The sequence below is a fragment of the Sylvia atricapilla genome, chromosome 23 (genome assembly GCF_009819655.1).
Source record: "Sylvia atricapilla isolate bSylAtr1 chromosome 23, bSylAtr1.pri, whole genome shotgun sequence".
NCBI classification, from domain to species: Eukaryota; Metazoa; Chordata; class Aves; order Passeriformes; family Sylviidae; genus Sylvia; species Sylvia atricapilla.
This window is the reverse complement of record NC_089162.1, coordinates 1,597,623-1,874,628: the sequence shown is the minus strand read 5'-3', so window position 1 is coordinate 1,874,628 and position 277,006 is coordinate 1,597,623. Positions and strand designations below refer to the sequence as shown.

General features: G+C 50.0%; 19 protein-coding genes and 1 pseudogene across 35 annotated transcripts in view; 9 read left to right on the top strand and 11 right to left on the bottom strand.

Moving 5' to 3' along the window:
* PKNOX2 (PBX/knotted 1 homeobox 2) overlaps window positions 1-73,164 on the bottom strand; it is an 89,079-nt gene extending 15,915 nt beyond the window's left edge. Inside the window, exons 1-7 of one of the 2 annotated variants that reach the window (XM_066334809.1) lie at window positions 73,092-73,164; window positions 33,486-33,547; window positions 24,722-24,868; window positions 24,325-24,400; window positions 13,145-13,253; window positions 6,949-7,088; window positions 2,135-2,306 (exon numbers count right to left, since the gene is read on the bottom strand). In XM_066334809.1, coding sequence (XP_066190906.1) covers window positions 2,135-2,306; window positions 6,949-7,088; window positions 13,145-13,228 — 396 coding nt within the window. In that variant the 5' untranslated portion in view covers window positions 13,229-13,253; window positions 24,325-24,400; window positions 24,722-24,868; window positions 33,486-33,547; window positions 73,092-73,164. The remainder of the gene's footprint in view (window positions 1-2,134; window positions 2,307-6,948; window positions 7,089-13,144; window positions 13,254-24,324; window positions 24,401-24,721; window positions 24,869-33,485; window positions 33,548-73,091) is intronic. The other variant, XM_066334810.1, reaches the window with a different exon arrangement.
* A 12,487-nt stretch (window positions 73,165-85,651) lies between these two features.
* TMEM218 (transmembrane protein 218) lies at window positions 85,652-88,521 on the top strand. The gene is made up of 3 exons (XM_066334916.1): window positions 85,652-85,758; window positions 86,411-86,513; window positions 87,992-88,521. Exons 1-3 carry the CDS (start codon window positions 85,655-85,657, stop codon window positions 88,124-88,126), a joined length of 342 nt encoding a protein of 113 aa, XP_066191013.1. The 5' UTR covers window positions 85,652-85,654; the 3' UTR covers window positions 88,127-88,521.
* A 5,364-nt stretch (window positions 88,522-93,885) lies between these two features.
* On the bottom strand, window positions 93,886-103,289 carry SLC37A2 (solute carrier family 37 member 2). Of its 4 annotated transcripts, XM_066334617.1 has the most exons (19): window positions 103,204-103,289; window positions 101,343-101,424; window positions 101,150-101,237; window positions 100,710-100,788; window positions 100,388-100,523; window positions 99,901-99,977; window positions 99,640-99,806; window positions 99,218-99,255; window positions 98,802-98,981; window positions 98,576-98,666; window positions 98,436-98,498; window positions 97,873-97,958; window positions 97,004-97,052; window positions 96,638-96,711; window positions 96,070-96,148; window positions 95,889-95,986; window positions 95,507-95,571; window positions 95,190-95,238; window positions 94,177-94,631 (listed from the first exon to the last, which is right to left on the bottom strand). In XM_066334617.1, the coding sequence occupies exons 1-18, from the start codon at window positions 103,260-103,262 to the stop codon at window positions 95,196-95,198; spliced, it is 1,554 nt and encodes a 517-aa protein (XP_066190714.1). In that variant the 5' UTR covers window positions 103,263-103,289; the 3' UTR covers window positions 94,177-94,631; window positions 95,190-95,195. The 4 variants fall into 4 exon arrangements, with proteins under 4 accessions (XP_066190715.1, XP_066190714.1, XP_066190716.1 ...); XM_066334618.1 differs by lacking the exons at window positions 94,177-94,631; window positions 95,190-95,238 and adding an exon at window positions 93,886-94,146; XM_066334619.1 differs by lacking the exon at window positions 95,190-95,238.
* A 1,364-nt stretch (window positions 103,290-104,653) lies between these two features.
* Window positions 104,654-118,362, bottom strand: CCDC15 (coiled-coil domain containing 15). Its single transcript, XM_066334961.1, has 11 exons — window positions 118,288-118,362; window positions 117,779-117,970; window positions 115,988-116,137; window positions 115,039-115,185; window positions 114,228-114,305; window positions 110,890-111,051; window positions 109,728-109,847; window positions 107,965-108,068; window positions 105,917-106,087; window positions 105,697-105,845; window positions 104,654-105,021 (listed from the first exon to the last, which is right to left on the bottom strand). Exons 2-11 carry the CDS (start codon window positions 117,944-117,946, stop codon window positions 104,915-104,917), a joined length of 1,356 nt encoding a protein of 451 aa, XP_066191058.1. The 5' UTR covers window positions 117,947-117,970; window positions 118,288-118,362; the 3' UTR covers window positions 104,654-104,914.
* Window positions 118,363-119,507: 1,145 nt separating this feature from the next.
* Window positions 119,508-124,754, top strand: HEPACAM (hepatic and glial cell adhesion molecule). Its single transcript, XM_066334812.1, has 7 exons — window positions 119,508-119,952; window positions 122,153-122,494; window positions 122,714-122,995; window positions 123,102-123,195; window positions 123,805-123,878; window positions 123,968-124,038; window positions 124,131-124,754. The coding sequence occupies exons 1-7, from the start codon at window positions 119,868-119,870 to the stop codon at window positions 124,416-124,418; spliced, it is 1,236 nt and encodes a 411-aa protein (XP_066190909.1). The 5' UTR covers window positions 119,508-119,867; the 3' UTR covers window positions 124,419-124,754.
* A 1,616-nt stretch (window positions 124,755-126,370) lies between these two features.
* ROBO4 (roundabout guidance receptor 4) lies at window positions 126,371-134,417 on the top strand. Its single transcript, XM_066334796.1, is given in 19 exon segments — window positions 126,371-126,451; window positions 126,573-126,617; window positions 126,707-126,985; window positions 127,063-127,201; window positions 127,276-127,403; window positions 128,100-128,212; window positions 128,307-128,526; window positions 128,614-128,735; window positions 129,309-129,480; window positions 129,560-129,710; window positions 129,797-129,927; window positions 130,476-130,652; window positions 130,734-131,025; window positions 131,110-131,664; window positions 131,752-131,904; window positions 131,995-132,357; window positions 132,438-132,769; window positions 132,879-132,992; window positions 133,089-134,417. Coding segments are annotated over 19 exon segments (3,696 nt in total). The 5' UTR covers window positions 126,371-126,387; the 3' UTR covers window positions 133,235-134,417.
* A 53-nt stretch (window positions 134,418-134,470) lies between these two features.
* Window positions 134,471-146,596, bottom strand: ROBO3 (roundabout guidance receptor 3). The gene is given in 25 exon segments (XM_066334888.1): window positions 134,471-134,685; window positions 134,765-134,872; window positions 134,954-135,031; window positions 135,115-135,221; window positions 136,146-136,316; window positions 136,385-136,541; window positions 136,631-136,840; window positions 136,921-137,024; window positions 137,105-137,231; window positions 137,311-137,791; window positions 137,900-138,012; window positions 138,092-138,311; window positions 138,392-138,510; window positions 138,751-138,917; window positions 139,004-139,172; window positions 139,257-139,338; window positions 139,533-139,744; window positions 139,835-140,006; window positions 140,369-140,493; window positions 140,574-140,701; window positions 141,250-141,388; window positions 141,463-141,583; window positions 142,054-142,211; window positions 142,919-143,245; window positions 146,452-146,596. Coding segments are annotated over 25 exon segments (4,155 nt in total).
* An 8,101-nt stretch (window positions 146,597-154,697) lies between these two features.
* Window positions 154,698-177,128, top strand: MSANTD2 (Myb/SANT DNA binding domain containing 2). Of its 8 annotated transcripts, XM_066334939.1 has the most exons (6): window positions 164,237-164,420; window positions 165,770-165,852; window positions 166,504-166,549; window positions 167,139-167,397; window positions 169,056-169,116; window positions 175,693-177,128. In XM_066334939.1, exons 3-6 carry the CDS (start codon window positions 166,538-166,540, stop codon window positions 176,543-176,545), a joined length of 1,185 nt encoding a protein of 394 aa, XP_066191036.1. In that variant the 5' UTR covers window positions 164,237-164,420; window positions 165,770-165,852; window positions 166,504-166,537; the 3' UTR covers window positions 176,546-177,128. The 8 variants fall into 8 exon arrangements, 6 of the variants coding, with proteins under 6 accessions (XP_066191033.1, XP_066191039.1, XP_066191036.1 ...); XM_066334941.1 differs by having other exon boundaries at window positions 164,237-165,852; window positions 166,507-166,549; XM_066334938.1 differs by having other exon boundaries at window positions 164,237-165,852.
* A 1,789-nt stretch (window positions 177,129-178,917) lies between these two features.
* ESAM (endothelial cell adhesion molecule) lies at window positions 178,918-187,700 on the top strand. 2 transcript variants are annotated; one of them, XM_066334850.1, is made up of 7 exons: window positions 178,918-178,988; window positions 184,302-184,456; window positions 185,627-185,840; window positions 185,914-186,069; window positions 186,242-186,364; window positions 186,454-186,592; window positions 186,960-187,700. In XM_066334850.1, the coding sequence occupies exons 1-7, from the start codon at window positions 178,943-178,945 to the stop codon at window positions 187,309-187,311; spliced, it is 1,185 nt and encodes a 394-aa protein (XP_066190947.1). In that variant the 5' UTR covers window positions 178,918-178,942; the 3' UTR covers window positions 187,312-187,700. The 2 variants fall into 2 exon arrangements, with proteins under 2 accessions (XP_066190947.1, XP_066190946.1); XM_066334849.1 differs by lacking the exon at window positions 178,918-178,988 and adding an exon at window positions 179,204-179,289.
* Window positions 187,701-188,428: 728 nt separating this feature from the next.
* NRGN (neurogranin) lies at window positions 188,429-193,364 on the bottom strand. Its single transcript, XM_066334852.1, has 3 exons — window positions 193,186-193,364; window positions 190,603-190,809; window positions 188,429-188,629 (listed from the first exon to the last, which is right to left on the bottom strand). Exons 1-2 carry the CDS (start codon window positions 193,198-193,200, stop codon window positions 190,603-190,605), a joined length of 222 nt encoding a protein of 73 aa, XP_066190949.1. The 5' UTR covers window positions 193,201-193,364; the 3' UTR covers window positions 188,429-188,629.
* Window positions 193,365-196,447: 3,083 nt separating this feature from the next.
* On the bottom strand, window positions 196,448-197,420 carry SPA17 (sperm autoantigenic protein 17). Its single transcript, XM_066334851.1, has 2 exons — window positions 197,260-197,420; window positions 196,448-196,888 (listed from the first exon to the last, which is right to left on the bottom strand). Exons 1-2 carry the CDS (start codon window positions 197,411-197,413, stop codon window positions 196,758-196,760), a joined length of 285 nt encoding a protein of 94 aa, XP_066190948.1. The 5' UTR covers window positions 197,414-197,420; the 3' UTR covers window positions 196,448-196,757.
* A 555-nt stretch (window positions 197,421-197,975) lies between these two features.
* On the top strand, window positions 197,976-203,521 carry SIAE (sialic acid acetylesterase). The gene is made up of 10 exons (XM_066334615.1): window positions 197,976-198,043; window positions 199,606-199,767; window positions 200,820-200,983; window positions 201,065-201,203; window positions 201,289-201,472; window positions 201,761-201,870; window positions 201,955-202,088; window positions 202,258-202,412; window positions 202,491-202,686; window positions 202,762-203,521. The coding sequence occupies exons 2-10, from the start codon at window positions 199,611-199,613 to the stop codon at window positions 203,041-203,043; spliced, it is 1,521 nt and encodes a 506-aa protein (XP_066190712.1). The 5' UTR covers window positions 197,976-198,043; window positions 199,606-199,610; the 3' UTR covers window positions 203,044-203,521.
* A 100-nt stretch (window positions 203,522-203,621) lies between these two features.
* PANX3 (pannexin 3) lies at window positions 203,622-207,240 on the bottom strand. The gene is given in 6 exon segments (XM_066334603.1): window positions 203,622-203,894; window positions 204,697-205,361; window positions 205,468-205,682; window positions 205,783-205,925; window positions 206,587-207,073; window positions 207,075-207,240. Coding segments are annotated over 6 exon segments (1,605 nt in total). The 5' UTR covers window positions 207,108-207,240; the 3' UTR covers window positions 203,622-203,832.
* A 596-nt stretch (window positions 207,241-207,836) lies between these two features.
* Window positions 207,837-211,095, bottom strand: RPUSD4 (RNA pseudouridine synthase D4). Its single transcript, XM_066334651.1, has 7 exons — window positions 210,919-211,095; window positions 209,778-209,943; window positions 209,368-209,569; window positions 209,056-209,149; window positions 208,813-208,963; window positions 208,450-208,547; window positions 207,837-208,310 (listed from the first exon to the last, which is right to left on the bottom strand). Exons 1-7 carry the CDS (start codon window positions 211,075-211,077, stop codon window positions 208,125-208,127), a joined length of 1,056 nt encoding a protein of 351 aa, XP_066190748.1. The 5' UTR covers window positions 211,078-211,095; the 3' UTR covers window positions 207,837-208,124.
* Window positions 211,096-211,219: 124 nt separating this feature from the next.
* HYLS1 (HYLS1 centriolar and ciliogenesis associated) lies at window positions 211,220-216,512 on the top strand. The gene is made up of 2 exons (XM_066334613.1): window positions 211,220-211,278; window positions 215,584-216,512. Exon 2 carries the CDS (start codon window positions 215,608-215,610, stop codon window positions 216,355-216,357), a length of 750 nt encoding a protein of 249 aa, XP_066190710.1. The 5' UTR covers window positions 211,220-211,278; window positions 215,584-215,607; the 3' UTR covers window positions 216,358-216,512.
* PUS3 (pseudouridine synthase 3) lies at window positions 211,512-214,703 on the bottom strand. Its single transcript, XM_066334612.1, has 4 exons — window positions 214,230-214,703; window positions 212,630-213,177; window positions 212,113-212,303; window positions 211,512-211,809 (listed from the first exon to the last, which is right to left on the bottom strand). The coding sequence occupies exons 1-4, from the start codon at window positions 214,614-214,616 to the stop codon at window positions 211,529-211,531; spliced, it is 1,407 nt and encodes a 468-aa protein (XP_066190709.1). The 5' UTR covers window positions 214,617-214,703; the 3' UTR covers window positions 211,512-211,528.
* Window positions 216,513-218,391: 1,879 nt separating the features above from the next.
* On the top strand, window positions 218,392-223,452 carry DDX25 (DEAD-box helicase 25). Of its 5 annotated transcripts, none has more exons than XM_066334967.1 (9): window positions 218,392-218,643; window positions 218,729-218,821; window positions 218,930-219,032; window positions 219,658-219,772; window positions 220,118-220,295; window positions 220,907-221,144; window positions 221,352-221,514; window positions 221,623-221,811; window positions 222,962-223,452. In XM_066334967.1, exons 1-9 carry the CDS (start codon window positions 218,531-218,533, stop codon window positions 223,024-223,026), a joined length of 1,257 nt encoding a protein of 418 aa, XP_066191064.1. In that variant the 5' UTR covers window positions 218,392-218,530; the 3' UTR covers window positions 223,027-223,452. The 5 variants fall into 5 exon arrangements, 2 of the variants coding, with proteins under 2 accessions (XP_066191064.1, XP_066191063.1); XR_010745277.1 differs by adding an exon at window positions 222,300-222,551 and having other exon boundaries at window positions 218,531-218,821; XR_010745275.1 differs by adding an exon at window positions 222,300-222,613 and having other exon boundaries at window positions 218,531-218,821; window positions 222,962-223,035.
* A 956-nt stretch (window positions 223,453-224,408) lies between these two features.
* VSIG10L2 (V-set and immunoglobulin domain containing 10 like 2) lies at window positions 224,409-229,246 on the top strand. The gene is made up of 12 exons (XM_066334848.1): window positions 224,409-224,481; window positions 224,561-224,914; window positions 225,637-225,921; window positions 226,418-226,693; window positions 226,843-227,121; window positions 227,386-227,646; window positions 227,734-228,027; window positions 228,122-228,424; window positions 228,613-228,735; window positions 228,817-228,841; window positions 228,912-229,084; window positions 229,170-229,246. Exons 1-12 carry the CDS (start codon window positions 224,409-224,411, stop codon window positions 229,244-229,246), a joined length of 2,523 nt encoding a protein of 840 aa, XP_066190945.1.
* A 2,492-nt stretch (window positions 229,247-231,738) lies between these two features.
* Window positions 231,739-268,609, bottom strand: CDON (cell adhesion associated, oncogene regulated). Its single transcript, XM_066334847.1, has 19 exons — window positions 267,688-268,609; window positions 265,379-265,651; window positions 263,707-263,853; window positions 263,285-263,428; window positions 262,262-262,549; window positions 261,163-261,432; window positions 259,881-260,219; window positions 255,425-255,717; window positions 251,980-252,154; window positions 249,924-250,052; window positions 248,435-248,641; window positions 247,606-247,787; window positions 246,329-246,434; window positions 243,011-243,133; window positions 241,403-241,630; window positions 240,066-240,340; window positions 237,679-237,758; window positions 232,987-233,243; window positions 231,739-232,070 (listed from the first exon to the last, which is right to left on the bottom strand). Exons 1-19 carry the CDS (start codon window positions 267,761-267,763, stop codon window positions 231,904-231,906), a joined length of 3,759 nt encoding a protein of 1,252 aa, XP_066190944.1. The 5' UTR covers window positions 267,764-268,609; the 3' UTR covers window positions 231,739-231,903.
* On the bottom strand, window positions 250,083-250,973 carry LOC136371040 (cytochrome b-like; annotated as a pseudogene).
* Window positions 268,610-277,006: the final 8,397 nt, after the last annotated feature.

Sequence of the window (277,006 nt, the reverse complement as noted above, 5' to 3'; positions counted from 1 at the left end):
ACAGATGCTGAATTAATTGACTGTGTGGCACTCGGCAGCTGATTGAGTTGATAATGGTGAGATCTGACCTTTTTCTAATTTGTAATTATGTGCATCTTGGCAGCGAGGAATACATGACTCTTATTCTAATGATAGCTAATGCCACTGGCCTTTTCAGCCCTGCTGTGCCATCACCAATTCCTGGCATAGGGGTGGCGTTAAAAAAATAGAAAAAACAACACCCAGAAAAATAACAACAACAACAAAAAGGGCATTGTAAATAGAGGAAAAGTGTCAGCTCAAAAACAGGTTGAAATACTGAGTTTTGTGCACTAGAAGAATTTTTAACCCAAAATTCCTTTCAACTAGTGCCTCCCACCAACAGCAATGTGCTTCTCCAGCATCACATCAACCATCTCCTCTGTCTTGATGCAGGTTAACCACATTGAGGTGGATGGTTCCTCTTTTTATGGAGGAGTTCTGGGCATTGGACAGAAAATACACATCCAGCTCTGTACTAGAACTAGGGCAAACCCACATAAACAGAGATTACAGATATACACAAAGACACAGCAATAGATATAGAAAGAGATGAATATGAATGTATCAAGTGCTGCAAGGTTATACATGGGATCAATCCAGCTGCTCGTGGCCAAATTCACCTTGACAGGAAGAGTTGCTTCAGAATATGCCTAAAAACCAAAACTAGTGTGTTTATAAACCACAAAAAACCCTGAAAATAGCCAGTGTGGATACAACTCCTGCACTCACTATTTGCTGGTGATATTTCATCTTGATACACACAGAAATATGTTTTCCTTTCCCAAAATTTTGGATTTCTTTTTCTTCACCTGGCTCCATTTCTCTCCTCCTGCTAGACCATTACACCCATTTTTTATGTAATTTAATGCAATGGGGGTTTGTTGGTGCACCTCAGCATTTTGTCCAAAAACTGAAATAATCCAAAACATTGATTGAGTCATTTTTGGGGGGTTGGGGTTTTTTTTATTGCTTTTCTCAGAGCGATTTCTGTTCTTGACTACAAGTTATTGCAAAATGGGTTTAGCAACATGCAAAAGGGGCTTTGCCTGGCCTGCAAACTTTGGAGGACATTCTGCAGACTGTTGGTTTAGAGATGTTAAAAAACTTTCTTCCACGAGCTGAAATCAGGCACAAACATGAGGGATTTTACTTCACCTTGAAATCTTCTCTTGCTGTTTTTTTTTTTTTTTAAAAAAAGTAATCCTTGCACCTAGATGAGTTTTGCTATTTCTTCCCTTTGTGATACATCATCATTCAAAATCACCTCTTTGATATCTGTAATACTTAGAAAAAGGAGCCTGTGAATTGCCTGATTTTGCTTTTTTTCTGGGATGGAAATCCCTCTGCTACAAGTCCCAGGGCACACATAAGCCCTCAGGGAAGGTATTTATTTTGCTCTTTGCATCATGAGAAGTGCACAGAATTGCCTCTTCAGACCTTGAAAATTTGCTTGTGAAGCATCAGGACAGTGCCACGAACTCTTCTACCCACATGTTTGCCATGGAAACCACGTCTGGATGCTTTCCGGACAAAATAATGGGATTTGGGGATATTTCCTGAGGTCGCCATGACAGAAACCCCAAGCAGAGTCTTCTGAGGCACCTTCCAGCAGCAATGGACGCAGTAGGAAATTTGAGTTGATGTGGCAGGGAATCCACCAAAACCAGACCAAGTGTTCCAAACTGTTGATACCCATTACATTAAGGAAAAAGTAATTATTTTGCCCTGCTTCTAGGACATGAGCTGGCCATGACACCTCAAACCAGATGGTGCCACATGAGAATGCTGACACTACTGCACGTTGCACTGAGGAGCAGTAATTCCTACAGATTGCAAGTTTTGGGGCACAAACCAGCCAGCTGTTTTCAGGAACCTCGATGACCCCACGGAGGCTGTGTGGGACAATGAACCAAAAGGGGGAAGAGAGGTTGTTCTTAGAGGGGATCATCTGGAAAATATCTTGGGGAAGGTCTCACAAGGTCTGTGGAAAACATTACCAAGATGACCAACAGTACAGAGCCCAAAGACATGGTGGTAGATCTTCATTTGTTCCTCACCCCCTACCTTTTCAACACCCCCCAAAATTGATCTGCCAAGCCCCAGCTGCCTATACCAGGTTGTCCAGCTCGGGGTCATCACTGAAGAAGGGCTTGTGCTCCTGCTCCTGCTGGTGGACAAAGTTCTCAATGTCGACATCGAAGCTGGCCGAGGTGATGCACTCGGAGCCCTGCGTCGCCTGCTCACACTTCTCAAAGAGCAACGTCAGCAGTGGGAACAGCGGGTGCCTGCAGGGGACAAAGGAGACCACCCATGACACCCACTGCTTTAGGTCCCATGTCCATCTTTACTCCACATCATTTATCCCTCCATCCATCCATCCATCCATCCATCCCTCCATCCATCCATCCATCCATCCATCCATCCATCCATCCATCCATCCCTCCATCCATCCATCCCTCCCTCCATCCCTCCCTCCATCCATCCATCCATCCATCCATCCATCCATCCATCCATCCATCCCTCCATCCATCCATCCATCCATCCATCCCTCCATCCATCCATCCCTCCATCCCTCCCTCCATCCATCCATCCATCCATCCATCCCTCCATCCATCCATCCCTCCATCCATCCATCCCTCCATCCATCCATCCATCCATCCACCATTCCCTCCCAGTCTGTAAGAACCTGGTGATGCAAACCTCACTCCCAAGTCACACACTGGAAGTGCTCACTCTAGGTCTCTTTCATGAACAACAACAACAAAAAAGCTGAAAAAATTGTAAAATTCACTATCTCCTCCATCGGGCAATGACTTGTTCCAATGTCTTTGTGTTTTCCATCATTGCACCAAAGTCAGCGTTTCCTAAAGAGGCAAAAAGGCTTTTTTTGGACATAGCCAAGATGTCCTGGAGCCTTCTGCTGTCCAAGTGGCTTTTCCTTTCAAGGGTGGACATCAGCACCTGCTCATCGATGGCAATATTTTACCTCAAAATGTCTTTGTTGTTTGGAGATGATGGATGGGGACTTCTATCTGCCTGCAGCATCCTATGGACCAACTTCGTTATGGGCTGCTCCTCCACCAAGAGGTCTCTTTGCACCTCTGACATGTTCACAAAGATGGGTCAAATCCCACTTCTTTCTTACCATGAGATGATCTTGAAAACAAAGATTTATAGTTCTTCTAGAAATTCAAATCTCTCCAACGATGATGCTAAGTTGATGAAACACAAAATGCAAATACACAAACAGCACCAAAGCCCGTGGACAATGCCAGGGTGAAAACCACGGCTTAGGGCAAGCCTCCATGAGCCTCCCCAGCTGTGCAAATTCAAATCAAAAATATTTTATGGAGTCTTTCCAGGCAGAAACGCAAAATGCTCCTGCAGGAATGGTCTCCCACAGCACTCCAGTTGTCCAAGCACAATGGGATTGTCTCCACCATTTTATCTCCAAAAGATGGCCCAAAAGATGATTATGAATCACTTCCTCACAGCCTTCTTGAGTCGGAGTCAGGCGAAGGGGTTAAACCCCTTGGCTAAGTCTTCATTTGCAGCCGCTAATACCACAGCATATTATAGTTTAATCTGTCCTGATCCTGGTTTAATGCAAGATTCACCGAGGCTGGAGCAGAGAGTGGAGAGGGGGGGAAATCATTTCATAATTTCAGGAGCCCCGCCGGAGCTTAGCCAAGGGATATGAAAGGCAAATTCCAGGCGGAAGGTTGAATTATTGGGACTTAAGAACCGGTGGCACCGCAGCAGGTGCCTGCTGCCATTTCCAGAGCCACTCCATCAATTAGGAGCAGAGGCACGGAATGACCCCAAGGATGGGGGTCTGGGGAGGGGAGAAGGGGGTCGCAGCCCCTGAGCAATTTTTAGCCCCTTTTCTTTGAGGAGTTGCATTGACCAAGGGAGATTAAGTCCAGCATCACCCTTCATTCCTCAGTATTGATAATGTGGGCAGTGCTGCTCTGGGCCCCCAGGAAGGTTTTGGGGCTGGCAGAGAGTAGGAGGAGGAAGGAACATGGCTGAGGGGAGAATGGTTTGGTTTTCAGCTGAAAATAAAACGGAATTAAAAAATCAAAATCTGAGATATAATAAAAGAAAACACAAAGTGGAATCCAATCAATCCGATCCAGCAATAAATAAAAATTAAATTAAATGAAACAAAATAAATTAAAAAATTGAAATATCATTAGATTACATTAAACAAAAAAAAAAATCTAAATTTTAAAAAGATATATTAAAAAAACCCAAAACAAACCAAAGGGGAAATCAGGGGGCCAAGACCCCCAGGGATGGCTTAAAGGAGGGCACCAAGAGCACTCTCTGAGTGCACTCTCAAGAAGTGCTGGAATTTGGGAGTTTGCCATGAGCTTTATGCTGAATTGTTGTGGAATTTGTAGGTTTTTTCATTTCTGCATGGGAAAAACCCACCCCAAACCACAGTTTTCTCCATGTCCAGCCATTCTGTGGCCACACCACGCAAAGAAAGGACGGCCCACCATGGCAGGTGGAAGTTGTCACATAAAACTTGAGAGCTGGACCCCCTTTTCCTATGAAATTTGCAGTGGGGGGAATAGATGGATATCCAGGATGCACAGAGGAATCAGATGGATTTTCCCCACTGTGGGTGTTACAGAGGTTAAAATCACCCCTACAGCATGAAGAAGAGTTTTGAGGTAGAAAATCTGCTTTTGCTGATTACAGTTTGCAAAAAAAAATAAAACAAACCTGCTTTGTTTACTTGTTGTTTTTTTTGTTTTTTGGGGGATTTTTCTGCCCGGGAATCCTCCAAATGAAAGGGCTGAACCAGCCCTGACATTTTCCTGCAGGAGAGAGGTCGTTTGCAGCCACTAATAAAAAGGATTCGACACGGGCTAATAAAGAGGAATGAATTCCTCTAATGGCCTAATTTCCCACCTTCAGCCGAGCCAGCAGCACAGCAGGCATGTCACAACAGGAATTTTATTTTTTTTCGCCCTTTTTCCCCTAAAAAAACCCCCAAACATCACAAAACAAAACAAAACAAAAAGCCCCAACCCAAAAAAACCCAAAACAAAACAAAAAAAACGATACAAAAAGGCCCCCACAAAACTTAATGCAAAGAAATCCAGCCATTTCCCACTTAGAAAAATCCAATTTGTGGTTCTCGGGTGCTTTAAGCATCATTTCACTTCAGGAGCATCATCTTTTCTGGTCCAAAATCCATTGGGAAGTCCCAGCCCCGCTGTTGCATAAAGTCAAGAAAACACTTTAGCTGGGAGAGAACTGCAGCTGAGAAGTGACACTGCTGGACCAGTCCCCGCCAAGCTGCTCCCGCACCAAGAAGGGTGGGGAAGGATTTCTTCTTTTTCCTCCTTTTTTTTTTTTTTTTTTAATTTTTATTTTTTTAATGGGTGATAAACCTCCTGCTAGGGCATAAAAGCCGGCGGGGCGACTTGTCCATCGGTTTTTATATTTCCCATCACATTTTCCCAGCAATTTCCCTCCAGCTCGATCGACCGACGCTTACAGCCCATGCCTTCTGCCTTGGTGCAATTATTGAAAATTAACAAAAAATCCATTGTTTTGGGTGGAGGGAAATGGACCTAGGAGGGCTAAGGAAAATCCTTGCGTTCGTTTGATAACTAATGACACGTACACCGTCTGTTTTAACCACTGGAGAGGGGGATGTTCCTCAAAAAAAAAAAAGGTTAATTTGATGTAAATATACAATGTGTTATGTAAATAGATAGTAGTATATATTTGTTTTACATTAAAATATATTTGTGAGGTTGTTTTGGCCAAGCATCCAGGTTTGGGCACACATGAAACTGGACAACAGATTTCCCCCCACGTTTCTAGGGGGAATATCTCCCATAAGGTGTTTTTTGCATATTTTTGACCTTCCAATTAAGGCTGTGAAAACTCCAAGGAAGGGGTTGTTTTTTTCCCTTTATCCCACAAATGATGCAGAACTCTTCATGGAAGGGCAAAAAAGAAGGTTGTTTTGTCTTCAAATGGCTTCTTTTGCTTTCAGGAAATGATTTCCATCACTGGGAGACCTGCAGTGAATAATCCTTTGTGTTTTCCTGGGAAAGAGTGAGTTTATTCCACACTTTCATCCACCTTTTCAGACCTTTCAGCTTTGTAACATTTGAATATTTGGAGGAAAAATATTTTAATTCTTTCAAGTCCAAGCTGCAATTTTTTGGTTCACAAGTCCCCACAGCCCTGGTGATTGATAGGTTAATCCTAAACCTTAAACTTTAATCCAAATTATATTAGAATATTGTTACTCTTAAATCATTGCTCTACGTTCTAATATTGTAAATTATCACATATCACTTGTATAATTACATATTACTTATATAATTACAATATTTACATAATTAGAATATTACTTATAGTGGTTATACAATAACATTACTGCATATATTAAAATATAATACATTATTATGCCCAAAATGACAAAAAAGGGACTGGAGGAACCACCCATCCCTTGCCCATCACTGCCTCCATCTTGTAGGGGTGCAGAAAATGCACATTTCAGGTTAATGTGTGACTTCACTCCTTGTTCAGTCCCAAATCACATGGCTTTTACCGCAAAAAAGGATAATTTAGGGGAGAGTTTTTTGACTATTTTGAAGAGGCAGAGACGCTGCAGAACAAAGTCCATGAAGGAGCTCCATCACCACACGTTATAATCAATGGTTATTATTGCTAAAAAGGGAGCTAATTGCTAATCCCCCCCTTCCCGTGTGTTAATTAATGCATTAGAAGAACAGCAGATTAATAATGCATAATAATAACGAATGCATCAACGAACCGACCTGGCAACCGATGCATTAATTAATGCATCGCCAAACTGATGCAATAACCCTGCACTATAATGACGAGACCATTAATTAAAAGGCATTAATGAAGGCAATTATCTTGCCTCACCTGTAGACAGCCCTCTTGTCGGCCTCCAGCTGCGCCTGGGGGTCGCCGCCCGCCGCCGGCACCGGAGCGTTGGCGGCCGCCGCCGGCGTGGTGAGATGCACAGGCTGGGCTTTGGTGGGCTGCTGGGCTGTGGCTGTCATCTGGGGAGGGCAGGGAATGAAGGAGAGAGAGAAAAAAAAAAAATATATATATATAATAAAATTAAAATAGGGTTTGTTGCGCTTTCCCCGCGGGTTTTACAGCGTTCCGCGCGGGGTTTGGGGAGTTGGGGACGCAGCGCTCTGGTGGGGCTCTGTGCAGCTCAAACACACACAGGCATTTTGTCTTTGCCTGGAAACAGGAGGTTTGGGGTTTGACCACGTTTTCCCCCCACTTTTTTTCACTTTTCACCAGGGGAAAACACAGGGAAAAGTCCCACCATCTTTACGGTGTGGGGGAATTGAGGAAGGGATGTTTCACACGAGTCCCAGATTAAATCGGCTGCAACACCATGGTTTGCCAAGAGTTCTTTCAAAGCAGGTATTACTGTCTAGACACAGTCATTTTCAATTTTATCCCAAAATTAGCTGAGCCTTTTCCAGCTCGCCAAGCCCAGCAATGAGTCACCTCAGAGCTGTGAGAACACAGCCAAAAAAAATCACTTTTTTTGGTGCCCCGTGCCCAAATCACCCAACTTTATCCCCAGTGCTGTGATCATGGGAATCTGCTGTGCAATAAATCACCCTGACAACGAACATTGTGCTTATTTTAAAACCAGCAATGGTTTTAGGTAAATAGGAATCTTGAAGGTAGGAGATCTGCTTGTGCCATTGCTCCTGCGAATCCCTGAGCATCCTTCCAGCATCACCCCAAAACTGCCACACTCTGCAACAGGGTAACACCAATTTAGGGGCAGTTTTCACTTTAAACTGTCAAATACTTAAAAAAAATTCTGAATTACTTGCTGTCAGACTTCAGACATGAAGACTATTACATGCTGTCAGACTTCAGTGGTCGTGGTCTTTGTGTTATCGTCACAAGATTCCGTTAAAAAAAATTTCAGGGAGAATTTGAAACAATTGAGGTTCAAATGCATTAGCAGCACCCCAAATCAGCCTAAAATCTCAGTGGAAAATCATTGCAAAGGGGTTGGTTTGCCTGCCTCTCCACTGAAATTCGTGAAAAAATTAGTATTTGCCTATTTTCACCTGTAAATGTTCAGTTGTCCCTTGAGGCATGGAGCAAAAGGAAGCCCTGGTTCTTGCTAAACATTATATATCTAATTTATTTATTTGTCTAATACACTTATTTCTGTATCTATGTATAATCATATATTATCTATGTCTATACAATGTTTCTTCATGTTTTTATATAAGTAAATATATTTATTTGTCTGATACATTTTTGTATTTATTTCTATGTTTATACAGAAATGGGCTCATACGTATTTTTTACTTCTTTGTCTAATGTACCTTTAAATTTATTTGTGACTGTTAATATATAAAAATATTGATATACATAAATTATCTTGTCATTAATTAGGGTAAATTCATATATATGTCTATTTATACATAAAAATGTAAAACTTTATAAACCCAAGCTGGTCCAAAACCATGATACCTTTTCCTTTTACAATGTTTGCCTTTAATATCTCCTGCCTGACCTTTTGCTGTCGCTTTTTTTTTCCACTTTTTTTTTTTTTTCTTTTCAATCTCCTTTATTGTTCATAACTCCAAAGTTGGGTTTCAGCACCTGCAAATTCACTTGGCTCTATTTAATTTCCAACTCTCCCAAGTCTCCCAACAGGTTCAATTTCTGTCCCTCTTCCCTTGTGCTAAAGAAATGAGTGAAATTCGGGCTTCACTTCCCCTCCTGATCCCAGCAGTTGAAATTTCTCTTTTTTTCCCCCCGTTTTCCATTTAAAATCCAAATGGAGCAGATTTTGGGATGCTCCAGCCACATCACTGACTATCTCCTCATCCTCTTTCCCTTTTCCCCCTTTTTTCTCCCCATTATCTCCGTGGAAAATTTCACTTACGCAGGAAAAAAAAATGGCTTTTTCCCCCAACCTTTCCCCTTTTTTATTTCCCCCCATCATCCCACTTATTTACCAGGATTCCAAAGCCCTTTTTGCATCCTGCCAAGTTGACTATTTCCAGCCAAGTCTGCAACTAATTGAGCTATTACCCAAAAAATAAAAAGCCTCCTTTGGGGCTGCTCTGAAGCCATTACCTCACCTTGGACTAAAGAAAAGACCAAAAAAAAAAAAAGTAAAAAATAATTCCAAGTCTATGGAAAAAGAGGTGAGAGGACTCTGGGATGGGGGAATTTGCAGCTCAATAAGGAGGAAGGCAAAAAATGGAGCCAAAAATGGCATTTGGGGGAGCAGATGGGGAGGGAAAAGGCAGCAGGTTCCTGGAAGTGGGAAAATGGGAAATAGGAGGAAGCATTTGGGTGTAAAAGTTATAAGTTTTGATAAAAAAAAAAAAGCAGTTCGGTTTGGGTTTGGGTGTTTTTTTCCTCCCTGGAAAATGACCAAAAATAGTTGCAGGAGGGGGAAAAAAGTTAAACAAAAAAAAAAAAAGGAAAATAAACAGCACAAAAAGTTACGTTTAAAAAGCAGCAATAAAAAAAAAAAGTGAAGAAAAAATTATAATGATGACAATAATTATGTTAACTGTGAAAAATTTGCTAAAATACATTTCAAATATGTTCAAATGTGTTTACAAATGTATGGGAAAAGTAAAGTTTTAAAATGTTACAAATATGTTCTAAGATGTGAAAATCAAAAAATGCTTTATATATATATATTAAAAATTATTTAAAATGTAAAAAAAATGTAAAAATAAGTTTGCAATTATGTAAAAATCTAAAATGCTTTAAAATGTAGAAAATACATTGAAAGATGCTAACAGGTCGAAAAAAAAATTTAATTATGTTTTAAATGTCCTTAAAAGTACCTTTTAAATATAGAACACGCAAAAAATGACAAAGGGCTTTACAGATGTAAAAAATTTTAAAAAATTAAAAATAAAGTAACAATGAATTTTTTAAAAAAGTAAAGAAACAGTAAAAAAAATTAAATCTCTGATTTTTTGCAATGCTGCTGGGTAAAGCAGATATTTCTGAGATGCTGTTGGCTCAGTGCTGCTTGAGCTGTATATGATATTTCTGGGTTTGGGAACTGCAAATTTCTGGGGTTCAGGGACAATATTTTTGGCTTTTGGAATTATAAATTCCTAGGGTTCAGGGATGATATTTCTGGGGTTTTTTTCCCTCTTTTGGAAGGAAATCCTCTGCTGGTGTTGGTGGCTGCTCCTGGGCTTTGGGTGGGTTTAAATACCACAATCCCCCAGTTTTAGATTTTATTCAAAGACTGTGGCTAAGGACCAGAGTCAAGTCCAGAGAACAAATCCCCTGAATCATCTTTTACCCTGTTCTTTAGTGAGATGCTGAAAACAGCAGTTCTGAGCCCAAAAACCTGCTGAGGACACAAGAATTGGCAGGTTTTGTGGTTCCTACTAAAAAATCCCGATCACTACCCAAATTTTAACATGTGACTTTTTGAAAAATATTTTTGCAATTAAAAAGATAGAATTATAGTCATAATTTTAAAATTTTTGTTCCTGTTGTAACCACATAAAAAGCACATTTTAGGACGAGGACAGAGGAGGAAAGATACTTTTGTAATTTTCTGTGTCAAAAATAATGAAAAATCAACTTCTCCATCCAATTTTGAATTTTTTTGCAAAATATATTTATAGAATAAGTTTTTCATTTATTTATTTGTCACTTTTGTCCCTATTGTAACCACTTGGAGGGGAGAAGGAAGATGCTTTTTATCACTTTCTGCGCTGAAATGTATTAAAAATGAACCCAATTTTTAATAACACTTTCTCTTAAATATATATTTTTTAATTAATTAATTAATTAATTCCCCTTCCTTCCTTTTTTGCTCCTCCTATGACCACCTAAGAGGCATTTTTTGGTAGGGCAAAGCTGCTTTCAGCACTTTTGATGCTAAAAATACCTATTTTTAAAACAACCCCTTTTTGCATGAAGACTTCCACAGCTTTTTGTTTCCATTACTCATAGAAAACTGATTTTAATGCACTTTAATTTTCAACAGGTAAAAAACTCAAGGAGTGTGACTGTGTTTGGTGTAAAAGATGCTCCATGTTCCACTCCTGTGACAGATTCCAGTGATTAATGAAGCATCTTTTCCTTCCAAAAGGCAGCTTTTCCCATCATTTCTGCTTCTTTTTTGCCTGTTTCTGACAGTGAGGGTCACAGCTTGCACAGCCTCTGCTGTAAAACCTGAATGCAAAGCTCCCCAAATCCTTTTTTTTAGCCCTCTTCTCCCCAAAGTGGTTCCCTTGATGAGGAGGAGCTTATTGCAACTCTGATAATCAATAATTTTTCCATTTCTCACCACTCCTCCCCATTTCTTCCCCACTTTCGAGGAGAACAAATTTGTGTCATTTGCTTTTCCAATCCCTAGAAATCCCAAATTTTTCAGGTGAAAAGTTCACAGCAGCCGCAGATGAGTCAAAAAGAAAAAAAAAAATCAATTCTTGGCTGCAGCTTTTCCTCCAAACCCACTAAACAAGAGAGCAACCCCCTTGATAAGGTAAAAAAGGAAGGATTTGGTCAGCACTGCTCCTGAGGGTCCCCAAAATTCAATGTATTAAAACAAGGGGCAGATAAGGGGCAAGGGATGGGGAAGGGAGAGGGGGACTGTCTCCAAAGGATGCTACAGGAAAATGTTGGCTATTTGAAAAGTCCCTTTAAATTGCCCATTAGGACTCACACGGTGCCGTGGCTCCCCGCTGTGTAAGCGAGAAAAGGGGGAAAAAAATAAAAAAAAAAATTCGGCACACACAAGAAAAAAAATAAAAAAAAAAAGCCCTGCTCAAGGCAGAGCAGTGAAGCGAGTAAATGATGACACAGAAGTTGGAGGAGCCATAAAACCCCACCGAGGTGTCGTTTGTGAGAAGTGACCTTTTCCCACCAAAGGAAATGAGGAGAAAGGAGACACGGGTGGCTCCAAGGAGGGGTGTAAAAGTCAATTTATTTATTTTAGCTTGCAGAGAGAACTGGCTTTTAGAGGTTCGGGTTTTTTGGGGTTTTGTTTGGGGGGGGGGGGTTGTTGGGGTTTTTTGGGGGGTTGGAGTTTTTGGGGGTTTTTTTTGTTTAGTTTGAGGTGGGTTTTGGGTTGTTTTTTGGGGGGAGGGGGGACTTTCCTGCTTATGCAGCAAATGCGGGAAGACTTGAAATCTTCCATATGAGCAACAACAAAAAAAGCTGCTTTGAACATGGAGCTGGCTCAGTGCACAATACAGCTCATCCCTGTTCAGTCATTGTAGCTGGAAAAGCGAAAATGTGATATAAATTTACCCCTAAAATATCTCAGAATGGGCTTTAAGGTGCAGGACCATCTCCAAAATCCATCCTCAACTCCCAAGTCCAGCCCACTGGGGTGCTCCAGAAGAGTTTCTCTTAGACAAACTCCTCTTCTTATAACAACTTGACTCCGTAACGGTGCTTGGAAAAGTTATTTGACCCCTTAGAGCACCATTGAAGATGAAATCTTTTTTCTCCCCTGCCACAGGTTATTGAAAAATGCCATTGAAATAAATCAAAGACCATTCCTATGGCTAAACCCATCCTGGTTTAGTCAAATGTTTCACCTTTCCAGCTAATTAACCTGCTGGGTACCATCATGCCACCGTGTCAGCATTCCAAGAAGACCCAAAAGATCCCAAAATCACAGAATCCCAGAATCACCAGGTTGGAAAAGACCTTTAAGATCATCAAGTCCAACTCATGTTTTAACACCTGAACTAAACCCTGGCACTGAGTGCCACATCCAGTCAGTCCTTTAACACATCCAGGGCTGGTGACTCCACCACCTCCTCAGGCAGATCATTCCAGCACTTTAACATTCTTCCAGTAAAAAACCTTTTCCCTAACACCCAACCTAAATTCCTCTTGGCACAGCTTAAGACATAAGTGAAAAAAACCCCGTAGTTTTACCCAAAATCTTTCAACCTTGGAGACTGACAGAAGGAGTTTAAATTCTGCTAGTCTCTGAGATGAACGCTCTGGGGTGAAATACTTTAATTATTTCATTAAGATAATTCAATGGCCATTATTTAGGAAATCAAGGTAAGTAATGCAAGAGTTTGGGCTCCTGAAGTGTGTGGAGGACACTGACCTGTGGGGTGTCTTGATAGGGAGGAGGAGGCACAGTCTGGGTGGCCATCATGGTCAGAGCTGGTGCCGGGGAGACATGGTGCATCCTGCTTGGGAGTCACATCGAGAACCTGTGGGCAGGAGAACACAGCTGCTGGATTGCCAGGGATCTGTCCCCTCAGCACAAAAAAAATCCCCACAGAAAGGGAAGGAAAAATGAAAGGCAGAAAGGAGAGGTGGCATTCCTCACACAAGCACTGCACTCTGCCACACAGCCCCTGGAAGAAAGTCAAGATGGTTTGATGACACTCATTGTGAGCTGATGATTCTTTGTGATTTTGGATAAGGAATGCACTGGGGGGGGAAGAGAAGCAGGTCACTGGCAGGGAGATCTTCACTGGAGAGCTCTTGGAGATGACAGTGCCATCAGTGAAGCTCATGATATTTTCCCCCCTGTGAGCCCTGGCACACCCCCAGGGCGTTTTCTTTCCACCCCTCATCCCTAACCACAGTGCTTAAATGGGGGTTTCCATTCCTTTTCCAACTATTCCTCTTGTCTGGAAGCAGAAAGACAAACCATAAATGCAAAACTTGCCATTTTTTAAATTATACACTAAACCCTCCCAAAATGCTGAGTCTCTTTGCCTCTGGCCACCATGGAGACATATCCTCATGCTCAGTTCAGAAAGGACATTGAGAATCCAATGTGGGAATTCACCAATATATTTAATATATTTATTTATTAACTTATTTAACATATTCCTGTGTTGTGCTGTCCAACCCAGCTGTCTCCTATGCTGAGGTGACTGACCCCATGGTGATTGAATGCACAGAAACTATTTGAACCAGGGAGCAAACCCGGATTTTGCACACCCCATAAACTGAGGAGAAGGTCCTCACACCACCTCCAACCCCTCTGGAAGTTGCTGCTTTGTCCAAAATGCAGTTATCTGAGAGGAAAACAGACAAATTTTTTTATTCAGGTCCAAAGGAGATCGAGAAAAAAAGAGGGGCACCAGAAAGGGAAAAATTTGTAGAGGAAGTCCCTGACTGCTGGGAAAAGTCCCTGACAAATGGACCTGGTGGTAGATGTGGCCCAAAAGCAATTCCTGGCCCTGAAAGTACCTCCTCTGCCACTATTTCACTGCAGCTGTGTTAGTGCTTTAGCAAGAAAGGCAAATAATCTTGCCTAAATTCTTAAAAAAACTCTGTCCTGTCCTCTCTGTGGCTTGGAGCTCTGTTTTGGGCCAACTCACAAAGTCCCCCAGCAAATCTTCCTGGGTCCTCCAAAGGATGCAATGCCTCCTTTCTGTAAGAGATGACATCTCCCCACTGTGCTGCACTGGTTTTCCCATTGGCTTCCCACCTGGAGAAGAGCCCTGGCACCAGCCCATGGGGAAATGCAGAAAGTTGTGTGAAATCCCCTGATACTGTGAGGGATCATAACCAAAAACCAGTGTCAGCACAGCTTTCACCACGAGATGGTGACAGGCAGGAAGGTGCAAGGAAGAGGAATAGAGGCACTGATGAGCTCAGCCAAAAATGAGGCACATTTGGGGATCTTTGTGAAAAATTTAGTCCCCCCTACGAGTTCCATGGTTGTTTGGGGGAAGAGGTGCAATATTCTGATCTTCTCGAGGCTTCAGGCTTTGCCAGGCACCGAGTTCACAAACGCACCACATCCAAATGGAAAGCCAAGTGCTGTGTGCATGGGATGAGCATCAACAACCCTTTTTTATTTTGCATGAATAAATGAGGTTATTCTCTCTTATACTTTGCACAAATATGGATAACCCATGGACTGAATACTAAGAAATCCCACCCGAAATCCTGTGCATTGTGAAGGTAGATCAGGGTTCTTGCATGACACAGACCTCTAGCAGGGAGGATATTGCATTTATGGGATTAAAATGGTGCTTTTCATCTTTTTCCTCCCAACAGCAAAATAGCAGGAGGCAAAATTATCTGCTCCTGAGTGAACTCACAGCTTAAAATCTTTGATGTCCAATGTCAAAACTCAGCTCGCAGCTGCAGGCACACAAATATCCGTGTCCTCGGGGGGTAACACCAAGGGAAAAACCTCCCCATCAAAAAACAGTTTCAGCTGGGGAAAAGCAGAATTTAGCACTGTGACAGTCTGGACATCTGGGTGGGAAGCTAAAATAAAAAGCCATTGCTATTTTGGGAAAAATACCCTGCCTGGCATCTATTGTTCCTGCCAAGAGCGATCCTACAACCAGCACGTGGTGATTTACTGTGGGGTGTGAGCTTTTTGGGCGAGTCTATTCCCAGAAGGTGGCAGCCCAGAGCCCAAGTTAATTGCTGAATAATATCAAAGCTGCTCAAATCAAGGCGTTCATTGAGGTTTGTGGGTGCTGATTTGTTTGGAGAATAGGGCTGATAGCTAAATGTGGGGGGGAAAAAAAATAAAGGATAAAAGTGGGAGATAGCTGTTGCCAATAGCAGTGTATTTATCTTGGGGGATACAAATGCACTCAGGAACTGTAAATGTCCAGGAAAGTCTCTGGTGCCCACAGGAAAAGCTGGACAGGTGTTTCACGTGGAGCCCCCAGCCATGAATCTCAGGATAACAGTGCAGAGCTGTCAGCCCCATGGATTTATCAGCCGCCACACAGGGGACGGTTGAAAGCTGCCATTACCTGCATTAACCCTTTCTTATTTTTTGTTCTATACATTAATCCCCTCTCTTTTCTTTTCCTTCTTTCTTTCTTTCTTTCTTTCTTTCGTTCTTTCTTTCATTCTTTCTTCCTTTCTTTCTTCCTTTCTTTCTTTCTTTCTTTCTTTCTTTCTTTCTTTCTTTCTTTCTTTCTTTCTTTCTTTCTTTCTTTCCCTTTCTTTCTTTCTCTTTCTTTCGTTTTCTTTCTTTCTTTTCTTTCTTTCTTTCTTTCTTTCTTTCTTTCTTTTCTTTCTTTCTTTCTTTCCCCCACTTCTTAAATTAATTTCTCTGCACGAGCTCTTGGTTATGGGCATGATATAGGAAGAAGAGCATCACCAAACCCCTGCCAACTCACTCCAGCCCACCTCAAGGAAATGTTCAGATCCTGGGTGAAGAGTGAATTCTGGGGATCTGGAGAACAAGGAGGGCAGGAATTGCAGCCAACTCCTGGGAGATTTGCACAGAAGAAAGAAATGGTGAGCAATAAAAACCCATAAAGGCTCTTTCATTTCCGGAAGCAGCAGTACTTCACATTTTGGCAGTGACTTGAGATCAAAGTATCCTAAATTTCCTTATGAAATAAAATTATTTCAGCTATCACTGAAATGTTGCCATTAGGTTGGAAATGTATTTCCCGAAGAGCTTGTGCCTAATCTAAAAGACTCTCAGATTTATAGGCTGGGATTTTTTGCCAGCAATATATTACATCCTTTTTCAAGTAAAAATAATTAAGGACTAAGTTGAAAAGTTGGGGTTTTTTTTTTTTGGTATGATGCCTTAAAACACTTTAAAAAACCAAAGTATTTTCAGCCACCCACCACCCTCCAGGTGAATATGACCTCCTTGATTATTAGAACAGCCATAAGCCCATATCAGAATGGTTAGGGCTGGTCAGAACTAGGGCTGAATGAAAAAAAAAAATCCCTTTTATGGACTCTCCATCACTGTTTTCAAACCAAAATGTTCATATTCAATCTGTAAAGCACAACTCTTGTTTCTGAACCAATGGAAAAATGAGGATCACTTTCTCCAGCTCATTGAGAAGCTCCTGCCCCACAGCAACACGTGCAATTGATAATGGAGGATTCAACACGAAAAATCAGAAAATCAACTTTTCAGGCTTTTCTTCCTCTCCACCTGAAGCATCCAAATTATTAGAGATACTTGAGTTTGGGTTTGGTTTTTTTTTTCCCCAGCCATGTAGGATATTTTTCTGTATTAAAGGAAGATTGCCTTTTCTAAGAGGGTTTTTTTTGAAGAAGCAATGCTGTGAGATTCTCAACAACGCCGTGTCAGTCACGCTCTCTCCACAGCACACTCCAGTTTTTTATGTCACCATCTTCACAGAGGGCTTGTGCAGGCTGAAGTTTATGATATATGCATTCAGCTAAGTTAAAATGAAGAAATACAGCAGAGGAGGGATGGAGAGGGTCCTCCAGAGGACAATACATCTCACTCAGAACCACAAGGACAAGCTCACCCTCGGCGGGTGACGCCAACTCTTGATTGGCCATAAAGAGAATTAAAAGTGACCCTCTCCTCTTGAATGTCTCATTTCTATCAACAAATCTTCACCTTTTTTGCCTGTTTTTACCAAAACTCACTCATTACCCTGAAAGATGAATACCAGGGTTTCGTGCCATTACAAGAAGTCCTTTGTGCCAACCTGGGCATGTTAAAAACAAACCAAGTGTTATTAAATGGTAAAAAAACAGAAAACAATCCAATTTTTCAAGACATTACCCCTTCTTGGCCATTCCTCCATGTTCAAGGTTGCTTTCAAACATGCTCATGTAACACCTCATGTGGGGAGATCAGGAGCAGTTGTGCAAAGATACCACTGTGCCATCAAATAGTTTTAATATTTTTAAGAATGTATCATAGCCAAATTTCCTCAACCCAGTCCCAGGAGGTTTTCTTGCACTGGGAGCATCTTTTGCTCTTGGCCAAGATGCTGGTTTTACTAAATGCTGACCTCCATACCCTTCCAGCATCCTGTTATTAGTTATTGCCTGGTAAAAATTGGAGAAATTGAGTCTGTGTTTCTGCTACAAGTATAGGTTAAAGCAGATAGTGATTTGATACTTCTGTAGAACCAAGTCTAGACCACAGCAAATCCCTTTTCTATTTTTCTCCTAAAAAAGCAGTTGGTCAAGACATAGGCACTGGGATAAAAGGGAGAAGGAAACATTGTGTTGGACAATGCCAAAAAAACTTCCCAAACACTGGTTTGGAATGTCAGTGGATGGGCCCCTGAGCACCAGGAAAAGGAGCTTTTATTTATTTATTGTTTTCACCCAGGTATTCAATATTGTAAATTTTGTTTAATATTTACATGTATTTATTTGTTATTTGTATTTAGTTAATGACTATTTCCCAATCCTCCCCCCAACTTCAGCTCCATAGAAAGGATGGAGCTGCTTCAGTGGGTTTCTGATGAGAACAACAATTACTGCTAAATATTTCTCTCCTCTCCAAAGATACCCATCTCTGAAAGGCTCCAGGGATATCTCTGCAACATAAACATGAGAATAAAACCTGCAAGAGCCAGTCAGAGCTTTAGTAGACCAGGTTAATGTACCTTGAACAGCAGCATTAAACAACTCTGCTCATTTTTTTAAGTGGAGAGCTGAGATACCTACATACATTTTAAAGTGTTATTTTTATAGGGGAAGGCCATTAAAGCACCTTCCAAAACAAACTGACACAGGGAAACATCAAAGAAGCTTCTTCAAAGTAACCTGAGAATACTTGAATTTTGTGCAAGCCAGCCCTCTGCCCAAGAAAAGTTCCCAAAAGAGCAAGTTGTGATTTTTTTTTTCAGCAAATCAAAAAGCTTTGAAGTGAAGTGTAGCTCAGGAACCCCAAAAATGCAGAAACTTCCTCTTGCTGGGCATGAAATGTCAAAAAAAAAAAAAAAATTCTAGTTGCCTTGTAAAAAATAGGGAGCAGATGAATGTTTTAACAGTTCTTCTCTGAGAGCAACTACCTCTGAACAATTTACATCCAAAGTCTAAAGTGTCTCCCTATGCTTTCAAACCTTGGTTTGTGCTCTTCATTCTCCATCACAACCTGCTAATTCCATGAGTCAGGAATCACTGAGCACCCACATTCACATCCTGCAAACCCACACTGGCAATGAGAAGGTCACAGAGTCACAGAATAATCTGAGCTGGAAAGGATCCACAGGGATCACTGAGTCCAACCCCAGGCCCTGCACAGCACCATCCTCAAGAGTCACACCACATGCCTGAGAACATCATCCAAATGCTTCCCGAGCTCTGCCAACCTTGGGGCCATGCCCACTGCCCTGGGGAGCCTGTTCCTGTGCCCAAGCACCCTCTGGGTGAAGAACCTTTCTCTAAATACCCAACCTAAGCCTCCCCTGGCACAACTTCAGGCCATTCCTTTGGGTCCTGCCACTGGGCACCACAGAGCAGCAATCAGTGTTTGCCCTTCCTCTTCCCCTCACAAGGAAGTTGTAAATTGAAATGAGCTGAGACTCTTCAATCTCCTCCAAGACCAAGTGGCCTCAGCTGCTCCTCCCTGAGCTTCCCCTCTTCAAGACCCTTCAGCATCTTTGTTGCCCTCCTTAGGATGCTCTCTAATGTTCTCCTACTTTGGTGCCCAAAACTGCCCACAGGGCTCCAGGTGAGGCCACCCCAGAGCAGAGCAGGGAAGGACAATCCCTTCCCTCACCCAGCTGCTGGTGCTGGGCCTGAAGCCCCCCAGGACAAGGATGTCCCTCCTGGCTGCCAGGGCACTGCTGCCTCGAATCCAGCCTTCCATTGACCAGCACCCTCAGGTCCCTTTCTGCTTTCCAGCATCTCATTCCTTTGTCTGTCTGTACCTCCAGGGCTGCCCCATCCCAGGGGCAGAATCCAACACTTTCCCTTGTTGAACCCCATGGTAATGTTCCAGTCCTCTAATTTGCCAGGGTTTCTCTGCAGGGCCTCCCTGCCTTCGAGAGAGTCAACAGATCATCTCAGTTTTGTATCATCTGCAAACTTGCCTAATATCCCTTCCAGTCCTGTGTCTAAGTCATTTATGAAGATGCTGAAGCGCACAGGGTGGAGGATGGAGCCCTGCAGTGATGCCTTGGGAAGGCTGAGCTGGAACAGAGATTGGGCAGAGACAGAGAATAAAGCAGATATCTATTAAAAGGCCTTTAGGATACTCCTTGGGAAGGACAAGAGCCCGGCCAGAGCTACACCCAAGGTGGACCCAAAATGGGCACAAAATGGACAAACAGCCACAAGGTCTCACACTTTTATAAGTTTTGGTCCATTTGCATATTGGGGTTTAATTGTCCAATTACAGCTTCAGGTTGTGAAGTCTCATCCTTCTTGTTTTCTCTCTTCAGCCCACCCTTGTTTGTGCTTTTGGGCTGAAAGTTGTCCTTGGTCACCAACAAGGAAAGGGATTTGTTTTGTGTCTCTGCTCTGTGCAGAGCTGAGTGACACTGACTGTGAGCTCAGAGCTGCACCGCTGGGCAGCACAGAGTCTGGAAAACATGAAAGCTCAAACTTAAGGCACCAGCAGAACCCCACTAGTGACAGGCTGCAAGTCTGATGTCACCCATTGAGCACAACCCTTTGTGTCCCACCCGTGAGCCAGCAGCTCCAACACGGTTATCCAGCTGTGCACATTTTGTGCAGAGGATTCTATGGCAGATGGTATTGAAGGCTCCATCCCCAAGGTCTCTGCCAGATTCAAGAGAGCTTCTTGGAGGACAAAAAAGGCAAAAAAAAATGGAGTTTTAGAGATATGAGCTGGAAGAAGAGGTTTAAGTGTGAGTCTGAGGTCATGGGAAAATGTAATATTTGTGAATTCTACAAAACTTCTGTCCCAAAACCAAAGGTGGCATCAGCACTGTTGCTTGAGGATGGGTAGCTGAGAAAAAAAACCCACTCAAAAACTCTCTTGCTCTGCAAAAATTAAACCATCATTCAGGTTTTTTCCATTCCAAACTGACACCTGCATTCCTTCACCAATGCCCAGGTTCCAAGCAGGACAGAGTGAATTTTTACAACAGCTGGGAGGGGGGCTTGACCAGACCCTATTATTTGATACTTGATATATTACTTGATACCATATTATATCATTGTCATAACTGGGGAAAGGGACTTTGTCTCTGCTGAGAAGAAGGGAATTCATCCTCACGAAGCAGACAGAGCAGTGGGGGAACACTGACCAGAGGCAGCTGCTTGGGTGGCAAGACTGTGGTCAGGTAAAGCTCCTTTTGTACACTTTCATTATTTGTACTGCTGCTGTTACAAGTTCATTTTCTTATCTCATTGCTGTTTCCAGTAAATTGTTCTTGTCCCAACCCATGCTCTTTGCCTTTTGTGTCTCAAATTTTTCTCTCCAGTGGGGCAGGAGAGGGGAAGCAAGTGAGCTCTGTGAAGTTTGGGAGACTCAGGAAGGGGGCACTGAATTGGGGAATATTGTTATTAAATAACAACAACCAATTTCTCTGCCACTGCAAATATCACAAAGTGCAAAACAGACCAAGACTCACCTGCAACCTCAACACTGCCAACAATTCTGGCACAGATCCCACCACAAGCCAAGGATTTTTTGTAAACGTTGCTGCAGTCCATAAACACCCCACAATCAATACTGCAATTTTCCATATTTTTAGATATGGCTTCAATTTAATGCCTTCCTGGGGTGCTTGTTTTGCAATTCAGATCTCACAGGTTTTATGCAAATCTCCCAGAACCTCCATGAGTAGCACCAGGCAAACACAGGCAGACCTGCTCTTTGGTGGATTTGCTCAAACCAGCAGAGTGAACCCAACTGCAGAAATACAGGTGAGGTGTAAGTGGGAGCATGGAAAGACTTCCCACTCCTCTAATTGGGAAAGTCAGGAAAAGAGCAAATACCACAGTACACCAAATAAAAGCCTCCCTTAAATCTGCCTCATTTCTTGCTATATCCTGCTATCAAGCTTGGCAATTTTCCCCTTGGGAAGGGGACAAACTCCCTCTGGAGCCCCATAAGGCAGATAAATCAGAGTTCTTGACTTGCTGAGTTTTCACTTCACATCCATCTCTTGCTGCTCTCTGGCTCCTCCCAGTCTTACCTTCCCCCCAAATTTCCAATGTAAAATGTAAAATTCCCTAAGAAAAATTATTTTGCTAACCAGAAAACAAAAATAAGGATTTCCTTGAGGCATGTCAGCCTTTCTGGCATTTACAGAGAGCTGTCTCTATCCAAACCCTGAGCCAAGACACTACACACTGAGATGGGAGCACCTTGATTAATCACCACAATTGGAACATCTTTCATTTGCCCATTTGAAAGCAATTTTTGGGCCATATTTCCAGCCTCAATGATAAAAGAGTAGTTTGAGATAGGACATGGTGATTTATAGGGAGTTACAATGGGTTTCAAACTCCTTTAGTGATGCTTAATAAGACTGTCTTCTCCATTTACTCCAAATGGGAGTTAATCTCAGACTGGTCTGAACTCAACATGATGAGGAAATTTGGCTCAAAAAAGGACTGGAAAATGTTCACAACTGAATTTTTTTCACAACTTTTTTGGTACTATGACAAAAGGTATGGCCTGGCCTTGGAGGTGCATCTTGTGGTCTTAGGGGCTTCAGGAGGAAGAAAACTGAAATAGTTTTGTGCCTGGAAACTGGGGGACACCAACACAGAGTGGAGAAAGCCAAGGGAAACCAAGTTGTTTCTCAGAAGCTGTCAGGTAATTTCTATCATTAACCACTTAGAGCAATGCCAGCCCAGTGTTCCAGAAGGTAATTAAGTGGACACCCACCACCATCACATCCTTCTGTGCCTTTAAAGGAAGGAGTCTGGACCTTGTTGGCACAATTTGTTGAGCAGTTTGGGTTTGGTCTCTTTGCTGGAGATACTTCCAGGCCAGGTTGCACTTGGTGTCCTCCACAGACACAGCTCCTCCAAAGAGAACAACCCAAGGCACACAGAATACATGTCAGTGTACTATGGCAAGCCTTTGGATGCCTTAACATTTTAGCCTTTATATTTTCTAAATCCTGTGCTGCATTAGTGCACAACTTTAAGCTCCATATAAAGTGTTATATACTATTTTCACTCTTTGGTCACACAAAACAATCCCTCTGGGCCTGGAAACCACAAACACCCAACAGCCTCAGGCCACAAAAGGTATAAACAAAAATGAACTGGGGAGGAGCAAACTGGGGGTAAATGACTTTGTTACCTGAAGCTGTAATTGGAGGATTAACTCCAAATAGAACAAATGTATAATTGTGTGAAAATCTCGTGCCCATTGTCCATCCTGGGTGCAGCCTCTGGGAGGCTCTGAGTGCCCAAGGTGGAGCTGCTCAAGGCCTTTAATAAACTTCATTCTCTCACTTTGCCTGCCCTCTGCTCCAGGTGACCACTCCAAAGCACCACTTTGATGCACGTACTGGGCAGCTCACTTTGAAATACAGATTGGAAAGAGGGCATCAAGCAAGGAGGTTCCCCCCAAAAAGTCATTGTGGTGTCCCCAATCTCCCCCACACTCACCAGAAAAGTAATTTTAACATGAATCCCACCTGTACCTTTTTCAGAAAGGGGTAAAATCAGGCTAAGGAGATATTCTTCATCACTTCCTTCATGGTGTGTTTTTTGTTTTGGCTGAAGCGGGGTCACCAGCAAGAATCAGGGCTTAAAGGGCAGCCTGGGGGCAATAATCCTCCCCCTGTTGGCTGCTTCTTACCAAAAGGGACTTTCAGAGGGGGCAAGACTCAAAAGAAAAGAATCAAAGAAAAGATGCTCTGCTGGGCCATGAACCAAATGAAGGGTTTGGGGTTTTCCCTGAAGCCCCCACCTAAATATAACCAGTTTAAGAAGAAACCAGGCACTTTTGCAGAGTATTTATGCAAATTGAAGGTGCCACTCCCCGTTTTCAATGACCAAACATTTCTCTTTGCTCCTACGGGAGGGAAGTTGTAGCCAACAGGTTTTTTATTTTCTGTGTCACCTGCCGGGTGCCCTGGTTTTGGCACGAATCAAGCACATTTGTCATTCTGTCAAGCCCTAATTTTAGTGACCAGGGTTGACTAAAGGGCTGTGAAACCCTTGGATTCATTTATATCTTATCTTAAGCTCTGCATTTCATTTATTTTTAGTTGGTGACCATTTCTCTGCACCCTACTGCTGGCTGTGCCAAAATCTTGCAGTGATAACAGCCTATATTTCAGAGTATTTTCACAAAAATATATCTGTGTTTTCCCCTAGGCTGCTTATGTCTTGTAGGGCTCTTTACAATATGTTATCTAATCTTGAGCTTTAAAACAAAATTCCCTGCACAAACTGATTTCTTCAAAAAAATAAATTAATTCTGCTCTGAAATGTTCACTGCATTTAGGGAAAGGTTGATACAATTTAAATGCAACAGAAAACAACAGAAATTCCTCCAAATAAAGCCACACCAAGGTCATGACTTGCCACATCCTGCTCAATTAATGTACATAATTGCACAATTAATAAATATAATTGCTTAATTAATATAAAGCAAGGCAGCCTTACTGTTAGGGGGTGCTCAGGGAGCCACTGCCCTGGAAGTGTCCTCCCACTGCCCTGAAAACTGGGTAGGGACCACAGCCTGGAAAAACAAAAATTAAATATTTGAATATTGAGAGAAAACCATAAAATAAGAATGTGAAATATTAAGCAAAGGATGAAGGTCTGCACTGGGAAAGGTATTCTGGCAGTCTCAGGGAAACCATGGATGGCAAGTGGCTCTTAATGCATTTTTTCTGAAGGATGATGGGGAAAATAGGAGGAATCAAGGAAAACATAGGTGGGAATATCCCCAGGGGATGAAAGCAGGACTGATGTCTGAGCTAGATCAGGGGTCTTCCCCAGCAGATTTGAACAGCTCCAAAAAAGGGCAAAAAATAAATCAGATTTTTAGAGGTCGAACCGAGCTATGTCCAGAAATCCGAGGTGTGCCTGTTGTTGGTCTGCCCACAGGGGATGGGGGTTGGTGTCCTCCTGTCCTTTTCCTCTCCTGGTGGGTGCTGAAAGCTCCTCACAGGGTCACACTGAGGGTCCCTGGGACAATCCAGCTCTGGAGAGGAGAAAAAAGGGAAAAAAAAGGAATGAAACATCACTGATGTTGGCTGTGCCCCCATTTCATGCTGGCAGTTGCCATTTCCCTGGTTAATTCTGATATTTCCTTGAGTGTAAATGTGGTTTTATACTTGGGCTCAGACAGAGTGAACTGGGGAACAGCCACTGCCTTCAAAATGGGGGAGCTCCCAGACACTGCTTAATAAGGAAAAGTCCATCCATATGCTAGAGATGATTTTGCAACTGCCAAGAATCTGGCCTTTACGGGATTTCTAGGCCCATCTCAGCAGTTTCAGTGGAAAAACAAAGATGGGCTGAGCGAGGACCAGCACAGCCACCGACACAGGGATGTTTTGTGTTTGACTGCAAAACAAAAAAAAAAAGGAATACCAGAGATAAAATTCACCAGATCTCTCCATACATATCACCTCTTGTGAGCCCCTCAGACCTTCAATATCCATCTGATGATTGTCCCTCAATATACATCACCTCCAGATATTACCTACATGTCTATAAACATCACCTGAGAACTCCAATATGTATTTCTGATGCATCTACCTTGATATATATTTCCTGGTAAAGAGCTCCTCAGGCCTCCAGGATAAATCCCACATATTATATATATATAGTCCAATATATGTCTCTTGATATACACAACCTCTGCCAAGCTCCTCTCAGTCTGCCCCTATCACCCTGACACAAACCAGCCCTGGACAGCTCCTCACCACTGCACAGCTGACAGGAACATCTCTGATAAACAGCACTTGGCTGGAGCTCCTCAAATCTCTGACACATCCAGTGCATCAAACACGGCACATATCACCTTCAGGGAGCTCCTCAGACCTCTGATAGATGATGTCCCTTGATACCTCACCTCCAGAGAGCCCCTCAGATGTCAATATACATCCAAAACACCTACCCTGATACACACAGCCCATTACAGAGCTCCTCAGATTGCTGATAATGGTCTAACACACACAGATGTATGCACACCTCGATGTGCTGAACTGCTGATTGGAATGTACATCTGACATATGCCACCACCACCTCCAAAGAGCTCCTCAGATGTCCAGTACACACCTGAGATACCTACAAACATGCACAGAACCTCCAAAGAGCTCCTCAGATGCCAAATACACACCTGAGATACCCATCAACATGCACAGAACCTCTGAAGAGCCCCTCAGCTGCCCATGACACACCCCAGGGATGCACCTCTGCTGTACATCACCAGCAGAGAGCCACGTCTGGTGTGGTGAGGCCATGAGAACTGTTTCCCCTGGTTTTAATTCCATGCCAAGCCTCTGGCAATGACAACACTTGTGGTTTTGTGCCTCCACAGGAGGCATCCATCATCTCACCCAGAACATGGGTCCAAAGGAGGTCATGGAGAAGCTTGCACAGGAAGTGCCATTTCGGAAACCTGGCCTAAAGTCATTGTCCAAAGAGAGAGATGGAGACACCTGGGTCGTTTCAGCATAGAACACGGCAGAAACCGCCAAACATAGAAAATGTGGTGAAAGAGACAAAAGGTCAAGGTGCCTCTTGACTTCTCAGGGCAATGTAGGTCCTGCTGAGAGATGTAGAGACCTGATCTGCTCAGAAGGGTCTGAGTCCAAAACACTTCCACCACAACAGCAGGTGAAATATCAAGGTTATTTATGGTAATGAATTAATTCTCTTGCCTAGGAGGAGCACAAATGGGCTGATGCCAAACACATATCACAAACTGGGACTCGATTTTCATTGGATTTGTCCTGACATTATGATGGAAAAGCTCATGTTTTGCACTAGTCCTTCACCCCTATAAAGACTTTTTTCTAATCCACAGGAAAGACTTCTGTCATCTGAGCTTGCTGTGTGAACAAAATGTGAGGGCTGGAGGAAAAGGAGCAGAAATAAGGCTCTGTTACTGTTAAAAGAGCTCTGATAGATTGGTAGACTGATTTTCATCCTTGGAGGTGGTCAGGCCTGAGGTCATGGGTGCTGCAGGCATTTAGGATAAAAACACTGTGCAACTTTTGCAGAAACGATGCCATTTTCGTCCCCATCACGAGGACCACAAAGAGCCAACCCCACCAGGGACATCTCCCTGAACACCCTGGCAGAGAGAAAGAAGTCTTTTTGAGCTAGCACGCACTTTTAGCAACTTCAAAAGGCATCCTTTGAAGTTCAGCAGAGGCCTTTGAAGTCCTCCCCGTGCGAAAAGGAATGGAGAAGATGCCTTCTTCAAGATGCTCCACCACAGGCAATGCAAGGCAGCGAGATCCATGGTGTCCCATGGTTGTACTCAGCAGCTGCCCGAGGGTCATAAATGAGACACCATTTCTGACAAGTCATCAATCCCCACAAATGCCCTAAAAATCCTCATCTAGCTGACCTGAATAGCATCCAGAGATGGGAGCCCAGTATCCTGGGACAGAAGCCTCTATCCTGGTTGCAAAGAGCCAAGGGCATCTCTGTTAATAAGTTTTAATGAAGTGTAAGGGGATGCTAATAAAGCTGACATTTAGCAAAACAAAATTCAGGATTCTTTGCAAAAAGTGTAGGATTTTAAAGCTTTTCCTCACACGTCACTTTGTTTCTTCTGATGTGAGCAGGCCAAGGAGCTTTCAAGCTCATCATGTCAGTGCTGTTTAATTGTGACTATCACGTTTTAATAAATTTAATGCCAGCTCCTCTGACTTAGGGGGATACCACAAATGGTGAAATCCCCAGTAATGCAGGGTTTTGTTGAATTATTTTTACACCCCACGCTATGCCCAGCAGCAAGCTCTGCTGGCCTCAAACTCCACACCCACAGGGACAACCAAAGAAACCCTGTATGTGGTAAAAACATTATAAATGCAGAAATCAAAGCTCAAGTTTCAGTTAACCCTTTAAGGAGCTCCAAGGGATGATCGTGACTCTCCTAAATACCTTGGCAACAACTGCTGCCATCTGCCAGGAGGACTTTTGTGATAAAAAGTGTTGGCCTTTTCCCCCCACAGTGCAATTTCTGTAGCATCTTCAGCTGCTGGATAAGGGCTGGGGCCAGGTGTTGGGGATGCTCAAAGGGGCAAGGAAAATATGGGATTTTCATTTCAGAAGCTAAACTGGCAATGCACAAACCCCAAGAGAATGTTTGATTTGAGACATGCCCATACACCCAAATATTTCTGTATTTCTGTATTTCTGCAAAAGCAAAAATACAAAAGGTGTAATACAAAAAGGTGAGGCAAAACACAGTTGGGAGAGACAGGTCTGTTGGCACAGCCCTGCTGTAAGGGACTCACATTTATGCAAACATGGGGCATGTAGAGAAATATTGGACATCCCCACCCCAGACGTGTGCATGTGAGCACATCTGGATCCAGGGAACAAAAGCAGCCTCTCTCCACTGTGCTGATAAATAATGGAAAGGCAAAGTGCCCTGCAGAAGCAGCACCATACTGTTCGGCCTCGGGCGAGACGGAGGAAAATTCGGTACCCATGAGGTCTGGAACAGTGGGATTAATAACACATCAATTTTAATGCAGGGTGGCTTGTGCAGGTTTTTTTCCCTTTTTCTTTTTTTTTTTTTTTTTTTTTCCCTGCTTCACAAACAGCAAAGTGAATGTTTGAGCATCTCAGTGGGGGGTTAATGAGGACTCTGATTAGTTATTCAGATTTGCCGATGCTGCCTACATCCATCCTCGGATGGGGGAGTAACAGGAAAGGGTTTGCAGAAAAAGCTCTTAAAGATGACCTGCTTGGCTTTCACAGCTCAGGGGGGTGAAGGTTTTGGGGGGCTCACATTACAAGGGCGCCCAACCCCAAAACCCTAGTGCAAACTTTGAGATGTGACAGCTTCTTTTCCCATCATTTGTAGGAGATGTTAAAGCTGCTGCACATTCAGCCATGCCCATTCCTGTAAAGTTTCTGAGGAAAACATTTGGATTTGTGGGATTTTTTTCACATTAAAAAAAAAAAAAATTCTTGGGTGCCCTTAATAAAATTTGTGTGCGGTTCTGGTCAGAAGTACAAGACCAGAAATGATGGATGGATAGATGCAAGGACACATGGATTCATGGATACAAGGATGCATGGATGAACATACATGGTGAAAAGATCCATGGATACATGGAGGCAAGGGTGGAAGAAAGGATGGATCATCCCAAAGGCCACCACTGGGCTGCGAAAATGCAACAACTGCTGCAGTATCTCCTACAGCATCCCATAAAAGTCTAACAGTGGTTTATGTCCTTGCAGAAAAGCAATGAGCTCACCTCCTTGCTCCTTGGCCCAGGGATATTTTAAGCAGGTTGAGCTCACATCAGTATTTTAAGAAGGTTGAACTGCTATATTTCGGGGTTTTTTTCCAGATTTAGGCTTTTGTTTTTCACCTGCATCAAAAATCAAAAGGGAGCCTGAGAAAATAAATGGCGGGTGTCCAAAATGCTGCTGCAAAAGGCCTGAAGGATGGAGCCAGGGAGGTGTTTTATGGCATTGCAAAGGGGCCAATAAAAAATTCAGGCATTATTTCAGGATTCACTCTAGGATTTGTTATTTCTTCATCAAGAAGAAAAATTTGAAGGATGAGCAGGAGAGTGAAGGCACTCTCTCAGTGGCAAATTCATCCTAACAATAAATATCAAGACTTTCTTTTTGGGTCTAGAGACCCAATTGGCTCTTGCTTTGAGCATCACTCGATCCAGCATCTAACAGGGGTTTGGGGGGCTAAACTCCCTGGTATTTGTGTCATTTCCCACAACACCTGCCAGGATCTAAGGGGAAAGACAAACTGGAGTTATCCTTCCCATTTCACGTTGAGGCACTCCATCCCAAACAGGCTCTTTTCCCAAGGACTGCCTCCATATGCTTTGTCTGGGTTTTAAACGGTGTGTTAATTGTTCTGATTTAACAGCTCCAGCTGGAGAAGCAAACAAGCAATTTGAAACCTTAAGATAACACCCAACTTATCTCAAGTGATTTAAAATGGGATTTTTTGTTTGTTTGTTTGTTTGTTTGGCTGGGGGAGAGGGGGTTAGCAGGTTTTTTGGGGGAGTTAGGGGTTTTTTTGAGGTGATATAACACCTTTCTGGTTGTGAATGCACTGTCCAGAGCCTGGCTAAAATCAGTTAGTGCACCCAATCTATCAGGAGTGGCCATTGGCACATGGCCACAGGAGGAGGTGGGATGGCAGACAAAGAGAAAAAATGAAAAATCTCTGCATTTCACTTTGCTTTAGAGACAGGAAAAATCTAATATATCCTCATCACTGCTGGGCAAACCACTGACTGCAGAAGAGCTAAGGATTATTTTCTTCTCAACACCCTTTTTTCTAAATTACATAGAATCAGGGAATCCCAGAATGGTTTGGGTTGGAAGGGACATTAAAACTCATCTTGTTCCAACTCCCTGCCACAGGCAGGGACACCTCCCATGATCCCAGGTTGGTCTAAATCCCCATCAGCCTGGCCTTGGACATTTCCAGGGATGGGACAACCTGAGCCAGCCCCTGACCACTCTCACAGGGAAGAATTTCATTTACAGTTTGCTTAAAAATATTCATGCTCTCAAAAAGACCAAAAAAACCCCACCAGCTAATTCTTTCAAGCTTTATCCCTTTGCCCTCTTTCATCTTTTTCTCTTTTCTTTTTTTCATTTGCTGCTGGATAGACGAAAGGAGGAGGATAATTTGTTTACAAGATTGGATCTTCAACAGATATATCCATTATTTTTAAAACTCTTGTTTCAGCAATTTAAATCCTTTCTAATCTCACTCAGGGTGTGGGATTCAAGGAGGAAAGTCCACCCCTCTCTCCCCACCCTCCCATGCTTGGTTTTAAGAGGAGCCAGTGGTGCTGGCAGCAAAATAGGCTCCATAAGAAAAGAATTCTGATTATGACCAAGTGTCTGCTGCCAGATTGAGAGGAAACTCCTTCTGCTTCCTGTCCTGGTTCAGGCAGCAGAGGGTTAATTTCTGCAGTAGCTGGGAGGGGGCATGGCCAGGACCTGGTTATTCTATACCACTTCACATAATTTTGGGGGGGAAGGGCAGGAAAGGGACTCTCTTCCCAGCTGGAGCAGCTACAGCTTAAGGTGAGCATTTTGGTATGTGAACCACTCTTTTTTTGTACCCTTTTCTTACCAATATTGTTGCTGTTACTGTTTGTTTTCTCATTCCTGTTTCCAGTAAATTGTTCTTATCTCAACTCATATTTTTGATGATGATCTTTGCCTTTCATGCCTCTAATTCTCTTCTCCAGGAGAAGGGGAGGGGAAAGGGGACCCAGTGAATGGCAGCAGTGGTTTGCAGAGTCTCAGCAGAAGCACTGAATTCCTAAACCATGACTCTACCCCAGCCAAGACTGAGTTAGGAGTCAATGTCTATCACCCCCCAAAAGTTCTGCAGGAGCATCAGGACTGGGTCCTATCAGATGACTGAGGTCGTGGATGGGGTCACGGTCCTCCAACATTCTGCTGAAGCTGGGACAGTTTGTCTCCATTTTGTCTCCTTCTCCCAAAGAAAGGTCTAAGTGTACCCTGAAGACACGAAGAAGGGACATTTAGATGTGATGATGCATCCTTCCCCAGTGATGGGAGGATCTCCAAAATACAGACCCAACTCTGGGGCTGTGGGACTCAGGCAGCCTCGGATGCCCAGATCCCCAGTGCCAAGCTGTGCTACCTGACGACCTCCTGGCACATGGATAAAGTAACAGGAGAAGCGATAAATCACTTTGGCACCTTCCCTGGGCATGGCAGCCCTTGATAAAAAACCAAAACTCCAGGGAGGGAGTCTGACACCAACACTATTCCCAGTGCATTCTGTTGCGCAGATTAATCCTTCTTGATGGAGAATTACAATTAGGGCTCGGTCTTAAGGAGATATCAGCAATCAGATATCTTATCAAATGACACCTCAATTATTCAAATAATCCCTGGCTCTTAGATTTGGGTGCTGTTTAGGGAAAGCAGTCCGATTAATGTGCTGACACTTCCCCATCACGTCCGACATCCTCAACTTCATGTCTGATTACGGAATTTGCATTCAATTTAATTTTTTCCATCTGGAGTAAATGAATAATCCGAGTACCTACCCCAGCCTTAATTACATTTGTTAAATTAAAAACCTGGGATGTGAGAAATTTAAATGCATGTAGCTCCATGGCCAGACAAACCTGCATGTTCAACCTGCCGCAGCCCTGCCAGCTCCTGCTCCAATTTCTCTTCCTTCCCCACAGCCAGGCATCAAGGAAATTACAACTAGAAAACAAAAATTCTTTCTAAATGATGAAACAATAGATGATCTTTTGACATTTCCAGCGCTGTTTGCAAGGGAATGAGATAAAATGTAATAAATTCATATACTTCTGTGTGTTTCTTGGCTCCAGCAGCTAAAATTTCCATCTCTTTATGCAGGAGTCCTGGGGAGCAGAAATCCTTGATAATGCCAAACAATTCGACACTTTATTTTCTCTTTACTCCACACCATGCAAAACACAGGCTTCAAGCTGCCAGCTGCTGGGAGTGAAACCAGATGCCACATCCCTTTTCCATATGGAAACAGAAATGGCCCCGTCTGGGGGGGCCGTGTGCTCCCCTCAGTCACAGCCCTCCGTGACCCCAGGGCTGCTACTGGCACACAGCAAAGGCTCCCTCCAACAGCAAAAAAAAACACTATTTCAATGGTGCAATTGTCATTTTCTACACTCAGCCTGCCTCAGGCCGGATCCTGGTACCACCAGACCCAGAGAACATCAAAAAAGATTCCCCCCAAGCCACCGCATTTCCTAATTTTAAAATAAAAGAAGTAAATGGAGAGGCGTAAGTAAAATTACTGAACTCGATAAATTTTTCAAAATAAACTTAGCAGAAGCTTACTGAATTTCCCTTCTTTTGGATATGATGAAATTTAAAAGGATGGAATTAATAGTTGGACTCGAAGTGGTGATGAGAAAAGTGTCCAAATAATTAAAGAATAATTAATCATTAAATGGAGGATAAAGCATTACCAGCTCAGACCATTTTCGGAGGAATACTTCACAGATTAATTGGAAATGGGAAATGTCAAATAAATAAATTTGGGTGTTGATCTAGATGTCAGCAGCAATGAAAATGTTGAGGAAAGCCTTTTCTCAACACTCACAAACACTGAATTAAATAACTTACATGTGTGTGAGTGCAATGACAGCAATCCCCCAGTTTGAGGCTTGTGAGACCCGTAATAAAATACGGTTAAAAACATTCAGGGAAAGCCACGCTCGGGTAAAGTGAGACAGGTGAGAGCAGAATCAAAAACAGTTTTCCCTTTCCTCCCAGCATGCCTGCAGCTCAGACAACCCTTCTGCACTCCCAGAAAGCTGGATTTGACTCCCCACCCCAAAAGAATCCCTTCAGAGGGGTGTAACAGAGCATCCCCCCAGACATCAGATCTGGCCATCAGAGCAGGCAACTCAGATTCAGCCTAATGGACCTGCGGTTCCTCATCCTTCCTGACTTTCTTCTGCTTTGTTTGGAGTTAACAGTTATAGTTCCGGAGAAGAAAACATCATGTTTTAGCAATGAGGTCCCCAGCGAGGCTGTTTAAAAATTAATTAGTGCCATGCAACGTATTAGCGATGAATAGTAATTTTAGCTTTTGTACCTACTTCTTTGCCTTCTACATGGTTGTTATTCCAGCTTTTCCATGGTCCTCCCAGCCAACCAGGACCTACACAGAGCATACCAAGGAAATTATTGGCTGTGCCTCCAGGAAATATCCAATTCAACAGCAAACACACCCCCCCAGCATGCTCTCTCCAAAGCTTTTAAATAAATGAAGGTCGTATTTGCTGAGCTGGCTGGAAGGTTGGGAACCAGCTCTGCTCACAGAGGTGCCCATCGTCCCAAAACAGCAGCTGTCCAAGGGTAGGAGCCTGTCCAAGGGTAGTCCCTGAGCAGCGTGGGTGTTGTGGTATGGAGGAGGTTGTGCCTTATGGCTTCATCCAGGATGGAGGACAGAGCTCCTCCCTCCATGGACAGACATGGAGAACCTTCAGGGATGGAGGTCTCCCAATCCCAGATGTATCTGCCAGCCCCAAGGATGAAGATTTTCCTCCAAACTCAAGGAAGAAGATCCCCATATCCCAAAAATGGAGATTCGCTCCCAGCTCTGAATGTGAAGATGCTCAAGCCTCAGGGATGGAACTCCACAAAACACAAAGAAGAATGCACCTAACTCCAAGGTTGGGAATTTCCCCAACCACAAGGAAGGGATCTCCAAACCCTGCAGAGATCTCCAAAACACAAGGATGGAGACTCACAAACTTCAAGGACAGAGCTCCTAAACCTGAGTATGGGGACCCACCAACCCTGATGACGTAGAGCCTCAAAACCCAAGGACCCTCATAACCCTGAGGACAGAGAATCTGCAGACGCCGAGGATGAAGATCCCCCAACCCAAGAATGAAGAGAGAATTCCCCTCCAGGACAAAGACCCCCCCCAAAGCTAAGGATGCAAACCCCATCTCTGCCAATCCCATGGTGGACAATCACCCCTGGGACATCTGTGGCTGAAGTCTTCACCCCAGGCTGCACAGAGCAGAACTTGGGCTCATCACCCTGGTCTGGTAATGGCCACCTCCCAAACTGCAACCCCAAATGAGCCACCACTGCTCTCCTGCTGGCAGCGAGCGAGACAGCGGGACCGAGGAACCTCGCTGTGTGAACTGCCTTCAGGTGGATTGTGGAGCTGAGGGGAATTCGCTGGGACATCTGGAATATATTCGTTTTATGGCATGTTTCATATCACAGACAGGTACTTTGAAGCAGTTAAGTAGTAGCAGGGCAGCACGTCCCCATGGGTGGGCTGTGGTTTGTGCTTTCAGCCCGAGCCGCACCGGCGTGACAAAGGGGCTGGGGAGACAGAGCTGACGTTTTCCAAACACAGCTCTGTGCCTCTGGGGGCAAATCCAGCAAGAAATTAAAACCCAAAAGGCCAAAAAGAAAAAAAAAAAAAAAAAGAAAGAAAGAAAATTAAAAAAAGAAAGCAAACGACCTCCACATCTAAGTGATGTTGATCCCCACATCAGGCTATTAACAGGCCCATCACAAATTGTAAATGACTCAGATAAATTAAATGGCTTAGCAACTGTGAGGAAAGGCCCTTCTGAAGATTCATTTGTTTTGCCAAAAAGAAATTATTCAGGCATTTAAAATCTTTCCAGCAGCTTGACACAGGCACCCTGTCAAGCCCACATGTTGATGCTCACGCAGCCCTGGGAGGCAGTCAGACTTCTCCCAAAAGGAGAAGTCCAAAAAATCAGAAAATCCCAGAATGGTTTGGGTTGGGGACCTTAAGGATTCTTCCAATTCCCTGTGACTGGCAAAGACACCTTCCACTATCTCAGGTTGCTCCAACCCCCTCCAGCCTGGCCTTGGACACTCCCAGGGATGGGGCAGCCACAGCTTCTCTGGGCACCCTGTGCCAGGGCCTCCCCACCCTCACAGGAAACAATTTTTTTCTGATATCTAAACTTCTAAACTTCCTCTCTTTCAGTTCAGTGCCACTAAAGTGCTCTGTGAGCCTCCAAAAGCTCACAAAGGGGGATGCAGGCATGCTCCCCTAACGAAGGGACTAACTAACGAGGCTGCACATCCTCCTCGCAGAACTATTAAAAGCCTCAGCCAATGAGGAGGTCTGAAAATGGGATGATCTGACCCAAAACATCTCCATGCAAAGGGGAAGCTGGCAACTGAGCTGCAATTAAAAAAAGAATGGGGGGACAGTAACACAGGGCAAGAAGTTCAGGCTGCAATCCTGAGTGCAGTGAGGTGCAGTAATGCCAAAACCTGCAGTGATCCCCTGAGACCCAGTGAGCTGCAGTGATTTACCCCCCAAAGCAGCGAGCCACTGCCTTCCTCCCCTGTTAATTCATCAAATTCTTGCATTAAACCTACCTGACTTCAGAGGCAAAGCCCAACTCCCCATTCACAGCCCTTTTAGCTCATGCAAAATTGAGGGGTTGTTCACCTTCAGACGCTATTTCGCCAGCAGCAGCAACTCAAAACCCCTTTTAGTGGAAGTTCAGAGGTATAAAAGATGCAAAACACCCCTAAATTATTCACATGGTGTTTCAATCAAAGCCACACTATGGAGTAAAGGGAAGGATCTGGTGACCCTGGGGATGTCTCCCCATCTCTGATTGGATGGAAAAATCCTTGTGTTTTTTGGGGAGAAGTGAAATGGGGGAGACAGCGGGAAAAAAAGGGTTTTCTGTATCCAGAAAGGGCTGGAGAGTGAGAAATGAAAGGAGTATCCATTTTTCAGGTGCACCCAACCAGAGAATCCTAGTTGCATTTGCCCTTTGGCAACACTGAAGCTTCTCCAAACTTTTATAGCACCAGAGGAGTAAAATTAAAGTGGGGCATGGGAAGAGAAACTGCAAACCAAGAAATCCAGCAAGAAAGGACAGAAACAACTCGGGAGGTGGGGGGGAAGGAAAACTAATAGGAAACTCAAAAAATATTATTTTGCATTTCAAATACAGGAGGTTCTCAAAAAAGGAAAAGCCTTGGAAGATATTTTTTTCCATTTTTTTCCTCTCTGTTTTGCTTCTTTCTCTTTCATCGAGCATCCAGGTGCTCCTGAGCTGGGATTTCCATTTCTCTGGCTCCTTCTTGGGGTAAAACCCCAACAGCCCAATACGAAAAAACACCAAAGCTCAATCCCAAAAGTAGGACACGGAGCCCTGCTCAATCCAGCCCCAGTTGGAGGCTCACTAATTACCTGGTAATAGTATTTATATGCTGCTGGCACACTCGGAAATGCAGCTCCTAATAACCGAGGTCGGCATCAATATTAATGTCCCGGCTTGACTCTCCATACACAGGAACCAATGAGAGACAAAAAAAAAAAAAAAAAAAAAAAAAAAAAAAAATCACAGCAAACGGAAAAGAGGAGCAGAAAATGAATTTCAAAAGTATTTTTCTGTGTTTGGGCAGGAAGGGAGCGCTTGAGATTAAATGAGGGGAGCAGCAATAAGAGCAAATGTAAGTTCCCATCTCTCAGGCATAAATCTTCCAGCAGGGCAAAATTTTTCACCATCTGTACGCCCTCCCTCAAACTTTGTCTTTCCCCACAGGTAGGAACAGGCCAAAAAAACTCTTCCTCTTCCTGTGGGAATAGATTTCTAAAACTCAGGGCCCTCCTCTTACCAGAGTTAGTCTAAGACAATCAGCTTCAAATATTCACCCCTGCAAAATTCAGTCCTCTTTTGGGTGCTCATGCAAAACCCAGGCTTTGGGTTGGCTCAGCTGGAAACAACCTCCTGAGAACCACTTCTTTTCCAGTGACAGTTTGGGAGCATCTCCCCCCAGACCCAATATTATATTTCATAAAAACATACACAGAATATTTGCAGGAATGTGGCCAGGCAGGGCACAGTGTGGGTTGCATACGTGTCCCAGCACCACTCCATAATTCGATTAAAACCCGTCTTTTCTTAATAATTTCTACACAGAGACACTTGTCACACCAGGAGCATTAAGGCAGAGTTTCAATGGAGTTAATAAAGTATTAATAGCCTGCAGTAAGGCTGTGATAGATTTGAGCTGCATGTGATCAGTGCCCCTTGGTACAAGGTGTTACTGCCAATGTCCATGCTCCGTGCACATTGAAAAAAAATCAGAGGTCTTCCATGAAAAATGCAGTTACAGGAAATGAGATGTTTCCCACGGAAAGATGCATGTTTGGGGGATTTTTCCCATCAAAATGAAAGCTGGCAGTTTAAGAGCAAGCATGGATGTGGCATTTACTCTGGGGAGTGTTCAGGTGCAGTATCAACCCACACCACTGACACACTAATTCATGTTGATTAATACTGAAAGAAAACGAAGGGAAGCCATAAAGTTCATGCCCAAGAATTCAACATTAAGACATTCTGTGATACTTTCTTTCCAATGCAATTTGAGAATTTCCTCATTTTTAGTCAAATTCCAAGCAAGAAAAGGACAAATTGTGGAAAGAATTTGAAAATAGACGTTCTACTTCCCCCAGAAACTGTGGCCATGAAGCCTTTACTGCCACATTTTGAGCTGTTATTAAACAACATCAATGAGTAACATTGATCCTTCAGAGAAGACCCAGCTCTGCATTGATGACTACAACAGCAGCAGGTAACACATTAATTAACCCTTCAAAGACCCAGCCCTGGGTTAATGACTACAAAGGCAATGAGTAAACTGTTGATCCTACAGAGAAGACCCAGCCCTGCATTGGTGGCTACACTGTGTAGGAGCAGGATTCAAACCAACTGCCTAAAGACTGCCATAAAAATCAAATGCTACTATTAAGTGATTTTAGATATTGCAAGAAATCTCCAGAGATTAATTATAACCTCGTTTGGCAATTTGGGTGGAAAGTGCACTCCACAGTTGTAGCCTTGGCCATCAATTCTGGTCAAACTCGAGATCTTTCCAAAGAGCCATTGTGTGACACAGTGGAAATGGCAATTTTTCATATGGAATTTTTCCCAAAGCTTACATCGCCTCTTTATTAAATATTTCTTAGTTCTAACCCGTGGAAAGAGGCTGCGAGGTCTACTCCAGGAGGAGCAGTCTGTGAGAAAATGTCAGAGGGTAAAAACATCTCAGGGAAAAAAACGTGAGGATTTCCACTCGAGATGGTGACTGGCACCACCAGAGGACCCAAACCCTAAAACAGGAGAGGTTTGTTTTTCTTTATTGGGGTGATGAAAGAAGAACCATGAGAAGGAGTCACACCTTCTTCCACCTTCTCCAGCTGCAGATGGTCACCACCTATTTGGCATTCAGAAATGCTGTTACTCCAACCAAAACCCTCACTGGAAAACTCTTCCCCACCACTTCCAAGACAGAGGAGTGAAAGGAGAGCACTTTCCTCCAAGCTTTCCATCAACACCAGAGAAAACACCAAAATCACCACACCTGCCTTCCCCTCCCCAGTGACTGCTTTCCCCTTGGAGGATCCTCCAAAATCATGAACTGCCAAACAAATAACTGAAATCCAACAAGAAACGGAGTTAATTAATAAATTGGGAGGTGAAATCAACACGCTGCACAATCAACTCGTCGTACCAGACAGGGCTGGTTTATCCGTGCTCCGAGTTTGCCTCCGTTGGTTTCCCATGAAATGGGAGCTGCAAGGACTACGAGAAATACGAGTGATTTTGAGGATTGCTGTAGCTTTTCAGCTCTCTGATGAGATACTACTGGCTGATCTCCTACACAGCTGCTCCCCGCTGAATAGACACATCCCACCTCCAGTGCCGTTGGCCATCAACCAGTGTAGGAATAAATGCAAGTTTTGGGGGTTTTTTTTCAGCTGATGTGAATTCTTTGGGATTTTTTTTTTTTTTTTTTTTTGGCTAAGGAATATGTGGTGATTTATCCAAAACTGCATTTAGATGGAAAAATCCCCTCTTTGCTGTCACATCCCTTACCTAAGTGGGCAGCTGCAGGTGGGCCAGTGCAGTGACCACCATCCTACAGCCAAGTGGGTCAGGGCTATTTAACACCAAAAACTGGGGAGAAATATTTTATTCCTTCAGCAATAAATGCTCCTTTTCCCAAAGTGCTAGTTCAGAATGGAGAAAAACATTCAGTTTTGAAATGCCTCAATGAAATTTAATTTTTGGTTTGAATCAACAGCTTCACTCGGTGCCATTTTAATGCTATTTTATGCTGAAATGTCAATTGGAAACTAACATTTTAAAATGTCAAAACATTTCACGTCTGCAGACGGTGCCGATAGTTTTTTGCTTCCATGTGTCCAAACAGAAAACGCTTTTGGAATTTTACCATGAAAAGAAAAAAAATTTATATATTTATATATATATATGTATATATGTGTGTGTGTGTGTGTGTATGTGTGTGTGTGTGTATATATATATATATATATATAAAATCAATATTTTGACTTCTTGGAACGAAAACAAAGTTAAGATATAATATTTCCTCTAGGATGCAAACAACATTTCCTGACAAGCTGTAATCACCAAAAAGCAATCTGAGCCAAATGTTTGCTACCACAGTCTGTTATAGCTGAATGGCAAGACAAGAGAAACAGAGTTTTGACTTTGTAGCCTCTCTGAACCCTTTTTTTGCCAATTATTTCCAGGCTGCAGGAAGCTCCTTCCACCACACAAAACCATTTCCAATGCACTGATTTTCCTTAACAGTGGGGAAAATACCCTCAAAAATGATGGCTTTTCTTCTCTAAAAAAGGAGAAGTTAGGGAGGATTTGAATTTTGGAGGGATTTTCCCTGTATTTTGCACTGATGACACCTTACCCACACTAGTTTGGGGGAACTGGGAAGGAAATGGAACTGGGAAGTTTTTACTCCACTCGTGCCAGCTGCAGGGAACACGTGCACAGGGTGTGGGGGTTTTATCCAATGTAAATGCAATTATCCAGTGATCTAACCTTTTAAATTCCTACCTTGCCCATGCATTACCAAAGAAAAGGAAAAAAATAGCAAAAAATAGCAAAAAAAAAAAAAAAAAAAAAAAAAAAAAAAAAAAAAAAAAAAAAAAAAAAAAGCAAATAGAAGGCAAGCAGGGGAGTTAAAGGGGGGGAAAAAAATAGAATTTTGCTTATTTTTCTGGTTCCAGGGGCAGGGTTAAACATGCAGCATTGGAAAATGGGATGAAAACCGGTAGTTTTGGTAGTTTTTATCAGCCAAGTTTCTTGTTCCAAATCTCACAGCTCCATCATCCTCAACAGCACAGCTCAGCCACCCTCCATCACCTTTACATCTCCTCCAAATTTCTATTTTTCTCATTTTTTTTTCCCGAGCCCAGGCTCCAGCCCCGCGCGGGGAATAAGCGCAATTATCTCGTCTCGCCACATTTTTCCAGCTCTGCCTGAGGTTTAATTAAAGCCAAGAGAAAAACACAGAGGAGCAGCACTGGGTTCTGATATCGCCCCACCACATGTGGCAGGGAGAGGGGGGAAAAAATGGGGAGGGGAAAAAAAAAAAAAAAACCCCACACGGAGAAAAAACATAGGAAATAAAAAATCCCACCCCCTTTCAATCGTGGACTTTTTAATTTAGCAAACCTTCCTGGATATTGCTCCGTTATCACATTTGCTTTAAATATATATATATATAAATATCTATATATGTAGCTATGCAGGTGTCCATGAATATATGGACAGTAGGAAATGCACACACCCTATCTCTGTAAAAAATATATATATAAGTGCAGCCTAATCCCCTGTAATCTCCTTGAATTACACCTCAACCACCCTCCTCACAGGTGACCTTTCCACAAAAGGCTGTTTCTATGCCAACAGCATTGTTTGAGTCAGGCAAGAGAAAAAATACGGCACAATAATCTGTAATTTCTCCTTAATTCAGTGTTTTCACCCACAGTTAAGAGCCAGTTGATGCTAGAAACACCCTGATCACGGGGGAAAAAAAATAAAATTAAAAATTAATTAATATCTAGGATTTGAATATTAAGAGAATAGGGCAGTAACCTTGACCCAATTTAGATTTTGACTAAATTTCTGGAATTGTTTTTTCAGTGTAATTCCTCTCATTTGGGGATTTAGGAGCAAAATCCTACAGTTTTAAGGTCCTTTCCATCTTAAAATCTGCATTTTGTCTCTCCTGTTCCATCTCATCTTGCCAACACAATCCACAGGTATCAGTTCCTACCAACAAGTCCAATTATGGAAAAGTCAGAAAACTCAAAATTTTTCTGTTTTTTACGTTTTTTTGAGAAATTCCACCCAGTAGCTCCTCTCCAGTGAGAAAAGAAATAAAATTACAATGCATAACAGATCTGAAAAGCTTGAGAAATTGTTATAACATGCACCAAGCCAGCGAACAATGTCAGGTAATAAGCGGTTATGAGATTTGACTGAGCAAAAGCAGCTCAATATAAATAATTTTCCAGAGAAAAACACTCTTTTGGGTCTAGACAATGTCACTGCATTTCAAATTTGGGATATTTTTCGTCACTTTTTTTCAATGCCTGGAGTTTCAACTCAGCCCATAAAGTTCATCCCAAAGCACTGAATCTAACAGCAGTATAGAGAAAGAAAAATGAGATTTTTTTTTTCCAGCACAAGTTTAGGTTTTTTTTTGGTGTATTTTGGAAAGTGGCACAAGGACCCATTGACTGTTGGGTTGAAGCACCCCCAAAATTGTCTTTGTCTGGCTTGTTGAGAGAGGGACAACCTTCAGATTCCTGCACGTTCTTCTTATTGGCTGGTGAGGATTTATTTCTGTTTTTCTTCTGACCCAACCCCAACATCTTCATGGGTCCCAGGAGGGAAAATATTTCCCAACAGATCCATCTCACAAGCGCTGAACCAAGAGGATAAAAATACCGGTTGCCATGGGAACACAAACTCTGGAGTTTGAAAATACCAGAATTAAACCTTACACTAATTTTGATCCTTAAATTCCTGTTTTTGCATCTGTGTTTTGGTGGGTTTGAGAGGTTTGGAGCAAAAAAATCTGAATTTCAAGACCTCTGCCAGGGTGTAACATCCTTACAGATATTCTCCTGCAGCTGGATGCATCCCCAAGCTAGGAATCAATTTATAAATTTTCAAATTTAAATTCACAGTTAAATTTAAAATATAAATTATTTTCTAATTTAATAATAGTTTTATAATTTAATAAGATATATTATTCTCCAATTCAATAATCTAGGCGACTTTTAAATTAAAAATAAGGACTAGTCCCAGCTTGTGGAATAACCTCTCACCATCCAGCCTTGGAATCTGCCCCATGGATAATTCCTGGAATGAGGGCAAGGAGTTGATCATCCAGGGCCAATAGATACAAAATTCATTTCAGCACCTTTTGTTTTTTTTAAAAAAAAGCTTCTGAGATTAATTTTATTTTCTCAAAATGCACTGCAGTCAGTTAAGAAATATTAAATAATAATAATAATCAGGCCCCAGTGCTAATGATCTCAGGCAGAGAATCCCCTGTTCAGTGGCAGCAAGAGCTTCAAACGGGTTTAATACAACCTTTGGAGTTGGTGTTGAGCAAAATTGCTCAGCCCAAATAGGGAAAAGCCACACTAAAGGGAAAATAAATCTTGTTTTACTCATTAATAAGGAGTAAATTTGGGATCACAAGCACCAGGGGTTGGTCAGCTAGGGCAAGCTGAGTGACAATAAAAGGATCATGAGTGAGAAGAGGACATCAATATTCCCCATCACAAAGGAAGATTCCAGTCATTAAACTTCAGTTTCCAAAGGAAAAATGGAAGCGGGAATCCACTCCCAGTGTCAGAAAAACAGAGTTATTGCAACTAATTTGCTGGCAACAACAATAAAGTTACTTTATAACAGCATCAGAGGAGTGCTGAGGGTTGGAAGGGTTTGCCATGGGGTGCTGTGGGATTGCTGGATGTTTTCCCAACACGATCCCAAGTGTTTGGAGCTTTGGGAGAGCTGAATCACTTCAACCACCTCCGTAAGAAGGGTTAAGTTCCCTCAAAACCCAATTCAGGCTGATGCTTTGGCCTCCCCCAGTCCCAGCTGCAAAACTTCAGGTGACAGAGACAACGTGGCCACAAACAGCAAATTCCACTGTCTTTTCTCCCAGAACGGGGGGAAATTGCTGCATAATTTCATTTCTCTGGAGGACCAAGCCACAATCCTGCTACATTTGGGGGAAATCTCCGTTTTGGGGTGTTGTGGATGTCAGTGGGACACTGTCGGGTGTAGAAGCAACCGCGGGAATTTACTTACCCAGGTGACGCCTTCCTTTGGCAGCAATATCCCCCCAAACCCCCAAAAACTGGGGGAAAAACAAGCCTGTGGGCCCAAAAAGGGGGTATTTCACCTCGAATTCCTAGCTGGGAGAGGAGGCCTGGCTGCTCGCATGCCTCCACATAAAAAGAAAAAAAAAAATTTAAAAAGCAAGAAAAAGCAAAAGGAAAGAAAAAAAAACAAGAAAAAGGGGAGGAAAAGCAAAACAAAAAAAAGCAAGGAAAAGATGTGGGGGCAGAGAAAGGAAAAGAAAGGAAAGGCAAAAAAAAAAAAAAGCAAGCAGAAGGCAAGCTGGTTGGTGCAGTTTGGGGAAAAGGAGGTTGGGATCAGGCTCGCAGAGCAGCTTTCCCATCGCCCCAGAATCCCTCGCTGGCCCCCAGTGGGCTTGTGCAAACACCATCGGCGCGGCCGGCGCTGGCCACGCTCCTCGGGCTGGGATTTTAAATAAATACTGGAAACGGCAGCAGCCAGGGGCAGGGGGAGAGGCTGGACCCCCGTCCCGGCAGGGAATCTGCCTTTGGAGGGTGCTGAAAGGTGGATTGGGGGGAATCTGGTTCTTCCACGTGTCTGAAAATCTGATTTTCCAGGTACCGCAGGAAGGGTAAATTTGATTTTCAAAGGCAAAGGGAGGGAATGGATTGTATATGGTATGTATGTGTATATTCAGGATTAATTTGGGGGTTTTTTAGTAATCCAAGCAGAAATTCAAGGTATGATTATGGAGGAGGGGAGGCCACCACATCACCTAATGCCACTATATATCTTATTTATCACATACCACATTATATATGTTTTATGTTACAGATTACATTCATAGAAGCTTAGATGTCCTCTAGCATTACATGTTATAAATGTTACGTTATATATCTATTACATAATACATTAGAGTAATAGGTATTAGTTATATCCCAATAAGAGATTCTACATTAATCTATTTTATATCATATGATACCTATTATAAAATATGTGATCAATAAATTATTTAATCTCTGATATTTCCTTACATGGTTATATATCTATGATGTGATGGGAATAACATCAGTATTATTTGAATGTGTATTATCTATCCTTCCCATCTATTACTTGCCTGATGTGAGATGTATCAAACAGATGGATTTATTTATGTGTGATCCTCAGGATTTTCTTGGGTATTTAGTGGGGAAAGGGTCTTTTCCCAGAGGTACCTGCTGGGCCTGGGACCACAGGAAAAGCACTGCAGAGCATGGATTTGGGGGGATGTGGCCCTTGTACACCTGGCAAGGGAAGATGCTGACAGCTGATAGCAACCCCTGGCACTGAACCCACCTCTCTCCCCCTGCAAAACTCCGCTGCATCATTTCAGGGATGGTTTCAGTGCCAAAAAAAAAAAAAAAAAAAAAATCCATTTATTGAGCATCAACCTCACAGAAAGGAGCTGAAATTTGGTGCCTTTCCTCACCCCAAGTTCTTACCTGGACCTGGTTTTCAGTCCATCCCAGCTAAAAAAGAAGCCAATAAAGGCAAGATGAAAAGCTATTTATTAGGATTGATAACAATCATTAAAACCGTCTGGGTAGCAAAGCACGATTCTGCTCCAGAGAAGGAAGAGGGAAAAATGCAAATTCTGCATGAAAAGAAGATATTTCCCTAATCGCCCCAATCAAACGCTGGTGCAATTATCTGTGGCCAACCCAACGGGTTAAAATTATCCTCTTCATCTCCGGACACAGTGAGGAGCCGAAAAAATGTTTCATTTTAATAAAAATGAAATCTGGACCCCGCAGAAAGCAGCTTCGCTAATGACGTGTTTACACAGAAAAAGACAATTTCTATTTAATGGTGATTACTAGAGAGAAGAAATTAAACTTCCCAGAGTCTATGGGTTAGGGATAATGGGAAGAAAGTTACTGAGGGTGTGTAAATCAGGAGAGCTGGATATGGGAACGGCCACGGGAGCGGACAGCTCAGTGCACACAGCTCTGCTTCACCGGGTCTTAGTGGGCAAAAAGGGATGTTTTGCTATGCAGATTTATGTGCCTGCGCGTGTTTGCATATATGCAAATATCTGTGTGCGCTGCAAATGTGCAACGGCACGGGGAAAAGCGGGAGATGTGCGTGGTGTGCAAACATGCACCTGGAAATGCACGTGGAAATGGGCACACACACGTGCAGGCACAGCCAGGGAGGCCAATGCACAGCTGTGAACAGGCCAATGCACGTGGCAGCACACACAGAAATGCAGGAACGCCCGAGGAACACGCACAGGCAAATGCAAACACGCATGGGACACGCGTGTGCGAACACACATGCAAATCTGCACATGCATAGGCCAACACACCACAGCCACAGGGCAAAGTCCATCCTTGCTGGTCCCCAGGCTGTGCAGACCCTGCACCACACTACTGAGCAGCTGGGAGGATTTTGGGATCCCCTTTCAGAGTTTAAAAACTACAAAACTGGGTTTGATCGTGAAGCCGTGCCAGAATTTCAGGTTTTGGCTCCTCAGGTGAGCAGTGCAGATCCTTCCTATTCATTCTATTTATCTAATTAATTCTTAATTCTTGTTCTCTTTTGAAATTATTTCTTTCAGGATCAAAAAAAAACCCAATTAATTTCTTTCCGAAGAAGCCAAGACAAGATCTTTTCACACCCATCTGCCGCCCAGGACGAATTAAGTTTGGGGGCTCTTCTTTGTGCCAAAGCCATTTCCATCCCCGACCTGTGCAAACCCATCCCGGGGCAAAATCACTCCAGCGTCAGGCTTTAAAGTCTGCTCCTTTCTAGAGCAGAGCAAACATCTGCAGAACAAGCCCAGATGCGAGTGGTGTTCGCCCCCCTCCTTCAGGAATTTCAGCTCCGAGGCACATAATAAGGCAACGTCTGGGATGGTTTAATAATAGTAAAATTAAAATCGTTCCCGCAGCAGAGTGAAGGGCACACTCGCGAGGAGGTTTGCAAAACAAAAACGAGCCCCGAGCTGAAGTCTCAGGGGAACAGTTGGATCAGAGGAACAGTAAACAACGCACAGAAATGCAACTTAATTATCTTTACAACCCGAGTATGCGACCGGCTGCCGCAGTTTTCCACGGATGTGGGAGCAGAGAGGTGCCGGCATCCCCACGCTGAGGCTGCAGCATCCCCAGAAAGGCAGGAGAAAAAGGCTCTTTTTGCAAAGTTCTGCTTGAATTTTCAGTCAGGAACTGAAAACGGCACGGCTGACATGGGATTGGGGATGTTCATCCTCACTTCTTATTCAGCGCCGTAAAACACAACTTGTTGGCAATTTTTTTTTTCCGTTTTTTTTTTTTTTTTTTTTTTTTTTTTAAGAAAAACAAACTCTTGGCTTGAGCTGGTCAGGTCTCACTGCATACATGACCAACGTGCCTCCTGCATTAACACCACGTGGGGAACTGCTACCCCTCTCTCTCACTGGCATGCTCTCCCATGAAAAACTGCTGCAAAAAATGGGAATGGGCAGAAAAAATACCCATTTATAGATTTTATATATATAAATATTTACGTATATAAGCTGGAAATTGTGTTAATTTAAACTGAGGACGCTGATGAGGAGAGAAGTGATGTTTAAAATCAAAGTGTGGGAATGGTACCAAGCCAGGGATGCTGGAAGGGACCAAATCAAGGAAGCTGGGTAGGATTAGCTCAAGGATACAAGACTCAATCCATGGATGTTGGCTCTTACAGAAGTAGAACTTCCAGCTAAACACAAAATGAGGATGCCCATAAGGGCCAAAGCTAAGACCACACCTGCAGATCAGGTTCAAGAACATTCAGTGCCTCCATTATGCAACCTGAAGGTGCATAAATCCATGGAATTAGCCACTTAGTCAAGCCACTATCCACCATATTTGAGAAGTGGCAGTCTGCAAGGAATGGGAAAGGGGAAATAAAACCAGAGAAGCGCTTTGGTGCTGGTGGGTGAGAGCTGGACAGGCCCTGGCCCAAACCCCCCTGTGCTGGGCTGGTCCCCAGCGGGGGCAGCAGGGGAGGGGGGATTGTGCCCCTCTGCCCCCTCAGGTGAGACCCCACCTGCAGAGCTGCCTCCAGCTCGGGGGGCCCAGCACAGGCAGGACCTGGAGCTGCTGGAGCCAGTCCAGAGGAGGCCACAGAGATGGTCCCAGGGCTGGAGCCCCTCTGCTCTGGAGCCAGGCTGGGAGAGCTGGGAGTGCTCACCTGGAGAGGAGAAGCTCCAGGGAGAGCTCAGAGCCCTGCCAGGGCCTAAAGGGGCTCCAGGAGAGCTGCAGAGGGACTGGGGACAAGGGATGGAGGGACAGGACACAGGGAATGGCTTCCCACTGCCAGAGGGCAGGGCTGGATGGGAGATTGGGCAGGAATTGTTCCCTGTGAGGGTGGGGAGACCCTGGAACAGGGTGCCCAGAGCAGCTGTGGCTGCCCCTGGATCCCTGGAGTGCCCAAGGCCAGGCTGGACAGGGCTTGGAGTGCCCTGGGATAATGGAAGTTGTCCCTGCCCACGGCAGGGAGGTGAAACTGGATGATCTTTAAGGTCCCTTCCAACCCAAACCATTCTGTGACAGTTAAAATTAAACCAAAATCCCCTCTGGGCCCATACCAGGGATGTCAGCTGGGATCCATCCAGGGATGCTGGCCTGGAACCAGCCAAGGCCACTCACACAGCAAACTGAAGATGTAGCCAGGACCAAAGCAAAGACACTGGCCTAAAGCAAAGCTCAACAACTCTCCATTTTCATCCAACTTTTCAAAAAATGCTAATTTCCATGTCTCCCAGGCTGCCAAGAGCCTGGCAAGGTCCTGCACTGCTCCACAGCCCCTCCAGCAAGGCAGCAATGGGTTTTTTTATTAACCTGACTGAACTGGCTGGGAAAAACAGAGACATTTTCTGGCACAGTTTGGATCAGAAGAGGTCCAGCCAGCTCCTGGCTGCAGGGCTGAGGGCAGCCTGGGGCTCTCTGCACGGTGCAGGAGTGCCTCAGCTACAATTCCCCCAAAGCCCAGGGGTTATTTCTACCCATGGCGTGTTTTTTCTGAAATGATTTTCAAAAAATCATTTCTTGCTGCCATTTAACTCGTGACACAGCTTGAGCACATGAATTTAGTGGGATTTTTGGTCAAAAAGTGCTTTCCATCGAAAATTTCTTGCAAAACACACTGTTAATAACTTCTGCACCCAGCACAGTGTTAGATTGTTAAATGGTGATGCTCCTTTTCAAGGGATTTTCAGCCTTTAGCTAAAGTTTCCAGCAACCCCAAACCAACCAAAACCTTCCCAAAACTCTGTATTTAGTTCTTGAGTTCATCAGAAAACCTCAAGATCTGGGTGTTTTTTGGGGTTTCTTTGACACCCGTCTGTATTGGCAAATCAGATGTCAGAAGTAGAGAGGAATCCAATCTTTACCCAACTTCAAAAATAAAATCTTTTAAAAAGCCTTATGCTTCGAAATTTAGTTCACTGTTGTTTCGGGGTTTTTTTAATTTAAAAAAATAGGTGATTTTTCCAGGAAACATAAAATTTTTCACCACTCCCTTGGCACACCTGAGCTAGATTTAAGCCTCAGAAGTAACACTAGGAAAGAGAGAGCTGCAAAAAAACCATGAATTTCCTGCAAACCCAAGAGCAGTGCAACAGCTGGAGAAAAAACCCAGTCCCCACTCACCCACCCCAATTACACCCAGTTTCCAAACTGGGCAGCAATTAATTCCTCTGTTCAGCTTTCAGTATAAGGAAGCCACATCACAACATTTTTCTGGCCTGGGATGAAGAAAAATTAAGGCCTAAAGTGTTGCTAAAGCCCCATTCGATGCTGCATCCTAAAAAAGTATTAATTGCAAAATGGTTTCTAATTACTTTAACAAGGATGCAGCTCTGACAGAGTGAGATGTGATGCTCTGCAACCCCTCCAGCCTCTTTTTCCACGCATTTAAGTGCCATAATGTCACAGTCCAGCACTGGGGAAGTTTGGGCCACAATTCTACGAGCTTTGTGCTTAATGAGGGGCGCCTAATTAAAGTTGGGAAGAGCTGACTCCGTCAGGAGACCCTGCATCAAGGCTGTCCTAGGTTTTTTTGGGAAGTGAGCATCCCTGGCCGTCTGGTCACTCATCCCAGCAAGGTCACGCCTGCAATAATTAAGGATTTTGGCTCATTGGGTTGCACCAGCCTGGCACCATCAAGGCTCTCCACCGAAATAATCCCAATTAATAATAAAATAATACCCTGAATTATTCTGGTGATTAAGATGGCGCTTGCATTCCCAGAGGAAAGAAGGCACGTGGAAAGACACGGATGCTCTTAAAACCCTCGGAAATACGGGAGGTCGAAAGCTTGGAGGGATGCAAACCCCCACGAGGATGAGGATGCTAGGCCAACAAGGATGAAGGCAGCGGTGCACATCCACCCTGGCTGGGTGCCAGGTGACGAGGAGCCCCAAAAGGACAGGGTGAAAATGATTGCAGGAGCGATCAAGTCACCGAGACGGAGACCTGGCGGCACCCGGCGCTGGGTTAATGGAGCTCTGCAGCAGCAGCTGGCGGCTGCTTTGGCAAAAAAGCCAAGATTTTGCCCCAAATGAGACGCTGAAACACACGGCTTCAAGTATTGTTCAGCCCAAGCTGGCCCCCAGTTTGCCACACATGAGGTTTCCCCGTCAGGAGTCACCCCAGTTTGGCAAAGGAAGTCACTACCTTTAGACAGCTTCAGAAGGTGCCTAAAAATGCCATTTTTCTAGGAAAAATGCACACACACACTCTGTGCTGGAAGGTAAGGCTTGGAGGTCAGGTAGTGTCTTTAAAAAGATGGGTTTTGCAGGTTTTAAAATGAATTTTCCTTCCTTTTATCTCTTAGGGGAGGTAAGGGTGAGCAGCTCATGGGTGGGAGTGACACGTGGGAATTTCCCGTGGCCCCTGGAAGGATGTGAAGTTCAATATTTCCATTACTATCAGGAAAACAATATATTTACATTGAGACATCCCTGTTCCTATGTCCAAACATATTATTTTCTTTTTTAAATTTCTTTTTTTTTCATGGGGCAGAGGCAGTTTTTGGGGGAGACACCAGATGTGTGCAAGGCAGAGCTATAGGAAACCACGGGATACAACGATCAGTGAAGGATGCAGTGCCAGTCAGGAGGTGTTCAGAGGCATTTTTAAATAAAAAAAGGGCTTTTCCTGAGATAATACAAGATTTGCTCCCTGGTTTGGTGGGCAAATCCATATTCCAGTGGTTTAACACCCAGAAGAGTTGGAATTCTCTGGCATGATGAATATGCGAAGAGCAGCGTCCAAGATAGAGCTAATTGGATCATTTTATATATATATTTATATAGACACCTTGAAAGAACATTTCTATACCCACCCTATAGATATAGAGAGGATATTAGGAGGGGAAAGGAGAGAGAAAGAGGATATATAGAAAAAAGATATGTATATATTGGATTAATATACTGGATATATTATACTTTATATTTCCAATGGATATAATATTAAATTGATATAATAGTGTGGCTATAAAGATATAATTTGTGCAGTATATTCATATAATATTGCCAGTGTCTGGATATAATGTAATATATCCAATATATTCAATGCATATCCTATATATAATATATGTCTATATCCTATATATTTTTAATATATAAATATTATATATGACAAATTCAAAATAATATAACTATTACATATTATTCAAAATAATCATCCAACAGAATCCAATAGATGGATATAATGTAATATATCCAACACACTCAACATGTATCCAACATAGATATTTACATATAATATCCAATATAATGGATCCAGTGGCTGGATACAATGCAATAGAGGTTCTGTAACCTGTAGATTTATTATATATATATATATATGACTTCCATAAGCATTAACCTCTTCTGCTGCTGCTTTTTGTCTGTTTGTCAAATTTCCACAAAAAAACTCAACTTTTCTCAAGTTTTTGGCTTCCTCTCCTCCCACACACTGGTGAAAATCAGCATTTTCCTCTGAAGTGCAATCCTCACATTAAAGCATTTCCCCTCCGTTTTGGGGTGCACCTTGCTGCCAAAAACAGCTATTTCTGGGAATGCAGCATGTGTGACACTGCACAAAACAAACTGGCCATTCCAACCGGCTTTCCCAAATTTTCTGACACCTACACAATCACCTGCTAATCGTGGGGGTGGCTCTGGCTCTGAGTATTTCACCCCACGGTGAATTCTGCTTTTTTGAAGGGTTTTCCCTGAGTTACCAGCTGAATTTTCCTTTGCCATGAAGCCCCACTCCCACATCTGTGCCAGGATGCTTTGGCCCTGGGCATCATCCAGTGGCCAGGGGTTTGATTTTGCTTTTCAAAATAAGAAAAAAAATTTAAAAAAACCAAAATAAAGGTCTTGGGGGGTCTGATTTTTGTTTAATATTAAAAAGAAAATAAAAAAGCATTTCCCTGAGCTGTGACACCCAACTCCACATGGTACCACGATGGATCCCAAGTCCATCCCAGCACCTGAAGCACATCTACATCCAGCAAAAGAAGGGAAAAGGAAGACGAAAGATGGGGAAAAAATGGGAGAAATTTCAAAACCAAAAGGTTTTTAGGAATAAAAATAACACTGAAATAATATCTGCTTGAGGAGCAAAAGGAATACTCAGTGAGACTCCAAAATTCAACCAAAACCCCCAAAAGCTTTGTCTCTTCCTCTGCCTGTGGGGGCAGTTTCTGGTGGTAGAAATGGATATTTTATAGCAATAAATAGATGATATCGAGGAATATATATAGCTAGATATATAGCACTTCTACTTAATGCTATTATAAATTATACAGCACAATATATAGCAAGATAATAATTCCTTATTATATCAAGCATTATACAGCAATCCAATACATATTCTATAATCAGTATATCACTATATATCAAGCATTAAAATAAATATACCAATGTGAATAGATCCTAATCAATTCCTATAATATAGGATTATGCCATGTAGTTATTTAATTATTTATAAATATTTGTGCATTAGACTCACTCCTTACAGGTTATAGATCAACGTTATTATATTGCTATGTATCACACATTTCTATAATAATATTTGCGGCAATAAATATTATTTATCAATATGTACGTAGCCAAAAAAAAAAAAAAAAAAAAAAAAAAAAAAAGAAGTCAGTTTTTGCAAATTAGCAGCAATTTAAAGAAAGAACATTTTTAAAAATGCCCCAAACCCTCAAAAGATTTTGGAAGAAACCCACTCAACACCTGAGCAACGCTACCAACATCCAGATGACCCGCACCCAAAAATCCCACTCAAACCCCAGCACACACCGGGGACGAGTGATCCCAATAAGATAAAAGAATTTGTTTAAATCCCTTTTTTTTTTTTTAATCTTTTTTTTTCCCTTTTTTTTTTTTTTTTTTTTTTCCCACAGAGCTGGAGCTGGGAATCCATTAGCCTTTAATGAAGTGAAACCCTCATCTTGCCGGAGCCACCTCATTTAGCGCAATTGTTTCGCAGCCATTACGGAAAGACAATTACAAGGAAGCGGCGAGAGTAATTGGAAATGCTGGCAGGAGTTGGGCGAAATGATAATAAATAAAAATATTCCCCCTAATAAGCTTGCCAGGAGGGGGGTGGGCTGGAGAAAATCAACATAATTAGAACTGAACCTCGGCGAGGAAAAACAGACAGCGGGGTGGCGAGCGCTCGGCATGGAGGAGTGGGGGGAAAGTGGAGAAAACTTTGGGTTTTTACTCAAAAAGCAGCAGGGAAAAGACTTTCCCCCACCTGTACGCAGCTATCAGCAGCAAAAGCATGGCTGGAATGGGAGATGCTGTCCACAGGGATGCTCGTGATGCTCCTCCATCACCTGTTCCAGGCTGGAATTAAAGCCAAAAGTGAGATGGGTTTTTTGCTCACAGGACGTCATCGAGGAGCATCACTGGGTAACGGGGATTTGTCCTCATTGCAGGGGAGTTTAACATGGAAAATACAATTATTTTTGCAAAATTTGAATTATTTACATGAACTTTAAGACCACAAAGCATTAAGAACGTGCATTTGGAGAGAAAAGGGTTCAATCATACTCAAAACCCAACACATGCAGCTGTTGGTGGGTTCCTTCTTTGCTCCTAAAATCCTTTCTCCTTCCACTAAATAATCCCTGTCCCCTGCAAAACCACACACACTCTGTTCTCATCCTCATCCCATCCCAATGCTGCTTTAGCAGCTCCTCCAAAACAGTTTGTAGGGGAAAAAAAAAAAGCCCTTAAAACTCAGGGTTTGCACCCAAAAAAGCCATTGAAGCAAAGGTTTGCAGAAAAAGGGCCCTTCAAGCAGGGAATTGTACCCCCAAAAGTCCTCAAAATGGGGGCTTGAACCCAAAAATGTGTTTTTAGCAGGGGTTTTCAGAAAAAAAAAAAAAAAAAAAGTCCTTAAAGCAGAACTTTGCAGAAATAAAGTCCTTCGCACAGGGGTTTGAACTAAAGGTTTTCCAAAAGGGGTTTCTACCCAAAAAAACCTCCCTCAAAAAAGGGTTTGCACCTGTAAAGCACCCTTAAAATACAGGGTTTGAATCAAAAACAGTCCTTGTATCATAAAATGTCCTTTCAACGGGTGTCTGCACCAAAAAAAGTCCCTCAAAACAGCAGCTTTGCATCCAAAACTGCTTTAAACAAGGGTTTGGAGACAAAAAGGACTTTTAGTCAGGTGTTTGCACCTAAAAAAGGCCTCAGACCAGGTGGTTTCACACAAAAAACTTCCCCAGGACCTCTGTCCTCTGCAATATGTGCTACAAAATCCAGCTCCTGGCAGCATTCCGAAGGGCTGGGACAGATCCTTATCCCATCACAGCAAGGACTATCCCAAACCCAGAAAAAAATACTGCAAGGGGAATTCTATTTCTCCTTATCATTTCTGTTCTGCTCAGACTCTCTGCTGAGGCAGGTGAGGAAAGCCAACAATGCTGGAGCAAACCCAAGCCCTGACCAGGCTTGTCTCAAATATAAAATACCCACCAAAAAATAATAAAATAGGCCCCTAAATTCATAAAATATCCTCCCCAATGACAATAAATATCCCAAAATATAATAAAATACCTCCAAATAAATAAAAAATTAAAAATTAAAATTAAAATTATGCCCCAAATGAGTTACAAAATACAGAAAAAATAAAATGCTCCAAATAAATAACAAAATACCCCCAAAATAATAAAATACCCAAATTAAATTATAAAATAAGGCTAAGTAAATAAGAAAAGCCCCAAATAAATAACAAACTACATCTCAGAAATAATAAAATACTCCCCCAAATAATAAAATACATGGAATAATTAATAAAATATCCCCCCAAATGATCAAATGGTCCAAATCTCTGCCCCAGCCCTCTGGAGCAAAGGCGACTTTCATTTAAAAACCACACACGTTTTTTTCCTTGCCAGTTCCCAACTCCGTTAAGATCATTATCACAGAATGGGAGCGGAGATAAAACATTTTTATTTTATTTTCTTTTCCTTCTAGTGGGATTTTTTAGCAGAGCATCCCCCACTCCCAGCTCTCATGGAAGTCAGCTCATGTTGGGAGTTAATGTTTCGTTAATACATAGGTTTTTTGTTAATTTATTTTATTTTATTTTACTTTTCCATATTTCTCCTCAGTCACCAATTATTTGGCTCCCAAAGGGATCATTACAATTCTCCCAGTGCCTTTTTTAGTCTTGGTGCCTTCCACAAGCCACAGGTGACGCTCATGCCACAACAATGTGTTATTAAATAATATGAAATTATTTAAAATTGTGTAAAGTTATTTAAAGTACATTAAATGTTATTGAATAATAGAAAATATTACTAGAGCTTATGAAATACTTCTGCAAAGCCATACACACAAATATTTAGGAGCTGTGAAATGCTTCCACCACCGAGCTGGGATGTTCCAATGGGATGAATCCTGCTGGAGAGACAGTGGGCAAAGCTCTGGAAAATTGGGGGGAAATTGGGATATTTTGGAGCTTTTTGGACCACTGCTGGTGGACAAGAGGGAGGTGATGAGAGTGTGTGTAGGCAGGGGAGTGGGAGGGAAAGAGGGAGGTGGAGTTGTGCAAGGAAGTGTGCAAGGAGTGAGCACAGAGTGAGCAGGGTGTGAGCACATGATGCCCTTAAGTTTAAGTTTTTATACTTTGCAGACCCTGCACTGTGTTAGTGCCCAGCTCTGAACTCCACACAGAGTGTTGGTGAGCTCTCAGCACACTCTGGTCACACAAAACCCTTCCTGGCCTGAGAACCAAGGGCATCATCACAGCCTCAGGCCCCAAAAAGTCTGAACAAAAGTGAGTTGGGGAGGAGCAAACTAGGAGTAAATCATTTCATTACCTGAAGCTGTAATTGGAGGATTAACCCCAAATAGAACAAATGTATAATTGTGTGAAAATCTCGTGCCCATTGTCCATCCTGGGTGCAGCCTCTGGGAGGCTCTGAGTGCCCAAGGTGGAGCTGCTCAAGGCCTTTAATAAACCCCACTTCATTCTCTCACTCTGCCTGCCCTCTGTTCCAGGTGACCACTCCGAGGTACCACATGGAGTGAGCACAGAGTGAGTAGGGAGTGAGCAGAGAGCATGCAGTGAATGAGTATGGAGTGAGAGAAGAGTGAGCAGAGAGTGAGTATGAGTACGGAGTGAGCAGAGAGTGAGTAGGGAGTGAGTACAGAGTGAGCACAGAGAGCACGAAATGAGCAGGGAGTGAGCAGAGAGTGAGCAGGGAATGAGTATGGAGTGAGAGAAGAGTGAGCAGAGAGTGAACACAGAGAGCACAGAGTGAGCAGGGAGTGAGCAGAGAGTGAGCATGGAATGAGTATGGAGTGAGCAGAGAGTGAGCAGGGAGTGTGTGGGAGCTGGGAGTGTGCAAGGGAGTGTACCTGGGAGCTGGGAGCATGCTCCATCTTCTCACTCATTAAAATCCCATTAGATTCCCTGAAATTTGGGGGTTTTTCTCTCCATACTAAAAAACAACTTAATAATATCTTATATTTAAATATACAGTTATAAATATTACACATATATATTTATATTGTATTACTATGTATTTATAATATTTTTATATATTATATATTATCTATATGTTTAACTATATATTATAAATAGTATATAGAATTAATAGCTTATTTTTATATATACACACTATATAATTGTTATCTATATTATTTATTATATTAAACAAATACAGAGATAATAGCTTATTCTATATGTAATAATACTGTATGACATATAATAGATATTCTATATAGTCTATATTACAGTTTGTATTTTATCTTTTATAGTCTATGTTATCTATTACAGTCACTCCCATACATATTAATTATATTCTAAAGCTATAATAGATATTTTATATATACTATAATCTACAAAATCTCATATATTTATTGCACCATATATCACAGATATTATATACTACATTGTATATCATATCTTATATTAATACATGCATGACATGTAATGTATGGAAAACCCATGGTTCAGGCCTTATTTTATATAAAATACATGTCTTTTAAGTCCCAGCCCACAGTTCAGCCCCTAAAGACACCCTGAAATAAAAATCCAAAAGCTGAAGGATCACTTCCCACTGGAGAGAAATGTGGAATATAACACCTGAGATGGAACGCATCTCCATTCTGGATCTCAAGTGAGATATACTGAGAAATAACAGGATTTGAGATATTTGGGAATATCTCATTCATAAGGATCTATTTTAGTCCATTCTATTCTATTTAATCCAAAGTGAATTTGCTCAGAGATTCCCATGGAGGCCGGCAGAAATAGGAATCTTTAGGAGAAAAAGCAACACCTTGACATAGAGATGCACAACTTGGGAGTGAATGGGACTTTCCAGGACTGGCAAGAATTTCCTGAATTCATTTTCCTGAATTTCCTGATTCTGCAGGATTCTGCCATCCTGGCATTGTGGCTCTTTGGAGAAAATCCAAATTTATTCTTCAGCAGCTTTTGCTGCAACACCACAAGACACCAACAGTGATTTTGGGGCCACTTTTGAGCCCCAAAACCCTGCTCTGCCTTTTCCTGATCAACCAATCCCAGGTCATCCAAACACCCCTGAAATTTGGTACTTTGCACCAGAAATCCATCTATTTTTTGATTCATGAGTATCCCAACGTGTGACCACAAAGGGGTTGCAGGGAGCAACTCCTCTAAATTTCGGAGGGGACGGAAAAGCATTTTCAGGGTTGCAAGAATTAATTAATTTGCCAAAGCAGTGTTTGCATCCTGCCATTCCCAGTGGGAAATTTTCAGTAGCCAAGTGGAAAGGTTTATTTAGCCGGGAGCGGCGCTGGCTTCACAAACATTTCCCCTTATCCAGCAGGGAGAACCTCACCAACCGAAAGGAGATTTAATTAGTGAAAATCTCGTTAGGCAAACGAAATTATCCGTAAGACAATCCTGCTCTGGACAGGGGGGTGATTAACCAGAGCCATTAATCGGGAGCGGTGCTCCAACAGGCAGCTCTGCTCCAGGATGGGGGGGCCCAGGGAGGACACCACACCCCCACCTCCTCCGTGCCTTGCCGAAAAGCCCTTGAGCATCTCATCAGCTCACCTTGATTGCATCATGCAAATTGCAATTAGCTTTTCGTTTCATCACCCCAGAAAACAGAAAAAAAAAAATAAAATAATCACATATTTTGGAGGTGCCGGAGCAGCAAGCCCCAAAATTTGAGAGGGATCAGAGTGGTACCCACTGGATGATGTGGCTGCATCCCACCACTGAGCACTGAGAGATGCAAATGCCATTTTTTTAAAGTTATTTTTAGGATATTTTGTTATTATTTGCAGCTCTTACAGGAGGGTTTTTTACCCTAAAGCTCTGGGTGTTTTCACACTGGTCCCTAATGAGCAGTGTGGCCTTCACATGCCACAACACCAAGGGCATTGCTCAGGCAGCTCAGAGCTGCAGGGAAACCCAAAAGAGCTGAGAGCACAGGTTGGGCTACCTCAGAATTCCCCAGGACTGAACCCAGGAGGGGATGACACGGCCAGAGGAGCAGGAAGGGACCCAGGACTCCCTTTTTAGTAGGATATCACAGAGCCCCCTGTAAAAATCATCAATCCAGGGCAAGAGAAGCCTTCCCTTCACCAGGATGCCCTAAAAATGGGGGGAGAAAACCCCCAAAAAACCCTCATAAAACTGGTGCCCAGAGAACACTCATGGATTTTATATCTATAATTATATTTAGACGTCTCTTGTTCAAGAGGAATCCCTAGGGACCTCACCCCAGGAGCAGCAACCAGCTGCAAGTTTGAGCATCCCTAAAATGATGATTCCCACCCCCATCAATTCCCAAGTCTGGAGGAAGGTCTCAAAAAACTGGGGAATTTGGGAGTTTTTAGATGCAGGGTGAAGATGAGCTCACTGAAAACCACCCAGGGATGCATCAAGTTCCCAGTGGAGTGAGAGGATGGAGCAGGGTGATGATGGAATGACCCACCTGATAACACACAGAGTAGCAGATAATTGAGAAATACCAATTAAATCCCACTGGCAGGGCCCAGTACATATATTCCCCATAGATTACATTCCCAAATTCCTTCTTCCACTATATTCTCCAATATACCATATTTATATACATATAGATGTATAAAACATTGTATTTCCCAATACACAGACAGGGAATATTATCTAATTTTCTTCAATATGTACAATATTTCCCAATATTTTCTATTCCTAAATATATTCCCCAACATTTTATATTCTATATTCCCCTATAAATAAAGAATGAAATAAACAAACACACACATATATATGCATATATATATATATATATACATTATATTATTTGCACTGCCCTTAACTTAAAATTGATTCAGAGGCTGCAATTAACACAATTATTTGAATTGTTCTGCAATAGCCATCGATTTTTCTACATCTTGGGCTCAACTTACTGTTGTCAACTTCTGCCACAGATTTGTTATGAGCTTTGAGCAAAAGCCACTTAATTTGTCAGGCAAAAGGGGTTTTTCCTTTAAAGATTCTCACCAGATCCCACTCTCAGGACACAAAAGAAAAAAAAAAACCTGAAAAATGTGGTTTTATTTAAAATCTGGTTTCATCTGAAGGTCAGGATTTACTGGAAAGCTCTGTTTTTATGGAAAACTATTGATGGGCACCAGGCTTGGACAGGAATCACAGACCTTGGGCATCAGACATGCTGAAATCTATTTTGGAATGACACAGGAGTGACCAGCCTGGCAGTGCAGGATGTTTGACACTTGTGGAGTTTTGGAGAATTTCCTTTTGGATGAGTTTTGGGGAATTTCCATGCTAAAAGTGAGAACAGGCCTGGAATTTGGCTGCTCTGTAAGGACCTTTGGTGTGTGGGTGCACTGCTGGTGGATTTAGCCCCCTTTGCTAATTAGGGGGCCTGGCTGGAGTCTTTAATTTGGGTGCCCTGCAAGCACCCTTGATGACTGGGGTACCAACTCAGTCTTTGCTAATTAGGGCGCCAGGATCTTTGCTAATTAGGGTGCTCTGTGAGGAGCTGCACTGATTTGGGCACTGACAAGGTCACTAATTTGGGTACCCTGCAAGGACTTCGCTCATCCTCACGCCCTGAGAGCACCTTTGCTAATTCAGGTCCCACGCCACCACCTCTGCCCATGCAGATGCCACATGAGGCTCTTTGCTAATTAGAAGACCTTGCAATGACCTTTCCTGATTTGGGTGCCTGCTCGGCATCTTTATTTTTTTGTGCCCTACGAGTATCTTTGCTAATTAGGGTGCCCCATAAGGGTCTGTGCCAGAATCAGGGTGCCAACCCGTGCCCTCTGCCACCTCTGGTGCCTGGTGAAGTCCTTCCCCAGGTGCCCTGAAGGGCTCTCAGGTGGCTCGTGGCACACCTTGGCTCTCCAGGCCGTGAGCAGCAGGTGACACAAAGAGACAGGACAGAGGTGACACCGCTGTGCCTCGCTCTGGGACACCCCAGCAGCAGGCAGGACGTGGCTGCATCCACCCCTCAGCTACAGCAATGGCTTTGCATCCCAAAATCCTGCCTGGAGCAGGTGATGCACACCCCACAGGGCAGGGGGCAGCTCGTGGGATGCCTCAGTGGCATCGGAGCATCCCAAAATCCCGGCTGCATCCCCCGCGCCGCATTAATGGCTCGGATTTTGCTAATTGTACAAACCTAATGGGGGAAGGAGCTGGCAGGGGGGGAAAGGAAAGGGTAATGGCCATCAGGCCAGCAATAAACCAAAATTAATGGGCTGTGGGAAGAAATCATGTCCACTTATTGCCAGCTTTGGAACTCTAATAGAATCTTGGCACACCAGGGGGGCTGCTGGCCGAGGTCACTCCCAGACCTGCAGGAGAGTTTGGGGAGGTGACAGCAAAGAGCAGGAGCATCTTCCCAGTGCCCAGGAATGCTGCAGGCAGCAGGGGAAGGCAGAGATGGAGAGGATTGCTGCTGAAAAACACCGTGATGGGACTCTGCCTTCACCTGGGGGAAGAGTGGCTTTTTATCCTTTTTCATTTTTTTTTCCAATTTTCCTTTTTTTCTTTTTTTTTTTCCCAATTTTCTCTTTCAGCGTTTTTCTATTTTATTTTTTCCAATTTGATTTTCTTTTACCAATCTTACTTTTTCTTTTCATTTTCTTTTTCTATTATTTTCCCCATTTTCCCTTTTGTTTTCAATCCTTTCTTTTCCAATTTTGGTTTATTGTTTCTTTTTAACCAATTTTCTTTTTTTTTTTTTCATTTTCCCTTTTCTTTTTATTTTTTCTCCTTTTTCCTACTTTTTTTACCAAGTTTCTTTTTTCTTTTTACTTCTATTTTCTTTTTTCTCCCCATTTTTTGGTTTTCATTACCATTCTTCCTTCTTTACTTCCTTTTTTTGAACCAATTTTCTTTTTTCTTTTTATTTTCCCATAGAAAAAGGAAAACAATTTCCACATCACAAAGCAGGGAAAAACCCACTCAAACCTCTCACCCAGCAAGACAGGGATGCTGGTGTGGGATTCCCAATCCCTATTTTCACTCTCTCCCATCCAACTTTTTCCCCAGCCTGCTTCATCCCAGTAGAAATTTAATCACTTGGTGATTTTTGCCTGCCCTGGAGCAAAAATCCAGTGCACAAATATCCCTGTTCCTAAAGGGATGGAGATAAGACTCATCCCAAACTTTCTCTTATCCTAAATCTGGCAAACAGCAAACGTGAAACCATTACAATAAAAAAAATCCAAAAATTTTAAAATAAAAGGCAACACAAAAAAATTTTGCCCACAAATTTGAGGTAGAAGCAAAGGTTTTCATTCCAGCAAAACTGGGATTAAAAATGGACATAGAGTATTTCTGTGCAGTTGTGCAAATACAGATGAGAGTGGACGTCACCAACACTTGGAAAAATTCAAACTATCTGAGTTTTCCAATCAAACTGCCCCACCCAGGAGCCAAAAAAATCCAGTAAAATCCCAATAAAACCCAGTGGTTTGAATTAATGTCCCAAATCATACTGGGAGTGAGAGGAGAGCTGCTCTGCCAGCATCCCACAGCCAAGTTCCACTCCCAGCTCCTGTCTGCGATGGCTCCCTCCAACAACCCCAAATCCCACTGCACGAGGCTGGAGAGCTTCTTCCTAAGGGAAAAATCCCATTTCCCCCCCTCCCCCCCCCCCAAAAAATGCCAAGAGGGAATAATTATTTTAAAAATGTTCCTGTTGTTCAGGAGCCACTCGGGGCTGGGGAGGATGGGAATGGTGGATTATCCCAGGCTGGACCAGGGATGCTCAGGGATACTCCAGCTCCATGGGAGCAAAGACACAAGGATCATCCCAGGCTGGACCACAAATATTCCAGTCCATGTGAGCAAGGACACAGGGACCATCCCAGGCTGGACCAGGGATGCTCAGGGATATTCCAGCTCCATAGGAGCAAGGATACAGGGATCACTCTGACTGGATCAGGAATACTCCAGCTCCATGGGAGCAAGGACACAGGGATCATCCCAGGCTGGACCAGGGATGCTCAGGGATACTCCAGCTCCATGGGAACAAGGATACAGGGATTACTCTGACTGGACCAGGAATATTCCAGCTCCTTGGGAGCAGGGACACAGGGATCATCCCAGGCTGGACCACAAATATTCCAGTCCATGGGAGCAAAGACACAGGGATCACCCTGACTGGACCAGGGATGCTCAGGGATGCTCCAGCTCCCTGCACACAGGCAGATAATCAGACACCCAATACAGATCTCCCCAATTCCCAGATTTTTCCCGCAAGGCTTCAGGCTGCTCACGTGGAAAACTAAACCAGGGCTGGAGGCACGAGCTGTTTGGATGCCCTGACAGCAAAAGGAGGAGCGAGCTGATGTAAATAAAGCCGGGATGTCACCGAGGGAGGCGCTGGCCCGGCCAGCTGCCCCGAGGCTGCCGGGGCTCAGGTTGCAGCATCCACCGAGGAATTGCGGCTATTTTAGGATGGGGATATCATTTCACCAACAATTCCCCTCAGTTTCATGTGACACGAGCCCAGCATCCCTAAAATAAACGGGGACTACACCCCGTCTTAAAGGGAATGGAAATAGAAATTAACATTATAACACACACCCAAACCATCGGTGTTAATGATTTGCCTTGTTTTATTTCTAGGAAGGAAAATAAAGGCACACCAGGGGTGAAAAGCACTTTGGATTTCGGCAAATATTTGGCAATCTTGTTAATTAATGGTACAGTGGACACAGAGATGGAGCTGAGACCCTGAGCTTGGGACCACAGAGGGATTTGGTGGATGTTTACATTGTATTTGAGGAGTTTTCCCGGGGACATTAAAAATACATAAATAAAAACTTTGCACTTGGTCCCTGCCAGTGACATGCTCAAGGTTCCTTACCCAGAGCAGCAGAAAGATGTGATGCTCCATGTGAAAAAATAGCAAAAATTTGGAGGAAAAATTGTTTTTCACTGATTTTTTCCCCCTACTGTGCTATGAGTCGAATGAGGGGTTTTGCTGTTTAGGGCCAAAAATCTCAAATTTAGGACTGTCCCCATTCTTGCAGCCATGTCACCGCTTAATTTCATTGTACATTAAAAGAATTTCATATATATTTATATATTTATATATTTATAAATTTATATATTTATATATAAATATATTTATATATTTATATTTATATATACTATCTATTACTGTATAAATTGGTTTATTATTAGATATTACATATTTTATATACACTATATACATTTCTAGAATATATATTCTATATATTCTATATTCTTTGTTATATATTCTATGTTATATATTATACTATACTACATTATAAAAGTTTGCTAACATATCCTAATCTCCTCATTGAATACTATCATTTATCAGCTGGAAAAATCATCTGCATCTCCTGTGGAAGATCATCATCACTTTTGGCAGCTAAAACTCACTCAGCAATAAGTTTCAAATTTCTTTTAGACTCCATTGCTGCAGCTTTAGAGAATCCCTCTCCGTGTTATTCCCCCTCCTCGCTTCCAAATGGAATGTGAAGTTTGAAATTCGGGTTGTAACCAAAAGAAACCAGCACAGGGACAAGGAATTTTCCAGGAAACTGGAAATCCACCAAGCTCATGCCCTCAAACACGGGCAGGAGGTGCCCCAGGAGCACGTGTATCCAAGTGGTGTTTTTTTCCCTGGAAATCACCACTGGAATGTTTAGTTTGCACCAGAAAAGTTATTTTCCTTTAGGAACACATGAACAGGTTGATCACCAGCAGCACTTTGCCATGGGGGACAAGATTTTCCTCCCTCAAAACTGCCCAGCACTCAGGCTGCTCTCCTGCACAGTAATTCCCGCTTATCAATCAACTGATTGATAATTTTCTGTTATAAATCAACCAATACTTTTATTATACATCAGTAATTTTCTGTTATAACCTGATCAATCCATTACTTTGTATTATAAATCCATCAATAACTTTCTAGTATAAACCAACCCATCATTTTTTACTATTGATCAACCCCCTATCTTCTATTACGAGTCAATCAACAATTTCCCCTTACAAATCAACCAACCCACGATCTTCTACCCCAAATCAGCCAATAAATTTTTTTATTACAAGCAAACCAACTCACGACTTTCTACTCCAAGTTGATCCATCGATAATTTCCCATTAGAACCCAATCAACCTTTGGCTTTCGAGCATCAATCAATCAATCAATCGGGTTTCATTCCGAGCCAATTTGAATCCAATTGAAATTAATGAGATCTTGGTTCAGTTGCTGGCCCCCCAGGCACCCCCCCCAGCAGGTATTTATAGGCACTGTGTCTCATCCCCACTGCCCTCAGCCCTGGCCATTAATTAAATTAGCACAAAGAGGGGCTTGTTGAGCGCTCCAGCCTCCCGAAGTGGAGCCGGCGAACAGGAAACAAAGGGGGGAATTCTGTCTGCTGGGCTCAGGGGGGCTGCAGCAGGGCATGGGGTGCCCCCCACCCCACCTCAGCGATGCCATAGGATAGGGGAACAGCCCCCCAAGGCAGGAATGGGATCTGGGATGGATGGGCTGAGCTGGGCTGGAGCAGCTGGGTGATGAGAATCCTGCTAAAGGAATTAAATCCCACCTTGCGGCGCCTCTCAGCCCAGCACTTCCCAGATTTACACCCAAACCAGAGGCTGGAACATCAATTCAGCCTCTTCCCAATGCTTGAGCCCTCCCCAACTCATCACAGCCCTGCTGCACTGAGCCCCTCTCCAAGCACAATTAACTCGGGGTGAAAACGCTCCCGGTAATTCCTGCAGGGATAACAGCACTGGGAATTTCTCTGGCTTTCCCCCTGTTGAGCCAAATCCCTGTCTAAATGGTTGCAGGGAAAATAACCCCCCCGATGTGTCTACCTTGAGATAACCTTGGCCACTTGCCAGGTACTCAGCTATTAAAGATGCTACTAAATCGCTTTATTTAGTGGTTTTAGCATAAATACTCTCACCAGGACCTTCAGCTCCACTGTTTGGGGTGTTAAATTTAAAAGGGAAGGAAGAGGGGGAAAAAAAAAAAAAAAACCTTCTGGAGGTTGTTTAGGCAAGGAGGAATGATTTAGCACGGTACAGGGTGGGATTAAGATGGCAAAGGTCACGCTGAAAAGAAGGAAAAGCTCCCCAACTGCAAGAGGTGGCTCCTGGTATGAGGAGAAAACACTGAAATGCTCAAAAAAAGTGAAAAGCAACTTGATAAAAAGTGATGGTTGAGAGAGTGGGATTTGGGGGAGGCAGGGGGGGAAATCAGGTTTGTATGGGGAATATGCCCATGAGGGTTCCTGGCCTGGGGGAGTCAGAGCCAGGAGCTGGAGGAGCAGCACTAGAAATGGACAAGTGGTGGTAAAAATGCATCAGAATCCCCAGAATTGCACAAGGAGCCCCAAATGTGGATAAGCACCCAAAGAATCGCAGCAGCATTGCTAAAATCAGATGAGCAACACTAAAAACAGATAAGCATCCCTAAAACTGCATCAGTACCCCTGAAGCTGGACCAGCATTCCTGAAAGTGCACCATCATCCCTAAAACTGCACCAGCATCCCAAAAATTGCACCACCATCCCTAAAATTGCAGGAGCATCATTAAAATCAGATCAGCATCACTAAAGGTAGATGAGCATCCCTAAAATTGCAGCAGCATCCCTCAAACTGAAGGAGCATCACTAAAACTGCAACTATGAAAACTGCCCTGGCATTCTTAAACCTGGCACCAGCATCCCTGAAGTCAGGTAAGGATCTAAAAAAATCTAAATCTAAAAATCCCTTATAGGAAAATAACCCATCAATACCATTTAGTATTTAATTCATGTTATTATCTTTAATTATTTGCTATTTGTTTTTATTGGTTATTGACTATGTATTACTATTTATTTTTTATTGTTCATTTTTTAGGACAGTTAAGTTTGTTCTTTACCAGCCCACTGACAAAGTGGCCCCAGTTCATTATTTTTGTTTTAGAGCAATTAATTAATTGCCGGAGTTATGAGACATTGGATCTGGCAGCAAGATATAAAGAAACCAATTTCTGCACTCAAATGCATTAAAAGATCTTTGCAGGCATTTGATATAAATGGGATTTTCTTGGGATTGAGATAAAAATTAATAAGAATTTCTTTCTTTCTTTTTTAACTCCTCCAGCAAAGTTCATCTCCTCAGAATCCAGATTTTGGGGGCTTTTTTTTTTTGAATAATTCTATCTAAATCAGGTGAGTCAGTGTGGTGAGCAAGGTCAGGAAGGGGATGCAGGATGGAGAGCTTGGGATGCAGGATGGTCTGGAGAGAAAACCTCCACCCACCACGCCTGAGCCAATTATTTATAATTATTTATTATGAGCTGATGAAGGGGATAATAAAATACAAGACCTGGAGAGGGCTCAGCTCACTCATCTGGAGCCCTCCCTTTGGAAAGAGGCAGCAGGAAGATAGTGGAAATAGGGTAAAAATAAAAAATGTGGGGGAAAAAAGGAGAAAAATCAAGCAGGCAAAAACGACTTTTTCTAATAAAAAATACGGGAAAAAGGAGAAAAATCAAGCAGGCAAAAAAGACTTTTTCTAATAAAAAATATGGATAAAAGGAGAAAAATCAAGCAGACAAAAAAGAGTTTTTTCTTCTGGGATAGCATCAAAATCTCCATCCAGGCTCCCAGGTCGGCATCAGCACCGGCAACAGGCAGCGGCACTCGGATGGAGAAATTAGCAGCTTGGAACAATAAATTCCCTTTTAAATTTATTGCTCAGGAGCATTAAAAATGTCTAAAGTGGTTTACATCCACCAGCGCCGTGGGAATTCGCCCAGGGATCCGGGAGCTGGTAATTGCTATTCTCAAACTTGCCTTGGAAGCTTCAAGTAGTGTTTAAAAAAAAAAACAAAAAAAAAAAAACACATTTGAAGGGCTTTATAAAGCCATAAAGTGCCCTCGACGTACCTGGGAGTGATGGAGCTGGGAGAGGCTGGTCCTGCCTCCACCAAATAATCCTGGGAATTACACACTGAGCTGGTGATGGGAAAGGAAACTGCTACAATTCAATATTGGAATGATTTTTTTCCATTATTTGGCCAAGTTTTGCCTCGCTGCTGGGCTGGGGGCAGAGCCTGTGGCACTCGGGGGCAATGGGCTGGGAAATGTTGGGTTTGATGCTTGGACAGAGCTGGGCTGCCAAAAAATGATGGGCAAAAAGGGGGAACAAAGAGGGGGAAAAAAAAAAGAAAAAAAAAAATAGAAGTTAAAAAAAAAAAAAAAAAAAGAGGAAAAGCCAAAAAAGAAAATTGAAATGGGGAAAAAAATAGGAGTGAGAAAGACAGAAGGGAAAAGGGAAAAAACGTTCCCCTTCTTTTTTAGGGGGGGAAAAAAGGAGGGAAAAAAAAAAAGGAAAGGAAAACAAAGAAAAAAAGAGAGGAGAAAAAAATTTTAAAGAAGGAAAATCAAGGGGAAATAAAACAGAAAAAGGAAAATATTTTAAAAGAAGGAAAAAAAATACAGAGGAAACAAGAAAAGGAAATACAGAAAAAGAAGGGGAAAAAATAAAAGACAGTGATAAGAAGACAAAGGAAAATAGTAAAAAAAAAGAGAGAAAAGGTGGAAAAGGGGTGGGGGGAAGGAGAAAAGGGAGAGAAGGGGGGAGGAGGAAAATTAGGGGAAAGTGGCAGGTGGAAAGGAGGGGAAAAAGGAAAACAAAATCAGTTTTTCCTGACATGGAAAATATTCCAAGGGGTTGAAGCTCGAAGCCAAGGCTGCAGGAGCTCCCAGGTCCTGGGGAGGCTGACGGGATTTTCCCACTCCCAAACACATCTCCAAAAACAGATGAAACGGGGGGGGGGGAAGAAATAAAAGAGAAGCTTCCCATAACTGGTCCAAAATTGGGATTATTTTTAATTGGCTTTCTGAGATTTCTGGCAGAGATCCAGGCAGCGCAGCCAGGGAAGGGAAAACCTGGCCAGAAACTGTGGGTTCAGTAATAACATTTTTCATAGTTTTTGTAACACCTTGTTAAAGCCAAAAGCTCCGGATTGAACATTCATGGGGAATTTTTTTTTTTTTCCCCTCGACACAAGTTGGGTTTCACTTTCTCCTCCACCTGCACCAAAATAATGTGGTTTTTGGGGAGCATCAGTGGTGCTGCACACCAAAACCTGAGGGTTTATGGCCTTTTGGTGAAGCTACCTGGATATTTGGGATTATGCTTTGTATGGGAGGGATGGGACAGGTAGCACAGGATGCTGTAAGGTGGAGGAAGCATGGCCTGGAAAATGAAAGTCAAGGTAAAAAAAAAAATCAAATAGTGATAAAGCAGAAAAAAAAATTTTTTTTACTAAGATAAAAAAATAAAACAAGAATAAAAACAAAACTAAGTCAGATAATCTAAAATTTAAAAAAAAAATAAACCAAAAATTAGATCATAAATAGCATGAAACTAAAATTGAAAAAATAAAATTGGAATTGAAAAATAAAAATTTCAATATAAAAATAAAATAAAATAAAAAGTAATAAATAATAATTCTTAAAAGTTGTAGACATGGTGCTTTGGGAAGTGGTTTCGTGGTGGATTTCACAGCTGGACCTGATGGTCTTGAAGATCTTTTGCAACTCCACTATTTCCCAGCCACCAGTTAACCAGAGTTGAGAGTACCCAGGGCTTGTGTTCCTGCTTGGAAGAGGAAAAGCCAAAAAAAAAGGGAATATAATCAGGCAGTTGGGAAGCGCTGAGGCCAAATTCCTCTCTTATTTATACAGCTGCAAACCACAGCTGGGCAAAGGCAGCCTCATCCCACTGGGACCACGGCTCCATCCCACCAGGACGGTGGCTCCAGCCCATCCCATCAGGGTTTGTCCACGGGGATTACCTGGAGCACCACCTCAGCCCTTGCAAGGCTACAGGCAGAGATAAACCCGAGTTTAAATTTAATTGAGGATTAATTCCCATCCTTCCGGATTATTATTTGGAGCCGGCATCTTAATGATCTGACTAATGACGCTGGGAATTAATTTATTTGGGGGCTAATTAGAGGGCATTTGTTAACACCCTCTTTGGTGGTGGCGAAAATTATTTGGGAATCGAGTTATTCGACAGTGCATGGGATATTAAACTGGGAATTGTCTGGATCTGGTAAATTATCCCACTAACATTCCCAAAAAAAAGCAGCTTTCCACATGCTGGAGTGAAGTAAGGATGGGGAATAACTGGGGATGGGATGCATCAGCAGTACCCATGACCTAAAATAAAGATGATCCTGATGCTCCATCTGGCTTCCCCACCAGGATTGCAGATGCCAAATCTCCCTGAATTCATCCCTAATTGTGGCAAAAGTTTCCTCCTGACTTTAGGAAGTGTGGGGCTGCTGCTCCTCGCATCCCTCAGCTGCCCCATCCCATCACTACGCTTCATGTCACTGATTCCTTCAAGCCACAGCAGCTCCCAGAAAAATAAATTGTGCCAAACTAGGGTGTCCCAGCACCCTGGGTTAATTTTCTCCAGGTCTTCAGGAAATCTCCCAAGAATCCATCACACAAACCCAAGCAGGAGGTGGAGGGTACCCAAAGGTGCATCCCTGAGGATGAGGATGGATGGGCTCAAGGATGCTCTTCCCAGCAGGACCAAGCCAATATTTAACTTTTGTGGGAGGATTAAAAAGAAGAAAAAATACTCTCTTATCACTCAGAGATTTATAGATGCTGTCCATCAACTTGGAAAAAAGACAAGAAGTAATTCAGAAGTTCACTGGAAAAGCCAAAATCACCCGAAATCCAAAGCTGCCGCATGAGGGTCTTGTTTTATCCTTGAGGTGGAAAAGCAGTTATTCCTGATGTGCCAGAGGGATAAAACACTCTTCTCCCAATGCAATTTCATGCATTTAATCCAAAAGAGGAGATTTCCTTAAAAAAAAAAAAAAAAAAAAAAAAAAAAAAAAAAAAAAAAAAAAACACCTTGGGAAAAAAAGATGAGATTTCCTTTTAAAAAGAGGTGACTTCCTCTAAAAAAAAACTATTTCCTAAAAAAATGCTTCACTTAAAAAAGGAGCAACTTTTTTTAAAAGGCAATTTCCTTAAAGAAAGTGAGATTTCCATAAAAAATGAGATTTCCTTTATTTCCCCCTTCCAAAAAAGATGGAGGGAAAACGGGATACGTTCCTGCAAGCTCACCGGGGAAGCTCAGAATCACTTTTCTCCCTGTTTTTTTCCCTTGCTCCATGATATCAGGGAGTGCTTAATGTTATTTATAAATAAATCTCTAATATTATAAAGATCTCAGGTTAAAATGAAGGGGCTTATGGGCTGAAAGTGCCTTAAAAAGCCCAATTTTGGGATGCTAAGGAGCCCGGCATCTCCTCTTCCTGACACCGCCAGCTCCCCTATTAACCTCTCCTGTAATTAGCCTCAAGCAATTAACTTCTGCTCCTAACGAAGGAATCTCAGTGCAGGGAGTTAAATAAAATAGGAGGGAGGAGGGGGAAAAAAAAAATAAGGGAGAATCCTGATCTCATCATCTGCCTGCTCCATATAGCTTAAACCCAAAACAAAATGCTATTTTTTTTTCACCTAAATCTCCCAAAATCCAACTGATTGACCCAAACCCCTCTCCCAATCCACATGAGGCTGGAAAGAGCTCCCAAAACATCAGACCCCAAAGGTTTTGGGGTGGGTTTTTTTTTCCAGAGAGCTTTTCCACAAGGGGATGATGCCAACCACACCGAGTCAGCACTTTTGGAGACATGATGTCCAAAAGTTTCACCAAAGCCAGGTCCACTGAGCCACACTCTTGCTTTTCCCCCATTCCAACCCCAAAACCTTTCAGGCTTTAAAGGCAAAATAAGTTGAAAAAAGCCAAATTAAGCCATTTCCTCTCCTATTTTCTGCTTCTCCCCGGCAGACAGCTGTCCCGCATCCCGGCCAAAAATAATCCATCCCCCCCCTTTCCTCAATCTAATCTCCCCGGCTGGGAGTTTGAAAATATCCTGCCGGGTTTAGGGTTTCCCGTTACCCGGTGGGCGGCCAGATAGTGGGGAAAAAAGATCCTTGGGAGCGAGAAAAACCGGGAAGAGCCCAAACAAAGAGCCGGAGCCCAAGCTGAGCTTGGACACCTGGCGAGGAGCGCGATGGAAGTGGAAGGGACACCCCAAAGCCTCGGCAAAACTTCCCGAGTTGCACAATGCCAACGGCGGAGCCACCCTCCCGCGGAGGGAAATGCGGCAACCAAATTAAAGGATAAATTTCAAATCATTATTACTATTATTATTATTAAGAAGAAGAAGCAGCCCTCCCTGCATTGCTGCAGAGGCACGAAAAGGGATTTCTGGAGGATTCATGGAGCCCAGTGGGATGGAGGGGGAGCTGCCGAGGGGTCCCGGGGAGTGTCGCAGGGGGAAGGGGGTGCCCTGGGGGAAATGAGGTGCTCCAGGAGGAGGTGGCACACGGGGGATATCGGGGTGCACCGAGGGTTTGTCCCGGGAGAGGCGGCGGGATGCGGCATTCCTGCCAGGGCCACGCTGGGGCACTGGCGGCGAGCCCGCCTGAGGCCCTGCGAGGCGACACTGCTGTCCCCCGGCCCCGGGGGGTGTCCCGGGGGTACCGGGAGGGCACCCCGAGCTCACCGGGCGCTTCTCAAAGCCGGGATGCTGCGGATAAAGCGGTCCCCATCACCCCCGGTGCATCCCCCGCCTAGGCGGCACTGGGGACAACTTCCCGGCCACCAAACGCCGTGAGCCGGGGGGCTCCAGCCTTCCCCGGGGGCCGTGACTGCGACCCCTCCTCGGGCCAGCTGAGGGGGGCTGGCAGCGCTGCAAACAGCCGGGGGGATCGCGAGTGGTCTGGGGGGCTGCAGCCCCCAGGGAGGGCAGTGCGAGCGGCCGGGGCCCGGAGCAGCGCCGCGGGGACAGCACCGCTCGGGGTCCGCCGGCAGCCCGCGGTCACCGCGGCGAGCACGGGGGCCGCCACCCCCGGGGACACTGCGAGGGGAGGGCAGCGCGGTCCGGAACCGGCCGGGGGCCGCAAGCCCCCTGAAGGCACAGCAAGCCGCCCCGGGGTACGGCCCCCCGAAAAGCCCCGAGAGCCTCCCGGGGGATCCGCAAGCGGGCTGCAACTTGTCAGGGGGGGCCGCGACCTTTCTGGGGGGTCTGCGAGCGCTCGGGGGGTGCGCAAGCCGCAATCGCTGGACACCCCCCCGGGATGGCTGCAGCCGGCCGGGGGATGGCGAGGAGAGGGTGCAGCCCGCCCCAATGGCTGCGTCCCCCCAAAATTACCGCGCCCGGCCGAGGGGGTCACGGCGGAGAACCGCAGCGGCACGGCCGGCCGGCGGTCAGCCCGCAGGGAGAACCGGACACCGGGGCCCGACCCCCGCGCTGCCCCGGCCCCGCACCGCCGGGGAGACGGCGGGAACGGCAAGTTACTTCCCACACCGGAGGGGATGGGGGGTGGGGGGGTGGGGGGGTGTCCCCGCCGTCGCCGCACGTGCCCCGCCGCCCGCGCCGCTTTGTCCGCCGGGCTCCGCGGCTCCGCCCGCCCCCGCGCGGCGGCCCCGCCGTGAGTGACAGCCCTACCTGCCCGCCAATCTTCATCACACCGACACCGGCCTGACAGCGCGGCCGCCGCTCGCCGCCCGCCCGCCCGGCCCCGCCGCGCCGCCGCCGACAGGCCCCGCCCACCGCCCGCGGCGACACGCCCCCCACGCCGAGCCACGCCCCCTCCGGGCCCGTCCCGCCGCGGGGACACGCCCCCGGACACGCCCCCTCGCCGCTCCCCTCAGCGCCCCCTGCTGGCCGCCGCCGCGCCCCGTCCTGCGCCCCACCGCCCCGAACGGAGCCGGGCCCTCCGGACCCTCCGGACCCCTTCGGACCCTCCGGACCCCTCCGGACCCCCCCGGACCCTCTGGACCCTCCGGACCCCTCCGGACCCTCCGGACCCCTCCGGACCCCCCCAGACCCCTCTGGACCCTCCCGGACCCTCCGGACCCCTCCGGACCCTCCGGACCCTCCGGACCCCCCCGGACCCTCCGGACCCCTCCGGACCCCCCTGGACCCCCCCAGACCCCTCCGGACCCCCCTAGACCCCTCCGGACCCTCCGGACCCCTCCGGACCCCTTCGGACCCTCCGGACCCCTCCGGACCCCCCCGGACCCTCCGGACCCCTCCGGACCCCCCCGGACCCTCCCAGTGTCCCCAGGACAGCGCTCAGACCCTCCCCCGGCCACCCCTGCCCCTGCTCCCCTCAGCCACGTTCCCCGCAGCACATCTGCCTCCCCAGCAGCATCCCTCCCCCGCTTTATTTCCCCAATATACTGCCCCGCTCCCATATAACCCCCCAACACATATTGCCCCTCCAACAGCCTCTGCTCCCCTCCAGATTTCCGCTCACCCCGAATCTTTATGCCATCCCAGACAGACCCAGAGCCCCCCTCGTGGCCTTGGGATCCCCCAGCCCGGAGTCTCCCGGGGTCCCCTCTCCATCAAAACCCCCGGGGGTTTTACCGACCCCGTCCATCCCCCAGCACAACCTTCACATTTCGGGCACCCAGTGAAATCCCACCTGTGGTATTATCTCCCAGGCAAAACCCTCTTATTCTGGAAATATCTATTAATTATTGTTAATTTAGGTGGGAAAGAGAGGGCTTCTGACCGACCTCTCCCTACCCAAATTTTGGTCCACATGGGACATCGACTGCCCTACTCTCTCCCAAAGACCCGAAGACGAGATTTTCCTGAAATCACATTCATTGGGAGCACTGGGTCCTACAGCCAAATTTTCCCACATTTTGTTGCAAAAGCCACAGATTTTTCCGGATCAGTTTGGCCACAGTTTTTTTTCTCCCAATTTTCCATCCCCTTCCCTAATGAAAAATGCCATCAAGAATGGCTCTAACGAGAAGCACTGAATTTCTGCCCATTTCCTCAAGATTTTCAGTGGGGGACAGAGTCGTTCAAAAGAGCCCCAGAATTTCTTTGGAATAGGTTGAGTTTAACAGGTTAAGGAATAGGTTAAAACTGATTCCAAAGAGTTCCTGAAGGATGTACGAGCCAGGAGCACTGAGTGGTGTGTAGGGGATGGCCATGGGCTCAGGAATGCAATGGGAAAGGTGGACAAACAAATTAAATTCAAGTGCAGGAACTCAAAACACTTTTAATTTTTCCTCCTCAGTTTTCCGGAACAAATGGCCTCTTGAGAACTCAGCATTCCTAAATCCCTCCTTCTAGTTTCTCCCAAAAATAAGTCCATCCAGAAAATATTTGCTCCACTGTTTGTACCTCCTGCTTGGGAGCAGGCTCTAACACACACTGAGGTCCTTTGGGTTGGTCAATGGAGAGCAAGGGAAAATAGATGGCTCCCTCTGGGAATCCATCAATAAAATAACAGAGAGATGCAGTGGGTGGTTGGGATGAATCCCACCCAAAAAAAGAAAAAATCACTGCATTGCATCACTGAGAAAACCAGCAGGAACTCAGAGCATCCCCCCAGTCCGTTGGAGATGTTGGAATGATTTATAGGAATTTCTTGCCTTGTAAATCAGCCAGCAGGACGTTTTTCCCCTCCCTTATTACTATTCCACAGAAGCGAGCAAAGATGAGGAGCCATAAAGCTGTCGCCGGTTGTTTCAACCAGCTGGGGATGCCAGACAGAAAATATTTCGGGTTTTTGCAGAAGCTGGAGAATTGGAAAGGAAGAGAGAAGGGGAGGCAGATGGAAAAGCCATCACAGTGATATCAAAGGACCACTGGATCATCCACCCTTGGCATCTCATCTTCCTCACATCTCATCTTGGAAAACAGGGATGTAAAAGAGCAGGCACACGTGGGGCATATTTTAAGCTACATCATTGCCAAAAATATCCAAGAGCTCAAAGTTTTAGGGTTCTCATGGTACAAGGATATTTCTTATGGAGCCAGCAGCAACAAGCTCCTCACATTCATTCCTCAAGCATCCCAAGTTTATTCCTCAAGCATCCCACATTTGATCCTTGAATATCCCACATTCACTCCTTGGGCATCCCTCATTTATTTCCCCCAATTTGTTACCAATCACCAAAGCAATTCCTCCACTGGTTTTGGAATCTCACTTTCAGGGAATGTATCCAGGCCCAGATTTTTCCTTCACAAAGGCAAAAGCTGCTTCTTCCCTGGAGAGTTTTTCCAGAGGTTAATTATCATCAATTATCATCCTTGGTAAGAAAAATACATTTCCCAGTTGGATTGGCCACTTCATCACTCAGCCATGGGAGCTTGTGGGAGATTTTTTAGGTGATAAATTAAAATTCTCTCACACTCAATCTTATACTTCTTTTCCTCAAAAAAAGGCATAATTCTGCTACAACAGGTCATTACTGAGTGATTTTTTTTTTTTTGTCAAGTCTTGTCCTACAAACCCTGAGCCTCCAGATCTCCAGGAGGTGCCTGGCTGCATCCCTGAGAAGAGTTTGGGTACCAACACACTTCTTCCCCTGGGCTGCAGCTGGACAGGATATTCAAACCCCAAAACCAGGACACCATCATTCAGACACCTTTTTCCATCCCTATCCCAATCCAGACTGCTGGAAAACCTCCCTGAAATCAAACCCCCTTCGCTCAAAATTCCCCCAGATTCTGAGGGTTGTGCCATTTTCATGGCCCAGACTGGAGCATGGGCACCTCAGGGAGATAATTCTGCATATGAGGAGTTAGTGCAGTAAATATATAATTGCCACAAACTCACTGGCACTTATTCCAGAGGACATGGACGGGTCCCTTCCGAAAGAAATGAGTACTCAGAGCAGGTTTGATGAAATATTAAACATTTGGCAAGAGCAGCGACATACATAACCAGCAATATTTACATTTTTACATAACGGGCTTCAGGAGAAAACAAATTACATAAAATATAGAGGTTTAGTCTCCATCATTTCACTGCTCCTCCATAAATAATTCAATTCTCTTTCCAAGATTGTATTATTGCTCGTGTCAGATTTCTCTAAGAAAAACTGTGACGGGATTCTCCGCAAGATGCATAAGAGCAAAACCCAGTAAATTATTCAATGATAGATATTAAAAACAAGACAGGGTTTGGGGACATTTCCTTGAGGCTGAGCCTGGCTTAAGCATTGCAGCAGGTTGGAGGGGTAAAATGTCCCTTCCAAATTCCTTACATGAGGGTGTCCAACCCCTCAGGAGTTAAAAGATGCTACAAAGGAATCCCTAAAGACAATTTAGGACTTGTTTCAGGAAGGCGTTTCTCCAAACTGTGCCAGTGGTGCCCACCAGCCCTTCATCCCTCAGGCTCGGACACTGCATTTGGATTCAAATCACTCATTAAAATTTGTGCTAGATTTTTAGGAGATGTTTAAGGACATGAATATTTCCCTACACGTTTCCAAACTCTCTCCAGTAAAGACTTTCAAGAAGTGAGGAGAAAATTCAGCATCAAGCAATGCAGCCTTAAAAGCAACGTAGGGACCATCCACACAGAGTCATCTGTCCAAACCCAACAAAGTTTGGGCCAAATGTGGGATGAAATTAAAGGAGTCCCCAAATTTTAACTGTTTACCTCATGGAAGATTTTTATATAACTTGATTTTCCCTCAGTTTTTAGTACTTCACTTACCCACGAGACAACTCCTCATTTTACCTGTGCACATGATTTTCCTGGGAATAACAAGGGAGTCAACCCCAAAAGATTTTAAACACCAAGACAACAATGTTATTTTTGAAGCCATCGTGCATTTAAAACAATCTCAGACACACAAACGAGCATGTAATTTCACAACTAATAGATAAATACATGGGAGAATATAATTAAAGGGTTTATCAATAATCCATAGGGACAAGGAGGATATATTAAGAATAAATGATCAATGCCAGGATGGCTCTATATTCCCAGAGGTTTTCCTATGCGAGATTAAATAAGATTAGGTTTATTTCTTGTGAGAGGTTGATGGATTGATAATAAAGAAAGCTAAAGCCAAAACAAAGGATTTTTCCCAACTGATGGGCAAAAACCCACCAAGCAGCTGGGATTGAGTAGGAAAACATCTAAAAATGGGATTTCTCCTCTTCTCACACTGGCTGAGTGGGGGTTAATGATGGCTTGTTGAGCCAGGAAAGCATTTTGGGGTCCTTCCAGAGGGCAAGTGATGAATAAATGGCAGGTTATATATATTTTGATTAGAAAATCCCTGCTGCCAACTTACTCCTCTAAAATGTTTAATTTCAAGGCATAATAAGTCCTCGGCTGGTTTTTGCTGCTCCTTCGGGCTCTCCTGTGCAAAGTTACTGAAAGCATCTGACTGACTGATCCTTTCCCAAGCATTTCCAGGGATAAATAATAGAAAAAAGAAGGCTCTGGATGTTTAAAGTGACTTACCTCCAGCACTTGGACAAGCTTTGGAGTCTATTTTCCAGAGGCACTATCAGCTGATTGAGATAGAGATGGGCTGGAGGGCTACCCATGGGGGGAGAAACAAAAATTACAAATAATTCTAAAACTATACCTTGTGCAAAAACAAGACCAGGCTTGGTCAATAGGCTGAGCTCTCCTCCAATTTTTGTTTCCCTTGGATATCTGCAGCACCTGACAGTCGCCAAACGCAACGTGGAGACGCTGATCCTGCCCTTTTAAATTTTTGACTCCACCTGAGACGTTTCTTCACCTTGGCTGGGCTTTGGCTCTCATTCCCCATCCTCTCTGGGGCTCAGCCCGTGATGGGAGTCCAACCTTCACCTGCAGCCTCTCCTCACTGAGCTATGCCAGCACCAGCCTGGCTTCCCGGGAGCTGGTGGAGGGAGAAGCGGAGAGATGGTCACAACTCTTTAAAGATGCAAATTGAGAAGCAGCCATCATAACAAGAGAGCTCTGCTAATTCTCTTACGAGTATGCAGATTTCGACGCTGACTTTTCCTAGGCTTATTTGTTTTAGTTAGCAGTAAATTTAATACCAGGTCCCTGAAGCAAAGAGACAGATGGACTATAAACTTTGAATTTTGAGTAGTTTTACTTTCTTAGGTTCATGTCATCTTTGATGTCTTCTGAAATTACATCTTGGAAAGTTCTCAGGGATTGAATTCTGCTTTTTTTACAGCCCTCAAAGCCATTTGATTAGCCGCCTTTTAATTTTTTTTTTCTTGTGCAGGTTACCTGAAGGATCTTAAATACCATCTCAGTGATTCATATCCTTGGCTGCCAGAGTTGTCTCATCGAGTTGCCAGTGGACCTGAGAAAACCAAACCACTACACAATATCTTCTCCACAGGCAAAGAAAAGCAAATTTAGTTTTACACATCCTTTGGGATGGAAAATTTCTGAGATCTGAGACCCAAACCCCTGGGCTGAAATAAAATGGTGCCCTTGCAGGACACAGGGCACCTGGGGTGAGGTTTTGGAAGGACCACAAAGTCATAATGCAGCAAGAAGAATTCATGTCCTTTTTTTTTTTTTTTTTTTTTTAATCCATCAGCAATTAAAAAATCAGGTTGGAAACGAGGATAAAAGGATAAACAACAGAGAGGTTGGTGCAGCCTGGGGAAGCCCCTGGGTGAAGGGTGGTCTCCATCCTTCAGTTGTCCACAGGGGGTCGGATGAAGCCATGAGTTGATTGAATACCATGATGGGCAGATATACAAAAACATCCTTTTTACCAACAGCCTTGAGGTGTGGGAAAACTTAAAATTTAATCTGGAGGTGTAAAAACCACATCCCATGTGCTCAGGAGTCAGGGAGGGGTCAACTTAAGAGTAACACTGTGATTTTTGACGTCAACTGCTTTGACCCAGCAGATCTGGGCCCAGCCAGGTCCCATCATGACTAATCTCTATACCATCACACACAAATAGGGAAGGAAATTTAAAGAAAAAAAACCAGCATCAAAACCCTGCATCATTTCCAAGCTGCAGCCCAGGAAACAGCGGGAAAAAAAATCGATATGTGTCAAATGAAAAAGGGGGAGAACAAAGGTGCTGCAAGGAGCCAAGAATAAAACCAGAATGAAAACTGCAAACGGGCTTGACTGCCAAAAAATCCACCTGCCTGAAAGTCCTGTGGGTCTCAGCAATAAATTTGGGCATTTCAGCAGTTGTTGGTTGCTTTCAGTCATCCAACATCCCACCATGGGCAGGGGTTGCCATCACTCAACCCTTTCCAGTTTTAAGACATTATTGACTGCTCAATTGCAATGGAATTATGACAGATGATGATTATGGGCACATTAAAGTCTAATGAGTGGCCAGTGATTAATGCCACTGTGAAAAATACCAAAAGAACTAATGAGGATGAGCCACTTAAAACGAGGTGTTGTGGGATTCATTATCAATGGCTCCTTGGTTTCTCACCTGAAAGCTCTTGGGTGAAAAGGAAGAGGAGGATCACACAGGTAAAGGCACAAGGATTCCAAAGTGATGGTGCAAGGAAGACCCATATTGATACTCTTTAAAGGTAAGATTGGTGGGAAATTGCATTTCTTAGGGAAATGTGTGGGAAATAGAAATTTCTTGGAAAAACGTTTGACTGTGTGCCTTTGATAATGCCATTAGAAAAGCAAATTTTAATTGTTGCTGTCTCCCCAGACCCTGTTCCTGTCCTTCTTTTTCCCCTCGATCTTCTTATACTCATTTTCCATGGATTCTTTACCTCCTTCCTTTAGCTTTGCCTCTTCTCCCTCCCTTGCAGCACTAATGGAGGCCTCTACAGCCAGATTTGAATCTCTCAGGTAGTTTCTCTCCTCTTTCCTCCCCTTGATTGGAACAGATTTTGCCACAATATCAACCCATGTTGACTCCATGGGGATATATCATCCCATGTGGGCACAATGACATTAAAACATCCCCAGGTGACAACTACAGGAACTTTCTTTTTGTAGGGTTTTCAGGGAAATAGCAGCAGTTGCTTGAACTTCAGAGAACCGAGTATCCAAAACCTTATTCACACCAATTTACAAATTTGCTGGACTGAACTAAAGTTGTATTTACTGTAACAAGTCACCAAACCCAAATAATTACCAACTTCCTCCCACTTGGGAGTGATGGTAACCAGAAGAGGAATCATAATGACGACAGAGACACCTTCTCTTCCTCCATCCACGTTCTCCAGGTGCTCCTGGGCTGACATCAGTCTTGTCCTGCAGTGGGAAATGTTTTCTCTCCCCCACCAACCCGAGCCTTTTAGAGCCATTTCCACTTGCTGGGATGTTTTTTTTTTTTTTTCTTTTCCATTTGAAAAATGACTTCATATTCCATTTTATTATTTTTGAATGTTGCAGGATTTATTCTGTTTGAAGTCTTACATCCTCATTTCCTGTCAGGATGATTAAAATTGATTTCTGCCATCAGCTAGAAAAAGATAATCTGAAGTGGGTTCCTGTGAGAGAGAGCTCTATCCTCACTGGAGACATTACTAACCCTCTCCTATTATTTTAACTTTCTTTTTTTGGGGGGGGGTTGTCTCTTTGGAAAAGGACAACTCAGTGCTTCTCAGCCATAAGTGTCCTCCAGGTAAGTTGGGAAGAACTATTTAACCTCATTTTCCCCACCACAGAAAGTGGACTGAGGGATTTAAATAGCTCTTGTTTACCACTGCCAGCCTCCTGGCAGTATTTTTAGAGAAGTAATTGGATCCTCCTGACGCCTTCTCTTTGCTTTCTTGACTCCACATCCTCTGACCCTACACCTGCACCTGTCCCAGTTTGTATCTGGGCAAGCTGAAACGGGATGGGTTTTTCCCCAGCATTAAGCTGGGTGGTTCCCAGTGCACTCCGAGGCGTTGTAGGAGGATGAGGGAGGGATTTGAGCTGGAAAATCATTGGCAAGCTGTAAAACATCTGGCTGACAAAGAAAATATGGAGAAAATTAGTCCAGAGGACAAGTGGCACTCAGGGATACAGCAGTTCCAACCTTTACCCATCTCTTAAATCAGCTAAAGCTGGAATATTCTAAATAAAAAGTCAATTAAAATAAATTAAATAACTTTTTTTTTAAATCAATTCAATACATTTTTATAATTGATTAAATAAACTTTAAAATTAACAAAATCAACTAAATGCTGGATATCCTGAACAATCTCCAAAATACCCCTAAAACATAAATAACATCTTTCCAGGCTGAAGCATTTGGGGGCCTCATGACCACGCTGATTTGCAGCAAAACCCCATAAGCAAATTTATGCAAATGAGGGAGACTGGTGGCTCCTTTCACACCGAGGATGAAATGTCGTGTATGCTGACACTCTTGTCCCCAACCACCATCTCCAGACTCCCAACCCACAAGGAATGCCCCCAAAAAAGGGGTTCCCAGACAGGTCCCCACCATCCCACAGATCCCCATCACAAGGCTTAAACACCCTGACAAGAGAGTAATTTAACGCCATTCCCAGCTTAAGCTCCATATCTACCGGGCGTGAAATTAGTTCCAGCAAGCTGCAAATTTGCCACTAATAAAAATATTTAGCAATTCGCTAGTCTTTAAATCAGGAGCAGAATATTTTCTTTCTTGCATCAACGCCTGTTTCTTTTTAATTCTAATATTGGAGCACCGGGGAGCTCCAGCCGTAAAACTGGAAGTCTCACGACGGCGCGAGCGGTTTTAAATCAGTTCCCTCAGTGCTTCCAACTCCACCACCAAGAGTTTGATCATTTATTATCCTTTGACACCAGGCCATGTTGGTTGTTTTGGCCACCAGGATGAGCTGGGCACGGTGGATTTGCAGGTTTTAACCCAGAAGAAGCCATCCTGACTCAAACCCACCCCATTTCCAGGGGCTGCTCCTCTCACAAAAGAGTTTTGATCTATGTGATCCCATCTCTCAGGCTTTGAAGGAAGGTGACCTCTCCGTCCTCCTGTGCCAAGTGTTTAATTAGCCTCAGCACTAATTGCATCTCTCTGCCAAGCCCATTCCATCCAATGCCAGCCTCAGGATCTTTGTCGTGCCTTTGCCAAGAAATGCCACAACTCCTTGATCTCTTCCTTGGGAAAAACTATCCACAGTGATGACACATCCTTCAAATCCCTCCTTTTCCTTGGCAGGACAGCAGCGCCCATCCACTGGCCAACACTGAATTATTTGTGCCCAAATAAACCCTTTGAATTGGGTTTTCTGGGCCATAAGCACCAAACAGCATCTGTATGACTCCACTTCTTATTTAAAGCAGATTATTGCTTGAGAGCCTTGCCAGGAAAGGCTTTATGATATCTGCATTATGGATATCAAACACATTGGAGCTGGAATTAATCATCACCACATCGTTTGTCATCACTTTGATGTGTCCTGTCCCCAGCACAAGGGTTTGGGTGCAAATTCCACCTGGGGCCAATCAAAAGTCTTGGAGAAACCCGAATGTGTGACACCAGCAAACTTCCCTACATCAACAGTTATCCGGAACAAAACACCACAAATATGAAACTTCTCCCAAAGTCATGCAAACAGCACAAAAATCCTCAATATTTCCTGCTTTCCCATGTTTTTTAATTCACCTTTTATGCCCAGCATTGGCCCTCTCCCACTTCCTGTTACTTCTTTTTTCCAGGTGCAACACAACACTGACACAAGCAATAAATGGGACCAAATCCCAGCAGGTAAAAGCTGGAAAGAAAAGTCATTTTAGGCCAGCAATAAATGATTCTTTGGCAAAAAACTCAGATTTTTACATTCAGCTCTGGGCTAACAGAGCAGTCTGCAAGGCAAATCCCCAGCAAGGCATTTCTGATGTTGGGAGGAGGCTGAGATGCAGAAGAGGGATGTGTTTAGGATGATGAGCTTTGCTGCATGTGAGTTGAAGAAATTTCTGGTGAAGGTTGAGCTTAGGAATGTCACACCAATGGGGTTGGTTTTCCCAGTTTTCCTTACCTGTGGGTTTATTTGTCTTCATTGTGCTCAGAGAAACCTGCAGCCTTGCTGTGATACCAGATGGGCTGTGCAAAAAAAAATACTATGTATCATATGTGATATGTTCTATATTATATGTATTATTAAATATTGAATACATTTAATATTAAAGAGATAAATCTATAAGTATTTGGAAGGGGTTGAGCTGCTGGGCGTCATGGAAACTCCAAAGTTGTGCTTGAGTTACCATCAGCTCTACTGCCATGATGGGGTTAAAACTAACAACCAGCACAGCTGGGAGCTGGCCACCGGATGATATATAAATGATATATAAATGCAATATATGCAATATACAGCTTGCTTGGCTGTATATTGCATTTATTTTTCAATTTCTGGCCAAATATCTGGGCTGTGGCATTCTCCACCAGGAGGATCAATAGCTGGATGATTCAAGCTCTCTGCTTCAAACTCTTGAACTGGCTGGACATTGCTGTGGCTAGTATGAAGAAATTACCAGGCAGCACCAAGACATGGAGATGAGAAATAAAAACCCAATCAATATAGGAAGAAGTTAACGAGGCCACTGGAAAAGCTGTGGGTAGGAGGTACAAGAGAAAAATAAGGCAAGGAAAGGACTTATTGGCTGATGAATAAAAGTTATAACTTGTAGATGAAAAGCCAAAGGATACAAAAGAAATGGTAAAAGGAGAACGGTCCAGTTGAAAACAGCGTTAAGAAATTAAGAAATTAAAAAGAAATTTGGGGGTTAAGAAACTACCAGTTCCAAAAAAAAAAAAATGCAAAGAAATGGGAAAACAGAGAAAAGCAAAGGGAGATTGCCAAACAACAGAAGCAAATGTTTAATTTCTCATCCCCGGCAGGAGCTGGAAGCTCAGGGAATGACAGGAGAGAAAGACTGGGAAAAGAACAGCAGAGATGGACATCAGCAGGGCAGGGATTGCAGAGGGGAAAAACCCCGCCTGGTGGGGTTAACAACACGAGGCAGAGCAGGAAGGAGTTTGCTCTCAAACATACGTTTTTAATATGTTGGCAGCCGGTTGCCACTCTATGCCAAGTAAAGGCAGGTGTCGGAGACAGTTTGTGTTCCGCTCGCTGGAGCATTTGGTGTCACGCTGGCGACTCTGATTTCATCCCAGGCAAAGGCAGGGCGGCGCTGCGCGGAATAATTAACCGCTGCTTTATTCCTCCCCTTGAAAGGAGCGACAGAAAACGCCCACTCAGGAGGTGTTCTATGCAGCCAAAGTACTGCAGGCTTCAAGCAGTTGAGACAGAAAATATCAGTGTTTATTTTCTGGGGGTTTTTTGGGTTAACTGGTGGGTGAGCCTGGAGTGCCTGGGATTGGAACAAGATCGTCTTTAAAGTCCTTTCCAACCCAAACTATGATGTAATTCTGAGATTCTATGATAAAGTCACTCATCAAACCACAGTGGCCTGGGGCTGACGGGCAAGATGTGATGGTGAAGAGACAGGATTTATAAACAGGCTGAAATATTTATTTTAAATGGAAATCCCTCTTGTCTTGATACCAGAAGATGCATTGACAGACCTCCCCAGCTTGGCTTGGCTGCCGCTGACCCCCGGCGTGGCTGTTCCAAAACCCTGCTGCAGTCCCCGTGTCAGCGTTACTGTATTAACGAAATCTGCCTGATTTTGGCCCTAAATATAATTGAGGGTGTGGACAGCTCAATTTTTAGGGTTTTGGGCTGAAAGCGTGTTCGAGGTGCTCCCTGCAGCAGAGCGGGCAGGAGCGGGGTGGCGCCGGCCAACGGGAGGTAATGAAGCACCGATCCGTCTGCACCGGGAGGGGCGACAGGGAAATTCCCGCTCCACCGAGAGCAACTGCGAGCTCCGGGACAGGGGCAGTGCCGCGGGACGGGGAGCGGCTGGAGCGGGATCCTGGGATTCCATGTGGCCAGGAGAGCCGGGGGTCAATAGGACTGGGACCGGAGTGGGGGCCGGGACCAGGACCGGGACCGAGATCGGGGCTGGGATTGGGACCGCATCAGGATCGGGGCCGGGCTCGGGGCCGGGCTCGGGGCGGGGACTGGGATCGGGATCGGGATCAGAGCCGGGATCGGGCACTCGGTCCCCCCGGCGGACCCCCGCTCCGGCGGCGCGCAGAGAGCCCCGCCCATCCCTCCACCCTCAGCCAATGGGAAGCGCCGAAAGAGAGCCAGGCGGGGCAGGGAGAGCGGCGGCCACGCCCCGCACTCCGCCCCTCAGCCAATAGACAGCGCGGGGCGCGCCGCGGGCAGCGCTGATTGGCCGGGGCAGCGCGGTTGCTAGGCAGAAGCGGCGGCGCGGGGCGGCATGGCGGCCGCGCTGGGCGTGGGGCCGGGGGTGCTGGCGCTGCTGCTGCTCTGGGCCATGGCGCTGCTGCTCGTGCTGGCGCTGCTCCGCGCCGGCCGCGCCCGGTGAGCGCGGGGACGGGGACGGGGACGGGGACGGGGCGGGATGGGGCCCGGTGAGCGCGGGGACGGGGACGGGGACGGGGACGGGGACGGGGACGGGGACGGGGACGGGGACGGGGACGGGGACGGGGCGGGATGGGGCCCGGTGAGCGCGGGGACGGGGACGGGGACGGGGACGGGGACGGGGACGGGGACGGGGACGGGGACGGGGACGGGGACGGGGACGGGGATGGGGACGGGGACGGGGAGGGATCGGGCCCGGTGAATGCGGGGATGGGGCAGGATCGGGTCCATTGAGCACGGGGACGGGGAAGGATCGGGCCCAGTGAAGGCGGGGATGGAGATGGGGCAGGATGGGGCCCGGTGAATGCAGGGATGGAGATGGGGCAGGATCGGGCCCGGTGAATGCAGGGATGGAGATGGGGCAGGATCGGGCCCGGTCAATGCAGGGATGAGGCAGGATCGGGCCCGGTGAAGGCGGGGATGGGGATGAGGCAGGATCGGGCCCGGTGAATGCAGGGATGGGGCAGGATGGGGCCCGGTGAATGCAGGGATGGGGATGAGGCAGGATCGGGCCCGGTGAATGCAGGGATGGGGATGGGGCAGGCTCGGGCCCGCCGGCGCTGAGCTCGCTCCCTCCCCGCTGTCGCCGCAGGGTCGCCGCGGTGCCGGTGGCGCTCGGGGCCGCCGCGCTCACGGCAGCGCTGCTGCTCTTCCCCCGGGAGGGCGAGAGCCCGGCCCCGGCCGGCGCCGAGGAGGTGAGCCCGGGCGGGGCGGTACCGGCGGTGCCCCTGGATGGGCCTTTCCTTGGGAATGGCCCCAGCGGCCGTCCCGAAGCCCTGGGAATGGTTCTTTGCCCCGGGGATGGGCTTTGACCTCAGCGATAGCCCAGGAGAATGCCCCGTGCTGCCTTTTGGGTCCCCTGCGGCTCCTTCTCCGGCATCTCCCGCTGGCACCGGCTGTGTCGCTCGTGGAGCCGGCAACTATTAATTTCTCTGACTAAATTGCTGATTTACACTGTGGCCCGCCTGACCCGAGGGGTTTGGCTCCCCTCCTCCCGTCCCCAGGGGCTCTGTGTGGGATTGCACTCCTGCTTCAGTCCCGGCTCCAGCAGCCTCTGCTCGCTCTCTGCCCTTCCCTTTCGTTATCGTTTTCCTTCCACTTCTGCAGCCTTTTGCTTTTCCCTCATCTCTGTTTTCTGGCTGAAGCCCAGTAACAGCTCTTGAGCTCTCTTGTAGGTTCTTGCCGTGGCTGAGCACGAAGCCATCGGCGTGGCCAGGCACAGGGATGTCCCGCAGCTTTTGGATCACGCTGTCTGGGCTCTCCCAGAGCTCCTCGGGCTTTGAATACACAAAGTTTTGTGGCCTTTCAGGTGCCGTTTCCTCTGTTCTATTATTAATGCATGTTAATTATTGCTCTTCTGGTTCTTGTTCTGTGTAAATCCCTACTAAAAGATACTTGTGATGTTCTTTTCTTCTGCCTGTGTCACATCTGACCTGCTCGTGTGAAGGCTGGCGGCGAGATGAAGGGCAGCCCGGTGCGTGTTTGTTGCCTGGGAGGCAAATGGAATTGGAAAAGCTTATTTTTTTACGGATCTTCAATTGGACTGGACCTGCCCTGCCTATCAATAATACATGACCTGGGCTTTCTGCACCAAAACTCTGCTAATTGGCTAATTAAAAAGTGAAACGTGCAGAAGGAGCCGGCGCTTGGCTCACCAGAGACCCTCTGCAGGAGCAGCAGGGCTGAGCTAATGCGATGGATAAAGCTGAGCTGGGGCTGAGCAGAGCTCTGGGGGGCAGAGAGGGGATTTCATAAACAGCCTCCTCGCTGTGGGCTTCTCTTTGTGTCTTGCCTAGCTGCCATAGCTTTTTTTTTTTTTAATTTTTTTTTTCCTCACCATCTCCCTTCTGAAAGGGAATCAAGGGAATCAGGGCTGGAGGTTTGTGACTGGAGAGAACTGCTTCAGGGCTTGACTGCTGTCTCTTCCCTGTGCTCAGTACTGTGCTGCTCCACATTAACATTCCCCATAGCTTTTTGCAGAGATCCTTGTTCTCGTTTGTCGAACACTGTGCATCCCAGAGAGTGCCCATGGCCAGGGATGAAAAAAGCAAGGAGAGAAATCTGGGGGAGCCTCAGTGGTTCTTATTTCCAGAGCATAGTGTGCTCCCTCCATGCTCCTGGAGCAGCCTGGGGCTGTCACGTGCTGGGATCTGTGTGTTTCTCTTCCCTGCAGATTGTGGACACCTTCCTCATCGGCCGCTTCATCCTCCTGGCTGTGATGAGCCTGGTCTTCCTCGGGTGCCTGTTCCTGTTCCTGATTTATCACCTCATGGAGCCTGTGTATGCCAAGCCACTCCACAGCAGCTAGAGACAGCGGTCTCTGCAAAGAGCAAATCCTGATTTCATGGGAATAAACCAGAGAGAAACACCAGGAGACTGTTCTGGAGGTGACCATGATGTTCTTGCTGAGCTCAGAAAGAGCCAGCGAAGCGTGCGAAGACTTTGCTTCATCTTAAAGAGCAAAGTGTGATCTGAGCATGAGCCTCTTCCTCCCCAGGGGGTTCAAGCCTCTGCACCTGTAAAGGTGTGTGAACCTCTGAATCCTGCTCTCATTCACAGGAGAGCTGAGATCCAGGCACTTGGTGCTGCTCCTGATTCAGTGCAATGAACTGAACTGAGAGGGTTTGTTATTGTTACCCACAAGAGATGGTTTGTTACTGCTCCTTTTTCACTGTGGTTTAATAAAACTCTTTGAGAAATCCCCGGCTCAGGCTTTATTTACTCCGCAGGGATGTAACATTTGGCCACACTGTGGTGAAAGTGCCCATGAAAAGTGCCTTTTTCTGAGGCAGATGTGGGGGTTTGAGAAAAGAACCAAACAAACACCCGTGTGTGGCCGTGGATTGTTTGGGATGGTCCCTTGGAGCAACTTTGGAGTGGGGAGTGCATAACGTGCAAAGTGATGCCAGAGCAGTGAATGCAAAGCTGCCCTCCCCAGGAGTGAGGGAAAAACTCTGCTGGTCCTGCCAGCCATGGAAGAGCCCCTTGCTGACACCTGAGTGCTCCCTGCCTGTGAAAGCCCTGAGGTGTCACCTGGGTGCTGCCAAAGCCTCAGAGTCGCTGCTACCCTAAAACTTCAAACTATTGCTGGATTCTAGCACAGATCCTGCAGAACCTGCTGATCAACTCCAACACCTTCTCTGTCCCCCTTTTCTCCTCTTGCAGGAGAAAACACTCGATGTTTTGCAGGAGCAGCAGTGGGGTTGAATCCCATTTTTGTCCCTATTTTTGGGGGGAAGCCATTGGAAGAGTCCTGCTGAAGCAGAGCCAAGCCATCAACCTGTGCTGAGGTGAGCAGCAGAGGCAAGAGCTGTCAGCACAGCCACCACTGCTCTGTGCCCTCAGCAGTTTGTTTCCTTGCATGAAAGCTCAAAGGCTTTAAATTGCAGGAGAAAAGCATTTTTGGTGGCCTGGAGCATCCTGTGACTGTTTTGCAGCAGGGAAGAAGCCTTCACCCTCCCTGCTGCACTGGGGAGAGGTTCCCACAGGTGCCCAGGTCACAGGGTGAGGTGGGTTCTGTTGTGGCTCATGTTCTCCAGCCCCACAGGGATGGAGCTGCTCAGCCTTCCATGGTTGAGCAGGCAGTGAGTATTACAATGAGGTCAAAGCCAGTGAGACAACCCTGAGCAGTGATCAGGATGAACACAGCCAAAAACTTGAGGGCAGAAACTCAGATTTTAAAATTTTTTTCCTGTTTTAGAAGGGGTTTTTTTTATGATTGTTTTATTTTTGAAGCAAAGAACAAAAATGAGAGAACCAACTGGCTTTTTCCAACCTTTTCCTGACAGCTGTCAGTCACTAGGCAGGGCTTTCAGGACATGAAAGATTGATAAGGCAGAGCCAGTGGGTGTGGAGGTGATGCTTCCCTGGCAGAAAATGCCCCAGCACCCCAGAGCACTGATTCAGTCAGCTAAAAAATATAAGTACAATCCCCCAAAAAAAACCAGAGAAGAGGCATTTCTGCTTTCCAAGCTGCAGCCACGCTCAATCCCTTCCTGTCCTGATGCCCGTGTCCAAGGGAGCTGAACGAGTGTGTTGAGGAAATGCTGAGCATTTATGCAACACAAGCGCATTGGGGTCTCCTGGTGATTTTGATGTTACGCCTGAAACAAAATTCATATTTAATTCATCGTCTTAATAACGTTTAGAACCCGGGGTTTGTCTGGCAGCTCCAGCTCTGTGCCTGCCGTGTTCTTATCCCCGGGTTTGTGGGATGATTTGGGGAGCCTCAGCGAGGCCACAGTGGTGTTTCACTGGGGCTTCAGTCCAGCACATGGGAGGGAAACCACGGCAAAAGCAGCTGGGGCACTAAAAACCCAACCCTAAAAGCAGAAATGTGAAACTTCTCCCCAATTCGCACTGTAATTAAACCCAAATAAGGGCTTTTTCTGTCCTCTTAAACTGTGGCTAAAATGAGTTGAAAGGCTGATAGTGCAACAGTTATTTTGGGGAGAGCAGAAAGCCATGCTGCAGGAGAGACAGAGTAGCTCCTGCTAAAGGAGGCCATTTCAGCATTTTCCCAAAAACCCCATTAGCTGGGGAAAGAGCCTCTTGTGCTCTCACCCCCACTGAGACGTTTTGAGCTTCATCCTCATCCTTCACAACCCTTGGCAGTGGGGAACAACCAGCTGGATGAACTCAACCTGGGCTCTCTGTGTATTTATTTATTCTGGGGAGTTCTGCTCCTCCCCACATAGGGGCTTTCCAAACGGTTCCTGTTTATTTTTGGAAAAGGAAAGACCACTTCAAGGAATTGGTATGAGCCAGAGCAGCTTCCCAACCAGCCCCAAATGGTGACTTTTCTGCTCCCATCCCCATCTCGAAGCTCCAACTCCTGGAGGATAACCCCTTGCTAGCACATCTGCCTCCATCCAGCAGCCTGATCCTTTATTTCAGAATAAATGTGCCACAGGACAGGTTTGTTTAAACCCCAACCTCTCGGTTGCTGATTTTGGGACCTCAGAGGATGTTACAGCCAAGGAGCCCTGCTCCAGCCTGTTGGAATTCCAGACACTTAAGATTTTAAGATTTTAGTATATAGTAATATATGTGAAGAAATATGGAGGATTTGGGGCGTTGTCTAAGTCCATTTGACCTCTGTTTTCTACTTTGCTAGTTAGAGCTCACAACTCATGAGCTCTAATAATAGTAATATAGATAAGAATTAATAACCACAGAGTCCGAACACGAAACTGCGGCTCCCGTATATTAATCCCAGCTCTAACACGAGGAGGAAAAGAAGATAAGAAAACCAACACCAGCCCAAAGTGACCCAGCCTTCCTCTTGCAGGATGACAGCACCAGATCTGCTGAGTCCCGAGGTGCAAGCCCCATCCAGGCAAAAAATCGAGCTGAACCTCAGTGCAAGAAAGCTGTTGTGCTAAAAGATCCCCCGTGTGCCAGGATGAGGGCAGGCTGGCTGCTCCCAGGTCAGCTGGAAAAGCAGCCCTTTTCTCTCCCGAAATTCTCTGCCTGGCTTGTTAGAAATGAGCAGGATGCATGCCCAGGTAGCGTCAGGCTCACCAGCCCGAGGGCAGCTGCTCCCTCCTGCCGGAGGGCAGAGAGCAGTGCCAAAGCAGAGATGGAAGGAGCAGGGCTGTCTGCAGGGGAAACTCCTCTCCTTGATTTAAGGTCCTTGAATGACGGCAATTCCTCATGTCTCACGCTGCTCTCTGCTGGCACTTAATTACCCTCCCTGGAAAAACTGCCCTCAGATTTCCACCTTGACTTTGCTGACTTCAGCTTCCCTGCTGTTGGATCCTGATTTGCTGCTAATTAAAAAGCCCTTCAGCCTTTGCCAGCTGCTCCTTGCATAGGTAATCGCAGCCCGTGCCCCAGCCACCTCTCCACCTTCCCAGCAGACTGCAGGCATTCCTCCAAAACCTCTGCAGCCTCTTCCCCATCTGCCTCCTGGCGAAGGGCGCTGTGTGCTGCGGGGCTGTGGCGTCACCTACACAAAAACACAAGTGCTGCTCTTACCCAACCTAAAGAGCCCCTTTGAGGTGGGGTTTGTCCGGAGTCCACAGAGGTGGACTCTCAGGGCTCACAGTGCCAAAGAGGCTCGTGGAAGAGGAAAAGCAGCAGCCCCTTATCCAGCAGAGGAGAAACAAGGCAAATTGTCTTCCAGACTCCTCCCAGAGGAGCTCAGCTCCATTTAACTAGTTTTTTTGGCTGAGGCAAACCCAGGGGATCCCCTCTCTGCCTTCCCGCTCACCCTTCAATTCCAAAGCTCAGTGAGATCTGGAGTTTTCTTTGGCATTTGGCTCTTTTTAAGTTTAAAACTGCCATGGGCTGTGTGCCCTTTCTCCTCACTCCTGACAGCGGAGCCAAGGCTGTTCAGACTTTCCAAACATAAAGTGGGACATGGCCCAGACATAAATTTGTCCCGGAAAAATTGTAAGCAGCTGAAAGAACAAGCAGAAGAGGAGAAAGAAGAAGAAGGAGGAGGGAAAAAAAAAAAAAAAAAAAAAAAAAAAAAAAAAAAAAAAAAAAGGAAGGGGGGAAAAATCGAAAAATCCCCAAAACCAACTTGCTGTTGCAATATGCCTTCATGGGTGTCAGGACTTACAGAATTTTTTTGTTTAAAAAGGTATTTTGAGCCTCTCTCCACAAGGGAATAGCCATTAAGCATCACACATGCACTGACAGAGCCATTCTCAGCCCAGCTCATGGATCTCTGCTGGTGCTGAGGTCCTTGTGCCTATCTATTCTGTAATATAGAACATATCACATATGATACATATGATACTTAATATTTAATATTTTTTAGACAGCCCATACGGTATCACAGCAAGGCTCCAGGTTTCTCTGAGCACAATGAAGGCAAATAAACTCACTGGCTCATGGGCAGTGGCCTGGGGACACTGCAGGGTCAGCCCTTGGCCTCTGCTGAGGACAGACCCTGTTGTGACATCTCTCCCTATGGCTCTTTCAGGATTTAGCCCAGCAGGATTGATACTTTCCTGGCAAAAAGGGCAGTTGGGGATTTTGGTTTTTCTCTGCCTGCTCCATCGTTTTTCCTGCTTTATTTCCCAAGGCCCACTGAACATCACCAGTCAGAGTGGAGGGGACCAAAGGCCATCACTGGGCCCCTCAAACCTGCAGCTGCCACTCTCCAAGCTGCCTGATCCCCTGGGCCATCACCTTCAGAGGTTTACAGGGAGCTGGTCCAAGTGGCTAGCAACTTTCCTCCCCCACCCTTTTTTCCCCTTTACTGATGAAATCAGCTCTTAATAAAATCACATCAGGCACAGATGTTTTCTCCTCGGGTCAGGGTCCAAGGAGGTGAAGTCAATTAGAGTTGCAATTTATCCCAGGCACATGCGGAGCCCCCGAGCCGGAGCCTGCCCAGGAGCGATCCCCGGCTGCCGAGGGGATGCAAACACATCCCAAGGGATGAAGTCACAACATCCCGGGCACTGCGAACACATCCCGCGGCTTCCAAGCGCCCCGGCTCGGCACACATCAAGGTCGGGCTCCCCCGGAGCACACAGCTGGCTGCACAGCTGGCCCTGGCTTCAGTCGACTGACACCGCGGGGCTTCTGAGCCAGCGGCACCGCCTGAACCCCCCGGGGCCCCTGCTAATTAGGAAGTGTCTAACTAAGATCATCAGCTGCCCGCACCGGATCGAGAGCAGCCGGAGTGTGTGAATGGTTCATCATCATGTGGGGGTGGATGCATGTCCTTCTTTTGGAGCTAAATTGTATGATTTTGGAATATTAATAATCAGGAAAAACATTGGGTTTAATTTTCTATTTTCTTTCTTCTTCTTTTTTTTTTTCTTTTTTTTTTTTTTTTTGCGGTGGGATGAGCCAAGGAGAGTAAACCCAGCGTAATTTGGGCTCAGCCCAGAGATGTTCCTGTGTAGAATAAGCAGCGCTTTGTTGGGGAGGCAGTGCCTAAAGTGATTTGGAATCATCCTCGTGATCCAGCTCCTGGAATACCAAGCATCTGGATGGGGCAGGCTCACAAACCAGAGACTGCACGTGGAGGAAAGCAAGAAGAGGGGTGTGATCACTGTCCCCAACTATTCACAGACTTGTCTGAGCCCTGTCAGGACATGGCACAGAGCGGCCACACAGATTTTGTAGGTTTTTATTAATAAAACGGCCGATGGTGAAGAATTGACCCAGAACACTGTTTGGCCAGGGCCCTTTGACCACTCCTCGCCCCTGCCTCCGTTGGGAGCAGACCCACGGTGGCAGTGAGCCCGCGGGGCCGTGCCCGAGGCTGGGCTGCAGCTTTGCCGAGACGCTCCCGGTGTGCCCCAGCCTCTCCTCCCTCTGGGCTTGGGGCGGCTCGCAGGGGCACATCAAAACTCCTTATACCTGCGGGGACACAAGCGAGCGGCTGAGGACATCGCCCCACAGCTGCTGGGATCCATGGTGGACACTGCACTGCTGCCAGAGATGGAAAGGGAAGACAGCTCTGCCGGGAAAGCCCAGCCCCATCCGCAACACGAGGAGAAGCAGGCGCAAGGAGGAGATCCGGCCACTGTTTTGTCTCCTGCCAAAGCTGAAACGTCCCCCCAAATCCTACAGCGTTTGTGCCTCTTCTCTGCAAGCTGCTCCAGAGACACTCCCCAAAGCGCTCAAGACATTGCAGTACTGCCACAAACCGAGCCACCTGCTTCCCCCAGCAGAAACCAGCCAGTATTTGGTGCAAACAGGGGTGCTGTGAACCCTAGGACAGTGGTGACCCTGACCAGCCCCGGCACACGAGAGCAGAACCTGGCAGCCCTCCACCGGCAGGCGGAGAAGGAGATTTGGGCTGCACTTACCGCAGCATGAGGCCCAGACTATTGGTCTTTCACCTGCAAACACAAGACATAAGGGACGAAACATTCCCAGGGGAACAGGGTCTGGCAGCCCCACTGCCAGGACTGGCTGTGGCCCCTTCCTCGAGGTGGCACACGGGGATGTTGGTGGCAATCAGAGCCAGGCCAGTGCTGATTTGGAGATTATTTATACACTCGCTGCAGTGATTCGGCTACAGATTTGATTAGTGAGCCCTGGCTGTGTGTAATCAAGCTCAGTAGCACAGGTGGGCAAAGCCTATAAATTCAGATGTTTCAAGTGCATTAATCAATTCCAATCGATTTGGCATCTGGGCCAGTATCTCCTAAGTCAGGTGGAGACATGGATGCACTGCCCAGCCACATCACATCCCCCTCTCCTCGGTTCCTCCCACACCCTCCCACTCTTCCCCAGCCATTGCAATTTGATCATTTGATTCAGAAATCTTGATCTCGGCCCTAAAGGATTGGAGGAGTGGCTATTTCTAGGCTGAGCCTGCAAAGCGAAACTCAGAATCAGAACGAATCAGGCTTGTGTTCGCATTTAATCCTCAGGGCTCAAGTGAAGATACTCACACCGAGCTACTTCCCATCCATCACTGACTCTGTTAGCTGCACACTAGAGCTACAAAGACACAAGGACGCTGTGTTTAGCACCCCAAGAGGGTTTTCTTTGAGGTTCAGCTGGCTAAAATCCCCCAGGCGCTGCCTTGGCTGGAGGTGGAAATGTCTCTGTGGCCACGGGAGCGGGGCGTGGGGCAGGCGGCCTCGCGATGCCCGCGCGAAGATGCAGCAGCGACAGCAAGGGGTAACAAACATCTTTCTGGAGCAGCACTGACACCGTGTTTGGGCACTGTGGGACCAGAGGCTGCCTCGGGGTGGTAACTACGTACCCTCTCTGCCTGGCCATGGGGCCGCACCAGCCACGCGCCTCTTTGACCACCACACGAGCCAGGAGCTGCAAGAGGAAGGGCAGAGGATGGCTGCAAGGCTGGTGGCACTGCAGCCTCCAGCCTTGGCATCAGTGTTTTCATCACCAGGAGATCAATTCTACACCTCTTCCTAGCAAAGATCATGTGAACTGAACCTGAGCAAGAAGGAGGTTGTTGGGCAAAGCCAAGTGAAAGCAGAGGCTTGGAGTCAATACAGGCCTTTTGCCCTGTGCCTGGATGTCTGCTGAGAACCATCTGTGCCCTCCATCAGAGAGCAGGCAGCTGAAAGGGGGCCTGTGACACCGCAGGGCACAGAAAGGAGTCCTGCCAAGGAGAGACCTACCAGACAAGCCAGAACATCGGCGGCTATCAGCATGTAGAAGACATTATTCCAGCCCGTGGGAGAGATGAGCCCCGCCAGCAGCGGCCCCAGCGCGGCACCTGCGGGGACACATGAGGAACATCAGCCTCAGCTTACACACCAGAGGGGCCCAGGACACCCCTCACAGCCCAGCCATACACACCAACAGATCCTGTGCCATCAATGATGGCTGTGACAGTCGAAAGCGCTTTGGCATTTCCTTTGAGAGATTCATGGGTTCCCTGTAAGGATGGAGGAATAAAACATAAAGAGCAAAAGCAGCTTTGGGGCACATGGCTGGGATATCCCACAGTGAGGCCAATGCCCCAGGCAGCAATTTCCATGTGTCAGACCCAGCCACAGACAGGAAGACCAAACTCAAATGCTACCTGCAGCCAAACATGGCAAAACCTGCCAACAGTGGGCAGAAATTCCCAGAGGATTTGTCACCATACATTTTCAGTCTGCTTGTGCTCAGAGGGAGATGCAGCAAAGCTAAAACACAGTCATGTGGCCAAGGTGAAAAAGCAACAGTAAAAAACCCTGTGTCTGAGGCAGGGTGCAGAGCACAGCACCAGGTGTGACAGCTCTGCCCTTCTTCACTGGGCTTCGGAGACTTTGGAAAAAAAAGGTAAAGCGCAGAAATCCCAGCAAAACATCCCTCTGGGAAAGAGGGAACAGCCTCTGGGCGTGCAAGGGCAGTGTGGCGGGGTCTGAGGTGCACCTCTTACCAAATCTGCCGACACCGCTGTCGTGATGAGCGCGTAGGGCCCATTAACCAGAGCACCACAGATGATCAGCATCGCTGCAGAGGTACCCGGGAAGAGAGTAAATCTTTAGGTGCAGGGAGCAGCAGGACATTGGATCCATCATTCCCAGCCTGTGTGTGGACACTTCTGTCCCACACATCCACCTCCTGCACATCTCCATTCTCCCACAGAGATCCCACCCAGCAGGCAGTGAACACTCACCCAACACCACCCTCCCCCAAATTCAGCCTGGGAGCCTGGCTCAAGAGGAGGAATAAAGGGAGATAAATCCACAGTGTCCATCACCAATTCAGTGACAGGACCAGGCTGCACCACAGAGCTCCTTACCTATTGATGTGCCAATGCCATTCTGACCCACATGGTTATACAGGAACAGCTGGAAAAGAGACACAAGGTGAACCAGTTATGGCTACTCCAGCTGTTTTACCAAGCGTTTTCCTTGCAGCAGGACCCTGGTGACTGGATGGAGAATGTGGAGACCTGAATTACTGCTCATGCCAAGCACCAGCTGGGATGGGGAGCTGAGTGCACCCCTGACCTCTGCATCCCACTGGCATGATGAAATACCTGGCAGCTGGCAAACAGAGGTGTTGCCACAATTTCTGGCCAATGAGGCTCTGCTGCCTCCCAGGGCTGCAGCCAGACATAATTTGCCCCAGTGGTGCTCCTGGGGCTGCTGACGTGACACAGCCCCTCTGCTCCCCAGCATGTGCCAGCTCCTTCGGCAGGAGAGGCTCCCACCCCAGAGCCAGCCAGGATTGGATTACAACTAATTAGCCATGCTGTGGAAGCAAAGCCAAACGAGCTCCGTGCAGGTGCTTGGGAAGGATGTCCAAGCCAAGCTCCAGCAGAGCACGAGGCTGTTAGCATTGGGGCTTTTGGGATGAAAATCAAAGAAACAAAAGCTGGACCGGCTCGGTGGGACCCCCAAGGCTTTGAGCAGAGTTATGGCAGGATGGAAAAACCTACAGGGGTTTTTTTAGTTGTCAAGGTCTCTGCAATCCCTTCCCAGCCCCTAGAGCTGGACATCCTTCCCAGGAACATCTGGGCACGTGAATCAATCCCAGCTCTCATCTCAGCCGAGCGCGTGACCAGCTTATCCCGGGCGCTTGGGAAGAGGAAGGCAGCTGTGACTCAAAGGAGCCGGAGCAGAGGAAACCCTCGTGACGGGGTCTGGAGCCCGCGTGACAGCTCACCATGGGAGCAGCCACCACCAGCATCACGCAGCACGTGGTGGCTCTGCCGCCGGTGTAGTCCGAGATGAGGCCGGCGAAGATCCCGCCTACAAGAGTGGCAGGTGTCAGTCACACCACCCCAAAGGCAGAGCTCTGCCCTGGCTCAGCCTGAAATCCAACGTGATGCTCTCTCAGCCCTCATCTTCTGATCACTGTGCCCCCAAGGTTAATCATCATAATATCAGAGTGAAGAGCTTTGATTTATCCCTCCCACTCCCTCCCTGCAGATGGTTTCTCAGCACTTCCATGCACCTCTGGTCTCTTCCATGCTTGCAAACTGCAGGAAAGAGTGCCTGAGCAAGCGAGACCCTAGGAAAGAGGCTGTGATGGTCATCAAAACAAACGGATGCCAAAAGAAAATGGAGGGGCGTTTGCTGCCTGCTGAGTGCTGTGAACACTGCATAAACCTCTCAGGGGAAAGAGAGGGTGTTGTTTGTGGGAGGGACCAGCCAAGACTGGTCAAGGTCAGAATTGGCCCTAAATCATCCCTGATCCACCCCCTCCACCCTGAAATGTTGACCAACCTAAAATACCCCCGACATCAAAGAGGGTCGACAGGTCCCCGGCTTCCTTGGCACCGAAGTGAGCTGTGGGGGAGAGGAGAGGGGTGAGGAGATGTTTCCCTTGCAAGGCTCTCTCCCACCTCGCTGTCTCCAAAACTCACCAACATTGACAATGTAGAGGGGCAGCCAGTACAGGAAGGTGTAGCTCACCAGCTTGGCAAAGAGCAGGCACAGGGAGAACTCCACCACACCCTGGGAGAAGAGAAGGGGACATCAGAGGAGCCTCCTACCCCCAGCCTCCTCTGGATGGTGGGTTTCTCCCATTTTCTGCCCTGTAGGTGCTCTGAGCTGCTCTGGATTTGCTCTTTCCTCCATCCCAGCACTCACAGGTATCCGAAGTGCCCCAAGGAAGCTGATGGCTTCAGGCTCCTCAGCTGGCTCCTTGGGGCTGTTGGAGTGCTCCACACTGCTCTGGCCTGAGACGCTGAGTGGGCCCTCATTGGAGGTGACTGCTTCAGGGTCCTTCTCACTGATGGTCACTCCTCCAGGATCATCATCAGAGGATGTCTAAAATCAAGCCGAAAGCAGAGATGTGGCTCTCATGGCTGGAGGAGGCTGAAATATTGCCTCTGCTGCCGGGGCATGACCCAGAGGATGCTCCCAGTGGAAGAGCAACAATATCCCCTGTGACAACTGAACATTGCTCTAATTCCTGCTGTTACAACCTGATGACCCAGTTATTTCACTGTGCCCTGAGCAACACCCAGCCCAGGACAGGCCCGCTGGGAATTGGCATGACTCACATGATGCAGAGGTGGACTGCAGTCAACATCCTCAGGATCTGCAGGAAGAAAGAACACTCTGTGAGGGGAGCCTGCACCAACCCCACTCCACCTGCTCTCCCTCCAGCATCTCACAGGGGCTGGGAACCCCCAGGTCTAGGCTGCACCTCTGGGTATCCTCGTCCCCTGTAAAAACCCAAAGGACTTCCCTGGTATTTCCTAGAAAGACAAGCTCAGAGGAGTGACTGGTATGGGGATGAGCCTGCCTGGACCACCCCAATGATGCTGAGTATCCCCATGGTGGTCACATCCACATCCTTGGATATGGAAATAAGTGTTGGAAATAAGTGTTAGGCATTGTTAAAAATGCTTAGAGATGGGCAAGGTGGAAAATTGTATACATTACACTGGTTGCCTGCTGTGGCCCAGATCACAACACTCACACTCCACGAGGAAGAAGAAGCAGATGATGCCCACGGCGATGATGATGATGCCAGGCACAACAAAGGACAGGCCCCAGGCAGAGGAAACCCAGGCACCAGCAATGAGCGACCCCAGGATGTTGCCAACGGAGGTGTGCGAGTTCCAGATGCCCATGATTAAACCTCTCCTGGGGGGGACACAGCCGGGTCAGTGACACTGGGGTGGCTGCCAGGGTCAACAGGGACCAGGACTGGCATGGGACATGCTGGAGAAAAACTCACTTTCCTTTGCCAAACCAGTTTCCAACACATGCCACGACAGCAGGCCAGCCAGTCGTCTGCACCAGCCCATTGCAGACCTGGCAAGAGATGGGGAGCATCAGCCAGCAAGCACCGACCACAGCCACGCACCCCCTGCACTGTTTTGGGCAACTGGGCTCAAAAACAGCCACCCCTATCCCAAAGCTGTTAAGAAAACACTCGATTTGTTTGGTTTTTTCCCTGCTGGGGCAATCCTGGAGCCGTTTGCATTGCTCCTATGGCTAAACTGGGAGTGGCTGGTGTTGCCAAACCAGCTGCCCGCAGTGTCTGGAGATGGGCACGCCCGGAGGTTTCGACGCCCACACCACGCACGGCCAGGTTTTGTGGGGAGAGGAAACGCTCAGTGCTCCCCTGCTCAGAAACTGGGCCACCCCAATCCCTGAAGGCCACTGAAAAACCGGGACGATGCCATGGTGATAAAGCCTGGGCATCCTCCAGCTCGACACACCTGCACAACGATGAAGTACCAGAGGACATGGATGTCCCAGAAGTAGCCGAGGCCAAAGAGGGCAGTGAAGAGCCCGCTCAGCACCATTCCCCCCGACAGGTAGTAACGCAGGGGGAGGCGCTCCCCAAAAATGCCGCTGCAGAGAGAGGGAAGAGCAGAACACTGCTGGTGATGCCAGCAATGGGCATCATCACACTGAGCCAGTACCCGAATCTGCAGAGGATTCCTGGCTGCTTTCCTGTTAGCATGACCCCATCCCAATGGAAACCAGCTTCCGCCAGACTGGTGCAAACTGGTGAGTGGAGGGGAAGGCCCTGGGTACCTGATAAACATCCCGATGGCGTAGGCCACCAGGAAGGCATTATCCAGCGCCCCAAAAAGTTCCTTGTAGTTTTCCCCATCTGAAAAACAAATATTAGGGCCACTTCAGCCTGGTCTCCATCTTGTGTCTCCTCTCCGTAGCTGAGGGCTCAGTTTTGTCCCCCATTCCCAAAAGCCTGGTCTCCATGGGGGCTTCTGGGGGCATGGCCAGGTGCCACCGGCACTGGGACCTGGTCCTGTCCTGGAATTCACCACCCACTGCTGCCCTTTGGCCCAGGAGCATGGGACAGACGTTTATCACTTAATTACCTCCGGGTGCCTAATGAGCAGCCGGCCCCCTGCCAAACCCTGGCCACCACCTGGTTCTAGGGAACAGGGGGGAGCCCAGCTCAGCTGCCACGAGTGTGGATTTTGGGGTACCTAGGAGAGGCTCAGACTTACCAAAGGGTGCCCAGCTGCACCAGTTGGTGTTGTTGGAGTCATTGTGGGGGTTTGGGCCCAAGGCCGAGCAGTTGGGGTGCAGCTGGCTCTGCAGAGAGAGAGGGATGTGAAATCGAGGTGCTGTGTGCACCCCCTCCCCATGTGCTCCCTCCAGGCTCCCTGTCCCCACAGCAGTAGTGAGGCTGGAGCTCACCTTGACGATGCTGATGGGTTTTCGGGAGAGGTGGTAGCTGGTGTAGGAGAGGAAGGTCAGTACCAGAGTCAGTCCCCGATAGCTGTGGGAGGAAGGAAGGAAGCATAGAGGTCAGGGTTTGTGGGACGGGGATGAGTTGCCTCAACACCCAATGGGATTCTTCTACTGGATTAGTGACCTGAATCAGCTCAGCTGAGCTGGTCAGGAAGTGAGGAGACCACTCCAAAAAAGCCCAGGATGTGGCTTAAGAGGATCAGCTGAGTTTTGTGGGGTGCATCAAGCAGTGTTTCCATCTCCTCAAGCAGTTGTTTCCATCTCCTCAACCCACCAAAACACAAAACACGGGGTGAGTAAATGTCTTCCTGGTGTCATGAGTGGAAACTGTGCTGATTCATCATCACTCCCAGGGTTAATCAAAGATAAGCTGGAAAAAAAAGCAGGGGGTGGGATGCCCTAGGCAATACCAGCTCCCCTTCCTCCACCAAAAAGCCATTTCACCCTCTTTGTTTGGATTAAAGACAGGAAAATGGGGGAGTCTGGGCTCAGAAAATGGGGATGCTGCACCCATTAAAGCTGACAGATAAAGCCTGGAGAATCTCAAGTAGGATCTAGCATTCTCTGGAGCAAGATGAGTATCTCTGAAGGAGCTATCCTGCCTTCGGGAAGGGGTTTATGGCAGCGCAGAGGATGCAAGTGGTCAGGGGCAGCTGCAGCACACAGACATGTCACAGGGCTGCTCCAAGTTTAGAAAAAAAAACCAACAACCTTTTTTTTGGTGGTTTTGTCCCATCCTGCTCCTCTTTGCAGTTTCACTTCTCCCTGGAGCTGCAGCAAGGACGGGTGCCCTGCAAATCCAGGGCAACTCCCTGTGCTGTGGTGCTGGCTCCAAGGCTGCACGGTGCCTAAGAAACTGCTGCTCCCCGGCCCCAAAAATAAATAAACCACCCAAAATCACTGCCCGTAACTGCAGGGCTGATCCAAGAAGAGCAGAGAGGTCACAGGGAAGGGAAAGATAAACTTCTTATGCAGTGCCTCCCTGGGCCAGACACTTGGGTGTTGGGTTTTTTCTTTTTTACCCTACGTGTTCTGGCAGGGAAAATTCCAGCAGATGGAAAAGCAAGGCGAGTGTCTGGCAACGGGCTTCCAAAAAAATCCAAATATTAATTGAAATTAAATGGGCAGCTGTCCCATCACCTCGTTAAAAGAGAAGGCAGCAGGAGAGGTCTCTGTGTTGGCCACATCCCACTGAATTTGGAGTGTGAGGGCCTGAGACATCTGGAGGCTGGTGGGTACTGCTGCCCAGCTCCAGGTCCCCCCAGGTCCCCCCAGGCCGAGCCCAAAGCCCTGGGCTGCAGCCGGTGTGGGCTGATCCCATCTCACAGCGGGTCCAGTGCCCGAGGGCGATGCCGGGGGAGTCACCCCTAATCCATGTCCCCACCCCAGGTCTTGTCCCAGTGTCAGTCCCCAGATAAAGTCAAGTGGTCTCCAGTCCGGCGCTGGTCCCTGCGCTGGTGCAGGTCCCTCGGTCCGAGGTCAGTGTCCATCCCAGTGCCAGCCCCTCGCCCAGGGCCAGTCTCTATCCCGTTCCACTTCCAGCGGTTGCCAGTCCCCAGTGGAATGACACCCTCTCCTCCCTAACCCAGGGCTGATCCCTGCGCCGGTTCTGGTCCCCATCCCGGTGTCGGCTCCCACGTCCAGGGCCAGTCTCCATTCCAGCGCTGGTCCATAAAAGAGTGAGCCCCGTTGCAGAGAACGCCCCTATCCCTGTGCCGATAACCCTCCGTGCTGCCTGTCAGTCCCTATGCCCGGTGACAGTTCCGACCCGGGGCCGTCCCCCATCCCGCTCCCCGCTCCCGCTCACCGGCTGTCCCGGGGGAGGGCTCGGAGCAGGCGAACCCCGGGGGCGAGCGCTGCCCTCATGGCGGGCGGCGGCGGCACTGGGGCAGCCCCCGGCTCCTTTTCACCGCCCCCGGGGCCGCCGCTCCCGCCTCGGTCCCGCCCCGGCCCTGCCCGGGCACAGCCCCGGCGCCTCGGGCCGCGAGGGGTGAAGCCGGCTGTCCCCGCAAAACTCCGCTCCAAAGCCGGCTGGAAGGAGGGAACAGCCGCGCTGGGCGGTGGGAGGCGGCAGAGCCCCGAAGTGACCGACCGGCCCTTTTTGTATCCCCCCGGGGCTCTGTGAGCTTCCCCAGCTGCTGTATTTTGCAGCAGAAAAAAAAATGGATTTAAGATTTCGACTCTCATTCCCAGCAAGCCCTGAACAGGCTTCACTGCACTGATGGTGATTGAGCTACCCTAGACATGCTTTGGGGTTATTGCCAGGGATTTTGGGAGTCCTCCTCTCACCCCATCCCCTTTCAAAGTGTCTCATTTATCTTGCTAGGGGCAGATTGAGGATGAGGAACAGAAACAGCTTTATTTATTGCTTTGACTAAGCCCCGATTCAGCCCACAGCCCCTTTGGGGATCACTCCAGAGAGGCTGGAACAGGGGTTCCCAGGGCTTGAGCAAGTTCATTGGGGACTTGCCAAGGAACTGCTTGTCCTCAGCTGCCCTAGAGCTGAAATCAGTTACAAAAAGCCCATTGGCAGCTTTAGCCCTTTGCTTCCTTGCCCCCTCACAAGGCAGATCCTGCCCCTTCCAAACCCACTCCAACAACCTGAATTAGGGCTGCAGCACCTTCCCCTGACGCAAGAGGCTGTTAATAAACAGCATCAGCCACCACGGATCCCTCAGTGAATGATTCTCCAGGAGGAACTGAGCAGCAGTCCCTGGCTCTGTGCCTCTGTGCCACCTCTGGACCAGGGGTGGGTTTGCTTTGTGCCCAATGGGATGGAAAGAGGGAAAAGAAGTGATCCGGCACGCTCGGCCACCCATCCTTCCTGCCATGGTTAATATTGGAGAGGACGGCCAGCAAGGAGTAAATATTAATGACAGGGTATGGAGTAACCTCTGCCCAGGACCACGTTATCTCACCACAAGCAGTTCTGGGAAAACCCATCTTGCTGCACTCCTGCAAAGGCCTGCAGATTTTTCTTATTAGAAAAATGCTCCTTCCTCTCAGGAGCAAAGTAGAGGCTATGGGAGCATGGGTCAGGTACGAAGCTGCATGGGTGTTATTGGAAGAGAGCTCCTCACACAGAAAAGAAAGAGGGAACAGTAAATATCTGGAAGGTGATCCAAGTGGCAGAGGCTGGCAGAAGCCCTAGGAAAAGGGAGAGAAGGGAGCAGGGAAAGGTTAGAAATCCTCCCCAAGAGATACTGACCCCTGGCACCTCATTTCTCCTCCTTTCACACTTCAAATGAGACAAACAATCCTTGAAAACAGTTTATTCCACAGTCAAATGCTGGAATGCAAGTGCCTGCTATAAACCAACCCCACAGAGCAATTGCCTCCTTCACCTCGACCAACTGCACACCTGGAGCACAGTGGGAGAGGCACAGCACAAACAGGAACGCACAAACCAGGAGAGCAAAGGTGACACCGTCCTGGCAGCTGGCGTGGAGGGGCAGGCAGGACACGGCACTGCCCCACTCCCTGCTCACATCAGTCGCTGGGACACGGAGCTGCCTTGGTCACAGACGCTTCCCTGCACGAGCACAGAGAGCAGCCAGGTCCTGGAGAGGCCGTGTGGCCGCGTGGGCATAGGAGGAGATCACCGAGTGCAGCGCCTGGCTGTAGGCTGAGCGGGATGGGGACACAGAAACACTGTCAGGGCATGGGGATTGCACTTGTGGCCCAAAACTGGGCTTGCCTCTAGCCTTTCAGCAGAACAGACAATGACTGGGGTTTAAAATAAATTGACATGCCTGTAGTCTTCCACATACTCGTCTGCACACTCTCTATGCTCCCAAACATAAAGCAGTACACAAGCAAGAGATTATTTTATGGACCCAAATGTCTCCATTTTCATTCTCAGATGACTCCCAGTTGCCCAGCCAGGTATTCTTCCAAGCTGTCCTCAAGGTCAGAGCACTCCACCACCTAAGGAAGGCCCTTACCACACCTTTGTGCATCCTCCCAGCAGAAGATTCAGCATTTAAGGCAGAGGGCTCTGTGACCCTAATAAGATGCGTTGCAGCATTTTCCTCATGGTTGTGTCCATAGCCACATGCAGCTGTGTCACAGCTGTGTTATTTAACACACTGTAGGGGCTGGTACCTTGCTGAGGCTGCACTACACTCCCTAAGGGACAGGTTGGCTCAAGCATCAAAGCTCCTGACTTGCACTCTCCAGGGTATATTTGGAGAAGCATCTCTGCCCAGAAGCCCAGGAGCATGGAAACACCTATCCTGGTTTAATTTCTCCCTGTATAATCAGGCCCAGACATCCCCTCTCTGAAAGCAGAAGCTCCTACCTTTGTGGTTTTTGTAGAAGACGCAGTTATTGGCACAGGTATCAGGGTGGGAATCCCAGAAATCAGACCCACAGGAACACAGTGGGGGCAAGTCGATGTTACAGAATTTGACTTTCTCTCTCATCTGGGCTCTCAGAGCTTCAACATACCTGCAAGGGATCAAACATTCACCTCTGCCAGTGACACCTGCCTCTGCAGGAGGAGTGCACACTGGCTGTACCTCATGTGCTCCTTATCCCGCTGCTGTCTGTCCCTCACTCTCCTCTCCTCCAGCTGGAGCTGGGCCAGGCCTTCCCAGGCTCCCTCTCCCAGCGAGGGCTCTCGCTGCTCAGCCAGGTCTCGCATCCTCTGCTCCTCTGCCCAGCGCTGATTCTCCTTCTGCCTCTTAATCCTGCAGGAACACACATGATTAGAGAAGGAGCTTCCCCATCCCAACCTCCATTCCTGGCTGGCCCCCAGCTGTGAGGTCGGGGCACAGAAATCTGGGTGATGCTGCTGCTTTCAAAGGCAGAAGTCATTCTGCACTAATCACAGCATTAAATAGAAATAAATATAACAAATATACTGGATTTAAATATAGACTGGAAGCTTTTTTTGACCATTCTCCCCCCCATATGGCAACACCAGCCTGTGAATGCTCTCCTGCCCTCAAACTCTGCCCGCCTGCCTGTTTTCTCACCATCATGGACTTCCTCTTCCAGCTCCTTCCTGTCTCACATCCACACGTGCTCCTACCACCCACAGTTCCCCAAAGCTGCACTTCTGTCCTTAAACAAAGCATGTAGGCCAGGCTCTTTAATGCTCCCCAGAAAGGACCAACACCTCGGCTTCCCAGCTTCCCCACTGCCCATTGCTTCTGATTATGAGGCAGCTTGGATCCTTCTGGAAGCACCTTCCAGGACAGGGCTGGGTACAACAGAGACATTCCAAGGATCCCACTCTTTACTCCAAAACAGGCTTTAAGATACACTTTTAACCAAGTTTTCCTCTATTTCCACAGTGTCCCTTGCACCTACGTGGCCCTCCAGCCCTTTAGTGGGACTGCGTTGTGTAATTCCCACCAAACACAACACACATTCCCCTGACAAGCAGCAATTGCACAGCACAAAGACTTTACACCAAAGTATCTGATATTTTATTTCCAAATGTAACAATGTGTCCCAGGCCACTCCTTCCCAAGGGGCATTAAAAACAAAATCAAGGCTGGGAAGAAGCCAAGATAAGACATTACTTCATGTAAGGAGTCGAATATTTACATCCAGAAGGCAAGTGCTAAAGTCAAACTTCTCTGGTTGAGTTATAAACTCAGAATTTTTTTTAATGAAATGTAGAACCTTAAGTATAGCACCATAAATCTGTTTCAGAAACTGAGGCAAAGGCCAGCTCGGGGCTTTACACCCCATAATTACAAACCCTTCTTCCCTCTGCACACACTCTAAGGGAAGAAACTAATAATAAAAAAGTATCACACACATAACTAGGAAATCCCTGGGGCCTTGCCAGCATTCACAGGGTAGGACAAGCTCCCCCAAGGTCTCAAGTGCCATTGGAATGTCACGATGTGGCTCAAGGAGCACTGCTTTAGACTGGCAGGTTTTGCCAAAAAATGCCCATGAAAATCCTGCTTTGTGGTGCCTGTCCCACTCCCCCAAAGCCTGATTAAAGAAGAGCCAGGACAGCCAGCTTTAGGTCAGTTCATTCAAAGGAAAGCCAGGGAAAAAAAATTAGAGGATCTTTCCTATTTGGCTGCGAATTTGCAGAGCGCCTCCTTAGTGAAACTCTTTCACTGGAGAAGGTGAGAAAACTCCAGCACAACTGATACTTTTACAAAGATAACAAGTGTTCAACTCTGGAACAAAAGCCTGGAAATCATTTTATTACATTGTATAAGCTTTTATGGCTATGAAGGTGAAGGGTCTGACACTAAAAATGTCAGGGATAGTCACAGCTTAGTACAACCAGGCGACCTCACCCCAAAGTTTCTAAACACAGGCTTAGTTCCCAGAGTCATGGTTTGGGAAGCTGCACCCCCCTCCCAGCCCCATGATTTGGCTTCCAACTCCTAAACAAGAGACTAAAAAACAAGACAGAGAATGCTAAAGGACTCATCATGGCCCAAGGGTCTTTGCTGGGGCGTTGGCTGTGTCAATCCCACCCCAGGGGGGTTACACATCAGTGTCTGGCTTACACCAGACAAGCTCACAAGACTTTTCCAACCTTCTGAAGGACCCTGATGGAGGAGGTCCCCCACCAGCTGCACAGACTCACTGGGCAACTCTGTGCTGCCTCTCTCGCTGCCGCTGCTGCTCCCTCACTCGCTGCCGCTCCACGGCCATGAACAGGCGCCGGCACCGCAGGAACTCCCTCTGCCGCTGCGGAGGAGAGGAGGAGGACGTTTGGGAAGGATGTCTGGGATAAATATCGAGCAGTATCAGTGCTCAGCCTAATTTCTGGAGGATGGAACCTGGCTGTTTCCCCAAAAGACCCTCAAAAATCTCTGAGTGCACGTGACCCAGCATTGGGAAGTTGGAGAGATGGCACCGAGGGAGGAAAGACCAAGTCACCTCGAAGCATTGGAGAGCTTTGTACTGGCATCCCTCCACTGGAGCTGCTTATGGATGGGAGCTCTGCCACCTGGCAAGTTCCTAAACTCTCACTTTGCTGAGGGGAAAAGAGCCAATTCCAACTTCAGCCCGCTTGATTTTGGGCCCACCTGGGCTCTGGTGCTCCCCTGCAGTGCACTGGAAGCCTGTATCTCTTCCAAAAGATGAACGTATGACACCAAACTGGATTCTCTACATGCAGGAGAACCACAGAGGTGGCAAAACCACTGCTGAGACAAATCCAGGGGCCCTGCAGGGAAGAACTCCCATGTGGATACTGAGGGTTTAGTGTCTGGGCTTTGGCTGATCGCACCAATGCAGCAAGGGCAGGGAAAGCTCCTGGCTAAACTCACATCAAAAGCCCTCCTGCTGTGGGGTACAGAGATAGTTTGAGCTCCAGGACTCCCAAAAGTTTAATGCATAGATTTTTCTTCATGAATGCCAAAACCTCTGGCCTGAGTTGGATCATCTCAGTCAGTGGAGAGAGAGAGCCCAGCACAGTTGGAGATAAAGGAGGAGAAGAAGAGATCACCAGGCTGCCAGTACAGAAAACCAGATGGAACAAACCCAGGCAGAGTGCTGCAAAACCAGTTATCTTAGATGGATCAGAGCCAAGGAGATTAAAAGCAAGGGGAAAGGGAACAGCAGGGTTAGGAGGAGCAACCTGAGAAGTCCCAGCTGTTGTCACACTGGCAAGAAACCACAACCATATTTGGGATCAGTTGGTTGGAAAACACTTAAAGAAACAAAAAATACAAATTGTTCAGAGTTTCGTGCTGCAAGCTACAAGAAAGGTGATAAAAGGAGAGAGAAATGTTCCTCTCCATGGCAGGAGGAAGCAGGAAAATAAAAGTCATTGGCTTTAGGCATCCAAGACAAACATCATCCCTCTGTATCACTGACATTAGCATGAGACAAACTATCCAGGACACAGGCTGTAAACCCTCACTGTGAAATCATCCATTTGGCCTGCAGGCTGGGCTTGAGGCTATTCCTAAAATCAGAGAAACCTTTATATTCCAGCCTTGTGTTTAAACAAGATAAAGTTGGCTTGTTCTTTCTTTCTTTTTTTTTTTTTTTTTAAGCATTTTTGGCAGCCTCTTGGGCTTCCTGCAACTACAGCAAGCACCCCTTGGTTTTGCCAGGGAGAATGAAAGGAGCCTGTTTCTCCTTCAAACTTCTTGTGTTAGTGAGATCCTAGATTTTGAAGGAGGAGTAGGTAACAGCTGCACTTATTCACAACAGATTTTAAAAAATAACCTGGTAGCTTTGCCCAAGACCTGAGACACCGCTGAAGCTATCAAACTAAACCCAGTAGGGGTTTCACACATCAAAGCTCCTCTGAGGCTTCTTATTTGAGCCAGCAGCATTTCCAACACCCAACCCCTTTGAAACAAAACCACAAGGGCTTGGCTCCCCTGGACAGACCTGCTTCCTGGTTTCCTCTTGGTCAACACCAGCCCAGAGTTTGGGGAGAGGTTGGTATTTGCTGTGTGGCCTCCCAGGAGGCCCAGGCAGGCTCGAGTCCTTCACCGACTCGTCACAGACCTGAGAGACAATGGAAGGGAGCAGCATCAGCATCACCACAGTTCTCTCATCTTCCCCCCAAAAAATGCTCTGCATTTGGAGGCAGGGCTTCTGTGTGATCCTTCCAGACCTCAATGATCCACCTTGGAAACTGGCTTTATCTGGGGCACAGGTTGGCCATGAACAGGAGAGATGTGCCACATCTTGACACAGGAGTTTGAGCAGCAAAGCTTTGTCAAAACACCTCTGAAGATACCCTTGGAGGAGGGTTTTGGTTTAGCTTAAATATGGATGCACATCTCCCCATCCCAAACTTCTATTATGAACTTCTTGAAGTGCAAAAAAAATAACTAATTGTAAGGAGATGTTTGGGAGACAACATCTCCCAAAACCTCAGTGTAAACCACAGCACAAATTTCCGCTGTGTCTCTATCTGCCCAGCCAGTATTTCTGCTCCAAGCCGGACTAATCCCCAGCCAAGGTTGGGCACACACTGCCACAGCCATAAAGCCTTTGCCAACCACCCCAGGTAATCGGGATGAACCCTTTCCACCCCCAGGATGTTAAAAAAAAGCTGCCTGAAAACAAAAGAGGAAGGATAAGTACATCAAGCCCTCCTCAACCCCTCCTAGGGCAGGGCTGCCACCTCCAGGCACTGAGATTGCTACAGCCATCTCCTTCACCTGATACAAAGCTGCTTTTTATTTTCCCTTTTCAAGGAGGTTTCTGACTGATTTGATCTCCTCCACACTCGGGTCTTTTCCTGTGGTCTGAGCATGGCTCTGGGTATGATGTGACTGCACTCCCTCGGTTTCAGCTTGTGCCTGGGCGGCTGCCAAGTGGCATCACAAGCAGGCAAGAATTCAAGGCCACAACTGCACATGAAAGCAGGGAATGGCAGTGCTGACCTCACTGAGCTCCTGAGCCTACTTTGAGGACTGTAGGCTTAAGAGTTAAGCAGGCCTGAGAGAGCAACTGCTCTATTACAAGAGCAGCCTCTTCCAGACACCAAAATAAATCTAATGATCCAAACCTCTTAAGACCAACTTTGCACGAGTCTTACTTTTTTAAATTCAATTTTGATGTAGAAGTCATCATCCTGCCCACTGCCATTTGGGGCTGTGCCCTGCTCCAGCAGCTCAGCAGGCAGATCGTGGTGTCCTGCCAGCAGCAGCTCCTCGCTCTCCTCCACGGGCACTGCAGCTGCCAGGCAAGGGTCTGGTTTCTGGAGAAGGGAGGACATGGGTGTAAACATGGAATCGAAATCCGGTTGCTTTGGTGCCAAGGGAAAACTGAACACCCTTGGAGCAGCTTTAACACTCAGGAGGCTGTGTGTGCTGTCACTTGGATGTGATCTGGCAGCACCGTGGGCCACCAGAGCTGGGAAACAGGAATGTAGCAGGGTGACTGTAACTGTGCCCTCCCCAGCAGCAGAAGCAGCAGGACAGACGTGTGGGGTGAAGGGGAGGCAAGGGAAAAACCTCTCCAGGCACAATTTCACAGTGGCAAGGAGCTGAGATCCGAGCGACACCCAAGTACGGAGCACACTCCTTCAGATGGGAAGTGGGCAGGCTCCCCAGAGGCAATTCACAATATTTTGAGAGGCAACAGATTGTTTCCTACAAACTAAAAAATCAAAATGCCAGAAGCAAGCTTGAAGCCAGGATAATTTTTTTTTCCCCTTGCTTTTTTTTCCTTCAGCATGGTGGGAAAGGAAGCACAGGACTGCTGACAGAGAGGAAGGATGGATCAACAGGAGAACAGGTAATGCCAAGAATTCCTTGATATGGCTCTGCTACTGTTTGGGAGGGACAGAGAATAGCCTGAAGTCAGTCTGAACATGGAATTATTTGATAAGCACAGGAATTACTCCATCAACCCCATTATGACAGAAGAGCTGCTTGGTAAGGATAAGGGAAGGCTTATTGCTTTGGAAGGTTACTCTGCAGCACTGGAGGTAAAAAGACATGAAACTGGAAAAAACACCATCAACTTGGTGGAATGAGACACTGGGGAAAAGAATTTGGTTGCTGCCATGCTGGGGAGCTACAGATGTCCACCAAAGCCTGAAGGCAAAGACTCAGTAACAGGATAAGCTGGAACACTGGACAGGTCATTTCCAGGCAATTACCATTCCAGTATCTGCTTGGGAAACCAGGCAATTAACTCTTTGGATACTTTTAACCTGAGAAGAAATCTTGGGGAGAGAGAAAGAGCAACAATTTTAGGAACATGGATTATTGATCATTGGGAATGCAACACTTTACAGGGAGAAAAGAAAAAAAGCAAAAAAAAAACAGGATTGAAGGAAAAAAACATTTCAGCTAAAGACTCGCTTTGAGTTAGCAGCAGTAGGGAGAAAAATGCAGCAAAGATCTATTATTGGGAAGAAAAAGTCAGGTTATTACTAAAGCTGAAGTTTTTAAGGAGGATGGACCTGCCCTGGGCTGCTGCCAGGAGCAGCAGCTAAGGTGCAAACAGCTCCCTGAAATCTAAGGAGGTCCAGATTATCAGAAAAAGGCACAAGGAGTGTCTTTCTTTATTTAAAGGAGAGGAAAAGGAAATACCAAATAGAAGATTTTAGCCTCAAGAGTTTCACTGTGACTTTTGAAAAAACAAGAGGAAATCACCTTGCAAACTGCCTGTAATCCACAAGAAAACAAGATAAGCAGCAACCAGCATGGATTTGTCAAGAGCGAGTCAGGTCAGGCTAAGCTGAATGTCTCCTACAACAGAAAGAAAAGGCCTCAGGCAAAGAGCAGCAGAAGACTCTGGGGTTCAGCTGAGCTTTTGACTGGCCTAATTCAACACTGGGGTAAAGCAAGACCTGTTAAATGGAAGTCTGATGTGGGATGCACAAAACTGATTAAAAACATGGCCCAGATTAGGTCTCAGGAGTTCGCTGCACAGAAATAGGGTAAGAACTAGGTGGGCTCTGTTCTTTGATTTCATTATCAGCCTGGATGAAGGAAGAAAGAAGCATCTTGATTAAGCTACTGACCCCACTTGCATTGTCGAAGTATTGGGTGAAAAACCAAAGAAATGGGCTGGAATACAAAGCACAAGGAAAGCTAGGGAGTACAAAAGCAGAGGCAGCACTACCAAAGGGATTAAGTCTGTGGTTATGTCTGTAGCAACCTTTTGCACCTGAAGAGAAGGGAACACGCTGCTGTCCTGCCAGGCTGGGAACATGCCAAACCATACAGGGAGAGATTCAGATAAATAGGGGAGCTTATCTCTCCTCATGTATCACGGAGTAATAAAACAGAGCAATGCAATAAATCAATATATTCCTCCCAGAATAAATCAGGGAAGTTGTTAAACTTCCTTATGTAGATTAGCTGTAGCTGCAGTGAGGCTGGGATGGGAGGATGGTCCCAAACACCTCCCAGTGTTTCTCACTGCTGTGGGTGACTTGCCCAGGACTCCCACGGATCTCCTGTAACCCTCTGGCTCACCTGGGCAGTGGCTTTATTATTTGAGGTCATAAATCAACTCATCTTACTGATTGCACTAATGGCACAAACAAGAAGGATGTTTGCTGTTGAAAACAGGTAACAAGGTTTTTGAGACCATAATTATTGTGTTTCTCTGAATCTTATTTGCAGAGCTGACTGACTTAATCAGAAGTCCAAGAGTACAAAGAAGAGGAAGAGCCAGACCAGCCCTTCTATAAAGAGTAGTTTTTAGATAATCAGCAAAGCTCTATTTCACCTTTGGTGAACCTGAGAAAGAGAGGGGAATGAAGATTTACAGGATGGGCAGGAAACTGGCTCCAGAGCCAATAACACAAAACACCAGGCTGGGTTGCCCCTGGTGTTCTCCAAAGTACATCAGTTTAAGAAAGGTCTTGGCATAGAGACCAGGAAAATAGCTACAACACAAAGGTGTTCTTGAGAACGGAAGGAGCAAAGGCAGGATGAAATGCAGCAGAACAAAAGGAGGGACTGACCTTCTATGCACTGCTTTGAGGAAAGCAGCTGCATGCCAATCGTTCTCTAGCAGAAGCCAGCCCCGGGTAAGGAAAAACCCTCCAGATCTTTGCCACCCACACAAAACAAGGGATTGATGCAATGGAAAGAGTTGTTGAGGTTCGAAGAAATGAAGACACCTGAAGGGAGGGCTGGTCATCACGTTCCTCCCAGATACCCAGATCACAATCTCAACCTTTAAAAGTCTTTTTTGCATTCTTGAGTTCATCTCAGAGATGTTTTCACACACTTTATCCTGCTGCCTTCTCTGAAATGGGTTACCCAAGAGGTGTGTCAGGAAAGCACACTTTATTTCATTCCTGCTGGAGAAACTTCCTGAATTATGCTTTAGATTTGCTAATTAGAGGCAAACCTTCAGCAGTTTGCAAGGTGATTTGTCTGCCCTCAGCCCAGACAGCCCTCTGCTCACCTCCTGCCTCCAGGCTCCGGGGAACACGGTCCTGCAGGAGGCCAGCCTGCGCCGCACCTGCTGCACAGCCCTGCTGAGCTGTGCCCACGGCACAGCCAAAGAAAACACAGGACAGGTTTAGGACTCTCCCAATCACTTTGCTCCAGCCAAAGAGCTCCATCAAGGCAGCACGACCCAACACACAATCAGCCAAAGTCTTTCAGTGCTGCCCCAAGGTACTGAAATCCTGATCCGGGCAACTCATCTGCTCCCAAAACATGCTGCTGAGATGCCAGATCCCAAATTTTCTTGCTTGGTATTCAGCCAGAAGTGATTTTCCACCCCAAGGTACCTCAACTGGAATGCATCCCATGGTGCTTCAACTGGAATAACTCCAGCTCCTAGGCGAGCACACAGGCTTTCTAAACCACCAAATGCACCATAAACATCACTATTAAGGAAAAAAAAAAAAAGTTTAAACGATCCTGAAGGCAGGTTTTCCCAGATTTTGGTCTACACGAGACATGCTGCAATGAGCTGGCACCACCTAGTGCCACCTCTGCGCCAGGACACGGCTGGGAAAACGCCGTGCCTGCCAGCAGCCAGACCAGTTCAGCCACAGCACCAGGAACGAGCCACCCTGGTGCCACTCTGAGGAGCACAGCAACGTTCAGGGTGACAACGAGAGCTAACGTTTCATTCAGTATCTAAACTCAAATATTCGTGATGTGCTGTAGAAGAATACAAGTAAACATGGCCCGTTCCCCATTTCAAACACTGAGGATCCAAAATGCCGAAGCAAAGATGGAGACACGGGAGGGGCAGGGCTCACCTCGGCAGCTTGTTGCTGGAATGGCTCCCCATGCTCCTCTTCTGGCTGGGCTGGCCCACAGATGATGGGAGCAGGGAGGCTCTGGAACAGGCACGTGTTCTTCCAGGGCGCCGAGTACTGCACAGCAGCACAGCTCTCCCTCTCCGCCTGCCAGGAAAAAGCCAGTGGGATCTCCGCGACCCGGCAGGATGTCAACCGTGCTGACATTTCACCACCCGTGGGTGAAATTTCTTGGGAGGGAGGTTTTGGCTCTCCAGGCTGAGAGAATACAAAGAACCATCAGGCTCTTTGGGGCTGAGGGCATTTGCGGGCTTCCCGCTTGGGGCTGGCAGAGCTACATGAGGACATCCCTGGCCATGGAAACAGCCCAAACACCCCAACCGGTGGCCAAAGCTGGTGACATGTCAGTGCATTCTCTTTTCTGTCACAGTCAGATCCTGGCAAGTCTCCCCAGCACTTGTTTGAGAATAGAAAGAATTAATTATATTCACAGGATAATCCAAAACAAGCCCATGGGGGAAAGGGAATGTGGAGACAGAGGGAAAGTGTTGTTTGAAAACTACTTGGCTGCTCTGGAAAAGGGATCAGAAAAGAAACAGAAAAATTGCTTTGCTTCAAATGCAGCCAGGAAACATCCACACCATTCCCAACTCCTCCCTGGCTGTTTTTTCACCCCAGGCAATTCTGCAGAGAGCTTCAGCACTCTGTTCTGCTGTTGCCTGAGGGAGCCAGTAACCTTTCCCTAGGGAGGCTTCAAAGCACCTCCAGCACAGGCCAAAGTGTTGTGCTGACCCAGCCTGCCTGGACACCATTTGCAACCACAGGCTCTGGAACTGCATTTCTTCTCATTAACACTTTGACTTCAGGTGCTGACTTATGCTCCAGCGTTTGGATTTCTCCCAGTTTATGCTGGGTTTGGAGAAGTTTCTGCAGACAGAGCCTCACTTACAGCTTCACAGGCCTTCTGCAGCTCCTGCCTCCGGCGCAGCCTGACGTGCCGGTTCACGCGCTGCCTCACCTCGCCCTGGAACCTCCTCAGCCTGGCTGCCTTCTCCTGCTGCTGCTGCCTCAGCTCCTCCTCCACCCGGGATGCTGAAGCCTGGCACAGGGGGAAGCAGATTTCACCAGGGTTTTGCTACACCGTAGCATTAGAGCAGCCTGTATCCCTGTATTCCCCCTTCCCCGTATGGAGGGACCAGGCAGACAAGCAGCCAAAACTTCATGGTTTTGTTTCAAATTATGTGGAATAACAGCTTGGACAATATCTATTGGCTTATTATGGGCTGGATTGAGATACAGAGTATGCACACTTCTGCCTTTGCCTCTCTGCAATACACAGGGAAGGAAAGAAAAGGAGACCCATGGAGCTGCTCCCAGCTTCTGCTCCTATGAAAGGTTGGATCAAATATCCACAGCCTGAATCCAAAATGAACAGGCCAGGCCCTCATCCTGTTAATGTTCTGCAAGGGTGGAAGTACATCAGGGAAGCAATTCACAGAGCACAGCACTGCTCAGGAATGTCTTCCACCATCTGAAGTGAAAGATTAAGAGCAATGACCTGAAAAACCCAAAAATCCCATTTTATTCTCCTTGCAATTCTGCCAAGCAACTCTGCAACACCACCATGGCTTAAATTAAAACAGAACTCCTCTCCTAGCTGCCAACAGAGCAAGAGAAACCAGAGACTGAAGGGATGGAGCAAAGGGGTGAGGCCAAAGATGAACTTGGAACACCAAAGTCAGCATAGTTCAACAAAGCTCCAAGAAATGGAGAAATCCACACTGTTAAGGACAAAACCAAGACAGTGCTCCAGGAACAGCCCAGTGCCACCTCACCCACTGCCCACCTCAGCAGCAACTCTGATGCATGAGGCATTACTATGGATTAATTAGAAGTGTATGAAATAAGCTCAGATAACCCTGGGAAGCTTAATTCACCTCTGGAAGCCTCACATGGGGGGCCCTAGGAATATCCAGGCCCCCTGAAGCTGTCAGGAAAAGTTCAGCTCCCCTAGAAGTTTCATAGTGCCAAGAGGGAAGTCCTGTAGAATATGGAGATGATTGATTTCCATAAATTATCTCAACCTTTCAGGATTTAAATTACAATATAGAAATAAATCATGTCAGAAGGGCAGGAGCTTCTATAATGTTCAGACATTAATTACAGGGGACTGAACTCATCATCCAACATTTAACACACTTTCAGTCCTCTTAGAATAACCCTCAAAACAGAAATCCCTGAGATAAGCATCCATGAAGATTTCCTGGAATGTTTTTAAGGGGGTTCAGTGGAGATTGGCTCCAGACCCTGAAACATTCAGGTTTTGGTTTTTTGGGGTTTTTTTTGTTTTTTTTTAATCAGCAACACAGAATAAAATCTTGACTCCCTGACATCCTTTACCTATGAGTGGGAAAGCGAGAAGCAGCACTGGCTGGGTTCCCAACCTGATTGATGTTTAACATTGATGCACTTTTCCTCAAAAACACAGTTTAATGGAGAGGAATCAACTCAGAGAGATGTTGTGAGCTTATGCAAACGAGAGGCCGGACTACACGGACATAACAGCGGCTTCTGACGCCACTAAATCACATTAAAACAAATTATTATTTTAAGAGCCACGTTCCTGGCTGCCCTCAGGCTGTGCAAAAGATCACTTTCGGCTCTGACCCCTGCCGGGAGCTTTACTGGCACACTGAAGGGTTCTCGAAGCCCCGGCAGATGGTGCCCTCGGCGCACTCACAAAGGCCGGGCTTTGCTGCCCTGGAGCACTCTCCACCCAGGCGCCCACGGGGACCACGCTCTGGTTCCTCTGGGCCAGGACCCGCCATGTGCGCTGCAGGGGCCTGGCCTGGAGCCTCTCCGGGGGCTGTCCGGCCTCTCGGCGCCGCTCCTTCCAGGGCAGCACCATCCCGGCACCGCCGCGGGCCCGGCCCTGGGGAGGGGAGCGGAGGTGAGGGTGTGTCCCCGGGCACCCCAACCCGCCCCCTGCCCCCCAGTGCCCTCCCAGTTCTCGTACCCCGCCTGCAGCTCCGCACTGTGACCGGGGACCCGCAGCCCCCCGTGGCTGAATGTCCCCTTCACCCCCATCACTGCCCCCGTTATCCAACCCCACGGCACCCCACCTTCAGCTCTCCCCTTTCCCCGACGGCCCTCGAATCTCCGTGTACCCCCAACTCTACAGCCCCTCTATCTCAACCAGCCCCTCCGCAATCGCCCCCCACCCCCCGGGACTTCTCTGTGCCCCCGTACCCTCAGCTTCTCACCCACCCCTGTGCACTGCTCCACGGCCTCGGGCTCATCCTCCCGTATCCCCCCAAACACCCTCTCCCGGTGGCCTGTGCACTGTCATTCCCCTGAACCCCCGCGCCCAGCCCCGGGCCCCACGGAGCCGCCTCAGGACGCACCAACCGCCACTTCCGCCGCCACCGCGCTTTGAATCCTGGCGCCACTTCCGCCGCACGGCCGCGCCCCGGCCACGCCCCTGCAGTCCTGACCACGCCCCGCTCACTCATCGGTCACACCCCCGAGTGCCCAGGCCACGCCCCGGCACGCTTCGGCCACGCCCCCAAGCGTTCCGGTCACGCCCATTCTTGCCCCGCCTCGCCCCAAGCCCCGCCCCCTGCCCCATAGCCAACTCCAGGCCGCCCCAGCCCCAGCCCCTCCGAGTTCTGAGGTCTCCGGTTCGAGTCCCGCCTCCGGTGGAACGGGAGCGGAGCAGCTGTGTCCGCCTCAGAGCATCCCAGGAACATCCCATACAGACCATCCCCGTGCAAGTAGTTCCCAAATATCCTCATGGTATCCCCCCACAGCGTCCCTGTAGCCCGAGTATCCCCGTACAACATCTCCACACAGCATCCTCCCAAAGGCCCTCGCAAAGCACCGCCCCATAGCGTGACCCCAAAGCATCTCCCTCACGAGTCTGCCCCCCTCCATGCCGCCCGAAAACTCCCTCAAAGTCTCTTTCTGTAGCATCCCCCCCACCCCTCCCTGTAGCATCTCCCTATAGCGTCCTCCCCAAAAGTCCCCCAAAGCCCTCCCCTGTACCATCTCCCCATAACGCGTCTCCCCCAGAGCATCTCCCTCCCTCTGGCACAGGATGCTTTGAGGCGTCGACCCCTTTTGGGGTCCAGGAGATCCCCGGGGGGTGAGCGGTGGTTTACTGGGATGATGAGTTTGGCAGGTCTCGGGAGGGGGGTGGGAAATGGCTCCGGGCATCCTGCCTCACATCCCGCTGCCCTATTCAGCGATGCCCGGAGAACTAGCTCTAATTGGCATGAAGCTGGAACGAAGCCTGAATGCCACCGGGCTTCGATTTAGAGCCTGGGAAGAGGGGGGGGGAAAAAACCACAAAAAAAACAAAAAACAAAGCGGGGGCAGCTCCTTTAGGGTGGGGGTCCAGCTTTGCAAAATACCCCTTCTGAAGAAAAGCCCAAATGGGGTGTTCAGAGCCCAAAATCCCATTGGATTGTCCGCGGAGGGGATGGCAAACCTCGGTTGGGATCCATGGGGTGATGCGCCCCATCCCAAGCGTGTCCCGAGGACTGAGAAAACATGGAACTGGGGGGTCTGTAACCGGGGAAAAATTGCAAATCTGAGTGGTTTCTCCTCAAATAAATGTCAGCTCGAGGACGCCGAGGAGGCGAAAGCCACCAGGACACAGGGCTCCATTGAGAAAGGAAAGAACAAAAAAAAAAAAAAAAAAAAAAAAAAAAAAAAAAAAAAAAAAGGAAAAAAAAATAAATTAGCCGGGCGAAGCGCCAAGCCGGGAGCTCCGAGGGACGTGCCCAGAGTGGGGAAGCGGAGCAATTCGGGGGGCGAGCCTGCCCGAAATGTGGGGAGCGCCGGCTGCCCCGCGGGGCCACCCCGCTCCCCCCTGCCTGCTGCCCGTGACCTGCCTTCTGGCGCTGCATGCAGGTAGGGAGTTTTCTCTTTTTTTTTTTTTTTTTTCCACGGTTTTCCTGGTTTTTCCATGGCTTTTGGGGGTATCCAGATGGAGGATGAAGGCCGGGGGGGTGATGAGGGCGGTGGTAACCTATGCAGGGGTTAGAGGGAGGGTTGTTGCGTTGTCGAGAGTACCCTCCGCTTGGGAGCTGGGAAAAAGGGGGTAAAATTGGAAACGAAAACTGGGGAAAACACTTTACTGGAGCCAAGCAGCTCCTGATGTGGGGGAGGATTTGGCACCGCCCCCACCCTGAGCTTCTCCCCCGTTTTTTTTTTCTTTCATGAACCCCATTTTTTTCATAATTTTTTAGCATCTCCAAATATTTTCTCTTACCTATTCTTCAGCTTGCCTTAAAAAGTCATTTTTCACCCCATTTCTAGGCTTGCCTCATCCCACTGCAACCCTGGGTTTCTCCATAATTTATTCTCTAAATTCTCATATTTTGGAATTTAATGAGCCCCAAACCACCCCATCCCAGGTCTGGCAACATAAAAATTCACTTTTAACAATTTTGTTCCGTTTTACCGAAGTTTGCACACAAAAGCAGCCCTGGGGAGGCCTTATATCCCTTCAGATGAGGAGGATGGATGAAAAACAAAACCAAATGGCTTTGATTTAGACCCTAAAAACAGCCAGGGCTACAGCAAGGACACCCCCAAAAAAACCAGCAGGGCTTTTTTTTTAAAAAAAAAATAGGCATTTGTGCCACAAAACAGTGTAAAAATGAGGATTTTTGGTGGGCTTTTTTCAACAAAAGCCATTGAAAAGGGCTGGGAGATCTCCATCTGAGGACGCTGTAGGAAAACAGAACGTTTCCTGATTTATTAATGAACCCCTAAATTTTTTTTCCTCCGGAGTAGAGAAAAAATTAGGAATAGGGTTAAAGAAAAGGAAGAACGAGTTAAAGAGCGGCGATTTGGCAGTGCACAGGGAGGGGGCAAGGACGTATTGAAGGCCACATCCCCATGCCATGCCTCAGCCTTCCCTGTGGAGTGAGGGTTCCCCTAAACTTGGCGAGTCGGGACATGTTTGTGGGGCCGAGCGCGGCGCTGCCGGGGAGGACGGACGGACGGATGCTGCATACCAATAGGTCCCATGACTTTTCGGGCTTGTTTAAGGCCTTTCTTGCTCCTGCTTCACTCTGCCCAGCTGCTTTTCCAACTCTCCCCTCCTCTTCAATATGGGGTTTGTTTGCTGTCGATGACGGGATCCGTATGAGGGGCTCGCGGATGGGACCTCTGGGATGTCAGGAGGGGGATGCTAAGGTATTTTGGGGAGGGAGAAGGTTTTAGGGAGTCCTCTCCTCCAGAAAATCATGTTTTTACATTTTTTCCCTGCCTTTCTTGGCTTAAAACCAGCGATGAGGAGCAATGCACGTGCACAGACTCCCGTGATGCAGTTTTGCATCTGAGGGGGCTTTGTCTGGACAGGAGCATCCAATGGAGATGGAGGTGGGATACAAAATCCTTCCCCCTCACCATTTTTGGGGGAATTAAGGTATCATTACAAAGCATTGCACTGATCCAAGCACTGGCATGTCTCACTCCCCAGAAGCTTTTGCAGGGCAGTGACACAACTTTGCCAAGGGTTGCCTCCCACCCTCTGCATTTTTATGACTGTGTGCATTTTTGCAAAGAGTTGCACGGACCTGGCTGCAGGAGCACTCCCCCTGCATTTTGGGGGGTGACAGATTAATTTCTGCAATGAGTTGCATTGACCCAGGTGCAGGAGAGCTCCTGCCCAACCCCTGCACATTTTGGGGGCACAACATGCATTTTTGCAGAACTTAGCAAGAGGAAGTGTGCCATCCACACCTCCTCCTTGCATTTTTGGGGTGATGCATGCATTTTTGCAAAGAGTTGGTTACATTGGCATGGCTGCAGGAGCGCTACCACCCCCAGTGCAGCTTTGGGGGGTGACAACGCATCTTCACAGGGGGTTGCATTGACCAAAGCTAATTTAGGGGTGATTCCTTGATTTTTACAACGTGTTGCATTGATCTGAGTGCAGGAAGGCTCCTACCCCATCATGCACTTTTGGAGTCATGCATGCATCTTTGCAAAGGTTGAGGAACCAAGCTGGGCAGCTTGAGGGTGCTCAGCACAGCTCTAGCTTGGGGGTTCCCTGCTGTTTCCATGCTCGGCACCCCACTGTCTCTCCCCGCACCCCAAGGTCTGCTGGCAGGGGTGAACATCACCAGCCCCACGCCGCTGGTCCGTGGCACGGCGGGCAAGGCGGCGCTGCTGTCGGTGCGCTACGCCAGTGCCAGTGCGGACAAGCCCGTGGTCAAGTGGCAGCTGAAGAGGGACAAACCCGTCACCGTCGTCCAGTCCATCGGCACCGAGATCATCGGCAACCTCCGGCCCGATTACCGAGACCGCATCCGGGTGCTGGAGAACGGCTCGCTGCTCATCAGCCCCCTGCAGCTGGCTGATGAAGGCGCCTATGAGGTGGAGGTGTCCATCACTGATGATACTTTCACCGGCGAGAAGACCATCAACCTCACTGTGGACAGTAAGGGCAAAAAGGAAATCCAGTGGAGACGGGGTTATCCATGGGATGTCTTCTCTGAGTGCATACTGGGAGGGCTTTGTAGAACTGGGAGGTGGTTTTGAGGGTTTCAACCACCCTATGTAGCAAAGTTGGTGGGGTTTTGATGTCTCTCTTCCTGTCCCCTGAGTCCATCTGTCCCCTGAGACATGGTATCACTGTGGTTCCTCTACTTGCCCACAGTTCCCATCTCAAAGCCACAAGTGCTGGTGGCCTCCTCAACGGTGCTGGAGCTCAGTGAGTTCTTCACCCTCAACTGCTCACACGAGAATGGCACCAAGCCCACCTACACCTGGCTGAAGGATGGGCGGCCACTGAGCAACGACTCCCGCCTGCTCCTCTCCCCTGACCAGAAGATCCTCACCATCACCCGTGTTCTCATGGCTGACGATGATGTCTACAGCTGCCTGGTGGAGAACCCCATCAGCCATGGCCGCAGTATCCCTGTGAAGCTCACTGTTTACCGTAAGCCACCTCTTCTCCTCTCCTTTACTCCAGATTTGGCCATCCCTTGTAGATGCTTTCAGCTAAAATTCTGGGGGGGTTGGCCCCCCTCATTCCTCTCCCGCAGGCCGGAGCTCTCTGTACATCATCCTGTCCACAGGTGGCATCTTTCTTCTTGTCACCCTGGTGACAGTTTGTGCCTGCTGGAAACCCTCCAAGAAGTATGTTTGGGAATAACATGGGAGACAAAGGGGATTGTCCCATCTTGTCCCATTCTGTCTTGTCCCATTCAATTTTGTACCATTTTAGCTCTTCCTATCCTATCTTCTTCTGTCCCATACCATCCTATCTCATCTCATCTTGACATATCATACCCCATGCCATGCCATGCCACGTCATGTCATGTCACGTCACGTCACGTCACATCACGTCACGTCACGCCATCCCATCCCATCCCATCCCATCCCATCCCATCCCATCCCATCCCATCCCATCCCATCCCATCCCAATCCATCTGTTCTGCTCTGTTCTGTTCCATTCCATTCCATTCCATTCCATTCCATTCCATACCACATCATCTCATCCCATTTCATCTTGTCCCATCCCAATCCATCTCTCTTATTCTATTCTATTCTATTCTGTTCTGTTCTGTTCTGTTCTGTTCCGTTCCGTTCCGTTCCGTTCCGTTCCATTCCGTTCCATTCCGTTCTATTCTACCACATCATCTCATCCCATTCCATCTTGTCCCATCTCTCCCTCCCTGCCACAGGCAGTTCTCCCATTGCCCCTAACACAACGCCAGTGCTGCCCCATCCCGTATCCCTTTCCAGGGAGAAGCGACAAGCGGAGACACAACCAAGCTCTGACTACGCTGAGCAGGATGAGGAGCGCCTGAAGCACGAGGGTGAGTGCCGGCCCCAGCGTGTTGGCGGCGGGCTGGGGGAACACCAATGCTCCTGGCATGGTGAACAGCAGCACCTTGCTTCCACACAGCTGAAGGCATCCCACGGAGCGGCGAGCACGAGCGCAAGAACCCAGTGGCTTTGTACATCCTCAAAGATAAGGTGAGACCCAGTAGCAGCAGTAGCACACCGGCAGTGTCCCAGCACGGGGTCTCGCACATGTCCCATGGTCTCCTGCTCTTGGCTTTCGGCAGGACTCGCCAGAGGCGGAGGAGGATTCACTGCCTGAGCCCCGCGGCACAGTTGAACCAGGCTACACCAGCTCGCCAGTACCAGCAGCCGGACGCTCGCCAGGACCAGTGGGGCGTTCCACTCGCCGTTACCATCGCTCGCCAGCCCGCTCACCCGCCTCGACGCGGACCCACAGGTCACCACCGGGCTCGCCGGCGCGTTCCCGCGGCGCTCCGCGGCTGCTGCGGACTGCCGGCGTCCACGTCATTCGGGAGCAGGAGGAGGCCAACGCCGTGGAGATCAGCGCCTGAGCAGGGAGGACTGTGCGCGCTTTGGTGGCAGCGTGCAAGCGAGCAGGGACACCAGCACGGCCACACTTCTGCCACCGAGCAAACGGGGACACCGGCACAGCCCTGCTCCCACCACTGGGTGTCATTCTGCTCGGCGTAAAGTCACTAATTTCCTATTGATCCCGCCCAGAGCTCCCCTCTTCCGTCCCCCATCTTCCTGGGGCATCGCTTTAATGGCTTTCTCGCCGGGACGAGTGTGCAGGGAGCGTGCAGAAAGCACACACATGTGCAGAAAGAACATGCAATCATTGCACGGAGAGAGTGTGTCAGAAGGTGTGCACGGAGCATGCAGAGAGAGCGTTGAGCACTGCACAGAGAAAGCATGCAGGAGGGCACACGGACTGTGCACATAGGGTGCATGGGGACAGGGTGTGCAGCAAGTGTGCACACAGTGTGCAAGGAGGATGCACAGAGCATGCAAGAGAACATGTGGAGCCCACGGAGAGAACACACATGGAGTGTGCAGCTAAGATGGCACAGTGTGCACACAGCGTGCGTATGGAGTGTGCAGAGCGTCCACTGAGCCTGCATGGTCCTTGTGAGTGTGCCAGCACTGCAGGTGTGTTCCAAGTGTGCACAGAGTGTGCAGAGAGAGTCCATGCAGAGAGCACCTGTGTAGAGTGTGCACGGAGCATGTGGAGTGAACACGCACACAGCGTTTGCGTGGGACATGCACACAGCCTGTGGTGAGTGTGCAAAGAGCGTGAGCAAAGAGAGTGTGTGCAATGCTTGCACAAAGCACTCACAGAGCGTGCACGGTGTGTGTGGAAAGAGTGTGCACAAAGCGAGCAGCTGAGTGTGCTCAGAGTGCGTAAGAGCGAGCCTGCAGTGCTGGCACAGGGCATGCGTGGAGCCTGCAGTGAGTGTGCAAAGGTGCATGTGCTGTGCCTGCACAGAGTGTGTGTGGTGCACGTGGAGAGAGCGAGCACAAAGCAGCTGAGCATGCTTGGGGCGTGCACATGCACACGGGGAGCACACACACTGCACGCCCAGCAACCATGTGTTGCACGTGTGTGTGTAAGAGCACGGTGCCCATGCGCTGTGGCACAGGCCCCCATGCATGGAGCAGGACATGCACTGGCACACAAGCACGCCCAAGGGTGCAACATGCATCAGGCGGTATAAACAGGGGGCTCCCTCCTGCCCCCCAGCTCCCCAGCTGCAATGTCCCCTAAACATGGGCTGGAAGCCCTGGCCCAAGCATTGCCCCTTTGCCACGGTAGGATTTTCTGTGAAAATCCCCCGGTTTGGGGGGCACACAATGCTTATCTCCCCAAGACTTCATGGGAAATAGGTTTAGGATGAAAAGCAGAGAGCAGCCGGCCAAGTGAGCCGGGCCCTGGGGCACCCAGGGTGAGTGCCAGGGCACCCTGGAGTGCTCGGGGTGCACTACTAACCAATAAACTAAACCTACTACCCGTCTGGTGGTGGCACCCTTGGGTGTCTTGGGTGACAGGGGTCCCTCAGGGTGGGGGGACACATGAGAACTGGCTGACAGGTAAGACCACACAAACCTGATGCACCTGGCTGGCACTCAATCTGGCACTTGAAGTGCTTGGGAGACCTTGGACTGCTCCCTCTGGTACCTACTGATGGTATCCTCAGCTGAGAGCCCATTTCTTCTTAATTTGTCTTCCTCTGAACATGGCGAAGGAAAAGGGGAATTTATTCTGACTAATTAAATTCATTAACCGCTGGTGTCCCCCACTCTGCTGTCTCCGGGTGCTGCCAATGCCACCGTGGCCGGGCGCTCCCACTGCCACAGGATGGCTGAGCTGTTTGTGTTCACCGTCACCTTCCCCCCCTTCAGCATTTCCCGGCCCCCGCATCCGGCTATTGTACCCCCCCATCCGGAGCCGGCTCCAGCCCCGGTGCTGGCAGGGAGGAACCGGGATTTTGGGAGGAAACGGGAAGGCTGGCCAGGGCCGGCATGGCGGGCGGCTGGGAGACAGCGCTGGGCCTGGGGCTCTGCCTCGCTGCCCTGCACCGTGGAGGTGAGTGCAGCCCATGGAGGCCAAAATCCACTTAACTCTGCCCCCTGCCCCACCCCGGATCTTAGACCATGCCCATTTGGGGCACCTATTGGCATTCCCCCGCCTCCTTGTCACCCTACAGGCTGCCGCCTCCCCAGCGTGGCTACAGCACCCCAAACTTCAGCTGGTAAGGACACCTGGTGGGTGGGTGATGCAGGTGGGGAGACACTAGAAAATCCTGTTCCCTCCACCCACAACGTGCCCTCCCCACCGCAGTGCTGCGGGACAATTTCCGCCTGCAGCCGGGTGATTTGGTGACCACAGCGGGGCAAGCATTGGAGCTGGATTGTGTCCCCCCTTTGGGGTACCCCGAACCCTACATTACCTGGAAGAAGGACGGGGTGACATTGGACTTGGTAGGTGGCAGGTATGTGGTCACCAAGGGGAAGTTGCAGGTGGCATCAGCACAAAGGAGCGACTCTGGTCTCTACATCTGTGTGGCAGCCAACGCGGCAGGCAAGAGGGAGAGCCGGGGTGCCCGTGTCTCTGTGCTGGGTAAGCCAAGGGTCTCCCACAGGCGGTGGGCACATCACACCCGGCCATGGTGCTATGTCCCTAATGTCCCCCTGCAGAGAAGCCAAGCATTGTGCGGCACCCAAGCGATGCCGTGGCGGTGGCTGGCAGCACCGTGGAGCTGGGTTGCAGCGCCCGAGGTGACCCAGCACCGCAGGTGCAGTGGCACAAGGAGCATGGAGACCTGCCCTGGGGCAGGTAGGTGGTGGCAGGGGGGAGGTGTCCCGTCCCTGGTGTGGGGCTGGGGCTGATGGAGAGCTGGTGACCTGCAGGCACGAGGTGGACCGGGAGCACACTCTGCGCCTTTACGCCGTGACGTCCGCCGATGCCGGCACTTACGTTTGTACAGCACAGAGCCAGCTGGGCACCGCCGCCGCCACCACCTTCCTCCACGTGGAGGGTCAGTGGTGGGATGGTGGGACTTCCACCATCACAGGCACCCAGGGCCATCTTGGGGTTCATGCAAGGGGATTCATCTAACACGGTCCATCTAATGGGGTTCCTCCAACGGGACCATCCAAGGGCAGTCCGTCTGTGGGGGGGTCCATCCAAGGCCGTCCATCATCCATCAAATAAAGTCCACCCAGCTAAGTCATTTGAGGGGATCCATCAAAGGGGGAACTTCCAAAGATAGGTCCATCTAAACACATCCATCCAACAGGATCCATCCAAGGGTTCCATCCAAGAAGGTCCATGTAAGGGCATCCATCTAAGGAAGTGCATCGAGGTGGGAGTCCATCCATCCTGGTTCTTCCAGGAGGATCCATTTAAGGGGATCTATACAAGGTGGAAGTACATTAAAGGGGGATAGAACAAGAAATATCCATCCAAAGGGTCCATTTAAGAAGGGCATATCATGGGATCCCATCCCATGTCCCCAGGGGCAACATATCAAAGGGGCCCCATCCATGAGGGATCCATTCAAGACAGATCCATCAAAGGGTGTCTGTCCAAAAGGGTCTCTGTTCATTTGAGTGAGTCCATCCAGGTAGACATCAGGATCTCCATGTGCAGGTATCAGAGGGGGGTGTCTGGGCAAGTACCAGGGGACCTTGGTCCTGCTTGGTGCTGCCATTCACCTTCTTCTGCCTCACAGACCGGCTGGCAACAGGCCAGCAGGAGCCTGCACCACGGGACCTGCTGGCCGTGCGGCTGCACCTGGACAACGGCACTGCACTGCCCACGGCTGCTGTCCAGCTCCGCTGGCAGGTTGGTGCCATGCTCAGCTGTCCCCAGCGGATGGGGGAGATGGGGCACATCCCCACGTCCCACCTTAACCTGGAATTCTTCCCATGCTCTTCAGATGCTGATGCCGGTGCCGGTGCCTGTGGGCTACGTGGTGCTGTACCGCAGCCTGCTCCCGGTCACCACCTCCTGGATCCAACACGATGCAGGCAGGGAGCTCAGTGCCATCATCCCTGCGCTCCGCAGGGGCTACAAGTATGAGTTCAAGGTCCGACCCTACACTGGAGGGACCCAGGGCTCCGACAGCAACAGCAGGCACCTCTGGATACCCGAGGAAGGTGCGTCGTGTGTCTCCTGGGATTTCTTGGTAGAAGACACAGAGGTTGGTTGGGGGTCACAGGGGTCTCATTATCCCTGTCCTTCAGTGCCTAGTGCAGCACCCCAGCGTGTCACCATCAGCCAGGCTGAGACAGGGAACGGCACCGTGGTCGTGAGCTGGGAGCCACCTCCTCCTGAAGCCCACAATGGCGTCATCCGGGGCTACCAGGTTCAGGGCAATGGGGCAAGGGGGCAGGGTTGGGGTCTGCTGGCTTAGGAGGGTCAGTCCAAGGGGATCCATCCAAAAAGGGAGCCTGTCAAGGGTGAGGGTCTGTCCAAGGGGGAACCATCCAAGGAATCTATCCAGGAGGTATCTCAACATGGGGATTCATCCAAAAGGGCCAGCCAAGGTGGGGGTCCATCCCAGGGCATCTGTCTAGTGGCATCCAAGGGAGTTAATCCAAAGAAGCCCAGCCTAGGGAATTTAGCCAAGGGGGTCCATGCAAAGGAGGATCCATCAGTGGAAGTCCATTCAAGAAGTATTCATCCAAGGAGGTCCATCCTAGGGGCATGCAAGTGAGCCCATCCAAAGGGGTCCTTCCAAGGGGAGTCCGTCAAGGAGATTCATCTGAGGGGACCCATCCAAGTGAATCTATCCATGGGGAATCCATCAGTGGGAGTTTATCAAGGGATGTTCATCTGAGGGGGACTGTCCAAGTGGATCCATCCACACTGGGGCCATCCAAAGGGGGGCCATCAAGGCAAATCATCTAAGGGCACACATCCTCTTGGTGTCTGCCAGGTCTGGTCAATGGGTGAGGGCTGGCAGCGTCCCACCAACAGGACAGTGGACGGAGCCACCCGCCGCCTGGAAGCCCTCCTCCCACACCCTGGGGCCGAATTCTGTGTCCAGGTGGCAGCTTTCAACAGCGCAGGGCTGGGGGTTCCCAGCAATGCCACGTGTGGAGTCCTGGGTAGGAGATGGAGAGCAAAGTGGGGTGCGGGTGGGGGTCAAGGTGGTGACATGAAGTGACACTGATGGGACTCTTGCAGGGCTGACAGCAGGGAGCAGCAGGGTGGTCCAGGCACTGCGGCAGCCTGCTGTCATTGCAGCTGCTGGTTCCATGCTCTGGTTGGCCTTGCTCACCCTCCTCCTCCTCCTCTGCCAGCGCCGTGCCAGCCAGGACGCTGCAGCTCGCCACAGGTGAGAGGCCATGGGGTGGGGGACACAGTAGATCCCTGGTGTGGTGGGGATTGATGCACTCACTGACAGTTCTTCTTGCCCTTCAGGCTGGTGACTGGTGACTCACCATGGCTTGGTGGTCCCTGGAAACCCAGCTGTGCCCCCCGAAACCTCAGCAGCAGCAGCACCCTCAGCAGCCGACTCCTGGGCAGTGACGGCAGGGACCCCCACCCCTCCAGTGAGCCCCATGGAGACTGGCATCCCCACCCACTGCCATGGGACCCCCACCCCTCCAGTGAGCCCCATGGAGACTGGCATCCCCACCCACTGCCATGGGACCCCCACCCCTCCAGTGAGCCCCATGGAGACTGGCATCCCCGCCCACTGCCATGGGACCCCCACCCCTCCAGTGAACACTAGGGTTGGGACCCCCACCTGGTGCCATAGAGCCCCCAGTCTCTGCCATGGAACCTCCACCAGTACTATGGGAGCCCCATCCATACCATGTGATGCCACTGGATCCTCACTCAGTTCCATGGAACCCTGGCCTCCTTCAACAGACCCCCAGCCCAGGCCAGGACCCTCACAGAGTGTCATGGGACCAGCAAAATTATCCCCAAGACCCTCACCCTATGCCTGGGACCCCCAGTGTTATGGGACCCTCACCTTGGTGTCCTCCATTGTCTGTCTGCAGGCAGCAAGGCCTTGAGGACACACAGACCTAAGAACAGAGGGGACAGGGGACACGTGGCCCCATGGGTGCCCTGACCTCTCTTACTCTTCCAGCCCTATCCTTGGAGCCGTCGAGCCTTGGCCCCCCCACACCCCCCATCCACAGCAGCCTCCATGGGGGACACCTACCGACGCTTGGGGACATGGGGTGCTGTGGTGGGGGGCACCCCGGGGTGCATTCCTCACCCAGCACCCCAAGCCCAGCACCCTGGGAGCGTGTTCGCAAGAGAGGTGGGTGTGGGGGCACATGGGGGGACATGGGGGACAGCAGGGTAATGGCCCACGGCTCTGTGTCTCTCATTCCCCTTGCAGAGCTGCATCAAGTGCACAGCACCCCGGTGCTCATAGCTGGCACCAGCCACATCCCTGCCTCTGGAATTGGAGGCGAGTGGGGGGCAGATTTTGGGCTGGCAGCCAGGCAGCCTCAGCAAAGGGGACATGAGGGTGACACCGCCACTGCCGTGATGGACAGCAGGGACCCGCAGCTACCAGCCTTCAGCTCTCCAAAACCACGTCGGGGCAGCACTTCACTGGCCTCTGGTGTAACCATGTCACCGGTGGCACCCCCGAGACCACCCCATGCCTGGCACCCACCAGTGACACGGTGAGTCTGGGTGTCCCCATCCAGATGGGTGCCCTGCAACCCAACCCTGTGCTGCAAAACCTGACATGTCCCTTGCACCTGCAGGTCCCCAGCCTCCGTGTGCCCCAGGGACACATCTCTGGTCACCAGGCATCCCAAGGACATGTCCCCAGGCAGTGGGATCCCCAGGGACACATCTCCAGTCATGAGATGCCCCAGGGACACATCCCCAATCACTGAGAGGCCCAGGGGTGTGTCACTGGCCACCAAGAACCCTAGGGACATGTCCTTGGTCACTGAGCACCCTAAGGACGTGTTCCTGGACAGCAGGCATCCTAAGAATGTGTCCTCAGTCACCAGGACCCCCAGGGACATGTCACCAGCCACCAGGCATCACAAGGATCCATCACCAGCAACCAAGCACCAGAGGGACACAGTCTTGGCCACCAGGCACCCTGAGGACACCTCCATGGTCACCAGGTGCCCCAGAGACCCATTACCAGTGGCCAAGTGCCAGAGGGACATCTCACTGTCCACCAGGCACCCCAAGGACGTGTCCCCAGCCAGCAGGCACCCAAAGGACACATCCCCAGGCATGAGGCTCCCCCAGGAGATGTCCCCAGACACAAGGCACTGCAGGGACAAGTTCCTGGCCTCCAGGTATGCCAAGGATGTTTCCCCAGCCATCAATTACCCCAGGGAGCCATCACTGGTGACCATGCACACAAGGGATATGTCCCTGTGCAGCAGGTACCCTGAAAACATGTCACCAGCCTTGAGGCATCCCAACAACACATCTCCAGCCACTGGGCACCCCAGGGACACATCTCCACTCACCAGGCACCGTGAGGAGATGTCACCAGTCTCTGAGCACCACAGGGACAACCTCTTGGGCACCAGGTACTCTAAGGACATGTTTCAGGCCACCAGGAACCCCAGGGGCCCATCACCAGTGACCATGCACACAAGGGACATGTCTCTGTGCAGCAGGTACCCTGAAAACATGCCACCAGCAATAAGGCATCCCAAGGACACATCTCCAGCCACCAGACACCCCAGGGACACATCTCCAGCCACCAGGCATCCAGAAGAGGCATCTCCACTCACTGAAGATCACCAGAAGGACATGTTCTTGGGCACCAGGTACCCCAAGGACATGTCCCCAGCCACCAGCCACACCAGGAACATGTCACTGGAGACCAGGCACACAAAGGACATATTCCCGGCTCCCAGGTACCCCAAGGACACGTCCCTGGCCACCGGGCGCCTCTCACTGGCATTCAGCGACGGGGTCCTCACACAACAGCAGGTGGCTGAGGTCCTGGAGATGGACCAGGACACTACCTGCTGCAGGTATTCCCCATCCCCCTGGGACACTCCCACGATTGCAGCATCCCCTGGTGCCAGCAGTACCCTCACTGTGTTCCCCACAGACCCCCAGCACCAACCACACCACGGTCCTTCTCACCACTGCACACCTATGGCTACATCTATGGGCCACCAGCCTCTGAGCTAGGTGAGGAGGAGGAGGAGGAGGAAGAGGAGGAGGAAGAGGAAGACCGTACAGCAACGCAGGGTTCGCCAGGAGGGTCGCTGTTGAATGGCTGGGGGTCTGTCTCGGAGGACAACTTTGCCAGCACCCGCTGCAGCCTGGTGAGCTCCTGTGATGGCTCCTTCCTCCTGGACGCCAGCTTTGCCCGGGCGCTGGCCGTGGCTGTCGATGGCCTCTGCTACAGCCTTAAAGACACCGACGAGGCTTATGGGGGTGAGTGAAGGGTCCCTGGGCCTCCTCTCTGACTCTGAGCATTGTCACCTCCTCAAGGAGGATGGCTCCATCATGACACCATGATGATGCTACCATCTCTTCCCTGCAGGTCCCTCACCACCACCATCGCCCTTGGAGCAGGTCTTCCCACCCAGAGTCCACACGACCACCTGGGACTGGTGGTCAGTGCTGGAGGTCCCACAGACAACCAGGACAGAGGCAGGTATGAACGGTGCACAGTGATCCAATGCCGGAGTGGTGGGCACTGGGGGTGGTGAGGTGTTGCAGAGTGCTGGAAAATGTTTCCTTTGCTTTCCAGGTGGCCCGGGGTCAGGGATTGGCAGCCCCTGGGCCAGGGAAGGTGGTGAGCTGAGGACAAGGGGGACAGGAGCGTGGCAGAGCCCAGGGCACAGGACACAGCAAGGCCAGAGTCCCCTTGGCTGAGCTAAAATCCAGCTTTATTAGACAGTTCCCCAAACAGGGGCTCTTTACTAGGAAAAGCCACCCACAAAGGGTGGGTGGCACCAAGTTGGGTGGGTGGGTGTTCTTCCTTATTCAGCATTCTTATCCTTCCCAAGTGTCCTCCTTCTTCCACAGTGTCCCCATCCCTCCTCAGTGTCCCTACCCCTTCCCAGTTCCTCATTCCTCCCCAGCACCCTCATGCCCCCTAACTAATCCTTCTCCAGTCCAAGCACTGTCGTCCACCCTGTCTTTGTCTTTCCCAAAGGTTGTTGACCCCTGACCATCCCCAGTCCTGCTGACTATTCCCATTCCTTCCAGCTGTCCTTGTGCTTTCTGATAGTCCATGCCCTTCCTCAGCATCCTTGTCCCACCATATCCATCGTTGCCTCTCCCAAGTGCTCTCATCCTTCCAAAGCCACCTGTGTGGCCTTGTGCTCCCTCTAAATGTCCTTGTCCCTCCTAATCATCCTCCTTCCCAGGCTTCTCAGCCCTCCTGAGAAGCCCTCATCCTTCATCAGTTGTTTTGTCCTTCATGCCAAGAGTCCTTTTCCTTCCCCACTGTCCTCAGCACCCTGAAACCATTCTCCTTGTCCCTTACTACTGTCCTTGCCCCTCCCAAGCAATCTTGTTTTTCCCAAGTGTCCTCTTCCCCCCAGCAATCCTCAATGCCCTGTATATCCTTGTCCTTCCTCCATGTCCTCTTCCCTCCAGGCATCCTTGTCCCCCAGCCTTCCTTGTCCCTCACTAGCACCCTCATCCATCTCCTGTGTCCTTGTCCCCCCCATGTAATCTTGTCCCCTGCCAACTGCCCCCTTCCCTTTCAATCACCTCATCCCTCCCAAACGTCCTCGTCCTTTCCCAGCATCCTTGTTCCTCCCAACTGTCCTTGTCTCCAGGATCCTTGCCCCACTTAAGCATCCTGCTTATACCTCCCCAGCGCCCTCATCCCTCTTCTGCTCATCTGTTCCAGCTTTTTCTGTCCCCAGGGTTCATGTCCTTCCCTGAGCATCTTCCTTGTCCCTCCTGAGCATCCTTGTCCCTCCCCAGGGTCCTCATTCCTTGTGAATTCCTTGCCCCACCCCAAGAATCCCTGTCCCCCCTCACGCTGACGCCCACCGGCCGCGACCTCTGTTGCAACCCTATTTGCAAGGAGCCGCTCAGAAATTAAAGCACATCCCTCCGTGTCCCCTGTGTTCCCATCCCCATGTCCCCAACTCTGTCACCGACTCGCCCTCCCTTTTATCGCTTCTCCTGCGGCGGGCAGGGAAACGGGGCCCCAGGGCGGCGGCAGTGGCCGGTCCCTTCGCCGCGGTCCCCCGGAGTCCGGCTGCGGCCCGAGCCGTGGCCGCGGGAGCCGGTGGAGCCGCGGGACGAGACGCTGCCCGTGGTGGAGCAGCTGCCAGACACTTGCCCGCGGGGCAGGCAGGAGGGTTTGCCGTAGGGGGTGACCTCATCTGCAGGGAAGGGGACAATGTCGGGGCCGGCAGTGACGCCCCCAGCCCTTCCGTCGCGCAGTGGGTGGCTGTGGCTTACCGCCGCGGGGCGGGCGGTGGGTGACCCTGCGCTCGGCCCCGCTCGCCCCCAGCTCCGCGGAGGGCCCGGGGCTCTCGCCCGGCGGCGGCAGCGGCGGCGGCGGCAGGTCTGCGGCGGAGAGGGAGGAGAGGGCTGAGCTCCCCTGAGCTTCCTCGGACTTTTCCTCGATTTTTTCCCCCTCCCACTCACCTCCCATCTGCTTTTCCCGGCGGTAGCGGCTGGATTTGGGCTTCGGGCGACTTTTGGAGATCACCCCGCGGGTTTTCCCTGGGGAGGTGGGGATGGCAGCGTGAGCCCCCGCAATAGCCAGTGAGGCCCCCACCCACCCGAAGTGGCCCCTCAGGGCTCACCTGTGCCAGGAGGGCAGCGGGCACGGGGTGGGTGGCCCTCGCTGGCATCCGGGGTCACCGAGGGACTGGGGGCCTGTGAGGGGGCGCTGACGCCATGGGGCTGTCTCCTGGCAAAGAGGGGGTGGAGTGAAGCCAGGGTGGGGGGAGTGGGATGGTGACTCAGTGGCCACACGGTGTTGGCACCAGCCCTCCAGAGCCAGAAGGAGCCTTGTGGTATTGTCACAGCTGGATGGCACTGGTGTAGGTGGAGTGAAGCATCACAGCTGGACAGAAGTGCCACAGCTGGATCACAGCCACACATCTGCCACAGGGATGGCAAAGGGGAGCTGGATGAGTGCAGTGGCACAGCTAGGGTGGAGGACCACAGCCTGGCAAGGTTGTGATAGCACGGCTGGCCTGCAATGGCACATCTGGAGCCCAGCTGGATTGCAGCCACACAGCTGGATTGCAGTGGCACAGCTGGATCACCACACATCTGGATTGCAAGCACACCAGCAGATTGCAGCTGCACAGCTTATCGTGACACAGCTAGATCATAGCACAGCTGAATTGCAACCATGGAGCTTGATTGCAGCTGCACAGCTGGAGTGCAGTGCTGTGCCAGCATCGTGACGGCACAGGTGGATCATGGCAGAGCTGGGTCACAACAGCACAGCTGGGTGACGATGGCCCACCTGTCTCATGATGGTGCAGCTGTATTGCTTTGCCCCAGTCAGCCCACAATGTCATGGATGTGTCATGACAGCATGGCCAGAGCACAGCTGGAGAGCAGGGGTGAGTGGTGACACCATGGATGGACAACAAAGAGATGCCTGGACCATGGTGGGGCATCCCCCAAACAGAACATCTGGACCCCAATGAGACACCTGGGCCCTAATGACACAGCTGGACCATGATGGCATGGCAGGGCTGGGTACTGGTAACATGGCTGGATCACAATGGAACACCCAGGCCATGGTGGGACATCTGGACCATGATGGGACATCCAGAGCCCAATGGCACGGCCATACCAAGCAAGGCCCATCTCCTACCGGGGCAGGAGGGAGCTATCGAAGTCGCGGAGGCGAGGGATGTCCTCCGTGGTGCGAGGTGATGGTGTCAGCGTGGCGGTGGAACGGCAGCCGGAGGAGGTGGTGGGTGAGGATGCAGCCGTGGCACAACAAGGGATGTCCTCACCAGGGTACCACACCTCCATCCCCAACCTGCAGGGTGGAGACCACAGGGTAGGTGCTGGGGGCGGCATGCCCAGTCCCCAAGCCCCCACACTCACCCTCCAGCTGCCTCTTCCTCTTCATCCTCCTCTTCCTCCTCCTTCTCCTCCTCCTGGGTACACTGGCTGAGCTCACTGGCTGAGGGCGGCGGGGGCAGCAGCTCTGTCCAGCTCACCACCGGCGGTTTCACTGGTTGCCCCAGCTTTGCTTTGGCCCCTGTGCCAAGGAGGGATGCTGGGGAGGCTGTGGGGAGGGCACCGCACCACGAGCACCCATGTGTGCCCTCACCCATCCAACCACCCTACCGTGCTCAGCCCGGCCACGGGGCACCTGGGAGGCTGCAGCATCCATTGGCTGGGAACCCACCCCAGGGTAGGAGGTCCCATACTGTGAGAAGGGACGGGGGAATGTGCAGTGCTCCTCACTGTCAACCTCGATGGTGCTGTAAACCGGCCCCTCGCCAGCCCCTGCTCCAAACTGTTCCGTCTGGGCGATGTAACGGGTGATGCCAGCATCTGCAGATGGTGACCATCATCTTCAGGGCTGATCAGGACCCCCTCAATCAGAACCACCCAGCCCCATGCTGACCCCTCACCGTTGTAGTATCTCTCAGTGGTCCCCAAGCAAGGGGCAGCACTGGTTGTGCTGCCACCACGCCACGCATCCATCAGCCACGGGTAACCACCGCTGGCAGCTGCCCTGCAAGGGGATGTGCAGAAGGAATGCTGGTGGTCAGCCCTGGGGCTCCTGGGGAGGGCAGGGGATGTCAGGGACGTTACCTGGGGTTGCTGCGCACTGGGGCCGGGAAGGCGACTGTGGAAAGAGATGGGGGTGAGGGCAGCGAGAGGCCGTACTGGGACCCCGCAGCACTTATGGGCTTACCAGTGGGTGTGTAGGCAAAGGATGCTGTAAAGAGAGGGACGGTGGGTGGCTGATGGGTGAGAGGTGAGGGGTGAGGGGTCCCAGGGGTAGCACCCCCCTGTACCGGTGAAGTGGCTGAGCTCCTTCTTCCTCCGGCGGCGGCTGTAGAGCCAAGCAGCAAAGGCAGCGAGGATGACCCAGCAAGCACCACCAACGCCGGCAATGAAGGCTGGCTGCCTGGCTACCTCTGCTAAATGCTCAGCCAAGCTGCTCCCGCCTGCTGACCCCGCGTCTCGCTCCACCAGGGGGGCTGCAAGTGACACGGGAAAGAGGGACACACCAGCAGGGTGCCAAGGAGCCATCCCCAGCCCTGCAGTGGGTGACCCCATCCTGCCTCACCCATGGGTGCAAACTGTGACAAGGAGAGACTCACCGATGTGGATGGGGACAGGGGCACTGCGGGCACCCACACCAGCACTGGTGGCAGCAGCAACTTCAGCACGGTAAGGGACCCCAGGGACTAGTCCCCGCAGCACTGTCGCCAGCACCGTCCCCTCCACGCTCTGGTTGATGTGGAAGCGGCTCTCATTGCCCAAGCACCAAATCTGGTGAGGACCAGGAGGAAGATGGGGGACACCCATAGGGATGCTATGACATGCTGTCATGAGTGGACAGAGTGGACCTGCCACATCCCTGCTGCCGACCACGCTTACCCGGTAATCACGGATGACACCATTCTGCTCTGCCACAGGTGGTGGCTGCCATGAGATGCGGACACTGGTACCATTGCCAGCCACACTGACAGCTCGTGGTGGGGCGCTGGGAGCTGCCAGCGGAGGACACATGGTCTGTCACCTCCGGTTGTCCCCGGGGACCCACACTATCCCCTCCATCCCTACACTCACCCGCTTCAGGGGTACGCAGAGCTCGCACAGCACTGTCAGGACCATTGAGGTGATGAAAATAGGGTCGGACCTTGACCTCGTAGTCCTGGCCCCGGCGCAGCTCCGTGAGCAGGGCCCCCCGCTCCCCTGGTGCCCACACGGTCCGTGCCTCCTCCCAGTGCCCGCCACGCTGCCGGTACAGCACCCGGTAGCCCTGAAGGAAGGGTGCCTGGTGCTCCACCTGAGGACCCGAGGGAAGAGTGGGATGGGAGGATGATGGACACTGGGAGCCCTGTACCAGTAGGGGGGCCCAGTACTCACAGTCCAGGAGAGGTGGACAGTGCCCAGTGGCAGCACCACAGGTTCCTTCAGGTGCACAGCCACTTGTGCCAGCTCCTGCTGCACCTGCTCAGGATCCAGCTGCATGGAGTTGGTGTCTGCTGGAAGCACCAGAGGGTGGAGGGTCCATGCATATCTCCACTGGTGTGACCAAGTGAAGGAGCCATGGTGACAGTTCATACCCATGGCAGGTCCATGGGAAACTCCACTGGCATCACTGGGCAAGGATGGACCCAAAGATTTTGGGTGCATGGGCACCTCTGTTCCTGTCACCAAGTGGAGATGGGCCCAAGGGTGGGGGGTTTGTGGACACCTCCAGTGATGTCAGAGCTGGATCTCACCTTGGGTGCGCACAGGCTCCGAGATGCCGCTGGGGTCACTGAGCCCGTAGGCGTTGACCGCCCGCACCAAGAACAGGTAGACAGTGTCAGGGACAAGGCCGGTCACTGTGTGGGTCTCACCCTCCACATCGGCTGCCACTGTCTGCCACGGGCCACCCAACACCTGGCTGCCGGGGGACAGGGGTGACTCATGACAGGGTGGTATCAGGCCACCACATCATCCCTGCAGCCAGAGAAGAGGCTTGTGTGATACCTGAAAGCCTCCACTATGTAAGAGGTGACATCGGTGGCACCACTGTCCTCGTTCCCTTTCCAGCGCAGGGTGACACTGCTTTGGGTAACGTTGGTGACCACAGGAGTGGAGGGTGGCCCAGGGAGGAGACCAGGTGCAGGGGAAGGCAGGGAGAGGTTGGATTCATCACCTGCAGGGAAATGCGTGGAGGTCTGGAGTGGCTTTGTTCCCGGTGCCACAGTGTCCCCACTGCAGTGACATTTCCATGACCCACCTTGTACCTCCAAGGAGATGGCCCAGCGTGTCTCGCCCGCTGGGCTGGTGGCCACACACTCATAGAGCCCGGAGTCTCTCACCTGCAGGGGAAAGAGCTCCTGCCCCATCACCCTGAGCACCCATCACCTCGGCACCCACCACCCTGAGCACACACCACGCTTTGTACCCAGCACCCTGAACCCCAGCACCACGAGCATCCACCTCCCTTTGCTCCACCCCTCACAGCCAGTGCCCTGCAGTACCCCCACGGGTGCCCCTGCCGGGGCCGGCTCACCCGGAGGCCGGTGATCTGCAGGGTGCCGTTCTCCAGCAGGCTGGCACGGGGCTGGACACCTACCAGGGCGCTGCCATCCTTCAGCCACCCCACACTGCCTGGGGGGTCATGGGCCCCTGCTCCACAAGGCAGCCGCACTGTGGCCCCCACTGGCAGCGCTGTGCGGTTAGTGGGAAGCAGGCTGATCAGCGGTGGGTGGAGCTCAGAGCGTGCTACAGGGAGAAAATTGGGAACTGCTGGGTAGTGGGGTGGGTGTTGCTCATACATTGAATGTTCCAGTTCTCCACTGGCACTGGACTTACCCCCCACCACCTCCAGGCCTGCCCTGGCCAGGACACTGCCGGCCACGCTGATAGCCTGGCACAGGTAGTGACCAGCGTCACTGGGCTGGACATTGACAATGGTTAACGCACCGCTGGGGCTCACCCAAACACGGCCAGAAGGGACTGGGGGCTGGCCCGGGAACAGCAGGGCCTGAAAGGGAATGGGATTAGTGGGGGGATGAGGGAGAGGGAGGATGAGAAGCAGGGGATGAGATGAGGACATAGTTAGGGGTGGGAATGGGAATGAGATTGGGGATGGGAATGGAATGGGGACAGGGATGTAATAGGAGCTGTGATGGGATGGTGATGAGGACAGGTAGGGATGAGGATTGATACTGGTGTGAGGTTGAGATGGGATGAGATTGGGATGGAGATGAGATGGGGATGGGGTGGGAATTGGGATGAGGATTATTATGATAATCGGGACAAGATGGAATGGAAATGGTGATGGGATTGGAATGAGGATGGGACTATGATTGGGTGTGGGGTCAAGGATGAGGGAAGGGGACAGACCTGGCTCCCTTCCTTCTGCCAAAAGACAGCGGGTGGTGGGTTGCCCTTGCTCTGGCACTGGAAAGTCACGCTCTGGCCAGGGGTGACAGCTTGGTCATGGGGCCCGGTGACAAGTTGGGGGGGCACTGCAGCAGTGTGGGGAGAGACAAGGGCTTGTCTGGGCACTCCACCAGCACCCAGGGATGCTCCCCAGGGCCCCCCTTACCATGCACAGTGAGGGTGCCTGATGCCTCTGACCTGCCCACGCTGTTATCAGCCACGCAGGTGTAGGTGCCCTCATCCTCCACCTGCAGCCGGCTGATCCGCAGGGTGTTGTCTGGCAGCACCTCCCACCTGGGGGGAAGCCCACAAGGCTGTGGCACCAGCAGTGTGCTGGGGCACCAGGAGGATGGAAGGTGCCATGGGGCTGGGATGTAGTGAGGGTGCAGGATGTGATGGAGATGTGGATGTGATGGGTACAGTGGAAATCTGGGATGCAGGAAAACGGGAGATGAGACAGGGATGTGAAATGTGGTGGAGATGTGGAATGTGATAGCGATGTGCGATGCAGCAGGGATGTGGTGAGGATATAGGATGTGATTGGGATTTGGGATGCAATAAGAATGTGGGATGCAAAGAAGATGCAATGAGGATTTGAGATGCGAAGAGGGATCTGGAACGTGATGGAGATGTGGCACAGTGGGGATGTGGAATGCAATAGGGATGCAGGATGTACTAAGGATGGAGGATGCACCAGGGTTATGGGATGCAATTACTTGATGTCATGAGTTTACCAGGCGCTCCAAGCACACTAGGCTGGCACACACTGATGCCGCCGAGCTTGCCACAGAACCCTGACTGGCCTTGGTGTCCCTGAGCCACCCCCCTCACCCCCTACTCACCTTCCCAGTGGCATTTCACCCTCTTCCTTGCGCCAGCGCGCCGCCGGCTGCGGATCCCCCACCGCCTCGCAGGCAAACTCCGCCGTGCCCTCCACCAGCACCACCTGGTTGTGGGGCCTCTTGCCAAATGCTGGGCGCTCTGCAGGGTGGCCGTCAGTCCCACCAGGATAGCACCCACCTCCCTGACACCCCAAAAAGTAAATCCCCACGCACCAAAGACGACCAGCTCGGCTGGCTCGCTGTCCCTCTCGCCCACCACGTTGGTGGCCACGCAGACATAGACGCCAGCATCGCTCTTGTGAGTACTGGCCACCATCAGCTTCCCACCACGGATCTGCAGGAAGTAGAGCTCATCCCACATCCCCATCACATCCCACATCCACGCTGTATCCTGCATTCTCATCACATCCCACATCCCCACTGCATCCTACCCCCCACTGCATCTCATGTCCCCACTGTATCCCAAATCCTCATTGCATCTCTCATCCTGACTGCATTCTGCATCCCCATCCCATCTTGTATCCTCACTGCATCTCACATTCCCATTGCACCCACACTGTCATCACATCCCATGTTTCCATTGCATCCCAAATCTCTGCTGCATCCCATATCCCTATCCCATCCTACATCCCCATCACATCACACAACCGTCTGCTGCATCCCACATTCCAGACCCTCACTGCATCCTGCATCCTCACAGCACCCACATCCACGTCACACCCTACATCCCCACGGCATCCTGTATCCCTATAATATTCCCCATCTCCCTCGCATCACCTCCAGCCTGGTTCTGACCCCCCTCACCGTCAGGCGCTCGTCCCTGTCGCTGACCCGGACTCCGTTTTTCTTCCAGGAGACGCTGGGCTCGGGGTGGCCGCGGGGCGGGACACACTCCAGCACGGCCGGTTCTCCCGCCGCCACCACCACGTCCCCTGGGGGCTGCCGGAAATCGTCCCGCAGCACTGCGGGGACACAGCGGCCTCAGCTGCCCAGCCCTGCACCCCCTGGGCTGGGGGCAGCACCAGGGACATCGTCTGAATTGGCTTTAACAGATTTTCATTTATCTTCATTGATTTTACTTGATTTTCAAACGCTTTCAAATATTTTTTCCTCATTTATTTTCATGTATTTGCAATTATATTCACCTCTTTTAATTTATTTTACCATGTTGTAATTTGTTTTCATTCCTTTTCAGTAATTTTCACTTATTTTCACCTATTTCCAATTATTTTCAGTTTTTTCATTATTTCTCTTCACTAACTGGCACTTTTTTCATTTACTTTCACTTACTGTTTTTTTCACTTTATTTAATTTCTCTTTTTTCACGTTTTCATTTATTTTCTGTTATTTGCATTCATTCTCTCTTACTCCCTTGCTTTTATCTTAATTTCTTTTCACTTGTTTTCTTTTTTTATTTGTTTTCAGTTAGTTTCACTTATTTCCAATATCTCTCCTTTGAATTCATTTTCATTTCTTTTTCACTTGCTTTATTCATTTCTAATTATTTCCCCCTTATTTTCATTTATTTTCCCCCTCTTCCCTTGCCGACAGAAGCCTGGGAATCTGAGAGCCCCTCGTCCCACAGCCACCGCAGCAGGCTGGGCTCAGGGGTGATACCAGAACCCCAAATTTCTCCCTCTCAAATCCTCGCCGCCCTCTCAGGACTCACCGGCCACCTCCAGGGAAGCGTTCCGGCTGGTGGCCTCGCCCAGGTAATTCCTGGCCACGCAGACATAAACCCCCTCGTCGGGCTTTCCCCGCCTCCCGTGCAGGATGCGGAGGAAGAAGAGGGATCCCCCCGGGAGGAGGGTGCGGTGGGAGCGGGGATCCTCCCGGTCCGTCTCCACCCGCTCCCCGTCCTTGTACCACTCCACCACCGGCGCCGGGCGCCCCTCGGCCTTGCAGCTCAGCGTGGCCGGTTCCCCTTTGGAGACCAGGACATCCGTGGGGTGCTCCACGATGCGAGGAGCCGTGTCCTCCAGCTGGGGGTTGGATCCTGCAGGAAAATCAGGAGGGGTGGGGAGGGGGTGGTCTGAGAGGCTGAGCATCCTTGGCTTGTGTGGGGCTTTCCTGCCTGCAGACCCTGCTTTGCTTGGAAGGCAGGAGGTGAGAGATGAAGTGAGGCCAGTGTATCCCGGGATGGGCAGCATGGGGAGGGAGCAGGATCACAGAATCACAGAATCACCAGGTTGGAAGAGACCTTTAAAATCATCGAGTCCAATCCATGCTATAATACCCCCTGAACTAAACCCTGGCATCAAGTGCCACATCTGATCTTTTCTTAAACACATCCAGGGATGGTGACTCCACCATGTCCCCAGGCAGACAATTCCAGTAATTTATTGCTGTTTCAGTAAAAAACTTTTTCCTAACATCCAACCTAAATTTCCCTTGGCACAACTAAAGATCAGAGTGGGAGGTTGTCAGGCAAAGCCAGTGGGACAATGCAGCTTCACTCCCAGTAACGGCCTTTCCCACCCAGTTTCCACCTGGGCATCCCTGAGGAAATGGGGTTGGGGCTAAATTCCCCCCAAACAGGGATTTTTCCATCAGCTGCAAGTGCTGACTTTCTGTAGCAGAGCTGATCATTCTGGGCTGCAGAAAATGCTTAATTTGAAGTTTTTAAAAGGCCCATATTGGGGTTGTGGGGCTGTTAAAAAAAAAACACCACACCCTGCTAGGGCAGGGTAATTAATGGTTGGTCATTAATGCCGGTATAATTAATAGTCATTAATGCTGGGGCCGGCTGGGCTGAACCACGTGTGCCTCCAACACCGTCTGGGGTGGCTTGGTGGTTTGGTCCCCAAGTGTCACTGCTGGCCCAGCGGCACAGGCACACACCACTGCATGCCCAGCCACACATGTGCACACGGCTGTGAGTCTGCACACACCTGCATGTGCACAGACACACGTGCAGCCATGCACTGCATGTGTTTACAGACAGGTGCGTGCATGCACACGTGGTCAGCCGTGCAGGGGTGTGCATGCACACACACATGGAGGCTCTCACAGGTCTCTGTGTACATGCATGTGCAAGTGTGCACTGCACAGCTGTGCATGCATGCGCATGTGCATTGCACGTGCAGGGGGTGGTCGCACACATAGGTGCATGCAGCTGTGTGGGCAGTCATGCAGCAGTGTGCACACACACATGCAGCCACGCACATGTGCTTGCACCTGCACACACATGCACACATGTGCATCCTGGCAGAGGGGTGCATGCCCTGACATGCACAGATGCATTCACGTGTGCGTGCATTCATCCAGGGTGTGCATGCACACACACACACCTGCACACATGCATGTATTCAGGTGGGGGGTGTCCTTACACACGTGTGCTCAGGCATGCAGAGGTACATGCACAGGCACACATTCACACAGGGGTGCACCTGCACACACAGGCTGCACACACAGATGCACAGGGGCACACACAGGGACATGCACAGCCATGCACATCCCTGCATATCCACACATGCTCAGGTGAGCCTACGCTTACCCACATGCACACACATGCACACTCATGCACACACATGCACCCTGTACAGACATGCAAATGCCTGCACAATGTATAGCTATGCACATGCACACACACATGCACACTGCACTTAAATGTGCCCATACACGCACACTGCCCTTAAACACACACACATGCACACACATTCACACACATGCACACTGCCCATGCATGCACACAAGCACACTGCCCCATAAATGCACACATGCATGCACACTGCACATGCATGCACACACATGCACCCACACGCACACACATGCACACTGTACAAACATGCACACACACACTCTCTGCCCATAAATGCACACATGCACATACATGCACACTGCATACACGTGCACATATGCACACAAATGCACACACGCACACGTGTGCACACTGTACAGACATGCACATGCATGCCCACACATGCACACTGCCCACAAACGCACACGCATGCAGGCTGCACATACATGCACACCACACACGTGTCTCCCACTCACACACCCCCTTCCCCTGATCCCCCACACCCTGGCAGGATGCAGGCGTAAGGGGGCTGCGGTTTGGGGTGTCCATGGGGTTGCCATGGGGCTGGGATGTGGCTGCCATGGGGACAGAAGCAATGCTGCAGGGTACTGGGCACCCCCGGGGGGCACAGCAGGGACTGAGGGGGCCGCAGCTGGGCCCGGTGACTAATTGGGACAAGCAGGGGGTCAGGGCAGGCCCCTTCCTGTGCCCGGCTGGCTATGCAGGGGCAGGGGGTCCCACGAGGTTTAGGAACATCCCCACCCCTCACCAGCCCCCAGGACCAGCTGGAGGGGCATAGACTGAAAAAGAGAGGAGAAGCTCAAAACAGAGTCAAAATTTAGGCAGACACCCTCTCCCTCACCCCTCCTTCACCCCTAGTCTGTCCCAGTTAGGGGTCATGAGGCTGGTTTGGGGACATGAGGAAGATTAGAGCACACGGAGCTGGTTGAAGGACACTGGGATGGTTCAGGAATGTAGAAATACTTTGGGAACACGGAGCCAGTTCCAGTTAGTAATCTGGGGATTGGCTTGGGGACACAGGACTGGTTTGGAGACATGGAGTCCCTCCTAGTTGTGCCTGGGAGTTGGTTTGGGCACAGAGACAGTTTTGGGACACAGGGCTGGTCCTGGTTTGGAGACTGGGGACGGATGTTGGGACGTGAAGGTTGTTTAAGGACACTGGGTTGCCCCTGGTTTGGGGTCTGGGGACTGGTCTGGGGATTTGGGGACAATTTGTGGATGCCGTGTCTCTCCCAGTTTGTGGTCTGGCAGTTGATGTAGGAACACGGGACAGTTTGGGAACAGGGAGCTGCCTGCAGTTCAGGATTTAGGAACACAGGACTCGTTTGGGAACACCGGGACAGTTCTGACTTTGGGAGAGTGGGCTGGTCTCGGTCTGGGGTCGGGGAGACGATGTAAAGACACCACATCACTCCCGGGAGTTGGTCTGGAGATGGGGAGCTGGTCCCAGAATGGGGACACGGAGCTGGTGTGGGGACACTGGGTCAATTCTGGAGTTGGGAAATGGGGCAGGTCCCGGTTTGGGGACAGTCTGGGAATCCAGTGTCGGTGCTGGTGGCGTCCCAGCTGGGGCTGGGGTCTGCGGGCTGCTTCCAGCATCCCGGCTGGACCAGGAGCAGGAGCTCCGGGGCAGGGGGACAGGAGGACCGGGGACCACGTACCGTTACCGGGGACGAGATCGGGCAGGTGGAGCGCGGCGATGGAACGGTTGATGCCGAGCAGGAGCGAGGAGTTAGAGCCTTCGGCTCCCAGCGAGTCGGCGAACAGGTTCATCTGCAGCAGCGTCTTCAGCAGGTACCGCAGCATCCTGCCCGGGCTCTGCTCGGCTTGGCTGAGATCGGCTCGGATCAGGTCGGCTCTGCACGACACCACCCGGCACGGCAGAGACCGGCTCAGCTCAGCCCGATCCGGCTCAGCTCAGCCCGATCCGGCTCGGCTCGGCTCGGCTGGGCTCGGCTCGGTTCAGCCCAGTCAAGCTCAGCCTGGCCAGACTCAGCCCGGTCCGGCTCAGTTCAGTTCAGCCCAGTGTGGCTCAGTCCAGCCCAGTCCGACCCGGTTCAGCCCAGCCGGCTCAGCCCGGCTCGACTCGGCTCAGTCCAGCGCGGCTCAGCACACCCGACTCAGGCAGGCTCAGCTCTCCCGGCTCGGCTCGGCTCGGCTCAGCCTGCGGCACCGCCCCCGGCTGGGGGACGGGCCAGGGCGGTGCTGGGGCGGGGGAACGGGGGCGTCCCTGTGTTCTCTCCGTAAGGAGCGGGATGGGGCGAAGGCGGGGGGTGTCCCGTAGGGGATGGGGGCTTCGTAGTTGAGTGGAACTGGAAAGACTTTTTGAGGGGGCAGAGGAAAAGGGGATCCTAAAGCTGGAGGGAGGAGAACGAAGAGACGCAGCAGCTCCCTGGCTTCACTCCAAATTACGTGACACCACGTGGGGCTGCTGTCACCCCCCACTCGGGATCCCCCCCTCAGTAAACCCTGAACCCCACGGGGAAATGCAGCTGTTCGAGTGAGTAACACACCCCAACACTGGTAAGGATAGGGACACTTTGGGGGTGCTGAGACCACCAGTGGCCTTGAATTTTGGGGTTTTTTTGGGGTGGGGGGAAACACGAAGGAATCAGCACGTGTGCCAGTGAATCCGTAAGAAGCAATTGGCCACTTAATTACCGTGTTGGGGCTGATGTGGAAAGCAATGAGTCTCCTACTGTGAACACCCGGGGTGGGGAAGGGTTTGGGGGCATTCGTTAGGGAGGTTCATTATGGGGGGGTGTTGAGGGGGGGCTAATTATGGGTTTCATTACAGTGGCACTTGGAATAGGGTAAAAGTGGGGGGGGGGGGGTGGGGAGGGGAAGAGAGTCTGGGGAACCTGGAAGGGACTCAGGGAGAAAGAAGGGGTGAGGAGGAGAAGGGGCAATGGGGAAGGACTTGAGGGGACATGCATGTGGGTATGCACATCTGGGATATTGGGAGGGAGAAGAGTCCTCACATCTGCATCCACAGCAGTAAGTTAAATGTGCCCACACGTGTTTGCACATCTGGGTCCCCACGGCACTCTGGAGGACTCTTGGGGCACACCTGGGCAGGGGAGAGGCTTTTCCACATCTGGGAGGGTTGGGTGGTCTAGGGCATGCAGCCACATTCAGACCAACAGCTGGAGATGTCCCTGATGTCACAGCTGGGCACACAGCTGAAGGCACAGGGATGCCCAAGCACATCTGGAGAACCAGGTGGTTTCCATGTGTGCACATCTGGAGGCACAAGGTGAGTGCACATCTGGAGAGCTTGCCCATCTGGAGCGCTTGCCCAGACTTGCGCTTCCACACCCAGAGCTGTGCTGAGGCTGCAGACGGGTGCACATCTGGACTCAGCCTCACCAGCATCCTCTGGGCTCTCCATATCCCACCGAATCTGCCAAGTGTCCGGTGGGCGATGCATTATTCATCTGTCCCCTGGAGCCGGGCACAGAGAAAGTAAATAAATATTAATTTAGTAGGAGCACAAAGCTTTTCCGCTTCTCCTGCTGGCAGTGCAGCAGCACAGGGATTTCTCAGTAGGATCAGGGAGAAAAATATCCACAGAATAACAGGTTTACCCAACTATTACCTGAATACTTCTCTGGGACGGGAATTTATGGCAATGCTGGAATATCTAAACCTGCTACGTTTCCCTGCCTTCTCCTTTTGAGTCCCTCTGAAAAGCTGACCTGAGGAATGGGACATCCCCAACACTACAGAACTACAGGATGGGAAAGGGTGTTAATCCCTGGAAAGCGTTTGGGCCCCTTTTCATGGAGTTCTTGGAAAATGGGAGAATTTTTAATGGGAATCCTGGAGGTTTTGGGAGCCTCAGGGATTAAAGCACCTCTGTATTAATCCCACTATGAGCCCTGAGGCTGCAGCGATGGGCTCCCAGGGGTGACACACGCGCATCCAATACCTCCTCTGAGAGAGCTTGTGATGGGGAATGGAGACAAAGGAGCCGCCTCATCCCGATGGATAATCCCCCTCAGATTCATCCCCGTTAATCAGCTGGGCAAACAGCGAGGGCGGGGGCATCGCCTCCTTGTTAGCAGATTTATTCTCACTGCCACGGCATTTAATTGCTGCTTGATTTGGCGATTAGCGGCTGTTTGCCCAGGCTTTGCCCAAATCACCCTCCTCAAAGTTTTTAGATAGGGGGAGGCTTCCTCCGTACTTTGTTATCCTCGTTATTCTGCAGCGGTTTTGCCGCTTTCTTATTCCTCCTGTTTTTTCCCTGCCCTCGTCGGGTGGCATCGAGGGACTGGGGCAGGGGGGGGAAGGGAGAAACTGAGGCACGAAGTTTGGCTGTAATGAGGAGCGACAAGATATTTGTCTGGGCAAATGAGCGGCTGGGTCCCCCCTCCCCGCTGCCAGGGGGGAATCCCTGGCAGCCCCTTTATTAACATTCCCCTCGGGAGCCCCCCACCCCGAGCCAGCCGCTTGGCCGGGAAATGCGGCTTTTTGAATATTTATAGAGGTTGTGGCAGCACTTGGGGTGGGGAGGAGGGAAAGGGGAGCACGGGGGCTGCTGGAGGGAGGGTAGGGAAGAGCAATGTTGAGGACTGGGGGTAGTGGGGATGGAGCTGGAATCCTTTAGGGATGACACTGGGGTGGTGTTGGGATGGTGGTGGGGAATGACACGGGGATGCTGTAGGGAATGATGCTGGGGTGGTGTAGGTGATGACACTGGGATGCATTGAGGGATGGCATTGAGATACTGTCAGGAATGACTGTGGGATACTGTAGGGAATGATGGTGGCATGCTTGAGAGGACAGTGATGTGATTCCTTAAGGAATGATGCTGGGATGTTTTAGGAGAAGGTAGTGAATGTTCTAGAGGATGAAAGTAGGATCCTTTGGGAGATGATGATGGATACTTCAGGGAGTGAGTGACACGACTGAGATTGTTTGAGGGATAACAGTGTGATGCTTTAAGGAAAGATGCTGAGATGTTTTAGGGGAGCATATGGCAATGACTCCAGGGGGCTTTAGGGGATGATACTGTGGTAATTTACAGTATGATGTTTGGATGCTTCAACAATGCTAGGATGTTTTAGGGCATGGAGCTGGAGTATTTTGGGGAGCACACTGGGATGGTGTGGGGAATGACACTGGGATGGTGTGGGGAATGACACTGGGGTGCTGTAGGGAATGACGCTGGGGTGCTGTAGGGGATGACACTGGGATGCTGTGGGGAATGACACTGGGATGCTGTGGGGGATGACACTGGGATGCTGTGGGGGATGACACTGGGATGCTGTGGGGGATGACACTGGGATGGTGTGGGGAATGACACTGGGATGGTGTGGGGAATGACACTGGGATGGTGTGGGGGATGACACTGGGATGCTGTAGGGAATGACACTGGGATGCTGTAGGGAATGACGCTGGGGTGCTGTAGGGGATGATGTCAGGATGCACTCATGGATAGTGCTGTTTAAGGGGAGCACACTGGGATGTTTTAATAGATGATACTGACGTGCCCTAAGGAATGACACTGGGATTTTTTTCAGAGAACAGACTGGAATCCTCTAGGAGATGATGGTGGGATGAATTAAGGAGAGATGCTGGCATATTTTAGGGGACCTTATGGGACTTTAGGGTGTGATGCTGGGATGTTGTAGGAGAGCAAACTATCATGCTTTAGAAAATGTCACTGGGACACTTTAGGGGATGAGTCTGGGATGCACAGAAGGATGCCAGGATGTATTAGGGGATGATGGTAAGACACTGTGTTGTAGTACACTAGAGTGCTGCAAGGAATAATGCTGGAATGCTGTAGGGGATGGTGCTGGGATGCTTTAGGGGAATGATCCTGGCAAACTTTAGGGATGCACACTGGAATGATTTAGAGGATGATAGTGAGAGGCTTTAAGGGACAGTGCCAGAGTGTGTGAAGGAATAACATTGGGATGTTTCAGATGAACATGCCGGTTTGATCTAAGGGATGACACTGGGGTGCTGTAAGAGTTGATGCTACGATATTTTAGGGGATAGTGACAGAAGTTTTTAGGGGATGATACTGGGATGCTTTAGGAGAGCTTAGTGAGATGCTTTCGGGGATATCTGAGAAGATTTAGGGGAGTGCACTGAAGTGCTTTAGGGGATGATGCCAGGGTGTGTGCTGAAGGATAAAGCTGGGATATTCCAAGAAAGTGCGCTGGCATGCTTTAGGGCATGCTGCTGGGATGCTTTCAGTGAGCAGATTGAGATGCTTTAGGGGATGACCCATGGAGCCTCTGTGGAACGGTGTGGGGATGCCTCAGAGGACGGGTGTCTGTCCTCCACACCTGGCAGGCGCAGGAGGCCGGTGGGTCAGATCTCCTCGCGGGCATCCCAGCCCGCCTCATTACCAGCATCTTTGGAAAGCCGGAGCCCATGTGTTCTCGAGACGAGCGGCTTGGGGTATATTAACATCCCATTTCCACCTCTTTAATATAGAGTTTGTCGAGATCATTTATCAGCCGAGCCTCCCTTCAGGGCCAGGGGAAGCCGGGCAGAGCTCGGCAGCTGGGTCATAGCGAGAGGCGAGGGATGCTCGTCCCCGAAGGAAGCCGAAGCCGGGTTTAACAGGTAGTGGCTCATGTGCGAATCGCTAGTTTGGGACCGCCACATCATTGGGAAAGGCTTTATCAAAGCTGGGCTTAATTGGGTGGAAGGCTTGTTTGCATGGCCGCTAATGGGGGATCAGAGGGCCGGGGACCCAGCGCTGACGGCCTCACAAAGGCAAGCAATTACTTGCTTGTCTGCATTATGTATTAACCCATCTGGGGTCGGGATATTGGCTGTGAAAGGGAGACAAAGAGGGGGGCGTGCCGGTTGCCCCTGCGCCGAATTAGCCCGCCTGGGTCCCCTTTGTGCAGCGGGCAGGGCAGCTGGATCGGGATGCAGGCGCTCAGGATGCTGATGGGCACCGGCGTGCGGCAGCAGGGCGCTGCCTCGCTCGGCATCCCCGCGTCCTTCCAGATATTGCATCGAGCGTCTTTTCTCTCCTTTCATCAGTTTCCTGCCTGCGGCCACATCTCGGGATAATTACAGCTTTCGCTTTAATTAGCCACCGTCGCCACTAATAAGTTTATACTTCTTTTCAGCAGCGTATTTTGGCGGCAGGAGGTTAATTACAAGCAGGTCAGTAAATTGCAGAACACACGGCTCTGGGTCTAATGACTTGTCCGCTCGGCTTTTTGGCGGACTTTTAATTATGCCTATTTAATTGGAAGGTTGACTGGAACGAGGCGGCGGGAGAGTGTTGGGGACCAGGGGGGTGTTTCCCCACGCTGCTTGTCCCGCCGTCCGCACACCCCCAGAAGCTGAGAACGGCCACAACTCACTGCATGGGCGAGCCCTGACTGAGAACGGTCACAATTCGTTTCCCGGGTGACTCCCAGCTGAGAACACCCCAAAATCCTTGCATAGGTGAGCCTGGGCTGAGAACAGACACAATTCGCTGCACGGATAAGCGTTGCCTGAGAACTGTCACAAGTCTGCACAGGTGAGTGTCATTTGAGAATGGCCACAACTCATTCCGTGGGTGATCCTGGCCGAGCGCACCCACAGCCCATGTCACAGGTGAGCCCAGCTGAGAACACCCAGAACTCACAGCACGGGGCGGTCCCGACCGAGAACTGCCACAGCTCATGGCAGGGCTGAGCCGCGGCTGAGCACAATCCCAGCTCCTGGCAGGGCCGAGCACAATCCCTGCGCATTGCAGGAATGACTGCGGAGGTGCTGTCGAGCTGGGGGGGGGGTCCCATGTCCCCATGTCCCCCCGCTGGCCCCTCGCCCCCCACCCCCATGTCATTAGCGCGCGGTCAAATGGCGCTGCCGGGACTCGGAGCTGCATCGCAATCAGCTGCTCTCGGCCGTAATGAGTGTTCAGGCCCTAATTAACCGCCACCCTCATTTGCATCCGGCCCGCCCATCCCCCCCTCCCCGGGCCTCTAATTGTGGTCTGGGCAGCTCCGGGGGGCTCGGGGATGGGGGTCTACTGCCGCGGGGACACTGGCAGCTGGGTTGGCAATCTGAGGACACGCCAGCAGTGGGGACACCCCTCTGGGGACCCTGCTTTGGGGAACCATGGGATGGCTGGTGGTGGGTGCAGCCCTCTGGGGGCACACAGCACAGCTGGCTGTGAAGACATCCCTTTGGGGACATGTCACAGGAGTGGCAGTGGGGACACATCAGTGGGGACACCCCTTTGAGGACACTCCAGGGAAGTGGGTGCACACCTTTGGGGACATGGTGGCAGCAGAGAAGTCCTCTTGTGGCCACACCAGCAGTGGGGACTTCTGTTTTGGGACATGGTGGTGGCAGACACATAATTTTGGTGACATGATGTGGGGCTGACATTGGGGACATCGCTTTGGGGGCATGCTGGCAGTGGGAATATCCCTCTGGGAACACACCAGCTGTGTGTCTGTTTGGGTGCATGTCACAGTGGTGACAGTGGGTTGATACGCTGGCAGCAGGGACAACCTCTTGGGGATGTGGTGGCACCAGGAACATTCCTTTGAGGACATGCCAGAGGAAGATGCATCCCTTTGGATGCCACAGGACTGCCATTGACACATCCCTTTGGGGGCACGCTGGCTCATTACAGCCTCGGGGATGTGGTGGCAGCAGGGACAACCCTTTGGGGACACCAGCGGTGGGGACATCCCTTTGAGGACACGTTGGCATTGGGGACGTCCCTTGTGGGCACTCTCTGGGGACAGCAGTGACAAAGAGCCCGGTCGGCGTGGGGGATGGAGTGTGGGGTTAACGCTCCCCGCGACATCCGCAGCCTCGCGCCGCCGCTAGCCCCTAATCCCGCTAATTAGAGGGGCATAATTACACTCCTGATGGCTTCGCGCCGTGCTGCGGGCAGGGACGGCAGGGGCAGACAGAGGCAGGGGGGATGTCCCCTTCCATCCTTCCCCCACCACCCTCCCCATTTGTTTAACCAACACGGCCCTAATTAAAGCGTTTAATTAACCAACCCGGGTGGGGGTCCCACAGGATCCCTCTAACCACCCCCCTTGGATGGCGGGGGGTGCTTTAGAGGGGGTCTGGAGAGGCGGAATGTCGCCGATGCTCGTTAGTCTTGCCTTACCGGAGAGTTGGGGCGCAGCTGGGGTGGTCCCGCAGCCCCCGCGAGCTGCGCCCCGCCTCATCAATCACGGCACCGTTAATTGGGGTCCCGGGGCTTCCGAGGCACCAGGGCTGGGGGCAGTAAGAACAGAGAGCTCTCTGCCCCCCCGGAATCAGCCTCAGTCCTTGGGGGATGCTCAATAACGAGGTTTGGGAGTTCTGGAAGCCCAGACTCCAGGGGTGCTCCCCACCAGGCAGAGGGGGCGCCCAGCCCGGGGGGAGGTGTTTGGTTCGGCGGGGCGAGCTCGGCTCCAGTACCATGGGAATGCTCTGCCCCAAGATTGGGAGCGCTAAACCTCACGTTTGGGATGTTCGGCCGCACGTTTGGGGTCCTTGGGGCAAGACAAATCCCGCGCCGTGAGAGGAAACAGTTGAAGGGTCTCTGCCCTGAGAGGTCTGAGGGGACACTGCCCGGTGGGGCCCCGCCCACCACAGGGCCCCGCCCACATCGGGTGGTGCTAAAGATGCCAGTCACGCCCACCTCTGGCCACGCCCACTCACAGCACAAACACCGCCCCTTTATGACCGCGCCCACTACGCCCCCCCCGCCCCACATCTGACCACGCCCCTTCCGCAGGACCACGCCCCTACCCCGCCGGGCCCGCTCCCCTCTTGCAATGGCCACGCCCCCCTCTGTGGCCACGCCACATTCGCGCGCACGATCCCGCCCCCTCTGACCCCGCCCTCACATGCGGCCCGCCCCAGCGCTGCCGGAAGTTCCGCCCCCGGGCCACACGCAACTTCCGCCCGCTCGGTGCGCACCCCCATCATGGCGGCGCCCTGCGGCTCCTCGCAGCTCCCGCCGGCCGAGCCACCGCTCCGCGTCCCCAAGATGGAGGTGCTGTCGCCGGGCTCACCGGGCGCGCTCAGCGACGGCAACCCCAGCCTGTCCGACCCCTCCACGCCCAGCGGCGCCTCCCCCTTGGGCGCGGGGCCGGCGGCCGGCGGGGCCGCGCTGGGCGCCCGCGGCGGGGCCTCGCCCTCCGTCTCCTTCTCGCCTGGCGGCGCCGCCGCCGCCGCCGCGGCCGCCGCTTGCCGCGGGATGTCCTGGACGCCGGCGGAGACCAACGCGCTGATCGCCGTGTGGGGCAACGAGCGGCTGGTGGAGGCGCGGTACCAGCAGCTGGAGGGTGCGGGCACCGTGTTCGGCAGTAAAGCGCCCGGGCCCGCCATGTACGAGCGCGTCTCCCGCGCTCTGGCCGAGCTGGGCTACGAGCGCACCCCGTCCCAATGCCGGGAGCGCATCAAGGTACCCTGGGAGGGCGGCTGCGCGGGAGACGCGCCGGGGCGGGAGGGTGGGCCGGGGGTCCCCGTGCTCGGCCGCCCGCCCGCGGGTGGGTGAGCTCCTGGGACGGTCTGGGGTCACTTCTCCGGAGAGGTGTTCCTCTGAGCATTCTTTGCTCCTTAGTCCGGGGCACCGCGTCCCGGGCGTTCGGTCCCTTCAGGATCTGTCCTGAGCGTCCTTTGGCGCAGGCTGTGGGCATGCTCCTGGCTCAGCCTGTCCTTTGGCCCTGGGGCTGTGGGCACGGTGTCCCATGGGCTTGCCCTTTCGAGGTCTCCGTGCTGCAGTTTTCTGGAGCATCTCTGGCCTTTGCACGGTTGTCCCCAGGTCTGAGCCCAGCCCTTACCCTGGGTGCAGGGTGTCTCATTCCCTGGCTCAGCTGCCTGGCTCCCGCGGTTCCATTGGTGTGTCCTGGGTGCCTCCCTTGCTCCTGTAGCCTCCAGCAGCACCTCTGGGACACGGGCACTGCATCCCAGGGGTTCAGTTCCTCTCATATGGGTGGGCTGTGGCAGCATCCCATGGTCCTGAGTGGGGAGGGACACATCATCCCAGCTCTTTGTGTCTCCTCATGGGGACAGCCCCAGCAGGATGTTTCCCCTGGGTTTTTGGACCACCACATCCCCTGGGTTTCCTGCTTTGCTCCCGAGTCTTGTGGGCACTGTGGTTGACTCTGTTCCCTCCTGTGTCCTCCAGCATCCTCTGTCCATGAGGGGCTGGCACGGGCTGCTCCCTGTAGCCCCCTTGGGCAAACAGGACTCCCAGTAACAAGGGGTAGCTCTGGCTACAGGAGTGCAAAAGAGCACTCCTGGCTCTGTCCTTTGCTGTGGAGTTGTTTTATAGCCTGATGCCTTCCCTGGCTCAACAGGAATGTGCTGTGGCTTCACAGACCTCTTAATTGATAAACAGCCCCGTGGGCTATATTTTCCAGAGGGGTCATTCTAGTGCTATCATTCCCTGGGAGAAAAGGGCTGGGTTTTGTTCCTGGTTTGTGAGCAGTCGCTTTGTGCATCCAGCTTTTACAGAGAGAAGATATTTGGATGATGTGGAAATCGCTGTGGGGTTTGAGTTTGTAAGTGTGGATGATGTTTGGGAGGGTGAATTACTTGCTCTGATCTCCCTCTGGCTCTGATTTCTCCTTTCCTGACCCATTAGGCTCCTGTAGCCACTTCAAATGGTGATGGAGTGAAAAATGAACGTGTTGTTACTGCTGGGGCCCAGTTGTTGTTGTTGGTTGTTTTCTCCCTTTCTCTTTCCATCCCTTAAAAATACCTGCTGGGCTGGGGCTGTCCAGGTGTGCACACCTGGGCTGCCTTTAATTTGGAAAATACATGGAATAAGGGATGCTGCAGCATCAGGAGTGCCTGAGAGTGAGCGATTTCCACTTTGATCCCTGTTGATTAGAACAGCCTGTCCTGGAAATAGATACTCAAAACAAACCCACTTTCTATAGAAGTTTTGGGTTCTCAGTGTATTTTTCTCACATCTGTGTAAATGCTACTCAGGGATCTTTTTCCCTTGAGCACACCCAAATATTTTTTGAGAGGAGCATTGCTGCACTGCAAGCCCTCTTGGAGTGCCTCGTTTTCCTGGTGGCTTTCAAGATGCTTGTTGCTTGAATCACCTTGTATGCAAACCTGTGAGCTTTGCCACAGGCAGTTGCATGATGGAAAAGTTCCTTGAGTTGGTTTGGCTTTGTCCAGCGGTTGTGAGCTGTGATGAGAGTCAGTGCAGTGACTATCGAGGCCCCCAGCCCCAATTTTGGGGCGTGCTGCCAGGGCAGGTTGTGAGGTGTCATCTCGCTGTTAGAACAGCCCAGAACTGTCTGTGTGGGTTTTGATGGTGCTGTTGGATGGAGCTGATTGCAGGAGCATCTTGGTGGCTCCAGGAGTTTGAACTCCTTGCAGCTGAGGATTCTCCCACTTTCCCTTCAGAAGTGAGGCTTGAACTCGTCTTTGTCCCTGAAATGTTCAAGCTTGGGAAAAAAAACACCTGTCAAACAGCAGTAAAAGAGCTCAAGGCTGGTATTTATCCCCAAGAGCAGCTCCTGACAGACCTGTTAGATGTTTCTAAATTGCAGAACATTGGGGTGGGCTCTCCTTTGATACTCTAATGCCCAGCTGGGAGGGAGTTACCTGTGTTCCATCCACGAGTTTTTCTGTGCACAGCTTGGCCTCTTGTCAGGCCGTGTGCAGGAGAGGAACAGCCAACTGGATGCTGCTGTCTCTGGCACCACACACCTGAACTTTGTGTATCCTGGATCCCCACAGTGAGGGCCTGGCTTAGCACAGTCATCTGGAGCAGCAAAAATGTGGCTTTTCTGAAGCCTTTGGGCTGGAATTGCTGGGAAATGAGTGCTTGTTGAAAGCTCTAAGATCTCCTGGGTGTCAATAATTTACCTTGTTACAGGGATTATCGAGATAGTTGAGGTTGCCAGCCCTAAAATCCCAGTTTTTGTAAGATTCCAGGCAGGATTGGCTGCTTGACATTTCAATGGTCCACCACAAACAAAAGTCACATCTGGATGTGGAGGAATCGTGCATGGATTCGTCCCTGAGATGGAGCAGGAGGACTGTCATGTGCTGCAGGAACAAGAGGAGGGCACAGGCGCTTTGGAATCCTCCACACTGAGAACAGGACTGGGGAGATGGTGGTGAAGGAGCACATGGCTGAGTTGTTCCATTTATTACCCAAAATGTTGTGTGTTTCCATGAATTTTGTAGGATATGTAATGCTCATCAGGGGACAGAAGCTTGAGGTTTTCCTGCTGGATAATAAATGGTGTTTCAAACATTCCAGGTTCAGCTGGTTTTTAAATGAATTTTAGATAAGGGTGCCATACTGCTTTCCTTGGGATCACCTGCATTCCCTGGATACAGCCAAATCTTGAGTCTCAACAGCCATTTGAGCTGGAAAGGAACAAGTCAGCTTGTAGGCAGAGGGTTTTGCAGTTGTGTGGCATGGATGCATTCTCTCTTAATTCAAACAGGGTGTGCAGAAAGGTCCTGATGCCGATTTTTGCCTGTCTCTTACCATCTGCTTGTGCTTTTCTGCACATCAGCAGCTGGAACAAGGCTGCTGTTGGGTTGGAGCTGCTCTGGAAAGGTCTGTTTCAAATTTAGGGATTCACATGTAACTATTCCAGCAGCTATTCCTTTGGAAAGAGACCTTGAGTCCGACTTGGTGGCTCTGAGGTAGATGGCTTGGGGAGCTCTGCAGTTGGGAGCTGCAGGAAGAATGGAACATCTTTATTTCTGCTTGTTGCATTCCCAGGAAAGCTGTCTTGTGTGCCACAGCATCCTCATCCCAACAAGTCATGTTCTATCCTTAATTCTTGCTTGTTCAGTGACACACTCTGTTCTTTTTACCCAGCCCTTTCCTATTCCCTGTGTTCCTGAACAAGGATTTAGCCTGATTTTCTGTCCTGAAACTCATCACCTTCCCACAGCAGCAAATGGAGAGCTTTTTGTTTTCAGGTTTGACCTTAGAGCTGGGATTTTAAGGCAGGTGATGGAGTATTTGGCCAAACCCTTTCCAGCCTTGCCAGGATCCTGTGCCCTGCACCAGGCAATGCTGTTTCAACCAAGCAGCAGCAGGTTTGCTGGGAGTTTAAGCACGGGAAAATGAGCCCTTGCCTTGTGCTGTGAAGCTGTTGTGTGAAGGCCACACAGCTTGAAGATCACAGTCCTTGGGGTGATGGAACACGTTCCATTGGTGAGATGAAACTTCATCATTTCATCCTCTTCCAGCCACCCCAGGTGGCTGCAGTGACAGGATGCTCTGGGAAAGCTCAGGTGCTGCAGTTGGAGCTGTGCCACTCAAGGGGTTTTGATTTTCAGGCAGCAAAGGCTCGTTTTGTTTTAAAGGAATGTTCTTGAAATAATGGGCTCCAATTGTTTCTTCAATACCAGATTTTAGGCCTTTTTTTAAACCCATGGAAGATTTTCTGCTTCTCTCGCTTGCATCTGTATGGAAGATGGAATCAAACACTTGTCCTCCTGATGGCACATGGCTCAGTTGGGCTGAGAGAGCATTTCAGGGCTGGAAATCCTCTGGCTGTGGGTGCAGCTGGAGAGCCTTTCCCCAGCAGAAACAAATCCCTTCTTAGAAGTTGCTGTTAAAACTAATTTGGAAGCATTTTTAAAATGTCATTTCTTCAGCTACTGCAGAAATTCGAGTTCTGCTTTTATTTTGCCTTTCTCAGAGTCAGTGCCAACCCATTGATTCAAAGAGAAGCAGTTCCAACATCTTAACTCCTGACTGCAGGAGTTCCCAAGTATCACTGCCAATCCAGTTCCACTGTTGGTTTTCCTGTGTGTAGCAGCCTCTTCCTCCTCCAGATGGGTGACTGGAGGTTTTGGCTGGGTTGTGGTTGACCACAAAACTAATTTGTTTTTCAAAAGGAAGATAAATACCTTGAAGATGCTGGTTCAGTGCTTAGAAAGAACAAAGTGGGGAGTGCCACAAACCCACATGAAACGGGAAGAGATGGAAAACCACACCTGACAATCAGCTGTTGGTATTTCTTGCTTTAGGCAACGCTGGTGATGTCGGGGGCTTGTTTGTAAGGAGGCTGTGGTTTTAGCTGCTCTGTGATGTAAATAGTCTGTTTGTAAATCTTGCATGGAGTTGTTTTTTAAGGCAGGAAAAGCTGCTCCAGCAAAGCTGTCTGGGAAGCAGTGCTCACTGTGATCTAGTGTGAGCTGCTGGATGTTAGAGGATTTCAGCCAGAGTTCCATCCTTGGGTCCAAGGGGTGGAGTGACTGTCTTTGTGATTCGAAGATGTCAAATGATGGGGCATTGGTGCATTTCACAGCAACCAGCCAACCATCCACCTTCAGAGCAACTTTGCCTTTGATTTGAGCTGACAGGAAGGATGGAGGGGGACTTTCTACAAGGGCCTGGAGTGGCAGGACAAGTGGGAATGTCTTCCCAGTGACCGGGGAGGACTAGATTCTATATCAGGAAAAAATTCTTCCCTTTGAGGGTGGGGAGGTCCTGGTACAGGGTGCCCAGAGAAGCTGTGGCTGGAAGTGTCCAAGGTCAGGCTGGACAGGGCTTGGAGCAACCTGGGATAGTGAAAGCCCAGGGCAGGAGGGTTTGGAACAAGATGAGCTTTAAGGTTGCTTCCAACCCTGTTCCGTGATTCTGGATTTCTGTTTCTCTCGAATGTGATTTATCTTTATCTGAGTTTGTCTCAGTCCCAGCTCCCCATCCCATTAACTCCCTGGGTTGTGATGTGTAGAGGTGTTGAAGTCACCTCCCATTCTTCCCTTGGCTTACATAGATTCAGATGTACTGAATTTTCTAGGCTAGGCTGTTTCTTGCCATTCCTTGAATCCTTCCCAGCAGCCCAGCTTCACACTGGAGGATCTCATCTGCTCCAGTAGGTGGAAGCAACTTTTTGTTGACATTTACAGCTGGGAAAAATAAACCCTTCAGTGACAAAGAGCAGATTTAATTGTTTCAATCCTTTCTGGGGCTGTGGCAGAGGAGCATTTCTGGGATATGAGTGTCATGTGGAATGAACCCTCTTGGATTTGCTCTCAGCCAGGGTATTTGCAGAGTGCTGTTGTGCTGGTAAGAATCTGGCTTGAATTGCACATGTAGGATGAGTGTCTTCAGGAGCCAGTGGCTAATGCAGCCGTGTTGTGTCTGTAATCCTCTGGTCCAATCCTTGTGTACCTGGGCCATCCACTGCTCATTCCATGGGTCCAGAATGATTCCCAGAGGGAGCTGGGAGTGATGGGGGGTTACTTTGTTGAGACAGGAACAGTTGATGGTCAGGAACTCATTGCAGGAGGACATATGTGCAAAACTTGAGCATTAGATCTCATTTAGGGAGATTTGTGGACGTTAAATCCTAGATTGGGCACACACCTTTTTTCCCTGTAGTGTCTCTGACTGTGGAGGACTTGGGAAGATGTTAAAAATCCTCCTGATTCTTGCACTGTGCTTCCAGCACTGTCACAGGGGCAGATTCCTGCTTACCTCCCTCTTGCTGAGTGTGTAAATTTGGGAGCCAGGCAGACAGTGCTTTCTGGACTGCTGTGGTTTTACCTATTACCAACCCTTTCACCACCAGTGGTGAAAATATGGATTCAAGGCACTTTTGTATTTTAATTCCAGCTTTTCCCACTGATTTAGGGATTGGTCTCCCTGGTGATGTTTTTGCAGCACAGTTGGAATGGCATGGACCTTCCTCTAGAGACCACAGCATCGCACATGGCTGGGACACTGTTGGATGTCAAGTGTTTCAGGGTTCTGAAGTACACAAGCCATTTCCCATGTGGTGCTGCCCATGTTGATGCTTTCTGCCACTTCAGTGAAGCTCAAAATGAGCATCACTGAAGTTGGGAGTTTCCAGCTTGGAGTTTTCCCTCCCACCCATGGAATGATTTGTGCTGCTCTTCCTCTGCTGGATGGCCTTGTGGACTCACTTCATTCACTTGAGAGTGAGGAGCAGCAGGGATTTTAGTCTGTGCTCTCTTGAGGGCTGCATAGACATGACTTCTTGAGTACATCTCAGACCTCTTTTCATCCAGGCTGCTGCAGTTTGGATTTTCCTTTAGAGTCTGGTTTTGTGAGTGGTGTAATGATGTTTGTCCTGATCACAGTAGATGCATGCAACTTCAAGTTTGATTTTTGGAATAAGCTGGTTTCTGAAGGTGACCTGCTCAGGTGTGGCTTTCATTGCTCCAAAGTAATGTTTGAACGGGTCATGCCAGGAGCAGGTTGAACCTTACTCAGGCATCTTGTCCAGTTAGGATGGATATCAGGAAAAGGTTCTTTCCCCAGAGGGTGGTTGGGTACCTACACAGGCTTCCCTGGGAATGGTGATGACCCTGACCCTGCAAGAGCTTCAGGAGCATTTGGGCAACACCCTCAGACACATGGTGGGATTGTTGGGGTGTCTGGGCAGGGCAGGAGCTGGACTGGATGATCCCTGTGGGTCCCTTCCACCTCAGGATATTCTGTGATTCAGTGATCTCTGCAAGCTGAGCTCTGTCTGGAGGACCATCCACTAATCTAAACTCTTGGCAAAGTCATTGGCTTGGTAGGTCTGGAGGAGGGTTGTGCTTCTCTGCCTTCTCAAGCTCGAACAATTTCATCCCTATTCTTTTCATCCAGCGCTGGTTTAAGAAAACCAGGAGCTCAGAGCATCAAGAGGCAGAGATGCCCAGCTGCCAGCCTTTCTGCAGACAGTGCTAGAGTCTCCTCTCTAGGGGTCAGGCTTAATTAGCAACAAATCCCTGAGAGGGCTCTGAGTATCCTCAGCATTCTGATAGCAGCAAGCAGTGGAGCATCTTTCCAGGTTGTGGATTTGAGCGTGCAGCACTGTGGGGTCTGTTGTCACAGCACCACACGTCACTGGTTTCCTCACCCTGATGGGACACAGCCTGTTAAACCCCGGCTTTGTTCGCTCTTGGCTGCTGGCAAAGTCTTGTCTCATGGGGGCTGACCTCTGCAATTTTCTGTGAAGCTTCTGGTTAATAATTCCTGTCCAGGCAAGAGCTTTTTTTAAATTATTATTATTATATTTAATTGTGATTTAGAACTTGGCCGTGGTGTGTGTGAGTTTTTGTTCAGTTGCAGCTCTCCCTAACAAAAACCCGTGTCTGCCCTGCCTCAACTGATATCCCCTTACCTGTGCTGCCAGGGTGACTTTGCTTCTTTGTTGTCCAAAGACAGCTCTGGTTCTTACCTCAGTCAAAACAATCAACTTGTCTATATTTACCCCCCAGCCCGTCTCCCCTCAGGGCATTCCCATCAGTTTTCCACTGTACTGGAGCCAAATCCTTCAGGAAGTCCTTGTGTGTTTGGGTAAATCAGGATACAACCAAGGCCTTGCTCTTTGATGTAGAGAGTAACTCACTGCTACAGTCGTGTCCCCAGGGCTGTGTCCCCAGGGCTGTGTCCCCAGGGCTGTGTCCCCAGGGCTGTGTCCCCAGGGCTGTGTCCCCAGGGCTGTGCTCAGGCAGATGTGCAGCCAGCTGTGGGGCTGGAGCCTTTGCAGACTGCGCTGTGGCAGCTCCTGGGACAGACCCTGAGCTCTGGGGGCTGTTTCAGTGCTGGGCTCTCATTGTCCCAGAGGGGTATTCCTGTTTGGTCCTCATGCTGGAGATGCAGTGATGTCATCAGCTGCCTTCCTGCAGTGGTGTGTGGCTCTCCCAAGAGTTAGAGGTGCTGCCCTTCTCATTTTGTTTTGATAAACCACAGAAATGCGACTTGTTGAGGCAATACCCCATGTAAGTCTTGTGTTCTCCTGCCTTGCACATAGAGCTTTTAACCTAAAAGTTCATGAGCTGAAGCTATTGCACAGATTGTTACCTTCTGCTCCCAGGAACTTAAAAAATGGAGATTTCAAGACCTTTCACTGTCCCCTACAGCCACTCCAGGCTTCAAAAGCTGTTTCTTTTGTCCCAGTGTAGTTTCATCTTGTGTTTCCTGAGAATATCCTGGCATGATGAGGGAGGGAGCTGTTGGGCAGTGCTGTTCTTAATTCAGGGTATAAAGCTGGGAGCTCCTCTCGATTAAGTAAAAGAGCATCTTTGAAGCTGAGTGTTGTGTTAAGTGGTGCTCTGGGACATCAGGACCGCTTTAGGCTGCTGTTAAGAATCACCTTAAACAGATGAGTGTGGACACAGCCACAGGCCACCAAACTGCCCTGCAGGGCCCATAGCTTCTCCTTGTGTAAGAGCATGTCTCTGATCAGGGATCTGGAATTCCGTGTTGGACAACCTCAGGTTATATATAAAAAGCTTGCTGTGATCTGGTTCTCCCTCATCTTATTTTTTTGCTGGAAGGAGGACCATGTCTGCAGCCTTCCTAAAGGTTTTTCTCATCCTCATCCTGCAGTTCCTGCAGAGCTCCAGGTTCTTCGGTGGCTTCACTTGTAGAGATGAGGACTCGTGAGTTAGAAATGGTGAGAAAATCCACATTGAGCTTTGTGACTGTCTCCTCCTTTGGTTTTCCTAATTACAAATTAAGCGGGGATAATATGTGTTCGTGTTGCAGGCAGTGTTGCAGAACAATAAGCAAAAGCCTCGGTCTCTTCCAGTCTGAGCAGTCACTGGGCAGTGATCAGGTCTGTTTTCAGTTACTTGTCCTAAATTTCCTGCTTTCTGTATCTGTATCAATATGTGTATGTGCACTTCAGGAGCCACGGAGCAGGAGTTGAGCTGGACACCGGGAGGAGTAGAGGAGGTGCGTAAGAAAAACCCGGATCTTAGATCCTGGAGATCAGAATAACCTGGGGAGAGAAGGGTTAAGTTAGATTATCAAATGGCCAGGTTTCCTGAGGTCTGAGCAATTATTTAGGTCTTACCTCTTCTCTGAAGAAGAGAAGCCTGTGGGTTTACCTGAAACAAGGCTGACTTGTGGTATTTGGAGGGAACATCAGAAGTGGTAGGGGCTGCCTTTTGGAGACACTGGGGAGAGCTTCCAAGAAAAAGGAGCTAGCAGGAATTTTGATTCTCCAGCACACAAGACCAAGGAGTCACCGGCTGCTTAGCCACAGGCCTTTTTGTGCTTTAGAAAGCCCTGTGTTTGAGATTATCTCCTTCAAATTTTAGGATATCTGCTTCCAGAAGTGGAGGTAACACAGGTGAGCATCTGGGCAGTCCCCCCAAAAGTATCTTGACCTTTAAGAGTAATGAGCAGTCACACTATTGCTCATTTATTTTCATCCCCCTTCCTGTGTTGCTCCCTTTAGTTTTCCTACTGCATTTCCTGCATTGACTTGCTGTTAAATTATTTTGATAGTAAAATAAGCCAGATTGCAGCCTGACTGAAATAATTAATTACTACTAGGCTGTTACCTAGTGTGGGATCCTCCGTGACCCCATTGGTGGGGAGAGATGTTTGAAGCACATGCTGAAAATAGGGTGTGAAAATAGAGTGGCTGAGGGTGTTGGGCATTCCCAGAGGGCTTGGCCAAGCGTAGGGGTGCTTTGGAAACAGTTTGTTTCACTTGAAGGCTGCTAATAAATTCAGCTGGAGGCTCTAAATCCGTGTTTAACTCCTGTGGATAAGCTGGGGCAGGTACAAGAGCTGGGGTTTGGGAAATACATTTTAAAAAAATCTAACTTGGGTGGATTTTACAAAGAGTCTGGGAGTGAAATGACTTTGCCCGTATCGGTCAGTGAGATTTGAGCTGGAAGGAGAGAAATTGGAGTGAGAAAGCTGAATTCTAACAGCCAAATGTATCTATGCCCCAGCCTGAGGGAACCCTCTTTGCACCAGCGGGTACCAACAGGTTTCTAGGCTGAGTTTTGGTTCTAGGTTGCCATAGCAGGTTGTTTTCCACCCTGCTCACAGACAGAAAGTTAAAATGTGCTGGTGTCCATCCAATGAGGATCTATCTGTTTATCCTGAGGTAGTTGTGGCAAAGTGGGAAGGGTTCCACCTTAAACTGTGGAATAACTCATGCCTGTTGCTGCCTGTGTGTTTATATGGGTTTTTTTTTTTTTATTTTGTGTTATTTTCGTGTGTTTTTGTTTAAAACAGCAGAGTAATACTGACTTGCTGCTTAGCGGTTTTGCTTCTGCCCCCAGGGCTCTGAATCTCAGGAGGAAACTGGTTAGAAATGTATCCCTTTGCTGCTGATGCTGTTAAACCAGTGTATGAGGAGCATTAGGTAGGTTCCAGCTTTCTGGAGTTTTAAAAGTTCCTTTCTTTGGGGGGAAAAAAAACCAAGTAGTTTTTGTAATGATATGTCCATTACAGTCCTCCTGCAGAAAGCCAGGTGACAGGACTAGTCCTTCCCAAATTAATGCCTCTCTTAAATTCCAGAGACAGCTTTGCCATTCAAGTCAGCCTCAGCAATCTGGTAAATTTAATTGCTAAAAAAGTTAATGTTTTCTAGCAGTTTACCATTCTGAAAAAAATACCCAAGACCCAGCAAACCTGAGGCATATCATTGTCTTTCAAAATCAGAGCAGTGGTAGAATTAAAACCACACTGAGGGTTGTGTAGAAAGCTTTAGGTTTTTTACCCCCAAGTAGTTGTCTTCTTCTCCAGATGAGGGGGAAAACATGGATTGGAACTATGTTTTGGAACTGTCCATTGGCTTATCTAGCAGCAGTGAAGTGGCTTAGCCCTTGGTGTGAGATGTCAAAGGGGTCACCAGAACTGGATGAGGCTTTGGCACCTGTGTGGGAGGTTCTGCCACAGGTCTGTTTGAGAGGCTGCTCACACCAAGCCACCTCAGTGCTGTTACTTACTTGATACTTGATATCAAAGTCTGGGAACTGGGAGCATTATTGATTTGACCTCTTTTAAATTTCAGCAGCTTCACAAGAGACAGAGTGAGTTAGTAAGGAATGCAAAAATATGTAAGTAATAAATATTTCCCTAGCTGAATAGCTTAGGCATATTCATTTTGTACCTTGTGTCTTACCAGAGTAAGGAAGGTTGGACTGTCTTTGCTTTTGGGGGAAATCTTTCTGTTTTCCTTTCTCTCTCCTCCCCGCTTCCCCCTCTCCAAGCTGTGGGCACAGCACCAGCTCTGCTTTCTCCTCCTTGTATTAGGTGTGCATTTTCCTGGCTGATTGGTGTCTCTGACTGAGGGGCTCTTGGTATTTTTATTTTATTTTTCCCTGCATCCGTAGGGAATCCAGGGATTTTTTTTTTTTTTTTTTAAGTGAGAAAGAGAATAAATCACCCAAGTTAAATCTGAGGAATCTGTAGCTGCTACACGACTTGTCCTGTGTCATAGATGTTAACGCTAAGCGGGAATGTCGAATATACATGATGCTTCCTGGTGGGTGTAGATTAATTTGGGAGCATTGCTCATGAGTGTGGGGCAAATATGACCAACAGAATAAACCCCCAAAGCCCTAAACTCTGCCTTTGTGACTGTGTGTTAGTGCCTGTGTGCTCGGCCAGCCCCACACCCCTGACTGAGCTGCTTGTCTCTCTCAGACCCTCCGCAGGTGCTACAGCCGCGTGAAGGAGCACGGCGTTGGCAAGAGGAAAAGCAGCTACACGTTTGAGCAGCTGGAGCAGGTGTTTGGGCAGGGAGGATGGGACTCCCAGCCCTGCCAGCCTGTCCTCATCAACAGCAGTGGCTTGTACCAGGAGCTGGAGTCGGATGGCAGCACGATGGAGGAATACTCTCAGGAGGACTGGGGAAACCACAGTCAGGATCTTCACTGCTACCAGACCGGCGAGCAGGAATTGGGTAAGAAATCCCATCTTGGCGTCTCCGTCCTTGGATTTTACCTGTGCTCGTTGCTGTCTGGCACACACATATCTCTGTACCAGCTTTCACCTCTCAGACAGTGTGCTCACCGTGCTAAACACATCCTTGGGGAGAAAAGAGACAGAAATTCCTCAATTAATCAATACCAAGCCATGGTTCTTGAAGTACCTTAGGATCAGGACTGGAGGGAAGAAGAGCTGTTTGGCCAGAAACAGTGGAGGTGACACTTTCCCTGTCTCTTCTTTCACTCTCAGTTTTACTTTCCCTCATGGGATTCAGGAGATACTTTCCCTTTCTGTGGTACCTGGGTATTACCATTCAAATACCATTTACTTAAATTGTGAACAAGGCTTCAGCCTGCTGTTGGCGACACCAACAACTCTAAAAAATGTTGCTCTTTCTTATTTACCTTGATATATTAATATTAAACATGTCAATATATTTATATCCAGAGGTGTGGCCTTTTTAAAATGAAAAAATAGCAAGCAAGCTCACACTCGATGTTTGAGACCTAAGCCCAACTCCTCCACGTGCTTTTCTTGCCCGAATTATTTCTGTCTCTGCCTAAAAGTCGGTATTTTAATTAATTTGGAGGTTTAATTGTTACCCATGGCTTTTTGAACTTTTTTAAACAAGGTACCACATCATTGATACAAAACACACTCCAGTCTGAGTAGTTCTGTGGAGAAGTGGCTTTCTCGAGGCATATTTCTCTGAAGCTGCTGCTCTTATGGGTGTGTGTTCCTCCCTTGCCTGAGCAGGGTTTTTTCACAGTGGAAGCTTTAAGTTGATCAGATCCAATGGAGACGCAGGTGAAGAAGGTGAATTGTATAAAGGCTTTTCTCCCTTGTAGGATGAAAGAGGGAGAGGAGATGCAGTCCCGTGTCTGTACACATCTGTGTTTGGGGGACTGGTGAGTCAGGATGCTTTGAAAGAGCCTTCGATCGCAGTTTAATGTTAAAATTTGCAAGTTGGCTGTTAACCGCATTCCTGATCCTCAGACTCCTTCCCTGGGGGATTTAAAAGTCAGAAATATGTGGGAGAGAAACAGTGGGGAGAGGAAAACGTTACAAAACGTATGTAAATGATGGCTAATTCTGTCTGGTATGGCTGGTTATGGTGAGTCAAGCTGGGATCTCCTGGTTTGTCACCAGTTTCGGGGACATTTTCATGCGCTTGGGCTGACGATGCCCTTCACGCTCAGAAGTTGTGAGCAAAGCACTTGGCACACAACGCCTGAATTGAACACAGATGCAGTTCTGCTGCTGCTTCCTCTTCAAATGTGCAATTAGAAGCAGAGTTGCTTTTTCTTATTTTTTTTCCTTGAAACAATGTAGTTTGCAATTCTGTCAATGTGTGATTTAATAGGAGGGATTGGAGCCAGAAAGGTTTTGCACTTGCAGAGAGAGATTCAGATCATAACTGACCATATCTCTTCCAAGTTAAAGAAAAACCCAATCAATTACAGAGGGTGTAGGAGCTGAAGCTGTCTCATGCAGAACTACAGCAGACTGCCTGGCTTAGGAAGCAACTCAGATTTATTTTCTATTTAATGTCAACCTCTTAAAAAAAAAAAAAAAAAAAGCCGTAAGAACATTATTTAAAATCTAATTATGTGTTGGAATTTTACCTTTCAGATGAAATGCCTACCACGAAAAGAACATTAAAGATAAAACAGGAATCTTCAGAAGACACGCAGTAAGTAATTTATGAATGTTTTACCCTGGAATGTATTTCCCTGGGGATTTTGTGCAGGAGGGGAAGATATTTGAAACTTCTGTTTATAATTATAAATACATTGTGCAAGACTATTCATACAGTTGAATCTGCTTTATGCATTATTCCCATTACCTCAGAGCAGCTGAAAAGCTTCACAACTCTGTTTCTCCTTGCCTTTGCCATTCAGCAAAGAAAATGAGACTTACTACATGGATGTGAGGACTTAAACCATGGATAGAATCCCAAAGAACAGCTCCCTTCTTTGGTGGGAAGGCATGCCAAAGCTTGAGAGTCTCTGATTTTCATTTTTATAACTTTCCAGACCTTACTTGTAACCTTTTGGCTGGGTTTAATCTAACAAACACTGGAGCCTTTTGAAAGCTTTGAGCATGCGGCTCTCCATTGCCTCTCCAACAATAACACAGAGCATTCCCAAAAATGAAAGGAATTGTGCTGTATTTACTCTGCCCAGGGCTGTGTTCTGCCAGCCTTTAGGGGTGGTTGTGGATCTGTCTGCAGTGGGAGTGAGCCCAGGCTCACAGATCTTTCAGGGTTCCACACAGGAGCTCCCACACCAGTGGGTTTTAGTGTCACTGGGGTTTTCCATGGTGGAAAATCAGCTGCTGTAGGGTAGGAGGTCAGCAGCACTGGGAACAGCAACAAAACATCCCTGATGAGTCATACAGAGCAAAGATTGTGTACTGTAACTCAATGGGGGAAAAAAATCCTCTAAAAAGAGTAACATAAATATAAATAAGTAGAAATGGAAATAAAATAACATAAGAAATGAAAAATAATTTTAAAAGAAAAATAATTAACAAGAAGTTTCCATGGCAGTGGTGTAGCTTTGGCAGACTCCTTACTTCAGGTGGATATTGACATAGCCAAAGGTGGCTTTTTTCTTCACATAGAGCAAATTCATTTTAGCAACTCAGGGAGAACTTGGAGAAAAATAGCTTTTTTCTGTATAAGATTTATTACTTGCCTCCTTGATCAGTTTCTTGGTGCTGTTCTGGAGTAATTTTATCTTTTAGGAGTTCCTTAGCAGATATTCCTGAGTTTTCTGAGGTGAAGGCTTGGACCACATGAATCTTCTCTTTGAAATTTTAATGTGTACATGAACAGCTGAATTAGATTTTGGTAAATGAGACCTTTCAGAGTTTTATGTTCATTTTTCCCAAAAAATTCCCTCTAAAATGCAGTGGAGTCTGAACTCTGGGGCATTTTGTGAAGCGTCCCAGCGATAAACTCGTCCTACGTGCAGAGTGGAAGCACAGAGCATTTTCCAATGCACAGATTTGCTGAAAACTGCTTTTTCCCTTGTCTATGAGGAGAAAGAACTTGTAAACTCTGACTCAGTAGGTTAAAAGCAGTCAGAAGATGCACAGCTGATACAAAGATAAGCTGGGTATTTATTTTTTATCTTAAAAAAATAAAATTTCATCTAAAAGCCGCAGTAGATAAGTAGTTGTCAGACTCTTTCATCTCTTTGCACAGCATTTTAAAATGCAGATAACCTAGTTCAAAGAGGGGTTCATCTGCCTTCTTGGTCAAAGGCAGGTTTTTAGCAGAAATTGTCTCCAGAAATCGTTCACATCCTGGTGAAACTTTGTGGTGTGCTTTTGGACATACAGAAACAGAATTCTAGAAAGATTTGATTTGGAAGGAACCTTTAGCTCATCTGATTCCATCCCTGCCATAGACAGGGACACCTTCCACTGTCCCAGGTTGCTCCAAGCGCTGTCCAACCTTGGAGACTTCCAGGGATCCAGGGGCAGCCACAGCTGCTCTGGGCACTCTGTGCCAGAGCCCCACCACCCTCCCAAGGAAGAATGTTTTCCCAATCTCCCATCCAGCCCTGCCCTCTGGCTGGCAGTGGGAAGCCATTCCCTGTGTCCTGTCCCTCCATCCCCTGTCTCAAGTCCCTCTCCAGCTTTCCCCCAGAGCCCCAGCTCTCCCAGCCTGGCTCTAGAGCAGAGGGGCTCCAGCCCTGGGAGCATTTCCATGGCCGCCTCTGGACTGGCTCCAGCAGCTCCAGGTCCTGCCTGTGCTGGGCCCCCCGAGCTGGAGGCAGCTCTGCAGGTGGGGTCTCACCTGAGGGGGCAGAGGGGCACAATCCCCCCTCCCCTGCTGCCCCCGCTGGGGACCAGCCCAGCACAGGGGGGTTTGGGCCAGGGCCTGTCCAGCTCTCACCCACCAGCACCAAAGTGCTTCTCCAGAGCTGCTCTCCAGCCCTTCATCCCCAGCCTGGGTTGATCCTGGGGGTTGCCCTGATCCAGGTGCAGCCTTATGAGATTCCCCAAGGCCACTGACTGAGCTTGTCCCAATCCCTCTGGATTCCACACTGTCTCTCAGTGATGGAGCAGGAGCACATGGAAGGCGAGCACGTTGCTGCAGGTCACAGGGCAGGTTTGTGTGAAAGCCAAGAGCTGTTTACACCCCACCACTGGTGTCTCATTCTCTCCTCAGATCCCCAAGGACCCGAGGCAACGATGGCTCCGGGAACTCACTGCACTGAGCAGGGCTGGGTTAATATTTGTGCTCTTTGGTTGTGCTCATAACTGGCAGTTCTTTGCCATCAGCTCATATAGCCAAGTGCTGTTGGCACAGGAATGAATGTGAGCAAAGAGGAAAGCAAGGGATACGGAATGTCTGCACCAGGTTCTCCAAGTACCAGTGAATAAATATGGTTGGGTGAAGATAAGATGTAACTGAGCCCCAAAACACTGAAAGGGCTGGGGAAAACTGAGTTATAAATCTGGGAGGAAAAAAGGCCAGTTGCAGCTTTAGGGATTTAGTGGGCATCCTTTAGATAGGTTTTAGTTACATCAAGTGTACAACCTGCTTGCGTGTCAGAGGGCAGAAATCCCATCTCCTCTGAACTTGCCAACCATGTGGGACAGCACAGCTGTCCCCACTGGGGCAGTGTGTCACCAAGTGACACAGAGAGAGCCATGGGCTCCTCCAGGGGGGCATGGTAAAGGTGCTGCAAACGCTAGAGCCCCTCTGCTCTGGAGCTTGGCTGGGAAAGCTGGGAGTGTTTACCTGGAGGAGAGAAGGCTCCAGGGAGAGCTCAGAGCCCCTTCCAGTGCATAAAGGGGCTCCAGGAGAGCTGGAGAGGGGCTTGGGACAGGACACAGGGAATGGCTTCCCACAGCCAGAGGACAGGGAAGGAATATTGGGTAGGAATTGTTCCCTGGGAGGGTGGTAAGGCCCTGGCACAGGGTGCCCAGTGGTTGTCCCTAGATCCCTGGGAGTGTCCAAGGCCAGGCTGCACAGGGCTTGGATCAGCCTGGTCTAGTGGAGTGTGTCCCTGTCTAGGGCAGGGATGGGGATGAGAAGAGCTTTTATAGGTACCTTGCAGGCCAAAGTGTTCTGAGTCTGTGACACAGAGGAACTTCACACCTTTCACTTTATTTTTGACAGTATGGGAAGCAAAGGGCAATAAGTAACCTGTGTCCATGTCCGATCCTCCATCAGGGTGCTCCTTCCCTTTGTCAGTGCTGCTGTTGCCTGCCCTTGGCTGTTGTCTCCAAATAAACGGTTTTGAGAAATGAAAATACTACTTAAAAACTTTGGGAAGTGGTTTGATTCACTGTCGGTTTTGAGAAGATGAACTAGAGAAAGCTTGTGGATCTTCACTGAAAGCAGCTGTTCCGGGCCCTTTGAAGTCTGCCTGGTTTGGAAACAGCGCCTTAGAACAAATTTGCGCCTACTCTTGTCTCAAGTCTTTCCTCATTTGAATTGCAAAAGCTTCCAAGGAGGAAGAAATGCAGGTCTCAGACTCCAGCAGGGAGGTGATGGTTTAATGATGAGGGAAAATCCAACTCTAGGGCACCTTCTGCAGCTGAAAAGTGAGATTGTCCTGAGACACACAACAGGTTAAACACTCTGCTCAGCTCCCGTTGTCCTTCTGAAAAGTGAATCATATTTACAATATAAATAAAGCAAATACATAAGTACATGTTTAATAAATAATTTTAAATAGTTGAATGAATGAAAATTACATTTGAAATTAATAATTAAATAATAGTAATTTTACTGCTTATGATGCCTTTGCTTGGCTAAGTCGTGGAGATCCTGGATACAGCCCGGGCATGCAAAGCTCAGCCAAGTCAGGTCCCAGCAAAAGTGAGAAGATGCTAAACCTGAGAAGCAAAAAAACTCCTTAAAATTGGTCTTTCCCTGTTTTCCTCTGTGCTGGAAGCAGTGAGTTCCCTGTGGAAAGCCCTTCTCTGTCTGCTGCAGAAGCTCTGCTCTGATGCAATGATTCCCATTCCCTGCAGGAGCAGTCACAGTGACTAATGCAGCCAAGCTCGGGCTCTGGGTTGTGCCGAGCTAAACCGAGCAGAGTATTTATAGTGCACTTAATAAAGGTGGGGGCTTTGCTTTCTGTTCCTCAGCTGTTGAATGAAAACCTGCCCACGCCGTGCTCTCCTGTCTTTGCCTTGGGAAGGGAATAACTGGAGCTCAGCTGTCATCAGGAGTCGAGCGTGTGCCAGTGCTGAAACCGAGTTGTGCTCCAGCACTGCCCTGTCCCCTTGTCTGTCCTACCCCCTTGTGCCTGGATGGTAAAGTTGCACTTCTAGAAGCCTCAGAAAGATATTTTCCAAGCATGGCGAAGCTTTAAATCAGTTTTGCGTCAATGTTTGAGGAAATGGAAATGGATTTGGGGTGAACACACATTCTTCTTGTCTGGGATTTCTCTCTGTTGCTGCTGGGTAGTGGAACTGACTCCTCAGGAATAACTTGCAGTAAGAATCAGAATTTCGGTGCTGATGGAATCAGCATTTTTAAGAACCCCTGGCACAGTCAGGGCTCTGCTTGTCCAGCCTGTCCTCCTTCAGTGCTCTAGAAACTCGCTTACACTCCAATTGTGGTGGAAATGCACTTCCCAAAGTGCCTTTGAAGGTCTTGTCAGGGAACTTCTGGTGTGTTTGGTGCTACAAGACAGGTGAGACAGATGAAGTGATGATGGATGTGATGCCGGTGTCACTGTGAGGAGGGAGCTGTCCCAACCTGGGTGCTCAGGAATGCTCAGGGGGGCTTGGACAGCACAGGTGAGGTTTGCAGATGGTGTGCACCAGTCATCCATCACATGTCAAAGCAGAGCTCTGTGTCCTGAGCCCAGTGCCCTCAGCCTGCTCCAGAGGCCTCCATCACCTGCAGGACATCCAGCAGCTGGAGAACCTTGCCAGAATCACGTGCCTTGTAGTTAGACCTGTAAAAGCTGTCTTTTGGGGTTGAAAGGCTCTAAAGTGGGTTCTCTCCAGCACCACAGGAAGGCTCTGCAGCTCCCAGTCCAGTTTTCTTTGGACCCATATATACATTATGATGGAGAAAGGCCTACTCCCCATAGGGATTTATTGGGCAGGAATGCCTCTGCCAGAGTCAGCCTTGGTTGTGGGGTGTCATATCTGCTCTTAGAGGCCTTCGTGTCCCTCACCAGTCTGATGCTGGACTCCACTGGGAAGCTCTTGGGAAGGGCTGGTTTTAGGGAGTTTAGGTGATCTTGAGGAGCCTGCAGGAGGAGGGAAGTTTGCCCCGCAGAAGAAAACCTGTATTGTCTGGTACAGTATGTCCTCCTGGTGGGATGTGGAAGGAGGAAAAATCCTCCTGGGAGTGCAGTGGCCTCCACAGTTCGGCTTTCCAGATGTGACACAATGGATAAAGGAAAGAGTTGCATGGAAAGATCCTTTACATCTCGTTTGTTGGACCAAGAGAGATTTCTCTGTTAGCAAATGAGTTGCAATATCTTCCTACAGCTTTGATTATAGGACAATAACTCCTCAAATTAGGAGTTCTCCCTACCAGCTAATTACACCCTAATGGTCTCATTTATCCTGGAGGAAGCTGTTCCAGCTCGCTGCAGGTGCACGCGGATGCTCTCTCCTGATGTAAACCCCTTTCTGAAACCTAGCTGCTGGGAATGAAAACAGATTTTTGGGAGCATGGGGATTTCTTTTTTGGCTCTCTGGAGGGATTGCCGTTGTCTTTCCCTCAGCATCCAGGATGTGTCTGAGAGCACCTGCTCCAGGGGATTGGTCCCTTGAGCTGTGTTTCCACCCCAGCAGTGGCTTCATGCTCCCATTGTAGGTTTTACAATTACAGTTCCATTTGCTGGCATTAATTTGGGGATAACAAGGAGGCAGAAGTGTTTTGGGTGGCAGTTGTGAGTTCAGGATGCAGCTCTTGGACCATGTGCCAACAGAAGCCCAGGATTGTAAAAACCCAGTAGTTGAGTGTGTATTTATTCAGCAGTTCCAGATACATGTTTGTCCAGCCTGTCCCTCCTCATTTCCCTTGGAGATGCTTTGATATCAGGAGGAGCTGGGGTTGGGTGGGCTTGTTTTGGTTTTGTCAAGATTAATTTAAAATTTCCTCATCAGGGCGTTGTTATAACCCATAAACTGCCCCAGAAATGGATATAGTAATAAGAAAAATCAGTCAAGAAAGCTGATGGGCATTAATGTTTTCTTAAGGTTGGTGCGTTCACTGGGAAAGTTTTTCATCTCTGATGCCTTTATCCTTCTCTCCCTGTTTCTTAATTTCCAGGAAGCGTGACGTCATGCAGAACATTATGCAAATCTTGGAGTCGGTCCAGTTGAAGTGGGAGCTGTTTCAGAGCTGGACGGACTTCTCCAGGCTCCACCTTTCTAACAAACTGGCCATTTTCGGCATTGGGTACAACACCCGCTGGAAGGAGGATATCCGTTACCACTACGCAGAGATCAGCTCCCAGGTGCCCCTCGGCAAGCGGCTCCGGGAATATTTCAACTCGGAGAAACCGGAGGGTCGGGTGATCATGACCCGAGTACAGAAAATGAACTGGAAGAACGTTTATTACAAATTCCTGGAGATCACCATCAGCGAAGCCAGATGCTTGGAGCTGCACATGGAGATCGACTGGATTCCCATCGCTCACTCCAAACCCACTGGAGGGAACGTGGTGCAGTATTTATTGCCAGGAGGGATTCCAAAAAGCCCTGGCCTGTATGCCATCGGATATGAGGAGTGCCACGAGAAACTCCCCTCCCCTCTGGCCGAGCACCGGGCACCCGACCCTGGCACTGAGACTCCAGGGGAACTCGAGGTCCCCTCCCCACAGGCCTCCCTTCGGGTGGATATGGAATCTGCCCGGATTATCTACTGTTACCTCGGCATCGCTGAGGTCCGGACTCTCCAGCAGTGCCTGTTTTTACACTTCCAGGCAAACACCAAAACCTTCAGCAAAGATTGGGTCGGGATCAACGCCTTTTTATCTCAGAACTGCGTCGTAGAGCCCGGCGTCTCCCCCAAATCCATCTACATCAAATTTGTGGAAGTGGAGAGGGATTTTCTGTCTGCCGGCTCTTTGGTAGAGTGCCTGGAAAAAGCCATCGGGTACCCCTTAAAATTTAACAACTGAGTCTCGTCCTTCATAAGGATCAGGGCTTTCCGCCCCATTTTCCATCTCACTGGGATCCTGTCGGTTCACATCCGGGCACAGGGGACTTTTCGGCCTGGGAGCGTTTTGGGGTGCACAGAGGCCGGCTCCCCAACGCGGGGCCCGGCTCTGGCCGCTGCCCCAGCGGGGCCAGGAGCAGCGCCCGGCCCGCGAGACCACTGTCGGTACATTCCACATGGGACAAGCTCGTGCACACGGCGTTTTCATACACAAACTGAGGGTCTGGTCTTTTCCTTTGTTCCACGGTGTCTCATTTGGATGCATCCGTCTCTAAGTGTTACTCTGGATCTGACTCAATAAGCAATAGATAATGGCGAGGGAAACCCCAACTCCCGGCCCGGGGACTGTTTTTCAAAGCCACCCTTAGGTATCTTGTATATAATTTAGAACTTCACTTTTTTCACCATCGAGTGTTCTCCTCTCTCCAAACAGTGTTGCCTGCAAAGACTTTGGGTTCCGTGATGTATTCCACATCCTTAGTAGCATTGCCATATCTGCTTTTATTTTATTTTTTTAACATTAAAATAATTCCTGGCCTTTTTAATTTTTCTTTTTTTTTCTTCATTAATTTTTCTCTATTTTTCTCTTTTTTGTCTTTTTTATCATTATTTTTCTCATTTTTCTCTTCTTTTCTTTTTTCTCTATTCCTCTTGTATTTTTTCTTTTTTATCTTTTTATCTTGTCTTTTTTGGTGTTTTTTTAATTTCTTTATCGTTTTCCTTTATTTCCTTTTTCTTATTTTATTTTTTTTTAATAATTTCTATTTTCACATTTTACCCTTTTTTTGTCTTTTCTTTTTCTCCTTTCTGTTTTTCTTTGGGTTTTGTTTTTTTGGGGGGTTTTTTTTGTTTTTTGGGTTTTTTTTTTTTTTTTTTTTTTTGTTTTTTTGGTTTTTGTTTGTTTTTTTCTAAATCGACTTCCAAAACTCTCTGTTGTGAGAATAACCTGGCAGCTGGGAAAAAAAAAAAAAAAAAAAAAAAAAATATGATTCTTTTTATTTGTTTTGTTGTCGACCCATTGCTTATGGATACAATCAAAGCTGTGAGAAGGGGAAGGTGGGGAGGGGGAGGGTGTGGGAGGGGGGTGGGGGAGGACGCATTTATGCCTTTTCAGCGTGTTCCTGGTCCAGCCCCACGCGCGGCCGCCGGCGCCGGTGGGTTTTATTTCCTGGAGCTCATCCATCGGTGACGTTGTGACATACGATGAATGTGTCGGTCCTAATAAAATCAAACAAACACGTACAGAGGCTTCCACACATCCTTTTCCTTCTCTGGGGGAGTTTGAGGAGGTGCTGAGAGCTTTTTTTCCCTGTGGATATTCCCCATCAGGGCTTTGTTCCTGGGGTCGTCGTTGAAGGATTTGCTTATTATTTTTATGTGGGGTGAGCATGGCCAGAGCTTTCCCTGCAGGAGTTCCCAGAATCCGTGAAAGAAGTGAGGATCACTGCCCGTCTGGAAGTTGGCATCGCCTTTGGGTGCAGCTGAGCCCTGAGGTGGTGGAGTGAGGAAGGGGAGCAGGTCACCCGTGGGACACCCACCTTGCTCCAAGTCTTCAAAACAGAGGGAGAACAAGGTGAGTTGCCCCAAAGAGCTGCCGCCGAGTTGGAAGCATTGGATGTTAGCAGAGGGTGAGGATGCTGCCAGGGAGAGGTGGGGTCCCGGTGGGATCAAGCCAGGTCGATCCCCCCAAAGCCTCCTTGCTCCTGGGATCCTGCAGTCCTGGAGGCCAGGCTGGATTAGGGGGGTGGCGAGGGCGAGAAGGGATTAATTCTGCCCCCACCGCCTCCTCCTCCTCCTCCGCCAGTGTCTAATCTCCGCTGGTGCTTCGAGGTCTGACCCTGCTCTGATCGAGGACTGGGATAACCCTGGCTGAGCCGGGGAGGATCCACCCGGAGCTCCCGAAAACCAGGTAGTCAAAATTGCCCCTTTTTTTTGGAGACGGTGTTTATTTTTCAGGATCGATGCGTTTATCCGGAGGGGTGGAGGGGCGTTGGACGAGGGTGAGGGATGCGGGACGGGATGTTCCACCCCGCTGCCGTCGGAGCGATGAGACTGGGGAGGGTTTGGGGTCTCTGCGCTTCCCCTGGGGAAGGGGGTGAAATTAAACACCGAGGTGCCACATTGAGCCCACCCTTCACCCTAACACAAGCCATACCAACCCGTATAACTAATAACTGCGCACCGGCTGGGGGGAGCCGGAGCGGGGTTGGAGCGCGGGGGGGAGGGCTGGGGGAGGGTCAGTGCCGGGGACTGGACACCCACACGGGGTGTGGTGGGCTCGGGTCCGCCCCCACCTGCGGGTCCCGCCCCGCTGCCCCCCGGCGCCCCCCCGGCACCTGCTGCGGCGGCGGCTCCGGCCATGGGCGCGCTGCGGCGGGCGGCGCTGGCGCTGGCGGCGCTGCTGGGTGAGCCCCGCGGGACACGGGGGGCTCCGGGAGAACGGCACGGGGCACCAGGGTGGGGGCACGGGACCGGGTGAGCACCCGACGAGCTGCGGGGAGGAGCGGGGGATACGGGGCAGGACGCGGGAGAGCTTTCGGGATGCGGCAGGAAGGGTCCGGCGGTGCTGGCGGCTGCCCCGGGAGGGCGCGGGGGAATCGGGGGGAACCGCTCGGGACGCGATGGTAACGGGGGAGCGCCCGGAGGGACTCTGGATAAACGGGATGAACCGCGCAGGACAAGGGAGAGATTTTGGGAGGGCTTCGGGTAGGACCCGGAGATACGGACAGGGTGTGGGAGCAGCCGGAGGCACCCAGCAAGGAACCCGGGAGCCCAACATCGCCAGGCAGGACCCTGGGAAGCTTTAGGGTGGCCCCGGGAAAGGACCATGGGGTACCGGGGGCGGGGGTCACAGCACCCACCTGTCTCTGTGCCCCCGGTCCCCTACCTCAGCAGGCAGCTTGGCGGGGGCAGAGAGGGGAAGGATCCACCCCACTCCCCTTTTAGGAGTGCCCAGAGTGGAGAGAGTCTGAGTCACCCCAGGAAATGCCATTTGTACCTTGGAGCTGCCAAACAGCTGCTTTCAGCACCCCCAAACCCGAAGCACCCCCAGTTGGGGACGTGCCAGGGACTCCAATGGGAGTGTCCATAGTTCACCTCCCTGTGTGGCACCGGGCAGGAAAAAAAATCCATTTTTCCTTGTTTACTGGTGCTCTGCAGCCATCCCAGCTGGTTTTGAGGTGAAGGGGTCTCAAGCCTTCTCTGCCCATGGGTTTTTCCTTTCTTCCACCTCTAAATTTCCCACCCTGGGTTTTTTTTTTTTTTGGAACTGCCATGGTTGCTTCAGAAGGAAATATCCTTTGGCGTTCCCAGCAAAGGAGAGGCCCTTGGAGAAAGGAAACGGCCCCAAAAACAATGGCAGCAGCATTTCCTTCCAGCAGAACACTGGGTGGGGGTCCTGGAGCCGCCACTTGTTCCTCCTTGAAGGTTTTCTTCCTTGATAAAAGTTAGTTAAAGCATGTTGGTGTGAGGTGTGGGGGTCACTCAGCCCTTAAATCCCGCCAGGGCGCTCCTTTGCTGTATCCTGATGACGTTTTTTACATAGAATCATGATGGATTGCCACAAAAAATCACACTTGAGCCCTGGGACGTGACATCATGGGCACCGACAGCTCAAAAATGCAGCAAAGAGACCCTTTTGAACCCCAAATGTGTATTTTTCCTTTAGTTTTGCTTTCAAGCAATCCTTCCTCATCCCTTGGGATCGTCATGGAATTGTGATGGTGAAAAGCAAAGTGAGGGATGTTTGCCATCCCTGTTCTCTTCCCAGTCTCTATCCCATCCCATCCCTGATCCCAACCCCAATCTCTTCCTCAGTCCCATTCCAATCTCATCCCCTGCCCATCCCATCTCCATCCCATCCCATCCCATCTCCGCCTCTCTCTCCCACATCAGGAGTGAAGCACGTTTCCATCTATAGCAAAGTCACATATGATTATTGCATTATTTAATTTTTTTTCCCCAAATTTGGTCTCTCTGGAGGATACGGCACTTTCTGGCCCCCCCCCCGCCCCCGGGGTCGTGAGAAATGCCTCTGTGGATTTTCCCAACGGACACTGCTCCACAGCCCGGCATGTCCTATCTGCTCGTTTATAAATAGTCAAAGTTAAGGGAAGAAAAGGGAAAAAAAAAAAAATCCTCAAAAATAATTTAAAAAAAAAAAAAAGGGGAAGGCGACTGTGTCGCAGCGCTGAGATGCTCCTTGACCTTTTTCCAAGCTTTTTCAAGGGTCCCTTTTCCGGCCAGATTCCCGCTGTGTATTTTAAATCCCAAGCTTGATCTTTTGGGATTTAATTTGGGTCTGGGTTTCACATGACTCCAGCGCCTTAATCCTATCAAGCGGGGTCATCAAACCCCAACCGCCTCCGGGATTTAATTCCCCATACAGTTAATGGTTTAGAGACTTGGGGAGGCGGCTGGAGGGGGAGTTTGCTTTTTGGGGGATTCAGGCTGTGCCAGAGCCAGGAAACAGCTTTTTTTGGGGTGAAATGATGCAATTTTAGAGGATAGGGTGGTTGATATCAGCACAGGGATTAATGCTAAGATTGCAGGGATTTAAAGGTGATTTTTTTTCCATAGGAAAAAAAATTCGAAGAAAATTTAAAGCCGTTCTCTCAATTTTTTTTTTGTCACGGGAAAATTTAAATTATTTTGGAATGCTAAATCGTAAGATATTTATTCCATAGAGAGGGGGAAAAAATATAGCTATTTCTAAAGGCAAATTTAAGTCTATTCTGTTTTTCCATATGCAAAAAAAAATCCCAGCAGATGGGCTGGGGCGGGGGGAAAACACCCGGGCAGGTGTTTAGCTCAGGGCAGCTGGATAAAACTCCAGGTTTTGAGCCCAAAGAGCAGGCGGGAGGGGCCGAGGGCCCCGGCCCCCCCCGGATCCGTATGAGCACCGCGAGCGGCTTAATTTTTTCGATCTGGTTAAAGCATTAGAGGATTTGGAGCGTCGAGGTGGCCAAAGCCAGAGCTGTGCCAGGGGGTTCGGTCCCGTGCCTGCAGCTCCAGACCCAGCTCCAGCAGCCTTTCCTAGGGTCACGTCTGTCTCAGATGAGGAATTTGGGTGAATTCTGCAAGGAAAAAGGGAATTTTGGGGAGCTAGCAGCCTTCAGATCCGGATCCATCTTCTTCTCCCCAGTTCGCTGGAGGGGAGATGATGGAGCCGGGATCTCCTGTTGCCACAGGAGTTTTGAGGATGACAGAGCAAAGCTGTGCAGCTCCAGAGCACAATTAACATAATTAACGTGGTCATCAGGAGGTTTCAGGGTTAACACACCCTGGTTGGCAGTGCTGGGAGCAGCTCTGAGGCACACGGGGCTGTTTCAGTGCCTTGGGGTGCGATGAGAAACCTCTGGTTGGTGCCAGAACAACTTTTCCCTCTCTGGAGCCTGGATTTCCCCAGGAATCCCCAGCAACCTTTGGCCCAGCACCTTTTTGTGCCCAAAAAATCATGCTGATGGAGGAGGTAGGATGAAAAATCTGGTTTTTCCCAGTTGTTGGGGATGCACAGGGGTGTAGAAGCTGTGGAGTCATTTATCAATGCCGTCTGCATAATTAATGAATGATATTATGAATAATATTTATTATTATTATTATTATACTTAATATCACTCGTTTATTACTATTATCATTATAATCACTGTTATAATTAGTGTTATAACTATTATAACTCTTAAAATTATTTTTATTAAATTACAATTATAATTATTCTACCAGGTCTATTACCTGCTATTGCTAATATTTCTAGTAGAAATTACAATACAATTATTGAATATAATCTGTTTTCTTCTAGATTATCCCAATTTAACACACTTTTATAATAATGGAGGTTTTGGGCTGAAAACACCTGGATTTTCCCAGCTATTGGGAATGCAGGGAGGATTAGGGGCTGTGCCATCTGCATAATTAATGAACTGTATGATTTTGATCACTATTAGTATTATAATTATCATCTGTATTATAATTATTATGACTGTTATCATTATTGTATTGGAATAATTTTTATAATTATTCTATTTGCTATTACCATTATTATTATTGTCATTATTAATATCACTTTTATCATTATTATTCCCACTTTTATAATTATTATTCTCACTTTGATCATTACTCTCATTATTCTGAGCACTATGATCACTCTCACATCCCCACTATTATCCCTATTCTTGCTAAAATATACCTATATTTATAACTATTATAAATTACATGTTCTCGATGATCTATTTTGTTCTGGAAATTCCAATTTAATGAGTCGCCATCCCATATTTCTTTCCACTTTCTCTAAATTTAATACAATTATCTGTATAATTACATATAAATACACTATAATTACTATTCTTTTTCCATACTGTCTATTGGATCTGATACCATAGCTTTGTGTAATTAATAAATAATATTATCAATGATTTGGGACCTGCTGGCGCCTCCAGCATCTCTCCCCCGCCCCAAACCCTCCAGGATTTAAAGGTTTATGTTCTTAGCCTGGGTGAGCTATTTTTACGCACCCTCACCAGACTGGGCCTTATTTCTCCCAGTTTTTCACCAGAGAAAGGAAATTTAATTATTTTTTTTAATTCCTGAGAAGACTTATCAGCCGGAGCAGAGTTTCCTGCCTGGAGCTGGAAGGCTCCGTCCGGAAATGGCACCGATGCCTTGCCAGGAGGGGGGATGAACGGATGCGGGAGGAGGCTAAAAATACCCCCCCAGCGCCTTGTTTTCCTCTTCCCACCCTGGAAAAATCCAATTAAAACCTCTGAGCTCTTAGGGGAAAGTGCGAGGTTATTGAAAGCTCCTGAAATCCTTCAAACCCAGGGGTTTTTCCCCTCAAACTGAGGATTTGGGATGAGGGGGTAGCATCATCCTTTCCCCCCTGCATCCCAGTGTGCAGCATCCCTGGGGCACTGGCAGGACAGGGCCAGGCGGGGTCACGGATCGATGGGCAGATGCAGGGATGGAGCTGCTGGGATGCAGGGCCTCGGTGATGTTCCCTGAGGAAAAACAAACCAAGCCCAGCACAAACCCAGCCTTGCCCAAGCCGATTAATTTTCTGGCTGAGCCTTGCGGGCAAAGCTGGGGAATGAGCTTCCCCCAGGAGCTGAGCATCCCTCTCTGGTCCGTGGTACCCACTCTTACCCCATAGCCTCCTCCCAGTGGGGCTTGGGGAGATGATGAGAAGCAGGGGACATAGTGACAGGGGATTGGGATGAGATATTTGGGGTCAAATGAGATGGGGCACCAGAGGGAGCCACTCATCGATTATCCCAATTTAGTGCTGGCAGCAAAACGGGATACTGGGACGCTGGGGAAGGCTTGTGGGGTGCATATGGGGGAGCCCTAAAAATAAATCCCATGGGATCTGGTGCAGCATCCTGGGGGGCTGGGAGTACCCCTATACTGAGCTCAGGGGGGTGTCTGCCTGCTGGAGGTGGCCGTCTCCTGGGAGGGAGGACTTGGGCCTTAGGAATTCCCAAGTCATGTGGGGCGGAAGCTGGGATGGGAGGGAACAGCAATGTCCTGCATCCTCCGGAGTAGGCGGAAAACCCTTCCTGTGGCAGGGAAGGAGGCAGAATGTTCTCCTGGCCCAGCTTCCTGGTGATAACTTGGGATTGTTGTTTTTGTCTTGTGAATAGGGTTTTTTCTCACGGTGAGGATTTGTGGAGAAGTAGCACCTGGGGTTGAGTCACTTCTCGATTTCTTCCCTCTCCCATGGGCAGGTGTTTCCTTGGCTGGGCTGGAGGTGCACGTGGGGACGAGGTTGGTGTTCTCCGTGGAGGGGCAGCAGGCGGTGCTGCCAGCCTGGTACGACAGCCACTCCCGGAACGAGCCCTACGTCACCTGGTTTCTGAACAAGAATGCTGCTTCCTTCCAGGTGAGAAGAGGGCAGGGGCTGCAGGATGGAGGGGGCCAAGGTCGGGGGTGACCATGGAGGAGGTGCTGGTGGTGCCCATGATGGGGGAAAAATTATGGTGCCAACCAAGGGGTAGTGGCCACAGTGCCCATGGTGGAAGGATGCCCATGATGGGGAGGTAGCCGTGATGGAGAGAAGCTCATGGTGCCCACCATGTGATGCTCATGATGGGATGAAGCTCATGGTGCCAGTGCAAGGAAGATGCCCACAATGGGTAAGTGCCCATGAGTGGGGGAACCTCATGGTGGCTGACCATGGGCAAGTGTCCAGGTGAAGGACATGGCGCCTGTGATGGGGAGATGCCCACAATGAGGAGATGATCATGGCAGGGATGTGCGTGTGGTTCCCACAGGGGGGCATGTTTGTGGTGCCCATGGTGGAGAGTTGGCCCATGATGGGGTGAAGTTCATGGTGTCCACCATGGGGAGGTGACCACCACAGGGGACACGCTCACGGTGCCCATGATGAGGACCTACCCATGGTGCCATCCCCATACCCATGGGGAGCTGCTTGTAGTGCCTGTGATGGGATGGTGTCCATGACAGGGAAAGCTCATGGTGCCCACCATGGGGGGAGTGCCCTTGATGGAGGAAGCTCATGGTGATGTGTAGATGCCCACAATGAGGTCACACCCACAGTGCCTGCAGCAGGGAGGTGCTTGTGGTGCCCACAGCTGGGAGAGACAGACGATGGGGAGAGATCCAAGATGAGGAGATGCTAATACGGGGAAGTGTTTGTGGTGTCCACAGTGGGAAATGCTTACAGTGGGGAGATGATGGTGGTCCTCACGATCAGGAGGTGCCCACGGTGGGGAGGTGCTCATAGTGCCCTTGAGGGGAGATGCCCACACTGGGGATATGCCCAGGTTCTCTGCAATAGGGAGGTGCTTGTCATGCTCACAATGGGGAGACACCCACTTGTGATTCCCCTGCTGAGGAGATGCTCCTGATGAGACAGTTGCTCATGGTGTCCATGCCAGGGGCATTTGCGTCTGTGGTGGGGGAGCTGCCTGTAGTTCCCATGTCCAGGATGCTCAGGGGAGGTAAGGCATGAGAGGGCTTTTAGAGGGGCTTTTCTCTCCAGCAACACCTTCCAGAAGTGAAAGCATGTGGGGTTTTTTTTCCTGTGCAGATCCTGGCATACCTGAGCAAGGTGGTGAAGGTGGCAGAGACGGATCTGAAGCCCCGCATGGGGTTCGTGTACCCTATGCCCAATCACAACATCTCGATATTCATCAACGCCACCCGGGAGCAAGACTCGGGTCAGTACATGTGCTCTGTCAACGTGGTGGATGAGACCGTCAGGTCGGACGAGAACGTTGGCATCATCAACCTCACCGTCCTGGGTAAGGCTCTGCTCCCCCTGGCCCCCTTGGATCTCCCCGTGGTGCCTCTCAGGACTAACGCCAGTGCCCACAGTGCCACCGGCCGCCCCCACCTGCCAACTGCACGGCAACGCCGTCCTGGGGGCCAACGTCACCCTGAGCTGCTCCTCCAAGAAGGGGAAGCCCTCGCCCGTGTACCAGTGGCAGCGCGAGCCGCCCACCCTGCAGGTCTTCTTTCCTCCTGCCCAGGGTAAGGTGGCACCAGTGTGGGGCTGGGGAGTGGGGTGGGTGCATGGGTTGCAATATCCTGAGAATATTCAGCTGAGGGAATTTTTGGCTTCGTCCCCTCAACCGCTTCTTGCACGAGGAGGTGGAGGGTTTAGGAGTGGCTGTGACGCAGCACCCAAATTTCTCACCTACAGACCGCACCAAAGGCACCCTCAAGCTGACCAACCTCTCCCTAGAAATGTCAGGGGTCTACGTCTGCAGGGCTGAAAACCAAGCAGGCTCTAAGAACTGCAGCATTGTCCTGGAGGTACACTCAAGTGAGTATGTGTCCACAGGGTTGGGGAGGGGGACACAGTCCCCACGAGGTCCCTGTGACAATAAGGGAATCTCTGTCTCTCTCTGGCAGCAAGCACCAAAGCAGTCATTGCCGGCGCCGTGCTGGGCTCCCTGGGTGCCCTTGCCACCATCATCTTCTTTGCCCAGAAGGTTGTCGGCTACAGGAGGAAAAAACGTGACAGCCAGGAGGAGGGAGCCAATGAGATCAAGTGAGGCGCTCTACCTGTGGAGGGGGGTTCAAATCATCATTAGGTTTCAGGGTTAATGGGTGAGGAGAATGTTTCTACCTCTGGCCCATCATTTCTCAGGTTCAGAGTTAATAGTGGGGAAGAGTTCTTGATCTCTGGCCAGTCATCAATATGCTCCAGAGGTAACAATCAGGAAGGAAGTTTCCACCTCTGGCCAGTTGTGATTTCAGAGTTAACGAGGGCATTTTCCACCTATGTTTTCCCTTTTGTCCCTCTGTCTGTGGGTCCAGAATGTCTGCACAACCTCAGTGTTCAGGGAGAGTGTGCTGGGGCAGGGAATGGAAGGGTTCCCAGAGCCGATCCCTCTGACGCTTTCCCCTCTTGGCAGGGAAGATGCCGTGGCGCCCAAAACCCCATCATGGGCAAGGAGGCCAGCTTCAGACACCATGTCCAAAACCAGCACCCTATCCTCCATCGCGGGCACCCGGCAAACCTACGGAGCCAGAGCCCCCTCCGACACCGCCTCCATCCTCACCACCACCGGCAGCTACCGGGGACCCCCGCCCCGGGGAGGGGGGCGGCCCCCCAACCTCTCACCCCCTGCCGTTAACGGGACCCCCCGGCGCCGCCAGGATCCAGCCGCCGCTCCCGTGGGGTCGTTGCCCCCCTCCAGCCTGGCACGAGCAGGTGCCGTTCCTGTCATGGTGCCAGCGCAGAGCCGAGCTGGCTCCTTGGTGTGAGCAGCCCCTCAAAAAACAGGGGTGCCCATAGCCAACCCCACTCCCTGTTTCCTGGGGTGGTTTTGTCCCTTTTTGGGTTTCCTTTTCTTTTTAACAGATGCCTCGAGCAGCTGGACTCATCGTGGGCGTGTTTAATGGGTGCAGAGGCTCTCTGGGTTTGGAGGGACCGAGTCTCCCCATAAATATCACCTCCCAAACCAGCCACAGCCCTGCCTCAGGGGCGTCCCCCTATTATTATTTTTTTTCTATATCTATATGTCAGGTGAAATGAGGGATTTTTTCATAAAAGAGCATTAAAAGAGGGGGTGGGGGGGGCACGGGAACACACATACAAACACACACACTTTTTTTAGGGATTTTCTGATTAAAAGCTGCTGCGCTGCCCAGCACCGGCGCTTTGGGTGAGTTTGTGCAGATTTCGAGGCGGGGAGGGATGTCCCACGACCTTCTGGGTGATGTCATAGGGCAGGGTGATGTCACAGTGCACCAGCCAAGGTCCTCAGGGTGAGGTGACATCATGATGCACGTGTTGTCACATCGTGTGACCGTGATGTCACACCCTTTGTCAGGAGGTATGATGCCACAATGAGTGTGTGACATCACAGCATCTGACTAATGCCTGTATGGTGCCATACAGGCATGTCACATGTCTGTCAGGGATGTCACGTGTGTCTGCATGATGTCACACCATCACACAGCAGCAGTGACGTGACACGTGCCTGTATGATGTCACACCCACAGTCAGACCTAGCAGTGACATCACACAGTGGAATGATGTCACTACAGCCATCACACACACCTGTATGGTGCCACGCATCCAGCAGTGATGTCACACACACCTGCATGGCGTCACACATCCAGCAGTGACACTACACACACCTGTATGGTGTCACAGCAGCTGTCACCTGTCCAGCAGTGACATCACCACACATCTCATGCCAGCACCTCACAAGTCATCTCCCACCCACAAGTGATGTCACACGTTGCCTGTACGATGTCACACGTACACATGGGAGATCACTGCTGGGCCCCACCTGCCCCACACCCCTCCCACCCCAGCCCGCTGTGACCTCACCGCTCTGCCAGTGACATCAAAAGGCACCGAGGACAGGCCGGGGCTCTGGCAGGGGTGTTTATTGGGGCTGGGGGTGTCTGGGCTGGGTGGGGACAGCCAGGGACAGGGGCGGGGCCTGGCTGTGGGGGAACCCCGGGGGATGCATGCGGGGGACAGGGGGTGAAGCGGGGGCTCCTGGGCCTCGGCGGGCGGCGGCGGGAGGGGGTCGGTGGCGAGGGGTGTCCGGTGAGCAGCTGGTGGCCCCTGCAAGCAAGGAGAGAGCGAGTGGTCAGCCTGGCCTGGCCCTGCCTGTACCCTGCACCCTGAGCCTTGCCTGTACTCTGTGCCTGCCTGCACCCTTAGTCCTCTCTGTACTCTGTGCCTGCCTGCACCCTGTGCCGTCAGCACCGTGCACCCTTCACCCTGCCTGTACCCTGCATCCTGTGCCCTGACTGCGCCTTGAGCACTGTCTGCATCCTGTGCCCTGACTGCACCCTGCCGGTGCCCACACCCTGCCTGTACCCTGTCTGCACTCTGTGCCCTGCACCCTGCTCACATGCTGCTCCTGCAGCCTGCACCCCGCTCACACCCTGCACCCTCTCCATGCCCTCCCCCTGCCCACACCCTGCCCGTGCCCTACTTGCAGCCCACCCACACCCTGCCTGCACCCTTGTCCTGCCTCCACTGCTGCCCACACTCTGCCCTCACCCAGCCCAAGAACCTGGGAGGGACCCCTGCCTGCACCCCCCAGGCAGAGCACCATGGCAGAAGGAGGAAACCTGGCTCCCCAGCTGCCAACCTGCTCAGCCTCCCCAACAAAGCATCCCAAAAGAACCTCTGGGCCCTAAGAAGCTACACTGCACTTGCACTTGGCAGTTCCCTCCCCACTGCAGCCCTGTGACATCCTCACTGCAGCCCCAGTGCAGCCCTGGTGCATCCTCGCTCAATCCTCACTGCAGCCCTGTTGAATCCCCATTGCTTCCCCACTGCATCTTCAGTTCCTTCCCATTGCATCCTCACTGAATCCCTGTTGCTTCCCCACTGCATCCCTAGTTCAGCCCCACCACATCCTCACTGCATCTCCTTTGCAGCCTCACTGCAGCCTTACTGTGTTTCCACACTGTCCTCACCGGATCTTCACCAAATCCCCAATGCATCCTCAGTTAATTCTCATCCCAGCCCCACTGAATTCCGTCTCTATCCCCAGTGCATGCTCACTGCATTTTCACTGAATCTGCAGTGCATTCTCACTGCATCCCCATCGCTTCCCCACCACATCTCAGTTCTGTTCCCACTGTACCCTCAGTTCATCCCCACTGTGTCCCAGCTGAGTTCCAGTTCCATCCCCACTACATCCTCATTTCCTTCCCACTGCAGCCTTGTTGAATCCTCACTGCATCCTCACTGCATCCTTCTCTTCCTCCCCACCGCATTCCCACTGCATCTTCAGTCCATCCCCAGCGTATCTTTAGTAAATCTCCACTGCATTCCTACTCCATCCTCACTGCATCCCAGTCTCAATCCCAGCTGCATCTCCACCAGCCCCGCCACACTCACGTGGCCGAGCCGGCAGCACGCCCTCCCCGCCGCCACCCCCGACCCCGCCGTGCCGGTATCCGGGGCCATCCCGCGCTCCCGGCACCGGCAGGGCACAGGGCACGGCCCGGCCACGGCGCAGCCACCACCCGGCCTCCAATGCCACGCGGCCTCGGCACCGTGGGCGCTTTTTAAATTTACCTTTTCCTGCCAGGAGACTGTGACACAGGCTTTTAAAAATAGCATGTGCTGAGGCGAGGCGCTCGGGGTGGTGTTGCTAAGGGAGAGATTCAATCCAAATCTAGGGCTGCGCCTTCCCATCCTACTTCCCATCCTTCCCAACTACTACGGCGCGCACCCAAAATTAGGGCAAGGCAGGGGCTGCCTGCCTGTGTGTTTCCATCTCCTGGGAGGAAAAACCCCTTCTTCACCCTGAACCAGTGCAGGGAAGGTTGCTCCATCCCAAATCTGCACAGGGAAGAACGTTCCATCCCAAATCTGTGCCGGGAAGAACGCTCCATCCCCAAATCTGTGCAGGGAAGGTTGCTCCATCCCAAATCTGCACAGAGAAGAACGCTCCATCCCAAAGCAGCTTGGGGAAGGATGCTCCATCCCAAATCAACACACCAAAGGACTCTCAGAGCAGCATCCTTATAGAAATGACCCAGTTTTGGGGGGAAGAAGTGGGATTTGGGATGTACCTAGTCGCCGTTGCGGAGGTCGCCGCCGCGGGTGCTGTTGGCGCACTCGGCGTCCTTGGTTTTCCGATCAATCTCACCCCCTTTGATCTTCTTGCGGGTCATATGGCCACGGAAACTAGCCTGGATCTTGGCAGCTGCTGCGTTGGCATCAGGATCGTCCAAAGGGATGTCCAGGATGTCCTCGTCCAGCTTTGTGCAGGCTCCCTCCTGACGGTGGCAAGGGCAGGGTTACAGCTGGGGGGACCTCAAACAGCACAGCCCCCTCCCCGAATTAATCCGTTCAAGAAGGTCTTAAATGAGCCCCTGTTCTAAAAAAATTAGGAGGAGGGCTGCTAAAAATTAGGTTTACTCATTAAAAATTAGGCTCCTTCGCTAAAAATGAGAGGTTTTGCTAAAAATCAGGGTCCTTCGCAACCAAAAATGGCAACCAAAGCTGCAGGCAGGGGAACATGCTTCACCTCCTGCTCATCCCTACATCCCATCCTGGACCACACAGCTGTAGGAAGCCAGACTCCAGCCAGGGTTATGATGCAGGAAGAGGAGAATCCATGGGAGCAGAGGATGGGTTCTGGGGGGTATTTTTGGCATGGAGCTGGGGCCATCCTGCACAAAATGAGCCAGTCATGCCTCAGTTTCCCCTTCCCTCGTAGCCTGTTGTATCCTCCTGCATCCCTCCTCAGGGCTTTGGCTGAAATCACCAGGAAATTTGGGAAAGGAGTGATGCCAGAAGGGAGGAAAAGCCCCACCAAGGACAAATCACTCTAACCTATTCCCCTCCTGCCACATCCCACCAGAGCAGTTGGACTCAGCACCAAGTTCAACGGAAAAAAAAAAAAAATGGGAAAATGAAATGAGGTGGAAATGAGCTGGCATTGGATGATCCAGTGCTGGCAGCTGTGAGGGTGAAGCATTTGTGTTGCCCCACGAGCACCTGAAAGGAGTTAAAGGAGTTTTGAGGGGTTTATTTGGAAGCTGTACATTTGGGGGAGGAGAAAGCTCATCCCGTTGGAGCGTGCCATAGCACCACAAAGTTGCTCAGGTTGTTTTGCCATTGTGAAAGGTGAGGACGGGTCCAAGGTGGAAATGATATGTCCAGAGTGGAAATGTTATAGCCAGGGCTGGAAATCCTATAGCCAGGGGAGAAATCCTATAGTCAGGGGAAGGAAATCCTATATCTAGGAAAGAAAGCTTATATTCAGGAGAGAAATCCTATATATGCAAAGGTGGGGGAGAACAACCTATATCCAGGGCAGAAATCCTACATACAGGTAGGAGAAACCTATATCCAGGGAAGAAATACTATATCTGGAAAAGGGAATCCTACAGTCAAGGGAGAAAACCTATACATGGAGGGGCATATCGTATATCCAGGCAAGAAATCCTATATCCAAGAGAGAAATCCTATATTAGGAGAGAGGAAATCCTATATCCAGCTGAGAAATACCATATACAGGTGGAGGAAATCTATCTATGTGGGGGCATTTCCTATATCCAGGGGAGAAATCCTATATTCAGGGAAGAAATCCTACATACAGGTGGCAGAAACCTATATCCTAGTTGAGAAATCCTGTAGGATTAGGTACATATGTAGGAAAACATAGCTAGGAAAAACATATATACTTAGGAGAAAAAAATCCTATATCCAGGGGAGATATCCTATATTCAGGGGAGAAAATCAATAAACAGGGTGCCATATCCTATATGAACAAGAGAAATCCTATTTCCAGTAGAAAAACACCATATCCATGGGATGAAAACCTCTATGCAGCCGATGAAAACTTGTATCTAGGGGAGAAATCCTATATTCAGAAATCCTACATATGAGGGGAAAAGTCCTATATATAAGAGAGAAATCCTATATCCAGGCAGGATAAATCCTATATCCAAGCAGGATAAATCCCATATCCAGGGTGGGCTTTGCCTCTCTGGAGGTGCCCAGGAGGAGAGATAGGGGCTTTTCCCTGTGCTGCTGTCTTAGCAAGAGGGGGGAAAAACAGGGGGAAAAAAGTGGCGAAAAGGGAAAAAAAAAAGGGGAAAGGGGGAGGAAAAGGAGGAAAGGGGCAGGAAAAGTCAGGGGATCAGGGAGAAAGGCGAAAAGGATGTGGTTTTTTCCCTAAGCCGGCTGCTGGCCAAGACGGAGGGGAGCTCACCCTCGGGTGAGGGGAGAGGGGTGCAACCCCAATTAAGCCCTTTATCCATATGCAACCCCCGATCCCACCTGTAGAGCAATTGTGCGGTGGGGGGAAGAAAAAGCTAAATAAAAGCTGGATTCGAGGACAGGGGGGTTTTCCTCAGTGGGCTGTGGGGTGCAGGATGCTGGCCGTGCTGTAGCCCCGGTGGGATGGATTCCAAACTGGTGTGAGGCAGGAGTGGGCATTTGGGGGGTCTGGGGGGAAGAAGGGCCTGGGGGGCTGCAGCAGCGCTGGGGGGTCGCAGAGTTGGTCGAGCTCTTGGTGGCTGCAGCCCCCATCGCACCCCCCGCCCCCACCACCCCAAACCCCCCGGCCGCCCCCAGCCCGGAGCAGCGAGGATGGATGAAAGGCGGCAGCGGGTGCTGGGGGCATCGGGGGAAGGGGGACCTACATTGCAGCAGTCCATGGCGGAGGGCGGGTGGGCGGCCAGCGGCGGGCGAGGGGCTCCGGCAGGATCTCGCTTCCCCGGCAGCTCTCCCGGCGCAGGTGGCAAGTTGAGCGGAGCCGCTTGCCTACGTAATGCGCTTTCCTCCGGGCGAGCCTATCAGCCCGACACCCCTGCCAGGCTTTTGGGGGGGAAGGAGGGGTGCCTTATTTTTTTTTTTCCTCCCTTTCTCCTCTTCTTTTTTTTTTTTTTTTCTCCAATTTTTTTTTATTTTTTTATTTTCCCTCCTCCAATTTTATTTCACAGCCTCCAACTCCCTCCTAACATTTAAAGGAGCCGGCAGCTCGCCTTGGAGTTTCGTGGAACACAACATCACATGCAGAGGATGCGAGCCAAGATATGATGAGCCTTGCCTTCGGCGTGGAGGGTTTTTCGGGGGGTAAAGCTATAGGAAATGGGGGTAATGGGTTCATTTTTGGGGGGATACATGACCCACAGTGACGCTGGAGGCAGGTTTTGCCCCCTTGGTTGACTTGCGGGGGGGGGGGGGGGAACCTTCTTGACCTACTTAAGACTTGGTCCTGAAGAAGGGTGAGGATGAGGATGGCAAGGACGAAGATGGTGAGGAAGGGTGGGCATGGTGGGACACAGCGTCCCACTGAGCACCCACAGAATCCCGAGGCTGATGTGCTCAGCTGCAGGCTCCAAGCAGAGGAGTGGGCTCAACTTCTGCAGTCTGGGGGTCCCTTCCCCACTCACAGGACTATCTGACCCCCCCACATTTGGGGTGTTCTCCGACCAGACCTGCAGTCCCAGCCACTTTCACAGCCCTTGGTGCTCCCTGCAGACCCCGCCGCTGCCCCTGGACCATGCCAAGGTGCTGGGACTGGCAGGATGAGCTGGGGCACCCCGGGAAACAGGAGGGACCCCCAGGGCAATGCGGGGGGCTGCAGCCCACAGCCCCCCCATCGCCTGCCTCGCTCGCCTCTAATCCGGGTTTGGGAGTTGCTAAGCAACTGCATAAATCGCCCGTGGGCTCCGCGCCTAAGCTGCTCCAGCCAGCCCCCAAAACACAGTGTGGCCCCCCCAAGGCGCACGCCAGCACCCCCCGACCCGTCTGCACAGTTGGGCCCCACTGGCTCTCCCTGGCCAAGTTTGCTCACTGGGGTCATCCTGCTTGGGGGCCTGGTGGCACTGACCTTCCTCTTTGCCACCACCACCACCACCACCATCATCATCATCCCCATTAGCATCCCTGTCCCACTGACATCACTGTTTCTGGCAGTGGAATAGGCACTGTCCCCACTGCTGCCACCAGCCCTGTCTCTCCCCATCCCTGACCTCATCCCCATCACCTCCACCACCTTCTCCATCCCTGCCACTGTCCCTGTCCCCATCTCTCTCACCATCCCCACGCCACTTCTTGCCCCCATCCTCTTCATAATGCCAATCCCTGCCCCCATTCCCAGCTTCAACCACATCACCTCTGTCCCCATTCCCATTATCCCCCTCATCCCTGGCCCTGTCCCCTGCCGTATCACCATCCTTGTTCCCTTGTTCCATCTCCATCTCTTTCTCCAAAGCCACTCCTGGTGGGTGCAGGTGGTGGCACCTCTTGTCCCCTGACGCCTCAGCTCCCCAGGACACTCGCACACCCCACTCCCCATCCCACTCCACCCCATCCCAGGCACATCCCACCACTGCCACCTCCCTTAACTGCTTCACCCACACTTGGAGGTTGGTGGAGGTCACCTCTGCTCCAGCACCAGCCAGGCACTCAAACTGCCCCTTGGGAAATGCTCCCAAGCATCCCTCAAATTCCCCTGTGAGCCACTGGCACCCAGCTCTCCCCACTGGAGCCACTTTTCCACCGCCACTTCTTCCCACCAGCACACCAGGGTGGGGGGGGAAAGCGGGATGGGAATAGCTCTGCTCCAGAAAACCCTGCTCCAGCTTCCAGGAGAAGCCTTGGCAGTTCTGCTGGGATTTTTCATAGGAAGAGATCTTTTCCCCTGGGTTTTAGACCCTCCAGATCCATCACTACCTGCTCCATTGAGAGAAGACCGGGTGTTTTGGGCGAGTTAAGTGGGAAAGGTTTTTGGGGTGATTCATCCGTCATGGATCTAAGAAGTTAGCCCTCAAATTAGGATTAGTCCCTCAATTATCCCCCAAAACTGCTCCATCCGTGGCACCCAGGTCCTGGCACAGCCGCCGAGCGCCGCCGTCTCCCGCAGGCTGTGGCTGCGGAGGAGGGACGCGAAATGCCAGAACATTTCTAATCATTAATGGCGGGTTTTGAGCCTGTTCCAGGCTCAGCATTTTTCCTCCCTGGACCCCTTCATCTGGACGATGCTTTTTCAGGTGCTCCAGCACCTCCAAAATGCGGATTACAAGGAAACATCTCAGATTTTGGAAGGGCAGAACAAGAATTGCAGCTGATGAGACCCGCTGAGAACATCCCGCCGTCGTGGTTTGAGATGGTGGCACCGAGGTGCTAAAAAGTCTTTTTTATAAAGGGGAAAAAATCCTTAAAAGTAAAAGGAATTGGATGCTGGAATGGTGCCCTGGGCGGGCAGTGTTGCCGGCTGCCGAAGCAGGAGCCGGCAGCCGGCGAGGCGGTGCTGGAGGGGGGGGTCAAGGCGTAGCTGGTTGGCATCAGCCCCGGCACGGGGTCCCCGCCAGCTTTTTTTCCCCATCCCTCCTTCCTGTTTTTCCCGGGGGAGCCGCTGTCATGCCCCATGCCGTGGGCGAGCACCACATATGGCGATGGAAAACAGGAAAGAGGGGGTAAAAAAGGGGTGAGTAGAGATGGGGGGGTTCAGTCCTCTCCAAAAATAAAGCAGCCGGCTTCGATGCAAACCCCACTTTTTGGGGGGGATTTTGAAAGCACTCTGTGTGGGAAAATATGAATTTCACAGGTAGGAACAGGACTGGGGGGGCCCTTGTGTGCACCCCAAAACTCCGTGGAGGTATTTCATGGAGGAGCTTATAGAGGGGGGTAGGAGAGGAGCAATGTCACATCATTTCTACACGCTGGGATGTTATGAAGTTTCTTCCAACCTCCAGGGATGCAGGGGCCTAAATATAGAGGCTAAAAATATCATCTGGTGCTCAGCTCAGCCCTAAACCCAGGATTTTTCGGGGAGAAATCTCAGGTGATCGGAGCTAATAACGGAGGGGACCTCGTTAATAAAGTTTCTCATTAAAACAGCACCGCAGGGGTGGGATGGGGGTGTAACGCCCACCCACGGGAAAAGGACAGGAGCCAGGGGAGGACCAAGGGTGTTTTTTTTTAGTTTTGGGGTTGGACAGCGGGAAATGGGGGATTTGGGGCAAGTGCTGTGGTTGCATCTCCAGAGAGGTGTCCCAGTTCATAAGGGTTATGGGGACATGCTCCCCTTTGGCTCCTCTCCACACATTTTGAGGCGGGATCACAGTGATCCAGAGCTCTGTGTGCTACCTGCTCCCCCTGGTGCTACCTCTCCTCCTCCATGTCCTTGGCCTCCTTCAGGTCCCAGAGGAAAGAAAATTTAGATGATGTGGCACAAGGGCGGCAGGGACAGGGTGGGAGGAAGGACTCAATGCAGATTTTGGCACCTCAGATTCTCTGGAGGGGCCTGGAGTGGAGGGCAGCCTACCTGGGAAGGGGGCCAGGTGAGACGGTCGTCCTCCAGCATTGCTCCCCACGCCACCGGGTCAGTGCCACCAGCTGGGGAAGGAGGAGGCTTGATGCCACATGCAACGGGCACCTAGTACTACAGGTGATGGGCACAGGCACAATATCGTGGGCGATGGCACAAAGGGAAGGGCTGGTGGCCATAGGTGGTGGGCATTTGGGAAAGGCACGAGGCCATGGGCAGTGGACACAAGGGGCAGGTTTGATGCATTGGGTGATGAGCACAGAGGAGAGACCTGATGCTGTAGATGGTGGGCACTGGGGCAGGACTGACAGCCTGGGCAAGGGACACGTGGGGCAGGCCTGATGCCCTGGTGACGGGCAGAGAGAGCAGGCTGGGCAGGCAACGCAGCGTGGGGCAGGGGATGGCAGGGTGAGGGTGGGCGCTGGGTGAGGCCACTCACCCTCTCTCTGCTCCAGCAGCTTTTGGAAGTACTGAGCAGCAAAGGCCACCACGTTGGCGGGCTGCTCCCGCAGCACTTCCCGCGCCAGCCCCCCCAGCAGGTTCCGGAAGCCGGCCGGCACCCTCATGTTGGTGTTGGAGTAGGCGATGGACATGGTCGCTTCTCCAATACTTCTTGAAGCGGCACAGGCCGAGATAACCCACAACCCCCAGTGCCCGGTGCCACCGGGCAGCGCCGGGACTCGAACCTGCGGCCCAACGTCTGCTGTGGGCAAAGCCGCCGCTAGGGGGCGCCCGGCTCCCTGCCCGCCGCGCACGCGCGCTGCCGCCTCTCTCTGCGCGTGCGCGGGCCCGGCCTGGGCGGGGTGAGCGGGGCGGGGGGCCGCGGCTCTCCTCCCCGGTGTGCCCCGGCTCTCCTCCCCGGTGTGCCCCGGCTCTCCTCCCCGGTGTGCCCCGGCTCTCCTCCCGCAGCCCCGAACCCTCAGCCCCGCGCTCCCGGCCTTTCCCCTCGGCCTCTCCCGTCAGACCCGCCGCAGGCCGCGCCGGCGCCTCAGGCCGTGGTGCGGACGCCGTCGCTTGGCAACCGCGCCCCTCCCCTCATGGGCGGAGCGCGCGCAGGCCGCGCCCCGGGCGGGGCGGGGCTACCGGGGGGCACCGGAGGGTACCGGGGAGTACCGGCGGTCCCGGCGCCCTCGCAGCCCGTTGTCCCCTCAGGATGGCGGCGTGGGCGCTGCTGGCGCTGCTGGCGCTGCTGGCGCTGCTGGCTCTGGCTCCGGCGGCGACAGGTAAAGGGCTGGGGCGGGTCAACCTCCGACCCCCAGCCCCGCGGGCACCCTCTGCAGCCAGGCCCGGGAGCGGGCCTCCCCTGGGACCCTCCCGAGACCCACTTGGGGGCAGTTGGCACCGCCAGAACCCTTGGCATCCCAGCAGCCCCGCTCCGATGCCCAAAAAAGTCCCTAAGCCCTCCCAAGCCCTGATTTGGTGCCCTTTGCACACTCCAAGCTTGGTATGTGCATTGGCACTTCCTCAGCCCCGCTTTTCGGGTGCCTCTCTTGGCACCTCCCGTAAACCCCTCCAGCCCCACTTTGATACCCTTTGAACCCCCAGACCCTCTTTGGTGCCATTGGCACTACTCTGAGCCCCACTTTGGGGCCCTTGGTGCGCTCCTAGCCTCACTTTGATGCCTTTGGCATCCTCTTTAGCCCAGTTTTGATGCCCTTGTTACCCCTCACCTGTCTTTCACACTCTTTGCACCCCCAAGCTCTGCTTCTATGCCCTCAGCACTCCCAGAGCCCCAGTTTGAAGCCCTCTGTACACCCTGAATCCCACATTGACACCCGTGGCATCCCCCCAAGCCTCAGTTCAATGCCCTTCTCATGCTCTGAGTCCCACTTTGATACCCTTCACACCCCCAGCCCTTCTCCAACAGCCTTCACACCCCCAGCCCCTCCCCAGCGCCCTTGGCCCAGCACTGCTGCCGTGGGACGATGCTTTACGTAAGGTGGGAGCCGCATGCGGCTCCTTGGTGGTGTCTCGTGGGCTCTCCTCCCTTCCCTCCTCCCTTCTTCTTCTCTTCCCTCCTCCCAGCTGCTTTTTATAGCCTCCACTCTTCCCTGGCGTCTCAGTTTTAATTTTTTTTTTTTTTTCTCCTCCGACTTGTTTTTTATATAACTCCCAGAGCCTCATGGCATGAGGCAGTGGGACCAGCGATGCAGCTGACTCCTGAGGGGCCGAGGACGTCGTTCCTTTCCTTCCTAAAACCCAGCCTAGGATGGGCTGCGGCAAGATGAGGCTCCATGAGCTCTGTTTTGGTCACTGGGGTTCTCTGCCCAGATCATCCCTCACACATTGCTCCTGTACCCCTTTTCAAACATGATTTTCTTTTCACACTGCAAAAATGGGGCTTTTGGGGGTGCCAGGGCTGAGCCTTCTGCTTCTGTACCCACTGAGGGTGCCTTTGCCAATGCTGCACACCCAATGTTTTCCATCCCTCCCCTTGACAAGATTTTTTCCAAGGAAAAAATACATCAGAACATTCATTAGCAAGGCTGGGCTGGAGGAGACACTTCAATGCTGTTATTAAAGGATTTTTTACCAAAATCTGTATCCAAATCCATGTAATGCAAGATGTAATATGCTCCCTGTTCTTTGGGAAGTGAATTCCCTCTTGTGGACTTTAAACTTTGCCTCTTCCTCAGCTCTGTGGTGATTTTAACCGCCTTAAAGCTGACCAAGAAGCTGTAAATTAAGTGGGATCTCAAATAATCTGTATTTAAGAGGGGGTTAGCGCCCATGCTGAGGGTATTTTTCTCTCAGAGCTGATACTTGCACTGTTTGCTGATTCCAGGGAGAATGCTCAGCTTTGCCTCCTACTATGGTGACCACATGGTGCTGCAGAAGAAGCCGTCAGGGGCCGTGGTGTGGGGCCACGGGGAGCTGGGGGCCATGGTGACCGTGACTCTCTCTGGGCCCAGTGGCCTCATCATGGAGAAAACAGCACAAGTTAAAGGTTGGTCCCACTGACCTTTTCACTAGAAACCAGGGCTGATGTTTTTGGTGGCCAAGGAACTTTTCTGAGCCCAAATCAGAGCTGATGGTGGGGTGAGACAGGGTTTGGCATCACTGCTGTGTTTGTCACACTGCTGCCCTGGTGCTGCAGAGGTGCTGATGACATCTCCAGCTCATGCTTTTCCCTCTCCAGGAGACCTGGGGGGGTTCAGCCATTCCCCTCCCCAGCAGCACCAGCCTTTGCTCACTTTGGTTCCCAGCAGTGGATCCTGTGGGCGCCCAGCAGGAGCCGAGCTGCTGCTGGAGTGGGTGGCACCGCACAGGCTGGAGCCAAGCGATGAGGCTGTGGAGGGGAGAAGGGGAGTTTAGCTTCTCTTCCTCTCTAAACCAGGTCTGAGGAATCTCCAGAGCACTCCCAGCTTCTGTTTTGATCTGTGCCACTTTGAAGGATCCTGTGGGATCTCTAAGCCCTGAAGGATGTTGTCTGTGCAAGCAGAGCCTTCCTGGAGCTGGGAGGGGTCAGGGGCACCTCCAATCCCAGCTACATCTCTGCTTGAAGAGTTGGGAGGGAGCTCATTACCTTTGGAAGGTAAAAGTGCTGCCCCAGGGCATGTCCATGAGATGAAGAGCCTGGAGGTGTCTTGTGGGAGAGCAGCAGTCCAGGAGATCTGCAGGATCCAGCCAGAAAATCCACGCTCAACTCCAGCAGAATATCTTTACGCTTTGATTTGGCACCTCTAAAATTAGCTGGAGACATCTCAGTGTCACACACACCAAGCTGCTCCTGTAATCCCAGTTCCTCCCAGCAACTTTTGCTCTGACACACATTTGTTTTCCAGGTTTTCTTTTTTAACCCCTAAATTCCTGCAGGAGGAAGGTCCCTCTGATGCCAGAGAGCTTCTGAAATCCACTTCCCCAACCTCTGTGGTGGGGAAGCTTTTTCCTTTTGCCTGTCCTTCTTCACTGGTTGTTGGGTGTTCATCCAACATCCTGGTGAAGGTCTTGAGGCCTTCAAAAGAGTGGTGGAAGATAAGCACCATCCTCTTCCTCCAGGACCTTCTGGGACTTGGACAGCTGTCCTGGACCCAATGGATCAGGGCGGTCCCTACGCACTGACAGCTGAGCAGGGCTTGGAGAATGTGACACTGCGGGACATCTACTTCGGAGATGTGTGGCTTTGCAGTGGGCAGAGCAACATGGTAATGACAGTCCTGCAGGTAAGGCCCCACAGCACCTTAGGGGGCACCAGGTAGGGATCAGGCAGGGAAGCACCTTGCATGCTCCTGGCCCTTCTTTAGGTGGCCAATGCTAGCCAGGAGCTGGCTGCTGCTGCTCACTATCCCTACGTCCGTATCTTTGCTGCGGCGCCTGCCCGCTCTGATGTGGAGCTGGAGGACCTGGAGCAGATTGACCTGCCATGGTCAATTCCAACGGCTGGTGAGTGCGAGGTGCCTCTAAAATAGAGCTTGGAAATGGCTTTTTGCCCACTGTTTCCCTTTGCAGCCTGCTGTTTCTTGAGCAGAAAACCTGGGCCACGGGAATTTCACCTACTTCTCGGCTGTGTGCTGGCTGTTGGGGCGCTCCCTGTATGAGGCTCTGGGGTCCCTCATCGGGCTGGTGGAGGTGGCCTGGGGAGGCACCCCCATCGAGGCCTGGTCCTCCCGCCGGGTTCTGCAGGCATGTGGGCTCCCAGAGGACACAGGGAGGTGAGAGAAGGTGCTGTGGAAACACCTCCTGACCCGTGCCACACTGCTTTTGGGGAGTATCTTCATCCCTTCCCACTCCACCTCCTCTCCTGGAGCCTTACAGCACCCTCTCTGTATCATTATGCACTCTGTGGGTAAAAACCTCTCTCACACCAAGAGCATAAGGCATATCTGGGTGGGTAAAGGGGGAAGGGAGGGATCCCAGATCTCCCTTTGGCATGGTGCTTGCTTTAACTTAAAGCCTGCCTTGTGCTTTGTACCCCCCTTAAACCTAGCTTTGTCTTCCAGCACCTCCCCACATCAGCATCTCTCTGGCCCACAAGTGCCCTCCGTGCTCTGGAACGCCATGATCCACCCACTGCTCAACATGACCCTGCGGGGTGTGGCTTGGTATCAGGGTGAGCCCCCATTTCTATCCCCCAGGGTGGAATAGGCCCCACTGTCCCACCAAGCTCTCACCAGCCCTCCTTTTTGGGGGACAGGTGAGGCCAATACCTTCCTGAACACAGACCAGTACAACTGCACTTTCCCTGCACTCATCGCTGACTGGCGCTGGGCCTTCCACACTGGATCAGCCGGACAGACAGAGCCACTTCTCCCCTTTGGCTTCGTGCAGGTGTGGGGAGATGAGAGGCAAGGACCCCCGTTGTCCTGGAGGGATGCCCAGGGAGAGGACGGTGTAAACACGTGGATGCATCCTGCCAAGTGCTAAAAATGCCAGGCAGGGACCACAGTGGCCACTTTTGGGATCTGAGCCACTCCCCGGTTTCCCCTGTGCCTCGCAGCTGTCCACCTACCGCCGTCGGAGTGCAGATGACAGCTTTGCCCGGCTCCGCTGGCACCAAACAGCTGACCTGGGGGTTGTTCCCAATGCCAGGATGCCCAACACTTTCATGGCTGTAGCCATGGATTTGGGCGATGAGCAGTCTCCCTATGGCAGGTGGGTCCTGGGCTGGGGTGAGGGTGTAGGGATGGAGGTTTTGGATACCAGCCCCGTCTTCCTCCTCTTCCTGGGCAGTATCCACCCCCGGGACAAGCAGAATGTGGCGCACCGACTGCTGCTGGGTGCCAGGGCTGTGGCGTATGGGGACAAGGACCTTGTGTTCCAGGGACCATATCCCACCCGTGCTATCCTGGAGGTGACCAGGGGGCTGTTGAATGTCACTTACAGCCAGGAGCTCATCTGCCGTCAGAGGGATGCACAGGCATTTGAGGTGAGGAGTGGGATATCCTCTCCAAAGAGCTGCGAAAGGGAAAGCAGCACTGATGTGTGTCTCTCCCCTCCCCAGGTGTGCTGCTCCAGCCAGGCATCTCAATGCCAGTGGCTGCCAGCACCAGTGGTGGCAGTGGGGTCCCACACGGTGACACTGGCCCTGAGTGGCTGCAGGACGCTGGTGCTGGGCCTGCGCTATGCCTGGGCCGAGTGGCCCTGTGAGTACCAGGCCTGCCCCCTCTACAACCCCCAGGGGCTGCCTGCACCTCCCTTCCTGCTGGACACCCTCCCTGCAGGGAACGCTGCTGGAGGCAGGGAGCTGCTGCTCCTCCCCGGCTCCAGGTTCCCTCTGAATTAGGGAGGAGAGGGAGCTCAGGCCTCTGGCAAAGCACTCATGGCTCCTGGCACTGTCCCTTCCCAAGCCAGGGAATCAGAGGCTGCATTAGCACCTTATTAATTAAACAACTTTTCAGCTCCTCTGTGGACTCAAGCCGAGGCTACGGGGTGGGGGAAGGGGAAAAAGAATTTACAATTAAATATATGAAAAATTATGTAAGGAGAAGCAGAAAGACACACCAATGGGAGCTGAACCCTCAGTGCTCTTCCCTTGCTCATGGAGCTAGTCGTGGCCCCCCAGACTCCCCATTTCTCTGGGCACAGACTGCTGATGCCCAGGGTATCAGGATTCAGGGATCAACTCCCAGCTGCAGGGTGGAGAGGGGAAGAGAGGAGCTCTGCCATAAAAACACAGCCAAACACTAACGCTGGACTGGGACAGGGAGCTGTGGAGGGCTGCGAGTACCTTCCACCTCTCATAATAAACAGTTAATAAACCACCTCATTTTATTCCTGGATCTTTTTATTCCTTCAGAGGAGCATTGGTAATCCTCCATGCCCCACCTCTTGCCATAACAGCAGGGAAATTTGTGTGGAAGAGGCAAAGTGTGGCACCCAGCACTTAAGAGACCCGCGAGGTTCTGCACAAAACATGGATTGTTTAACCCTTTTTTGCTGGACAAATGTACATAAGAAGGGAAAGGCCAGGTGCAGGAAGCGCAGGTGGGTTCAGCCAGGCTGCTGCAGGACAGCTGTGTCAGAAAAGTGGATCCTGGGATCACGGCATCCCTTCCTGCTGCCTGCTTCTGGGTCAGGCAGAGCCAAGTGAGTCTCGTGAGGCTTTTCCCGTCATTTCCACTCCAGGCTTTGGTTCTAGACAAGGAGGGGAGAGCAGGCAGTTAATTAGCTGGGCAATGGCAGACTAGGATCTGGGCTTTTTCCAGCACTGAGTAACTAGCCCAGGAGCCAGCTGTGCTGGCCCTGGGTTGCCATGGTAATGAGAATGCAGAATCCAGCTCAGTCTGGATTTTTTAAACCATAATTCAGACTGTGTTCAGGGCCAGGAATGAAGCCCAGGCCTCTCAGCTTCTATCTGTGGGGCTGGGCTGTCTCACACAGCCTGCAGACCACTTGCCATGGGCACCAGGGGTCCCAAAGGAGGCATCCAGCTCCCCAAAACCCAAAGCATGTGGGAGAGGGAGCAGGGCAGGTCGTGGGAATGCAGCTCTATCTTGGAACCCATCTCCATCTCCCCACACAGCCCCACTGTGCCTACCAGTGCCATGTGAACGGGAGAAGGGGGCGGGCATGGCATCCTTGGCATCAGCCTCCCAGGATTTAAAACTCCCCACCCCACTCCCAGCAGGATGAGCTTCCAAAAACAGGGACCCTCCCAGCCCTGCAGTTTGCCCAGAGCTTGGATTTAAGCAGCAATCTCTTGGCTTGCTGTTCCTATAGCAACCCCTGCCCACACCTTGGATCGCAGTAACATCACATTCTGGATGCCAGAACCCCTTTCAGGATTTGTCAGTCCTCACAGTGACCTCCAGCTATGCTCCAAACACCTTAAGGTCTTGGCAAAGGATTTTGGGTGGTCCAGCCACATTTCGAGGGTGAGATCCTGTAGTGTGGGAGCCAAGAGAAGAGGGAAGAAGCTTCTACCCGAAAAGCCTACCTATGGCTGCACCGTTGGAGAGGGCTGTACTGCCTTCAGCCTCAGGGCTGCAAGCTTGGTGTTTGGGCTTGGTGGTCTCCAGCCCCGCCAGCAGCGTCATGAAATCGATGACAGTATCAATGTCCTCCTTGTTGGCAGTGACTTCCCTGAGGGCACTGACGGCATTGAGGCGGCTGAAGGAGGTCAGCTCAGAGATGTTGGCACGGAGGAAGAGAAGGATGATGTTGAGGTCGTTGAGGGGGCAGGTGAGCATCCTGCGACTGAGCAGGTCGAAGGCAGGCAGCATCTCATAGACAGAGAGCAGCCCCTTGTCCCACTGGCAGAGCTGCAGGGCGTTGTAGATGACAACGGGGATGAGGAGGACATAGACACTGCCAACTGCGACACTGATGATCTGGAACACGGAGAAGAAGACCAGCTTGCAAGGGATGAGCGAGGGGATATGTGGCTCTGCTTGGAGCAGCCCAGTTTTGATGGAGCAGCTGAACTCATCCTGGAAGAAGATGTTAAGGTGGAGAAAGACCAGGTAGAGGCAGGTGGCAGCCAGGAACAGGAGCAGCAGCAGGTTCCGCAGGATGTAGATGAACACCAGGGCATGGGAGTGCTGCTTGCAGGTCAGGTACCGCTCCAGCAATGGGAACTCAAAATACCTCTCCCGGCGGGCCCTGGGGGTGAAGTGATACAGAGGGAGTGAGAGCTACCCATGCTGGGTGCAGCCACAATGCCACATGGAGGGACTCCAATGGCCACGGTGACCTGGCCTGGCCTCACCTCTCGTACTCTTCCCAGAACTGCTCTGGCTCGGCACTGGCCTGCTGGATCTTCCTCATGTGCTGCACCAGGCGTACGGAGCGGTTGTAGGATTTATCCAGCTCATCGATGATGAAGAGGAGGTCACAGTGCAGGGCCGGGGCAGCAGCGTAACGCCACAGCAGGTACGGCAGGTACATCAGCACCGCCACCACCAGCAGCGAGTAGGGGAAGACCTGGGCAAGGAAGACAAATGGTCATTTAGGATGTGGAGTTGCTCTTGCTGTGGACACGCAGATGGGATGCAGGAGCACCCAGACGTGATTTTGACCCTACCTTGAGAGCCCAGAGGGACTTGGTGATGGCACGTCCCTCGGCGTCGAAGCCATGGTGGATGAGGGAGTCCCAGCAAGCCGTGTCAGTGTAGGCGGACTGCTTCCCCGTGAAGTTGGTGGGAGAGAAGCAGCTGATCTGGGAGCCTGGGGTGAGGAGGAGGAGAGCAAACCTCAGGCATAGAGGGTGGAGGAACACTCCAAAGCCACAAGCCAGTGCCTTACAGGAGGGTAATTACATCTTGGGCATTGCTTTGAATCAAAAAAAGCCTTTTCCATGGTCATTTTGGAGCTGCTGTTTTTCTAGCGGGGACTTTTCCATCTCTTCCCAAACATAAACCCTTTGTGTGTAGTGGTGTGTACACAGTGTAGGGAATTATAGCCTGACCAGTCAGAAACTGGAGTAAAACCAAATCCTCAGGGAGAGCAGCTGGATGTTGGCCGAGCCCAGATTTAGCCTGAGGTCACAATGCATCCATGCTGTTGGCACCCTCCTCCTCCTCTTCCTCCTTGGAAACAAGCCCGTGGCACCCAAAGGTGCTGGGCACAAGCAACTGATGCTGGGCATTGACTCACTGCTGCTCCTAGGGTTAGCCCAGCTGTTCCCAGGCTCTCCCAGTCAATTATGATCCATTAAAAACAATCAATAAACACCCATGAGGCAGAACAGCTCCTAAAACCAGACTTCAGGCTGTTCCGCTTTGGATCATGACACCATCAAGAATACAAGGGGGTTTGCCACAACAACCAAACCACCACTGGTGATTGCCCACGACCCGAAGAGCACATTGGAAAAGCTGCAACTCACCAGCAGAGAACTCCCGGGCGAAAGCCAGCGAGACGAGGAAGAGGGGCAGCCCCACGGTGACAAACTTCAGCAGGCGATCGCTCGGCAGCTCCAGCCGCAAGCCCTTGGCTCGGGAACTGCTGGCATCCGGGAGCAGAGCATCAGAGAGCATGTACTCAGCAGCCGTGTGTGAGAGGGACATTTTGAAGTGAGGATGGGACACCAGCGAGGGCTGCCTGAAGTGTGACTGGCTCAAGAAGTGACTTTGCCGGGCTGAGAAGTCCCTGCTGAGCGCCTGCTGAGCGCTGTGTCCGGCAGCTGTGAACGACAGCTCAGACAGGGCGTTAAATCGCCTCGTAATTACAGGGGAAACCTTTTCACAAATAGAAATAGAAAAACCCACCCCAGCAGCCGCAGCAGTGAGCTGGGAAGGCAGCAGGCTGGGAAGGCAGCTTTCCTCCCCGGCAGCATTCCTGCAGGGCAGCGTTCCTGCCCGGCCACAGCCGCTGCCGGCTCCCCGTGGTTTTATGTCCCTCTCTCATCAGCCAACAGGTTTCTGGCGCTGTGGCCCGAGGGCATGGGGGTCCCCAGCTATTTTCAGCACGGAGCCAGGGGACTGAGCCTTCCCACAGCAAGAAGCCCCAGCCAGATACACCGTGGCCTCACAGGGTACAAAAAGCCCTTTCTAGCACCCGAAACAGCCAGAGGGGCCAGAGAACATTCTGCTGCCCAGCCTCAAACTCCTCAGACAGGTCAGGAGACACCAAATGAGATAATTTTGAGGCAGAACATCAGCTGCAATTCCCCAGATCATCAATCCCACCTCTTGCCTGCCTCTAAGGGCACAGGGGGAAGAATCTGCTTCCAAAGAAAGCTCCCAGGGGCAAACGATCTCAATAAGGGGTTCTAGAAATAAGGGATAGAGTAACTGAAGAAGCAGTGGAACAGAACAGTTTCGCAGCAGCACAAAGCTGAGAAACCCACATCAGTGCTGCTGGCAGCACAGAGCAGGGGCAGTCTCAGAGCAGCTCAGCCCAGCTAAGCCAAGAAACTCTCTGTGCAGTCTCTCAACACAGCAAAAAAAATAGCACAGCCACTGCCAAATTGCACTTTCGATGAATTTTCAAATGAAGGGACTCTCCAAATCTGAGCAAAACAACTCTGGAGAGACAAGTGAAAGTTCCAAAATCTGGGAGGGGCTGCAACCAGGTCTGCTAAAACCTTCACAGGACTGAGCCCCACCTGGATAGAGCACAGAGACACACACCATGTTCCCTCAAAGGAACTGGAGCTTTTATTGCCCAGAAACAAGTTCAAAACACAAGTCAGACAAAGCCAAACTTCCACACAGCCTTGTTTGTCTCAACTAGAGGCTCTTCAGTGTGTCCAGCTGCTTTCATGGGCCAGAAGCACATGTAGGCATCCACTCTGAATCCAGCTACATCAGCACCAGCACAGAGACTTGCAGGCTTCACCCCACCACTGGCTCCAAGGTGGGCACAGCTGCTGTCATGTGCTGGAGATGCAGAGATACATGGCATCATTCCAGTCCTGCCTTGTCAGTCCTTCGGGATGTCCAGCTCTAGTTTCCTCAGGGTTTTTTGGAAGAAGAGGGGCGGCTTGCAGACAAAGTCTAAGGGCTGACCCAGGGGCAGGCAGAGCCTGTGGGCGTGCAGGTGCAGGGGGAGGTGCCGAGCCTTGCTCTGCTCCAGCTTCAGTCTCCTCAGAGTGAGCTCAGGAAGCTTCTGCAGCAAGGACAGAAAATGTTCTCTTCAAAACTGCAGCTTTTCAGCTGGGACTTGAAACCCCCAGCCCACAAGGAGTTGGGGGACACAAGGGGCTGTATCCAGCTCCAGCTGCTCCCCAGTGCAAGACCTGCCTTACCTGGGGTGCCAGTTTGCTCCAGTGTGAGTATTTGTGATCCCCCAGGATGGGGCACCCCAAGCCATAGGCCAGGTGAACCCGGATCTGGTGCTTCACCCCTGAGGAGAAAAGGGAAAGAAGAGAAAGGTGGCATCCAGCTGTGCCAGGCCTTGGCACTCACCACCCTCAGTGACGGACAAAACCCTGACAGTGCTGAAATCGCTGGCAAACAGCTCGGCAGCAAAGCATTGCCCCAGCAGGGCTTATTCCCAGAGCTTCGTCCCAGAAAGAATTTCAGTCATGTCTAATGACAAGTTCCCCCTTCCAGAGCTGCTGCTGGCTGCACAGAGCAGATCCAGGGACAGCTGGGCAGGCCTCACACACCGGTGATGGGCTGGAGCTCCAGCAGCGAGCAGGCGGAGGCGGCGGCCAGCCGGCGGTACCGCGTCACCGCGCTCTCGGCGCTCCGGTTCCTGCGGATCCTCACCACCTTCCCATCCTCCGGACACAGGCGGTAGTTGGGAGCCAGCGTCATCTGAAGGGCGGTGAGAGGGGCAGTTGGGGGAGACAGGAGGGGATGCTGGGGCTGCCTGGGCAGAATGGTGGCTGAGAGAACTCAGCACTCACCTTGTAGTGGGACTGGTGGCTCTGCACCTCCTTTTCCACAATGGGGATCTCCACAACACCCTCAACGGGGTCCGGGTCCCCCAGTACAACTGCCCTGGAAAGGGAAAGCAGAAGTCTGCAGGGTGCTGCTCTCACAGGATGGGAATCCTCCCCTCAGCCCCTCTCCCATGACCCAGTCCCATAAAATGGTGTTGAAGGAGGGAGTTAGGCGACACCCTCTACATCCACAAAGCCCCCACACCCCAGGGATTGTCCCCTCACTCTGTTTTTTAAGTCCCTTCACAGCCCCTTCTTCACTCAAACCTTTCCTACCAGTAGATCTTCTCCACCTGACGGGTTTTGAAGAGCAGACGGATCTTCTCCGCTGCCTCCTTGCTCCGTGCCAGCACCATCACACCCGTGGTCTCCTTGTCCAGCCGGTGGCAGAGGTGGAGGGGGTCAGCTTTCATGTTCTCCAACATCTTGGCCAAAATGGGCAGCACATCAGCGATGCAGTTCTTGATGCCGGGGCCGCCTGTGTGACCCAGGGCAGCAAGGAGTCTCACCTCTCATACTCCCCATGCACCCCAAATCACCCCAAAATGCAAGGGGAAGGCTGAGATCTGACAGTGACCAAGTTCCTGGAACCCTCTCTGGGAAGGCAAACCCCAGCACAGGAAGGACAGAGACAGAGTATCCCTGTCAGCACCACAGACCCATTTCCATTCCCCACTGCCCCTCACCGTGCACAGGGAGCCCGTAGGGTTTGTCTATCACCACGATCTCCTCATTCTGGTAGACAGTTCTCTCCTTAAGGATCTTGGCCAGGACATTGGGGTGAACTTGCTGCAGCTGCTGGCTCAGTGCAGTGAGTTCCCGGAGCCATCGTTGCCTCGGGTCCTTGGGGATCTGAGGAGAGAATGAGACACCAGTGGTGGGGTGTAAACAGCTCTTGGCTTTCACACAAACCTGCCCTGTGACCTGCAGCAATGTGCTCGCCTTCCATGTGCTCCTGCTCCATCACTGAGAGACAGTGTGGAATCCAGAGGGATCAGGACAAGCTCAGTCAGTGGCCTTGGGGAATCTCATAAGGCTGCACCTGGATCAGGGCAATCCCCAGGATCAACCCAGGCTGGGGATGAAGGGCTGGAGAGCAGCTCTGGAGAAGCACTTTGGTGCTGGTGGGTGAGAGCTGGACAGGCCCTGGCCCAAACCCCCCTGTGCTGGGCTGGTCCCCAGCGGGGGCAGCAGGGGAGGGGGGATTGTGCCCCTCTGCCCCCTCAGGTGAGACCCCACCTGCAGAGCTGCCTCCAGCTCGGGGGGCCCAGCACAGGCAGGACCTGGAGCTGCTGGACAGAGTCCAGAGGAGGCCACAGAGATGCTCCCAGAGCTGAAGCCCCTCTGCTCTGGAGCCAGGCTGGGAGAGCTGGGGCTGTTCACCTGGAGAAGGCTACAGGGAGCACTTACAGCCTCTTCTAGTGCCTAAAGGGGCTCCAAGAAAGCTGGAGAGGGACTTGGGACAAGGGCCTGGAGGGACAGGATAAGGGGAACGGCTTCACACTGCCAAAAAACAGAGTTAGAGTAGATATTGGGAAGAAATTCTTCCCTGTGAGGTGGTGAGGCCCTGGCACAGGGTGCCCAGAGAAGCTGTGGCTGCCCCATCCCTGGGAGTGTCCAAGGCCAGACTGGACGGGGCTTGGAGCAACGTGGTCTAGAGGAAGGTGTCCCTGCTCATGACAGGGGTAGCGGGACTAGATTTATTTTTTTTCCATCCCTCCCGATCCCTCTCACCCACGAGTCCCGCTCCCGGTGACCGCCCGCGCTGTGCACGCCGGGAGTTGTAGTCGACGGGACCCCGGGCCCAGCGGCCTGCGCTCCGCTCACCTCTCGCTGTTGCTCCTCGCTCTTCCGCAGCCGCTCCGCCAGCTCCTCTGCCCGCAGAGCCGCCGTCGCCCGCCCGCTCCCGCAGACGCCACGCACCGCCTGCACCAGCCCCGCGCCGCTCCGCCAACAGCGCCTCGCCGCGCCGCCGCCCGCCGCCATCTTCTAGCTCCTTCTCTGCGTCCCACCGGCAGCCAATGGTGACGCGGCGGGTGCGGCACCGCGAAGCGCCTGTCCAATGGGAAGGTGCCGCCAGCTGAGCGACAGCCGCGATGGCCAATGGTAGCGCGCGGGGGGTGTTCAAACCGCGGCGGCGGTTGCGGGTCACAGCGGAGCCGTGGGAGCGTCGCGGCGGAGCCGCAGGTACCGGGGAGCGAGAGGGGTGGGGGGTCCCGGCCCGGAACACCTCGGCCATCCCCCTCAGTGCTGCTTCGCTGCGCGCTGGGGGCGCTGAGCCCCCTCCCACTGCCCCTAAGCCAGAACACGACGCCGTTACACCGGTTTTCTTAAGATTTATAAAAAACAGTACTGAAAAAACGGATTTTTTTTCAATGACAGTAATTACAAAAAAGGTGAAGCAGCTGCCCCCCCCCCCCCATGCCGAGGTGCCCCGTCACTCAGTGTCCATACAGATCCTCTTGGGCAGCTGCTCGGGGGTCCCACTGCTGCCCCGCTTGCCCTCGGGGGGCTCCCCGGCCCAGTGCCCCGGCGCCTGGGGCGGCTCGATGCGGCCCCGCCGCACGAAGTGCTCGATGCGGGCCTCCAGCCCCTCGCACCTGGGCCGGGCCAGCAGGGGCTTGTAGGTGCGGGCTTGGACCCCTTCCACGAAGCCGCTGATCTGGCTGTGGAGTGGGGGCTGCAGCTCACCCCAGGGCACCAGGCTGCTCCCTGGACCTGTGACATCATGGAAAAACAAGTTAATCCTCTGTAATTCACAGAATCCCATAATGGTTGTGTTGGAATGGACCTTAAAGCTTATCTTGTTCCACCCCCTGCCATGGGCTTATGCCAGGTTGCTCCAAGCTCTGTCCAGCTTGGCTTTCAACATTTCCAGGGATGTGGGAAAATCCACAGCTTGTCTGGGCACCCTGTACCAGGGCCTTCCCACTCTCCCAGGAAGAATTTCTTCCCAATATCCCATTTAACCCTGCTGTCTGTCAGCATACATCCCAAGTTATTCCCCCAAACTCCCTCTACCTTTTCTGGTGGCCACGGGAGCAGCATCCAGCCCTGCCAACATGTCCCGGAGCACGTGGGTTTTGACGGCGTGGCTGGCCCAAAGCTGCTGCAAGTGTGTCACGTTGAAGCCCTGCACCTCTGGGTCGTAGAGCCACTGCAGGTCTGGGAACTCACAGTTGTACAGGACCAGGGGGAACTCGACTGCCATGCTGGGGACAAGGACAGGAGGTGGGACTGGGACCACAAAACGGCTCAAGAACAATAGATCTGCCACAACCAGCCCGAAACTCCACAGAACTTCCTTTCTGAGTAAAAAGTGACTTAATTTTCACCAAATACCAAGGACTACAGCTATCAAAACTTTGCTCAAGAGCAAGAAAACAGAAATGCTTGTGGATACATTCCAATGAGGCCACTGGCAGCGTGTTTGCATGTCTGAGACCGCTTCATGTGCTGGCATCGCTTGCCAGTGGCACTCAGTACACAGCCGTTGCTCTGAAGAACAGCCCATTGGGTTTCCCAGACCAATCCCTACCTGTACTGTGGTTTCCGGGGGTTCTTCTCCACATTCAGCAGCTCGTCAATGACATCCGGGCTCTCCATGCCCTGGCCGATGAGGAAGAGCACGGCCATCATGCAGCGCACTTGGTGGTACAGGAACGCCTGTCCCGTCACCTCGAACTGGCACAGCCGGAAGGGATCCCGTGGCCCGGCTTCTCCTCCCCTGTCCACCCACGTCACTCTGGCGCTGAGGATCGTCCTCTGGAAGCTGAGCACCCCGTTGGCCACATCCATCTTGCAGAGGTTGCGGAAGTCGTGGGTGCCCACGTAGCGCTGCGCCGCGGTGTCCATGAGGGCCACGTCCAGCTGGGCACAGGGGAAGAAGTACCGGTAGGTCCGGCTCAGGCAGCTGAAGCGGGCGCTGAACTCTGGCTCCACGGGGGCCCAGGCCAGCACCCGGATGTCGGGCGGCAGCACCCTGTTCAGCATGTGCGTGTAGCGGAGCTCCTCCTGCCCCTCACCCTCGTGGCCGTTGAGCTGCTGCCCCTCTGGCAGGCTGGAGCGGAGATCCAGGGAGATCACCTGCAGAAATGAGGAAAGCCAGGATTAGAGCTTGGATAGATGGGCACAGTGGCATGTGCAGCCAAGTCTTCCCACACCTCTGGGAAATAAATCCAGGATCTCCTACAGATGAAGGTGGCTTCAGACAGGCAATCCTGCCATGGCAGAGCTGTGAGTGCCTCTGAGGACCTGAGCAGATGCCATGGATTCCATTAATAAAACAGGGAAAGTTGCAGGCTGCCTACATAGCACGGTCTCAGAATGGCTTCATCTTTAGTCACTGGGTTATAATGTGCTTTTTTTTTCCAAGCTGGAGGTGATGACTGGAAGGCAGTAACAGCCTGGCTGGCCAGGAAGCCTGGTGTAGGAACAAGTTCATTCCCACCGTGGGTGCTGTGTGCTGAAGTGGTGCAAGAGAAGGCACCAAATGCCCTGATTTTATGTGGCTCATCATGTGAAGGAGAGCAGAGCAGCCATTTGAAGCTAACCTTATGGCAGCTTTGCTTTCTGTGCTGGGAGGGAAGAAAGGAGACCCAGTCCTATGGTGAAGCCACCAAGGTTGTGCTCTCCCCAGTGTCTCAGCCAGCCAGATGGCTTCATGCCCACCAAGCAGGCCAGCTTGCTTCCCTCCCTCCAGCTCCCACTCCCACGCTCCCTTCCGCTGGCTGCAGCTCCCCTCAGACCCTTCTGTGCAAGAATTCAGCTGCCTGATGCTGCAGGAACTGAGCCAGTTCCTGGAGATTTTGGATTTTTGTAGGGTTGGTAAGTTAAATCAGCTGAGAGGGCAGGGCCTCACCAAGCTATTGGAGAATCTGCAGCCCTGGTAAACATGTTTTACCCTCCTAAAACAGGGCCCTGGAAAACAACTCATATGAGGGGAAAATGGCACTAAAAAGGTTTAAAAGGTCTGAAATCATTATTGCACATGCAAGAAGCCATTGCTAGGTTCACTTCCAGGGTTAAGAGCTGTTGGCTTTTAAAGAACAAATCCAAGCTGTGCCGTGGGATAGGAGTCCCATCAGAACTCCATCCCATCCCGAGAAACCGACAGGAACCTCCATGGAGATGCTGACCTGCCCAAAGGCACTGACACCCTTGTCTGTGCGCCCGCAGCGGTGGTAGTTGGACGTCTGTCTGTCGTCCACCAGCCGTGTCTTCTTCAGGGCTTCAAAGAGCTTCTCCTCGATGGTGTTGGGGGTGTTCTCCTGGCTGGCAAAGCCCTGGTAGCCCCAGCCCAAGTAGGCGATGCGCAGTGCCACGTGTCTGCGGCTGTGGGCACTGAAATCGAAAGGCCGTTGTTGGCGTTTCCTGCCTTTCCCAGGGGCTGGAGGAGCTTCTCTCCTCCCAGCACCCTCCTTGGCCTCCTGGAGCTTCTCCTGCAGCCGCTTCACCTCCACTTCCAGCTCCTGCACCCTCTTCAGGAGCTGCTCATGGTCAGTAGCCGTGCTCTCCTCAGCCATAGCCACCACCTTGGAGTGTCAGTTTGTTGCTGGTGGATCCTTGAGGTCTGCAGGGAAAGAAAAAAAAATGGTGGATTTGCATTTTTATGTGCTTTTTATTAGCTCTCTAGGCTTGTTCTACAAAATAACTGTTACCAACAGATTCAGTGTCTATTGTCTGAGCCCCTTGGTATTCCCAGGGAAGTACAGGCAGGGCAGGGCCACTGCTGCTTAGCTCGGGCAGCTTCATCTCAGTCAAATCTCTTTTTTTGGACTCTTCAATCACTCCTCTTCCCCCAGCTGATGGGATCTGCTCCGTCAGCAGCAGCACGTTCCCGGCGAGCCGTCACGGAGCCCTTGGCACTTTCACACCTGCATCCCCGCTGCAGACAGCGTGCTGATGGCTGCCACTCATCCCGCCCCACCATCTGCTCCCACTGTTCCCAGCGGCACCGGCAACACTTGCGGCTTTTCAAATTGCCTGAAAGAGATCCTAAACCCATGCTGAGAGTGGAATCTGTATCTAGATCCCTTTTTGTCACAAGGCTGGAGGTTTACTATCACCAGACTCATAAATGAGCATCTAAACACACTGCACTGAGCCCTTCTCTCCTCTGGAAGTAAAACACCCTCTTGTATGTCTCTTGATTAAATTATGACTAATTATTGTGGATTTAGAAGCAGAGGTACAAGAAAAGACTGTTATCGTCTTGCCAGTGCATGGAACCTGCAATGTGTTTTTCCATCAGGACTTCATTTATCACATAATTATTTCTAGTGTAGTTTTCTAGCAGGAATTTAGGGGTTGTGTTTTGTTATGGTAGGGAGGAGCCTTCTGCTGGTAGCAGGAGGTTTAGCAGCGCACTGAGGACACCCCCAACCTAAATCAACACCCCTGAACCCAAAAACTTCAGTGTCAGAGCCCTTTGACATCTTTAGCCAGCCTGAATTTATTGCAGTAAATTAACCCCGTTTTCTTTTTCTGCAGAATCCACCCAGTTTGGTGGGAACCATGAAGAACGTGCTAGGAGCAGATAGTGAGGATGAGCTGGCACCCAGTCTGAGCCAGCTGAGGGCCTGGCAGGGACACAGCGAGAGGCCATCATGTTCCCACCATGATCCCTACACCGACTCATCCATCGATTTTGGCACACAGCCAGCCTATCCCATGGATCAGACAGAAACCAAGAGGTTGGTGATGAAGAGGAAGGTGCTGAGGCACAGACCCGATGGAAGGGTGGAGGTCTTCGATGAGTCAGAGAACGCTAAGCCATGGAGCCTGGGGCATCGCAGCACTTATGTGGATGATGCTGTGCCCAGAGAGGAAACAGGGACCAGCAGTGGCACCCTGGAGAACTACATGCACTATGATGAGGACCAGCTCTCTGAGGACGGCCCCTACTCTGTCCGTGGGGATTTTGGGAGTGACACTATATCTGAGTACCCCATTCCAGGGCGAGCGCCCACGAACTACATTGCTCCACGGGCTGTTAGACAGAAGAGGACTGACCCAGTGGCCAAACTTAATGGATATAAACAAGACTGGGAAAGATTTAGCATTCCTGGGCAGGATACACATCAGGGCTTGCGCTGGGCCGTGCGGAGGCAGATGCAGCAGTCGGAGCTGCCACGCCGGGCACAGAAACATCTCGTCCCCAACACGTACGAGGTGCCCACGACCAAGAAACGTGACGCCCTGCGCTTTGGTGTGCGCTGGGACCTGGCCCACAGCCTCATGCCCCGCCGGGACACCTCCTCCTAGAGCCCCAGCCCTGCTGCTTTTTCCTCCTCAACAACCTCCATAGCCTGGAAAATCCCCCTGGTGACCTTCAAGCAGGTTAAGTTTTGGTGTGGAGGAGGTTTTCTTTGCAACGTCTCAGCAGTATCTTTCCTTCTTAATAAAGCATCTGCAAAGATTCCTTATTGTTCTGTGGGTTCATTAGAAACACTGTAGGCAACATGCATTATTCCAGACTTATCTCTGCATCACCTAAGTCCGCTGCCTTTGCCTTATTTTACTTCATCTTTAAAATAAAGGAGCTTTAGGATAGAAGCCAGGTATTATTAGCACTACTAGCAGTGTTATTACTATCATAAACATTAATTTTTCCCCAGATATGGGAATGGACTGAAAAGGTGGCAGTTCTGGTGCAGGAAAGGTTCCCCAAAAGCTCAGTGGGATGTCTGAAAAAGGGAGCAGGAGGATGGGAAGCATGTGACAGCTGCAGCCTGGAGTCCTGTGTCCAGCATCCCCTGAACCTCTCCTGGGGTCATCCCACATGGGGGACATACAGGCTTGAGGACCCAGCTGTCACCCCACAGTGCAGGGGTTCTGGCATCTCGGGGGATCTTCCAGGTTGGTGGTCCCTGGCTCTCCAGCACCCTGTGGGTCCCCATCCATCTGTGAAGGGGTCTCTGCCCCCCAGAACCCTTGAAACACTCCCCCAATCCTATAGCTTTCCTGCCCCTTCTGCACCCAAGGGCCCTCTCCCTCCCCTCTCAGACCCTGTGGGGTCCCTGTCTGCAGCAGGGGACCCTTCCTGCTCTACAGGGTCCCTGTCATCCAACTCCCCAGGGATCCCACTATCCTATGGGGCAGTCTCTCTTCCCCAAAGACCCCCAAAACCTTATGGGGACCAGTGCTGGCACCATGTAGGATCCCTCTGGGGACCCTCACTGCCCTGTGGGGTGGGTCTCTGTCCCCCAACACCCAGGGACCCCCCAAAGCCCCATGGGATTCCTGCATCTCCATCACCCTGGGGACACCTTCTCTCTTGGTGTCCCAAGACTCAGCACCCTGGGGCCGGAGGAGAACACACAGCTCCCAAACCCTGCAGGGCCCCTCCCTACAGCAGGGGACTCTCCCTCCTCCATAGTCCTGTCCCCAGCTCCTTATGCGACAGGCTGAGCCCCAGGACCCCCCTCAGCCTTACAGGGACGAGTGTTGGCACGCTGTGGAGTCCCTGTGTGCGGCAGGGGACCCTCCCCGCCCCATGAGGCGCCGGCGCCCAGCACCCCAAGGCCGCGCAGCCTACCGCGGGGTCGGTGCTCGGCTCCCGCCGCCGCGCTGCCGGATGTTCCCGCCCCATCCGGCGCTGCGGGCACTGTGGGAGCGCTCCATGGCGGCGTCGGACCGCGGGCTGCGCGGGCCGGGCCCGGCGGGCACCGACGGCGTTCCGGGCTGTCCGTGGCACGGGGCCGCGCCGCGCCGCTCGGCTCCCCGCTGCCCCGGGCTGCGCTGCCCCGGGCGGCCCGGCCGGGCCACGGCCCGCGGGCTCGGCCTGCCCCCCGAGCCCCCCGAGCCCCCCGCGCCGCGGGCCCCGGCGGAGGACGAGGAGAGAGGTGCGGCCCCGAGGGGAGCCCGGTGTCAGCCCCGCCGAGCGCGGACAGACCCCGCCGGCTCCCCAGGGAAGGGCGGCCCGCAGTGTTTAGTCGTGATTTAATCAGGAGACAGCCAAGAGGGTGTTTTATTTCCAGAGGAGGGAACGGGTCGGTGCGGTGTGGTTAGATGCTCCTTTATGAGTATGGTGATAGGAAGTCTGGAATAATGGATGTTGCCTGCAGTGTTTCTAATGAACCCACAGAACAAAAGGAAATCCTCTGGAGAGAGAATAGAATTCTCAGTGCGAGCCTTTTGGTGTAAACAAACACAAGAAGTTCCACCTCAACATGAGGAAGAACTTCTTGACATAGAGAGTGGCAGAGCATTGCGACAGGCTGCCCAGGCAGGTCCTGGATTCTCCCTCTTCAGAGACATTCCAAACCTAAAAGAATGACATTCCTTATGTCACGTGCTGCGGTTGACCCTGCCTTTGCAGGGGGTTTGGAATGGATGATTTCCAGAGATCCCTTCCAACTCTAATGATTCTGTGATTCCATTTGTTTTATTTACGGAGTTGCTGCCTTTCCCAGTGCCGCTGGCGGAGCTCTCGCTGATGAACAAGTTGATCCACACATCCCTGGTGGAGTCCCAGCAGCATGTGGAGATCCTGCAGCGGGACCCCAGCTCCCCACTCTATTCCATCAAGACCTTTGAGGAGCTGCCCCTGTGAGTTGTCACAGCCCCTGACCCCGCCGTGCTCCAGCACACCAGCCTCCTTCACATGGCTGCTTGAGATGCTTTGTTTCCACAGGAAGAAGGAGCTCTTGCAGGGGGTTTATATGATGGGCTTCAATAGACCATCCAAAATCCAGGAGCAGGCTCTGCCACTCATGCTGGCATACCCGTGAGTAGGAACGCGGCGTGGCTGAGCCTCTTGTGGCATCCCAGCCCTGTGGTGCCAAGCAGGAACACCCTGACCCCTGCATTCCACTAAGCTGCTTTTGCCTTGCAGGCCCCAAAATCTGATTGCCCAGAGCCAGTCAGGGACAGGGAAAACAGCAGCTTTTGTCTTGGCCATGCTGAGCAGAGCCAATGCCAACGAGAAATATCCACAGGTAATGCAGGTCAGGGAGAGTGAAGGGGTTGGCCCAAGTGCCCAAGACACTGCCATGGGCAGAGCTCTGGACATTGTCCCTGTTCCTGTGTGACTTTACCTACTGGAGCAGGATGATAAACCATCAGGGCTCATCACAGTGGCAGGTAGGACCAAAAGCATGGTGCCCACCTCAGAGAGGTGCTTTGGCTTGCCAGAGTAGATCAATCCAGGCTTCAGTAACCCTGGAATTTAGGTTTTGAGGAGCAACTGCAGACACTGCGGGTTTCTGGTGGTCAGATACTCCCAGTCCTCTCTCTGGGTGCAGAACCAGCTTTGTCAGCTGTTTCCAGCCATGTAAGATCTCCTCGTGTAGGTATGGACAGTGTCACTGAACTAGGGCACAGGAACAAGCTGGACCACTCTTCTGAGAGAGGAATTTTCTCCTCAGAAATAGCAGCAGCTTTTTTCTGCCCCTTTGGCTGGAGCTGGGAGCACAGCCCAGCTCCTGAGCCTCCACCTGTGCCATGCTGCCCCATCCCCTGCGCCTCAGTGCTGTGGGGTGCTCCTGAGCTGCTCCTTGTGCTGTCCCTGCCTGGTGTGCCTCATCCTGGGCCTGACAGCTCCTTCCTCTGCTCTCCCGCCAGTGCCTCTGCCTGGCTCCCACCTACGAGCTGGCTCTGCAGATCGGGCAGGTGGTGAGAGCCATTGGGAAATTCTGCACTGACATCAAGGTGAACTACGCTGTCCGGGGAAACCGAGGTGAGTCCAGCCCAGCACAGCTACAGGCACTGCTCCAGAAATGGGAAGGGAGATCAGGGATCTCCTCTTAGAGCCTGGAGCTACCAGGGATTGCCCAGACATCCATGAAAGGCCATGAAATAGTGTTACTCCCCCTCTTCTAATGAGGAGGCTTTTCCACCATCACTGGCTGCTTGCAGACTCTCTTTTCCTGTATGGGGGTGGTTCCCACACCCCAAGGCTGTAGGGAAGTGTCATGATGACCCCTTGAAGGCATCACTGAGCAGCCAGGGTCTGAGCAAGCCCAGGGAAAACACAGAGAGCTCTGTGCCTGGAGGTCGCCAAATGCCTTTTGCCCCCTTGCAGTTCTGAAGGGCACAGTGCTGGAGGAGCAGATCATCATTGGAACGCCGGGCACCACACTGGACTGGTGCTTCAAGCAACGCATCCTGGACTTGACAAAGATCTCCTTGTTCGTGCTGGACGAGGCTGACATCATGATTGACACACAGGGTCTCTCCTGTCAGAGCATCCGCATCCACAGGTGAGGATTGCTGAGAGCTGGTGTCCTGATCTCTGCTTTCCCTTCTCTTCTTTAGCTTTAAAGGGATCTGTCACCAAAGAAGTGTAAAAATGATGCCAAAGAGGCTTGTCCACAGGCCTGTCTTTAAAACTGCATGCACTGGACACACAGTTGACCTCGTTTACCTTTCCTTTGAGCTGTTACAGGCCTTGGATTGACTCACAAAATAATAGAATGGTCTCAGTTGGAAGGGACCTTAAAGCCCATCTTGTTCCCATCCTTTCCCATGGGCAGGGGCACCTTCCATTAGATGAGGTTGCTCAAAGCTCCATCCAGCTTGGACTTGAATACTTCCAGAGATGGGGCAGCCACAGCTGCTCTATGCAACCTATGCCAGGGCCTCACCATCCTCCCAGGGAAGAACTTCCTCCTAATATCTGAATCTGGTTTTTTTCAATATGAAGCCATTCCCCCCTTTTCCTGTCACTCCAGGCTCTTGTAAAAAGTCCCTCTCCATCTTTCACGTCAGCCCTCTTGGCTTTCCTTTCCAAGGAAAAGTTTAAATTAGGTTTCTGCCCTTCTCCTGGGCAGCAGCTCTCTCTGGAGCTGACAGAGCTTTTTCCCTGCTCCAGGGCTCTTCCCAAGAGCTGCCAAGTGCTGCTGTTCTCAGCCACTTACAAGGAACCCGTGCGGGCCTTCGCTGAGCGGATTATCTCTGACCCCATCGTGATCAAGCTGCGTGAGGAGGAGCTCACCCTGAGCAACATCAGGCAGTACTTCATGGTGTGCCAGAGCTCCGACGAGCAGTACAAGGCCCTCTGCAACCTCTATGGCAGCTTCACCATCGGTCAGGTCATGATCTTCTGCCAGGTAAGGGCCCTGCCTGGGAGAGGCCTGCACTGCCCCTCTGCCATTGGGAATAGCAGGAATGGGTCATTTTACAGTGGGGGCACAGTGGGCCCCAGAACAAAGAAGAACACCCCAGGGGAGTGTTGAAAAGTGGCGTGAGCTCCCTCAAATGGAGCAGGGGACTCTGGAGGGGGAACTGTTTGCCTCAGCCTCTCCCTGTGTGTGCAGACCCGGAGGCTGGCAGACTGGCTGTCGGGGAAGATGAGCAGGGACGGGCACCAGGTGGCCATCCTGACGGCAGAGCTGACAGTGGTGCAGCGGGCCAGCGTCATCCAGCGCTTCCGTGAGGGCAAGGAGAAGGTGCTCATCGCCACCAACGTCTGTGCCAGAGGTATCCTGGGACACCCAGCACCCCTCTGATGGCCCCAAATGTGGGCTTGAGCAGCTGGTCCTGTGGGACAAGGTATCCCAAAAGGATCCTTTCCCTCTCTCTTTCCAGGCATTGATGTGCAGCAGGTCACCACGGTGGTGAACTTTGGGCTCCCCATGGATCAGGACGGCGAGCCGGATTTTGAGACCTACCTGCACCGCATCGGGAGGGCAGGACGCTTCGGGCACCGCGGCATCGCCTTCAGCGTGGTGGAGAGAGGGGCCGTGGGGCTGGTGCACAAGATAGAGGAGTATTTCCGTGAGTATCTGCATGGATCCACTGTTCCAGGAGGTGGGGCTGAGACTGATCCCCTCCAGCTCATTTCCTGTTGGCAAATAGTCCTTGTCAGGCTGCTCCTCTCTCCAAGGCTCATCTCACTGGGAACAAGTGACAAATGCAGCTTTTAGGGTGATTTTTGCTCCCCAGCAGGCAGATTTCCCAAGAAACAGTCCTGGTGGTTGTGTGCAACTTGCAAGGGATGTTACCAGTACCCAGGCTGCCTCGGCATCCCTCCTTCAGGCATATTTTCTGCCTTTCTTTGCAAGCTCTTGTCCCAGGGGATCTGGTGCCCCAGCTTAGCTCAGCCCTGGCTGTGGGAGAGGAGATGGCAGCTGTGGAAATCTTTCCTGAGTGGAAATTGATTGTCACTTGTTAACATCAAGAGGATTTTCATGGGATTTGCCAGATGCCAGGGCTGCACTGATGGCTTTTTGAATCCCACTGCCTGTTTTCCCTGTGATTTTTAGAGAAAGCCTTCTGATGGGCAGGAAACGGTGTCCTTTCCTCATCTCCAGCCTCAGAGCCACTCAGCCCTCTTGGTTCCTTTAAATGTCCATCTGTCCGTGGAACCTGGAGTGAGCCTGAGGCAGACACCAGGCAGAGAAGACACAAGCCACACATTCTGGCAAAGATTGTTGCTGTGGAGTAGAAGCAACGAGCAGCTGGAACAACTGGCACATGGATGAACCCAACCACAGCCATGGCCAGAAGGAGCCAGTGTGAGAAGGAGCTCCCAGCAGTCTGACTTGTGCTTTTCACGTTGTGGTGTTGCATTTGAAGGGTACAAACCATCCCTGTCCTGCATGGCTGTGGAGGTTGGAACAGGGAGCAGGGGCACATCAGGGGCTGAGCTCTGCCTGCTGCTGCCGTGGGGCTGCTGCTTGTGTTTGCTGCCGTGCCATGGCTGCTGCCCTGATCCCGTTTCCCTCCTGCTTTCTCCCAGCTGATTCCCCTGCTGACCCAGTTCCCCCTGCACTTCCTCCCAGTCGATTTCCCTGCAGAGGGGAATGCTGCAGTGAGCACGCTGGGGGATTCCCAGCTGGTGTGGGGCACTCAGGTGGCACTGACACCAGTTCAGGGGAACGAGCTCTGTGCTCATGTCCCAGCAATTGCTCTTTTCTTCCTACAGAGACCACGATCAAGCAGCTGGATCCATACGACATGGACGAGCTGGAGAAGCTTGCAGCTGAGTGAGGAGCAGGGATTCGTTCTCTCAAATCCAAGTTCTAGTTCTAAACAGGAGGAAAAGTTACAGGGGAAAGCTTCCCAGTTCTCTTGTATCCTCCTGAAGCTGTTGAGTTTTGTTGTGTTGCCGGAGGAGAGGCTGGAGCGAACCTTGTTTCGCTAGATGGCAGCAGGAGTCCACCGCTGCCATCCCGGATCCCGGGACAAAACCCGGCAGGTTGTTCAGGGTCCCAGCAGTGCAGGAGAGAGTTTGGAGCCCTGGGGGTCTGAAATCCAAGTGTTTGGGATCCCATTAGCAGGGGGGAGAGGTTAGACCCCAGGGCCCTGAAATCCAAGTGTTCAGGGTCCCAGCAGTGAGGACAGAAGTTGGACTCCAGGGATTGGGCTGTGTTTGTGCCTTTGTTAATCTTTAATAAATGGAATTGTTTGTAATCACTTTAGGGTGATTGCAAGGGTGGCTCCTTCTTCACCAGATTTCTCTGAAATGTATCAACCCTCGCGGGTGGGGATTAGCTCAGTGTTGACAATGGTGTCATTTGTCAGGTTGGCTATGGCACCCTGCTCTCCTCATCCAAATTTCTATCCAAACCTGACCTGAACAGGCACAAAAAGTGATCAAAATGCGATGAGAGCACAGCCAGAGGCGTGTGTCAGTGGGAGCAGGAGCTGGTGGTAGAGAGAGGGGGCCTGGCCCTGGCTCTGCAGCTCCTTGCTGCTGGCTTTAACCCTTTGAGGCATTCAAGCCTCAAAACCTCTTTGTGGGGAGTACACACATTTGGTGCTAACAGTGTGATTTTGGTAACAAGCAATGAATTCTAATTAAGGATCAGTGAGGGAGATGGGAGATGAGAGGTAGTTTTCCAGACTTTGCCGAGTGTTCTGTGATCCCCCTCACCGTGTGCACCCCCAAATCCCCCCTGGTTTGCTCCAGCCCCCTGGAATTGCGTTACAGCACAGTCGCCCCCATGAATGTTTGATGGTCTGGGGCGTGGCAGACAGTGGGAGATGAAATATCAAACCTCGCTCCTTGCCTGGCTTCCCCAGCTCCAAACCCCCCAGCTTTGATCACAGGGGATTGGCAGTGTATTTTCTCCTCCTTTAACCAAAATAAAAAAAAATCGTGTGTGGAGGAAGGAACACTGAGGAATTAAATTCCCATGTGAGGGGAATGCAAGGATGCTGCCATTCCCACAGCAAGTGCACCCCTCCTCAGCCCTGAGATTGCAGGCGCCCGGGCGGCAGCAGTGGCGTCGGGTTCCCCCTCTGCTGTCAGGTTGATAAATAATTAACAGTTAATCAGGGCCGGGCTTAATTACCTGGGGGTAACCGGAGAGCAGGTCGTGCCGGAGAGCGCAGCCCTGCTTCGGCGTGCCGGCGCTGGACATGGCGCCATGGAGCGAGGCCGGGCACCGCCGCCTTGGAGGGGGCCCTGGATCCTGTGCCTGCTGCCGGTGCTGGCGGGGGGTGAGCACCGACCGTCCCCGCGCGTCCCGGTCCCGGGTGGGGGCGAGCAGAGGCCTGATGGATGCACTGCCCCGGGCAGGGCAGCCGCTGGCGGCCGGAGAGGCGGCCTACGAGGAATGGCGGGCCACGGGCGTGCGAGGCCGGGCGGTGGAGCTGAGCTGTGGGCCGGCCGCCGCAGCCCCGCCGGCCGTGGTCTTCTGGAGCTTCACGCCGCAGGGAGAGGGGCTCCCACGGGCTGTGGCGGTGGGCTCGGGCAGGGAGGTGGCCATGGCCCCCGGCACGGGGATGCTGGGCCGGGTGACACTGCGCAACGGGACGCTGGAGCTGCGGGAGCTGCGTGTGGCCGCCCAGGGCCGCTTCCTCTGCCAGGGGCTCTTCCCAGAGCGGGGCCGGCTCCGTGTGGGCTATGCCGCCGTCCTCCTGCGTGTCCTGGGTAAGTCCCTGGCTGTGGCCAACCTGGGGGGACTTGCTGGCCGGCAGCAGCCAGCATCACTCCCCTAGATCGCGGTCAAGCCCAGCCGCTCGCCCAGTAGCCACCCACTGGCCAACAAAACACCCTCCCAGCCAGCAAAGGGCCCCACAAGTCAATAAAGCATAGCACAAGCCAGTGTAGAGCCCCACTAGCCAATGCAGAGTCTCACTAGCCAACATGGTGGTTCACTAGTAGCTGTAGTACCGCATTCACCAGCAAAGCACCCCACTAGTTAGTGAAGTACCCTGCTTGCCAACATAGTCTGCCACTAGCCGGCAAAGCATCCTACTAGCCAACATAACACGTTGGTAGCCACTATAGCATCCAATCAGCCACCGTAGCTCAACATGAGCCAACCCAGAGCCCCACTGGCCACCATAGGACACCATTAGCCAACAAACCTCTCTCACCTCCAACTAGTGCATCCCCCTACTAGCCAACAGAGCAGCCCACTAAGCCACCGTCATTTCCTTGCCCCAAGCATCCCACCACCCCAAACTGGTCCTAGTAGCTATCCCAGCTAGTCCCCATGCCCACAGCCGGGGTGCCCCTCACTAGCCTGCAGGTGTCCTCACTAGCCATTGCACTGGCTGCTGTGGCACTTCAACAGGCAGAACAATGTCTGGGTGGGGGCCCTGGGTGTTCTGATGCCTCTGGGGGCTGCTCACACTCGGTGTCCCCAGTGCCTGTGTCCAAGCCCTTCGTGCGGCCGACGGCGGCAGCGGCAGCGGAGGGAGCAGAGGTGGCCCTGACGTGCTCTGTGCGGGAGGGGACGGAGCCGCTGAGCTTCTCCTGGCAGCACCAGGAGCCCCGGGGGGGTCCCTCAGTGACCCCTGCGGGCCTGGGGGGCTCCAGGGCACAACTGCAGCTGACACCTGCCAACCGCAGCCACACGGGCTGGTACATCTGCACCGTGCACAACGAGGTCAACAACCACACCAGTGACCCCGTCTACCTGGACATCGTCTGTGAGTGCCCTGGGTGCCACTCACCTCGGGGGGGCCCTCAGCCGCCAGCTGGGGGGGCATCTTCAGGGCTGGTGACATCCATAGCATGTCTGTGGCCACCACAATGCTCCATGGTTTGTCCATGGCCACTGAGCACCCTGCCACCGTGGCATGTCCATAGCTATCATGGAACCCCCATGGACATCATGTATCCTGCCACAGTGATGCCTCTGTGGCCACCACCATGTCTCTGTGGCCACCACGGTATGGCTTGTTGTTGCTTTGACATATTCATGGCCACGATACATCCCAACAGTGTAATGCCTCTCCAGGCACCGTGGCCACGGAGTGCGCTGCCACCACGATGCATCTGTGGCCTTCGTGCTCACAGCCCCCATGGTGCACCCTTTCTAAGGGGGCTTCACTGCCCTGCTTCTCACCAGCGGATGAAGCCTCAGGGAGGGCTGTGCCCCTTCCGTGGGGACATCCCTGTCTCAAGGGCCCTGTGTCCCCACAGATGGCCCTGACGAGCCGGCCATCCGTGTGGAGCCCTTCTCCCCTGAGCAGGGGGGCTTCTCGGCGGGCGAGCGGGAGGACGTGGTGCTGAGCTGCCTGGCTCCCTCCAACCCCCCCAGCCGCTACGTCTGGCTGCACAACGGCTCCCAGGTACACGTGGGGCAGACCTTCGTCATCGCTGCCATCGCCCGCGCCCAGGCGGGCACATACACCTGCCTGGCAGAGAACAGCCACCTGCAGACCCGCACCCAGGCCACCATCGTCCTCACTGTCTACTGTAAGTAACCCCGCGGGGGCAGGCGGTCGGTGCCCACGGGGTGAGACGGACCAGCGCAGCTCCCTGGTGAGGATGGGGGTGGGAGGGGCGGTTTGAGGTGGGGCTGGGGGGAGCCCACGCTCTCCCCCAGTGCCGATGATCTCCGGCAGATCCACCAGCCGGGAGCCCCAGCTGCTCTGCCCAGGCCGCCAAGGATCAGCGGGATGTGGCCCTGCGGTGCCGCTGGCTGGGGGGCTTCCCCCTGGCCCGACTGCGCTGGGTGGGCCCCCAGGAGGAGGAGGAGGAGGAGGAAGAGGGGTTGATGGGGACCAGTTTTTCCATGGCCACCAGGATCCAGTCAGGGGCAGCCACCAGGAACGGCAGCTCCTTCTCCTGCCTGGCCTCCCACCCCGCGCTGCCCCTGGGGGCTGCGTGTGGGACCACCCTGTGTGAGTGACATCTGCCCCCCAACCCCCTTTCTGACCCCCTGGTGTCACAGCAGAGCTGCAACGACCCTGTGCCGTGGTCAAATCATGGGATGGGCATTTCAAGGTGCTGCTGCCCTTCTCCGGCTTGCGAGGAGACGCTGTGTCACAGCCGGGATTGCCAAATCCCCTCGCCCTGGGGTGGGGGAAGGGGGGATGTGTCTCCTTTTTGGGGGTGCTTTGGCACAGCGCTGCAGTGCCCCACTCTGACGCCGCTCCATCCCGCAGGGGTCCCGTCCGGCAGCCCCACGTGCGAGGCGGCGGCCACCAAGGGTGACGAGTACGTGATGCTGCGGTGCCGGTGGGAGGGGGGCACCCCGCTCGTCACCCTTCGCTGGCGGGACAGTGTGGGCCGGACCTTGGGCGACCCCGCGCCCTCCATCGCCGTGCTGGTGCTGAGCACCGACGGCAGCCTGGGGGGCCGGGAGTTCGTCTGCGTGGCCGCACATCCCCTGCGGGCCGCTGCCGCCGAGTGCCGCCTGCGGCTGGGTAAGCCGGAGCCGTCCCCAGTGCCCCTCCGCGGCACGGCGGGGTGGCACGTCCCTGCCGGAACTGTCCGCTCTTCTCGCCGAGTAGAGGTCCCCGAGCTGGAGGCGGAGAGCGAGGTGGCGGTGCTGGAGGGCGGCGAGGCGCAGCTCGCATGCCGGCATCGTGGCAGCAGTGCCAGGCTCGGTGCCGCAGTGGCTTGGTACGACCCAAAGGAGCGGGAGGTGACACCGGGGCTGGCCAAGTACCGGCTGGAGCGGGGAGAAGCGTGGGTCAACCTCACCGTCCGGGATGCTGAGTGGCCGGGGGACAGCGGGATCTACCGCTGCACCGCGACCAATGCCGTGGGCACTGCCAGCCTCCCCGTCCGCCTCCGCGTGGACCGTGAGTCGTGGCACGGGTGCAAAGGGTGGGCTGGAGGCATCTAGGGTGGGCTGGGGGCATCAAGCCCGTCCTGCCGGCCGCCATCCCGCCGCAGGGTACCCAGCGCCGCCCAACGTCACCATCAGTAAGCTGCGGTACACGCGAGCGCGCACCGAGGTGCGGCTGGAGTGGCGGACGCAGGGCGCCGGCAACCTCACCGGCTTCGTGGTGCAGCGGCGCCAAACCAAGAAGCCCCTCCGGGAGCCCCCCAGCCCCTGGGAAACAGCCGCCGGCGACATCGAGCCGCACTCCCGCGACCGGCGCCTGGGGGGGCTGGACCCCGCGGTGCTCTATGCGTTCCGCGTCCTGGCCGTCAACCACCGCACGGCCGGGCACCCCTCCGAGGTGCAGACGCCAGGTGAAGTGGGCAGGGGCTGCTGCTCCGTGGGGGCAGAGCGAGGGTTGAGTGGAGAAGGGCAGCGTTTCGATCCCGGTGGAGCTGAGGAGCCGAGTCAGTAGGTTTCAGGCACAGGCTCGCACCTTCCCTGGCCTTTCTGGGCTCTGCCCGCGCCTGCTGCCTGCTATGTTCCCTCTGCTCTCTTCCAGCCGAGCCTCCCTTCGAGGCCTACCCGGCGGTGACAGGGGCGGCGGTGGCAGGGATGCTGGTGGCCACCGCGGCATCACTGCTGGCCGTGCACTGCATCGCCCGCCACCGGGAGACCCTCCCCCGTGAGTGCCGGGGCCTCGGGGCTCACCGGGGCCACAGCCCGAGCCCTGAGCCACTCACCTCACCCCCATATGTCCCCCTAGGGCTGCACGACCTGCTCTTCCGCACGTGAGTGCCCAAACCCCTCCGCCCCACTGCTCCGTGCCCGGGCAGCAGCGAGAGCCGCGCGTCCCCCCAGGGCTGGTCCCGGCGCCCAGGAGCCTGTGGGCACAGCGGAGGATGCTGCAGCAGCCGCAGGCGGGGAGGAGGAGGCAGCGCCAGCACAGGGAGAGCCGTCTGTCCCCGGCACGGCAGCAGGTGCCGAAGCAGCGCCAGCACAGGGAGAGCCGTCTGTCCCCGGCACAGCGGCAGGTACAGGGGCGAGCTGAGGGCTGAGCCACCCGCCCGCTGACCCACACCCACCTGATGGCACTCGGGCCCCTCTCGCCCCTTGCAGAGCCACTCTCGGCAGCACCAGGCACCACCGATGAGCCACCAGTTAATGTCACCATCACCGTGACAGCGACACCGTGACCACTCCGGCTTTTGCTCTTTATTTCCCTTTCCTCCTCTCTTCCGACCACGGGACGGCAGCACCCACCTGTGCCGCGTCGGGCTGGGAGGCAGCTGGCTGCAAACGCAGCACCCGGCGAAAGCCCCTCCGGCTCAGCCTCGGGCCTGCAGTCACTGCTGGAGCTAAAATAAATATTTAGGCTACAATAAATAGTTTCTCACCGATGGCAAAAAAAAAAAAAAAAAAAAAGCAGCAGCACCGCTCTCAGCCCCAGGGCTGGCATCGACTGGGGATGCTGCTTTGGGAGTGTGCTGAGGTTTCTGTGGTGCAAAAACAGCCACAAAGCTTTTTGTGGGAAGGGGCCTCATCTTCACCCCAAACTCCTGAATTTCAGGCCAAACCACAGGAGGTTATAAATAGTGATTGGAGATGGTTTTTCACTGCATTGGTGCAGGCACGAAGGAAAGCAGGGTTCAAGGGAAGTGTCAGGCAGCTTTCCTGAGTCCTTATGTTCTGGTGTGTGTGGAAACAGGGGCATCTTGGGCCATTTTCTCCTGTATTTGGTTAATAATAATCCATTGGGAAGTATCAAGCCACACAAACCACCTTTGATCAGTGCCCAGAGAGTATCAATCCCCACACCAGCCATAAAGCAGCATCAATCCCTTTATCAAACCACCCCCAGAAATACAAACCCTACCCAAAACCCCTGCAAAACCATCACTTCCAAACGCATAACATTCCAAAGGAATATTACAGCTTCTCTGGAAAACAGAGCATCTTTATCTGACACACCCACAATACAGGGGAGATTTATGCAAGGTTGTTTAAAACCATGGTTAAATTTCAGTGTTTGGGGAAAATGAAGCAGCCAGAGTTAAATCCCAACCACTCCCCTGCCAATCTCTGTTGGAAAAGGGGAAAGCCTTGCAACAGGTTCTGCAAAAGGAAAATCCAGGCTGTGAGGATGAGATAAACAAAAAAGGAGGAGGAGATCTGTGGTGGCTCTGGGGTAGGTGGCAGCCAAAGCCCATGGGTGTGAAGTTCATGGTGTGCAGAGAACTTTGGAATAAGGCAGCTCTAGCTGGGAGGATGCACAACCCTAAAAAAGAAGGCAAAAGAATAAATATAAGCACAAATAATGCAATAGAAGAGAAGGCTTTGGGGAGAGCTCATTGTGGCCTTCAAGTATCTGAAGGGGGCTTATAAAAAGGAGGGAGAGGGATTTCTCATACAAGCCAATAGTGATAGGATAAGGGAGAATGGTTTCACACAGCCAGAGGGCAGGTTTAGATGGGATATTGGGAATAAAGTCTTCCTTGTGAGGGTGGTGAGGCCCTGGCACAGGGTACCAAGAAAATCTGTGGCTGCCCCAGTCTTGGAAGTGCCCGAGGTCAAGCTGGATGGGGCTTGGGGCAGCCTGGGATAGTGGAAGATCTCCCTGCTCATGGCAGAGGGGTGAACTTAAAGGATGAGCTTTAAGATCTTTCCCAAATGAAGCTATTCTGGGATTCTCTGAAGCACAAAACCCTCTACCCCAACACTCAGAGTAGCCCACAGAGCTGCTGCTACCAAAGGGCTTCCTCCTCACACAATCACTCCCCAAACCTTGTGACTGGGGAAGCTGCACCAGTAGCTCTGAGCTCTCCAGGGCTTTGGAGCAGCTGCAGCCAGGCTGGCACAGCTCCCTCCCTTCCCAGACTGGCCAGGGACACTGCTCTGGGCTGTACATGTCACCTCGGGGTGGCCAGAACTCTAAATTGTGCTTAATTTCTGGGGCTTTGCAGTGTGACTCACGTGGGGGGAGGGACTATTTTGCAAGCACTGGTTTGGTTTATTTACTGGGATTAAATTTGGAGAGGAAAAATGAAAACACCCACCCAAGCCCTGCAGTTAAGCTTGCAGCATCTCCATCGTGCTGTGTCCAGGATGGGTGGGTTCCTGACAGCCATGCCCAGGGCTGGTGGGAGCTGTTTCACCATGACTGGTTTCATTTCACAGCTATCCAAGCTGTCAGTAATCCCTCAAACCAAGAGTTGAAGTGGATTTTATCTTCTGCGAGTGGGAAAGTGAGACAGGCTGGATTTCCACCTGTACTTCTGTAGAAGGGTTATCGAGCACCTAATGACAGTCACTGATTCAGGTTCTGCTTCAAGCTGCACAGGACAGACTCAACCGAGGCTCTTTTTTTCTTATTAATCTTCTTATTTCCTCATCAAGATCTTCCCAGAGAAACCAAAAGAGGCCAGGAGGTGTTCATGGAAAGGAAGGTTCAAGTACCATGTCCCAGAGCTGCCAGGGAGGTGGCAGCTGTTTGTCATTTTAGACCTGCTTAAATCCTTCTCTTGTGCTCCTCGAAATTGCCACGGAAACACACTCCACATTTCCCATCCTCATTCTTTATATTATTGCAATTCTTTTTCATAGACATAACCAGGCTAGTTTTGTGGTGTGTGAGGGAAGAAAAAAAAAAAAAAAACCAACCAACAAAAAAGGGATTTCAAGGCATAAATAATATAAAAAGGCAACCATTTTGAAACCAAGATACATTCATATGACACTACTACAAAAAATAAATAGTGACTCTCTCTGTTATAATTAACATCCCCCCCGTGACTCCCTTTCAGCGGTGCTGCGGTGCAGTTCCTGGCGTTAAGTGGGGACAATGGTCACTGCCTCAGGATTCCCGCAGCTGGAGCTGACAAAGGTCCCCAGAACCATTTAGGGTGACTCCGGATGAACTCCATCCTGGTTTTTCCTTACAGTCCTTGGAAACAGGCTGAAGAATGAGGGGACTCCAACTCAAAATGTGGTTCGATGTTTCCGAGTGCACGCAGCTGCTGCCTGCAAAGCAAGAGCGGGGTGAGTGGTTGGGTTGGGTATTCCAGGAGATTCTCTGTCAGCTCAACAGACCCACATGCCCCAAAACCTCTTTAATTCCAGTGAGTGATAGTCTTTGAGCTCAGGCTCATTCCCACCACAGCAGGCACAAGCACAGGGCACAGGCTCCATCCCAACACAGCACCTGTATGGAACAGCTCAGGCTGAGGAGGTCAGCCCAGCACTGGAATAATAAAACCCGCTCTGAGATGGCTGTTGCTGAAAACAGCTATGAAATAATGCTGAACCTTTAAGATTCATTTGCACATGGTCACAATTCACATAACTGCTACACTCACCCCAAATCAGCAACAGCTCCAGGCATTTGGTGGAAAGGGGTCAGTGAGGAGTTCATGGCACCAAGGCCACACTCCTGATCTGGCACAGCCTGCCAGAGGTGTGTCCACATGAACCTGCCTTCCCCTCCTGCCACAGAGTGCAGAGGGAACTGCCTGATTTCAGCACACAGGGTGCAATGATTCCAGGATGGGACAAGGAACAGATTCTCTTTCCACCAACAGAGACTGAGACCCTCCCTGTGTCAGTTCCTGCCTCCAGGATGGCTCTGGAATGCCTGTGTGTCCTGTGTTGGGGCCAATGGGTGTGCTGTGAGTGCAGCATCCATCAGTCACAGCTTCCTTATGTGCTCAATGAGCCCTTTTTAGAGGCATCAATCACAAGGGCATGACAGGACCGGGCACTGCAGCAGCACTGCTCCCGCTTCCCATGATGAGAAAGGCGGGACACTTCACTTTCCTCCAAGCCTGCTCTTACAAGGGTTTAATTACAGCTTCCCTGCAATAAATTAAGCTCCCTACAGACATCCTACAGAATATTCCCAGCTTCCCAGCCAGGTGCTGTGCTCTGTGGGATGCCTCACCGTCCATGCAATCCACAGAGAGCTGGCTCCTGCCCTCCCGACAGCAGGGGTGCTGCACCAGGGGCTGCTCCGCGCTCTCCGCGCCCTCCTGCTCCAGCCGGGCGCTGCACTCGGGGCTGGCCGAGGCCAGGCACATGGCCACCATGACGTGGGGACTCAGGGGCTTCATCTCCACACCGTCCTGCTGGAAAGGGGCTCCCAGGGGCACGAGGGGCAGCGTGCTGCTGCCAAAAGTGCCGTTGGTTTTGGTGAAACACCTGCGGGAGGGACAGAGGCCAAAGTTACTCGGTGGCTTCCTCCTCCCCTTCTTCCTCCACTCGCAACTTTTATGTGTTTTACCACGTCAATAATCAGAGCATTTGTCAAATTAGTTTTAAATATATTTGTGGAGCGATTCTGACATTAAGAAAAGGACTGAGTGGTTTTTGTTTCTTCCAGCAGACAGCTGAAAACATTCAAAACACGCTCAGTTCTTTCCCCCATCAATTGAGACCCAATGACCTGACTTGTGAGTCCATTTCTCCATCAAAGCAACTCCATAAAACATGTTTTCACTGCCAAGATAAGAGCTCAAATTTGAAACCCAAGCTGCACACTTAAGTACCTTGAAAAATAAATGCTAAGTGTTATTGGAGTGAATGCAAATTAGAAAAATAGATGCAATATAACAAATTTAACCTCCCCCCTTCTGCTGTGTAAGTCAGATTGTGGCCCTGTAATACCTGTGTAAAGCTGTGAAACTGAAGTTAAAGTGCTGAATCAATTGTTACAGCGGAGGTATTTAAGCTTTAAACAAAAAGGAGCAGGACTTTGACACACATACCATTGCAGCACAAGGGAAAACACCTGAGTGTTTGCAGCCCCGTGAACAATGTGGACTCAGGGAACATTTACATAAACAATTCCTACATAAAAGAGCCATAACTACTCCAAAAGTAAAAGGTTCACTCGCACAGCTACCACAAACTTTGAGAAACTACACGTCAAAATGCTCCTTGTTATGTGGTGCAGGACAGAGATGGATCTGCAGTAAACCCATGGAAATAAGGACAGAGAGTGCTCACACCGTCCAGTGACACCCCAAAATGCTCCTGTGAAAGCTGAACAGGCTTCAGGTCTTTATGTACTAGTGCAGATACAACTTTGAGCACCTTTCTTCTCTTTCTTTTCTAGCAGATGTAAACCCATCCCTCACCTGCTTTGCTCACAGGGATCAGCCCAATCTACTTGCTATACATCATCCCTGGGGCTGTTTAAGGCTGGCATTTGGAAATCCAAAAATTGATCCCTGGGACCTGCCTGCTCAGCTGCTGTCTCAGGAAGTAGCACTGTGTGCTGCTTCAGACTGGTTCTGGCCCAAAACTGAGCAGAGTGGATGAAAAATTGCTGGAAAAGGAGGAAAGATAGATTGAGACACCAGCAGTGCCAGGGCAGCAGCCAGCAGAGCTGACCTTGACAGCAGCCCAGCACTGAGCTCAGAAGGGTTTAAAACCAGGACATGTTAAGCTTGGCAGTCTCAGTTAAGTCCTGCCCAAGTCCCAGAAACCACTTTTATGCCATTAAAAAAGTCATGGCAATAAGGGAAAACCATCATGTTGGAGGGACCCATCCTACAGTCCTGCCTAGAACCTCAGTTCATACCTGAAACTTGATGAAAACCTGAGATCAATAGTGCCAGAACCAAAAGAGCAACAAAACACCCAACAACACAAAAAAACTTGTCAGAGGAGGAACTGCAGTGAGCTTCCCCTCTGGCAGATGTTTCACCTGCAAAGCCAGAACAAGACAAATGCCTGCTCCCCTCCCAAAAGCTGTGAGGATGGAGCAGCACTAAACTTCAACCTTCACTCTCCTATTTTGTCCTTCTGCTCCTGTAACTGCCTCCAAAATCATTATTCCAAGTACCAAAATACCACAGAAGCCACTGGAGAATCCACATGAAACACATCTGGTCCTCAAACAAATCCATTTATTAGTTTGCCTTTCTCTCCGCAGAGGTTTTGACTGCACTCACTTATTATTTAGAAAAAAAGGGTCAGAGAAACCCATCTAAATGTTTGGGTTTGCATGTTTCTGGGGGTTTCTTCTTAAAGACACAAGGTCAGTGGAATTCTCTGTATTATTTTAAGAGCTTGAAGGATGTTTCAACACAGCAGTTCAGCCTTCTAAGCTTCAATAACCACATTTTGATGGAAGCTAGCCATGGGGATATCCAGAGCAGAGTGTGGAGGAAGAGTGATGTAAAATCCCTGCTGTGGAAAACACATCTTCTATCAATTCCTAATACTGAAACCCTACTAAATTATAATCTAAAAAAAAAAAAAATTAGATGAAAAAGCTAGAAAAACAAACTGATGCTCGTACATTTGAATTGTGCATTTCAGATTTCTGATCAAAATACACTGAATTTGCAAAGGAGAGAGAGCTGAAAAAGTATAAATTCCTCTGCAAACATCGGGTATCTTGAGAGCTTTAGCACAAAGGCGTAAGAGAAGAAAAAAGATCAGTTCTGAACCCTGTCAACCACAGGCTCTGTCCACTATAGCAAAGTGGATCTCCAGTTTTCAGCAGCTTCTCACTCTGGCAAGGCTCCATGAGCAGTTATGAGGGATAAAGTGCTAATTTAAACGGAAGACCCAGGGATTTCAGCACTGGAATAATAAAACCTGCTCTGAGATGGCTGTTGCTGAAAACAGCTATGAAATAATGCTGAACCTTTAAGATTCATTTGCACGTGGTCACAATTCACATAACTGCTACATTCACCCCAAATCAGCAACAGCTCCAGGCATTTGGTGGAAAGGGGTCAGTGAGGAGTTCATGGCACCAAGGCCACACTCCTGATGTGGCACAGCCTGCCAGAGGTGTGTCCACATGAACCTGCTTTCCCCTCCTGCCACAGAGTGCAGAGGGAACTGCCTGATTTCAGCACAGGACTCCAGGGTGGGACAAGGTACAAGTCCTCTTTCCACCAACAGAGACTGTGGCAGGGGGACAGCCCTCACCTGTGCAATGAGGTTGAACAAAATGGAGAAAACACTCCAGCCCCAAATTCCTACTTGCCAAAACCTACTGAGCTGACTGCACTAACCCAACAGGGGCCTTCCTCCTCCTTCTCCTCCTCCTCCTCCTCCCCCTGGCCATAGACCCAGCTCCCTGGTGTAATGCTGAGGCACGTTCTGGTCCTCTCCATTCCCCTCTCCCATGTCCTCTTTTCATTCCCCCAGCGCCAGGACAGGACGGAGCAGTCCCTGCTGAGCAGCTCTCTGCCAAACCGAGGTTAATGATCCCCTCCGGGGCAAGGCAGCTGTAAGGGACAACTTGTTTCCCTATCAAGCAGTCAAATATAGAATGGGGCTGTGAAAACTCAAAGTTCAGGCTCTGCTGATGACCTGTCTGGGAGGAGCAGTGCAGTTGCAAAGGACAGAAAGAACTCTTTCCCTCGCTTTCTTGGGGAAAAAAAAAAAAAAAAAAGAGCAAATAAAAAGCTACATGTGTTTAAAACTGGAAGCAAGCTCTTAATTACAGTGTAACACATATGGCCTGTTCCAAATTACTGCGAGTCTCAGACATCCTGGTGAGAGCTGCTGCACAGCCTGCTTGAAATCACAGCATTGGGGTGTGAGGGAACGTATTGTGCTTTCCTGGGACCTGCCAGGGACACTGGGCCAGGCAAGGTGTGCCCAGCTCCACCTGCGAGCAGAAGCTTGTCAGCATTGCACTGTCATGCACATATTTATCGAAGGAAGAAGGATTCAAAGCTCATTATAAGTGGGATTTTTAAAAGTAAAACTATGAAAATAAAGTGAACATGTTTTCTGCCTTCAACAACAGGTTTATTGTTCAACAGGTGTTGGACTCGATGATGCTTGTGGGCCCAGCTCACAATAGTTAATGATTCTATGATTCATTTTGATTCAGCTTAGCCAGATGCACACCTAAAGGCAGCTGAAGATTTTAACAATACTGAAAAATCAAAGTATGATTGAAAAAAAAGCCCAGAGCCTACCAATCAGAGCAGTCCAGCATGTCTGACTTTCAGTCCTATTTCTAATCATTAAAATAACCAGAGATTTAGTCAGAAGCCTGGGAGGATAATAATTCCAAAAGTAAAAACTTCACAGTTTTTATTAGGTTTCTGACTCTCAGCTACAGTGCAGGAGACAAATTTTCCCTTAGTCTACACAAGAATCCTTTCACCCATAAAAAAAAATGTATTCCACTCTGACAATGGCTGGCCAATCTCCTCCTGAAGGCCTCAAGAACTTCAAATCCCACGTTCTACAAAGAATAGCATTGTGAAGGCAAAGGGGCAAGTTGGTTAGTGTTCTTAAGGGAATGTCAGGAAGTGTAAAATATAGAAGACCAATTAAATCCGATTTGACAAGCTCCATATGGAATGATCCTGTTATCTCAAAACTGAAGAGCACACAGGAAATACGGATTTTAAAAAAAATGCAGTGCCCAACATGCCTCACTTCCTAGAGAGCATCAGAGGAGCACGTTGAGCAAAGTGAGCTCTGGGGCTTTTACAACTTGTTTTATTCTATCCTATGGACAATCCTCAACTGCTCTCCAGGTCATCCATGGTGCTCCTGGTGCCAGCCAGGACTCCAGCTCTCAGCTTTTGTCAGCCCCAGCTCCACCCAGTGCACAGAGGGAGGGCTTTTCTCTGGGCAGGTTCTTTCTCACCTGTTATTGTTCCGACAATTCCGGCAGCTGATGCACTCCGAGGGGTCAGCCTGTGGCACTGCCGTGTACAGCCCACCACCCTGCAGCAGGAAGGAAGGATAATAAACCATTAGAAGTCAAATCACTATTGGGACACCCAAGAGCTCTTTGACTCAGTTTCCCCACTCTAATCAGGTCACCGATGCCCTGCTCCAGGCTGTACGTGGCACGGCAACACTGAGCGATTGTCCAAAGGCCAGGGGAGGGCTTTGCCAGTGTGTGTGTCAAGGAAAAGTAAATAACTGCAGCTTAGACAAGTATGTGGTCATTTCCCTGGTCTGTTTTCAGCTTAATATGCTGAGGTTTAATTTAATAAACACACTGTAAATATATTTATTTTTAACGCTGATGACAGACATGAAAGCGAATTGCTGTTCATTAGCACTCAAGGCTTGTCTAGGGAGACAGAGGATTAAATTTGGAGGGCTGATGTCACATACAAACCCATCCCACTTTCCTGTAATTACTCCAATTAGATCAGTTTACTTCACTACACTGATTTTTGAACCATTTCGTATTTGTACAGATGGGGTAATTCCTCAGCCAGCAATGACTCCGGGTGAGAGGGATTTTGTGTTGTTGGTTTTGGCTAACGGGGCCATTACAAGCCAGTTGAAATGCCCAGATTAACACATACCTCATTGTTAGGGACCAGGCAGACAGTGATGCAGGAGCCACTCCAAGAGGGCTGCAGAGCCAGGCTCCCGCACCAGGCCCCAGGAGGGAGCCAGGCTGGGAAGGCTCACCTGGCTTTTGGCAGCTCAAATGCTAGGGAACTTCTAGCAATCCTTAGTTTTGCAAAAAACAGAGCTTATCTTAAAGTTTTTGAGGGATAGGGAGCACTGAGGAAATGCCTAATTAGTCTTGATTGCCATCCTGGCCAGTTTCTCCCTTCCTCATTTAACCCAATCATTGAAACAATAAAGAGCGACCTAACGAGGATCAGAACATCCTGTTGCTCTGCCGAGCCTCGCCCACGTGCCAGTCCCAGCCCTTCTCCACATTGTGTGACATCGTGTGACTCAAACTTTCTACAACAACGAGGGGGAAAGAAAAACTCAACCCCTGTCACCTGTTCCCAGCAACACAGCAGCGTTGGGTGGACACAGAGGAGCTCCAGGCACCAAGACCTGCGTCATCACACATGTATTTCCTTCTTTCCCCCCCAGAAAATAAAAATGGGAGGGACAAAACATAATGCAAACTCCCAGTCTTTCTCCTGGGCAAGCTTTTGAGCATTGCAAATGTTTCCCTCTGAGGGCTTGGAGATTTTTGGAGAGGTTCACCCACTGCAAGGTTGGACAAGTCAAAAACATCCAGCTGGGGCCTTGGTTGCTCTTGAAAACAATCAAAAGTGGGCACTTCTTGCTACATGGATAGGCCATGGACAGAATGGGGTGAAGAATTGACTGGTCTGGGCTCAGACTGGAGGAAACTGAAGTGGCAACTACTGTGCAAGTGCTAATTTGTTGTTCAATAAAATGAAGTGCTTGTGCTCAATTACCAACACAAACAATAGACCCGTTTTTTTTCTCCAGAAACAGCATGGGTTATTCAGACTTTTGAACTTTTTCTTTCAGTTTTCCTGGGCAATGTTCACAGTTTTGAGTAAGTTTAGTAAGTTTGAATGCAAGCCATCTGTTTCCATAGACAATAATGAAATCATTATTCTCTCTTGGAAACAGGACACGTTTCAGCAAATGAAGTATTTTTCCACAGCATACAAAGGCTGGATCGCAGACTGAAATTAGTTTTTAATTTTATTTTCAATTTCAAAACAAAAAACGAGCCTGTCTCCACAGTCACAAACAGGGGACTGAAAAAAAAAAAAAGCAGCAGTGTTACTGCTCTGCTGCAGCTCAAGATGTATGGGGCACTTCATTCCATGGAACCTCCTGCGCCATTCGTGCTTTGCCATAATTAATAGCACTGCTCAGAGTTACAGATCTGAAACAGGTGGGGGAAAAACGGGTGATCCATAAAGCTGCAGAATAAGCAGCTATAATTAAATGTATTTAACTTGGAGATTGAGAAATACCATATGTACAAGTAAAGTATCTCAGCCCAGCAATAAGGCATTCTCAGAGCTTACATGCTGTTAGGAGGAGGGTAGAGGCAGATTTCCCAGAGTAAGTGGAATTCTTGCTGTCATCTGATATTCTCAAATGAAAACCATGATGTTTGTATCACAAATATCAGCACAGTTGCTTCCTCTGGGATAAGGAATTCAGTGGAACTGGCTGTTATCAATGGATGAGTATTCCCCCACCCGAATTAAGCCTGCTTCCACAGCCTCTAAATGAATCCCAAGGTCTGGGCTGAGCCTCCCACCCAGTGTAGGACCTTACGTTTACGAGGTGATGGGGATGTTCGTAGTCCACGTGGGATCTGGAAAGGGAGTTGGTGTGCCCTGGGTACAGTCCTGCTCCTCCTCCACTCATGATCCCATTGACACCATTGGGAACTTTGTGATGGACGTGGGGACAGCCGTTGCTGAGGCCATTGCTGAGGAAGTTTCCGTGGATGCTGCCATTGACTCGACTTGTCCCGGGTAACGTCGTGTACTCAATCATCTGCCCATTGATATCTGCCCCTTGGTAGAGGTAGCCTGGAGGGTCATATTCTGCAAAAGATATTATTACTGAAAGCACTTCTATTGCTAAATGAGAAGCTAAATGAGCATCTCTAAAAAATAAAGAAGCTTATTTTTTCTTTCTCCAGTCTGCAAACTAGATCTTATATTCAACTGCTTAGCATACAAATGTAGACATGGAAAACAGCCACATCCTGGAGAGCAGACCAGAAATGTTGGTCTGGAAGGACCTGGCTGATGTCAATTACTACAAGAGCATCCTAAAACCAGACCTTTTGTATCACCAACAGTCCCTCTGCTATATCTGCTATAAGCTGCTTCCAGAAGATCTCTCTGGGCTGCAGCTGAAGATACTATCTTATCTTGCAAGAAGTTTATTTCATTTATCTCTGTAGGAGAGTAAGAACATTTTAAAAATAACCACAGGCCATGGCAAGAGCAAGGCTGATTTATGCAGAAGGAGCAGAAAAGGCCAGTGCAGAGATTCTGCTGGCTCTGGGCTGTTGGCGGGTGCAGAGCACCTTGCAAAACCCCTGCTCCAGGCTCCTGCTCACTAATGAACAGGTTTTCCTTATTAACACCTCTCTGGAAGATTTGGCCATTGAATGCCATCTCATTGTGCAGGGACTAAGAGGTAACAAGGGACTAGTCCTAGAGCTGCAAGTTCTCTTTCTTTCCAGATGCACTCAAGAAAGGGAGAGATCCAGGGTTTAACTCTCCACGATTTTAACAAGTGATTACGATTATACACATTCTGCCTCTGCAATCATCAGAGACCTATGCAGGGGCTTAAAGTCAAAAACAAACAGCAGAAACTTTGGCCAGGCCTTTCCTACACCATTCTCAAGGTGCAACTGCAGCACAATCCTCCAGGGATGCATCAGGCCAGGGAGCATCAGTGTGAAGAAATGGAGACATTGCTGCTCTTAAAAACGCTAGTCTGCACCTAAGGCACACCTGGAATTACAAGTCTCTCCAGAAATGCAGGTTGGCTCCTAACAGGAAACTGCTTCCCATCCATAAAAAGCAGCACGGACATTCCTAATTTTACTCTGGTAATATTTTCCCAATGAAGCCAACCCCCCCACTCACTCTGCATGGCGTTCTGCTGCCGGTTCTTCCAGAGGCACATGGCGATGAAGACGATGAGGATGAGGACCATGACTCCCAGGACACAGCCCACGATCAGGTAGAGCATGTCACTGCTGCGCACGGGGCCGCTGGCGGGCACGGCCCCGCTGCCCCCTGCCCGCTCAGGAGGGCTGGGTGGAGTGCTCAGGTCTCTCACTGGATATTCTGATGCCCCCGGCGTGCGTTTCACTGGAGGAGTAGAGACAAGCACGTGTTTTTTCATAATTATTGCTGAGTCTGCCTCGCAAAGAAAGCTTCCAAGTCAATGTTAAATCCTACAATGAGAATGCCAGCTCCTATTGGGTAATAACTGTTTGCCTTGGAAAATGGTGATTAACCCGCCTGCTCACCCGCTCTTTGAGGTCACTGGAACTTTAACGAGCCGCTCGAGGTACCCGTGGCTGCAACTGCTCTAACTCTCGACTTGAAAGAGCACAAATCTTTCCACTTCTGAGGTCAGGAAAAACCACAACACTCGTTTCTCTTGCCCAGGCTCTGCCAGATGACCTGCTCTTATCTGATGTGAACCCTGCTAACCCCCTTTACAAACCACACAGTTGAAAATCAACCAAGAAATGAACAGAAAATCACTGAAAATTAGATGCTAGTTTAACCCAGGAATTGCATTTACATTCGTTTCCAGTACACCACAGTTCAGATTTATTTCATTTGACACTAAAAACCTAAAAGAGGTGCCTGGCTTAGGAGTGAAGCTGGTCAGAGAGATACAAACACCTCCATGCAGGTATGCTGAATGAGCTGGATCACCCTTATAAGCCTGGGGGGATAAATTTTAAGGAAGAGGCAATATGAATGACAGATTACATCTCACCCATTTTAAAATTAGAGAAGAAAGTTATATTCCTTGCAGGAGGGAGACTAACTGTGTGCGTTAGCCTTGCAGCCCTGCAGCTCCTACTCCTTCCTTCAAAGGTTTCACTACTCACTTTGCTGAATTTTGATGCTTCCGCTCCCAGAGGGCTTTTTTCTTTTTTTTTCCCCCACATTTTTTCATAGCACTACATTTGAAGTTTACTGTCTGCATTTTCCCTTTACAGCCTTACTTGGTTTTAGAGATTAAAGGAGACAGGAATTCTTCGCAAAATAAATGTGACTGCCATATCTGACACTTCCCGAGAACAGTACAAACTTTGTGCCAGAGGCATGCAGGATTAGGGATGGAGGCAGCCAACACAGCCATCAATTGCTGTGGTCTGCACTTATACAACGTGTCACAGAGCCCTGAAGACATAAAACAGACGTACAAATCAATTCTGTCATCTTCAGGCGCATGGTTGTCTCCTAAGGAGAGGCCATCAGCACTGCAGAGGCAGCAGCGCTATCTCTGAGGGCAGGCAAAGCTGCAGAGCTCTGCTGAGAGCCTCAGGAGTGCAACGGATCACTTTCCATATGTTCAAAACAATCCCAGCTTCAGAAGACAAAACAATCCTCTGAAACATTCCAGAAAATTACGGTCATCATCGCAGCTGACTTTTGTGCTGCTTAAAAATTCCCCCAGTGGATCTTTCCCATCCCAAAGGCAGCCTTGGCTCGGCCCCGCAGCCTCACCTTTGGTCTCGCAGATCATCACGTTGCTGTACTCACTCTCCCCCCCCTCGTTGTAGCACTGCATCTTGATGTCATAAGAAGTTTCAGGCTGCAGGTGATTTATCAGGTGCCACTGCTTTGTACCTGTGGGGGGACAAAAAGTAAATCGACTGCAGTTCAACTACCCAGAGGAGCCAGAATTATGGACGAGTGCACTGTAGGGACCTTTTCTACCAAATGCAGGGGCACTGCAGCTTGTCTTGTTAGCACAAAAATCTTCAGTAACAGTTTATGGACTTAGCTGAAACCATGGTCCATGAGTGGCATCCCTACTCATGGTAGAGGGTTGGAACTAGATAACCTAAGGTCCCTTTCAACCCAAATTATTCCATGATTCTTGCGTTATCTTATGAAATTGATTATTAGAAGGACCTTTTGATGAATTAAAGCGAGGGGTTTTTTCAGTATTTTCTTTTAAAGAAAGTCTTTCTCTACAAAAACCAGAACTCAGTAAACTCAAAACCCAGACATACAAGTGCCCACACATGTAATTTAAATTCACCAGCAGCCATATGCACCCTAAACATGGAACTGCCAAAGGGATGGGTTTAGGGTGGATTATGCTGACTATTTACAGTACACTGGGCAAATAACAAGAAAAACTGGCACAGAGAGCTGGGGATAAGGGAAGAACTTGGCTGTGAGCAGACCTTCTCAAGGTGCAAGGTACCACAGCAGCCATTGGTGTCTGGACACATCTGGGTTGCTCAATTTGGCCAAGACCCCAAATAATTGAACGTGCATTTTCTGAACCATCCTGGGAACGCAGCAAGGCTGTCCCGGTGCCACTGCCCCTGCAGAGCCCGAGCCCCAGCCCCAGCCAAGCAATCTTCTCTAATAGGACGGTTTTGTCATCTCTGGCCCCTGGCCAGCATTTCATTTAGACACCCTCCTGAAGTACTGAGCACTTCAGGATAAATCACTCCCAGTTTTTACTTTCACGGGCTTGTGACAAATTTTACTAAACAGCGACCCTTTTTTTTTTTTTTTTTAAATTTTTTTTTTTTTTAGGGAGTTTAATTAACTGTTTGAGTGCTCTTAATCCCTCTTGGAAAATACCACCTTGAACTGTTTCCACTGTTTCTAAGGAACTGTCTACCACCTACTGATTAAAGCATTAATAAAAAGGCTCGGGCGTGCTCGGCAGGCAGGGGCTGTCACTGTGATGCTGCTCAAACTCCTGGGACCCCAGCCCAGGTCCAGACCCTGTGCCCAGCCCCAGCAGGATGGGGGTACCCAGGAGGGCCCCTCTGCACCAGGGGCTGCCCAGCACAATCCGTGTGCAGCTCTCGCCTGCTGCACGTCTCAGTGAGGGCGGACAAGCCCCGGCTGAAGCTGGAACCGCCTTGCCCTAAATCGCACGTTTTCCCAAGATTCAGACTCGGTTTTCCCGGCGCCCCCACCCCCAAGCATTCCTTTCGGTAATTACTACACCAGGTTTTAGGTTTCCGCTTCAAACCATTAGTGGAACTGGAATCAGTACAGGCACTTTAACTGTCCTCTCCGTGCACCATTAGCAAGGGAAAACATTTAAACAACTGACATCAGACTGCATTTACATTTAAAATTCAATCTCCAGGATCCTCGAAACAGAGAAATTCAGACCAGAAACAGAGAAATGCAGACCATCGCTGCAAGACAGGGGTGATTTTTTTGCTTTTGCTTAAAGCGGCTGAGAGATACCGAGGAGCCATCAGAGTCAAGCTTTTTGCTTGTTTTTTCCTTCAAATAAAATCTGATTTTGCCTGTAGCGGCATTTATAAGGGGGAAGAAAGGTTTCTGCAGAGTTTTGAATGTCTCGAAAGACAAGACTTAACAGGAAGCGGTGAGGAAAGCCTGCGGCAAGCACTCAGCTAGCACAGGCATCACAACACTTTTTCCACAACTCATGCAGTCATTTCAAGATAAAATTCCCTGTCAAAACCCAGATTAATTCAAAGGTAACGGGGGGGAGGGAAAAAGTGAGGAACAAGTGATTTATGGCAAAAATACCTTAAGTCACATGTTCCTCTACATATTTCACATCAAGAGCTTCCAATCACAACTTAATTGAAAATAGTTCTCTCTCCTTTTTTTTTTTTTTTTTCCCTCCTGAAAAGCTAATTTAGGGGAGCACAGTCAAGAAAAGTCGAAGTTTAAATCTTTCCACCGAGTGATTTCTGTTGCAGGCTCTGGCAGAGCAGAGCAGCTGCTAATGGTTTCAGACTGCCACAAAGAGTTCAATACACACGCTCGGAAAAAAACCCGAAACAAGCTAATTTCACAGCACAGTGGAGCCCACTTAAACAACTAACTGCTCGGTGTATAAGATTTATAAACACACAAGTTCTGTCTAGCAAAGGCTAAAATACATTTGCAGATGAAGGTGCAGCCTGCACAAGGTCCCTTAAAGCCTCTGAGCTCAAACTCTGGATCTTTAATAGCTTTATAGTCTGCAAAAGCTTATGTCATGCATCAAAGTACTATGTGCAGTATTGTCTGGCAAGGAAAATTTTCAAAATAAAGGTCCATTCCTCTTGTAACTGAATAAATGAGGGGGAAAAAAATAATTAACGTCATCGGGCCAGAATGAGATCACTGCATTTGCTCAGCCCGAGCAATAAGGACATTAAATAAAATATTTTTAAAAGGGTTTTCCACTTCTGGACTAATATAGACATTATCTAATAACTTCTTCCAGGAAAATGATGATCTAATATGCGCAGGGGAAAAAATAACTTGATTAAAAGGCAAAATGAAGCACAAACATACTTGCATTTGCAGAGTGCTACAGCACTTGAGGCTAAAAGCAACTTCCTTATAGCAGGAGAAGTGATTAGGCGAGGTAAGAGGAGAGAAGAGCAATTACACACAAGGCACTACCAGCTTAGAAAGTCCATACTGGGGTAAATAATTTTAAAAGCCAGCTAGTTGTTAGTACAGTCTGTAACCCAGATGTTCTTATCTTGGGTTAAACCTCATTTACACTGCTTTCTCTTTATACAACTTGAAGGTACACCAGTTTAAATAGACCTTCATTAAGGATTTGCAGCTGTATAACAAACCAAACTTAAGCCCAGTATTTAGTTCTCAACCTTCTATGTCAAAGAGGCTTCAGAAGGAAGAAACCAGCTCACGTGTGGGCAAAACCCAACGTTAGGGAGTTGAGATAGCTCCTTCTGTGAGATATATTATAAAGACTGCTTGGGAAAAGCAGTTTAGACTTCATATAAACACAGCCAACATGGCTACAGGGTGTCCTTCTGCCCCTTCTCCAAGCACACGTGCCCAGCACCGTACCGTCCACGATATCCCGCTTGTAGTCGCTGTCGTTGTCGCTGTCCGTGGGCCGGTAATAGATATAAAATCCTTGGATGGGCGTGTTGTTGTTGCTCGATGTGATGTACTACAAAAGAATTTTAAGAGACTGCATGAGAGAAGAAAAGTTTTAACTGAGTCCTGCTGAGTTGTCATCACCGAGTATCTCGTCCGCTGCAAATATGAGTATTTATAATAAGGTTGTGTAAGCAAAGGTGACTTAACTCCCCAGAGTAGCCAGAGAGTAGGATGGGGACAAGGGACTGAGCTCAAGCCAACACTTTCCTCCCACTTCACTTCCAAAACCCCCAGTTAGGGTTTGACCATGCACAGCCTGAAAAATCTGCATGATTAATGGAAATGGAAAAGTTAAAACCATAAAACTCTTCAGAAAGAGTTAAGGTCACTCTAAAAATCAGCTCAAGAATCTTTAAGTTATGCAGCCTCCTGAGGAACCAGAGGTTATTTTAAGTTTATTATCCTTAACATCTCTTAAGGCTGAGCTAGCAGAGCAAACTAACACAGGGAACTCTACACATTAAATCCTCCAAAGTATACCAGGGGGTTAGATTTCAAAACAAGAGCAAAGAATTTCTGTGGGTTTCAATAAGGACTTTAAAGTACTTGTTTACAATAGACGAGGTAACAGGGGAAAGGAAAATGTTTCTCTAACATGAAACCTCCACTGGATGTGAGGCAAGACGGCGGGTTTGAAACACGCTCCCAGCCACCCCAGCCTGGATTGACAAAAGCAGCAGGAATTGCAGGAAACAGAGCCAACTTACTCACAACTCATGGCATGAACAAGGCTTGGGACAGAGTTAAGCCCACTGGTGCCTCTGATATGTCTGTGCCAGAGCAGGTGGACTGGGGCGGCTGCAGGCTCTCACTGGAGCTGCCAGTTGGGCACATCTGGCGTAACCCGAGGAGGGGTGTGTGGAGTCCCCGGGGAGCTGGAAGGGGAGTGGGGTGGAGGGAAGCTGGGAGATGGTGCAAAAGGCAACAGACAACTGACAGGGCTGCCTCGGAGCAGGAAAAAGGGTCTGGAAATGGGGGCAAAGGCCTCGAGAGGCACATTTCCCATTAACTCCCCCAGCTCTACCACACAGACGTGAAGTGCCTCAGCCTAGTCTTAAGAACACGATCATCTCCAGTCCTCGGCGGGAGGAAAACCCCGCGCTCTCCACTCTGCAAACAGCTCTTAATCCTCAAACTCTGCAGTACAAACGGTGGGGAGAGGAGGCGAGCGTTGTACCCACCGTCCATTTGAGCATGATCTGGGTGTCGCTGATGGCCTCGGTGTAGGCGATGTGCGGGCCGGCGATGGGCCGGCTGGAGAAGCGGCCGCTGAACCCGGCCACCTGGTAGGGGCGCGACGCCGCGCTCCGCGGGCTCTCCCCGTAGGTGTTCACCGCGATCACTCGGAACCTGTACATCTCTCCTTTTAAGGGAAAGAGGGAAAGAAAGAAGCCCTTGTAGCAAAACAAACGCTGGAAAGAGGATTCAAGGAGAGACTAAACAGATTAGGAAGTACTCTTTGCGCAACAGGCAGTTAGAAAAGGAGAGGAGTGCTCGCCGCAGACTGATGTGGAGATATAAACAGCTTCTAGAAGTCACTCAAAGAAAATCCAAAGGCCATTGTACACACAGATAGAGACACCGTAATCAACTCAGGAAGTCCCTAAACTGGTGGACACTGAAAAGATGCTTCAAAGGATCCCTATCACCATCTACTCCATCTTCCCTTGTGCTTTTTGCCTGAGTTTTCAGGGCTGGACACTGGAAGAAGTCAGGACAGACATTTTTCCATTTAATGCATTTTTCTCTACATTCTGAGTGTTCACTAGAAGGACAATTAAGTTAAAAATAGCAGTGATACACAACCCTCCTCTCCACATGAACAAGTATTAAATTATGGTGGGGTTTTTTTCCACTTGGAAAGCCAGAAATCAACTTGAATTCAAGTAATGAGCTCCTAGGCCATACACAAAACCCGAACCTAATCGAGCAGAAACGGGGTAATTCAAGCAGAAGCTAAAACGAAAAAAAACCCAAAGAGCTGCAGTAATGAAAGATCATTTCCAATACCTGGCTCCAAGTTCCGAACTTCCACAGACAGCTTGGAGGGAGAGATGTTGCCAGCTGCAATGAGCCAGTCGCTGTTGCGGCCCAGACGTTTGTACTCCACTTTGAAGGCAGTGATGGGGGAGCCCCCGTTGGCACGGGGGATCCACGTGACGTAGACAGATGATTCTGATGCCGTGGATATCGTGGGTCGGTCAGGGGCTTCTGGAACTGAAAGGGCAAATTTGGTTACAAGAGGATTAGAGTCTGCTGAAACTTAATTTTCACTAATAACAGATTAGACTCGTTGTTGATGATTACATTGGGTTTCACATATTAACAAGGAGAATCTTAAATCCTCCTGGAATCACCACTGCCCTTACTCTGCTGAAAAGGATGGATGATGAGCAGACAACAGAGGAATTGATTATCTTATCAATATAATATTAAAAAAATTATATGATATTGCACTACTCCAACCATTTCTACATGAAAACAGACACACACACACTAAGTGAACAGGAAAAACATGGTCATTATTTTCAAGCCCCCAAAATTCCCCCCAGACCAAATGAAACTTCAACCCATCTGCATGAATGGGTGCTGGAGAAATGGGAAGGAACAAAGCATGCACCAGGATGTACTTACGGAACTCACTGAAGTTACAGGCAGCAGTGGGACAGAGAGAAGGGAAAGAGGGGTGTTAGTCAATCTGGTTGTAAGAGCTGTGAGGCTTTACTAAACCAGCCTGGATTCATGAGCATGGAGCTGGTGCTGAGGAGAGGAGTGGAGCCAGGAGCAGCAGGCTGGCAGCTCTGGGGCATGAAGCAGCTAAGCATTTGCAGCCAGGCACAAGTAAGGCCCTTGTGTGGCTCCTCTGACATTCAGTGCTGCCACAAGCTCAGCTCCTTGCCTTTGTTATTAAACCTCTCCACTCAACTTTGGCTTTACCCCAAATTTTAGATACCTTTGAGATCTCAGCCCCTGAACCAGGTCAAGGAGTTCAAAGGCTTGGGGAAAGGGGGATGAGAACAAGGAGTATAAACGTGCTCTTTTCACTGGAAATCAGGCCAAACATCACATCTACTGGGAAGTGCTTATATCTCCTCACCAGCAGAAATAAGCCTGTCCCTGGGAAGCTGCAGGAAAACATTCAGAACAGATATCACACACTGTGAGAACTTAAAGCTCTGACACAGCCATTTCCCATTTCCTCTTCCTCTGGCCCTTTCTCGGTGGAAGGAAAGAGTATTCAGCAAAAAGAAACCAGAGGCTTAAAAATGAGCAGCAAGAACATGGGTTGTAAGCTAAAATTCTCTTGATTTTTGAGAGCCACACATGCAGGCAGCAGCATCTTTAGAAATATCCTATGTAACAGAGTAACCTCAGAATAACCAGGAAATAAAGGAGACAATACAAGCACCTGGAGCAGTGATGAACACAGGTTCATTCAGATGCAGCTCTTTGCAACACAACTTGGAGCGCTTGAATCACAAACCACCCACACTCTTACCTCCACTGTGACGAGACGGGTCTGGAAGGATGACACCAAAATTATTTGTGCCTTCATGAACAATGGGGTGCTTGGGGATTCCCACGGGTGGAGACGGAGCCTGCGTGTTTTTCGAGGATGATGTTCTTTCTAAGAAGATTTGACAGAGAGTACATCAGTTTAGGGCCTGCATAAGGAAATGCTGTTCGTCAATGCTCACTCTACAAGGTCACCTGCTACTGTGCTGCCCTGGCTCCAAATCCCAAGCTGAACAGTCAGAATAGCAGTCAGGGAGTTTCTCTGGGAGAGCAAGAGAGATTTCCCACCCAGACACTTGGCTGTGGGTGAGTGATTGTCCATCTACAGTACTGACATACACAGTGCTTAGTGGTTTTATATGGGTTTAATATGATGGGCTGTGAAAAGTGGCTTTGCTGCTGTAAAGTTTGTTTGCCCCTCCAGTAAGATGGGAGGGTTAGTAGTAGAAAGAACATCAGTATGAACACTAGGATGTCTTTTATGGAAAAGTATGGGTGGAATGGGATTTTGATACAATACCCTGGGGGGTGTTTGAACCTGACTCGTGGAGGAAGGTGGGGTGGAGGAATGTGCACCTGTGATGATAAAGGGAGGAGGTGTAAGGCAAAAAATCAGGTAAGTGTGGGGTTTTCTACAGAGAATCCTCCTCAGACTCATGCTCTGAGGGTCTGTGCAAGGAATGGGATGGCTGAGAACAGGCTGGGGATGGATGACTGGGGCCTCTCAAAATGGTGCTTGGCCTCATGGTAGGACACAGCCTATGAAGGGGGAGCGGGAGAAGGACTCGTGTGTTAGAGGCCTCTTCGTGTAAGTAGGAGCCAAAGTAAAATCCTCATCCAGCCTGCTGATGGATACAGATGAAGAATAAGGTTCCCTTTGGAGCAGCTGAGGGACCAGTCAGCCACACTGAACATTTCTGTGTGTCTAGGTGAGGCTGCTGCAGGCTGGGGCTGTGTCTGCTGGGCCGTGTAGGGTGAGTGGTAGGTCAGTCAGGATTTGAGTTGTTAGGCAGGTGCCTGGGAGGGACCCAAAGTTTCATAAGGGCAGAGATGTTCTGGGGATTGGGTAGGTCACAATTAGGGAGCTATTGACATTTTTAAAGGGAGGAAGATTTTCAGGGGTTGGAGACCATCAGTTTTGTATCTGCTCATTGACAGAATGATGATAAGGATGGATAGGGCAAAGGATCTAAGTATATTTCACAAATTTCATGAAGACATTAAGTTCTTTTAAAAAAGTTTAAGCTATCCTGTCCTTCATAGAACTCCAGAAGGATTTGAGTCAAAAGGAACCTTTAAGCTCATCTTGGTCCACCCTCTCCCCTGGGCAGGGACAGCTTCAAGCCCCATCCAACCTAGCCTTCAATACTTTCATGGAGGGGGCAGCCACAGCTTCTCTGGGCACCTTGTGCCATGGCCTCACCACTCTCACAGGGCAGAATTTGTTCCAAATGTCCCCTGTAATCCTGCCCTCTGTCACTTAAAAGCCATTCTTGGACAAGAGTACAAAAAATATCTACTTGTTTGTGTGCTAAAGAGCACAGGCAGCAGCGTCCAAGCTTGAGAGAAAAAATGCTCTGATTAGGAACGTTGTGCTTGTTGCTGTCTGCACACAACTATCAGAGCAGCTGGCTTGTGGTCAGCAGAGATTGTCACTGAGGTGTTTGCAAAGCAAACCAGGAACAGCTTTGTTGATACATGAAAACTCAGTGGTGCAGAGTTTCTTCTGTGATTAAAAACCTCAACAAGGACAGGCTGCTCCCGACTTTGCTCCTTAAAGCAAGAGAAACCTCACAGTACAAATCTTAACAATCACCCCCAAAATAATATTATCAAGCTTTTAATAGCTTCTACTTACCAACAGCCTCACGCTCAGGGAAGTTTGCCCTACAGCAATTTTAGCTATTAGAGTTCTGTTCTTTAGCAAATAAATTACAGAATATTTCACATATGGCTTAGCAGATGCCATTAAACGACTGATGTCATTAAATAAATGTCTCTGGAAGGCCGGGACACAGGGCACATTGTGCTGCACCTACCCTTGCTGGTGCGGAACGTCAGCATGGCCGGCTGGCCCTCGCCCGCGGCGCTCCTGGCCACCATCAGCACTTCATAGAGGCTGGAGGGCTCCAGCTCGGTGAGGCGCAGCTCGTTCTCGCTGCCGGGCACTCGCACCGTGTGCCAGCCGCCCGCCGCGCTCACGCCGTCCTCCAGCTGTGCACAGGGGACAAAGCATCAGCACGGCACGCCTGAGCCAGGGACTGCTCACACTCCCATCGTGCCCCTCACTGAAACTCTTGTTCTCCTACATTTACCTATGGTTTATCTCTAGCAGCACGCATAGGGAGAAATGCTCCGCATTGCACGCCTGAGCCAGGGACTGCTCACAACCCCAACTGCACCCCTCACCAAAACTCCTGCTGTTCTACATTTACCTTTGGTTTGTCTACAGCTGCACACAAGGGAGAAATGCTCAGCACCACATGCTTGGAATCAGGGACTGCTCACAACCCCAACTGCACCCCTTGCCAAAACTCCTGCTGCTCTACATTTACCTATGGTTTATCTCTAGCAGCACGCATAGGGAGAAATGCTCAGCACGGCATGCTCAGAGTCAGGGACTGCTCACAACCCCAGTTGCACCCCTCACCAAAATTCCTGGTGTTCTACATTTACCTATAGTTTGTCTCCAGCTGTGCACAAGGAAGAAATCATCAGCACCGTACGCTCGGAACCAGGGGCTGCTCACACCCTGCATCATGCCCCTTGCCAAAACTCCTGCTGTTCTACATTTACCTATGGTTTGTCTCCAGCTGCACACAAGGGAGAAATGCTCAGCACGGCATGCTCGGAATCAGGGACTGCTCACAACCCCAACTGCACCCCTCACCAAAACTCCTGGTGTTCTACATTTACCTATGGTTTGTCTCCAGCTGCACACAAGGGAGAAATGCTCAGCACGGCATGCTCGGAGCCAGGGACTGCTCATACCCCCATCATGCCCCAAAGCACCTCTGCCCCTTGCCAAAACTCCTGCTGCTCTCCTACGTTTATCTATAGTTTGTCTCCAGCTGCACACAAGCGAGAAACTGTCAGCAGTGCATGCTCAGAAACAAGGACTGTTCACTTCTACTACAAATCAGCAGCTTTGCACCCACTTTCACACTACTCCTTGGATAAACTTATTTTCCCTCTCCATGCACATACACACAGTTAGTTTTGACTGTTTTTTTCTTTTTCATTTTCACTTGTGGCTAAAACTACAAGAGCCCAAATGATTTTCAAGCCTTCAGTCGGCCTTCAGCTGTGTGCTACTAAAGAGCTGGACCCAATACCCTAATGAAAAGGAGACCTTCCCTGTACCAGCCCAGCTTTCCCTGTACTTCAGCATTTAAAAATACTTATTAGCTAAAATGGGCAACAAAAATTATGTTACTCCTTAAAGACGGGAAAAAAGTCAGTGGGGAGACCAAAGATTTGGTTTTATCACTGCATGTTTCATTTTTTTTAAACAGAAACACTTTTTGACTTAGCAGTGAAACCATCAGCTCCGTTAAAGAAAAGAAAGACATTCTGGGTAGTCTCTTAATGCTTGACCTTTGCAGGAAAACATTACCCCAAATCCCAAAGGAAAAGACAAAGATTCCACCAAAAATAAACTACTAAACAATATAAGACTTTAATAAAACATTGGAGGCAGATCTAAACGCTGTGGATTATCAAAGGTTATGGCAGAGGTCTTTGTTCAACTATTTTCTTCTACAGCAACCACTCCAAGGCTTTTATTCCCCCAGGTTTTTTTTTCTTCTCTTAAAAGAGGGAAATCAATAAAATAATTTAATGACATAAAGAGAGCACCACCCTAAAAACCAGGATAAATTCAATGCTGAGAAATGCATGAGTGAGCATTCCATTTAATGTGGAAAGGATTGGTGTGAGAGAAGAGAGAGCGTCAAAAAGGTCAAAAAAGCATTCAGAGCTTCCAGGGCTTATGTGAACCAACTGCCTTTGGATGAGAAATTATCACCAACAAACTCTGGCACTTGGTTTTCAGGAACCAACAGGTCAAAAATCTAAGCATTCCCTCCAGGCTAAGACAAGATCAGGATGTAGAGGATTAAAAAGCTTATGAAAAATAAATCAAACAGCTTTGCCATGCAGAAAACTGGTTTGCTTTGAAGAACAGATGCAGGCATTGCTGGGTTCTGATTTTAGAATCACAGAACCTCCTGTGTTGAAAGTGGCCCTCAAGAATCACGGAGTCCAACTCCTGCCTCTGCACAACAGACCCCAGGAATCCCACCACGTGATGTTAAGCAAAAGAGCTCGGTGTTGACACCATTTTAATGCCATAGCAGGTACTGCCCTGCAAATTTCAGTTCACTTTCATATTTGATAACTTCAGTTTAATTGATTCCTTTTGGGACCAAGAGCAGCAAACTCGGTGATATACTAAGGTAAAACTCTGCCTCCCTTCTGCTGTCACTCACACATTCAAGCTGGCTCATGTTTAAATGCATTTTTAACCCCACTGACTCTGCACACAACACGCCCTGGAGCCCCATTCTCCATAATGACACTGTAAAGGACAGAAAAGCCTGGATAAATCTCACTTAAAACAGACAGAGCAGTGTATTGGTGACAATGTCAGCCATCCCTCATATAAGCTGTGTGTGCACAGGAACGTTGTGCTTCAACTACCCACTGTGTTCTGCCTGGCCTGAGCATGTCATGGTTAAAACCAGCACTGTAGGTTCCTTGGGAAACCCAACAGAAACGCGATGCGTCTGCGCCGTGTCCCTGGGGGCTGGGGATGGCTGGGCATGGACGAGGATGGCTGGGCATGGCTGAGGGTGGCTGGGCATGGACGAGGATGGCTGAAGATGGCTGAGCATGGCTGGACACAGCTGAGCATGGCTGGACACAGCTGGGGATGGCTGGGCATGGCTGGACATGGCTGGGCATGGCTGAGGAGGGCTGAGCATGGCTGAGCATGGCTGGGCATGGCTGGGCATGGCTGGGCACAGCTGAGCATGGCTGGGCATGGCTGGGCATGGCTGAGCATGGCTGAGCATGGCTGAGCATGGCTGGGCACAGCTGGGCATGGCTGAGGATGGCTGGGGCATGGCTGGGCATGGCTGGACATGGCTGGGCATGGCAGAGGATGGCTGGGGCATGGCTGGGCATGGCTGGGCATGGCTGAGGACAGCTGAGCATGGCCGGCATAGCTGAGGATGGCTGAGGATGGCTGGGCATGGCTGAGGAAGGCTGGGCATGGCTGAGGAAGGCTGGACACAGCTGGGCATGGCTGGGCATGGCTGAGGACAGCTGAGCATGGCCGGCATAGCTGAGGATGGCTGAGGATGGCTGGGCATGGCTGAGGAAGGCTGGGCATGGCTGAAGATGGCTGGACACAGCTGGGCATGGCTGGACACGGCCGGACATGGCCGAGGATGGCTGGGCACGGCTGGCTGGGGACAGTACCTTGCGGTATTTGACGAAGTAGGCGTTGATGGGCAGGCCCCCGGCGCGGCCCGGCCGCCACACCAGGCTGTACGTGTCCGGCTTCGGCGTCTGTGGGGGGCTCAGGATGATGGGGGCCTCGGGCGGGGCGGCCACGCTCGACGCTTTTTCCACCGCAGCCACATCCAGAGGAGATTTGGTTGGAGGCGAGCTTGAGAATGCCATTTCTGCACCAAAATCAGCACCGCTCTCGTCGCTCTGGGCGAGCTCCAGAGGAGCTGTTTCTCCTGCTCTCGTGCCAGTTGCTGAAGGAACTGCAAAGGGAGGGTCTGGTTACATCCACGATGACGTACGTTCGCCCCACGCCGAGGGGACACTAAATCATTTCAGAGTGACATTTCCAAACAAGCCCTGCTGCAAAACACCAGGTCCAGAGGTGTCCACACAGATCTGAGCCTGGTGCCAAGCTGCGGCCTGGGTGTTTTTTCAGGGCACAGCAGTGGGGTTCGGTTTGTTTTATTTGGTTTGGTGTTTTTTTCACAGCAGCAAAGAGAGAAAACCTGAAACTCAAGGTCTACAGGCACAGTTTGACTGTATCTCCACTAAATTAAGTCATGGCAATGCATGTTAAAAGAAATAAATAAGCATATAGCTAAATCTGTGAGACAAACAGAGTAATTTGTATGCCAATGTACAAGGAACTTTTCATGGCCTGCACTGGCATGCACACAAGAGGACATTCTCCTATCCCAGTTTCTGAGGTTTTAGCTGTAATTTAGAGAAGCTTTGAAAGCTGTACAACTCAACTACTTCATTTAAAAATTTATGCTGAGAATAAACTCAGTTTACAGGAAGATCTACATGCAATTTAATACCAACGCATTTCTAGAAATCCTTCTCCAGCCTCCTCCATCCTATTTACTTTTGCTGGTATGAAAAAGAAATCTATACAGTATCAGCAGTCTAAAAGAGGTCATAAGACAAAAAAAAAAAAAAAAGCCCTGTTCGGCTGATGCAGGGCTCATCAGAATTCCAGGCAGGAAAAGGGTGGCAAGTTGGACATCTGAGATTATCCAGGACAAGAAAACATCAGTATTTAAAGCAAGAAGGTTTGGGAAGAAGTGCAGCTCCTCAAGGCTGCACACGGCAGCAGTGGGACAGCCAGATGTTCGGAGCCCTGTCCGTCCTTTCAGATTTGTGTAGGTTTATGTTACGTGCCGGGGTCTGGAAGGGGAAGGGAATGAAGGGAACTTGGTTTACAAAACAAACAAATTCCTTGGTAATGTAAAGCCTAGGCAGTGTTAGCCTGGCTGACTCAGATTCCTTCAAACCTCCATTAAAATACCAGCAGCAAGTGTGGCTGCTATTTTTGGCCACTTTTTAAAAAGTTGGGAAGGAAAGTTCTCTTTTCAAATTGAAGACACGCTCTCAGCAAGCATTCCTTGTTTGTTTCTTCTCATTTATTTAGCAATGCCACAAAATTCAGAGACAGGAAGAAGGCAACAACATGGGGAGGATGTCCCCAAAGCCCAGATGGTCTTAAAATGCCAGACACTCCCAGAACAATCCCCAGGCGAAAGGGTATCTCTGCTGTCAGTGGAGCAGTGGGAAGGGCGTGATATTGGAAACAAATGGGAGGAGGTGGAAGGCCCTCAGCACCGTGGTGGACCCCGAGGATGTGGGTGGGCACGGTTTGGTTTGACGCCTGCTGGCACTGGGGACACAGCCTCTTGGAGTGGAGAATGACTTGTGGTTTCAGCTGGTGACAGCAGACCCACAGCCAGCGCTGTGTTCATTGCTGCAGGAGGGGAGTCGTCAACAACTGCTGGGTTGTTGTGTTTTTGCTTTGGAAAACAACCCCCGGGTAACAATTCCCATTAAGCAATTCAGATCTAAGCTCTTTTTGCAAAGTTTCTGGTATAATTACTACCCATATAACCCAGCACATCAGCCTTCTCTCTGCTGCTGTGTAATTATGCAACTTTTTTTGGCTGTTGCTCTCAGTGCGATCCCTTTCCCCTTCGCCATGGAGACTTTTCTTCCTCAGCTTCCCAATCCCACTGAGAACACCAGCAGCACTGAGCTGAGTCAGGACAAAGGCAGCATGCACCCAAAATCCCAATTCCCACCAGCAACCAGAGAAGGACTGAAGGTCCCAAATTTGGGCATTAAAAGAACATATTCATAGAATCTTAGAATGATTTAAGTTGGAAAGGACCTTAAAGGCCATCCAGTTCCAAGCCCCACTGACCTTCCATCAGGCCAGGTTGCTCCAAGCCCTGGCCTCAAACACTCCCAGGGATGAGGCAGCCAGTTTCTCTGGGCAACCTGCTCCAGGGCCTTACCACCATCATAGGGAACAATTCCTTTCCAATATCCCCTCTAACCCTGTCCTTTGGCAGTTGGAAGTCATTCCCACTTGTCCTGTCACTCCAGGCTCTTGTACAAAAACCCTCTCCTGCTCTCTTAGGCATGGAAAGCGGGTCTAAGATCTCCCCAGATCCTTCTCCAGGATGAACCATCCCAACTCCCTCAGCCTGGCTCCAACTCACACATTCCATAATAGCCAACACTCTACTGCCCGCTGTTGTTGCTCCCCTTCAGCTTTGTTTTATTTTTTGTTTCTCCCTCATTTTGAAGGTGAAGAGCCCTCACTTTTTCAGCCTCTTCTCCTGCAGAAACCTTTCCTCACCCGCTGTGTTTCACAGCACTTTTGCTTGTTCTCCTGACCAGTGTACAGCCACAGGCAGAGCCCAGCCCGCTGCCGTGCCCTGGATTTTATCTCTGCTGTGCAAACAGGTCACATTCCCCAGGCCCTTCTTCCCTGCTTCTTCAACAGCCAGAGGATCCTCCCTGCTTTGCAAGCTCTCCAAATACCTCAGCACAGGCTGGGAAAGCCCTCTGAAAACCTGGGCACAGCACACCAGTGAGGTCACCCACACCTGGCACGTGTTTCACATTAGGCCTTCTCAGAGCTTCTCTAAGGTTTCTGCGGGAGCAACTTCAGCCCATTTGTCCCTAAAACACCCACCTGTGTAGACTAAATGGTCCTTGTGTTTTTCACTCCCTCTCCTGCTACTCAGACTCCCTGCAGTGTATTTTTCTCCTTCATTTCCATTAGATGAAGTTATTTGGGAGATTTAACCTTGTGTTCAGTAGCTCTGGGAAGCTCCTGCCATGCAGGCCAACCCCACAACTGTCTAAAAAAGACCCAGAAAAGGGAGGGCCATGGGTACAGGATCCAGAGGCATCATTTTACAGTTTGGTGGTTTCTCACTATGATGGCAGCTGAAGTTGTCCTGCCTGCTGTAAGACCATGCAATGAATCACAGCCTGGAACAGATCCAGCAGAAGGAAAGAAAAAATGATATATTTTTCAGCCAAATGGGCTCTCTTACTGTGTGCTGGGACAAGGCAAATTATAGGACTGGGTACTGAGGCTGAGAGGCGCTTAAGCTGATCCTTCTACTAAAGAAATGCGCTGGAATTTCAGCTGAAGTCATTCAGGTGCTTCGAAAGTGTTACCTGGCAGGAATTCTTCATTAAACAGCTGAGTGTCTGAGCATGTCTTTGGCATGGCTGGGAGCTGTTCTAAACCCCTAACAGCTCCCAGAAAGTCCTCAGGGACTTTTATATCAAAACCAAATGCCTTAACCACCCTCTGCACCATAATCAGCAGCCAGTACAACATATTAGAAACCGATAAAAGTTAATAAACAAAGCATTAAAATTGAACTCACTGCCATAAAATTCTGAGGCAAAGCAGTGGGATTTTTCTCTTTAACACAGGCTGAATTCTGGGATGATATTTAGTTTCGTGTTTCCACTCAGCAAGGTCCAAAAATAACTGATTTATAAAACTACACGATGGGATCGCTTTCTTGAGGTTTCTTCTTTCTTTTTTCCCCCTAAGTGAACCTTTAAGCATCTTTCCATGTTATTTACAGGAGTTTTAAACTCTAACCAAAGAACTTTAAAAATGAGGCCACATATTTCCCACTGACCTGAAATCTCCCTGCCATTCAGCTAAATTAACTAAGGCAAGGTGCTGAAAGAGCTGAGAAACTTAAGTAATTTCATGTAACTAAAAATCTGTATCTCAGTTCTTGTGAAGGGAACTTGGGGGAGCTCAAACCTGGTATTAATGTCACAAAATATTCCAGTGTGAGGAAAGGCTCTTTCCCATCTTGCTTTAGTGTAAGTACTGTCTTTTCCTAGTAGCAATTTCAAGAAATAGATAAAAAATACCAGCCTTGGATAGTTTTTATCACACAGAAGATGCTAAGTCCATGCAATGCACACAGCATTCCTCCTTTGCCTAAGCTGGGAGGGAGGAACTGCTCCATGAAGACAACTAAGCCTCTTCTGCTTCCTTTCCCTGAGACTCCACCCCACCCACCCACCCACTCATTTCTTATTTTGAGGCATTTTTCACCTAGATCAGGGAGTCAAGAGGGCAGTGGGGGGCTCAGCTTACCGACTGTGAGGAAGGCTGTGGACAGGGCAGAGCCGTGCTCGTTGCTGGCTTCGCAGCGGAACTCGCCGGCACGCTCCGGGCTGACGTTCCGCAGGCGCAGGGAGCCCCAGCCCACGCGGGCCACCGAGGGGCAGGAGGGCTCTGTCCCTGCCCAGGGAGGGCTCTGTGCTTTGGGGTGAGGCCCCTGGGCAGGGGGACTGATGACGAGGCCTCTGCTGTCATACCAGCGGATTAGAGGAGCGGGCAGGCCAGTGGCATTGCAGGACAGGGTCACGTCCCCACCAGCCACCACAGTGGTGTTGGCTGGGGGAGAGGTGATGATGGGGACAGAATCTTTGCCTGGGGGGAAAGACAACCAAAGAATGAATTCAACTAAGGGATATGACACTTAATGCCAGAACAAGTCAATACAATTTTAAAATTTTTATAGTTCTTTCTAACCATTTCAACAAATATTTCCTCTCTACACAGATTCTAGACTCCCTTTCCAGACTGAAGAGATCAGCACAGACTTCTCCTTAGAAAAGGCTGATTAAAAACCTACACTCAGACTACAATTTAAGTTCTCTAAATGACAAAGATTTGACTGTCAGAGAGGAACACAGTGCAGGCAAGACTGGCTTAGTCCACTCCACACACACAGAGGCCATGAAATCTCAGCTCAGCCAGGCTCTGCACAGCTCACACCAACCATAAAGAAAAGGTTCAAAGCTACAGCTTTGAAGGTCCAGAAAAGGTTCAAAGCTACAGCTAAGCAAAACAGGGAGAGAAGAGGGACAGCAACAGCCTTGCCAGCATCTTTGTGCCAGCAGAAATCACTTTCTCTGGGTATTAGAAGGTATCTTAAACAGAAAAGAGATCAAAAAGACTACTGGTACCTGATCCTGCCAATCTGATAGAGGAGAAGTGTGCATTAACCCCAAACCTGATGATTGTTGTGAAAACTTGATTATGGAACAGGCTTAACTACTCAGCAGCCAATACTACTAGGAGTACCAGCACATCCAGCACAACAGGATCCTGATTCTATTTAAGAATAAATCGCATCAAATCCAATCATAAGCTGATTTGATTGCAGCTGATAATCCAGGTTTAAAATATCAAGTAGCCACAACTACACCAGAAATCCCTACATCTCTTAAAATCCAGCTGAAAGCACCTTCTTTGTAAGATTAGTGGTCAGAAACAAATTAATACATAATCTAGGGGAAAAAACCACAACAGCATAAAGCCTGAAGGATAAATATTAATGTGAGTTCTCGAGGGCTGCAAGTGCTCATACCTGGCTGGACACGGAGTCTCCCTGTGGACTGCACAAAGCCAATTCCATTGTTGGCCACACACTGGTACAGGCCAGAGTCCTCTGGGGTGACCCCACAGATCCGCAGGTGGTTTCCCGTGGGGAAGTGTCGTGGGGAAGGATGGACAGGAGCTGCGTTGTGGAGCCAGGTGAGGGAGGGAGCAGGGCTGCCACCAACGTCACACCAGAAATGGACACTCCCTCCAGCAGCCACGGTTTCGTCCTGCAGTCCCCTGGAGAGTGAGGCAGGTTCTGGAAAGGGAAATGATTCTACATAAACGACTTAGGCTAAGTCCTGAAAAAACTGCTTTGAAACACTACACAGGCTTATCACATCCAAAGGCTGAGCAAGTACCACAAACTGCACAGCCTCAAGCTGGTTTTCCCACACATGGGCTTATTTGAATGGTTTCTCCCTTTTATTCCAAAAGCCACATGTTTGCATTAATCTTGTAAATAAAACGCTTCTATTTTCAAAACAATTAATTAATGACATCCCCCAAAAAGAGGCGTGTTGTGTGTCAACACCCTGTTTTGTGAGTAAATCTAACATACCATTTTAAAACCCAAACAAAATCCGTCATGAATGCAGAAAAACTCAAACACCAGGAGAATCTGCTACAATGGAAAGGGGAGGAACAACTAGCAGCCAAACAAAAGAGGCCAAATATATGATTATGTTTCCTTTGCTTTTGTTTAGCTTCTCAGCCAAACATATTACCTTCCCTTGCCAGCTTTTTGTTCACATACAGCCTCAAAAGAAGCAAATTTGGTTCCCTGGCACATTACTGACACTGGCACTCTGTAGGAAAATAAATGGATCAGTTCTTCCCTTGGAGTTTGTTATCCTTCACTGTTTCATTATTTCAGACTGCAAATGGTTTGAAGAGATAAATAATTACAGATCTTAACTTGAGAGAAATGACGGGATATAGTCATTATAAACAGATCTCTATTCTTTATTTTAATACACTCAAAGGCTGAGAAAGAATGCAAGGCTCTTTGGAAGCACACGCCAAAACTAGCAGGTATACGAAGGGTACGTTTGCTGCCTGGATGTGAAAATGTCTTCACTTCTTACCAAGTACAGTAAGCGAATAGTTAACATATTTCACTGGTCCAGAGTCACTTCCCACCACGCAGGAGTAATTCCCAGAATCCGACGGCTCGAGCCGATCTGCCACCAGGTGAGAGTGCAGCAGCTTCCACCTGCCTCTCCTCAGCACATCCCGGCCGTCCTTCAGCCAGCGGATGGGGGCTGGAGCTGACCCACTGACCACACACTCCAGGGTCAGGGCGCTGTGCTGGGGCACTGCCAGGCTCTGGGGAGTCAGCGGGTGAAGGATGTGGGGGCCACCTGAAGAAGGGCCTGGAGGAAAGGAAATAAATCATGGAATATAATGACAGAATGATTTGGGCTTCTGGGCACCTTCCACTGGACCGGGTTGTTCCAAGCCCTGTCGAGCCTGGCCCGGAGCACTTCCAGGGATGGGACAGCCACAGCTTCTCTTGGCAGAGAGGCTCACAGGGCCTCACCACCCTCACAGGGATCCAATATCTAATATAAACCTACCCTCTATCAGTGACATTCCCCCTCGTCCTGTCACTCCAGGCCCTCTCTCTCCATTTTTCCTGTAGGCTCCCTTCAGGTACTGGAAGGTCACAATCAGGTCACCCCTAAACCTTCTATTTTATAGGCTGAACAATCCCAATTCCCCTAGCTTGTCCTTGCAGGAGAAACCAACCAAGCTTTTAAACCACACCCTCCCATCCCATTCACTGTCTTCCTCCATGTCTTTCAAACACCACACTTGGGACTGAGCACGATGTTTTAACACTGTCTTCCAGAAGTCCTGCTCCAGAATAGATTTGGGGACAGAAGTATTAGCAGCTTTCCCTTTCCAAATGTGACTGTCTGGGATTTGAAATGCAGTCACACTGCTCCTCCACAGTGAGGGGAAATAACTGAATGTGCAAAGAATCCAGGAGCAATCTTACGTAATACGGTGTTGGAGGCACTGATATGCCCTTGCTAAAAACCTTAGGGATATTATTTATTTTGTTTGAACTGTATTAGTTCTGGAAAGCTGAACTGAATACTCACGTGTGACTGTGAGCCTCCGTCCAGTGAGTTCTACTCTGAGGTCGTGAGTAACTGGGTTGTACACTGCACACTTGTAGGAACCTTTGTCTTCTAAAGATACATTCAAAATTTGCAGGTTTCCAGATGGAAGAATTAGGTAGTTGTCTAAACAAGCAGGGAAGGCAAAAAGAGGATTAAATTTAATTTATTTTCAAAATATTTTCGTTAAAGTTAATTTGTAATTAATAGTACCAATTTATACTACATACACAATCACAAAGAAATCACCATGCAAAGGGAGACTCATTTCCAAGGACAGGTTTAGATAAAAACATTTGCACAGGAAGTTCTGCAAGTTTCCAGAGGATTTTTTTCCTTTAGGTTCAAAGAAAAAACTCCAGGCAAGCTTTTGTTGGATACTTATATTGCACAAAACACCTCACCTGTTGATTGTTCCAGCCATTTCCCCCGCACCTGGAAGCGAACCTGTGCTTTGGGGTGACTTTCTGGCACCTTGCACCCGATGAGAGCTGTGCCTCCTTCCTCTGCTGCAACAGGAGCCGTGCCCAAAGCATCAAAGTCAGCTAAACCTGGAGAGAGTAACAGGGTAAGAGCAGCCACGGCTTGGGAGAGGGGAAGGACAGTAAGCTCAGTATTTGTGTTCAGAATACAGTTGGTTTCATGCTGATCATCTTCTCTGGTGCATCTTTTGGACATTCACATCAACAGACCCAGTCCACCCTGCAGCCCGTAACAGCATAAACCCTCTTTATCCATCTTCTTACTAAAAAAAGCACCAGCTTTTACATGGGAACAGTGACGAGAAAAAATAATTCCTACATCACTTCAACTGCTTCCAGAAAAGCCAGCAGAGACACTGGAAAGGCTGCAGGACTCCTCACAGGCTCTGCAGGCACTACAGAAGACAATTCACACTGACAGCAGGAAGCCTGTCCATAAAAACATGGAATTGTCTTTCTGGGATGATAATGAACACAGTGAGGCAGGCAGAGAGCTCCCAGCACCTTCCTGTGTGCTGCCAAAACGTTCAAGGGAGGAGAAGTGTGAAAGCTGCTCTTCTACTCCCTCCATGTTCAAAGTTCTTTGAGGCTGTGAAGTTTTCCTACGTTGGCCACCCTTGGAGCTCTCTTGAGAGGGGCTGGCCATGGGTCAGCACTCTACCAAAACACTTATAAGAGATTTTCCTCCCAAGGGGATTTTGGACATGCTCCATAGATGAGGTACCCTTCCAGAGAAATCACTCAAACCCTGCTTGACAAAGACCTGATTCAGACAGCCCACAGATCCCGAGCAGACAAATCATGCTCATGCAGGAATATTGTACTCTCGTTCTCAGCACCACATTGTCCTTTCCATGTGGAAGACATTGTCCCTCCTCTTTCAAATCCTTGAGGTCACATAATTTACAGATCAAGCATCAAGGCAAAGATTGATCAGAAGAACCAGTGCAACTGAGAGAAGGGAAGCTGTCCCTAAGAGGAGAGAAGACTGTCCCCACCTGAAGAACATCAACACTGGTTTGATCAAATCAAATTAAAATGAAAATCTGCAGCTCCCACTTCTTTCTCAGGCAACAATTCCCACAGATTTCTCCTCAACTCTCAAGCACTCTTCTGCAATGGCATGGCAACTCAGCTGCTCTTTCAACATCCTTTATGAAGGTAAGCATTTGGGAATCTTGTATTTTCAGGCCAATTCATGGAAATTAATATTATTTCATTGAATAACATTTGTGTTTGCTGAAGGAGACCCTTGAGGTCCTTCAACTTGAAATGAGGCTAACACCACCACTAAATCCATCAGGTATGGTTTGGTCTAGCTAAGGCTTTAAAAGCCTCCAAGGATGGGGATCCACAAGCTTTCTGGGGAATATGTTCCAGGGCTGCATCACCTGACAGATCTCGGATGATGTAATTAAAAAAAAGGCAAGAAGTGTATAATACATCAAATTGTACATACTGGCTGAGGAAAAAACCACCCCAGAACATTTTGATCTAGGTGCTTTCTAAAAGTCAAAGAAGAAAAAACCACACAAGCCAGCTGAGGTCTACAGAATTGGCAAGGAGCAAAGCACAGAAATGCAGATGAACTTACTGCCCATGGACACTGTGGCTGGCCGGCTCAGCACGGCACCCACGCTGCTGCTCGCCACACACTGATAGTGCCCACACGTCACCGGGCTCAGGGACACGATTGTCAAAGATCCTGACTGGATTTCCACTTCTCCCACCCTGCTGTCCAGAGGCTCCCCATTAAACAGCCAGGAAATGTGAGCTGTGGAGGGCTCGGCAGAGCAGCGGAGTTGGACGGGCTCACCAGACTTCTGGACAGTAGATGAAGGCTCAGAAATAAAATGGGGAGTTAAATCTAAAAGGAAAAATAGACATATATTGAATTAGAGACCAGAATTTTGCATGGACACAGGTGACAAGGTTAACTATGTGCTGATTGGTAGGAAAGACTCACTCACATAAAGGGCCTCTAAACTTCAAGTTGCAAGTGATACTCAAGCAAGTGTTGCCTTTTCCTTGGCAAGAGGAACTCAGGAGAGATTCCTGCTCGCTTTCAAACACTGGGAAAACGTCAAGATTCAAACTCTACAAAGGGGGTAACAACAATTAAAGGGACGTAGGTGCAGAAAGGGGGAGGTACATTCCAAAGCGTGCACAAGGCAGAGGTGTCACACTTGCCAGGGCCAGCAAAAATTGCAATCCCACTGGATTTATCCAGAGGAAAACAGCACCCGTCACCTGAAGAGATGGAGCACAGGAACACGCAGCTGTAGCTGATCTGTCCCATATGAAGCAGGCCCGGACGTGACTTGTAAAATGCTAGAAATGGCAGGAGCCTGCCAGGTATTTACACAGAACCGTCTCCGAGTCTGCAAAACTAATTAAAAATAGCCAGATAAAAAAAGCTGGATGAACAGCAAAGGCTCTTGCTAATTCCAAATACATGGACTTCATCAGGACAAGGATGATGAATTGGGCATCCATTATCTTTACTGAGTAAAGATGAACAGAAACAGGAAGAGCTGCTAATAAATAAAAGGTTCAATTCCACAGAACTTGGTTATGAAAATCCATTTATTTGCCAGAAGAAAATTCCTGCATGTTGGAAGAGATTTTTTCCTATCCTGGCCAATGAAACACTGAGAAGTATTTCCATTTGTTTTCTATTGAATTCTCCGCTAAAAATTTTGCATGAAGGAAGCAAGCAAAAGGCAATTAACACCAGTAATACTTAATTAGTTAGCAATATAAATTAGGAGAAAAAACTAAATCAAAAATAGACACATTGGCAGGGAAAAACAACTTCTATTTTGTAAAGGATCTAAGGAATTCCAGATAGTACGGGTCAAGATGATATTAAATGACATCCAAGTCAGAGACAGTTTTCTTATAGGTGGGGCCCTGGATTCATGCTTTTCTTCTCAAGTCAGTCCATCCCAGCTCTGGTTATGAGTTTCAGATGAGAGACTGCACATTTTTAACTGAACCATAAACTATCTGCATAAACAAAAAATAAAACTGGAAATTAAAGTGTGGCTTCATTTAACGAAAAAAGATGAAATCCATAAAAATGGTATCCAAGCATTTCGCAGGACTCCAGATGTCCATTTTTAGCTTTTAATTAGAAAACTGTTTTTCCTATTAGTTCAGTTTGAATTTCCAGGGATAAGAAAGAAGCACTGACCTTTCAGTTTGCTTGCCACCAATTGCTATGAAATCATACTGCTACTTTCATCTTCGCCCCTGCCCTCACTTCTGACACCAACACTGCACTTCGCGTAAAAGGCAAAATTGGTAGCAGTGACCCTGCAGCTGGAATTTATCTCCTATGACTGCTTGAAAAATAAAATTTATCCCATTTGCTCATAACGATTGGCTATGAAGTGCTAAAAGTAGTAAAAGCTTCTTTTTTGTGTGGTTACGTTAAGACAAGCTGACTACACAGAGCAGATGTGTCAATTAAAACCATCCCTCTTCTTTTTTTTAATACCAGAGCTGTTCCAACTGCAGCCACGCATCAGCTTTCGCATTTCAAAGGGCTGATTCCCCTCTCCCCCTGCAAATCCAAACCCCTCCCGACCCCTGGGAACACAAGATGCACTGCATGCAGCAGAATCAGCGTCCAGCTGAATCCATGGAGATCCCAAGGAACAAACCTAAGTAATCCAGTTACTTCCATGTTCTGGCGCTTGTCTTGAGCCAAGTTTTCACAAGCAAAGTCATATATTGCGTGTAAGGCTGCGTTTCAGTGCTCCATGCTTCCTTAAAAGCAGCTTATTGACAATATCCATTAAAGTTGGCCACTTTGAAATGCACTCCCAAGCGCTGTTTGTTCCAAAATTTGAGCTCAACCCCAAAACCTCCAAGTCCCTGGCTTAGGTGAGGCCATACCTGTGCTGGTGACAGTGACAAGGCTGGTGGCAGTGATGAGGAGCAGTGCCTGGAAGCTCCCGGGGGCTGGATGCATAGCGCCAGATTTTCCAAATTGAAAGCCCAAAGCTCCAGACTAAGACGAGGCACGGAAACAGCTACAAAACAAACAGGCACATGTCTACTGTGACTTTCAGGAGTTCGTCTTTTAACTTTCTTACAACAAAGTGTTTGGAGTTTAAAAAAATAAAAAAAAAAAAAGCACAACCAGGAAACAGCCAATATTCTTTGTAATATAGAAACCATCTGTAAAAGTGAGTTAGAGCTGAACTTCACTGTGGTTCCAAGTACTATTCTTAATGTAAGAGTTTTTCCACAGCTGGGGCATGAGGCATCCGCATTGAACCACTCTGCCTTGATAAATTAGACTCCATTCCACCCAGAGGAGCTGGAGTCCAAAGTAAACAGCTTATCTATTGGAGATAATATTGTTTGCAAACAATAATCATTTGACCATCTATCATCAGGCTGCACTTGTTTTACAAGTTTCTATGAATCTACTGCTGCAATGCCGCTACCGCTCTCAGTTGCTCTAAACCTGCTTACTGCGACCTGTCATCTGCTGGCTCCTTCTGCTGGGCTTTTCAGGCAAACCATAGCAATGAAAAAACACCAATATTAGTCTTGTTCTCATTTATATTCCCCAAAAAACGAGGCTTTCTCCTATATCCCTTTGGGGTATCCATCATATCCAGTTTTATCTCCATGGCTGCTTCTAGAGAGAGCAGTCCTTTCCTTGGCCATGTCACACACGACCATTCACCTGTGTGAGACCTCACTTTCATTATCAAAAATAAAAACTACCTCATAAAACCAGCCAAACACAAACTAAATATGGTCCCAGATGTCTTTTCCAACCTGAATGACTCCACAATAAATTGTTAAACCAGCAAAACACAAACTAATCAAGCAACAGAACTTGCAGGCGGTGGATCTCAGGAATGGTATTTCTGACATTCTGAGTCTCAATCAAACGCCGGTTTCTCCAAGAAAACAATAAATCCACAGCTATCGTTCATGTAAATGTCCTACTGGCCTTGTGTAATGCTATGATGGATAAGATCTGAGCTCATTTAGCACAGTTACTTCATTTATCAGCCCGGCCATACAATTCTGCTGCTGATAACACTCAACATAGACTTTAAACATCTCATCTATCAGCTGTGTATATAAACACGTATCCAACACACACACAATAACTGGGACTTTTACTTGAGCACAGAAACAAGTGCAGCAATACACATGCTTGGTAGGAATAAGCCCCAGTTTACTGAGTGTTCACAAAGCCATTTGCTTTCCAAGAAGCTGCATGAAGATATTAACAGCAAAATTATTCCTGTGGTTTATTTAAAAATAACCATATTTTATCATCACAGCATCACTGTAAATTATTTATGTAAATTAAGCATCAGGAAAAGCCTCCAATCATAATTAAAGAATCATTCTGGATTTTATAGAGCTGTTTGCCCACTGCCACTTCTGCCCCCAAACTGCACGCCGGGTTACACTGACAGTTTGAGAGGGCAGCAAGAAACGCTGTCGAGTTCTGCTCCCTTTTCTGGGCAGTTTTATCTGATCCGGCAAATTTCTTTCAGCTGTTGGGAAGACCCAGCGAACCTGTGGCCCAGGCTGGTTCCCAAGGCGAGCCGGGGCTGTTTTGGGAAGCCACAGATGGCAGAAGAGCCCAGCTGTGCCGAAGGGGTTGGTTTATTTGAATTCTCCCTCGGTTCAAGGGCAGGAGCGCCGCTCCACCAGCGCACGCAGAGGACAAAGTAAACACCCAGAGAACTTGTTAACATCAAACACTTTGCTGAAGAGGGCTGGGGGCAATGTTGCTTTTTGCCAAATCTTCCCTCCACTATTTATTTATCAAAAGCAATGAAACGTATATTCTGGGTCAACTTTAACCCCAGCACATGGAGCTACTGGGTTATTTTGCAGCTGTCTTTTTAAACAAGGCCAGCTCATTATCTTTAACTAAACTTTATCTTTGGAGATCTACTTTATCCAGGCTCTGATTTCCCTCTGTTTATCTTTCTCCTTACATGTTCCTCGCTGCCAGTGTCAACAGCTACTCCTCTTTTGACCTACCAGTTTGGCTTTTGCAGGCTTGTGGAGTGGTAAGATCAACTGCAAAGCAGTGAGTACACACAGCAAGCCACAAAGACCAAAGTTCTTTGACTGGGGAAAAAAGGAAAAATATTGGCTTTTACTGGAGTAGGATTGTTCAGCATCAACACTTGGGCATCTGAATGAAGCTTCTCAACATCTGCTTCTGAAGGGATGGCAGAAACATCTTGCCCACTGGTAGATCTGGTAACACAGGGGAAGATAAGATCCAGCAACAAAATATAATGCTAAAATCCTTCTTTTCTTTTTCTTCTGCAGATGATGACACTCCAGGAGCTCCTTCTTAAATACAGAAAAGAGGGCAAGACCACAGCTCGTAGTTTTTTTGGTCTTTAGAAAGCCTATGGAGAAATTTTGCCTCTTTAATATTCTATTAAAAAAGCCCTAGGGATGGAAAAACATAACTCTTTGCCATCTTTTCAATAAGGGGTTATTTTGTCAGCAAATTTGGGACATTTTGACAGCAAGTACTAGTCAGTGGAGTCCTGTTGGGGTCTGAAAGAGGAACTCCTTGGTTAAATGCAGCTCCATTTTAGTACCCTAGACTCCAAGATGAGCTCTGCTCAGAACAACTCTGCCCACTATTCACTGTTCCTAGATTGGGAGGATGTATCTCCATCACTTGTGGATCAGTCAAAATTATTTTGGAATAAGAGGTGTCACTGTTTAAGCATTTTAAACTAAAAGAGGAGTTATTTGTACAAATAACATTCAAGGTTGAATAGAGACAGATGTGGTTTTTGTGGATCAGGAAAATGTATGTTTCACTTTCACTGGCCATTTCTCCAGCCCAGCAGAAAGGCACAGTATGGCAAAGGCCACATTTCTCCCACTTCCACCCAGACCTCTTCACCTAAAGTCATCCTCCAGTTATCTTCACGCAGCACTTGACCTCCTTGTCAGCTCTAAAGTAGGTTATTGCTCTTGGATCAAGGGAAACAAGGAAGATAACAGACTTGTGTCAGGGGGAGGGGTCATCCCGACCATTCCAATGGATGCCTGCCCCTCAGAGGCATGCTGCACACACAGGGGCACTCAGAAACGTGTGCCTGGTACTTCTGGACGTAATTAGTAAGATGAAATATTTCTGCACGTGACACAGCTCTAGCTGTGTGCCTCACTTGTCACAGACCCTTTATATGAAAGGAACCCCTGGGCACAGAGCAGCGGGGACAGGCGTCCAGCAGCACCCAGTTTCAGCCCTGCCTTCTCCAGAACAACATGCACAGGCAAGAAAATAAACCATCACCTCTAACTCCAAACAGAGGGGAAGGGACAGCTCAACAGTGGTTTCCCAGCGCAGGAGCAGGACTGGTCCACATCAGCCTGGCACACAGGATGCTGCAGGGCAGCTGGCACAGGGTCACACGCTTGGCACGGCCTGGAGACCTCATCAGGATGGACGTGGCTCATCCCAGACCAGGGAGCAGCCCGTGGGCTCACTGAAGCACCCTACTGAGCCAAGATGGGGAGACACAGGCACTAGAGCAGCTGGGATTTCTGCAGCCCTGGCAGTGACCCTCTTGTCTCTTCCCAAAGCTTCATGTTTGTCGCTGTTCCTCCAGAAACCAGTGGTCTTTAATGTGCAGCTCCACAGGTCTGCTCCTAGCACAGTAACATAACCCTCACCTCCAAGTTGACTCACTCCTACCCACGTTTGCTCCCAAATAAGGTTTCACACTCCAAAAGACAACAAAATGCTGGTTTCCATGCATTCCCATGGTGCCAAGCTCCAGCGTCCTTCCAAACACAGCTGAGATCCTGCCCCACTTATTTACTGGACCATGAACTTCTCCTCTCCACCCTTGCAAGCTGAGGGCAGAGTGACTATGAAAAGAGCATTATCTCATCCCCATTTTGGTTTAGCTCCCTGAATCATCTTCCTGCCATCTCAGACCAGCTGGCAGGACAACAACAAGGACCTCCCTTCCCAACAGTCACCACTCCATCTCGATCTGTTACTGCACTCCTGGCTCCATCACTCCCCACTCCAACACTTTTCCAACCTTCAGCGAGCTGTTCCATGAGGAACAGCTAAATGAGGAAGGGTTTCTGCACCACCCAAATGCTTCAGGTCCTATAAATGTTGGGTAGAGCAGAAGGAGGAGGAGGAGGAGGAAGGAAACAGCACGCTCGAGAACAGAGGCAGTTATTCAGGTTGCCCACTCCACCTCCAGGAGCTGACGGCCTTTGCTAAGAAGCCCAAGGAAAAAGTGACTGAGCCTCTGGGGCGGCACTGCCCATCACCAGCTGCATCGTGACAGCCCTCTGGAGTATACCAGCTTTGGATACACAGATTTCCCGTTTTTCCTAAACAGCAGCAACTCAAAATTGATTCATCCTACCTCACTTCATAATACCATCTGTGATTTAACACCCAAAGCTCAGCAAAATGGGTTTTTCCCCCCTAGGTCATTTATTAGAATTACCAAGAAAAATTCCGTTTTAACCTGCTAGCAGTAAAACAAAACCCAGAAATTTTCAAACCACCTAAATTTAGAGCAAATGAACCCCCTTGAAATAACTAAAATACTCTGGCTTCAGCGTGAGCAAGCTGAGTTAGATCATTAAATCTCACACCAAGACACCTTAAAAAAAAAAAAAAAAAAAAAAAAAAAAAAAAAAAAAGACGAGAAAAAAAAAGAAAAAAAGGAGGTATTGAAGCCCGTGGCATTCCAAGAGAAAGCAATCAGACATTCCTGCCGCTCGGCTCCTCAGTGATCTACAGAGCCTTTGATCACTGACTGTCTTCATGCTGTCCTCCTGGGGTCTGGCAAAATGAGTGTAACAGCTGGCACATAGACTTCATTAGCTTTCTGCGCTGGGAGGAGCGGGCTCCGGCCCGGGAACCCCGGCAGCCTGCCCGCGGCTTCAGGGACCAAGGTCCCCGGTTCATTCCCGGCGCTCCGGGGCTGGGGCAGGCCGGCGGTGACACGCAGGTGACAGCTCCGCACCCACCGCTGCCCGCGGGATGCGACACACGCGCTCCCAACGCCGAGCCGCGGGGCTCACCGCGCCGAAAGGCAACGGAGCCGGCCGAAGCTTCATTTTTATGAATGCCTAATGACCGCTCAATCATTAACATCAACCTTTAAGAAGCAAATGCAGCACCTACAGTGTTCATTACCCTCCCCCTCCCCCCCTTTCAGGGTCTCAATCGAGTCAGTCAAGCGTGCAAACCGATCCTGTCGCCAGCAAAAGCATTTCCTTTCACTGTGGTCAGCCAAAAGCAGGGGAAAAAAATGGAAGTGACTTGGAGTTATGGCACCAAAAAGGCCAGACAAGCAAGGAAATAATCAACTCCACATGAGCCACTTCGAGCCCATCACAATGAAAAGGGCCTACGACTAACCCCAGGAAAGGTCAGCGGGACTATGGGGGTCAGAAGCTGAAAAAGGCAATAGCGAGCAGCTGCCAGCTGCAATAAGAATCAATGTGTTCCTAATTACACTCCGAAGAGAGGGCTCGAGCGCCGGGAAACGCCGGGCTGTAATCACAGCTTGGGCAAAAAACATTCAAGTGCTCCCGTTTTACTCTTCTCCACCTCGAGCACTGGAGCTGCAGTTTGCGTGTTACTAAATCACAGGAAGCCGAGCGCTGGAGATAAGGAGCCAGGCAGCTACAGCAGGGCTGGGGGTTTTGTAAAAAATACCGTCATTAAGCGTTTGTGTTGGAATTATGGCATCACCACAGAGAGGATTTCGTGAGTGTAAGCAATAAAATCACATTCTTCAAAGGGGTTGTGCACGTGCTTTTAGGAAACACACGGAACTCTGCCGAGCAGTCCCACAGGCCTGGGATTTTCTCAATCTCCCTCAAAAAATATGTGAAAAGGAAAACCCCAGAAAAATCAGTTTGCTGACAGTAACCCTATAAACCAAGCGTGAGAGACACAAACTGGTCAGAACACAATGAAATGGATGCCAAGGGATCGACAGAAACAGAGAGTAGAGAGGCAGTTAAAAATTACAAGAAAAAGCATCCTTTGATGTTCTGTTCATATTTATTTATTGCGTTTTAAACAAATGAAAGTGCACCCTCCAGATCCTTATCAGAAGGATAAGGATCTCCTGAATAAAGGAGAGAAATTGCAGTTGCTCAAACTTTGCAATCCTCAGTTTGGATTTCAGTAATGCCTCCACATTTCTGCCCATCCCCATGCCTGGCACCCACACTCACCACTGCTAAGCCAGATTCAAGTGCTTCCTCTGCTGATTCCCATCTAAGGATTCAATGGTATTTTTACTTCTTTTTAGGTGACATGTATTTTTATAAGCAGCCCTCCATGGAGCTTTTTTCTTGCTTCATACAATTTAAACTCCCCATGAATCAGTGGTGAACCCAAAGAACCATTTTGGGGACTAAAGTCCGTTATCAACTGTGCAGCAATTTCTAATGGCACATCACTTCTCATAGAACAGCTTGAATTGGAGGGGATCTTAAAGACCTGGAAGTTGATATTTTTGTCAAAATACAGAGCCAGTGTTTGCTCGGGTGCAGATGGCAGGAAAAAACAAACAGTGCTGAGCAAACGAGGCAGTGACTGAGGCCCAAAGAGGACAAGGGATCCCACATCCTGATGGTCTTTCCTCAATGATCAGGCAGATGTGTTTCCTACAAAGCTATAAAACACCCTAAATACTGTCATTAATTTATTCAAACTGCTCTAGGTAAGGTCCAGTGGCACAGGACAAAGGTCATAAGAACAGGTTAAGTAATTGAGGAAAAAATAGCAGTATTAGCCCAAACCATGGCCAAGAAGCTGTGTGCCTCAAAGATGGAGAAGGAGGTATTTTTTATTGGATTTTTCTGTTTTGCTTTCGGGCCTGGAAAGTCTCATGGTTGGTATCAGCTGTTGGACTTGGATCAAAGTTGAGCCTTCCATTAATCTTTTGAGTTATATGTGAGGCTGATAGAGAATTCCTTTGTTTTTAAGAAGACAGTTAAGATTACTCAGATACTTAATTTGCACTCCAATATTTCAAAAACACCTTGACTTTAGAACCTTGGTCTTGGAGTACATATGGTCTTGATAGAAGAACGCATGCTTTGGCATGGACTGGAAGAATGGATTTGGGAGCTGAGGGAAGGAAATTTAACAGTTTGTGTACTGTGTCTCGGCACACACAGATGAAAACACTCCGGAGTCACGATTCTGCTCCCGAGACACATCTGTGCTCCGAGGGAGGAGAGCTGGGGTTCCCACCCTGCCATTCCAACACCGGTCACGGCAAGACCGGCATCAGCAGAAAAATAAATAAATCATCCCAGAAGCCACACTTTCTTCTCCACAAACAGGCATAACAATTAGTTTAATTTTATTATTAACTTCAGCAAAAGAGCTGAGACAGTCCCCCTGCTGCCATACTAATGAAGTGGGAATGGCTCCTGCCTCCTCTGGCCTCCGGGGAAGTGAGAGAACAGAGCATTAGCCCGACACACAGTTTTCTGGGCTGCAATTATGCTTAAATGCCTAAATCAGGGCTTTGAGCCCCCAAGGGAGCTAAGGGTATCATTAGTTTAACAGTTCCATCACAGTAGGCCAAATACATACAAAATTCTCACCCTTTGCTCTTCGAAGCCTCCCCAGGTCACTCCTGCTTTGCCATTACTTTGCTTCATATTTCCCTTTTCTTCCCCACATTTAGCTCAACACCTGTGCCACACCACTGAAGGGACACTTGTGACACCTCTGCTGCCTTCAGCCATGTCTCCAAGGGTCCTTGGGCCAACAGCCCCTCCCCTCCTTCCTCAGGGCTGGCCTCAGCCTCGGAGAGAGGCGCCTGCTTTACTTCTTCAGCTCTGGTTTTTAGCAAGACTGAGATTTCACAACCAGTTTTCCAGCCAATTTAAAAGATGGGCTGTTGCCGAGGAGGGCAGCAACACCTTCCTTCAGGACCTGGCTTGCATTCTCCTATCTGCACCAGGGATCCTGCGGCCAGCAAGTGAGTCAGATCTGCTGGCAGATCCAGCTGAAAACTCAGCCAGAGAAAAAATGAGGTTCAGTTTTCACCTGGATGAGGGAGCAGTTTCAGCTCCCCATGCAGTCCTGGAGCACGAGCCCAAAGGAGGGGCTGGGAATGGTCATCCAAGAAACAGGAACTTTGCACTTGAACAGCATGAGGCCTCAGCTCAACTCATGAAGCACCACCCCAGTATATTGAATAAACCTTGGACTGTAAGAATGTGTGCAAAAATGAAGAAAAATATAAAAAACCAAACTGCAAGTGAGCCATGCCCCTTTTCTCAAGGGAGCTAGGGAACTCGCCATCCTAATTATCCAAGCTACAGGTGCACACACCACAGCAAGCTAGAGTAACTGCTTCAGGGGGTGTTCTTTTCCCTCCAAAAAGTTTGCATTTTGCATGTCAAGGATCATCACCCGTGATAATAATTTGTCTATGGTTTCTAAAACAAAAATCGAGCATGAATAAAAAATAAAAAGATCCCAGTTTTGTTCTGGTCATCAGAAAAAGCTGTCAGACTCTCAGACAAAGGTGCTTGGGTACAAAAGGTCTCCTAAAGGTCCACTTCCAGTGGCACTCTCACACCTGGGCAGTTTAGCTGCAAGAGAACATTGATGGAAAGAACTGAAACCTTGGCTGAGCTCTATTAGAGGACAGGGAGCTCATTCCCCAGGCAATTCCAGATGAACACTGACACCTCGTCCTTTGGTAGCCTCCAGCAAGCAACAGCTCTAAAAAACGCAGACAAATGGGTTCTTTTAGCTGCACTAGCCCGAGTCCAACTCGGTCTGTTGTAACTTGCAGGGATCCATGCTATCCGTGAGCCCTTAAAGGGAAGCACAGCCATTAAATCCACACCTGCAGCCAGAATTTATAGCAACCTCATCTACTGCTGTCTTACATCATAGGCAATTAGGAGCCTGTGAACTCATGGCTGCAGGATATGGGAGGTGCACTGGAACCAGAGAGCCGAGCCTGTGTTACAGCACACTCGTTAGTCACCTTAGAATTCACCGTGCCTGCAGACGCCTGGAACTGTGCAACAGACCCATTTGGACTCTGCTTTCTAAACAAAAGTGCTGCCCTGCACTCCAAGTCACTGCTTCCCCTCCTGTTACAGCTGTCCACACACTGTCACAGGCAATGCCAACACTCCCTGCTGCTGGACCCAGGCTCCAGGCAGA

What these genes read in the sequence shown, in the direction of transcription:
- CCDC15 (XM_066334961.1), bottom strand. Translation starts at nt 117,946, where the DNA reads ATGGTGCTGCCCTGGAAGGAGCGGCGCCGAGAGGCCGGACAGCCCCCG. An exon ending in GGCAGCAAAGCCCGGCCTTT is followed by an intron (nt 116,138 to 117,778) that starts GTGAGTGCGCCG and finishes CCCCTGTGCCAG; the next exon opens with GCTTCAGCATCCCGGGTGGA. An exon ending in CGGGATAAGGAGCACATGAG is followed by an intron (nt 105,846 to 105,916) that starts GTACAGCCAGTG and finishes GATCCCTTGCAG; the next exon opens with GTATGTTGAAGCTCTGAGAG.
- HYLS1 (XM_066334613.1), top strand. Translation starts at nt 215,608, where the DNA reads ATGAAGAACGTGCTAGGAGCAGATAGTGAGGATGAGCTGGCACCCAGT.
- PUS3 (XM_066334612.1), bottom strand. Translation starts at nt 214,616, where the DNA reads ATGGCTGAGGAGAGCACGGCTACTGACCATGAGCAGCTCCTGAAGAGG. An exon ending in GTGTCAGTGCCTTTGGGCAG is followed by an intron (nt 213,178 to 214,229) that starts GTCAGCATCTCC and finishes TCATTTCTGCAG; the next exon opens with GTGATCTCCCTGGATCTCCG. An exon ending in TCCCGTGGCCACCAGAAAAG is followed by an intron (nt 211,810 to 212,112) that starts GTAGAGGGAGTT and finishes ATGATGTCACAG; the next exon opens with GTCCAGGGAGCAGCCTGGTG.
- CDON (XM_066334847.1), bottom strand. Translation starts at nt 267,763, where the DNA reads ATGCATCCAGCCCCCGGGAGCTTCCAGGCACTGCTCCTCATCACTGCC. An exon ending in GACGTTCCGCACCAGCAAGG is followed by an intron (nt 250,053 to 251,979) that starts GTAGGTGCAGCA and finishes AAATCTTCTTAG; the next exon opens with AAAGAACATCATCCTCGAAA. An exon ending in AGATCATGCTCAAATGGACG is followed by an intron (nt 246,435 to 247,605) that starts GTGGGTACAACG and finishes ATTCTTTTGTAG; the next exon opens with TACATCACATCGAGCAACAA.
- ESAM (XM_066334849.1), top strand. Translation starts at nt 179,205, where the DNA reads ATGGTAACGGGGGAGCGCCCGGAGGGACTCTGGATAAACGGGATGAAC. An exon ending in TGTCCTGGAGGTACACTCAA is followed by an intron (nt 186,365 to 186,453) that starts GTGAGTATGTGT and finishes TCTCTCTGGCAG; the next exon opens with CAAGCACCAAAGCAGTCATT. An exon ending in GAGGGAGCCAATGAGATCAA is followed by an intron (nt 186,593 to 186,959) that starts GTGAGGCGCTCT and finishes CCCTCTTGGCAG; the next exon opens with GGAAGATGCCGTGGCGCCCA.
- SLC37A2 (XM_066334616.1), bottom strand. Translation starts at nt 103,262, where the DNA reads ATGAGGGCAGCGCTCGCCCCCGGGGTTCGCCTGCTCCGAGCCCTCCCC. An exon ending in GCCCTCCCCCGGGACAGCCG is followed by an intron (nt 101,425 to 103,203) that starts GTGAGCGGGAGC and finishes TTCCTCCCACAG; the next exon opens with CTATCGGGGACTGACTCTGG. An exon ending in TGGTGGTGGCTGCTCCCATG is followed by an intron (nt 97,053 to 97,872) that starts GTGAGCTGTCAC and finishes TCTCTTTTCCAG; the next exon opens with CTGTTCCTGTATAACCATGT.
- VSIG10L2 (XM_066334848.1), top strand. Translation starts at nt 224,409, where the DNA reads ATGGAGCGAGGCCGGGCACCGCCGCCTTGGAGGGGGCCCTGGATCCTG. An exon ending in CGTCCTCCTGCGTGTCCTGG is followed by an intron (nt 224,915 to 225,636) that starts GTAAGTCCCTGG and finishes CGGTGTCCCCAG; the next exon opens with TGCCTGTGTCCAAGCCCTTC. An exon ending in CATCGTCCTCACTGTCTACT is followed by an intron (nt 226,694 to 226,842) that starts GTAAGTAACCCC and finishes GATCTCCGGCAG; the next exon opens with ATCCACCAGCCGGGAGCCCC.
- SPA17 (XM_066334851.1), bottom strand. Translation starts at nt 197,413, where the DNA reads ATGTCCATCGCCTACTCCAACACCAACATGAGGGTGCCGGCCGGCTTC. An exon ending in GCTGCTGGAGCAGAGAGAGG is followed by an intron (nt 196,889 to 197,259) that starts GTGAGTGGCCTC and finishes CTCCTTCCCCAG; the next exon opens with CTGGTGGCACTGACCCGGTG.
- HEPACAM (XM_066334812.1), top strand. Translation starts at nt 119,868, where the DNA reads ATGTGGGGAGCGCCGGCTGCCCCGCGGGGCCACCCCGCTCCCCCCTGC. An exon ending in CCTTCTGGCGCTGCATGCAG is followed by an intron (nt 119,953 to 122,152) that starts GTAGGGAGTTTT and finishes CCGCACCCCAAG; the next exon opens with GTCTGCTGGCAGGGGTGAAC. An exon ending in CATCAACCTCACTGTGGACA is followed by an intron (nt 122,495 to 122,713) that starts GTAAGGGCAAAA and finishes ACTTGCCCACAG; the next exon opens with TTCCCATCTCAAAGCCACAA.
- TMEM218 (XM_066334916.1), top strand. Translation starts at nt 85,655, where the DNA reads ATGGCGGCCGCGCTGGGCGTGGGGCCGGGGGTGCTGGCGCTGCTGCTG. An exon ending in CTCCGCGCCGGCCGCGCCCG is followed by an intron (nt 85,759 to 86,410) that starts GTGAGCGCGGGG and finishes CTGTCGCCGCAG; the next exon opens with GGTCGCCGCGGTGCCGGTGG. An exon ending in CCCCGGCCGGCGCCGAGGAG is followed by an intron (nt 86,514 to 87,991) that starts GTGAGCCCGGGC and finishes TCTTCCCTGCAG; the next exon opens with ATTGTGGACACCTTCCTCAT.
- DDX25 (XM_066334966.1), top strand. Translation starts at nt 218,574, where the DNA reads ATGTGGAGATCCTGCAGCGGGACCCCAGCTCCCCACTCTATTCCATCA. An exon ending in CCAACGAGAAATATCCACAG is followed by an intron (nt 219,033 to 219,657) that starts GTAATGCAGGTC and finishes CTCTCCCGCCAG; the next exon opens with TGCCTCTGCCTGGCTCCCAC. An exon ending in CACCAACGTCTGTGCCAGAG is followed by an intron (nt 221,515 to 221,622) that starts GTATCCTGGGAC and finishes CTCTCTTTCCAG; the next exon opens with GCATTGATGTGCAGCAGGTC.
- SIAE (XM_066334615.1), top strand. Translation starts at nt 199,611, where the DNA reads ATGCTCAGCTTTGCCTCCTACTATGGTGACCACATGGTGCTGCAGAAG. An exon ending in TGGTAATGACAGTCCTGCAG is followed by an intron (nt 200,984 to 201,064) that starts GTAAGGCCCCAC and finishes GCCCTTCTTTAG; the next exon opens with GTGGCCAATGCTAGCCAGGA. An exon ending in GGGTGTGGCTTGGTATCAGG is followed by an intron (nt 201,871 to 201,954) that starts GTGAGCCCCCAT and finishes TTTGGGGGACAG; the next exon opens with GTGAGGCCAATACCTTCCTG.
- RPUSD4 (XM_066334651.1), bottom strand. Translation starts at nt 211,077, where the DNA reads ATGGCGGCGGGCGGCGGCGCGGCGAGGCGCTGTTGGCGGAGCGGCGCG. An exon ending in GGAGCTCCAGCCCATCACCG is followed by an intron (nt 208,548 to 208,812) that starts GTGTGTGAGGCC and finishes TTTTCTCCTCAG; the next exon opens with GGGTGAAGCACCAGATCCGG. An exon ending in GGAGCAAACTGGCACCCCAG is followed by an intron (nt 208,311 to 208,449) that starts GTAAGGCAGGTC and finishes TCCTTGCTGCAG; the next exon opens with AAGCTTCCTGAGCTCACTCT.
- MSANTD2 (XM_066334936.1), top strand. Translation starts at nt 154,704, where the DNA reads ATGGCGGCGCCCTGCGGCTCCTCGCAGCTCCCGCCGGCCGAGCCACCG. An exon ending in AATGCCGGGAGCGCATCAAG is followed by an intron (nt 155,184 to 167,138) that starts GTACCCTGGGAG and finishes TGTCTCTCTCAG; the next exon opens with ACCCTCCGCAGGTGCTACAG. An exon ending in GAATCTTCAGAAGACACGCA is followed by an intron (nt 169,117 to 175,692) that starts GTAAGTAATTTA and finishes CTTAATTTCCAG; the next exon opens with GAAGCGTGACGTCATGCAGA.